General features: G+C 35.6%; 5 protein-coding genes across 24 annotated transcripts; 3 read left to right on the top strand and 2 right to left on the bottom strand.

Moving 5' to 3' along the window:
* Positions 1 to 7,490: 7,490 nt before the first annotated feature.
* LOC132311292 (uncharacterized) lies at positions 7,491 to 12,339 on the bottom strand. The gene is made up of 2 exons (XM_059809139.1): positions 11,400 to 12,339; positions 7,491 to 7,775 (listed from the first exon to the last, which is right to left on the bottom strand). The coding sequence occupies exon 1, from the start codon at positions 12,274 to 12,276 to the stop codon at positions 11,650 to 11,652; it is 627 nt and encodes a 208-aa protein (XP_059665122.1). The 5' UTR covers positions 12,277 to 12,339; the 3' UTR covers positions 7,491 to 7,775; positions 11,400 to 11,649.
* Positions 12,340 to 46,794: 34,455 nt separating this feature from the next.
* On the top strand, positions 46,795 to 54,687 carry LOC132311293 (uncharacterized). Of its 2 annotated transcripts, none has more exons than XM_059809141.1 (6): positions 46,795 to 47,571; positions 49,740 to 49,936; positions 50,494 to 50,574; positions 52,605 to 52,820; positions 54,078 to 54,155; positions 54,285 to 54,687. In XM_059809141.1, the coding sequence occupies exons 1-6, from the start codon at positions 47,454 to 47,456 to the stop codon at positions 54,534 to 54,536; spliced, it is 942 nt and encodes a 313-aa protein (XP_059665124.1). In that variant the 5' UTR covers positions 46,795 to 47,453; the 3' UTR covers positions 54,537 to 54,687. The 2 variants fall into 2 exon arrangements, with proteins under 2 accessions (XP_059665124.1, XP_059665123.1); XM_059809140.1 differs by having other exon boundaries at positions 46,798 to 47,571; positions 52,581 to 52,820.
* A 50,260-nt stretch (positions 54,688 to 104,947) lies between these two features.
* LOC132311294 (callose synthase 9) lies at positions 104,948 to 239,909 on the top strand. Its single transcript, XM_059809142.1, has 52 exons — positions 104,948 to 105,283; positions 105,988 to 106,192; positions 108,107 to 108,204; positions 108,684 to 108,847; positions 109,172 to 109,295; positions 115,326 to 115,436; positions 115,512 to 115,637; positions 118,494 to 118,583; positions 121,610 to 121,713; positions 121,796 to 121,913; positions 129,267 to 129,392; positions 130,837 to 130,913; positions 130,993 to 131,071; positions 141,495 to 141,617; positions 142,145 to 142,247; positions 142,435 to 142,558; positions 142,680 to 142,869; positions 142,984 to 143,036; positions 148,731 to 148,791; positions 148,899 to 148,980; positions 151,930 to 151,979; positions 163,572 to 163,658; positions 163,910 to 163,995; positions 164,116 to 164,140; positions 171,754 to 171,848; positions 171,976 to 172,057; positions 172,200 to 172,369; positions 172,518 to 172,638; positions 178,467 to 178,564; positions 178,693 to 178,783; positions 178,902 to 179,062; positions 179,162 to 179,271; positions 183,191 to 183,325; positions 184,455 to 184,523; positions 184,600 to 184,777; positions 185,297 to 185,411; positions 186,304 to 186,423; positions 196,639 to 196,754; positions 196,835 to 196,918; positions 197,012 to 197,124; positions 204,010 to 204,062; positions 204,132 to 204,308; positions 207,160 to 207,207; positions 207,413 to 207,571; positions 215,380 to 215,493; positions 215,576 to 215,664; positions 215,769 to 215,927; positions 216,005 to 216,107; positions 217,700 to 217,819; positions 221,515 to 221,565; positions 221,658 to 221,840; positions 239,469 to 239,909. Exons 2-52 carry the CDS (start codon positions 105,991 to 105,993, stop codon positions 239,703 to 239,705), a joined length of 5,754 nt encoding a protein of 1,917 aa, XP_059665125.1. The 5' UTR covers positions 104,948 to 105,283; positions 105,988 to 105,990; the 3' UTR covers positions 239,706 to 239,909.
* A 14,876-nt stretch (positions 239,910 to 254,785) lies between these two features.
* On the top strand, positions 254,786 to 259,317 carry LOC132311295 (uncharacterized). 4 transcript variants are annotated; one of them, XR_009482920.1, is made up of 3 exons: positions 254,786 to 256,602; positions 257,219 to 257,332; positions 258,945 to 259,317. XR_009482920.1 is itself a non-coding variant. In XM_059809143.1 (3 exons), exons 1-2 carry the CDS (start codon positions 255,197 to 255,199, stop codon positions 258,677 to 258,679), a joined length of 1,509 nt encoding a protein of 502 aa, XP_059665126.1. In that variant the 5' UTR covers positions 254,786 to 255,196; the 3' UTR covers position 258,680; positions 258,945 to 259,317. The 4 variants fall into 4 exon arrangements, 3 of the variants coding, with proteins under 3 accessions (XP_059665126.1, XP_059665127.1, XP_059665128.1); XM_059809143.1 differs by lacking the exon at positions 257,219 to 257,332 and adding an exon at positions 258,577 to 258,680; XM_059809144.1 differs by lacking the exon at positions 257,219 to 257,332 and adding an exon at positions 258,628 to 258,680.
* Positions 259,318 to 262,758: 3,441 nt separating this feature from the next.
* LOC132311296 (DEAD-box ATP-dependent RNA helicase 41) lies at positions 262,759 to 278,835 on the bottom strand. Of its 16 annotated transcripts, XM_059809148.1 has the most exons (8): positions 278,672 to 278,835; positions 277,169 to 277,311; positions 276,942 to 277,006; positions 271,441 to 271,638; positions 266,932 to 267,087; positions 263,597 to 266,390; positions 263,462 to 263,504; positions 262,759 to 263,218 (listed from the first exon to the last, which is right to left on the bottom strand). In XM_059809148.1, the coding sequence occupies exons 5-6, from the start codon at positions 266,960 to 266,962 to the stop codon at positions 264,835 to 264,837; spliced, it is 1,587 nt and encodes a 528-aa protein (XP_059665131.1). In that variant the 5' UTR covers positions 266,963 to 267,087; positions 271,441 to 271,638; positions 276,942 to 277,006; positions 277,169 to 277,311; positions 278,672 to 278,835; the 3' UTR covers positions 262,759 to 263,218; positions 263,462 to 263,504; positions 263,597 to 264,834. The 16 variants fall into 16 exon arrangements, with proteins under 16 accessions (XP_059665131.1, XP_059665143.1, XP_059665134.1 ...); XM_059809160.1 differs by lacking the exons at positions 271,441 to 271,638; positions 276,942 to 277,006; positions 277,169 to 277,311 and having other exon boundaries at positions 263,597 to 263,712; positions 264,282 to 264,357; positions 264,500 to 266,390; XM_059809151.1 differs by lacking the exon at positions 271,441 to 271,638.
* Positions 278,836 to 288,358: the final 9,523 nt, after the last annotated feature.

Raw genomic sequence — 288,358 nt, forward strand, 5'->3', positions numbered from 1 at the left:
CGGCCAATCTTTCCACGTTAATAACATGCATTCTTCTTTTTAGTCCTAGACATAATCTATATCAACCTCTGATTGTCAAATCACTGTCATATGCCGTGGACAATTGGGTAATGTTTGACTTATATTCTCTGCATGTGCTTCCTGCTGTTATACGTGTGTAACAATTGGAACTAAGCTTGAAAAAAAAGGTATGCTTACTTTGAAGGCTCATTGAATTTTAATGATTGATTATTATATGTGTGTGACCAGTGGAGATATACTCACTTCATTTTTTCATTTTCCAGGTCACACTATATATTACAGACAAGAAAAGCTGGACTAATATTTTTGAGATGTGTTAGGCAGTTAGAAGAAAATTGTAATATTCGTTACCATGTATTATTTACATTTTGCCTCTTGTAATAAATAATATGATTGAAGAGTTATGTATAGAGATTCAAAAAAGATTTATGTAAACTTTTAATAAAAGTTCCATTGTTTGTTCATAGGTTGGTATATTGTCATTTACTTCCAATGTTATACATTTGATTTTACCACTTGAGTAAATTTTATTTGAATAGGTTGTGGGGATTATGAAATTGAAAACTCTAGTATGTATTGAAATTATTGTCTTTATACCCAAAAAATTAGTTATTGCAGATTGGACATGTTAATGTAAACTTGACTTTTGGGCTTCAATTCAACTACAAATCAGGTGGATGATGTCTGACAGGTAGTAGGATCTTTAGCACTTCCAAAACCTCCTCTATTTTTGCAATTTCAATACATTGAATTAGAAAATGTGGCGAAGACTCACTTGAATCATTCTTAATTACGTTCTTCCTTAAACATTGTTGAGTAATTCATGTTGAATGTCGCTTATATGAATCCATTGAACTCCTATACTTTAAAAATTTTCATATAAATTGATGTAAACTATTAATCTCAACCAATTCCAATTCCAAACATGTTTTGTTTTCAAAATTCTTGAAACGCATGACTTACACCAAACATGTTTTGTATGTTTCTGTTTCTGACATTTCCACAGCAAAACATTGTTCCCAAATGTGCTTCCGATTTTTTTCCAAAACATTCCTACAACAAAAACACTGTTTCTATTTTAGCCAAAAACAAAATACCTAAAACAAAGCCCATGCCAAACAGGCCCTAAGACATGTGGATAAGTTTAAGGCAAAAGAAGTTTTTATAATTCAAATAATATTTGACTTTAAAAAGAAACTGCTGCTACATGATTTCTCTATAAATAGAGACAGAAGAAGTCTGCACAGAGATCCCACGATCATTCAACAACTTTTTTACTTATGCAATTTTTATTTCTCTGCAATTTCATACAGTTAATTGTACTTTACTTATGTTCATAGGAGTAGCCTTGTGTTAGATTTACACTTAAAATAAAAGTCGACGCTTGGCTTAAGTCCCCTCTACTTTTATTTTCTAAGTCTTTTAGAATAGATGAATGCTCGTATAATTTGTTTTATTCCCTTCATCCATTCAACTTATAGTGCTGAAAGTCCTCTTTATTGAGGCGTTGAAGAACCTAAAGAAATGAGTCATCCTTGCCGTCCAACAGTCACCTGATTCACTAAGGGTCGATTTCAGATTCGGTCAGCACCAAGGATAGTTTGGCTATCCAACCCCTTAAGTCGAAAGACTCTAGTACGCCCTTAAAAAAAAAAAAAAAAAAAGCCAAACAAATTCAATTTTCGTGTTTGATTTTTTTCAATAATTAATTAGTAACCTTCTCTCTATTATGAATTTTTTTAATCAACAAAATTTATTTTTTTTTTCTTTTAATTTTAAATTTCTCTTATTTTCAATTCATTTCTCTGTTGTGCTTCTAGAGTTGTTGTTGTTTGACTTCTAGGGTTTCAAGAGAGAGAAGAATAAGTAAAAGTTGGTTCCCATTACCTTTCTATTCCATACAAAGTGTGGATTTTTTATTTTTTCAATTCTTTTTCTCAATTTTGAATTTTTCAGTAATTGATTAGCAACTTTTCCTCTATTATGAGAATTTTTGTAATTAATTAGCAACTTGATAACAAATTAAATTTTTTTAGTAGTTCGAAATTTTCTTTTAAGTTTTAATTTCTCTTATTTCTTTTCAATTTCGTTTATGCTACCTTCCATTTGTTAGGAATTTTTTGAATAATCTATTAATAATTTGACAACAAATTAAAAAAATTCAGTAAATTAAATTTTTTGTTTAATTTTTAATTACTCTCATCTCTTTTTAATTTGATTTCTTTATTTTATTTAGTTTTGTATCACATTTAAGTTTTTATTAAAAATTATATACTAAATTTTAAGTTTTGACTACATATATTTTACTAGTTGTATTATATAATTTAAAAATAATAAAAAATTATATTACAATTACAGGATACATTTATTAACATGTTATAAACACATCACTAAGGATCTTGTGACTTAATGGTATCTGTTCTCTATCTTCTAAAATAAAATGGTGAGAGTTTGAATTCCTAAAAGAACAAAGTGATGTCCGTCAGTTTCAAAAAAAAAAAACACATTGTATTGTGTTTCATAAAGTTCAATGTTCGAATTAGGCCATACGGCCCATACAAGAACTGTTTACATTATTTGGGAGATTCTTAATTCAGCTAATTTACAATTTTTTCGAAAATCGGATGGGAAATTATAAGATGTGGTAAGGATTAAGTGATCTCCTCTCCATTCCCGCTATAAAGGCCCTGACTTTCCCGCCACCTCTCGAAACGCATAACCCCTTGATTTCCCAAGAAAATCTCTAATTTCCCATCAGATTGTTTCTCATACTTCATATACCCTAAACTTTTCCCGGAGATTTCCTTTTCCTCATTGAAATTAGGGTTTCCGATCTGATGTTGGAGTCAGAATTCCAACTCTTCTCCGTTTGTGGAACTTGTTTAGGGTTTTCAAAAATGTCGACTACATGCATTATGCTGGAGGCACCACACGCTGATTCAAGCTCTGCTATCTCGCGGTCCGCTCAAGGAGGATGAGTTCCATTATATCTTCTCTAACGTTACTGGGAAACTCCAGGTCTTGTTTTACTTTGTTTCAATTTTTTTCTTTTTTTCTTTTTGTTTATTTTCCAAGGCATTCGAAATTTAACATAAACTAGATGCTTATAAGTTATGTCTGTATTAATTGTCAGAAGAAAAAGAAGAAGGCTACAAGTGGATACACAAGTTTGGCTATAAATAGCTGACTTAAGAGTGAGTCAGGGATATATAGAAACTAGAGAGTGTTGAGTGTGTCTTTTATTACCTGTATGATTTTTCCTCTTGAGAATAGTCCTCGTGAATCTCAATGGCAAAAACCTCATAATGAAGGTTAAATGTTAAAATAAATAAATAAATAAATAAAATAAATAGGAAGAGGATTCTTCGTGTTTGTCAAATAATGATAATTCGGGGAATGTTTACCAGTATTTACTTTTCTAAAAAATAACGGGAGGATTCTTCGTATTTGCCAAATAATGGTAATTCGGATAATGTCTACCACTATTTATTTTTCTAATAAGAGGTAGTTATAGAGATTTTACAATAATATCTCTCCTAAATAACCACATGATTTAGAGCCCGTTTGGGATTGCTGTTAGAATGTTGAAACCAGTTTTAGTAATAGAACTGTAATAAAACTAATGTCAATAAAACGCGTTATGCGTCTTTGTATAAAACACATTTTATACTTGAAGCACATTTTATACTTGAAGCAATTTTAAATTTATTTGTTAATAATGTTTCATAAAGCACTTTTATTACTAATTTTATTATATTACCCCTACATTAATAAACATGTTTTAATTTTTTAATATTAAATATTATAAAATTCCACTGAGTTCAATAATTTATGAAGATCAACTTGTATTGGTTTTTTTTTATTTAAAATATCACATATTTGTTTATGATATACTATTTTTATTTAGTACTAAAATATAAATAAGTTAAACATAATTTAATGATTATTAATTTGTATTTGATTTAGGATTTTCAAGTAATACAGTAAAATAAGCAAACTCGTTCATATGTTATCTAAAAATGAAATTTAATAATATAATGTTTTGCAAAGTTCTAGAGAAACGAGGATATTCGTTTGCTAGACAAAATTGTATTTATAAAAAATAGAAAAGGATTACATTGTCTAAAAAAAATTAGTTATCTAAAATGATAAACCTCTGTAGGGACCGCAATTTTAAAAGTTACAGTTCTTAACTTCACTTAAATGCGCTTTTTTGTTGGAGTGCACACGGTCTTGTTTGTTCTGGTTTCAAGGATATTTGGAACCAAACCGCTCCTTACGGTTCCAGAAAATCTGAAACCGAACCAGAACATTTGAATCATGGAACCGAACCAGACCAAACAGTGAAAAAATGGTTTGGTTCCATTCGGTTCCACGGTTCTAGTTGAATTTTTTTTCCCTTAAAATTGTATATACAACAAAAATAAAACTAAAAGCATTTACATTCCTGAATCCAAGACTAAAAATAGAGAGGGGAAAGTGGGTGAAATATGCCCAAAAACTAAACCCTAGAAATTAAAATAAGGTTAAATCCTATTGAAACTGAAAATGATGACAAATCCATAGTTGAAAACTAAGAAACTTGATTCGTTATCATTGTTAGTTGTGCTTGAGGCGCAAACACACCGTGAGACTCAGAGATCTATGAACTGAAAGTGACAGAGAAGGGGAGAGAATGTAAGAAAGGATGTCACCGACGATAACGATAAAAGATCGATGGCGATGACCGAACTTTGAAGGTTGCGTGGGAGAGATTGACAACAACTAGATCCCGCGATGATGAGAACTAAGAAGTGAATAATGCAGTGTGAGCAAAGAAAAAAAATAAGAGAGTGGAGGAATGTTGGCGCGATCCAAAAATCAAAATATTGGGAGAAACAAAAGCAAATAAAAAAAATTAGATAGTGATGAATGTTGGCTCACGTTTGATCATTGTGCCTAAATCCCTTGCAAAGTTAAGAATAGTATATAGGTATAGCTATATATATATATAACGGTTCGGTATGAGCTCGTCCGGTCCTATAGGACCCTAATCCAGGACCGAACAAAAAATTCACGGTTCCATTATTTTATAATAGTGACCAAACCAAACTGCTACGGAACCAGGCCGGATCATCTAATTCGGTGCAGTCCGGTTTGGTTTTTCGGGTTGACAGCTTTTTTGCATACCTCTATTTTTTTTACCTAACCTCTACCACTTATAAGCGCTTTATTTTTTCACCAAACATATTCAACTGCAATTATTTCAAATGAAAGTGTTTTTTAGTGGTAGAGAAGCAACCACAAACATCCACTGAATACCATATTTTCCTTCATCTTTTCAAGTTCTAATTGGACTGGTGGAGTATTTTATTTATTTAAGAAAAGTAGACTATTTATTTATATGGATCCGTGGTGGTAGATTCTCTTCCCTTGAGAATTTTTCTCCATATATATAACTTATTAAATTTATTTAGTAGTAATTTTATCTGATTAATTAGTGACAAAAATAAAAAATAAATTTAAAATCTTCGTTTGAATCTCATAACGAAATCTCGATTGATTGTGTGATTTGACCTGTTTATCACTGTACAATTCTAGTTAAGTGTTTGCAGGTTTTGTTTCTTTGTACAAAGTGTAAAAGCAACGACAAATATTCAAAATACACCGTTCGTCAATTCGCATGAGCAGGAGCTGGAGCAGGGTGACCATATTGATTCCAGCATGTTTCCCTAGTGTGGCGTGTACGCTCACAGTGATCACACCTCAACTTGCTCATCATCTTGCTTCCCTCCTTTTGGAGGATTGTTAGTTCCATTATTGTGTAGCAAGAGCAGATCTCTCAAACAATGGTACTTTTGGCTCAGACATAGCCTTCATTCTACTCTCCTCAGCCTGGATATACGAAAACACATCTCTAACAGAGGTAAGGGTTGGATACATGCCTAACACTTTTACCCTGGCATGCTTATATCTCGAATGCAGACCACCCAAGAACTTATAGATTATATTCCTTTCTACCATTGCACGGAATGCTTTAACATCAGCTAAACACACATGTATATAGTCTTGGTAGTGATCTAACTCTTCCTATTTCCCACATAGAGTGTGGTAATATGTAGCAAGAGTTTAGTCTTCCTATTTGAATCTTGAAATCTATTGCTAGAATTCATATAGTTCTGCAAAATTTCCAACCGAGGAATACGTCTCTTCCACAGCCTTCCATAGTTCTTTAGCTGTTTTCACAAACATAAATGCTTTGTTGATTTGTTGTTACATTGACTACAACAACCACGTCATAACTAATGCCTTATTTGCACTCAACTCTTTGAATTCAGGATCACTTTTCGAGGGATACATGACAACCCCTTCAATATGGTCGATCATCATATGACTAGTGATATGCATACGAAAAGATTGAGCCAACTCCATACAGTTCGTCTCATCCAACCTAGTAATCGTAATACAAAGGCCTGGATGGTGATCACTACTACCTCCCAACACTGGAGTCAAACTAGGAGAAGACCCAACTTCTCTTGAAGTCACCTCTTAGTCATACATTTTATCAAACAGTTTTTGGGTATACAATCCTAATAAACAAAAACAAAAAAACAGCAACAAAATATGTAGAGAACCACTTCTCTAACACTAACAACTGCAACTAAAAATATTAGTGGCTTCAGAGATACCACACAGTCACCACACAAACCCTAGAAAGTAACAAAGTAGACTATACAAGAATTGCGAACGACAAAGAAAAATTCGTTGCGCCACACGAACGATGAAGAAAAATCTCAAACTCTCTCATTGGAGTGATAATGCCAAAGTTAGCTCTCTTATTAGGGCAATACCAGTAGAGAATTCCCAGAGTCTTTCATGTTATAACCCAAACTGTGGGAACAATCGGGTTACTTCCTCTTATTAGTAACAACTCCTACGATAAAATATAACGGATCCTCTCCCCCACTGGTTCATCTAAACTTAGGAGAACATACAATGCTCTCTATGCAACCGGGATGATGAAAATCATGATCATCTTTTCTTCAATTGCCTTAATTCCAATAGAGTGTGGCAATTTTTTCAGCACAAATGTGGAATTTATACTGGTGAACAGGGGATATTGGCCATTGCGAATTGGATAGCAAACCTATGGTGCTCGACGTCCTAGTCCCCTAAGGGGATGGTTTATAAAATATGTTTTGCAAAAGCTTGTACTGTGTATTTCCTGTGGAGAGAGAGGAACAACTTAGGAGTACATACAATGCTCTTCTTCCCCCTACACGTTCCGTTATGAATTGAGAAAGATAGACATAGACGTTACGTTATGAATTGAGAAAGATAAAGCAGTGGCATCCTAATCCATTGGGGCTTCACAATCTTCATATGAATATGTATAAATTATAAAATCTCTCTCTCTCTATATATATATATATATGCGTGTATGTATTATATTCTTCAAACTTTTCCAACATAGCCGAGCAAGAAAAAAATTATATGCAAGAAACCTAGTAAATTTATATTCGAAATTAGAAAGGACATTTACATCCAAGCGTAAATAGCTAAAAGACTTTTCCAGCAACTTATATATGTATGTATACATGAAATCAAGAAGTAAAAGACACGTCTATATAACCATTACTGGTCATTCCATCTGCTCAACCATACAAAAAGACCCATGCAGAGTGATAGTAGTGTTGTCTTCAGGTCCAAATTTGCACCTTGTTCGGGATAATTGAAGTGAATTAACCAGAGCCTTTCCAAAGAGGCTACATAAACTGCAAATTGAAGAGCCAAGAAAACACAGAGTCATGCGAGTGAATTATACATCCCATATCATGGTAAATATCATACTCTCAAAATAAAAATAAAATAAAATACAGTTAATAGATGTAATCATAAACTCACAGGAGCATAATAGAAATAACTTATTTTTTTCCATTAAGAGCACACTAAGATTATTTAGTCCTATGACATTAGGTAATTTGGTAAACCCTCAAACCTCCAAACCCCCACCCCTCAAAAAATAATATAAGAAGAAAAAAGGCAATACAATCACAAAGAAACATTTTTCTCGCCACGAACTTCTAAAATTCAACTTGACACTCCATTTCTCAGGATCCATGCATTGTTAAAAAGTTTAGATAGTCTTGGTCAAAATGCTACAATTATTTTCAAAGAAATGCTTAAAACTAGTGTGAATGGGTTGCTAGAAATATCATTTTAGGTGAATCACTTAAATGCACCCTGGCACTTATCAGACTGACTCCTACCATGTATTGTTGGAAAGTTCTCGTCTCTTGATTCACGTCACACAACCTCGGTCAATGTGATCAGCTCTAGGGTTCTATTCCAAGTCACGTTACTCACAAAATTACAGAAGGGATGGGTTTCTCTCAAGCTTTGAGTGCAAATTAACTGATTGAGAACAAATTCGCCTGCAATTCGCAGATCCACATGGAAGGAATTGTTCCATCAATTTCAAGCATGCATAGGGGTGTTCAGATCAAGGTACTTAATACTGAACTACTCTTTCGTAAGACCATTGCTCATAATTTTTTACTAACCGCGTTATTTTTTATTACATTAAATTAATAATAAATAATTACAATAATATATTTATATGTACTCCTTGGATAGGACTTACTGACGAAAATTGGATAAAAAAATAATATGTAATACGTTAATATTATTGTATATTAGGAAGAGTAAGTACAAATATATACGCAGTGTACTCTAGAGAGGCTCTCAAAACTTTTTAAACATTGGCGCTCTCATCTGCTCCTGCTTCTGAAGCAGTTTTGACTCTTGATTAGAGACGGGAGTGGGGAAGCAGACGCTGTTATACTTTATAGGATGCCAGATAGAATAGGGGGGCACCCTGACGCAAAGGGGCTACGTAGGAGGGGGGGGTTAACGGGTAAATGTCACAGATGGTGAATCAATTTCTTCGTGAGTAGGAAGATTTTCAATTCAAAAGGATGAAATTTGAATAGCACCTCCACTCAGATAGTTGGTAAGACCGGAACGCAAGGCTTTGACAGCGGAGTCACACAAGGTCACTAACTTAGACCTAAAGGGTAGTGAATAGGTTTTGTAAAACAAATTAACTGTTTTAACTAATTTCTAATTTTTTTTATAAGTATTTTAAATAATTTTTAAATTAAAACAGAATTAACTGAAATTCAATCTTAAAGATCTAGAATCCGGTAAAAACTTTAAGCATTCCAAAGCATTTAAAGCAATAAACAGTAGACACAAGATCTTTACGTGAAAATTCAAAAAAAGAAAAAAGTCGGGACCTAGTTCAAGCAAACCAAATCCAATATCAAGAAAGAAGATTTACAACCTAGGTTGACAGACTGTTCCCCAAGAATCATTATGTTACCTCCTTGGCATAAAATACTCTACAAATTTTCTCAAAAAGTCTCCACGCAGCTCGTCTGCTCAAACCAGAGCTTTGCTCCCCACGAACCTACTTCTCTAGGGAAATCTGTCTCAACCACTCAGGTGTCAATCTGGTTGTGGATTGTACAGTAGCGATGAAATGATATTTTGAGTATGCAACAATTGATGTCACACTCACCAACTCATGCAGATGAAGAATGTAAAACAAAATGAGACGCACTCAAAACTCACAAAATCTGCTCTCAATATGGTGTTCTACGTGTATGAGAGATCTCTTTAAGTCTGCCCTAGTATCATGTATTTATAGACAGCAAAGTAGTAGAGACGGGTTAGGTTTTTGCAAAGTTTAAAACCAAGTTGGAAACTATTGTTTCGAACAGCTCGATCAATCGAGATTGACATATTGATGTCAATCGATCAACATCTCTCTAGAAGGCTTCAATCGATACCTCAATCCATCGAATTCTCCGGCAGGTTTTAACTTAAAACATGTTCATTAAGGAAGTTTCCAAAATCTTTTCCATGCAAGTTTATAGCAATTTAGGGAATCTAATTAATTCAATTAACGTAAACACCAAAACCCTAGATATGCAATTCACGAACCCTAACTGGTGAGTGCATCAGTGTGTCACTTTACCTTTACACCCTTGTAGACAAAGATTACCAATATACCCTTGAATACAACACGAATCTCATATTTGACCTAGGGAGCTAACTAACACAAACTAACTTTTGAACAGTTTCAAAACTAAATTAAAACAAAATACAGACTCAGCTTTGTTCTACAAAATTTGTCATCCTAAGTCCTAAAGGTTATAAAGGCGCATGAAGAACAGCTTGAAGGACATGATTTATGGAGAATATACAGATTAAGAGAAACATTTTTTTCTCAAGAACTCACAAACTTGTAAAATCAAGCAAGCAACTCTGTTCTACACTCGGCTCAACAAAATGCTGAGGACTCAATGGATCTTTGGCATAATGACATACTTTGCTTTAAACCAAAAAACCATATAGCTAAAAGAAACATATGCAAAGAAATGATAATGGAGACCACATGCAGAACCTGTACATTAAAACAATTAAATCAATCCAAGATTCTTCTTCTAGTCATTATATGATATTCAATTCAGAAGATTTCAGTCGTTTCACAATTCTAAACCCCAACTATTGTATTAAACTTTTTTGCTAATTATGGTAAGTGCCTGTGATTTTAATCGAAGATTTGAAACTCGATCATAATATTCAACTTCTAAAAAGTGATATAAGAATACTATTAGGGCCCGATTGTTTATCTCTTGACTTTCAATGATATCATTCATAATCTAGTAAGCATTTTAGTGTAAAACTTCCATCATCTTGAATGGAACCATAAATAAATAAAATGAACTTCACAATATCTTTTTCGCATAAGTTCATTTTTGAGGTGGCTACTATCTTCTTATTAGATGAATCCATTCAAGACGCTAAGTTCCTACATTGGAGTACTATGTAAAATTGTGAACGAATCCATTCGATTCAAGCAGACATATAAAAACTCTTAGAAATTTAAGATAATTGAATATCAGCTTCACAACAACAACAACAACAACAACAAACAAACAAACAAACAAACAAACAAAAAAGAAAAAAGAAAAAAGTGTTTACAAAAAATATCTAAAACTATATAGCAATCTCCATTGGGGAGTCCTAGGAGCATGGGAAAGAGGATTTGTGAGTCTATAAAAAACTACAACAATATATGCTATCACAAATTGACTCTGATTCAGTAAAATTTGTGTCTTGTTCACGTCCCTAGGTTTAAACCAGGCAACAATTTTTTTTTTTTGCTGATAAGTTTAAACCATGCAGTTGATATAGATGTTATTTCATAAAATTCTTTCAATTTCTACCCAAGATTTACAACTTGGATCTCTTTGAAATTTCAACTCTCATATAAAAATAAAAAATTAATACAAGTATCAAGCACCAGAAGGTCACGAAAAAAAACATACCAAAAATACTGTATAGTCCCCAAAAGGAGTCATCAATCAAAGTGTCACCATCTTCATCAACCGTAGCATCACTCTCCCTTTGCACCAACGGGCTTGAAACCAAGTCCTCCCTATTTCCAGCCGCTGCCAAACCACTCCCAATCTGCCCGTTACGCGAGGAGGCTGACGAAGAAGACGATGACCGTATCCTTGCCTGAACAAACCCATTCCTTAACATTGCATCATGAAAACTGCTCTCCTGATACTCACCCTACCCCTCCACATGAACATCCCCCGATCTCAAGTCATACCAAGGATTTTGCTCCGCCGGTAACTTGTACCGACACAAGGGACACGAATTGCTCCTACTAAGCCACGGAACGATACAATCTGGATGAAAAACATGCTTACACGGCAACTGATTCACCTCTGAATAAAATTCAAAGTCATCCATACAGATTGAGCATGAGCAGGATCTAGGGCAAGAATTGGATGAAGAAAGAGCGAGAAATTTGAGGATTGGTAGCGAATCGATGAATGATTTGGAGGTAGGGGATGACCGGTTGCTTTGGTATTCGTCGTGTTGATTGGTGATGCGATCGACGATGGAGTTCAAGTCGTGTTCGTCGTCGGAGTCGATGTAGTCGGAGGTGTGGAGTTGGTGGGTTCGGGTAGGGTTTGGAGGGTGAGAACCGTGACTTGAGATAGAAATTCGCACATGTGGACTACGGTTTCGTCCGGTAGTGGTGGAGCGGCCGTTGATGGTGATGGTGGCGCCGCCGATGGTGGTGGTGGTGACGCCGCCGTTTATGGTGGTGGTGGTGGTGGTGGTGGTGGTGGTGGTGGTGCCGCCGGTGATAGTAGTGGTGGTGGTGATGGTGGTGCCGCCTGTCGACATGTTCTGTGCCGCGAGCTTTGAAAATGTGTGTATGTGTGTGTGTGAGAGAGAGAGAGAGTAAAAAAAGTCTAATATTAAATCTAAACGGACTCGTTTTCGGTGATAACCACTTATATGGTTGTAGAGTTGCGTCAAGCATACGTTCCAAAGAAACAACAAATTGGAACAATTTTAGTAAAGTTCTAATAATAAATATAAGGGTTAACTTCACTTACACCCTTTGAGGTATGTATTAATTTTCAGGAGACCCCCCACGTTTGTAAAAATTCAATCAGATTCCTTGTCAGACATTGTCGGCTGACAAAAACAAATAAATGAATGTAATAACTAATTTACCCTTTTGTCTTTTTCCTATATACACTTGACCAAACAAAATATTTTATAACTCCTACCAAGGTTAGCTTTATCTTATGAACCAAACAGTCCGTCAATGCTAATCTTCACTCGGTCGTCGTATCTCAATAGCAAATTTAGGGTTACAAAATTGGGGTCTCTTCTTTCTTTCTTATGGTATACACTAGTGAATGAGAACTCCCATTGTGTATCTATCTATCTATCTATCTACCTTGAGTCGATGGAATAATAAATAAGGGGAAAATAGAAAAAAATATTGGTTTCAAGCGAAGTAGAGTAGCAGCTGATTTCACCAGTAAGGCATTTCGCTGTTTTTTTTTTCCTTTTCTCTTCTCTCTTCTCCTTTTCTTTTTCTTCTTCTCTAGGATCGGCAGATCATTTTTTTTTTAGAAAGAAGGGAGAGAAACAAATTTATCGACAAAAAACAAATGAAATCTTGGTGCTTCAGGGCTCTGATATAGAGCAATTGAAATCTTTTTCTCATCGGGGGTGTAAGGCAAGCGCTCCACTCTAATAGATCTCATCTGGATTACAAAACAATTTTCCAAAATCCAAATGCTTAAGTGAATCACTTAGCTTCCTGTTAACCAAATCAGTCACAGATGATATAAAAGAACCCTTCCACAATGACGCCTTGTGAACACATGAGATATAAGAAGCTTTGTGGACCAAATGAACACATGAGATAGAAAATGTCGTGACCCTGGATTTTTCAACCCAGTGTGTCCTGTGATGACCAGAACTGGATCCAGAATGCGGAAGCAAAAGATGAAACAACAGTCTCTAGAGATACAACACGTCTCTAAGACACTAATGTGACCCTCAACGAGGTCACGGAATTCAAAAGAAACAAATGCGGAAGCGGCGTTTCAAAAACGGATAAGAATGAACCTAGGGGCAAATTGATCATTTCCAACATAAAAGTGGGTGCCACAGAGCACACCATTGGAAAGACAACAAAAAATTAATCAAATTCAAAAAAAAGTTCACTTGATTTGGAGTCCGGATGAAGAAGATATGACTAATGGAAGAAGAATGGGCAAAAAGGTCAAAAGGAGCCAACCCTCGAACATCTAACCGGTTAGAAGGCCAAAAATCATGACCACAACACTGCCCAAGCACATCTAACCATTTAGATGAACCCATCTAATTGGTTAGATAAATAAAAAAATAAAAAATAAAAATAAATAAATAAAAAAAAATCAGAAGGTTCAGCAAAGAAAACTTGGCAGCAAGGGTTTTTTGTCAAAAAATAGATTTTTGAGGGCCAAGATGACATTTTCTGGAAAAACACAAAGAAGAAACCCCCCTCAAAATTGAGTTTTCTATGTAACTCTTGAGAAATTCAAAAAAAAAAAATCAATGTAAAATGTCCAAAATTCCCCTCCATGAAATCAGGTCATGAAGGTTCAAAAAGCTGCTAAATTGAAAAACAGAAAGCTGAATTTCGTGAATGATTTCCGGTACCAAGAAGACATTTTCTGGAAAAACACTAAGAAGAAACCCCCCTAAAATCATATTTTCTATTCAACCATATTGAATGAAGAAAATAAAACCACTGTGACAAGTCAAGAATGCCCCTAGATCAAATTATGCAATAAAAACGCAAAATGAGTCCATAGGAGGCTCAAATCACCAAGAATGGGATTTTGCCCGGAAACGACCATACACGCAAACTTAACTTACCTATTTGAACGCGCTGCAATGGTCCATGGTTTAAAAATACCACCGATGCAAAATCCGACCCCCCAACGGCTAAAAAGGCAAAAATGAACTAGATATGGGAAATTTGAAACTGAAATTAACAAATTATTTCAAATTACCATTTGGCCCTTGGCCACACTTCATACATGATTAATGAGACGCTATGAAAGAATAAAAATGGAATTCTCACACCCGATGCAAGCATAGTGAAGCAATAACTCAATATTTTTCAATATTCTCATAGTATTCCATGAAGTTAAAAGTTACATAGGATACGATTTACATGTCATTGGCCTTTGGCCTCATCTCATACAAGTCAAATACATTGCATAGAGTGTACTTATGTACACATTACATTAATGGAATCAAATATACACATTTTGTCAAACAAGGCTATAAGTGGTGTTTCAAGCCAACCTTTACAAGAATTAAAACCTTCAGATCTACAATCATCCAAGCAATGTTGAACATCACAAACCAAGTCTTCGTACCTGAAACAACCCCCCAGTAACTTCGGGGTGAGTAAACAAGTTTACTCGTAGAGAATGAGCATGCATCGACTCGATTTCTTTAGAGATTTTTAGACTAACATGAAACAGTTCAAAAGAATCATGCCACCTAATGTCTATGTCAAGATGAGACTCAGGGATCATCCTAAGCTACTCATGCAATTGAAATGAACTACGGCATACAAGTATACATGCTCAAGTATACTAAACAATATCAAAACATGTTATACGACATTCAAGCATACATTTCAAATATACTAAACCATATTAAAACAAATTATGCAACATCTAAGCATATCTACTCAAGTATACATTTAATATGGAAAACTCGTAAATCAAGTACACAAACACAAGTATACTAAGCCAAACAAGATATGCATAAGACAAGTATACATGGCACAAGTATATTAAATGCAATCTAAACTCATGGAGCAAGTATACAAGTTCAAGTATACTAATTAGGATTCAAATATCCAAGCAAGCATTAATTCTCAAACTACAAGTAATCCATGATTAACAATTTGAAATTAAATGCGAAAACAAATAGTGAAAAGACTAGGACATTCGGTCGCTAGACCAAGCAAGTATTTTCGGATAATTACGACCCACAAGGTACCACCTAGTGCACACTTATGACTTAGAAAACACTTGTCTTCATACTAGAGCCAAACTCTAGCCATCATATAATTTTTGTCCTCACAAGCTTTCCAAAATTAATAAGTTCAAAACTTATACAAAATCAAATGCAAGTTACCACATTCCATGCGCAAGCAAGGTTGAATCCACACAAACCATGTCCTAGAATTCAAGTCTAAATAGCATATGACATGTCATGTCCTTAATATGCAATTTATACACAAAGCAAGAATATTTTACAACAATTGAGCTACATTACCATCCTAAGCCACAAATACTAAATAAGCTTCAATTTAGTAACTAGTTTCCAAGGTAAACAATTGTAATATTCTAACAAGCTATATACCTACCCAAGATATATTTAAACAAGCTATGCAAGACAATGATATTCTATATCATGTTAAGTCCAATTACCATTTTAAGAGGCCACAAGTACTAATTATACATCAAGTTAGTAGCATGCTCACAAGGTAATTAGAATACTACATTTTAAGAGATTTTCAACCTAATCAAGGAAAGTCTCTAGATTTCAAATCTATCCCAAATAACCTCAAATTAATATATGTTAAACAACATAGCATGCTCATTACATATATCAAATCAAAAGAGCAAAATAAGCAAGACATCATAATATAGAATTTAATTAATTTAGATTAATTAAATTTCTAATTTTTCAAAAGTTGTTCAAATGATCCCAAATAAATATATAACAAGGACTATATCATGGCCATGCCATATATCAAGTCAAAAATGGAAAACAAATAAGGTACAATTAAATAGAATTTAAATCAAATTAAATTAATTTAAATCTCTAGATTTGAAAACTCAATCAAATGACTCCAATTAATTATATAACAATGATCAAGTGAAGGCCATGCCACATACCAAGTCAAAAGTGAATTATATGCAAGTTACAACAATCATTAATTTCTCAAATTAACATTAAAACATGCATATCACTTGTATTCCATTACAAAAGCAATCAAAATGACTTGAAAAATAAACTATAACACCCCCTACCTCAATTCGAGATGAAAATCTCAAAAGCCACCAAAATGAAACCGCTCCGAATCCGACGAAACTCCTAAGTTTTGTCGAGTACAACACGATCTACGTGAACCCCCAAGAAGCCCCATCAAAATCACAACTTGGCTTCAAACCTGAACTCAAGAAATGGCCAAAACGAGATTCCAATTGGTGGAATCGAAGGCCTCGCCAAGGCGAACATAAAACACTAAGGCACGACAATATTTCGCTCGAGGGAAGTGGCCGGAAAAATAAGAAGAAGGGTGGCAGCCCCTTGGCAACCATGGCTGCCAACCAAGAGAGAGGAGAGAGAGAAGAAAATCTGAATTTTTCTCTTTAAGTCCCCTATTTATAGGGGAAAAAAAAAACCATAAAAGTGTCCCGAAAGAGTCCCGCCAAGTCCGGAAAAGTGGAATTTGAGCAGACGCGCTTAAACAGTAAAACTCTGTGAACAAAAAAGATTCAAAATGAGAAAATATAAATAACAGAAGAAACGGCGTCGAAAACTGAGTCCCGAGCAGAGAGATATGTCCCGAACAAGTTCGGCGGCAATAGAGGCCAAAAACCCTAAAACTAGAGAAAAATAACCAGAAGGGAATTCTAAGAGTACACGACTCGACGAAATGTGAAAATGAATCCCATACGAGAATCCAGGTTCAAAACAAGGCATTTTGCAATAACTTTCATTAATTGCACAATGGCCCCTCCAAAAAATGAAAACTGCACCAATGACCCAGAATGAATATATCTTCCAAAAATATTTTCTTAAAAACCCCTGAAATAAAATATCTTCAAAAGATATTTACGAAAAACACCCCAAGAAAAGAAAAAGATTCTGAAGAACTGTGCATCCATGCCCCTATAGGCACCGGGAGCAACCAGAGTACTTTCTTGCAAAAGTAAAGATACGTATTTCGTGGAAACCACTTAGAATGAAGATACGTGAAGTCAAAAACCAACTCCGAACACAAGAAGTGAGGTTATGCCAACAAAGTGACAAACTGGGAAAAGATAAAATAAGGAAAATGACAAAATAGGGAAAATGACGAAAAGTGAATAGTGTCAAAAAACGAAAAATGTAAAAATGACTCGGTCCTCAAAGAAAGTTGTCAATTCAAAAGGAAGAGTCTCAGAAACCATTTCTGAGCACTCGAGACGACACTAAGCGACGAGAAACTAAACTCAGAAAGAAATTTCAACGAAAAAAATTCATCCGTGAAATTCTAAGGAAAAAGAAAAGGAAGGAAATAACCGGGTCATTACAGAAGTAGCCTGATTCACAAAATGAACACATGAGATAGAAGAAAGAGAAATTGGATTTGTGATCCAATATAACCTAACCATTTTATTATTATCTAAAAAAAGAAAAAGAATTTTTTTTAATATTGAATAAAGTTAAAACAAAATTTTCATTAAAAAAAAAAATGTGGTGAGATTCACTCTGACAATTTCCAACTGAGTTATCCCCTAAGTTAACACTAATTGAAAATATAATAGATGATAAAAACTAAAACAAATGAAAGAATATAAAAAATAAATTAAATTAGAAGATGAAGAAAAGCTATTCGAAATCAGAAGACCCAATTAAAAGAGAGATTGATTTTTATTTTTTTTTTGGTAAATAGAGATTGATTACCTCTTTGATAGTTCAAGTGCTTATATATGAGAAACATATAGGGATTTTGTGATTGTATCTCAATATATATTTACATAAAAACAAGCATATATGTATATCATCCGTCATATCTGGGCACTGCTGAGGAGGGATTTTGATATAATTCAAAGATGGTATATAGTTTGTAGCCAAACATAACGGTTAAGGGGCAATTTAGGCATTAAAATTTAATTTTTTGCTGATGTCGGCAAAAAGTGTCTCTGACCAGCTTTGACCGTTGACCGAGGGGGAAGACTGATGTGTGTCAGAAAAAGTAAGGGGTGTGACTGAATTTTTGCAAACGTGGGGTGGTCTCCTTGAAGATTGGACATACCTCAAGGGGTGTAACTGAAGTTAACCCTAAATATAAATATTATGGTTAATTTAAGAAACACCCCTTAGGTTTGACCAAATCTTATAAAGAAATACCTTTTGAAAATAACTATCACTTACATTATAAACGTTTAATCCATTTTTCACTCATACCCCAAACGTCATTTTTAAATAATGTCAGACCAATTTTCACATGTAAAATGACATTTCTAACCATTTGACTTACCAAAAAATTGTTTCATATATAAAATAACTTAACTACTCCTAAGATTCATTTTAAATGACCAAAATATTAAAAAATTGAACCCACTTCTCTCTCTCTCTCTTCTCCCACCAAATATATATATATATATATATATATATATAGCCATCACGGAAAAAAATTTCAAAACCCATTAAACATAATACCCTAATTATAAAGAAAATAGAAGTAATTGATGATAAATTTGAGAATTTGGACTACAAACATACTAAATATGTATATAAATGCACAACACTATAATCAAGTACAAATTAATTATATTAATAAACTAGTAATGAAAGAGCAACAAAGTGTGATACCCCTCGATTCTAGAGCCACGGGTGATCAAGTTCGAGTACAGATCCGAGGGATACCAGACAATTAATATGTAAACAAGCAGGAATAAAAAAACTGAATTAAGAATAAATTAATAATACGCTGAAAGAAATCTAAAATAAAAATCCTCAAACTTTAAATAATAAATTAATATCATTTAAATCCTTCAAATCCGTACAACTCGGGAATCTATCTAGTGGACCCCTAATAATTCCAACTGGTAAAACATTTACAGAATTAAAATCCAAAACCAAAATAAGAAAGAAAATCCTATGTAGTTGGAAGATCGAGTGTCTGTACCTGCATCAACATGAACATGCTCTAAGCCTGGTACTGACGAACACCTGAAAAATAAGAGTGGGTCAGGCCCGCATGCAAGTTCCATTCTACCACAATCCATACATAAACCCGATACGCAGATACATTCTAGATAGCTCGGCAATATCTAAACATGCTATAGTCCATATATATATATACACACTATAGGATGCTCACTAGCCTATAGCATAGTTCAGCCTGGGTAGAAGGTGACATAGAAACATGCTTTTTCAGCGGCTAAGTACCTAAACCTACCAGGGAACATCAGCTATATCTAGCTACCAAACCTTTGCAATATATGCACCTTAACCGTGATCAGAAGACTCAAGCTCATATCACGGTACCATAAGTATATATATAAATTCCTTCCTAGTGCAGAAAGATAAAACAAATATCCGTTATGTCGTTCAACTATTCTAGTTGACAGGACATGCATCCATGTAAGATTTAACTGTTTTAGTTAATCCATTTCTTATGTATGAAGGGGTATGACTTAGCTTTTTGATCTAATCCATCCCTGATATGTCACCGTCCCATTCCAGTACATAAAATGCAAATGATCCTTAAATGATGCAACATTTTAAGCAGTTCATCAAATCATATCCACGTAATCCAAATAGTTGATATACAGAATTTAAACAGTTCATCAACTTGCAATACAAAATCCATCCATGTAATTAACGAGACAAAGTTTAATAGTTCATCAAGTTAAGATCCAGAATCCATCCATGTCATTGACAATTTAATTCATTTAATTAAATTTCAACTAACCCATAGTACAGTCCAGCAGTTGACAATATTAACAATAGTAAGAGTCAATTATAAAGCTGAGAATGACAAACTATAACTCAGAAAATCCACAGTACTAACCAATAGTTGCTGAAACATATAGAACAGTTTAACCATTAAAATAACAATCTCCATTTAATTAATGAAACCTAATTTATTAGTTCCTTAATTAAAATCCAACCTATGCACAAATAAGGTCTAATAGATACATGACCCTATTATGTATCTAACATAGATTTCAAAACCATCCTCCAGTCATCTAAGTTGCTAAATTAAATTTACACAACTAGATACTTTACAATCGCCAACAACGTACGTCATTACTTAAAACCCCCACACTATGAAAACCCTTAGCATATTAGGATAAATTATGCATCGTGGGTCCTAATGTAGCATAATATCATGTTTAGATTCCATGCAACAGTCCGTTAAATTTTTAAAACAAAACTTAGCGCACTAGTCCTTCCTATCCGTTAGCAGCGTACAAAGTCGCTTATTTTTACATTGTTTATTCCATTTGCCTATGGACCAAAATATATAATTAGAGGAATTAAAATCCCTTGAAATTACTTTTAGAATTCTCATTCTAGTCCCTAAAACCATTTAGAATTTCAAACATGGCCCAAACAGTGCCCAAACAGCTCTAGAATACATCCAAACGTGACTTTAACCAAGGGAGCCTGCTCTAAAATCAAATAACAGGCTCTATGCCACCTAGAGCTGGCTCCCTAACCCCTTAGAGATGGCTCTATGAAGGGGGAGACAGCTCCCACAAATCTGGAGCCTTCTCTCTCCCACTTTGAGCCTTCTCCACTTCTCTGTTTCACCTCTGCTCGTGCGGTTGATGTTTGTGCTTCCGGTGAAGCTTCCTATCCTATCCCCAAACCTTTGTAGCATCTTTAGGACTCTATTTAAGTTTCTTACAGTCCTAGAACCCCTCATACTCCAATGTAAATCAATCGACAGAAACTAAACTCACAACAGAACAGTTTATGCAACAATAATTTTAAACTTTTAAAAAACGCAGAACAGATTACAGAAAACATCTAGTATGCATAAAGTCCATTTTTAAAAGTTTAATTAAGTTCCTGGAGTCTATATAAGATGCACAGAACACAAGTTTACAGGAGAGGAATAGACTGAAACTTGCCTTTAGGTTTCGGTTCGAAACCTTTCAACGCCGTTGCTAAATTCTCCAAGACTGTTCCCTCATCCCATCACTGTTCTCTACCTCTGTTGCGTCTTGGTTCAATCCACGAGCAATTCCCTTACTTAATCTCTTTTAGCCTCACACATTATCACTCGAGATTCTCTATGTTTTCCTCTCACCTTTCTCTTTGTTTTACCTCTCCAAACTATTACGCGAATGAGGTGTCTCCCAAAACCCTTGCAGACATAATGTTCTATATATATAGACTCTTGCACAACCCTAATCGTAATCCCAGCCTATTAATACGTCGGCTACCCTAATTATAACATAAACCCTAAACTTAATTATACTAAACCAATGAGCACAACTGTAAATAGAATTTTTTTTAAAAATACCATTAAAACAAACACATAAAGTCACGCAAATAATAATTACATTTAAAACAAATACAAATAAATAATATCAAACAAATACATAATTATAAATCAAAAAATCATGCAAAACAAATAAATAATTAATTTATATAAAACTACAATTAAACAATTAGCAACTACCCACATAAGTCCAATTCCCATTAATAAAACAAAATGCACATCAATTAAATTCAAATTCCCATTTTATCCCTTTTGAAAACTAGGGGTATTACACAAAGTAATTGTAATACCCCTAATTTTAAAAGGATAGTCTCGGCATTTATTTATTATTTTTATTGTATTTTTGCATGATTATTTGGATTAATTATTTTTATTTATTGTTTTGATGTAATTGTTTACCTATATGTCATGTGTTTTAAATTGACTTAAGTTATCTTTTATTCTTTAATTGGCATTTTATTGTTTAAGTGTTTTTAATTATTTAATTGGGTTATTTAATTGGAATTAATTAGTTAAGTGGATTTAATTCAATTTATTATTTTTTTTCATTTAATTCTGTTTTAAGTTACAGTTAAATTTAGGGTTGCAATTACATAGGTGGCCGACGTAGGTATTTATCTTAGGTCGGTTTATGGGCCGAGATGGGCTCTGGCTTTAAGGTTACATGGATTAGGGTTTAATCACTAAGCCTATAAGTATGTGTGTCACGGTGGTTTAGGGTTTGAGAATAATTAACCGGAATTTCTGTAAAAACAACAGAGACCGTGAGATACAGAGAGAGAGAAACAGAGAGCAGTTGTGGGAAGACAGAGTGAGGCTTAAGAGGATTTGTACAGAGAGGACCAAGGAGGTTGAGTAAGGATTAGAGACAGAGTTATAGGAAGCTTGGCGGCGTTCAGAATTGCAGGAAAACTTAGAGACGACACAGGGATTTCATAATTGAAATAACAGGCAAGTTCTTCTCTTTCTCCTTCCCTTTGGCTCGTGTTCTGTGCACCTAGTTAGTCTCTAAGGATTAACTAATTAGTAAATGAAACTTATGTGTTCAATGTATGCTTGTTGATGTTTTGTTTGCATTGAATCCAAATCTGTTTATAGTTCGTGTATTGTTGCTTCCTGTTCTGTTCATTAAAGCATATTAAAAATCTGTTGAGTTTTGGTTATGATTCTTGCCTCTATCTTCTATAAACAAACCCTAGGGATGTGAATGGGATGTTATAAGCCTCCTAAGATCAGTTTGTGAAGAGAAACAGAGAGGTTGGAATAGAATTATAATTTCAGTTTTGTTCCTAACGTAGGTTAGTTCGGTAGCAAATTTAGTCTCTGTAATTGTTTTTAATTGTTGTTATCAAGCCATTGGGATGCTACTGGGTATTAATATGACACCTAAGTTTGGTTTTAAAAACTAACAGAGGGTTAGGAATAAGCCGGAGAAGGAGCACAAGAGCTGAAACACGCACCGGGGACGAAGGCTCTCACAGGAGGTGAGAGCCGGCTCCATAGAAGTGGGAGCCGGCTCCCACAACAAAGTAGAGCCGGCTCTAGGGAGTCCTAGAGCTGGCTCTAGGCTGGAAAAGAGCCTGCTCCAAATTCTGGAGCAGGCTCCCTTGTTATTTTTGATTTATTTTACGATTTTTTTTAATTTTCTACATACTATGTTCACTGTTGGAGCATGGAGACTGTTTGAATGAATTTGGAACTTTACAGAGGGATCAAGGAATGAATTTTGAGTGTTATTAAGACCCTAAATTGAGTAAAGTTTAATTCTAAGTTGTCGGGACAAACAGTGTAAAAATTAAGGCACTTAACAAATGGAAGTTGAATTAATTGTTGAATTAAAATTCAGCAATTTGATGGAACATAATGTGTTTATAAAACTTGTTTTAGAATGCATTCAAGTGCATGATAAGGTCATTTAATTATTAATTTTGATCTATGCATGCTTAGGAGGCTAGTTGCTGAATTATTAAATTGTTTACTGCAACTATATGGTTAATGCTTGGATTTAAACTGCTGAAATATTTAAACAATCTTCTGAATTGTTTTAGCAATTTATTGGTTAATAATAGGATTATTTAACCTATTCACATGCATGATGGAGTCCCTGACATATTAAATTTGGTCTATACATGCTCTGGATGTTAGTTGTTGATTTGTTAAATCGTCTCCTGCAACTATATGGTTAAATGCTTGGATTTAAATTGCTGAAACTTTAAATATTTTTCTGCAATTGTTTGGATGGTAGTTTTTGGTCTGTAAATTATTGAACTGTTATATATGTTGTAATTTACATGGATATGGAGGATGGTATGTACCGGTATGGGACGGTGACATACTAGGGACGGTTTAGCTCAAAACGCATAAACCTATCCTAATGGATAATGGAATGGATTGAAAGATATCGAATCCTAATTGTGACTAAGTCAGATCAGCTGTAAACAAGTTGGATGACTTCCTAAATTAACGGATGGTAGTTAAGTCATATCAACTAAATAAGTTGAATGACTAACTAGTTGGTTTATTGTATGACAGTTTAATAAATAGTTGAATTGCATACCCTGGATTTGGATGGACTTTATATATATGGTTATGGTACCACGAGTTGAGCTTGAGTCTCAGACTCGTTGGTTAGGGTGCGTATATGCGGTGGATGCGTAGCTGGTTATAATAGGTTGAGGTGTACCCTGTTAGGTCTAGGTACTCATGCCCACCTTTGGGTGCGTATTCGCATGTTGCCTTCTATTCAGGTTGAGACCCCTATTATAGATTGGTGAATGTCCCTTAGTGTGGATATATTTATACGTATGGACTAGATAGATATTGTGAGGTGTCTACAGTGTATCTGCGTATCGGGTCACTGTATGGATTGCAGTTAGATTAGAACTTGCTCGTGGGTCTGACCCACTCCTTTATTATTCTTTTCAGGTACAGGACGGTTCCAGCCTTAGAGCTTGATCGTGCTTGTCGAGGACAGTCTCACTTTCATCTGGATACGTAGGACTTCTCTCGATGTTTCTAGCATTATCTATTTCCAGTTTCATTCTCAGTTGAACTTTTAGTTAGGGGTCCATCAGTGGATTCCCAAGTTGTAACTTTGAAGTTTTGGAGGATTGGAGTTTTAATTTTCAGTTGTTCATGGAGGATTTTATAATTAATGTTTCTTTCAGTTTTATTCTATCTTTATTGTTCTTTTTGTCATCTGTGTTCGTTTTAAAATACTTTAATTGTTTGATATTCCCTCGGGTTTGGGCCTGGGCCTGATCAACCCGTGTCTCGGATCCGAGGGGTATCACAGTAATCAACCTTAAGTTAGCAATGAAGGATCAACAAAGTAATCAACCTTTGGGCCAACAAGATAGCAAAAGTATAGGTGATTGTAAAGAGAATATTGCACAAGCCCTGGTAGCAATTTTGGGTTTTGAGCACCTTTTGGTATGTCCTGATTCAAGAGGATGACTTGCGACAATCCATATGCAATATACACCGACGATGTGTGTGTATATATATATATATATATAATTCTTGAGAGATATCAATATTAGAGGTGTGTTATAGTTTCATAGATGTGGTTAGGAAGAGTGAGTCTATGGAAGAGAGATAAAGGTGAGTTAGTGATGACCTGTCTAGAGAGAGAAAGAGAGTTGTAGGTCAAAGTAATTAATGAGGGTAGTTCGGTCATTTCAGATTTATGATACTTTAAATTAAAATATAATAAATAAATGAGGGTAAAAATGTCCATTCATATTATTTTAATGGTGTTAGAGACTGAAAAGTGATTTGGAATCTAAGTGATACTTTTCGAAATATATTTTCATGTAAGATATGGCCTAAATATTAGCCCTAAATATTATAATATATATATACTAGCACATTCACTTCGCTCCTTTGGAAGAAAAAAAAATAAAGAAGAAAAAGTTAGAGTATACAAATAGGTAAAAGTGCAAAAAAACCCCTTAACTATCACCAAAAGTGAAAAATACCCCCTGAACTATCTAAGGTTACAAATTAAACCTTGATCTATACCAACGTTGCAAAAAGGACCCTCCCGGTCACCGGACCACATTTTTCGGCGCTTAGAGGGTCAAAATTACCAAAATACTCCCACTTATTAATTTGTATAAAATTTGTAAAATATCATAAATGTACAATACCAATAATACCCTTTAGGGACCCATATTACAATTAACCAATAGTTCAGGAGTTTTTTTGCAATTTTTTCTAATAATAATAAACAACATCAATAATAATATTATTATTAATATTAATAATAACTAAAAATATTAGTAATAATAATAATAATAATAATAATAATAATAATAATAATAAATAACAAAAATAATTGCTTAGTTGCAAGATATGTGAATCACTTTTATTTCCTGTGAATTAACAATATGAATAATAATAATAATAATAAGAATAAGAATAATAATAACTAATAATAATAGTACTAGCAGTGATAGTAGTAATAATAAGAAAATTTAAAGAAATAACAAAAATAAATTGTTTGATTAGTTGCTTGATGGATCCATATACCTATAAATATTTTTTGCAAGCTTATAAATTATCAAAAAAAAAAAAAAAAAAAAAAAAAACAAATAAATAAATTTAAAAAATGATGATAGTGAACATATATGTACATACACCCGTATATATAAAAATACTTTTTAAAGTGAAAAATTAGGCGCATTTTCATTTGTTTTAAAATATCTTCCTTGAAAAATATTTTTTATATAAAACTTTTTGAGATAAAATATATTTTTTTAATTTTATTTTTCAGTGTTTGGAAAAGCTCTTGAAAAAATTTCCAAAATAAAAGTATAAGTTATTTTTTGTTAAGTTTTGGTAAATTATTTTATTCATTAAATATTTCACTTAAATTTTGAACAACCAAATACCAAAAAATAAAAAAATAAAAAAATTTCATCCAAACAAATAGAGCCCAAAACAATGGTAAAGAAAGAGAATATTAATGAGCTAATGTAACGCATGGATTCCACGTAAATTCGTAATCTATCTATTAGTCGCTTTCTTTTTACATCGATTAGTTTGGTATTTACTCACGTATATATATATATAATTAATGAAATTAAATGTTTCTGTTGACCTTAAGGATTCTATCCAAGGACGACCTAGAGGTTTTGATGATAACAAATCATTAATGGTGTTTAAGGACTAATGTTTTCATTGAGTGTTATAAATTATCTACATTCAAAGGATGACCTTAATGAAGCACGAAAGATCATTGCTAGTATTCCATTAATCAAGATCACATCTATGGAAAGCAAAGGAGACAAAGAAGACATGAAGTTGCAAAGAAGTAAATGCAAAGTCCATCCAAAGATAGCTTAGACTACAACAAGCAAGAAAGCAACTCAAAGAAATGAAGAAAACAAGTTTACCTGAAAGCCTACACGATCATGGACAAAGCGTGAAGAAATTGGTAGATTAAATGGCGAGTATTTAGGATTCAATGTCAAAGTATTTATGAATCCATTTGAAGCTCATCTTTATAGGACCATTCAAATCATTCATATGCTCCTATATCCATTAGCAATAGACTATGCACTTCATTCATATATAATTGCACATGAAATCATTGTTAAAGAGTAAGTTAGTTTAAGCTTGCATAAGCTTTAAAAGAATTCATCACTTGTGCTAGAAATGCTAAGACCATTCACATCAATCATACAGTTCACATTGGTCAACAATTAAGGCATGAGAACCCTTCATTACCATGAGTTGGTAACGGATATTAAGACCCCAGAATGCGCATCATGAAAAACTGTTTTTTTTTTTTTTTTGCTAAGTGTGAAAAATGGATTTTTGAAATAATAATTATATCAAAATAATTTTTCCCGGTAATATCTTTTTATACTTCAACTAGCCTAAACTGATTTTATCAAAAAAAATTACCAAGTCTACATTGGTTTACATAAGGATTCATTTTTACCAAAACTGTCGAAAATCCAAATTTGTACTAAAACTGAATTTCTACATTTTGATTTAGTTGGATTTTAATTTTCTAGTATTTTTAATTGAATCAAAATGGGAGGTACTTCCTTATTTACATTATAAACTTAAAGTAAATGAGATATTTACTTAAATGTTTTCAATGGAAATAAGGTATGTGCAGATGTCTTGTAGAAAAACTGTCTCATCTAAAACAATTTCTGAAGCAGCAGTTCCATTTCGGCCGACCGAAATGGAGAGGCAATTTGAATCGGCCGACCGATTTAGGCAGTAGCCATGCTAAGTTGCAACTCAAAAACCGGCAGACCGAAATGTTATTTCGGTCGACCGAAATAGGTCCAGATCTGATTCAAACGGCTATTTTCCTCTCAGGCAGTGTGCACAACAGCTCTATTTTTGAATTAGCTGTAAAAACTCTACAAATAGAGTAAGGGGACTTCGGGATTTTAATGTTGCTACACTTGTGAGACATCTTTTAGCATCATAAGAACTTTTGTTCTTCATTCATATCATACTCTCTCATCCCATATCATTCATAGAGTATTGAGCTTCAATCTATTCATATATAGTCTAGTCGTGAGCTTTGATTTGCATATCAATCTTTGAGAGATATATTTGTATACAACAAATTTGATATTCATTTGTAAGGGCTTATGTGGCCCAATGAAGAAGAAGTAAGCTAACTTCAATTTGTAAGGGTTAGTGTGACCCAAAAGAAGACTAAGAGAGGTTGTCTCTTAGCAAAGTGAAGCAAGGAGTTACTTCATGTAAAGGTTTGCTCCCCACCCATAAGGAGGTGCACTAGTTGATTGGGAAGTCTCAAGAGGGGTCTTGAACCGAGGAGTAAGAGTTTTCGAACTTCGCTAAAATCGCCGTGTGAATGTTTGCAATCTCTCTCCCCTTATCTCTTTTACATTTATACTATTAATTGTTCATGTTTATATCTTGATAAATGCATAATTGTTAGAAGGGTTTAGTAGAATTTGCAAAACTGAAAATTGGCCATTGTTTGCCAAAGATTCTATTCACCCCCCTTTAGAGTCTATACTTGGGCAACAATTGGTATCAGAGCCTAACTTTAGTTAAAAAGACTTAACCATCTTAGAGTACGATCATGGCCAACAATGGGATATTCACATACCTAGAAGGGCAATGTATTGATAGACCTCCAATTTTTTATGGAACCAATTATAGCTATTGAAAAAGTATAATGAAAGACTTTCTTCAATCCATAGACTATAGAATTTGGCTTGCCATAGTTAATGGACCATTTATTCCCATGAAAGAAATAAAAAAGACAATGGTTCCTAAAGAAGAGAAAGAATGGAATGCAAATGACCATAGATTAATTCAATGCAATGCTAAAACCATAAATAATCTTTATTGTGCATTGAACAAAAATGAGTTCAATAGAATTGCAAATTTTAAAACGGAAAAGAAATTTGGGACTTACTTGAGATATTCCATGGTAGTACTTGTAATGTTAAGGAATCAAATTTATGCATGCTTATCAATGAAAATGAATCTTGTAGCATAAATGACAATGGTTCAAATAATGAGATGAATTTTAGCTCTACTAACATTATTAATCATGTGAATGATCGTGCTAGAACTTACTCATCTTCTTATAGTGAAGAAAATGAAGCAATTTAAAGGAAATGTGAAACTCTCTAAGCTTCTAGCAAAGAAGCAAATGACATCAAAGATATGGTTGATCATCATGAAGATATTGCACTTTGTCTTATGGCCGACAAAGATGAGGTAAACTCCAACCATGATTCTTTTGATTTAAATGCTTCTATAATGAGTTAGTTAATGAACATAATGACTTGCATGATACGTTTAAAGAGTTGCATGGTGTACTAGAAAAAATGCTTCTGAAATGTGATTCTCTTAAAAGGGAAAATCATAATCTCTCTCAAGGACATGAAAAAGTTCAAATGAAAAATGATTCTTTCAAAATGAAAATTCATTATCTTGAGCAAAAATTAAAAAAGATTCAAATTGAAAATGAGTCTTTGAAAAATGAAAATGATAATGTATTACCTAAAGAGTCACCATCAATTGATTGTGCTTTCAAATATATTTCTTCAAAGGAAGTAATTGATGATCAAAACGGCATCTTAGCAAAGTTAACCAAAGGAAAAGAGAACTTGAATACTATGCTTGGAAATCAAAGAAAGGTCTCTTTCAAAAATGAGATAGGATATGAACTTAATATCAAAGATGTATATTTAATGAAAAAAATAAAGTGTTCAAATGATTCCTTTGTCAAAATTTCTTTTCATTACTCTAAATGCAATTATTGTAGAAAGTTGGGACACAAAATTTACAATTGTCCATTTAGAAAGAAGAAAATGATCAAGAAGATTTGGGTTCCAAAAGTAACTTTTGTACCATTGCCTAACACTTATGGATCCAAGAAAATTTGGATACCAAACGAAGATTTCCTAAGTTTACCTTATAGGGTTGCTTGAAGGAATCTTCATTATCCAAGAAGAAATGGCTTCTTGATAATGATTGTTCAACATGTGATGTAAGAAATGTTCTAAATTCTTCACTCTCAAAGCAAATGAGCATTACAATTGGGATCAATTACAAAAGTATGGTAATTGGTGTACTTCATAGGAACTTTTTATTGCTTAACTCTTTTGGCATGTTAGAATCATTTATGATCATTAAATTGGTGCTAAATGAAAATAAATCACTATGTTTTTGGTCATTACATATGAGGAGTTCTTGAATGAATTATACTAGACCAATAAAGACTATGATGATTTGTTATATATTGTGGATGTCTTATCTTTATACTCCAAGTACTCATTGTTTATGCAAACTTTTTATTGCATGATTTATTGATTGAAAATATTTTATTCATGCATTACATTTAAATGAGTTTCTTGAAATTACATTTGATGAGCAACACTTAGAACTAGATAAAATTGCTTTAAAAGTGCTAGTCTTGAGAATGAACTTATTTTCCAATTGAGCTAACACTCTTTGAAAATAAAAGCCTTATTTTTGGAAAGAAAAGTTCTTCCTTAATTATTTAATCTTGTAAGAATTTCAAAAAGAGACAACTTAATTTATTTTTGCCTACTTAAGAAAAATCTTGTTCTTCTTGTCAATTCTTGAATGTGATCATGGAAAATGCACATAGAATTACATTATGATCTGTATATGAAATTATGCTTTCCACTCAATTATTATTTATCTCATATGGATTCATCGAGTTAAATGTAATCATAAGCATATCCACTTATTTGATTGACAAATGAATTTGTATGCTAAAGACACTTAAATTGATGATTTAATTTGAAGCATGTTAATCAAGGTGAGTACCACGTTTGTGCTTTGTATTGAATTGGTTTCCAAATAGAACCTTATCATTGGGTGCTAACTCACAAGGACCCTAAAAGAATGGGGTACCAAAGACCGCCACTTGAGTATGCTTTGTAGATTTAAAATCCATTTCACTAAAGAACAATTGGATACGTAATTATGAATGGTTAAAGCACATGAAGAGAAATCAAGTTATGAATTCCTCTCAACATCAAAAGGATGAAGGGTGCACTACATTGAGAAACCGTGCCAAAGTTAATGGAATTATTTGTTTCAATAAATACCCCTTCTTCATCACAAATGTGCTTTTATTCAAAGGACTTAAATGTGACTTAATTGTGCTACGAGATGCGGACTATATTATTATATAGTCATGGCATAATTAATATGGTTGGTGATTGTAATACCCCGATAATTTAAAGGATTTATTAATTGGGATTAATGAATTTTATTTTATTTTTAAATGATTTATTTTATTTAATTGAATGTTTAGATTAACTGTCTCATTTTAGTTAGATTTTATTTTGTGATTATACATTTATTGAATTGATATGATGATTGATGTGTGTGTATTTAATTATTGATTGAATTGTGGCGTATTGAGATGATGTGACTTAGTTGTAAATTCTTATTTGTTTATGTGTTTTATGTAATTAGTATTTTAGTTTAAGTATTTATTTAATTATTTTATTTATTTAGATTAATTGGTTTGGGCTTAAGGAATGTTGGACCAAAGGATATAGTCTTGGGCTTGGATGAAGCCTTGATGGGTTAATTAATAAAGGCCAATGGGTATTTGATTATTTAAATAATCATTTTTATTGATTTAATTATATATAAATATAATTAATTGATAAGGGTTACAGAAGGATATAGGTTTATGGATATATATATATAGGATTTAGGATTTAATTAACCGATGGTTAATTATGGGAGATATATATATGCATAAGTAATATAATATATGTTTATATATATATATTATATTATTTAAATAATATTAGTTTATTATTTTATTTTGTAATCCTACTAAGAATAGGATTTAGGGTTTAATGTGTATAAATATACACATAAGGTTTAGGGTTAAGAAGTTTTCACGTTAGAAAAATAAAAGAGACAAAGAGGGAAGAAGAAGAGAGAACGGACAAGGAATAGGCTGGATCTGAGAAAGCGGATACCGAAATTGGAAGAGACAATCAAAGGTTAAAGCTTCGATTTCGTTTCGAAATCTTCAGGCAAGTTGTTTCTAACTCTCCTCTTAGGACCCATAAATTTATCACCTTGGGTGCCAAAAATTTAGTTTAAAATCATTAATTAAATCATGTTAGATCGAAAATATATATATATATAAATTATTATATTTAATTTGTGTATTCATTGGATTTTAATTATGTATATAGGTGTGGTATATATGTTTTTAAAATCAATGTATAGGTAAATTTGTGATCCAAAAGGGTTAATTATTTTTCTGGAATTTTTCTAGAATTTTTGGAATTTTTCTATATTTTTCTGGATTTGTTTTATATTTTTATGATATTTTTAGAATTATTTATGTGTATAAAAAAATAATATATATGCATACTGGGTACACGAATTAGAGGTCTCTGTGCATAGAAACGATTCTGATTCGGTGCGGTCAGGTACATTACACTACGGTGCGCCTCAAATCAAGACCATGGGATGGTCCTGATGACCAGCGAAGGTTCTGGTGTGATACGGTGCATAGGAATTTGGTACACAAGCTGATCTTGGCCATTGGATTATTTAAAGTTAACTAGATTAATTCAGTGTAATGCGGGTGCATGGAGGTTCAATGTACCATAAATTTGAACCTTAGATGTGGCTGATTGAAAGGAGAGTTGATGTGATGTGGTGCTAGTGCATGGAGGTGTATAGAGATGCGGTGAACTGATCCTATGTGACACGCGCATAAGGACCAGTTTACATCCAGCAAATGAGAGAGCGCCACGTCAGCCAGAGGAAGAATCAGGTGCATGGGCGGCGCGTGAGAGCGCGTGGGGGCGCGTGAAGCCACGTGGCTTCTTGTGGAGGCGCGTTCCAGAGTTTTAGGCGCATTTGGCGGCGCGTGGGGGCGCGTGAGGAGGTGTTCGGAGTCCCGGAAAGGTCCTGTGGGGTCCGGTGAATTTTTAGAATTGATTTTAAGCCTGTGAGGGTTGAAAATAACCACTTGAGGAGGTGTTCTTGGTATTCTAAGAACCATAGAGTGTTACTACGAGGATTAGTAGTAATTGTTTGGAGTAAATATAATAATATATTATATTGTTATGGAGGGTGGTGTATATATGTGTATATATATTTATATATATGTATATATGTGTACACATGGAGTTTTGATTTAATTATGATTAGTATGGAAGAGAGTATTTATATATATATATATATATAAATGGAAGGTATTATACATATATATTATATAATATATGTGTATAGGTATATATTATTTAAGATAATTAATATTAGTTATTCTTATATATTTGGATAGACTGATTATTAAATGGTAATATGCTTATAATGTGCATGAGATGTTTATGTATGAATTAGACATGGTTTAATTGTCAAATGTATAAATAAATATACTTAGAGGGGCATGGTTGATTTGCCAAAGTTATACATGAATATACTTAAAGGATGCATGGTTGAGTTGCCAGTATATAAATAAATATATTTATAAGGGCATGGTTGATTTGCCAAAGTGTATTATTGTTATGTGTTAGATGATTAAAGTATATCATCTATAAGTATTGCATGTATAGGTTGGATTAGGATTAATTAGATATTCTTAAATTAGAATAGTCTAATACTTTCAGGATAGTGTATTACTTTATACATATTAACAAAATAATACTAGTGGTGACATGGATGATTTGTCAAAGCCTAACGGTGTGATGTAAATACTTATAATCATTATTGGTTTTGGAAAATAAATATAAATGATGGATTTGGTCTAGGTATGATTGATAATTAATCGTTGGTGATTGGTTTCAACAAATTTAGTGAACCTATTAATGGGTAGGATTATTGTATTTATATATAATTATTTATATAAATTTGTATCATCTTATATTAAAGGTTAAAATTTTAATTAGGATGATTTTGGTTAGAGATGCTTTATTTATTGGTTTTCAGAGGCTTGGTAGAGGGAACTTGCTCGTGGGTCTAACCCACGATTTATTTTTCAGGTTATTAGAAGTTCCAGTCTCGAGGTTGAGGATCCGCAGCTGGGAGACTATCATTCATCTACTCATCTTGTTTACCTTTAATTAGTATAGTTAATTATTGTTAAATGTTTTGTATAAACTGGTGGTTTATAAGATTTTGGTTTAGGGGTCCTTAACTTATGGGATTCCCGAGTTGTATAATATTTTCAGAATTTGAAACTCATGGAAATATTTTTGTAAAAGAGATTTAATTTTATTAATAGAATTCCATTCAGCGATTTAATCATTTTTTTATATTCTGTGTTCGTTTAAGTACTATATTGTTTTGATATTCCTATGTTTTCGGGTGTGGGCCTGGCCAGCCTACACGTGGAAATGTGGGGGTATTACAGTTGGTATCAGAGCACTCCAGGTTCAAGTGTCCCTAGGGTGTCTTTCGTTGTGTGACTTCCACGTTGTGTACTCTTTTACGTAGAGCTTAAGTTAGGATTCATTGTATTCTATATTCGGTCCGTTAGTGAATCATAAAGATAAATCGTTTAGTCTTGTCAATAAATGGTAGGACATCGATTTGGAAGGTATTTGAGGAGGCAAGAGCGTAGGTGCCCGGATTGTATGCTAAATTAGTACGTAGGGAGACAATCGTTTATTGTAAAAACTGAGCAATGACATAGACTACGAATGTCGATAGTTTACGTTCACATAGTAAACATAAATGTGAGATGGAGTAGATAAATGAATATTGTGGGAAGTTATTACTTTTACAATCAGGATTGTTCAGGGAGGATGCATGTCATTGCACAATTGGTTTTTAAGTTCTGTTTTGAGGATTGGAGTGTTCCAAGGTTATTTAAATCAAATTAGGTAATTTAAATGGTTGAAATAGACTGGTTAAAATCTCAGAATGCATAATATACATTAATATGCTAAGGACTTGAACAATATGGAATTTTAATTAACTTACATGTTGTGAATGAATGATTTAGTTGCTTAATATTATTCTAGCAATTTCATTGTATATTTATGTGATTTTAATCATGTATTAGCAGATAATATAATTATATATTTATCGGATTGTTATTATAATTACTTCTGGATTATTTGAAGTATACATATATATATTGCATGAATTATGGGTTTTATGTATTATGCACCATTAAAATAATATGAAGGTATTTTAGGGATGGATTAACGGAAAAGTTAAGTCCTACCTATTTATTTATGGATTGTATGGTTTAATGCACCGGTATGGGACGGTGGCATTCTAGGGACGGATTAACCAAAGAAGTTAAGTCCTACCTATATATTTATAAGGGAACGGATTAACCATAGAATTAAGTCCTACTTATTCGTGTCAGGTCAACGGAATAGTTGGATGGCACTAGGGACGGATTAACCAAAGAAGTTAAGTCCTACCTATATATTTATAAGGGAACGGATTAACCATAGAGTTAAGTCCTACTTATTCGTGTCAGGTCAACGGAATAGTTGGATGGCACTAGGGACGGATTAACCAAAGAAGTTAAGTCCTACCTATATATTTATAAGGGAACGGATTAACCATAGAGTTAAGTCCTACTTATTCGTGTCAGGTCAACAGAATAGTTGGATGGCATGCCATTGAAATAATATGGTTGGATAGTTTACTTTTATACTTGGATATAATAGATTTTTTATATGTATAGATATGTGCCACGATATGAGTTTGAGACTCAGGATCAGTGGATAGGATGGAGGCATATATTGCCGATTGAGACAGGTAGCTGGATTTATGGATGTGTGGGCCCTGGTAGGAGGAGGACTCGTGACCACCTTTGGGTGCGTTTGAATGAGATACCCACTATCCGGATGAGACTGTTTTGGTCCAGTGAGAGTCTCTAGTGTGTACTTATATTTATCAATTATATAAATATATATGGAATCAACTAATTAGAGATATACAAATATTAAGGTATGTAGAATACAAGGTAAGGCGTATCATAATATAGAATGTTTAGATCGAAGACAAGAATGATAGTGGCAATAGCCATCATTACTTCTAAAGTATCTGGTATGTTCGTTATTAGGTGTGATCAATAGAGATCATTAGTGTTGTGCAGTCACTTTCCATATTAATGTGGCGGAGGGGAGATATTTCTGCAAATAATATTGTGGGAATATCCATGTTGTGAGGGAAGTTTATTTCCATTGGGGTCGTCACTAGTTAGATGACAAGGTGGTCTATTCGTTGTAGCAAGTACATGCAAAAAAAAAAAAAAAAAAAAAAAAAAAAAAAAAAAAAAAAAAAAAGGAGTCCTAGATAATATGGACACTTGGGTCTTTACTCAAATTATATCTCATAGGGGAAGCAATGTTGATTAGAAAGGAAAGGAGATTATCACATCACTATGTAACGAGTTATGTTTTAAATTGTTAGGCAATAGCCTATAGTTAGCAAAGATATAACTATGTAATTTGCACCATCTGTGTAAAGGAGTTTTTATGTATTTTACTGCAAGAAAATACAGTAATAGGGATAATTCCAGTGCATGTCAGTTGGTGAGGTCACGTTGCACATACATGCAACAAGTATGGATTAGTTTAGCATAGTCTTGATAAATTACAGGATATGTCTGCTAAGTATGAGTGGGTATGGATGGATAAATTTCACACGAATAAAGGAAGAATGAAAATTTGGATTAAATAACTAGAGTTTCATGTCATGGGTTCGTGAATTCCGAGGACGGAATTCCTTTTATTAGGGGGGAAGAATGTAATACCCCGATAATTTAAAGGATTTATTAATTGGGATTAATGAATTTTATTTTATTTTTAAATGATTTATTTTATTTAATTGAATGTTTAGATTAACTGTCTCATTTTAGTTAGATTTTATTTTGTGATTATACATTTATTGAATTGATATGATGATTGATGTGTGTGTATTTAAATATTGATTGAATTGTGGCGTATTGAGATGATGTGACTTAGTTGTAAATTCTTATTTGTTTATGTGTTTTATATAATTAGTATTTTAGTTTAAGTATTTATTTAATTATTTTATTTATTTAGATTAATTGGTTTGGGCTTAAAGAATGTTGGACCAAAGGATATGGTCTTGCGCTTGAATGAAGCCTTGATGGGTTAATTAATAAAGGCCAATGGGTATTTGATTATTTAAATAATCATTTTTATTGATTTAATTATATATAAATATAATTAATTGATAAGGGTTACAGAAGGATATAGGTTTATGGATATATATATATAGGATTTAGGATTTAATTAACCGATGGTTAATTATGGGAGATATATATATGCATAAGTAATATAATATATGTTTATATATATATATTATATTATTTAAATAATATTAGTTTATTATTTTATTTTGTAATCCTACTAGGAATAGGATTTAGGGTTTAATGTGTATAAATATACACATAAGGTTTAGGGTTAAGAAGTTTTCACGTTAGAAAAATAAAAGAGACAAAGAGGGAAGAAGAAGAGAGAACGGACAAGGAATAGGCTGGATCTGAGAAAGCGGATACCGAAATTGGAAGAGACAATCAAAGGTTAAAGCTTCGATTTCGTTTCGAAATCTTCAGGCAAGTTGTCTCTAACTCTCCTCTTAGGACCCATAAATTTATCACCTTGGGTGCCAAAAATTTAGTTTAAAATCATTAATTAAATCATGTTAGATCGAAAAAATATATATATATAAATTATTATATTTAATTTGTGTATTCATTGGATTTTAATTATGTATATGGGTGTGGTATATATGTTTTTAAAATCAATGTATAGGTAAATTTGTGATCCAAAAGGGTTAATTATTTTTCTGGAATTTTTCTAGAATTTTCGGAATTTTTCTATATTTTTCTGGATTTGTTTTATATTTTTATGATATTTTTAGAATTATTTATGTGTATAAAAAAATAATATATATGCATACTGGGTACACGAATTAGAGGTCTCTGTGCATAGAAACGATTCTGATTCGGTGCGGTCAGGTACATTACACTACGGTGCGCCTCAAATCAAGACCATGGGATGGTCCTGATGACCAGCGAAGGTTCTGGTGTGATACGGTGCATAGGAATTTGGTACACAAGCTGATCTTGGCCATTGGATTATTTAAAGTTAACTAGATTGATTCAGTGTAATGCGGGTGCATGGAGGTTCAATGTACCATAAATTTGAACCTTAGATGTGGCTGATTGAAAGGAGAGTTGATGTGATGTGGTGCTAGTGCATGGAGGTGTATAGAGATGCGGTGAACTGATCCTATGTGACACGCGCATAAGGACCAGTTTACATCCAGCAAATGAGAGAGCGCCACGTCAGCCAGAGGAAGAATCAGGTGCATGGGCGGCGCGTGAGAGCGCGTGGGGGCGCGTGAAGCCACGTGGCTTCTTGTGGAGGCGCGTTCCAGAGTTTTAGGCGCGTTTGGCGGCGCGTGGGGGCGCGTGAGGAGGTGTTCGGAGTCCCGGAAAGGTCCTGTGGGGTCCGGTGAATTTTTAGAATTGATTTTAAGCCTGTGAGGGTTGAAAATAACCACTTGAGGAGGTGTTCTTGGTATTCTAAGAACCATAGAGTGTTACTACGAGGATTAGTAGTAATTGTTTGGAGTAAATATAATAATATATTATATTGTTATGGAGGGTGGTGTATATATGTGTATATATATTTATATATATGTATATATGTGTACACATGGAGTTTTGATTTAATTATGATTAGTATGGAAGAGAGTATTTATATATATATATATATATAAATGGAAGGTATTATACATATATATTATATAATATATGTGTATAGGTATATATTATTTAAGATAATTAATATTAGTTATTCTTATATATTTGGATAGACTGATTATTAAATGGTAATATGCTTATAATGTGCATGAGATGTTTATGTATGAATTAGACATGGTTTAATTGTCAAATGTATAAATAAATATACTTAGAGGGGCATGGTTGATTTGCCAAAGTTATACATGAATATACTTAAAGGATGCATGGTTGAGTTGCCAGTATATAAATAAATATATTTATAAGGGCATGGTTGATTTGCCAAAGTGTATTATTGTTATGTGTTAGATGATTAAAGTATATCATCTATAAGTATTGCATGTATAGGTTGGATTAGGATTAATTAGATATTCTTAAATTAGAATAGTCTAATACTTTCAGGATAGTGTATTACTTTATACATATTAACAAAATAATACTAGTGGTGACATGGATGATTTGTCAAAGCCTAACGGTGTGATGTAAATACTTATAATCATTATTGGTTTTGGAAAATAAATATAAATGATGGATTTGGTCTAGGTATGATTGATAATTAATCGTTGGTGATTGGTTTCAACAAATTTAGTGAACCTATTAATGGGTAGGATTATTGTATTTATATATAATTATTTATATAAATTTGTATCATCTTATATTAAAGGTTAAAATTTTAATTAGGATGATTTTGGTTAGAGATGCTTTATTTATTGGTTTTCAGAGGCTTGGTAGAGGGAACTTGCTCGTGGGTCTAACCCACGATTTATTTTTCAGGTTATTAGAAGTTCCAGTCTCGAGGTTGAGGATCCGCAGCTGGGAGACTATCATTCATCTACTCATCTTGTTTACCTTTAATTAGTATAGTTAATTATTGTTAAATGTTTTGTATAAACTGGTGGTTTATAAGATTTTGGTTTAGGGGTCCTTAACTTATGGGATTCCCGAGTTGTATAATATTTTCAGAATTTGAAACTCATGGAAATATTTTTGTAAAAGAGATTTAATTTTATTAATAGAATTCCATTCAGCGATTTAATCATTTTTTTATATTCTGTGTTCGTTTAAGTACTATATTGTTTTGATATTCCTATGTTTTCGGGTGTGGGCCTGGCCAGCCTACACGTGGAAATGTGGGGGTATTACAGTGATCTTGACATGAATGCTACTTGTTGCAAAAATATCTATGTTAAAGTAGGTTATCTTGGATTAGATGATTTAGATATGCTAGCATGAACTTGTTGTCAATTGTTTCATAGATTTTAGTTAAGGGACTCCTAAGACTAAATTTGTGAAAGGTATTTGGAAATTGCATGCCATCAAGGAAAATCCAAAAGCTACTTCATTTGGATTTGTTTTAAAATAGCTATATCTAGAAAGTCATTTGTGTGCCTTTGTGATTTTCTTCATTTACATTCTGTTGGCATCCCTAGCATATAAAATGAAATCATTTGATCTAGAAGATGTTTAGGTGAAATTTGGAAATTCAAGTTTTATTACCATGAGCAAATTTACTGGTTTTGCATTCTTGCACAAACCGATCGACCTAATCTATACATTATTGCTTTTTGCAATCTAGAACTTCATGAGATACCTTGACATCGCATCTTTAGAAATATAAACAAGAGAAATATTGAGCTCATCCACATGTACAATTATGTAACCAATTATTTCTAATCATATATGTCAAAAAAAAGATGCTTTTGTATTATTGGAAATTCATTGCATATAACTATAATAGTAACACTACTTGCATATGCCTTGTGTTTTACATGCCACATGTGATTTTTATCATTCAACTATATGCTTGTAAAAGAGGATCTTTTGGTATAAATGACTTAATTTATATATAATTGTTTTTAATGAGGTGTATCCATTAAATGATATATGATGCAAATGAAAGCACACTCATAGGGGGAGATTATTGATAATCTCTTATGAATGGTTATTGCATGGCTTGTTATGCTTAATTGACTTATTTTGGAAATTATCAAACATGCTACAAAATGACTTGTTGATCCTTATATTCGTACTCATGAGCTTTCATGATTTTGATTATTTTTTCCCTTCTTCTTGAAATATCAAATGGGAAAAATATATTAGGATTGAAGCATACTTACATTCCTAAATTTGTCTTACAAGGTTTTTGCCTTTTGGCTTATTCTAATACATACTTTATTTTTATTTTTGTTATGTTTTACTATGTATACTTGTGCCTATTTGAATTTATGCTTCATTCTTTGGTTTATATCTTATGTATACTTTTGTATATGTCATGAACCTTTATGATCTATTGAACTCATGCTATCAATGAAATTGGTATCTTATGATATAATTACTTATATGTTGCACTCCAAAACATATTATAGCCATTACCATTATATTGCCAATTCTTGATGCCATCACTTCACTATGCTTAATGATAAATGCTAAATGAAGTTGTCTAGGCCTCCCACCTTTTTGAGATAACAAAGGGGGAGAAATATGTGTGATGTGATTCAAATGCTTGATGTTATATATATCATTATCTCATTGTGTTTACATGTCAAATGAATGATATATATCTTTTAATGGAAACATGTTGACAAGGGAAGATTTATAGAAATCTTTTAGAGCTTAAAATGATATTGTACAAGCATGCTATTTTATAATATTATGTTCATTGAATGCACTTTGATAAGGAGAGCATTTTTCAAATGCTACTCCAATTACTTATGAACACATCAATGTTTTGTCATCATCAAAAAGGGGGAGATTGTTGACCTTAAGGAATCCATCCAAGGACAATCTGGAGGTTTTGATGATAACAAATCATTAATGGTGTTTAAGGACTAGTATTTTCATTAAGTGTTATAAATTATTCACATTCAAATGATGACCTCAATGAAGCACGAAAGATCATTCCAAGTATTCTATTACTCAAGATCACATCTATGGAAAGTAAATGAGACAAAGAAGACATGAAGTTGCAAAGAAGCAAATACAAAGTCCATCCAAAGATAGCTTGGACTACAACGAGTAAGAAAGTAACTCAACGAAAGGAAAAAAAAAACAAGCCTATTTGAAAGCATATACGATCATGGACAAAGCGTGAAGAAAGGGGTAGATAAGATGGTGAATCGTTAGGATTCAATATCAAAGTATTTATGAATCCATTTGAAACTCATCTTTATAGGACCATGCAAATCATATCATCATTCATATGATCCTATATCCATTAGCAATAGACTATTTACTTCATTCATATATAATTGCACATGAAGTCATTGCTAAAGAGTGAGTTAGTTCAAGCTTGCATAACCTTTGAAAGAACTCATCATTTGTGCTAGAAATGCTAAGACCATTCACATCAATCATACAATTCATATTGGTCAACAATTAAAGTATGAGAAGCCTACATTACCATAAGTTGGTAACGAACATTAGGACCCCTGAATGTGCGTCATGAAAAATTGTGTTTTTTTTGCTCAGTGTGAAAAATAAAATTTTGAAATAATGATTATTTCAAAATAATTTTTCTTGGTAATATTTCTTTATACTTCAACTAGCCTAAACTGATTTTATCAGAATTTTTAACCAAGTCTACACTGGTTTATATAAGATTTCATTTTTACCAAAACTGTCAGAAATCCAAATTTGTACAAAAACTGAATTTCTACATTTTGATTTAATGGGATTTCAATTTTCTAGTATTTTTAATTGAATCCAAATCGAGAGTACTTCCTTATTTATATTGTAAACTTAAAGACATTTACTTAAATATTTTCAATGGAAATAAGGTATGTGCAAATGTTTTGTAGAAAAACTGTCTCATCTAGAACAATTTCTGAAGCAGCAGTTCCATTTCGGCCGACCGAAATGGAGAGGCAATCTGAATCAGCCGATCGATTTAGGCAGTAGCCATGCTAAGTTGCAACTCACAAACCGGCAGACCGAAATGCTAATTCAGTCTATCGAAATAAGTCCAGATTTGATTCAAATGACTATTTTCCTCTCGAGCAGTGTGCACAACAACTCTATTTTTGAATTAGTTGCAAAAACTCTATAAATAAAGTAAGGGGACTTCGGGATTTTAATGTTGCTACACTTGAGAGACATCTTCTAGCATCATAAGAACTTTTGTTCTTCATTCATATCATACTCTCTTATCCCATATCATTCATAGAGTATTGAGTTTCAATCTATTCATATATACTCTAGTTGTGAGCTTTGATTTGCATATCAATCTTCGAGAAATATATTTGTATGCAACAAATTTGGTATCATTTAAAAGGGCTTGTGTGACCCAACGAAGAAGAAGCAAGCTAGCTTCAATTTGTAAGGGTTAGTGTGACCCAAAGGAAGACTAAGAAAGGTTGTTTCTTAGCAAAGTGAAACAAGGAGTTGCTTCATGTAAAGGTTTACTCTCCACCTGTAAGGAGGTGCACTAGTGGATTGGGAAGTCTCAAGAGGGGTCTTAAGCCGAGGAGTAGAAATTTTCGAACCTCGTTAAAATCGCCGTGTGAATATTTACAATATCTCTTCCCTTATCTCTTCTACATTTATGCTATTAATTGCTCATGTTTATATCTTGAAAAATGCATAATTGTTAGAAGGGTTTAGTAGAATTTGCCAAACTGAAAATTGGCTATTATTTGCCAAAGACTCTATTCACCCCCCTCTAGAGTCTATACTTGGGCAACAGTTTCTACTGTACTTTTTGTTTTTGGCGCATTGTTAGTCCGTTGCAGATATTACTATTATTTACCCCCACAAAACAAAATACAGATATTACTATTACACAGTCAACTCAACTGGCACATCATTTTTAAAAAAAATTAATCCATCAAGTACTAATCAAGCATTTTATTTTTGCTATTATTTTAAAATTTTATTATTATTACTACTACCACTACTAGTATTATTATTATTATTATTGTTGTTGTTATTATTATTGTTAATCCGCATGAGCCAAAAGTGATTATTTTTGTTATTTTATTATTATTATTATTATTATTATTAATGTTATTGTTGTTTATTATTATTAGGCAAAATTGCCGGTTAGTTGCAACATAGCCCCTGAAGGATCTTACGGGTATTGTGCATTTTTTATATTTTATAATTTTTATATAAATTAATAAGTGGGGGTATTTTGGTAATTTTGACTCTTTGGGAGCCGAAAAATGTGGTCCGATGACCGATAGGATCCATTTTGCAACGTTAGTATAAATGAGGGTTCGATTTCTAACCCCAGATAGTTCAGGGGGGTATTTTTCACTTTTGGTTATAGTTCAAGGGTTTTTTGCACTTTTGCCATACAAATATTACATAAAATAAAACTAACAAAAATTATCTTTTATATTTAGAATAATTAAAACTCATGAGATTCAGAGTCGAGATGCAAAGATTAGGCCTACCCAAATTCCAACTCTACAATAGAAATTATCGACCTACTCTACTACTTAGTATGATATTGGCAACTTTGAGCCCGAACATGCACGTGCCAATTGGAGTGACACACCTATATATATACCACTTTCCCTTTTCAAACCCAGGCGATGTGGGATTGTGCCCCTTTAGCTCGCCTAGTGTGGTAGCCAGTCAGTGCCTCTTGCACCCGTCCACGGCACATCCGCCCACAAAGTTACCACAATCACCTCCTTGGGCCTAACGTCTTTGTTGGCCATACTTTCCAATTGGATAAAATTTAGTACAAAATTTGAACTAATCTTCCTCCAATTTCAAATTCAAAGTTCTAATTCAATATTCCCAAACGTAACAAAATAGTATATTAATGTATCAAAAGTGGGTCGTATATAAATTAAAAGCATTCATATTTTTCTTACGATTTTGAGAGTGCCATTTCATCTCATTGGTCAATGTTAGTGTTTTCATGTTACTATAATTAGTTTGTAAATTTTAAATAAGTAAGAGATAAGACTTTCAAGGGTGAAAATTTTTAACATCATTCATCCTATTTGCGTCATAATCGTATTATTTTGAATAATTTATTTAATAAATTATGTCAAATTTAAATTTGATTCTTGACCCCTTTAACCTAATTTGATATTTGACTTATTTTATAGGGTGAATTTCATACCAAAAAAATTGACTAGTACCATTTTACATTGAACTATTTTTTAATTATTTAATTATTTTTATATATAAAAAAAACCTGATTTATTGTAAAATGCTACAAGTCAAGAGAATTTTAATGCAATTGGCCCTAATTTGTATAATAAATAATAATTTTATATTCATATTGTATTATAGTGAAACCCTAGGTTAATAATCAGATTTATGGAAGCGAAATGAAAATTTAGGCATTCTAATGCTCCGTTTGAGATAGAAGAGCGCATGAGGGATGAACGAAGCATACCTATGGAAGGATGGATGGCGTCTTCCTCATCTTTTATTTAATTTGATGGAAGAGATAATTGAAAGGAAAGACAGTACATATGACAAGTTATTTTATTTAGTTAGCAAAGTTTTTATAATTTTGTACATAATTGAAAGCTAAAAATTGTATTTTATATTTATAAGTTAGTAAGTCTATCTTTCCGTGATTTTTTTGCTTAGAATTGGGCTCATGAAAAAATGTGGTTTAGAAGATATGCCCTCCTCTGTTCCCTTCCTTCAACGAAAATTTCATTTCTTTCTCTCCTTCAACGTAGCATAAAATTCAATATTATATTTTATTTTTCTTATTATTGTATTATATAATTCAAAAATAATAAAAAAAATAATGTCATTTTACAATTACAATATGCATTTATTAACATGTTTAAACACATCGTATTGTGTTTAATAAACATCAATGTTCGAATTATGCCCATATATAAACCACTCTTCTTATAAGTGGAATTCAAGTCTGATTGCTCAGCATTTTAATAAGCAAGACAGTGATTTAATCCTCCAAATTCCTATCAGTGTTACGGGAGAGGTAGATCAAAAAGTTAGGGGTGCTTCTAATGATGGCACTCTCTCTGTTAAAAGTGTTTACCACATTGCACTTTCCATTTTACGTAAGAAGCCTCAGTGTGGTGCGGCGGTGGGTTGAAGTTTTGAATCCTTCAGAAAGCCTATGTGGTGCAAAGTGTGGACTATTAAAGCTCACAGGAAAATTTTATTTATTTCTTTGGCAATCTCTCCATGATAGAATTCCAGTGAACCATTTATTGTTTTTACGTGGTTGCTCGGAAGTCTCTGAAGGTGTCTTTCGGCAGTCGAGACCATGGATCATCTTCTCTGTACTTGCCCTTTTGCTTGCTTGGTGTGGCGATTAAGTCCTCTTCAGTTGGATTTCATGGCCAAGGTCCCTCCTTTTGGCTGAAACGCTGGGTTGATCTTTCTGAAATCTGGAGTTCCTCTACATCCCAGGTGGAAAGTTTCAGTTTGGCTGCATTCATTTGTTGGGACTTTATGGAAATGCAGAAATGACCTTATTTTCAAGAAGAAAAGATGGGATCGTTTCGACGTAGCTCAGAAGGCTTTCCGGGATTATCAAGAATTTTGGGAATTCTCTGGCCAAAGCTCGCTACTCTCCTTCTCTTCTCCTCATCTGGTCCCTCACTCTTCGAGGTGGAGCGCTCCAGGTGAGGGCTGTTTCAAGCTTACTTTTGACGCCTCTTTTGATTCTTCCAGAAAGACTGGTGGGGGCGGTTTTATTCTCAGAAACCATCTTGGTTTTCCTCTCAAGGTGGCGTCGACGTTTTTTGTCTAATGTTTCTAGTCCGGCGCTTGCCGAAGGTCTGATTCCTAGGGAAAGCCTTTCTCTTCTTAAACTCTGGGGTTACCGCAATGTGATTATTAAGGGAGATTGTTTGCCTATGATGCGACTTCAAGCCTCTGTGGAGGCTTTAGTTATTGTTTTTCAGGAGGTCATTTCTCTTCTTAAGGATTGTTTAGGTGCCTCTTTGGCTTGGGTTCCTCCTCAGGGAGGAAATGTTGTAGTTCATGTTTTGAGCAAGAAGGCTCTTGTAGCAGCTCATGGTGACTTGGAATGGAGCATCTGGCCCAAGTGGTTATTGGATGCCCTTCACTCCGATTGTAATTTTCTTTCTTCTATGTGATTGCTTCCTATTTGGTGTCAAAAAAAAAAAAAAAACAAAAAACTTACAATCCCATTAACATGTGTTTACATTATTTGGGAGATTCTTAGCGCAACTAATTTGCAATTTTCCCGAATGGGAAATTATAAGATGTTGTGAGGAGCACGTGAATCTCCTCTCCTTTCCGGCTATAAAGGCCCTGGCTTTCCCGCCACCTCTCGAGACGCATAACCCCTTGAATTTTCCCAGGAGATCTATAGTTTCTCATCAGAAATCTTACCTTTCACTCCCAATATTCTGCTAGGGTTTCTCAACCATAATATATTCTCATACTTCATGTGCCCTAATTTTTTCTCGAAGATTTCATTTTTCTCGCTGAAATTAGGGTTTCTGAACTGATATTGGAGTCGAATTCCAACTTGTCTCGGTTCGTGGAACTTGTTTAGGGTTTTCGAAAATGTCGACTACATTATGCTGGAGACACCACACGCTGATTCAAGTTCTACTATCTCGCGGTCCGCTCAAGGAGGATGAGTTCCACTCTATCTTCTCCAACGTTACTGGGAAAAGTCCAGGTCTTGTTTTGCTTTGTTTCAATTCGTTTCGTTTTTGTTTCTTTTCCAATGCGGTCGAAATTTAGCATAAAATCGATTCTTATATTTGTATTAATTGTTGTTTGATAATGAATTAACTGAAAATTTGAAATTTGGGGAAAAAATTTAACTGAAATTTTACATATGAAGCTTTGAGTTGCTGAGAACTGAAAAAAACTTGTCTAGCTTCATATTTCATTTTCCAGAAACGAAACCAGACAATGTCTATTTTATTTCTGTGAAATTATCGCTAATTCTTACATTTTTTTCTATAAGTTTTCAATAGGACCAAGTCCTACCTTTGAAATCTATTTCCATTTAATTTCTAAAGCACTAAATCTTCTTGAGGTTGCTCACATACAACTTGATTCTTCTCTTGACGGGCTTCATTAGAGATAATTGTCCTCTTTAACTGCTTTCAAGTAAAAATTGATTTTCTGAATCCATATGTTTGCTTTTTTGAAATATACTTCGCTTCTTTCACATCTATCCATTGTTTGACCAAAATAATTTGATGACTTGGATCTGTTGGAACTATTGTCTGAAAAATTCATAATGATAATAGCTACCTAAAATCGTCTATGATTTTATGATATAGTAAATTTATTACCTAAAATCTTCTATATCAGAGCATATTAAATAACCTTTCATTGATAGGATTATCAAGTGCTTGCATTTTGTCTTGAAATGAACCAGTTATTTATCCCAATTAGTGTTCCTGTGTCATTAAATATTTAGGTGCTAGAATTATTTAGATGGACTTGAGGCCTATGTGTTCGTGCAGGAATGTGTCCTCCCCAAGGACGGCAACTAGCCCCATTGCAGATGTGTTCTCTATGGTCCTATAACTCCTATTTGACTCCATTATTAACCTAGAACGCCTATCTCTTGCGATGTCTTCTGAAAAGAAGTCCATAAACTCAGCCCTCGTAAGATGTCACTCCCCTTTGTTAAGGAAGTTGTTGCAATTCTATCATTTACCATTAGACCAAGTCTGCCCGGACTCTGATACACACTAATATAGTGGAAGAGAAAGAAAACAAAGAAAGAACCTGAAATCTTAAAATCCATTAAGGGTCTTTCAATCCGCCAGGCATAGAAGGACAAATCTCTCAAAATTTATATGCAGAAACTTACTACTTTTCATTTTGTTCTTTCTCTGAACAGCGTATTTACTGGTTTCTATAAAATTTGGATATCTGCTGGCCCCTATAAATTTTGGAATGTAAGCAGCAACAATTCGAAATTTATAAGGACTCAAATCTGACTATTAGTATCCTAAAATAAAAACCATTTGGAATAATAAAATAAAGTTCCTAGAAGTTACAAAAATATAAATAAAATCCGTAATAATCATGCATGTAAACCTGGTTACTCATCTTGCAGTAAAAGTACAGTTGAGAGAGTATGGATTTTGTTCAAGCAAAAAATGCATTCATATCACAAACAAAACTCAATTTTGCATACAAAACATTTCAGATTTATGTTGATATAAAGCCTGCTTCAACAAGTTTTCTTGTTTGATTTAGTTAGTACAGTATTGCTTTTGTCGTACAAAACACATCAGTTGTCTTTAGACTTGGATGAACATGGTTATACACACACACACACACACACACACACACATGCTATGTTACGTGGACTCGGGTACGTGTCGGATATGGGTATGTATCCATGCATCGGACATGTCAAATAATCAAATCTTCATACAGGAGGGCACATGGACACTGCTAAGTATTCATTTTATTTTATTTTTTAGAGTAAAGTAATGTTTTTATGTAATATATTGTCCAATATAGGCATTTAACTCATTTTAAAGTGATAATATAATACAATTGAATGATTAGATATGCTTTTTAAGTACATGTCCTACCATAAGTGTCAGACACATATTCCATGCCGATGTCCAAGCAATATGTGTCCGACACGGGTGCTTCACTACTTTTGAAGGGTCCATGTAACATAGTATACATGTATATGTTTAATGAGAATTGCTTCATGAGGGTAGATGTTGGGTTAATGTTTGTGGTTTTTGTTTTGGAGATACAAGGTATTACTTGATCGTATGTTACACAATGGTGTGGACTTTTAGAGTACTAATAGATGGCTATTCGTCAAACATTTCATTTTGCTTATTACACTTGTTACAGGTACTCATCAACAGCTTTTCAACGATTTTCTTCTAAAGATAAACAAGGAGCTCATGTATGTTCAGTTTGAGTTGCGGGCCTGTAGAAACCAATATGATGGCAATGTTTATTATGGTGTAGTCAATAATATTGCAGATGAAGAGTCGAAGCTTGGAACAAAATACACAGTGCCTCAGATTGCTTTCTATAAGGGCATTGTAAGTTTTTATGCACCTTTGTATCATTTTGGAACTTCTGTAATCATTAAAGCTGTTACTGATGCAGTTTTTACTTGATATTTGAATCTTGATTACTGAAATTCTATTTTTTGGTTTGCTGTTTTGCTGCACTTTTAAGCGGAAAAAAAAAAAATTTAAAATTGTTCATGCTCATTGCACCCCCCCGTGAAGGAAATTCATGGCTCCGTCCCTGATTGGTACTACTGAATTCTCTCAATTTGCAGTGTACTTTCATGCTGGTGTATTATTGTCAGAAAATTAGCAATTCTAGAAATTATTTATGATGATATATAATTTGAGTGTACCTACAATTCAACTCTACTTCAAATGCAATTTATTTATTTTTGATAAGTAAGACTGTATTAGAAAGCATTCAAATGTATCTCTTCTCCCATTTTGGTGCTATATAACTTCTGCATATGCAGAAGATATTATTTCACTTGCAGATTGCTGTTTCCTTTTAATCATTTCTGAATTGCATTATCTCAATTTAATTTCTCTGATTGTTAGTGTTTATGTCATATTTGAATTATCAGATAGAAGCCATTGTGCAAGATGCGACTGCTCGGGGTAGCATATCAAATTTAGATGCTCTCAATATACGATTGGAGAATCAGGTTTGAATGAATATGCTTACTATAAGTAATCTCCCATCCGAAAAAAACATTGCCTGCTCATCCTGTTCGGTGTTGTAGTACTGATGTCTCGCATGACCTACATCAAGTATTCAGATTTCTGTGTGAATTATTATTTACTTAAGATTTTTATTAATTGCAAATAGCTTCTTCTTTTGCCAATAATACTGGATGGGATGCTATTAAGGTGCAAGTCAGTCAGATTAAATTTACATAACTTATCTCTTAGGTCAGAATGGACTCTACAGTCAGATTTAGGGTTAGGTTTGGATTTGGAAATCACGATCATATCAAGGTTGGCCTGACGTGGTTCATGGACTTGGCCAGACACCGTCTCCATGGAGTTGGCCAGACTTACACTTCCAAGATGTTTGTGCAGAGTGATAAATGAGAAGTTTCAGTCTAGCTTATGTTTGGTTTGGGTACAACATTACTGTATAACATGTTAAAATTTTTAAATATTTTTATACTAAAAAATCTGAAGTGTGCTCCATTATATTACCTTTGTTAAGGCACACCTTTGGTGAACTTCTAGAAATGTATTATGTTAGAAATAATTGGAAGCGAAGTTGTGGAGAACTGTGATGGTCTGACCAATCTGCCAATCAAACTTGCTTCAAAAGAATTATTTGATCTATATGATAGGATCTGAAGAGTGCAGAAGCTCTTATTCGCAAAAGGGACTCATGGCTAATCCATCTCATATTATCTATCTTATATAGAATCCTCCGTTTTGACTAAAGGCATTACCTTGTGTATGTCCTACCTACACGAGGTGCTGGGAGGGGAACACACGAGATAACACTAAACTTTTGGCATTAGTTTGAACAAAGAGGCTGCTGTGATGGCTTGAACCCACATTGGATGAGGCAATCGATCACTGAGGTTGCAAGATTGTTGAGTTATACCATTGGAAAATCTCCACAAACATAACCTGATGAAGCCGGAAAATACCAATCAAGCGTTAAAAGGAAGCTTAACCAGCATCTTGTAAAAGTGCAACATATTATAAACAAAAATCTGTGTACATGTGCTGCAAAACTGCATTAATGAGGGATTTTCCAGTACAATATCCAAAATCTGACTTACTTATAAAAATAATAGTAATAATAATATCCAAAATCTGCCCAGCCATACACCAAATGTGCTCTATTTTGATCTCCTGGGATTGAAGTATTGTAATGATACCTCGCAACTTTTTTAAAGGATATATGAGTTACTTATATCTGCTTTGTGGAAGAATTAGAACGGCCAGTTGACCTATTTCTTTCTGTAAAGGAAGAAGATTATTTATGTTAACAATCTTCATAAAAATTAAAGCTCTTATCGTAGCAATATTTGGGGTATATATTCTTAATGCATATATATATATATATATTTCTTTTTTCTAGTATATCATGTCTTACAAGGTTATAGTCAGCTGCTTACTTGCTGCTACATATTTCACTTTCTTTGTGAACTTACTACACCAGAAACCACAATTTCTGATGAAGCTATAAGTTTTTTGTTTATGTGATTGTCGAAAGTGACTGTTGTATCTACATGTACTTCAAAAGAAAGTATTTTCATGGATAAATGTATCCCGAGAACAAATATAAATTCTAGATGTAAAGTGACTTCCCTCTAAACTAAGTGAAGGGACATAATAAACTATTAACAAATTTGTTGTAATATAATTTTTACGATTTTCATAGAGATAAATGGAGCATTTAGACAAAGTTTTTCTGTTAAGTTCCGTGGAAATTATTTTTGACCCGAACACACACTTTTAAATCTAGAAATCAATTGTGTACTTAATTTATGCGTTTTTATGTGCTAAAAGTGTGTCTTTGGTAAATGTATATGGTGACCTTCTATAAATCAATGTCATGTAATGTATAGACATTTCATAAAGCAATGCGAAATATCCTTACTGTGTAGTTCTTGCACTGGTCATTTTATAAACACCAATTGAGTTTGCTTGAAAATCCTTTTGGTCAAATCTCCAGGCTCTGACTGGAACTGGGTCACAGTCACAAGCTGGTCCATCTCAAGTCCCCCCAGCATTTAGAAATTTCTCATTATCTCAAAAGGAGAAAACTCTTGAGGAACTTGTGCGGGATCAGTGGCTTTGTTCCACCCCAGATGGTAACATTGGACTTGGTGTTAGATCTTTCCTCGATCTGCGAAGTTGGTTCCGTAATAATGATGTTCCTTCGTGTGAAGTTTGCAATGAGGCTGGACTAAAGGTATTTTTATCTTTGCTATTGATTTTCCATACTAATGAGTGCTGTTTGATCTGTATGAAAGTTCCCTATCACATGTAAATGTCTTGTGCATCTGTAAGTGTCCATGAATGATGTGCAATGCAATTGATGAACCGTCCCTTAAACTGAAACTTTTTTCTCCGTCACCTCTAATGCTTCCTGAGGGAGGGAGGGAGGGCGTTGGCGAACAATAAGGTGCTCACTTGCTCCATTGTGACGTGGAGGTCACGAATTCGAAACAGGAACAAACTCATGCGGAGGTAAGGTTGCATACATCTAACCCTCCCCAATCCCTGCAATGGCAGGAGTCTTGTGCACTAGGCCAGTCCTAATGCTTCATGAGGATTCGTAAAGTAGCATCTCTTAGTGTCATAGAGATAATGTGATTGGGATACTGCTGGCCAGGGAGAGATTCTAGATGGGTCCATGTAAGGATTCTATGTATAAACATTTGCTGCATCAGTCATGTTGTATGTTTAGTAGAATATCATGCAACCATTCACCTTGAGATAATATCAAGTATTTCCTTGCATGTGATATTGTAGAATGTTAACTAATCATTTGTTCTAAAAGTTTAAGCTACTTCAACTGGTGTAGCTTAACTAAGGAAAAAAAAATGGTGCAACTTAAATATTTATATTTCTAACACATCCCTTCATGTGTGGCCCAGTTTTGGTTCACAACGTGTATCAATTATTAATTTTTATGGTTGCAGTGAGATTTGAACTCAAGACCCTGCCTCCTTCAATACTATGTTTACCATAATTTACCCTTAAAAAAGTTTAAGCTATTAGAGAGGGTATAACTTTGTATTTATAACATACAATTGCTTAAAAAAAAAAAAAAAATTTGAGGCAAAGAATCTTTCAAAGCCTGAACTGCCTTAAGTGATTGCTTGCCCGAGTGGCTAATTGGTTACTTTGGTAAAAAAAAATTGTACCAAGGCATTTGGGGGAAACAGAGCTCCTAGAAGCGACTGTTAAACATTTGCATCCACCTAATAGTTTGGTAGTAGTATAATATGACAACGACCTTTCAACCTAAGATAATATCAATTATAGAATCTGATATTCTGCATCTACCATATGGCTGTTAAATATCTTCTTGCTCAACTGATAGCTTTGCTATCTTTTTTATTTATTTTTACATTTTTCCCTCACCTTTTGGTTGTTTTCTGTTGAGAAGGTTGTTTGGTGGTGCCATTGAATATGATATGTTTTATTATGATTGTTCTGGCAGGCAGAGTTATGCCATAATGAAGCATGTACCGTTCGAATTCATAAATACTGTCTAGGAAAGAAATATTCTCAAAGAAAGGTATCAATTTAAACGTTCCAGTTATCACATTTGCAATGAACAAGTGATCTTAGTGATCCCAACTAATATATATATATATATATATTTGAAAGGTGATTCCAACTAATTTGCTAACTCTACGAGATTCAGGTTGAAAGAGTTTGTCCAGGTTGTGGCACTCAGTGGCTGATCCCAGTGTCCAAAACAGAAGCTGTAGAGGAAGAGGATGAACCAAATGTACCCTCTCAGAACGGGCGACCTCCACAACCCTTCACGCGAAAGAGGTTGAGAACAGGCAAGAGTGTTGATGGAGCCGATAACGCTGGATCTGGTTCCTCTCAGGCTTCTTTGCTTGATTCTGATACAAGGAGGATAACTCGGAGCTCTGCTCGACTGAGATAGATATGCCTCTGAGCTGCTTGTACATAAGATTACCTGTTTAAGTATCCTATTTATTTTGCCTGCCCTAACAGAGTCGTCGTCATTGGAATGCTGTGAATCTGCTTTTTGGAAACCCGATTATCAAACTTAATATTATTACCAATTTCTTGAATCCATATTCTTAATTCTACCATGAGGGTGCTTCATTGTTCATATGATGAGCAAATTTAATTAGCACACACTTAGAGCGTGAACAGAAATGCATGTGCAATATTATCATATCTTTTGACCCCTATGCCCATCCCTCTAGCATAAACTTGGACAAAAATCTTAGGTAAATGTATTAATCAAATCTAGGCAAATGTTTGACTTTGGCATGAAATTTTAGAATGAGATCCTCAGGAAGATATATATATATATATATATATATATATATATATAATAGTTAGGTGTGTGTTTTTTAATGCATGCAAGATTAGTGGAAGAGTCAAGATTAAAGGGGTGCTCCTATCTAATTGAATATTCTAGTTGAATTCCAAATTTTTTCTTCCTTTAGGCTATGTTTCGTTAGATAGAAATAGTAAGAAAAGAAAGGAAATAGAAAATGAAAAGAAGAGAAGTGAATGAAAAGAAAATTGATTTTTTAGTTTGCATTTGGTTAAGATGAAATTTTATCCAAGAAAATTGTCGAAAAATATCATGTTATAGTTTAGATACCTAAATTATCCTTATTTTATAAAAATGGTAAAATAATAAAAAAATAATTTGTAGTATGTACACAAAATACGATGGAGTTTTTAATTAATTTAGACCTTGTAAACTACTATTTATTTCATTCATATATAATGAAAAACAATTAAGAATGAAAGTCAAGTTAATTAAAACCCTATCAGTGATAAAGTTGTTGTTTGCTTTCTCGTGAAAATAAATTTTCCCCGTGTTTTATGTGGGAAACGTTTTGAAGAAAATAAAAGGTTAGGAGAATTTTAATTTTCCAGAACTTTTTCTTTTCCATCTAACCAAACTCTTAAAAAGTTTCAAAATTTTTTATTTCCTTTCTTTTTTAGTTAATTCTATGTAACCATACGAAACCTTAGTTTCCTAAGCAAGGCGCTATAATGGTAGTAATTATGTGAACCAAGTCATACGAGTGGGTGTGAATGCGATAGGGGGAGCGTGAATGCGGTAAAATTATATAGTGGAATCGATTTAAGACCCAAAAGCAAATAGTGGAGTGATATTATACAATGGGTATCTATTCCGGTTGGACTAGGCTACATTAAGAACACATTAACGTTGTAGGAATGAAAATTGTTCTAGTAGTTTGGCCACCACGTCCTCCAGCAGCTGAATTTGGCGGGCTAGCTCTGACAACCATCCAAGTGGCCGGGAAGATCAAACACCCTCCTCCTACCTTGGGAGTTCGCCATTCTTGAAATCTACTTTTCAATTTTCATTTTCTTCAAAGGGATGGACATCACAACTATAAACGGTGCTATTTATAGGCTCAAATAATTCATTTTTGTGTGTGTATATATATATATCTATCCGCGCCTTCACTTCACTTAGCAAATGTCATGTAATGAATGTATGGGTAGAGGTGGAAGAAAGAAGTTGTGAACGAACCCATCTGGGACCGTGCATGTGGGTTTCCATGTAAGAAATAAAAGGCATACACATATGATGGAGTGCTCCTATAATAAAGTCATACGTACAATTTAGGCACACCTAGACTCGTGAGTCGCGTGGCTCAGTTAGGAGTGTTTCAATATAAAGGCCTAATATTTTGTAACATGTCATGTAATGCCCTGCTAGCATCTTTTATTTCCCAATCCTTATATATATATATATATTTATATATATACTTTTTCGGCAGTTAAAGCATTTGCGTGTCAGATTACAATATATAATATGAATTTTTTTTAAAGTAATTCGTGTTGGAAGTATAATGTGTCCGGATATTTTTAGGTGAACATATATTTAAAAATATATATACAATCATTTAATGTTTATATTAAATAAAAATATATATATTATTATTTTATTTTAAAAAATAAAATAAAATAAATAGTGTCCATATGTTCTTCTGTGCATGGACACATATTCGCATCCAATATATCTACTCGAGTTCATGTAATATAGCTTATTGTTCAGTGGACTAACCGACTAAATTTGTATGCTTGACAAAATTTCATTAAAAAATAATAATAAATAAATAAATCAAAATTATTATTATTTTTATCATATGTGTCAACTAGCCTTTTATAATAATAAAAATATAATGACCATAAAGAAAAAGATTGTGAAATACATATTTTATGGCAGGAACTTGTCATTTCTCATGAAACAGACAACATATATATATAAAATTTAAATTATAAATTCACTTTATATATATATATATAAAGTGAATTTATAATTTAAATTAAATTATTTCTATAAATAATTAATTACTAACTTTCATTTTTTTATTTTTTAATTAGTTGTTTAGTTGAAAGGTTTATTAAATTAATATTAAAAAATTTAGTTATTTAGTTCAAATATAATTCAGTAGTACTATATTAGTAGTGGTTGATTAAGAAAGAAATATAATGGGAAATGGGAAGTGTGCCAACGAGCATGTGTTGGTGGTTGCAAGGCATAAGCAGGTGTAACAAGAAATATTTGTCTCACGTCGAATTTGGATGAGAGTTGAAGTGTGTATAAATAGATAGGTATATAACACTACATAACTGCTTGAGTTTTTTTTGATAAATGAGTAATTACCCACCCATTATTGTTAGTATCAGAACCAGACTCAATTCTTAGTCCGATGTCACACCAAGCGGCTGGCCTGGAGGGCGTCCGAATCTGCAGCTCGGGTAGGTAGGGTGGCCCGAGCAGCAACGAGGGCATTATGAGTTCGAGTGAAAGAGAATGTAACAAGGGAATATTTGTCCCACATTGGATTTGGATGGAATTAAAGTTTGTATAAATGGGTGGGTATGTAGTACTACCCAATCGTTACAGTAAGTTATCACGCTGACTTGCTATGGGTGCACGTTATTGTAATTTCCAAATAGTATGAGACAATTTAAGGTAAAATTCAAGAACAAATTGAACTCATCATACCATGTGGTTTTATAAATGGTATAAAAGCCCAATCGACCTAGAAGGGTTATAAGTGGTATAAAATTTGATTCAATTACTATTTGCAATTAAATATCTATAAAAAATATATATATATTTTTTTTTCTATATATTGGGTTTAAGATTCAACCATATTTACTTTATTTCATTTGAAATTGAATTTATGATATGTTTGGCAGCACGTCCTGTGGATTTGAGATTGAAAAAAATTTAAGATAAATTTTAAACTAAACTACCCTAAATTCTAAATTCATAGCACGATCGGATGCTCCAAAATATAACATTAGTGGGATTGTTAGTGTTATACATAGTAATATATATGGCTTGTGGCTAGAATATGGAGTGTATTCAAAGAAAGTTAGACAGTCAACAAGCACATGTATTGTTTCTTGACATTGTTTCACACCCTCACGTAAATCAAACATTGTAAATCAAACATTGTTAGAAAATTAGAAGGATGAAAAATTGAAAAAACTTAGTAAGTTGCCATATATTAATATGTTGACCTAAAAGAACACAATCGGATACTTTTATCAGTTGTTCTTCGCGAAAACACAAATCGGTTCTCTTAAAGTAAAATCGGTTGTGTTTTGATAGTAGCCAAACCCAATTTGGAATTTTGCACGCCCAATCGGTTCCCTGAAATCGGAATCAGTCACAATAGCCTAGCAGGGTCGGTCATGAGATTACCAAATTTTGAGAGGCCCCAAACGAAGTTTCAACTGTGAGGTCTTTACACATAAGGGTTCAAACGCAATGAAACGATAAGCACCATGAGGGTTCAAAATAATTTGGGGCCTTAGGCGAAAGACAAAAAAGTGGCATATAATATATTAATATTAAATAATATTTATTTAAAAATAATCCTTTTTACTTTTTTAAATGCAAAATTACTAATTAGATTATTGTATTTAAGTTTGGATAAAATATATATATACACACAAATTTATAATAAAAAAGTTAATAAAACTAAAAAATAATTAAAGAAAAAGAATAATAGAACCCGATTTAGAAAACCTTAATCTAATATTCTTACAAATTCTTCAATAGAATGAAAATGGGATCAAATTGAGAGTAATGGGTTGAGCGGAGAAGAAAGAGAACTACTATTATAATTTTTAACGAGAGAGAGGGATCTGACTTCTTGTGACTTGTTGAGAGAGGACAAAAAGTATGTGAGGAATAAGAAAATAATAAATAAATAAAAGATAAAAGTTAGAAAAATAATATGAAAAGTTTCATAACTTTCCCAAACCATGATTAAATACATATTTAATATTTACTTCGGGTATAACTTACCCAAAAAAAAAAAATTTAGTGTTTTTGTAACAAAATGTGAATGAGAGAGAGAAAAAAAAGTTATTTAAAAATATAAAGCTTTGGGCCCTTGGTTAGAGTTTAATTAAAAAAGAAAAGAGAAAAAATAAAAGTTATTTTAGGATATAAATTTATATCTTATATAAGAAAATTTAAAATTTTAGGACTTTCATATTGGTTGGGGCCTCAGGCAACCACCTAAATTTGAGGCCCTTCCAAATTGGAGGCTCTAGGCGACCTGGGTTGCTTATAACCAGGGCCGGCCTTGGCCAGTAGCCAAAGTAGACTCCAAAATTAACAAATTTGACCATTCCAAATTCTTCAAACGTGATGAACTACACAAACCACACAACGAAATATATATATATATATATATATATATATTCAATAGACAAATAAGATGAAATATTTTTAACTAGTACATAACTTACACTTTAAAAAAATATATATATATATATATTATGAAAAATATCCTTAAATCTTTTTTCTTTTCATCCACAGACTTTAAATCTGTTTTCCACCTTCTCTTACCTAAATTCCTTTCATTAGGGTTTTTCCACAACCAAAAATTGTAAGTTCTGGTCGTTATAAATAGAACAAGTTCTCACGATTCTCTCCACCAAAAAAAAAAAATGAAAGTATAGTGTAAAGTATTGAAGTGGTAATGGTCCTCAATGGCAGGCATAATCAAGTTACTTTGTGTAGTTTTCTTTCTCAGCCTCATGAGCAAAGGTATACATATATATATATATATATATAGATAGATATATATATTTTTACTTTTCTAGGTATATAAAAGTAATAAGTTCAGCAATAATTTTTTGCCCCATTCTCCTGTTTGTGATTGCATCAATAATGCTCTTTATAGACATGGCATCAAGTTAATTAAAGTCTGTTTTTCAATCAAACAGGTCATCATGTGTAGTTGTTTTGTACTCAAACAATGTTACACTTGGCTGTGTCGAATGTCTCACATAATTGTGGGATAAAGAAAATTTTGTGAGGGGCAGACTTTTAATTTATAATTGTGTGTTCATTTTTGTAATTTCAGTGGGACTTTTTCATAAATTCTCAAAAAATTGAGTGTAAAATTCAAAAATAAAAAAATTCAATGGGGTGAATTGTAATTTTAGTAGGGCATATTCATGAATTCTCAAAAATTTGAAGTTAAAAAACAAAAAGAAGAAGAAGAAGAAGAAAAGAATCAAGTGGGACGAATTGTAATTTTAATAAAGACATCTTCATAAATTCTCAAAAATTTAAAATTTATAATGCAAAAATAAAAAATCTAATGGGAGCTGGTCGGTCCTATTGTGGTTCCGTGCCTAATTATGGGTCCATCAACAATTTTTGTAGTGGATCCGACTATAGAGTGTAGTCAATTTTATAATTTCTCTTGTATATATGTTTTTTGATAGATTTATTTCTATTACAGGAATTCTCCAATGCAATCCGGAAATCTCACACTCAAACAAGATTCTACTGGATTACAGGTAAGTAACAAGGCAGTGTGGAGAGTGATAATTGCCAACGAATGTCAGTGTACTCAAACCGATGTGAAAATATTTTGTGCTGGATTTCATACCGTAAAGCAAGTTGACCCTCATATCTTGGCCAAATCTGAGGACACCTGTGTCATCAACAATAAAAATCCTATTTATGGACATGCTTCGGTCAACTTCACATATGCTTGGGATCATGCTTTTGCATTTGGCAAAATAACATCCCAAGAATATTGTTCTTGAATAATTTTGGCAATATACAAGATGGGACTTACATACAATATTAATGGGTTTTGCTTGTTGCATATTTTCAATTCCCCATCTTATGGAATTTTAGCTCTAAAAACACCACCAACATAACCCAAGGGTTGGCTCCGGTGGTGAAACTCTTGGATTTAGTACCTCACGAAGCATTAAGTTTTAAGTTCAAATTCCCCTCGACTGCAATTAATTTTTTAAGGGTCACGACCACAGACATAATTCGAGTGTTATCCATTTCATGTGAAGGGGTCGCTTTGCACAAGTCTCGTGGATTAGTCAATCGGGGCAAAGCCCCGAACACCCTGATTAAAAAAAAAAAAAAAAAACAATCAAACAAAAAAAGAAACACCACCACCAAAAGTAACGGGTTGTTAATTTACCCTCCAAAGTACGAGAGACTAAATTGGTTAGTTTAAAATGAAGAAACATGGAATATGAAATTTTTTAAAGATGTGTGGATGATTTGTTGATATAATAGCAAAGGTTTCTTTTAGTAGCATTAATTTTAGCTCATGTAGTTGGTAACACAAAAAGTCATTATTTTCATATTATGATTTAGGTTGAACTCTATTCCATTGTAGAATTAGAGGATCTTTCTTAATAATAGGGTAAACTATAATGACACTTCTGAGGTTTGTCATATTGACAGTCATATACAAGTTGACTATTTTTTTGACAATGACACTCCTAAAGTTTGAAAAAGTTGACAAAGACACCCCTTATAGTCACCTGCCATATATGACACGTGGGGAATTGACCAAATTGCCCTTTGGCCGTTTAGTGGGCCTTTTTAACTTTACAACTTAATAAATTGGACATGAAAATTTGAAAAGGAGGAACGATTCATCATTTCTATTCTCCTTTCTTTCCTTGTATCATCTCTACCAATAAAGGAAGTTCGTTTCTTCCTTCCTATTTTCTCTCCACACCTCTTCCTTTATTCATACCGAACAACATTAAATGCAATCGTGCGGTTGGATTTTTCTGAAATAAGCATTTTATCCTTATGCTGGTAAAAATAGATTTTGGACTTGGATTATACTCATGGATAGGTGTAGTCCAAGGTTTTTTTAGCAATCCTAGAAGAATGGTGCAGTCCAACTTCCAATCGGGTGATTAAATTCTCAATTATGCAAAGTTATGATTTTGCCACTATTCCGAGTTTGTGGTAAAAGACTAGTGCTTATAATGATTTCGAAGGTTTTCGAAGCTTCCGAGGGCAATGTTGAAGTCAGATTTCCAAGTTAACGGGCAGATTAAAAATGGTGTGAAGTGACCGTTCTACTCCTATCATGGGATTAGGCCATTTCGAGAGGAATGATATGTGATTTTGAAGTGTTAAAAGGTTTTTAGGTCCTTCGAGTGCATTAGTGAAGTCAGATTTCTAATCCAACTGTCGGATCATGAGATATTGAAAAATTATGATTTTGCCATTTCACTTGGGTTTGATGATCAAGTTCCTGGATATTTCAGACATCATGGTGAAGTTCCAATGATTAGATTGTGAGAAAATTAAAAATTATGATTTTGTCATTTCACTTGGGTATGATGACCGGGTGCATGGAGTTACTTTGTGATCACAACTCTAGGTGAATCCCGTGATTTTGGAATATGTAACGCTCCAAATCCCATGATTCGGTGCATTAACCAAAAAGGTCTAACCCGACCCGAAACCAAACTCAAATGAGGAAACTAAAACCCACATTAGCCCACGTGGCTAATGTAGCCATGAATGATGAGTAACATGCTATCCATTAATGTTAAAATAAGCATATGTGAACATTAAACAAGGTTCTAGGTCCTAGAGAAATAGTTGTCACAAAATGACATTCTCTAAGAGATACCACGAACATGTCTCAATAAAACAGTCATATTATACACTGTGGTTGGATTTTTCTAATGAGGTTGGTATTAATGAAAAGATTCAAGACGTTGAAAATGGACAAAAAATGACCTAATTTGGATTAGAAATGAATAGGGTATGGTTGTCAAAAGTCGGCAAGTCAAAGTTATCCTTAAAAATAGAAAATGGAGTGCTTCAAGGAGGATAAGTCGGCTGAAACTGCATTTTTTTTCGGTTGATGGCATATGTCAGCCGGCCAAAACATGCTTCTTAGCTGGTGCACTCTTTGTCCAAGCCAAAAATGGCTTGTCAGTCGGCTAACTTATATTACCAGCTGACCGAAACTTGTTGGGAGCTGAAAAAAAAAGTCCTCCCAAGGATGGCATGAAAGTGTGCATAAAGGATAAAAATTCATTCATTAACATTGAAATGACTTTACGGCCTCACTACAATATTTATCCAAGTTTTACGAAAAAAAGAAGAAGATGAAATCACTTGAGAACTCCAAAAGACAAGGATAAGTTCCGAAGCCATTTTCCTTTTCAAAATACACACATCCAAAATATTACATTCCCAAGAGTAATACAAAAATGAGCATGCTTAACACATAGCATATAAATATCATCCAAAAGAGTTCAAAAGAGTAAAGCAAGTAAATTCAAGCTAAGATGGAGGTGCTGTGACAACTTTCAAACCCAGTGTGTCCTGTGATGACCCGAAATGAATGCAAAATGCAGAAGCTAAATGTGAATAACCCTGTAGAGATGTACATCATCCCTAAGACACAAGAATGACCTTCCAAGGAGTCATGTGACTCTGTGGAAGTAAGACCAGAGTTAGGGTTTCAAAACCCTCCAAGGAATGGACTAAGGGAAAAGTGGTTATTTCAAACTAAAATGGGTGCCACCGTGCATACCATTGGAAAGACAACGAAAAATTAATAAAGATGGACTCAAGAATCACTTGATTTGGAGTCTAGACGGCAAAGATATCAAGTCCTGAAGTCGAAGGATGGGAAACCCCATCCCGGTTCGAACCAAATCTTGACACTACTTCACTAAAATTTGAATATCTTGAGGTAAAAATGGAATCTGAAGCTTTAATTCATACCATTGGAAATCTTATTTCAACGCGGTCAATTTAGACTCAAGAATGGACCAATTTGGAGTTAAAACGAAGAAGATACGATGACTTGAAGTTGGAAGTGCATTGCTGAACCAGACACACACACACACACACACATGAGCAATATGGATGACCGCTCATCCAAGGGCAACGAGTGCTCGTAAATGAGCATGCCCCAGGGCAGTAAAGAAAATTTTTTTTTTTATGTGAAAACTTTTTTTTTTTATGTGAAAACACCAAATTGCCCCCATGCATAGTTTTTGGCATACATAGTGCAAAATGAGCCCATAGGAGGCTCAAATCACCAATAAAAAGGTTTGCCCGGAAACGATTATGCACGCAGACGTAACTTACCTATTAAGATGTGCTACAATGATCCAAGGCTTAAAAATACCGCTGATGTAAAATATGACCTACCCAAACCCCAATGCGAGAAATTTGCCCTTTAAAGACAAACAATGCAAAAACCGGACTTTAATGCTATCAAAAGACCGTTTGGCCCTTGGCCACACCTCTTGCATATAAAATAAGTCCTAGCGGATGTGCCGAAACACACTATACGCCACCCAATTTGAAAATGAACCCTTAAAGACTCGGATTTTAAAATAGGAAAATCCGAGCCTTTAAGGGTTCATTTTCAAATTGGGTGGCGTATAGTGTGTTCCGACACATCCACTAGGACTTATTTTATATGCATGAGGTGTGGCCAAGGGCCAAACGGTCTTTTGATAGCATTAAAGTCTGGTTCTTGCATTGTTTGTCTTTAAAGGGTAAATTTTCCACATTGGGGTTTGGGTAGGTCATATTTTGCATCGGCGGTATTTTTAAGTTGTGGATCATTGTAGCACATCCTAATAGGTAAGTTACGTCTGCGTGCATGATCAATTCTGGGCAAAACCCTTTCCTTGGTGATTTGAGCCTCCTATGGGCTCATTTTGCACTATTCATGCCAAAAACTATGCATAGGGGCAATTTGGGGTTTTCACATGAAAAAAAAGTTTTCTTTTGGCATAGTTGGCTAAAAAACATGATTTTTTTTGGGGGGGGGGGGTTCTTCTTTGTGTTTTTTCAAAAAAGCCCAGAAAGTCTTCAAAATTGCGTTCAAAGTCCAAAAAGCTGTTAAGCTTATCTGCTGTACTAGCGCTTGTCCATGGGGGACGAGCGCTCATAGTTAGGACATTGGCTACTGCCCTGGGGAATGCTCATTTACGAGCGCTCTTCGCCCTTGGACGAGCGCTCGTCCGTACTGTTCATGTGTGTGTGTGTGTGTGTGTCTAGTTCAACAATGCACTTCCAACTTCAAGTCATCATATCTTCTTCGTTTTAACTCCAAATTGGTCCGTTCTTGAGTCTAAATTGACCGCATCGAAATAAGCTTTCCAATGATACCAATTAAAGCTTCAGATTCAATTTTTACCTCAAAATATTCAAGTTTTAGTAAAGGAGTGTCAGAATTTGGTTCGAACCGGGATGGGTATCCCTTCCTTCGACTTCAAGACTTGATATCTTTGCCATCCAGACTTCAAATCAAGTGATTCTTGAGTCTATCTTTATTAATTTTTCGTTATCTTTCCAATGGTGTGCACGATGGCACCCATTTTAGTTTGGAATGACCATTTTGCCCTTGGTTCATTCCTTGGAGGGTTTTGAAACCCTAACTCTAGTCTTGCTTCCACTGAGTCACGGGACTCCTCGGAAGGTCGTTCTTGTGTCTTAGGGATGACGTACATTTCTATAGACTTGTTCATGTTTAGCTTTCGTATTTTGGATCCATTTCGGGTTATCACAGGACACACTGGGTTTGAAAAATCCAAGGTCGTCACAGGTGCGTCCAAATAGAGCATGTTCTTACCTAAAAAATGTTAAATCAACGAGGGTAAATAATTTAAATTACTCCGTAGAAAAATGCATTATAAAGATAAACTAGGTTTCTTTGGCCTTACGAGTATAGTGCGCATCTGCTATACAAGTATAAAATAAGCCACTTAAATGTCTAATTCAATGAAAATTCTATGGAAACATCCTAAAACTAACATTTAAATCAATAATCATACGACCAAAACTAACAATTGAATCAATAATCATACGACCATTTCAAGTATATACATAATTCAAGATATATACATTAAATCCAAAATGAGCCAAATTACAACTACACATGGATGTCAACTAGGAAATCAAATACAAAATCACATAACAGGGATAACGTGGACACACCCACACCCCCGGACATACCTACTACATGAACCTGTAAAATTAGTTATTCTCGGTCTACTAAACCGTAGGAAACAAACCTAATGGCTATTATAAAGTTGGAGAAACCCTGGTTTCGCCCACTAGTGCCAAGCCTTAGCAATCTCATGTAGCAAGTCCCAAGTATCTCCCAAAAATCATCAACAATTCCACAATGTATCACATACATTTAATTCAAGTAATGCACTCTATAAACGCACCAAAGCTCACTAATCAAGAAAATCATGCCTTATAGTCCTCAATGCTAAAACATGGCATGAATTTCGATATAATGACATAACAATGCAAGTATAGGCTAAATCATGCTAGCATTCTATACATAATGATATACTAACAACCTAATTGGTTACAAAATCATATTTTCAACAACAATCCCAAGTGTTTTACACATAGTTAGAAAATGAGCATACTTCATTCATTGAACTTTATGTAAATTGAATGTGAGAAGACATGCACATGTATATAAATGTCATATGAAATCAATCAAATACTCAATTTATAACAATGAACATTTAATCACAAGGGTAACCAAAATCATACTTTAAAACCTCATTTTAAGCCTAGGTTATCAATAATATACGTATTAAAAACTTTCAATACTCCAACAATACATTTATAACACAAAGAAATGATAGGTTATAGTAATACTACACCCCTTACCTCGCTAGGAAATCAACTTTAGAACTCCAAGATGCAAAAATGGTGTAAAGCCAAAGCAAAATGAAAGGTTTGGAGTCCTCGACCTTTTTCCCTTCTATGGAAACACCAACGGAGCAAGGGAAGATGACCAAAAGTGAAGAACAATGGATGAAGGAGATGAAGAAAAAGGAAGGAGAGAAAGAGAGATGCAAAAAAAAAAAAAAAAAAAAAAAAAAAAAAAAAAAAAAAAACCTAATTCATGCATACACACATGTGTATCTATATGATAAATATCTTACAAAAGCCTCAAAAGTCAAAGTGGCCCACTAAAGTCTAAAAATCACACTAATGGCTCCAATTGCAAAATAAACGCACAAGTGAGTATGAAATGCCCCAAAAATGTCGGGACTGATGAAACATGCCCCCATGCAACAAATGAAGTGTCATGAATTATTCTTGAACACTTGACCCGCCCTGGGCCTAAGCGACCTGAAAACAAAAAAAATGAAATAAAATAAAGGGTTAAGTGCAAAAAAACCCATGCTATATATAGAATGTGCAAATACCCCATGTTGTTCAAAAAACACCCCTATATTTTTCAAATTGAGCAAATAAATCCAATCTATCAATTTATCTCTCTCTTCGTTTCCAATCTCTGTTCAATAAAGTCTCCTTCTCTAGGTTTGCAATAATTGTGATTCCCCATCTACAACCTTTGAAACAAGAGGTATACGCACTATAACTTTGTATCAACATCTCTCTCTAAAACCCATTTTCTTCTTCTTTGTCTGGCTCGTTCACCATACTAATCCTATCTTCAATTCTGATCTTCAAACCCTAAAGAATGCCAATTTGATGAAAAATAATGGACAATCCCAATTCTGCTGGGCTGTGTAACGCAAGTCATCATACGGCGTCGCCACTGAAAGCAACCAAACGGACGCCGTACCAAAATATATTTAGTTTATCCCCTTGAAATTTAAAAAAATTTCAACTTGCACTCTTTTAACTATACTTCTAAAAGCTCAAATATTATGATACAAAAATTTCAACTCATTTATTATTTTAGTCTCTTTGTTTTTTTGGTAAATAATTATTATAGTCGAAAAGAAGTTAAACTAAAGTATTGTGAGACTTTCAATAACAATAATAATATCATATATGTTAATAATTTTAGTTATCACTTTCTAAATAATAAATTTTATAACTATTTGTATCTTATTTAATAACTCAATAATAATCTTGTTGAATTTTTTTTAAAAATATTTGAGTTAAAATTCATTTTGTTTTTCTAATCTTTCATCTAGGTATATCTTTTCCAAGTGGAATTTAAGTACTTAATTTTCTTCTTTCAAATATTAAGTTTTTGAAAAACTGAAATAATTGAAAAAGGAAAATTGATTTTCTAACAATGCTTATTTCTCTAAGTTTCTTTTTCATAATTTTCTTTCTAACATCAAATTTTTTTATTTTTATTTTTGTCCAAGTTGTATTTTTCTCAAGATATATATACTATTACTAGTATTTTTAAAAAATTAAATTACAATTGATGGATTATTTTTTATTTTATTTTATTTGTTACATAGTTCAAATCCGACCCAACCTTAAATTTTTTGCTCCGCCCTGTGTATGATGATATAGCACTGTTTTCTGCACTTATTGATGGAGATGCACCTAAAAAGCTAAATCTGACCCTTCTTTTAAACTATTATCAATGTTTTCCAAAATGTCTGCATGTGGATTTGTGGTGAAGGGTTGATTTTGCCTATTTCAATATTTGATTAACGGTGGGTTATGGCACCATGTTTAAGGAAAATATTATAGAAGGCAAATAAATCTTATATAATGTACTTTATATATATATATATATATATATATATATATTGATGTTTATGATATTTGATAAATCAATGGAACGGTAGACTGAAGAATGATGTGTTTTCTACATACATTTATGCATTTGAAATGAATTTATGTTATGGATTTTAGGTTTTCTTTCATATTTGTCAATTAGAATTTTTACTCGTCCTTAAAACTTAGCATGGGGTCATTGAAAATTTGGACTATGTTATTGTTGACTGCTGCACAATTATGATGTAAGAAACCAACAAAATGAGTTGGAAAGGAAGAGTATGTGCATGCCCACAAACTGGGTACACCAGAGATTCACAGAGAATGATCACGAAAAAATTATTCGAAACACGCATTAACAGATTAACCCATCTCAGGTTCTTGAGATTTATGTTGCCATCTTTCCGAGAGAGCTCAAAAAAAAAAAAAAAAAAAAAAAAAACAGCTTTGTTGGAATGTTTATAACACATGATTGATCTTTTGATAAATCATTGTAGCTCTTAGCTTCCGTACAAAACATGAACCCAACAATATGGGTATGGGTGTGAACTTTCTAAGGGTGGCGGTGATTAACGCCGGTGTTGGTGGTGGTTCGAGAGAGAGAGAGAAATGGAAGAGAAGGGGAGAGAGTCTACATACACACACCGTGCATTTATATATATCTAGTATATGTTTGTCTCTCGATATGTCATCTATAATCTATAAACAGGGACCGACCCAAAAATTTTTTTGGCTTTGTTGAAGAATATAAAAATTTGAAGATAATTTTTTAAAAATAAAATAATAAATCTAAGAATTTAATTTTTTGTGACTTGTCTGACTCAGATTCTTTAATCTTTTAATCGTGTTCGTGCTTTCTAGATTACCATAGATATGGGATCACAAGAAATAAGAAAAGCTAATTTACTTTACTTTCTTTTGGATCTAAAACGCAATAATATATATAATGGGTATTTTTAAAAATTGAGTGGGAATATCAAAATGTATGAGAGAGAATCATGAATGCGGCAGGCATAGAGAGTAAAAAGAGATGATTATCTTTTTAATCCAAAAGAATAGTGATTAAAGTGTGTGAGAAAGAATCGTGAATGTGGCGGGCGTACAGAGTGAAAAGAGATCTTTTGGATCCAAAAAATAGTAGGGGTAAGTGAGGATACTGAAGATAGAATGGGTCGGATCTAACCCGAGAGGAGAGCATCGGGTTGGATAGCAGGTTCTAGCCCAAGTTTGGAGAGTAGTACCACAGGCCCAACAGCGGAGATCCGCCGAATTGGGTCAAGCCCAAAAGGAAGTAGGCCCGAAGACTGAGAGCCCAACATAAGGAATTAGTTATAATACTTGTAATTGCCTATGAATAGGCATATAAGAGAAAGAGAAAGGAGAGAGAGAGAAAAATGTGTAATGAAACACTAGAAAGATGAGGAGAGATATTTTCTTGCATTTACAATTGGCGCCGTCTGTGGGAACGTTGAAGATTGATTCTTGTTTGATCAACGTCATGTTGATTCAAACTGATTGGTGAAGATGAAGCTTGATTTCTAGAAGTTGAATCCAGATCTGAGAGATTGCGTTTGCTCTTCAGAAGTTCTTGATATTGATTTTGAGAAATTGGCGTCGGATTTACGCAGCGGTGATTCATTCTATCGTGGCTCAATCTGACAAGTTCAAAGCCAGGAAAGTTCAGATCGAGCAAATGGTGAACGTGATTCATAAAATTTGAGTCCAGATCTGACGAGATTCGAGTTAGTGAAACTCAGATCTGGTTTAGAATTTGTAATTGATGCCTTTGCTCCGTTCCGGAATGATGACTGGGGGTGAGAACTCCAATCCGGTAGAGAATGTCCAGCAGATGAAACTTGATGAGTTGATGAGCATGATCGAAGCTCTCAGGAGAGAGAATGCAAAGCTAAGGACTGAAATGCAGCTTCAAGAAGCTCCGGTGATTCCGCGTCCACTTCCGGCAGGAGAAGAAGTTCTACGTCCTGGTGCTGCACATCACGGTGAGGAGGTAGGGAACAATCAGACAGATCTTCACCGCGAAGAGGTCTGGCCAAATGATTTGCCACCAAATCCTCATCGTGTTGATGATCGTGAAGGATCAACTCATGTGGATCCACGGCGTAAACAGATCAGGCGAAACGAAGCCACGACTTTCGATCCGCACCAAGAAATGCTCAGCCGAGAAGAAACAATGGAGTTTGATCGCCACAAAGCTATACCGCCGTGGCACAAGGAGTTTATGGAGGAAAGATCATTCGATCCGTCCTATCGGCCTTCCATGGCAACATTCAATTATCAAAGCTCAGAAAGGAGATCTATAGATCAGAGAGCTACCGCAGGGTTCCAGAGGGAGAATGAAGCCCTCCGCTTAGCGGCTCGAATGGTTGACTCGCCGTTTACCAAAGAAATTCTAAATACTCTGAGTCCGAAGAAATTCTCCATGCCAGTTTTCATTCTGTTTGACGGGACAACCGATCCAATTGATCATGTATATCACATCCAGTTGAAAATGGCTCTGAACACTGAGAACGATTCCTTGATGTGCAAATGCTTTCCTACAAGTCTAGCTGGACCAGCGCTCAATTAGTTCAAGAACCTGCCGAGGGGCTCAGTGGATAGTTTCCGAAGCTTATGCGATCGGTTCATAAGCCAGTACTATAGGAATAAACGTCCAGCAAAGGACATATCGAGCCTATTCACATTGAAGCAGCATGAGGACAAGCGTCTCCAAGCTTTTCTTACCACATTTAACCTTACTAAGAGCATGGTGATTGAATGTCATCCTTCTACGGCGATAATGAATACGTATAAGACTATGGATGAACTCAATGAAAAAGCTGATGGTTTTGTGCGCTTGGAAGAAGAAGAGGCAGCTAACGCTCGGAAGACATCCATCATATCAACAGAAGAGAAAACCAAAGCAAAGATCAGGCAAAAGCAGGTTCAGCCACAGCGTCAGACCTCCTGGAAATCTGAGAAGAGGCCCAGGGAGGAAGAGCTGGTTACTCTATTGAAAGTCACTTTAGCAAGGCTGTACCAAGAAAATAAAGATATGTTCCAATCTCCTTTACCAATCAGACAGCCCCTTGAACAGAGGGACCAGTCTAAGCACTGTGTATTCCATTCTGACTTTGGCCATCAGACTAATAAATGCAGGAACTTAAGGAGACAGGTAGAGATGCTGATAGGCAGAGGGGAGTTCACAAGTTATATTCAAGGCCCGGCGGTAGAACAAAACCGACTAATGGAGCAAGTGAAGAGGAATCAGAAGTCGAGCTCCCACAACTCGCAACCAGTCCGAATAATCAATGTAATTCACGGTCGGCCTGAACCCACTGAGGAGTCAGATGAACTGCTTCGAACACGCCTTCGCCAGGCACAGATGAAGAGGAGGATAAGCAGTGTAAACACTCTGCACCAGCAGAGTGCATCAACACAGATATAGTTTGACAGAACCGACCTGTTATGTGTTCAAATTCCTCATGAGGATCCGTTAGTCGTTAGTTTGACGGTAGCAGAATGCCTGGTACGACAAGTCCTGATTGATCCTGGAAGTAGCGCGAATGTTATGCCGAGGGACACGTTCGATCGGCTCAAAATAAAACCCAAGAGGCTCAAGCCCACTGCAAATCCCTTGCTAGGGTTCAATGGAAAATGGGTGGAACCCATCGGTATGATGGAAGTCACAGTGTAGGCTGCAGAAGGGGTTCTGATAGAGAGCTTTGTGGTTGTTGAGATCCATCCATCTTACAACCTTCTGATGGGCAGAGGGTGGATCCACAGAGTTCAGGGTGTTCCCTCAACTCTGCACCAAGTGATGAGATGCCTGGGCCTGACAGAAATAAGGTGATTGACATTCGTGGGGACCAGGTTGCAACTAAGGAATGTTATTCTGTGACGATGAAATCCGCTGGAAAGGGAAAAGCACCTATTCGCTCGGCAAGCTCGAAATAGCAATTACAGGAACCTCCACCCATACAGAATGGGGAGGAGGAGCCTATGGACTTGACTGAAGAGCCCCTTGTTGATGTACAGATCCAACATGACAGGCCAGAACGAACAACCAGAGTGGGAATAAGACTTGCCGAGGAAGAAAAGCGGGAGTTAATTGATTTTTTGTCTCAGAATGCTGATGTATTCGCATGGAGTCACTTAGACATGCCTGGAATCAATCCTTCTGTATCCTGTCATTCCCTTAACGTCAATCCAAACATGAAGCCTGTAAGGCAGAAGCAGAGAAGGTTCGCCCCAGAGCGCAACCAGATTATAGCCGAGGAAGTTGATAGGTTACTTGGTGCAACGTTCATTAGGGAAGTGCATTACCCAGACTGGCTCTCAAATGTTGTTGTTATGCCAAAGAAAAATGGCAAATGGCGAGTATGTATTGACTTCACTAATTTAAACAAAGCCTGTCCGAAGGATAGCTTCCCGCTGCAAAAGATTGATCAAATGGTAGATGCTACCACAGGGTACGAGAGTTTAACCTTCCTAGATGCTTATTCAGGCTATAATCAAATCCCCATGAACCCCGCTGATGAAGAGAAAACTTCTTTAGTTACCGAACGAGGGACTTACTGCTACAGAGTCATGCCGTTCGGACTAAAGAATGTAGAGGCAACCTACCAGAGGCTTATCAGCAAAATTTTTAAAGATCAAATGGGAAAAACTGTGGAGGCTTACATTAATGACATGGTGGTGAAGAGTAAGAGGAAAGTTGACCATTTGAAACATCTTCAAGACGTGTTTGATGTGCTAAGAAGATATGAAATGAGGCTTAATCCATACAAGTGTTCATTCGGCGTGAGTTCTGGATAATTCTTGGGACATGTAGTTAACCACAGAGGAATAAAAGCTAGCCCAGCTCAAGCAGAAGCTCTGATAAAAAATGTGGAACCAAAGACAATTAAAGAAGTGCAAGTTCTCACGGGTCGGATAGCTGCATTAAGCCGGTTCATCTCAAAGCTGTCAGATCATTGTAAGCCATTCTTCGACACAATACGGAGCCACGGGAGACAGGTCTAGGGGGATGAACAGCGACAAGCACTGACTCATTTGAAAGAGTATATGCAGAATCCACTAGTCCTGTCTGCTCCTGATCCAGGAGAGAAGCTATTTTTATATCTTGGGGTATCCAGTATTACGACAAGTGCCGTTTTGATTCGTTGTAAGGAAGGAGTGCAATACCTGGTGTTCTATGTTAGTAAAACAATGACCGAGGCTGAACGAAGATATTCGAAGGCCGAACGAGTGATACTTTCACTCGTAAATGCCAAGAGAAAGCTGCGGCATTATTTCGAGTCCCAACCTATAGTCGTTCTGACAACTTTCCCAATCAGAGTACTCATGCACAAGCCGGACCTCTCGGGGAGAATGACGAAATGGGCCATAGAGTTAAGCTCATTTGACATAACATACGACCCCAGAAAAACTATCAAAGGGCAAGTGGTGGTTGATTTTTTGCTAGAATGTGATTCAAAAGATGCAGAGGAAGACCTTAGAAGTTGTACATGGAAACTCTATGTAGATGGCTCCTCCAACCAGATAGGGGTAGGCATTGGGATCAAATTGCAAACGCCAGAGGGAACGTCTCTGAATCAAGCGCTCAGACTTGAATTCCGAGCCACTAATAATGAAACAGAATACGAGGCGTTGCTAAGTGGACTAAAGTTGGCCAAAGAGCTGAGAGTCAGCAACTTAACTGCTTTTAGCAACTCACAGTTGATTGTCCGATAGGTGAATGGTGAGTACAAAACTAAGGATGAAACGATGGAAGCATATCATTTTGCCGTGCTGCGTGAAGCCAAAGGCTTTGAGAAAATTGAATTCATCCGGTTACCGAGAGAGCAAAATGAAGATGACGATCGGCTGGCATGCAGTGCTTCGAGTTCTGGGGAGACATTGGTGAGGGTGGTTCCAATAGGTATACTGAGCCAACCATCCATCTTCGAAGAACCTACAGGCTCTGATCCTTGGCAAGTGAATGTCATACTGTATGAGCCGAGTTGAATTGATCCAATCGTAACTTATATTCGAGATGGTATTCTGCCCGAGCAACGAGATGAGGCTAGGAAAATCAAATCAAATGCTGTAAAGTATGCCATAGTGCATAACCAGTTGTACAGAAAATCTTTTTCCGGGCTATACTTGAAATGTGTCACCCCCACAGAGGCTGGGCAGATATTGCGAGCTATTCATAAAGGTGTATGTAGAAATCATTCTGGGGGAAGATCTTTAGCGCACAAAGCAATGACACAGGCGTACTTCTGGCCGAACATGTCAAGAGATGTGGAAGAGTTCTCTCGAAGGAGTGATAAATGCCAAAGATACGGACTATTGATCCACCAACCACCTGAGGAATTGCACGTAATGGCCACACCATGGCCTTTCGCACAATGGGGGATGGACGTGGTTGGTCCTCTGCCAACTGCAAAGCTCAGAACAAATATGTGCTGCTGGCAACAGATTACTTTACTAAGTGGGTGGAAGTAGAACCATATCGAGCATGACTCAGACTCATATGAGACACTTTATCTAGAGTAATATTATTTGCCGTTTTAGCGTTCCGAGGTCAATCGTCATGGATAATGGGACCAACCTTGACAGCAAGCAAGTAAGAGAGTTGTTGGAGGAGTATGGAATTAATCAAAAGCTGGCAGCAGTAAGTCACCCCCAGGCCAATGGGCAAGCAGAAATCACAAATAGAACAATCTTTGCTTGCATCAAGAAGAAGCTTGAGGATCAAAAAGGAAAATGGTTAGATGAACTGCCGAACATCTTATGGGCTTATAGAACGACCCCAAGACGGCCGACCGGAGAGAGCCCATTCGCCATGGCATATGGTACCGAGGCAGTTATACCGGTCGAGTACTTGGTTCCAACTGTCCGAAGATTAGCATGGAGCCGAGAGCAAAATGACAGTATGTTGAGGTTTAACCTCGATATGTTGGAGGAAAAGAGAGATGCAGCGGCAGTAAGGCTCGCATCCTACCAGCAGACCCTTATGAACAGCCATAACAAAAAGGTAAAGCACAGAGACTTTGCACCAGGTGATCTGGTTCTGAAGAGGAAGGTAGGAATGGTTAAAAAAATGGTGTCGCCTTAGGAAGGTAGAATTGCAGAAGTCATAGGAAAGGGAGCTTACACCTTAGAGACCATGGCTGGAAGGCTGGTCAACAAGTCATGGAATGCTACATCTCTGAAAAGGTATTATCAATAGAAAGTCGAGTTCCAATTTTATCATTGTTCATTTTCAAATTGTGTACGTATGAATGTACGAAATTTTGAAATCTATAAAGAGCTATCTTCTTCTGAAAAATTAAGTGTTTCAAAAACAGCAAAGTAAGTGGCAGCTGGCACTATAAGCCCAACGCCAAAAACTTGCCAAAAAATGAAGAGTGATAGTGGCAAGTGGCATTCTAGCCGAGCGCCAACCACTCTGCAAAGTAAGTGGTGGCTGGCACTATGAGCCGAACGCCAAAAACTTGCCAAAAAATGAAGAGTGACAGTGGCAAGTGGTATTCTAACCGAGCGCCAACCACTCAGCAAAATAAGTGGCAGCTAGCACTATGAGCCGAATGCCAAAAACTTCCTAAAAAATGAAGAGTGACAGTGGCAAGTGGCATTCTAGCCAAGCGCCAACCACTCTACAAAGTAAGTGGCGGTTGGCACTATGAGCCGAACGCCAAAAACTTGCCAAAAAATAAAGAGTGACAGTGGCAAGTGGCATTCTAGCCGAGCACCAACCACTCAGCAAAATAAGTGGCAGCCGGCACTATGAGCCGAACGCCAAAAACTTGCCAAAAAATGAAGAGTGACAGTGGCAAGTGGCATTCTAGCCGAGCGCCAACCACTTCGCAAAGTAAGTGGCGACTGGCACTATGAGCCGAACACCAAAAACTTGCCAAAAAATGAAGAGTGACAGTGGCAAGTGGCATTTTAGCCGAGCGCCAACCACTCAGCAAAGTAAGTGGCAGCTGGCACTAGGAGCCGAACGCCAAAAACTTGCCAAAAAATGAAGAGTGTCAGTGGCAAGTGGCATTCTAGCCGAGCGCCAACCACTCAGCAAAGTAAGTGGCAGTTGCCACTATGAGCCGAACGCCAAAAACTTACCAAAAAATGAGGAGTGACAGTGGCAAGTGGCATTCTAACCGAGCGCCAACCACTCAGCAAAGTAAGTGACAGCTGGCACTATGAGCCGAATGCCAAAAACTTGCCAAAAAATAAAGAGTGACAGTGGCAAGTGGCATTCTAGCCGAGCGCCGACCACTCTGCAAAGTAAGTGGCAACTGGCACTATGAGCCGAACGCCAAAAACTTGCCAAAAAATGGAGAGTGACAATGGCAAATGGCATTCTAACCGAGCGTCAACCATTCTGCAAGGTAAAGGGCAGCTGGCATTATAAGTTGAACGCCAAAAACTTGCCGAAGCCGAAAATGAAGTTAATTGTTAATTGTTATTACTGATGAACAGGTGTAGTCAATGGGAAAATGTAAAAAAAAAAAAAAAAAAATTTGGAGCAAAGTTCAGCCAAAAAATATGTCATCTCATTTATAATAAGAATTTTGAGGTTACAACCCATGAAGTATACAGATGACATGAATACAAAAAGAAAGAAATTGTGGCAGCAGGAGAACCCTAACTGGCTGCCTCTATTCCATCACCCTCCTGGTTGAGCTGACTTATCTCCTCGCCACCATTGGTCACCCCATCTCCACGAGGAGGAGAATCAAGCTGAATAACAAAGTCGTTCTGCTGAGTCTCAACCTCGACAATAGTGGCAGAAGGGACCAGGGTGGACAGAGGAGGCACGTCCAAAGGCTGATCAGTGGTAGGAGTAGGAGTGACCCTAGAAGAAGCAATCTCCTAACACTCATCAAAAATATGCTCAGCAGGAGTGAAATCTGGATTAACATAGGTTCCTGGGGGATTAATTTCTAACTCCTTGTCAACCTCATCCGGAGTAGAACCGGTCTGGCCTTCAGCAGGAACGCGGTCGGTATAACCCTCTCGAAACCCCTGTGCATACCTGAGGGCACCTAAACGCGCATGAAGAGCCATCATACTGCCATTCACTTTGCCAATAATGTTAAGCAGGGCATCGCGTTCTTACAAGGCCCTTCTCTCGAAAGCCATTCGAACGGTCTGCTCATCACTAAGTAGGCACTGAAGTTCTCCCTTCTCAGCCCTAAATGATTCACGCTCAGTGTGCTAGACACTCTTCTCAATTTGCAGAGCGTCCTTTTCATCCTAGAAAGTATCAGCCTCCTTTTTCAGAGCATCTCTCTCTTTTTCAACTTTGTCAAGCTGAACCATCAGCTTAGCATTTTTGGCGTTGATGATCTCATTCTCTTTTTTGGCCACATTAAAGCCATCAAAGAACTTACGAGCCTTGGCATTCCCCAATTCCACTTGCTTCTGCATGGTCATCATACCGAATAAGGTCTGCAGAGATATGCATGAATACTAGTTAAATCAAGTGTATGGTCAGAGGAGGTCAAATGTAAAGACTATAAAAAGATTTAGTGATTAAAGGGGAAAAAGATACCTCCATGGCAGATAAGGGGAAGCGGTTGAACACTTCCTTTTGAGACAAGCCTCTAGCCACCTCAATGTTTTTGGGAGTCCATATATTCCTGTAATATGCCATGGCGGTAGGACCATCCCCGAACATGGTCTCGCTCGGCTTCACGGTTGTCCCATCCGCTTGGACGAACCGAGGACTCCATGGCGCCATTACAGAGGCAGAAACAGTGGCTGTGACAGACCCAGAGGGTGCAGGGGGCCTAATTGGTGGAGACACGGGCACATTCGGCCCAGAGGTGCAAAACCCTTCTGGTCGGAGGGATACCATCTAGGCCAGATGTACCCTCAGGTAGGGGCCTCTTCCCTCTCTCCTTTTCACAAGCAGCAACAGTGGTAGCGTTCGGAGGGTTGCTAACTAAAGAAGTTATGCTCGGATTGGTAGGCAGAGAACATTGATGACCGGGCTGGCAGTTACCACGGTCGGATTGATAGAAGAGGAGGTGCCAAAGATAGTGGCAGAAGAAGATGTTGAGGCAGGAGAAGAGGTTATAACAGAAACGTCAGTGGTCCTCGGAGGGTCCTTCTTCCTACCAAATGATGGGATCTTAAGCTGACTCATTGTGTTGCCAGGGCTGAAAGGGCAGAAAGGTTATCTAAAGTAAGGAGATCTGAGCAGGAAGGAATATTGTTTAGAACGTACTTCTTTAGGTAGTTAACCCTATCCCTGCAAACACCATAACTCAAGTCATTACAAGGAATGCCCAAGGAATGGCATAAGAAAGTGTAAAAGCGAGGAATACAAGTGTCACATAAGCAATCGTTCTTATGTGTTTGTATTTCTTATACGAAGAAAGAGCACACACCAAAGGTACTTGGGATTGGATAATCCTTTGCAGCCGTAGAAGACCAGGCCCCCCTAACCCCTATTATGTTCTTTCTCCAACCCTTCTCAGATTTGATTGTGTCCTTACATATAGATTTCTTGTCAAACGGGTAGAAGTGGTAGAACGGTTCATCAGTTCGGATTTTGCTAACCTTGTAACAGAAAAGAAGATCTATGAGATCAAGATCCAGACCTTTGTCACGGGTCAGGAGCAGCAGTACGGATATGATTCTAAAGAAATTTGGATTTACCTGCAGAGGGGAAATCCCTAATCTATTAAAAACATAGTTAAAGAAGGGGTGTAGATGGAACCTAATGACGTTGAGATGAAGATGGGAAAATAGAACTTCGCCGGGAAGAAGACCCGTACCAGTTCTGTCATCTACATCTCTAGGACATACCCTAATTTGAACGTCACTGGGGAGATTAAGTTTCATACGAAGGATATCCAGGTCGATTGTCATGATGGAAGCGAATAAGAACTCTGGGAAAGTAAAGCAAATCCCAGAAAGAAGAAATAGAAGCAAAACTAACCTTAAAGATTAGAGACTGCAAAGAGCACTGTGAGATCGCTGGAAAAGAAGCTTTCGCAAGAGTTCACCGGAAGAGATTTGATTAGATTCGAAAGGGACAAGCAAGGATTTGACTAACAGCAAGGCAGGATAGAGACAGTAAAGAGGGTTGTGGGGGCATCCTTGAGACTTATAAAGACAAAGTGGGCCCGAAGGCCGAAGTATCAGGAAAACGAGGAGTTTTTTGAATCTCGAAGCATCGTTTCTAGGTCCAACCGTCCTTTTCCCCATAAGATCTCCTTGAGCCGTCAAAATCATGATTCACAGCCATTAATAATTACCCCCTAATTTATTAGGGAGTAATTATGGGGGCAGTTGAGGATACTGAAGATAGAATGGGTCGGATCTGACCCGAGAGGAGAGCATCGGGTTGGACAGCAGGTTCTAGCCCAAGTTTGGAGAGTAGTACCACAAGCCCAACACCGGAGATCCTCCGGATTGGGTCAAACCCAAAAGGAAGTAGGCCCAAAGACTGAAAGCCCAACATAAGGAATTAGTTATAATACTTGTAATTGCCTATAAATAGGCATAGAAGAGAAAGAGAAAGGAGAGAGAGAGAAAAATGTGTAATGAAACACTAGAGAGATGAGGAGAGATATTTTCTTATATTTACATTAAGAATGTAAAGTGTGGTATTTTTATCAATTGAGAGGGGATATTTTTAAAATTTTTACAAATTGAGAGAAGGCATTTTATAAAATTTAACAAAAAGTATAGGTAATAATGCAAATAGGGAAAAATCCAGTGTAGGCCCCCACTGGTCCTTAACAAGGTCTGTGCCTGTCTATATTAGGGCTGGCAAATGAGCGGGTTGGGTCGAGTTTGAGCCTGGTTGAAAATGGGCGGGTCAAAACTATATAGGGTCAACCCGTATGACCCGTAAACCCATTAATTATTATTTTTTAACTATTTTTTTAATTATTAATTATTTTTTAAAATTATTTTTTATTTTTTAAAATTTTTAATTTTTTTAATTATCTTTTTAATTTTAAATTTTTTAAAAAAAAAAAATTCGAAAGATTTTAAAATTTTATTTAATAATAAATTAAAAAAACAATCTCAAACTCAACAATATTTATCGACTTGTTTTAGAGAGAGAGAAGTGAAGGAAAAAGAAGAAATTTCTAAAGAGAGAAATTTAGAAAGAGGGGATTGATGAGAGACAGATTTAAAGAGAGATGATCGTGAGTGAGAGAATTTTAGAAAGAGATAAATGAGTTGAGTGTAATATAGAATAGATGTGTATTGTGTGTTTATTATGTGATAGGTAAAATATGAGTTGAACATCTTGACCCTCAAATTAAGTAGTTAAAAATTACCCAACTCATTTTGGACCCATTTTAAATATGGTTCACCCAAAATCATTAAAAAGGACGAATATGAGCGGGTTAATGGGTTGTGACCCATTTTTGCCACCCCTATTCTATATATACATATAGACACAACAAACACGTATATTATATCAAGTAGTGAGGTAAGGAATACTTTTATAAGAGTTGGGCAACTTTGTACTTTCATAATCAGAGAAAAGGGCTGTGAAAAAAAAAGTTTAATTTTAAGGGCATTATGGGATTTTAATACAGAAATTGGTCAAAATTAATGACCTGGGGCAATTTGCTCAAAAGATTGATAATATAGGAATTTATATTCATTAACTTTTAATAGGGGGTGTTTCTTGCATATTTTTTGTATAGCAAGAGTTTTTTTGCACTTTACCCTAAAATAAATTAAAATAAATATAAGAAAAAGAAAAAAAGACACCGGTCCTCATAGAATATTTTGAACATTATGGTGAAGTCGGAAACTTTGATCCAACTGTTAGATTTCCTAGGTGGTACTTGGAGGTGTCAGTCTCCTACCAATTTAACCCGGGAAATGGGATGATTATAATAAGCTCCAATGTTAAGCTTATAACTCTTTGATTATCAAATAAAGTAAGGAGGAAGATTTCATCTTGCTCCTAATTATATTGCGTCTTTATAATTCTTAACTTTGGCGGACAACCGGATAAAAATCGTCTCCGGCGCCACAAGGGATATCTCCCAGCCGGTGACTAATATGTGGATACGATTTTGCTACGTCACTTAGTCAAAAAAAGACAAAAGAAAGTAAGACATTTTTTACTGAATACGTATTAGTGTATACATACAAAGTCTTTTATACAGGAGTATCACTTTGTTCGTTCTTCTTCTCTTCCACTTTGTTCGTTGTTTCTCTAGTTTTTCTCCTCTTCCACTTCTACAGACTGGACTAAATTTTTTTTTGAAGCGACTCAAGGTGGATGAATTGAAGAAGCCTTCGATCCTGAGGAATTTGTTCCCAATCTTGAAGCCGTATCAAACCCACAAGGTATGATTTATAACAAAAATTGGTCTTGTAAGTGGTGTTAGGGTTTTGTTTAGAGAGAGAAAGTAAGGTGTATCAAATGAAGAAGCTTCAATCTTGAGGATTTTGTTCCTAATCTTGAAGCCGTATCAAACCACAGACGAAAAAGATTGAATCAATTCTCGAATCAATTTTCCAATCCCCAATCAAAAACAGTATAATCCGAACAGATTTCTCTACCAAACTCAAAATCCAATCTAGATTCGGGAAAAATTAGGGAACGATAGGTTACCTTTTTTGGGCATACACATCAATAAATAGATACATATACATGTATACATATAGTTTTTTTAGAGAGAGAAAGAGAGAATAATTATTAGAATGAGGAAGATGTAAGGGTTAATTGTTGATGGTGCTCTCTTGTAATGCAGCGTAGCATTGATTTTTCTCTCTTTAAAATCTATTATACGTGAGTGAGTGTGTGTGTGTGTGTGTGTAATGTCTAAGCTTCCATGGGGTTAATCCTACTCTGTTATAAGATAATCCATCTTGTGTAGAACTATGTTATTATTATAGACGATTATATATATATATGAGTCATATGACTATGCTTTATTGTGAGACATGTAAAGAGAGTGACTCTGTTTTGATTGGTTTGCGTTTGCATTTCCAATTGATGTCATTGCTTGCTTGTCTAAGTTGGTTTGGCTCATATGAGAATTTTGATTGTTGTTATTATATTGTTTGTTGTTTAAAGTAGCCTCAATGACACTTGTCAGTATTTAATACTTCATTTTTATTGAGTTATAAAGTTATAATTTAATTATTTGTGATAGGAATTCTGCTTGAAGCTAAATGTTTGACAGTAAAGTGGTTATAAAAATATAAAAACAATTTTCAGAAATTAACAGCTTGACACTACATCTTTAGCCCTCCATAAATAATCAATTGTTTCAAACTTTCAATACTTTCTCGCATGCAATGATAAAGGCCGTGTACATCTGACACTTTTCAGACATGGTAATATTGACCTTAGGTATATAATTTTTTTTTCCTAAATGCCCTTAGGTATATTTAAGTTATTAAAATAAGGGCTGAGATTGGTATTAGATTAGGATAAAGATGTATGTACCACACGTAGGAGATTCGTCTACATACAAAATGAACATCTTCAATTTATGAAAATGTAGAAGTAATTATACCTAGTTCTTATTTTATATATATATATATATATATATATATATATATATATATATATAAATATATATATATATATTAACTTACCTGTTATTACAAATTGAAAAACCTTGTCTTTTAGGGTTGTAATGAGTAAGAAGACAATATGTAAAGAAATTGCAGGGACGGGGAAGAAAAAATCTGCCCGAAATAATACTACTCAGCCTGTTGGAACCCAAAAAAACATCCCCATTACTCGTTCACGTACAATAACAGCAACAGTGAGTAATCGTCTGGAGGTTGGTGAAAGTTCAAGAAGGGGGGATAAGGGACATCAATAGTACCAATTCTCCGAAATATGCAGCAAAGAAGACGGAGGTCCGTCCACCTGGGTAAGTCTTCCTTTTGTTCCAATAAGTATAAATTCATTATGAGATTCACATTTATTATATTTTTTTATTTCTTTTGTGGTTGTGTTGCCTTGAGGATGGTAAATGTAGATGTGGACCATATATCTAATGTCTGCACGTTTTAATTTTTTTGGTGATCCAAAAATTATAATACATTTACCTTGAATCATGCATAAAACATGTGTCGATTAATAATATGCATAAAATAATTGAACTGGTATGCTTTGAAATGATAAAATTTTATGTAACATGGCTGAATACATTAGGAACTTCAAAGTAGAGCATGGTTTAATAGGAAGAATTAACAAAGAATTAATTGTTGCAATGAAGACGAAAGCTACTAAAGTGTGAAATTCAATGATGACTATCCAAAAGGACCCATATTATGGCGAGATAAAGAGACGTGACAGAGTTAAAAATGTCTAGGATGAAACGACTAATATTTCGAAAAAGAAGGTAATGTTTTAAATGAGATGTGATTTTATTTGAAGACATATTATGTCTGATTCTTAATAAGAATTTCTTTTTTAATTTAGAATAAAGAGTTGAAAATAAAAGCTGGGTGGCATAAATGCTCTTTGTCGAAGTTCATTGAAGCAGTATCCAATCTCAACGAGGAAAAGAATGTTGAGGAGATTAGTTTTGGCGATATATTGAACCTCAGATGTTTATTTTTGTCAACTGAACTCTTCAATTACTTAGTAGAAAATTTTGAAGGCCAAATATGTCGGATTAGACTTCAGGAGGAGAATGTGTATCTGCCCATTAATGTAATTGATGTCCAGTCCATTCATGGCATACCTGCTGGTGCCTATTTGTAAATATTTTCATTCTGACTGGGTAGACGAAAATGGGTGTCGCAATGATAAAGAAATGCATGTGGACTACTGATGGATAGAGTGAATAATTTGGAGGCTGACAAAGATTTCAAGAGAGCCTTTGTACTATTTGCTTGTGCAGGTGTACTCTTTTCGAATAGACTATATCATGCACACGTAGGCTTGTGGAAAGTTGTTGACGATGTGAGCGCAATTACATCTTATAATTAGTACACCTATGTGCGTAATTTTTTGGTGAAATCATTAAAAACCCATGAAGATGGGGATGGGAAGTAAATGTACATTGGATGCGTGATTTTCTTACACGTATAGATTAATAGATTTTTTTACACTAGGTACTTCATTTTATGACTGACATTATTTGCTAATATTAATCCTGTCTCATGTGTTTTGTTAAATGAAAATCAGCTTCTTTATTTAATGAGATGTGAAATACAATAGTCATGTTATGACACAAGAGAGACCCAAAGCCTTGGATTTTGGGACATGAAGTTTGTATGTGAACGATTAAGATGGGAGCATAAGATTGGAGGTTTTGGACATGGTCTGGTATTAATAAAATTTATTTATTTACATTGTACCTATAATTTGCATTATGTATATTTAATTGTAGAATATGCAGTTCAATATATGAGAATGACATTTGGTCATGATTGAAGATTGACTAATTATGTTTGTATAACATAAAAAAGTTGATTACAATTCGGGCGAGACCATATTGTAGGAATGGTATTGTTGGTCCATCTCTACATGGGTTGTCCCCTTTTTAGTCTGAGTCATTTACTGCAAAAGCTAACAATGATAGTTGTTTGAACACTGAGTTGGAGATAAAAATATATTCAATTACGTTAACAAACTATTAATTCATTTTCTTGTCATTTAAAATGAATACAATGGTCTCTTTATACAGCATTACATTAAAGATGTTCGGATGGAAATGATGCAGAATGAGAAGAAATCAAAAAAGAAGCTTGACAAACTAGAGTCTTTGTTAAGGTAGTGTTGTGCCCGGAAAAGAGCAAGAGTGTTTGGTAACAACAATGAGGAGGCCATAAGTGATGGGAATGAGGAAGCTTCTGTTGGGGGGAAAAACGTGTCGGAATACGAAGAAGACACATAGATGAAAGAAAACATTGCCTCCCCTATTTACACATGTGAGGGGGAACAATCTATTGCTGAGGGGATGGATGCAATTGGTGAGCAACAACTTGCACCTCTAAATGACGAGGACACATGGGATATACCCCTTAGTGGACTATTTAAGTACTATTATGGCCACGATATTCTCACCAGGGAAAAGATATTAAATATGCAGCAAAAGGCCATTCAGAACGATGTTGTTTCCACCAGTATTCCTGTAAATCCTTACTTTTTCTTTGCTTTGATTTAGTTATTTATTAGCTATTATATGATTATTATTGTATATTTAAGTTTGCATTGATAAAAAAATAAAAAAGAAAAAAAAAAAGGTTAGAAATTTGATTTGTATAATTAGATTATCTCATTAAGCACTTTTAATAATACATAGAAATTAGGTACAAAGAAGAAGGCCTTAGGCAGAAAATAGTAAGAGACAAAGCTTGCTACAGCAATACCCAAGAAGTAAGAGACAAGCTTGTTTTTCATAGATATACCCAAGAAAGCACACAAAAAAAAAAAAAAAAATTTACATTAACAAAAATTTGAAAACAGATCGTCCCAAGCATACCTAACATAACACAACAAGAAAATACACACAATTTAATAATATATCTGCTTAACTTTGTTGTGATGACTGAAATGTAAAATAAGAATAATTTTCTTACAAATTCCTAAATCCCTTTAATCATATGTCAAGTAACAATCTCGACAATCCCTGCTGTGACATTTTCCATACATGGAAGGGTAACCGAACCCCCTCCTAACACAGAATTTGAGTGAAGTGGTACACCATCCGAAGATGTAATTGAAATATCAGACTCTGAAGTTGTTAAAAATTTTGAAAAGTTTCGAAGACGCACTAGGATAATAAAACCTGGACCATATTCCTTCTCTCCTTAGGCCATTGAAGATGATAAAAAGATTCGGCTCAATAAAAACAGAGAAAATTGTTAGGTTATGATGCAATTACTGCCATGAAGATTAGTAAGTGTTAAATATAATTATGGCAATTGTAGTTTCATTTTATTATTATTATTATTTTTTTTTTTTTGGACATCATAAAGTATTTTATATATTTAAAATAATTTTGCAACTTTTCATTTATTTTATCAGTGAAATATTGGTGGTGATGTATGGTCAAAACCTCTTTCAATGTGACATGGTAACTTTGTTCGAACTCGAGCTTGTTTCGAGCCCGGTGAGCAGATTTGTTTTAATAATTTTTCTTTACCCTCCATGACATGTTTATGGTTTCAAAAAATTCAGCAACTAATATTGATTATTTTATTATATCAGGTTATAAATTTTTGGGGTAATATTTTGAATAATACCCAAGGAGAATGTGGTAAAAAATTCGTAGCAGTGCTATACAATTGATGCATAATAACGGAGTAGTGTTATTGAATTCATCTGAAAAATGCAAGCCTGTACTAAGAAAGGTATGGGAAGATTACAACAGAAACTTTAAAATTGATCCAACTGTCTTTAGCAGTACATATTTGGTTAGTGGTTTTGTTTATATTATTTTATATTGAGTGAGAAAATCCCATTTTTATTAGAATTCCTTAACCGTATGTTCACCTTGATACAGTTATGTTTTCCTTCATGCATAAATAGTCACTGATTTTTGTTGGTGGTAAACCATCTGGAGGAGACGATTGATTACATTTGTTCAAAAGGAACACCGCACGTATACAAACAATATGTCATATGTGTGGTAAACGCATATTCATATTTGATTTGGATTTATCATTTATTTATAATTATATAATATACTTACTAAAAGCATATGTTTGTACGATAGAAAGAGCTCCTGGAGGTTACTTGTGACAAAGAGTGGGCAAAATATTTAGTCAGGATCCCTCTAAAAATCCCAAAACAAACTGATGCATATGTAGAGTGAATTACACAAGAACTAGAAATTTAAATATTTACAAAGAATTCACACCATCTTACTATTATTACCTAAGTAGATATTTTAAATTTTGTGAAAATATTAGAACTTCTTGTGGCATATTCATAATGAAGTTCATGAAATTATGGAATGGCATAAAATTATCCAAGAAGTCCAAAGTAATTTAAATTTAATATATTTTTTTGAGCACCTAAATGTGGGAACATTAAACAAATAATGATATGAATTTAATTAATGATTCAGCAAAAGCCAGAGTTAATACGTACGAAGCTTTTTGGATAATTCACTGAACGAAAGACGAACGGATTTGTACAGAATGACACTTACATATTTTGGCAGAGTTTGTTGCCTTGCAGTATAGAATTTTTTCTATTTTTTACCTACTGCGTATTGAATTATTTTCTTCCTGTTTGTGAGCATTTGCCAAATTTTGTTTCTAATATTTTCAGGTTTTCATGCTCGGGCAACTACTTTGTTCTCGTACTAGTTGGTGTTATTTATGGTGGTATATTTGGTAACTGTGAACTTTAATTTTTGCTGTGTTCGATGTATTTTGAAGGAAGCATGACATGTTGCTTTGTGTAGTGGAGATGTTACCAATGATGTACCTATTTAGTAGTTATAAACTTTAATTTATTTTTTTTTTTTGTGTGTTGGATGTCTTTTGAATGAAGCGTTACTTTTACTTGATAGAAGGAGATGCTACCATGCTATGGTTTTTACATTTGGCTTATGTTATACATGTAGCAATTTGTAATGAATATTGAATATGTTGTTTTGTGTAGTGGAGATGTTACCATTGATGTACCTATTTAGTAGCTATGAACTTTTTATTTTATTATTATTTTTTTTTTTTGTGCTGGATGTCTTTTGAATTAAACGTGACTTTTGCTTGACATATAAGATGATAGCATATTCTGATTTTTACTATATTACACATCATTCAACTAAATTTCATTAATATTGAGTCCAAAACTATTCTGAATACAAATATTTCTATATAATCGCATAACACGCAAATTAACCTTACATCACCTAAAGTTTATCTAAACCAATTAGAGATACGAGAAAAGGTAAAACACTCATAAATAGTGTTACCTTAGCTAGTAACTCACAAATTCATGTGTTGCTTCAATTACTCTTACAGTTGATGCAAGCTGTCCAGTTTCAGATTTAATTTTTTAACATCTTTCACCAAATTATTATACCCTGTTATTCCTTCATCCAATGATAGTAGCATGGTCGAGTTACCGTTTCAGTAATATTGGATGAAATGGGATAGCACCACTCCCAAAAACCGCATACTTTTTGTGGATAATGGCATACATAATAGAGTTTTCCTATGTTCTTTCCTTTCTCTATAAATATAATGTCTACTTTTTCGCCACACCCACAATATTTAATTGCATACCTTAGATCTCTAAACTCAACAGTCTCTGCAGCATAAAAAGTTACCTAAAAAGGTATTCAAATGCATAGTGAAAAAATATATAACCATCGTTTGTATAAATAAGAAAATAATGGATTAGCTATCTCTTTTATTGCAATAGAGACTTGCACTTACAATTCTTTGATAAGCACCACTGTTAGTTGATGAATCCATGGAAGACACATATACGTAGAAGAGTGGGGAATATAGAAGTTGGTATGTAAAAGGATATAAAAGTTGTACCTATATATATAATGGATTTAGATGTACAAGTGTTTGGCAGTATATATATATATATATATATATATATATTCTACCTATGCGTAACATCCCAAATTATACATAACATGTATCAAATGTTTTGCTTTACAACATCTCAACTTATCAGTAACATATTTCAAAGCAATTACTTTCAAATAGGCTTGGAATTTTTGCATCCAGAATTGAAGGAAATATTTGTCAAATGAATTTTCTACTATAAATCCGATATGTATACAAGTATTTATAAGACCATATAAATTCCTCATTTTTCTTGAATGAAAGTCTTATATAAATACTATAAGAATAATTTAGCTTGCAGTTCAGAATGAAGGAAATGGTAGAGATTGGAATCATAAATAATTTCAACCACTATTAATAAATGTAACTACCTTCAAGTAAAAAAATTAGTTGGCCTTACATATGCACTTAACATCAGTCAGTTCATTATATATTTTGTCAGGAAGTAGTTGACATAGTATGTATCCTGTTAAAGGCATGTAAATGGTATTCATCAATATTAGTATTCATCAGAAATGTTCACATATGGGATGTATTTATTACTAGGTACTTCCATATTGATTAATTTAAAGAATCAGATATAATAAGATTGTCAATAATGCATATCTGAGACTGAATTAAATGTTGAACACTACAGATATAAAAAATTAAAAAAAAATTAAAACTACACCATAGTTGACAATTATTTTTGGAACGAGACCTTGGCGGTGGAATTTCGAAGTCATCATCCCCGGAGTCCGAATAATTTGACAAATCGGAATCCGATTTTAGGTTCAGGTCATTCAAAATATTTTCAAACTCTTGATCGGAATCCTCATATGTCTTCATCACATTTGTTAATTTGTTTATCTTACGTCATTTAACATATAATTGATCGATCTCACGTTTTAGTTGAACAATGATGGATTCCATAATTAAAGTTTTTGACTGTTGCATTTCAAGATGACGTGCTCTAGGAATTGACATTCCTAGTCATCTGCACTCTGCCACAATCACACTCCTCGCATACGTTAAGTCTTTATACCTCTTACACTGCTCAGATTGAATTTAAGGTTCAACTTGCCCTCTATTTTGAGACTCGACTGTAGGAATCACATCTAATGCCTCACCTTGTGTTTCTGACACTTCACTATAGTTGTGGTTGTGGTTGTTCCATCATTGCAATGCCGCAATAGCATCTGCATGACTATAGTATGCATAATACTTGGCATCAGGTTACCCTTGCGTCTGTCCTTTTGTTTCTGCCAACATTTTGTAGATACTAGCATTCTAACCAACAAATACAATATAATATCGACGCCTAACTATTGCTTAAACAATGTGTGGATCTTATCTTCAAAATGAGATGGAAATGGATCATATTTGAAGACCTTCATACACACATATTTATTGCTTTTGAATTTATTTTTACTTTTCTTACCAACCCGTTTCAGATATGTTAACTGAAAGTACTGATGCAAAGAACTAGTTAGTGTGAAGTTTTGGTCAGATTTACTTTTACACAATCTACATTTAACTAGTGATGTATATAATTATCATAGTGGTTAAGAATATTTATAACTGCAAAGTTTTGTCATTTATTTAAGTATGAACCACTATTTGAATTAAATATAAATCAAATATCATAAATACCAAATTTGATTGTGAACATCAAAACTTATTGTTTCATGTCAGTATAATTGACTGAGCCGAAAGTTTACTCTTTCACTTATTCCATTTAATGCAACAATACATCTGTCCAAGTGGGTGAGGATAATTTGGAATACAAGTTAGGAAAATGTTGGGAAATAGCTTTGGAAAATGTTGGGATGCACAGTAGAAAAATGTTGTGATTCATCTAAGGAAATTATTGGGATGCATAACAAAATCTTATATCCCACAATGTAACTGGACACATATAATGTTATATGGAAACCTAAGATGTAATTAAACTAAGTTGGGATGCAAATGAGATAATATGAAACTGAAATTGGAATAAGATAATAGTGAGAAGGACTTAGGACATAGACTTTACCACCAAACCTATGTAATTGCACCAAATGCTTTCAATTAATAGAGAAAACAAGTTGTAATGACGATATGACTACAAGCACACATCAATAAGTAAATAAATACTATAATTGTAATAAATAAGCATGAATTATCTTCAAAATGACTGAAGGTTATGGATCATATTTTAAAACCTTCATACACACCTATTTATTACTTTTGAATTTATTTTTACATTTCTTATCAACTCGTTTCAGATGTGTTAACTGAAAGTACTGATACAAGGAACTAGTTAGTGTGAAGTATTGATCAATTTTACTTTTACACAATTTACGTTTAACTAGTGATGTATGTAATTATTATAGTGGTTGAGAATATTTATGAGTGTAAAGTTTTGGCATTTATTTAAGTATGAACCACTATTTGAATTAAATAAAAATCAGATCTCATAAATACCAAAATTGATTGTGAACATTAAAATTATTGTTTCATATCACTATATACTGACTCAGCCGAAAGTTTACTCTGCTACTTATTCCATTTAATGCAACAATACATCTGTCCCAACCAGGAGCGGCTTAATGTTATTTGAGGCCTTTGGCGAAAAAAATAAAGTGGCCTTTTAATTAAATCTACCCATATATTTATGTCAGTATTATGCTAATTATTTGTTTTGTGATTTTTAAACCTATCACTAAATTTTTCGAAACTCTAGTTCAATTGTTAATTAATTGGCCATGTGGTTTCTAATAGTCACATTTAACAATATAAATAAAAATTATAAACAAAATATATAATTTATGATAACAAAAATTAATAAAACTATAAACAAATTTAAGTTATAGAATAATAGAAACTGATTTCGAATAATTTGGTATAATACTCCAATAAATTCTTTAATAGGTTATAATTGTATTCAAAATCTTATTACAGAGTAAGATTGTGAGATTGTAAATTGTAACAGTGGAGAAGATGAAAAAAAAAAAAAAAAAAATATTATAATGAGAGAGGAGAAAAAATATATAAGGAGTAAGAAAAAAAGAGAAAATAAAAGTTAATAGGAGTCTTAAAAAATATAGAAAGTTTTACCAATTTTCACTTAAATATATATTTAATATTTAGTGTGTGTATATATACTGATGTAATGAGGGTGAGAGAGAGCAAAAAAAAAAAAAAAAATTATAATAATACAAGGATAGAAATATTTGAAGCACACTTTGTATTTGTTGAGGTTTAATAATATAAGAAAATAAAATATTTAGATAAGTTATAATATATAAATAAATAAAAAATTTGGGGGCCCTTAAAAAATATATATAAAGAATAGAAATCTTTTAGGTCAACTGTCAAATTTCTCTATACGTTAAAGTTTAATAATTAAATGAAATACTATAATTGTTTTAGGAAAGTTATAATATATAAAAAAATAAAAAATTATGAGGCCTTCTTATTAGATGGGCCTTAAGCAACTGCTTAACTCGCCTAAGGTTCTAGCCGCCCCTAGTCCCAACAGGTGAGGATAATTTGGGATACAAGTTAGGAAATGTTGGGATTCATCTTAGGAAATTATTGGGATGTGCATTAAGAAAATGTTGGGATATATGCTGGTAAATAGAAAGTTGGAATGCACGTTAGGAAATTTTCGTGATGTCTATCCCAAATTATTATGTAATTAATAATATCATATAACAGTTGTGATTCAAGTTATGTAGTCATAACAAAATCTTATATCCTATAGTATAACTAGACACATTTAATGATGTGTGAAAACCTAAGATGTATAATGTAATACACAAGGGAACAAAACCAAATAACCATAATTATAACATTACAAAATACACATATACTGAAAGTAAGTGCATAAGGTTTATGTAGAGAGCTATAAGTTCTCGAAACAGAACTACAAAAGGTAGTATAAATCTTCCACATAGGGACCTAAGTTGCGAAAGGAAACTACAAAAGGTAGTAAAAAGGTTCAACAGAGGGACCTAAGTTCCCAAAGAAAACTACAAAAGGTTTTACTAGACCACGACTCGTTATCCTTCAGAAATAATAGGAGTTGGATGAGGAACTTGAATCGGTAATAGGAAAAACCTCGATGACCATAGAGTCGTCGCCTACCCTCTGAAGGTGGCGCACACGTCTCTGTAACACTCTCAAGTGGTTCATCACCCGACCCATTTATGCAGTAAGGTTGCTCACTTCTGCAGTAAGGTTGTCCAGACACATAAGCAATTGCAATCTTGTTGGAGGAGGATGAGGGAAAACTGGTGGATGGGAGATCTGAGCAGGAGGGGGGTGGTTGTTCCATGCTCCTCTTCCCTCTCTTCCTCCATTGGTTGAGATGTTTGCTAAGGACATGTTTGATAATTTGGTTGTGTTTGAAAGTTAAGTATATTAACTTTTATAATGTTAAAACTTCTTATGTTGTTGGTTGTCGATACAACCCGCAATTAGTGATCTAAGTTATGTCCACATAGGACTTTGTGTCGTATTTAACTTGAAACACAATACGTATAAGTTTTGATGTGCATATTATAAGAAATAAAACTTCAACTACTACAACAGTTGTTTAGTACGGGAAGACGTTAGGTCAATAAATGAGAAACTTACATCCCCAAATTTATGAGAATCTTGCACCACCCTAATTGTGATCTGTTCATGGGACATTACAGAACCATTGTGATAATGGTTGAGATTTTCATGGGACATTATGTACACAAAAGTTTTGAAAAACTATACGTTTAGTTGTGATGTACTGTGATAAATGATGATGGAATTTACCGTATATTATAACAAGGTATTAGTGGATTGACTGATATTAAATGCATGTTTAGAGGCATACATTCAAGTGTATATTTAAGGCCAAGTAATTGTCTTGCCTCACGGTAGTTGAACATATTAAGAATGATATAAAGTCATGAAGTTTGTTTGAAAATTTTACACCATCTAAACTTTGTTTTAAGAATTTAACTATTTCAAGTATTATATGACATGATTACTTTATAAATTCCAATAAATTATTAACATATAAATGTGATCGACCAAAACTATTGGTCACTGCAAATATAAGAAATATGAAGATGAGACAAATAAGTGACTTATTCCCGAAACTTCAAATAACTCACATATTTCAATTAACTGCACAACGATATACTACATCTGTCCCATGTCCATTATCTCATTTTTAGATATTCCAAATTAGTTGTCCACTTTGAAAAGTGAAAGCAAATAATCCAATCGTTTACCATAATTGCCAAATGCATATATCCACAAATATATAAATCAATCCTTTACAACAATTGGCAAATAACTAAAATATAAATTCCTCCAGTGTGAGTTAACTATGCTAACCTACCAAACTAGGTAGTAAAGAGTTCATCCATACAACCCAAATCCTATCTTCTTTTGGATGTACTACCAACACCAAACTCCATTTATCAGCTAGAGGAATTCATTCAAAAATTCATAAAACCAAAAGCTCCCTCTCTTGTTATCGTGCTGCAGAGACAACAGTCATTCGTTAGGCCAAATAGAGATGTATGTAATTTAAAATTATCTTTTGGATACTATAACAGAGAAATTGACGAACTGGACATAGATAAAGTATACATCAATTCTGCCTACTTAGTATTTAAACAATTATTGTTGAATTGGACGACTAATCTCTGAGTTTAGCAGCTGGGACATTGGTGTGAAAGTCGATTGCCCGAGGTTGGGATCAGGTGTCTTTATTTATGATCGTGGAAAGAAATTTTAATTGTTAGATAAAATAAGAAATAACTCATAACAGATAATAATATTGATTTGGCTGATATAAAATTTTTATGTGGATACTATTTGACTTCCCAAATTAGCCGTGCACGATTTGTCATACGAATAAGGAGTACTAAATAGTTCAGATGAAAACAGGCGCGAATCACCGATATAACCCTGCAACATTTTATAGTATTCATTAGAAATTATAGGAATTAAATCCAGAAAGCATGTTCTACTAACACAATACAATTGATTCAACATAATCACCTGGTTACTTAATGGAGTAATAAGTTGAGGAAAATGAATATCAGGGCTGAATGGAGGTTAGAAAGCCTGCCTATTGTGCATTATAGGTGGTTCTGGCATATAACATTGATAATGTACACATTCAGCTGGATTTTCATTACCCTTCAAGAAATATTGCGTACTTTTGTTAGGTTACAGTTTACTTGTAAACTAAATTTAGTAATTACATAAATGTCATGAAAATAAAGTGTTGGATATGATATAGTTGTAACAATACTAACATGGACTAATAGATAGAAGGGGAATGTCTGACTACAATTGTCACCTGCCACTCCGGACACCATGTTATCACTGGCTTTCTAAAACACAATGAAATTGTGAATTTATTTGATTGAGTGCAGAACCAGAAATGATAATTAAATTCACAACATTAATGTAAAACAAGGGCCGCAATTATGTAAGTACAATTTGAAAAGTAAAGTAAAATTTTTTGGTAAATACCTCAACTATTCGTTTCATACACCCGGTCTTCTTCTTACCATTTTTCTCAGTCAGAGATTTATGCCTACACATTTGTCCTTTAGATGTATCTTTTGTCTTAATGCGCATAGGGATTATTTCAGTGTTTTTTATCTCCCCATTATTCTGTATTTTACTACCCTTTGTAGTACCAGCCGAAGTACGAGTACAACTTCTTTGGCAGATTTTTTCCATTCCATCACTTTTACTAATAAATCATTGTATCCCTTATTGTCTTCTGATGCAGTGGAAGATATTTCGGTCGGAATACGATAAAGGTTCCTGTGTTGTCACCTTATTTCAAGTTTAGGATCCATCCAAGTGCCCATCTTTAGCTTTCCTAGTCCACCTTGTTAATATATATCGAGAAGACAATTCAGTAATGTTCATGCAATCTTTAAGGATTTTTAAAATATGACTGCACAAAAATCCATTCATTTCAAAATTACCACATGAACAAGATAATTCATCCTCAACTGTTCTAGTCACACAATGTTGCATCCCATTACGACTAGAAACTCTATAAACATGTTGTCCATTGTTATCAATGTCACTGCAACTATTAACGTTGTCACTGACACAAACTGTTAAAAACTCCTCCTAAAAATGCTGAAATATAACTTTTGTGTACATCTCTCCCTCTTTAACTAACATGTCACACTTTATTTTAACTTGCAGAAGCCTCTATAGCAAACCGTACTCGGCTTCATACTCCTTGTAACGCTTATCCGACAACAGCCTATCAAAATAAGTGAAAAAAATCGAGAAGAATGAGTTGCCTCGTTAAGTACTCCTTCAAGCGATCATTGAAACTTTTACTCAATTGTGTAGTGCGCATTCCCGCATACCACGTATGTTTAACGAATGCTATAGCCCATTTATGTCTCAAGCTAAACAAATGGTCAACCCATGTGTTACCAACAAGATCATACACCCTTAACATTGAATCCCATTCTGACATAAATTGTTCCTCCTCCTCAATTTCGAAAATTAATTTATATATCACATTCTTGATACGTTCATCACGTTTAAACAACAACGCAACATGCTTTTGTGCATTTTGCATTAGATACCACATACATAGATGATGTTTTGTACCAGGCATGACCTAAAACATAAATCATGTTTAAGTTATGATATGCAAAATAAACCTTAAACCCCAAATTTGAATAATCCAAAAGAGTGTAATATTTTCAAACTTCAACTTTGTTCTAACATGTATGGCCATTAAATGCATTTAAATTTAATCAAATCTAATAACTAATTAATAGCTATAGTAGGAAGGCACATATAAAAGATATATTTTATTCTTGTTTTATTATATTATTGGTTGTTTCTAATTTCTCCAATTACTGGAAAATATATTTGCTTATAGATGCTTATTAAAATCATTAATCAACTATACCACATACTTCATGTACTTCCCCAGACAATCATATCTGTACATAAATGCTTCAACCATAATCACAGTAAAGGAAATGTTAGAATAATAAACATTTTTTGACTCATGAAATGCAAACAAATTTTCATCCCTAATTAAAATAATCCTAACTGCGAGACTTGCAAACTCCAACTTTGTTGTTGATGCTTAGCCCTAGGTTTGCACAAAATAATGCACAACACTTTGAGTTTGGAGAATAGTGTCAAGTGGGCATCATACTTAAATTTATAAACCGCTTAACACATATACTATGTAGTATGAGTGAGAAGGGATCGTCCCAAGGGATTATGAGGATCAAGTAATGTAGTGAAATCACAATTAGGGCTAGTAGGTCGAGTGAACAAACAATTGGTTGGTAGGTTGATTAAAGAGCAACTAAATTAAACTAAGTAATAGCAAAAGAATGCAATTAAGAGTAAGTAGGAGAGAGAGAGAGGGAGAGGAAGATCTTGGGGTTTAGAGATCACCACCAAACAATGCATTTTTATATCATTGACAAATGATTAATGAGGGCAAATGGTGTGTTGCAATATTGGTGTGTGTGTGTTTGGTTGATTTAACAAGTAAGGATGACTAGTGAAGCATGTATTGTCTAAACATCATGTGAAATGCACAATATATCTAAGCAATGAAGCATATATTGTCTAAATAACATGTGAGAGGCATAATAAATCAAAACAAGTCATTAATCCTTTCATTAAGCTCACAATCCAAATACAACACAAGGATAGAGATATATGCTACTTGCATTCAAAAGCTTGGATCATCAAACAAAAAGCATAGATTGTCCTCCCATTTAACACTATACTACAACTACACTACATCTACACTACTAGCATAAAAATAAACTAGGGGAGAGGCACAATCCATCAAGAGATAAGCATGAACCATCAAGAGAATCACAAGAGCATTCATTTGAGCACTATGTTTTGACAATCTCCAAATCTATAGCATCAATATACATAGACATGCATCAATAACACAAAATCTAGAGACAAGCACATGAACATCTATTCTAGCATACATAGACATATGGATAGAATGAAATGACCAATTGGAAGCATTAAACCACATAAATCATTGAATAAACAAGATCTATATATATATCAAAATGTCAAAACATCAATTACAACACTAATCCCTCAATAATACACAAGATTAAGATATAGAAAGCATGCTTGGGGCTAACTCTAGCCCCAAGAGGATGTCTAGCCACTCATGGTGATGATGCTCCAACCCTCAAGGGCTAATTCTATGGTTGAAATCTGCTCCTTGTTGATGAAGAACTCCTATGGTGTCTCTAGCCTCCTCCTCCTCTAAGCTTGCTCTCCAAGAGATGATATGAAATTAATGTTGGCTCCCTTTGTAAAAAGCAATCCTTATCTTTATATAGGTAGGTCAAAATGACACCCAAAATGAGCTGGGGTCGTGCACACAATATTCCCTAATGATTGGATAAAGGGCAACTTTCAATGAGATGGAATTTTTAACTTTTTCGCACTAGAGGAAGTTCGATCGATCGAACCTTGATCTTGGATCGATCGAAAGTAAGTGAGATCGATTGAACTTAGGCTGGATCGATCCAACTGGTTGAGCTTTTTGGAAAAAGACAAATCCGAAATATTTATGGGAAAAAGGATAAAAGTGGTTAGTGGGTGATACAGCTGTAGATTGGATCAATCATTTGAATAAGGACAAAAGTGTTCAATCGATCGAAGGATGGTGTTGGATCGATCGAACTTTTGGAACTTTATGCTTTTGGGTCAAGGCTTGGATCTATCTTGAAGTGCTGAGATCGATCATTGTTCGATCGATCGAACTTTGCCGCTTGCCACCTTTAGCTTCATTTGCTTCCTTCTTTCTCCACTTTGCTCATTTTTTTGTTTAATCCCAGAATTGCTTCAATTAAGCTCTTATTTGGCTGAGTTAGCTTATTTTCGGGATAAGTGCCTGAAAAAGGAAATAATACGAAATCAATCTAAAACGGTAAAGTAAGATAGATAAAGGTACTAGAATGCCTAAGCTTAAGGGGTTTAATTACGCACTTTTCAGCGCTCATCAGTTGTAACATGTATGGGTCAATTAATGCTGATGAGCAATATAATAAAATATTTTAACTTTAAACACCCCGATAATTCAATCTTTAAATATTTTGCATATATGGCAATTGAGGGTTGCCATTCCATTCTTCACTTCATTGTATCAATTAGGCATTACAGATATTTTCATCAAACGAAAAAAAGTGGAGATCTTAATTCAATTTGCCTACATCAAAGCCTTTGTCATTGCTGCATCTTAATCAATCGGAATTGTCTTTGGTGTTTTCCCGGATATCGCTCTAAAAAAAGTATCAAATAACCACATAAAAGAATCTGTCGTCTCATCATATATAAGGGCTACCCCAAATACAACTGTCTCCCGGTGTTGATTAACATAAAAAATAATGCAAAATGGACGGTTGCCATGTACAAGTTTGTATGTAGTGTCAAAAGTTACATTTCCAAAATGGCCATAATCAATTATTGTTTTAGGATCTGCCCAAAATATATTGGTTATCATCTCTGTTCAACATCCAGCTGTAAGGCATAGAAAAATGAAGGATCATCACAAGCATGACTGACAAAATAATTCATGAGCCATGCTACCTCACCATATTGAAACTCATTTCATCTTCGAGTCCTTATATAATTTTGTTGGTGTAGCTTAATGTATTCAACTGATTCTCTGCAACCAGTTTGCCTTGCCATTAGCTCATATGAATTACGAGCTGCAATTCTTGAATCTGAAGCCAACTCCACATCAATGCCCTGGATGCTAGAAATACATCTCTGGGATGGCATCATGTGGGTGCATTCATTAATTATCAAGGGATGGTTGTGACTTTCTACAAAATTATCAACTAAGTACTTTTCCTTTGGTTCATTATATTTAATATGCATTCATGCACTACAACCAGTTCTTGTTTCAGCTCGCGGAGTCTTTGTTTGTTTGTCCTTTCTGACCTTCTTCCTAGCATCCTCCTTGCAACAAGTAAACAATCTTGTTAAAAGTTTCCCAGTTTTACGACTCTTATTAACATACTCCCTACGGATGCTAAATCCAAGTCTACCTCCATATACATTATAAAAATCGTATGGCTCTTGTTCTGTATCAAACTCCATCGTAAATTTTGGTTTCCATTTATTCACTTGGGGCTATATAACTGAAGCATTTGTTATGTCTTCAATATTTATCATTTCATTTTCCATCGGAAGGAGTTAAATTTTGAACCTATAATTTAATTGAAGTAACATAATGTGTCACCCATGAAATTCAAACCAAATCCAATCCTTTTTCTAACTTGTTATAAGTAAACAATGGAAAATAGAAAAGATAATCGAAGAACTGAAATTTAAAATATTGGAACACCAATCACCACTTAAGAGTTGCACATCTCAACTTAGTTTAGTCATGTATCAACGATGAACTGCATGAAACATCTCTTCGAAAAATATAACATTTATAACTATATAATACAAAAAAGGAAAGAACTGATTTGAATTGAATAATCCCCAAAAGTATATGAAGTGCACATCCCAATGGGTTAATGTGAATAATTCCCATGTCTAAGACTACAACATCCCAACTCTGTTTTAACATGCCTGGGCAATGAAATATATACAAAATCACTTTTTTTTTTTTTTTTAAACTTCATTTCAACATTTGAATTGATACACATATCCCTTAAAAAAAAAACTAACATTTATAATTATACAACGCAAAAAAGGGAATAACTGATTTGAATTGAATAATCCCAAAAAGTGTATGAAGTGGACGTCCAAATATGTTAGAATAAATATCCCCATCTCTAAGACTACCACATCCCAACTCAGTTCTAATATGCCTGAGCAATGAAATATATACAAAATCCCCCCTTATTTTTTTTACTTTATTTCAACATATGAATTGATACACGTATCTTTTCAAAAAAAGTCTAACATGTATAATTATACAACACAAAAAAACAGAAAAATTAATTTGAATTGTATAATCCTAAAAAGTGTATGAAGTGGACGTCCCAACATGTTAATGTGAATAATCCCCATTTCTAAGATTACCACATCACAACTCTATTCTAACATGTCTGAGCAATGAAATATATATAAAATCACTTCTTTTTTTTTTTTGTTTAAAAAAAAAAAAAATCTAACATTTATAATTATACAAGGCAAAAAAAGGAATAATTGATTTGAATTGAATATTCCCAAAAAGTGTATGAAGTGGACGTCCCAGCATGTCAATTTTAATAATCCCCATCTCTAAGACTACCATATCCCAATTCTGTTCTAACATGCCTGAGCAATGTAATATATATTTCAACATACAAATTGATACACGTAATCTCTTAAAAAAAATCTAACATTTATAACTATACAATGCAAAAAAGGGAAGAATTGATTTGAATTGAATAATCCAAAAAAATATATTACGTGCACATCCCAATATGTTAATGTATATAATTCCCATGTCCAAGAGTACTACATCCCAACTCCGTTCTAACATGCCTACCCAATGATCTGTATACAAAATTCCATATTCTATTGTATTTCACTATATGAATTCATACAAGTATTTAGAATCAATAGTCGATCGTAAATATTATACCCAACTTTTATTATTGCAAAATAACACATAAAACATTTAATAGAGTCAAAAAAAAATTAAAACTAAAAAACATACCTAATATCAGTTGTAGGGAATGTGTTACTTGAAAATCTTTACAAAATTCCTCAACTTTGCCTTCAAAGATCCAAAGAAAAGAATCAATCAGTCTATAAGTTTAGCTTGTAGTTTATGAGGAGAAAGAAATGGGTCACAATAATAACTCTATGATCATTTTTCTCTTGGGATTGTGTAGAGAGAGAGAGTGTGTGTGTGTGTGTGTGTAGAAAGAAAAACTAAACATTTGAGGTGAAGAAGATGAAAAAATGAAAAAAAAATGTGGGGGTTTGAAAATTCAAATACAACTCAATTGTTGCCCTTTCAATTGTTGTCTCGTGGACCTGTATGTATAGGTAAAAGAGGCAATAAATAAATATAGTATTGTATTCTAATACATTACTTTGTTGCCTTTTGTATGATTTTTACCTTTTGTAACCGGCTAGGACATATCCCCTGTGGCGTCGGAGACGATTTTTATCCCGAACAACCTCCTACAATGAACAAAGTCCATGATCACATTGATGACTTTAGATGGAGAGAATAATGAATTACGAAAAATTCTACCATTCCTCTTCATCCATACATGGTAAACACAACTTATTTGGTAACACGGTATGTAGAATATTTTTATATATAATTGTTTGGCCTAAAAAAAGCTGGTGCCAGTTTCGATGGTACTGATGGGCGTACCAGGAACTGCAGTAGTTCCAAAGAAAGATCCAAACAATATTCCAGAAGGAAGACTGCGGGACCAGGCGATTGTGTTGAGGTCTGGAATGAACACCTCAGGGTTCTTTTTGCCTTTGATAAAGGACTTCGGGATTGTTAACTTGCTAGGAAGAACTGAGAAAGTAATTGGAAAGACTGTAAAATTATCTAATGAAAAGTAAAGTGCAGGACTGAAACTAATCATATTGAAAGTGCATTGCAATGAAAAGTAAAGTTGTATTGAAATTATGTGTTTGGCGTTGAGCAGACCTTCTAAGTAACAATATTATGCCCTATTTATAGAGTTTAGTAATGGTAGCTTGCATGTAACTGTTTGCTTCCTAAGCTTTCATGTGTCCCATGACTTTGCATATAACCGCTTGCTTCCTTAGCTGCCATGTGTCCCAAGACTTTCCACTGGAACATCGTAGTACCTTTCTATTGGACCAACTATCTTCTTAGGCTACCATGTGCCCTATGACTTTGCATGTAACCACTCACTTCCTAGGATGTGTCCCATGACTTTGTATGTAACCACTTGTAACCACTTACTTCCTAGGCTACCATGTATCCCATGACTTTGCATGTAACCGCTTATAACCGCTTGCTTCCTTAGCTACTATGTGTCCCAAGACTTTCCACTGGAATGTCATAGTAACTTTCCATTGGAATCGACCATCTTCCTAGGCTATCTTGTATCCCATGACTTTGTATGTAACCGCTCACTTTCTAGGTTGCCATGTATCCCATGACTTTGCATATAACCACTTGTAACCATTCACTTTCTAGGCTACCATGTGTCCCATGACTTTGCATGTAATCACTTGTAACTGCTTGCTTCCTTAGCTACCATGTGTCCCAAGACTTTCCACTGGAATGTGGTAGTACATTTCCATTGGAATCGACCAGGGTAATCTCTTACTGAAAAGTGGAAAATAAGTGTGTAAACAATAATATTTGTCAAAAATAAACTATTTTATATGTTTTTTTTCTTGTACTTGCAAAAAGCTCTAATTTTTAGCTTTGATTAAAGTCAAAATCTCTACATAAATAAAAAAAAACCTTTTTATTTTAACCAAACATATCTAGTAGAGATTTTCAGATGGAAAGCTCTTGTAATTTCCTTAAAGCAAGTATTAGATTGGTCATTTATTTTGGTAATAAGAATAGATAAATAACATTTAAAGATAGAAGGGTTAATTTCACTAACACCTTTTTAAATTTGGCCAAATATCATATTGAAATACTTTTCGAAAATTATTATCACTTAAGTCCAATTTTACTTTTTTGTCACTGACACTGTTAAAATTGTGTGAAAAAACAATTTGGCCCATAATTTTTTAATACTCCGTACAATTTATTCCAAAATATTAACTAAAATGACTAATTTACCTCTCATTTATTATCCCTAATTTAGTCCAACCATGTAATGTATGACTGACCACTTTATATAAACACATTTTGTATAAACCCATTTGTATATATAGTTCTAATCCATTATGGGTTCATATATATACACATATATATACATACCGTGCATACAAATGGATACATATACATGTATGGACTCAGAGCTCTTGAAAGTTATGATTCTCTCTTCCCAAAATATGTGATTTTTGTTTTTTTCTTCAGAATTCCTTGGGTTTTATTCAAGACCCGTTTGAATTATATCCAATACTACTATTTGGCTTCTCATCATTTTCTTTGAATTTTTTTTTTGTGTCTATATATTAACAGATATTTGTCGATCCATTCCATTCAACCTTATAGGCTTTATATACTTTATCTATGATGGAGTTAGAAACATATAATATATATATATATATATATATATATATATACACACACACACACACACACAAATAAAAAAAGAAAAAAACCAAATGAATGATTAATGCTATTCTATTGAATTATTTTATCAAAACAAAAAACTGACAGTATTGTAAAGTTATATATACATACACATATTTTAATGGATACTTTGGTCATTTAACATAGGTATTATAGGGTAATTAAGTCATTTTATACTTCAAATAATTTTTTAATAAGTCAACACAAAGCAAAGAGGGTAACAATATATTTTTACATGGAAAACGTGAATTGATTTTCGAAAGGTATTTCAATGTGATATTCGACTAGACCTGAAGGATGTAAGTAAAATTAACCTAAAAATAAAAGAAATATGGGTTCTATACTAACCTAACTCATGGAAAGATTTTCATATTTAGGCATCTTCAAACTGAGAAACCAAAATTAAAGTATATCAGAGCACTGATATGGAAGCTCACCTTGGCATGCTTTACCACATATGAGGGAAATGAATAACTGCATTCCCTGGAATAAGTCATTCCATCCATTGAGCCTTTGCCGAGACTTTCAGTTATGAATGTTGATGTTCTCACCTTGAATGTGGATTTAGAAAGTTGTTATAGGAATATGGATCACATGGAACATTTTTAGACCTTTCATATTTGCTGTATTCTATATGGGACCATCTTTCTTTATTTCACTGTATTTTAAACGAGCTGCCCAAATTGGCCTTGTGAAATGCCCCAAGTTTCTTTGTGTAAATTACCCTGATAAATTAGTTGAAAAAAAAATAAAAATAAAATAATACTCCATACATGCAATTACCAAAGACTCCCTTAAGAGAGGTCCCAACCACAGTGAAAAGTCTCCGGTTGTTCTCAAGGAAAAGTTTCCTCTCCGCGTCTTCTAAATCGAGCCTCGCCATTGCCGTGTCAACCGGGTACAGCCGGTATTACCGATCCACGACATTTCTCCCATTTCCTATTTTACTAGATTCGTGCCTCTTCCTCGTTTCAAATCTCTGCTCATACTCATACGGGTTCTTTCAGCTCCTTCTTCGACTTTCATAAATTTCTAGGGTTTACTTACTCAAGGGTTTATATACATATAACTATATCTATATATACACACACGTTTTCTCTAGAACTTATTTTACCAGTGACTCTCCGGCGTGATCTCAGATCCGGTGAGCCTCAATCTCTCTCTCTCTCTCTCTCTATATGTATACGTATGTATGTTTACACAAGCGTACGTGAGATATTGAAGTATACATCTCTTTCTCTCTGACTCTCTTTTATGTATATATGTGTATTTTTGTGTGAATTGAAATTGGCTTTGGGTGATCCATTTTGATAAAGAGCATGGAATCTAATGAAGTCTTGTGCCAGTAGAAAATAGAATGTGCCATTCCCTGGTTTTGTGGATAAATATGTTGTTTGCTTGCCTGGATAATTGAGAAATAGTAGTGAAAGCGAAAAGAAAATTTTTAATGTTTTGTTTTACAAGTTTTACGGTATTTTGCTTGTGAGAGATTTTGTTGCACGGTATAATTTCGCTTAGTTGAGTTGAAATTGTTTTTTTCTGAGTTCTTAGTGTGAAGAATCATGAATCAACTTAAGAAACTTATCACAGTTTAAGATTTTATTTTATTTCTCTTGTTAGATTTACTCTAATACCAAATAATATCGGGTTTTGTTTAATTATCAAATTTTTTTTTTTTTTTCCACCCGTTGTTCTTTTTTCTGGACTTGCTTGATTCTGAGTCTCTTTTGCAGTTCTTATTCCTTTTTGCTTCATTAATCTTATGGTTAATTTTGGTGAACTTTGTTTTTAATACTTGGATGAAGTAAGTATACTTGCATTTTAAAATTCATTTTCTTTTTCATACAGGAGATGTCTCGAGCAGAGGTTTTGTGGGAGCGTTTGGTACGTGCAGCTCTAAGGAGGGAAAGGACCGGGGTTGATGCATGGGGGCAGGTAGTAAGTGGCATTGCTGGAAATGTCCCGTCTTCCCTTGAAAACAGTAGGGATGTAGATGCAATCTTACGAACTGCAGATGAAATTCAAGATGAAGATCCAAATGTCGCAAGAATCTGTATGGAAATTTTCCCTTTTTTTTTTTTTTTTTGTCTTTATTATTAGGTTTGATGGATTTTGGTAATTTTAGTAATTCTGCTTAATGTCTTTGCTCGATCACGTGAGGTTATGTCTGTGCTGATTATCAGTACTTTAAAAATGTAAAGGTAATGGTGAAAGAGGAAGGGAAAAGATGTCTAATAGAAACTAGGGAAAAATAAAGATGTCTAATAGAAACTAGGAAAAGAAACGATGTCTAATAGAAGTACAAAATAAGTAAAGAGAATAACAGAAACTGCACCTCTAATTATCTAAAAAGAGACCTTGCAGGTGATCTTTATGGGTACAGATCTGTTTATCAGATTAAACTATAACTAAATCTATTGGAGAAAAGGAACTTTTGAGTGATGAAAGGGCATGACCTGTAGTAGGCTGAGGCGCCCCGATTGAGCCTTGCCGACCTTGGTGCCTTTTGGAGCCTCTGTGCACCATTAACATCTATGTTTCTTGACAAATTTGCCCTGATCTGCCTATCATACTTAATTACCTATGTTAATTTGTTCCTTTATATTAAATAAAAATAAGAACATCCCGCAGTATGTCAGAATGGAGGATGAGGCACCTAGCACCTCTATGATAGTAAATAAACACTTTTGACTTCAACTTGCTCTAGAAAATGCTTTCAACTTGATATATATGTTTTTAAAATACCAGTTAAGTTGATTTTGTAGGAATTTGTGCATGCTCTGTTAATATGTGAATGCCCACTCAATTATTCTTACAGGGCCTTGTGACTAATTTTGTTCAAATAATTTGACGTCAATACCTTGAAATTAATTATTTTTTTTGTTAAGTAAAATATCATTTAAAGCACTTGAAAAAGGGTGCGAACCCAAGAGAACACAAAATCCAAAAGATCCCCCATAGATCTACAATTTCGGCCATAAACCCAAAAAAATAGAGTAGACAATGGTAACCTGTTGCGCCCTGAGAAATTTTTTCAATCCTGAGCCTATTTGCTTTAAGATTGAATGGGTTTGGGATATTATTTCCTTTGTCAAGCCCCACACCCCCCCCCCCCCCCCCCCCAATTGCCTTTCCTATTCTAGTAGAGGGAAATTTAGAGGACTATTGTCCCTCCACAGTTACTTTCTTCATGTATACAATTTTGTTATAGAAGTTTTTAATCATTGATAATATGATTAAGTGGCTACAAATCTTACTTAACTGGTATTGCATTTGTAATAAGGATGAGAAGTCATTGAACTCTCTATTGATCAATTGCCCAGTAGTAACAGTGATGTGGTTATATAATTGCGCTCCATTTTTTTTGAGCGCTCTTCTATGAATATATTACTTATATATAAAAAAGGTGATGTTTTATATGTTCTTTTGGTCTTTAGCTTGCTGTGGATGGTGACACATTCGGAGTCTGAACCTTTGGCTAGTTGTCTATGGAGGCAGAAGAGTGGGAGAATGAAAATGGGTTGGTAGGCCGCTTCCTTGTGTTTCTGGTGGTGCCTTTGGAGGGAGAGATATTAATGATCATTTGAGGGAGTGGTGGGATAGGTGAAAGTTGATATATGTCATGATTAGCTTTTTGTTCTTTTGGGTCTTGGGATGTCTTTATCTGCCTTCTTTTTTATTTTTTATTTTTTTTTTATTTTACAAGGATATAGTTTTTGAATAGTTTTTTTATACTTTCCGTGTACATGGATTGCTCTCTTGTGGTTCTCTATTGTAAGTCTTATATATCTGAAGAAATGATGAATAACTTGAATCCTAGGAACAGTAAGAAGTGCTAGTGCACTATTGTCTAAAAAGGAAATATATAGTTTAAACATGTCATATGCACTCCAATGATTCCTTAATATACCAGATGGAATCCTTTATATTTGTCTGAAGCTGTTCTTTCTTTGTTGGTTCACTGCAGTATGTGAGCATGCTTACTCATTGGCTCAAAATCTGGATCCTAATAGTGAGGGAAGGGGTGTTTTACAGTTCAAGACTGGCTTGATGTCTGTTATCAAGGTAATTTTTTAGTTGATGAGATGATTAACTGTTGTCTTGAGCTCTCTAGGAACTCAGTATGTACATCGATACAACAACAAATGGAAAGAGTACTTGTGTGTGCATGCACCCATGTTTCATAACTATATATATGCAACATTTTGGTCTGTGATAGTCCATATGTTTGACATGTAATCAGTCAGAACACTTCTATAGATTGATGATTAGCCTCTGATCCATTTGGTGGTTTGGCACTTGCTTGATATTTTGAATATTAGTTTGGACTTCAGCCATATCAAAATTGTTTTATTTATATTATTATTTTAATTTTTAAATTTGTTGTACTTGATCTTAGGATGTTAATTCCTGCTTTGCTAATTGATATGAACTGTTCCTTGGACTTCAGTTGAATCAGTTGCAATTTTTTTATTTTTGGTATTTGAACTTTGAATATATCATGCATCTTTTTTGTATTCTGCTTTTCTTGAACAATCTTTCAGCAAAAGCTAGCAAAGAGGGAGGGTGGAAGCATTGATAGAAGCCAGGATATCACTCGCTTACAGGAGTTTTACAAGCTTTATAGAGAGAAGCATAATGCGGACAAGCTAAGGGAAGAGGAAATGAAGCTGAGGGAGTCGGGTGTTTTCAGTGGTAACCTTGGCGAGTAAGTTTTTAAACTAGGGAATATATGTTATTGTAATTGCTTTTCAAAGTAATGCTTTATTTTCCAATATATATATATATGCTTTATTTTCCTCATTTCATCCGCCTTTAGAGGATTTTATATTTGTTCCTTTTGTTCTTTTTTTTTTTTTTTTTTGGGCTGGGGGTTTGAGAAAAGTATTGCGCATAAAAAGCAGATTCTTTTAACTACCCAAAAAATAGATTTGGACACATTTTATAGACAATTAAATATCACTTTACTATCATTATATTTTTCTGTTTTCTCATATTTATTAGTTGACTTGTCATGTTTTGTTAAAATCAGGTTGGAGCGTAAAACTGTGAAAAGGAAAAAGGTTTATGCAACATTAAGAGTTCTAGGGATGGTACTAGAGCAGTTGACGAAGGAGGTCTCTCCTGAAGATGCAGAAAGACTAATTCCTGAAGAGGTTTGATCTTTGATACTTTTAAACTGCTTTTTTGTGTTTAAATTAGGAAGTTATCTATGCACTTGAAAACATGCTAAGAATTAGGGCTGCAATCTAGCCTCACCGAGCCGAGTATTGAGTTGTTTGGGCTCGGCTCGGCTAGTCTAGAAGGTGACCGAGCTCAGCTCGTCGAGCTCGATACTCGGGAGCCTAGCTTAGGCAAGTTTGAGCTCGGCTTGACCCTGTTAGAGCAAACTCGATCTCGGCCCGTGAGCTCGTTTACAAACTACCTGGTCTCTCAATCGGTGAAAGAAATCACCATTGTAATTCCGATCTCCACCATCAATCTTTTAATTCCGCTCATACAATCTGAAAGGACTTCCAAACGGCACTGTGGATATCATGGGAGAGAGGATGAGATCGGTTTAAGATGAAAGAGAGTGGCTGTGTTTCTGTTGTGATGTTTATGGTTTTCCGGTTGTCAGTTGGTGGATCCGCTATTGAATCTTGTTGTCGCTGCCTCTGGTTCGCTGTGGTGGCTAGGGTTTGCATGTTAAATGAAACAAAATGAAAAGACTCTTTTGGTGGTTTCAGGCTTCAACTTTTGAGAATTCAGAGGTAATGAGTTCTAGACTATGATGACTGATGAGAAAAAGGGTACCCTTTGTGGATCACGTGGTGTTACAGAGGGGTTGAAAAGATTAGCTACATTTTTTTATAAATATATTATATATATGTTTTATAATTAGGCTTGTTTGTGAACACATTATCGAGCTCAGTTTGTGAACGGTTCATGAACAAACGAGTGACTCGGCTCGTTTATAAATTGATCTTCATAATTCGGCTCGAGCTCGGTTCGTTTATTAAATAAACGAACTCGAGCCGAGTAATTAACAATCCGAGCCCAATAAACGAACTCAAGCTGAGTAATTAACGATCCGAGCCCGAGCCGTTTGTGAACGGCTCGGCTCTTTTGCAGCCCTATTTAGAATTATTGTTGGGATTAGTTTGAATCTCTTTTTCTATGGCAAGCATCAATAAATCGTTCTGAACGATGTAAAAAAGGTTATAAACCTTGCAAGTTATTAAAGAGAAGAAAACATCATGTTTTTTTTTTTGATAAGTAGAACAGAACATTATGCTTAAAGTGAAAGTGGGGAAGCATGCACTTATAGTCATGTTTTGGAGTAAGGATCTTGGTTGTGGCATTCATGGGCCTGGATAGAACTTTGTATTTATTCATTGTGGTAGACAAAACGTAGAAAACTCAATTAAACTTAACAAACTAAAACAACCATGAGCACATATTAGGGTAAGGATATTGGTGATGTACTTGGCATCAAATGTCTCTATTTTGAAGGGGAAGTTATGTTTGGTGCTTCATAATATCTTGGTTGAGGGGGATATTTTTTGGTGATTAGTTGTGTTAAATGGTTAGAGCAGCTAGTTTGCGTTCTTAGAGCACTAGCATTCTGCTGTAGGAAATTGACATGATTTGGCTTGGACAACCTTGTGGGTCCCCCCAAATAGTGAATCTTTCTTTTTATCTTACACCATTGTTGGGAAGTGGGTTGAGAAAAAGCTTCTTTATTTATTTATTTATTTATTTTTTCAATACCTTTTGTTTGTATTGGAGACAAATTTGAGCACATTAAATGCTATGAAGAATGGTGGAACAAAAGGTTGCTTGTGTAGGTTGGTGATTGTGTTCTTAGACCGGTTAGAGATTGGGAAATGTATGTATAAATATGTATGAAATGTAAGAGTAAAGTGACTTAGAACAAGATAAGAGAAAATTGTAGAAGTGGGAAATGTATGTATAAATATGTATGAAATGTAAGAGTAAAGTGACTTAGAACAAGATAAGAGAAAATTGTAGAAGACAGAGGGTGTAGTGAGCCTCTACTCTGTTAGTTGGTATTAGAGCCTTGTTCTACTCTGGACTGATAGCTGATGCACGTGTTCGTGGTGACCTCGTTGGTGACAAAGATCATAGGGAGTGGCTCATACTAGGGGCTGAATTTGAGGACTTTCAACGTGAGACCTGACAAACACTGCGAGATATTCAAGTATCCCTTGTCAAGATTGTGTTGGGTCTTGATCAAGATCTCCACGACAACAATTTGCACAACAATGACGAAGATCGTGTTCATCTGGTTTGTGATCGCTACCCCTTCTTGCCAAATGGTGAGCCAGCCTATCAGGAAGGCTTCAACGATGATGGGATAGTGAGTCTAGGGATTTTCATAAAAATATTAACCTTCTCGGTTTTAATGGTCATCTTCATATTGAAGATTTCCTTGATTTGGTTAGCAGAAGTTGAGAGGTTCTTTCATTAAGATGGGCGTGTCCCACAACAGGCACTCATGTTCCAAAAGTAGTATTTATGACCTATAAACTCAATATAAAGAGAGTACTATATCTAGAAAGCTGTAATGTTACCTAATATAGTTGCCTATAAAATTTTAAGACTAACTAATTAAAACTAATACATACTCGGTTTTTGTACCCAAAAGTGCTACTTTCATAACCTATCCCATAATTAGGGCTTTAAATGAACCAAGCGTTTAACAAACAGCTTGAGCTTGGCTCGACAAGGGCTTGGTTCATGTTCGTTTGTTTAATAAACGGACTGAGCTCAAACAAAAATGCTATGTTCATTTATAAAACGAAACAATCTTAAACACCTCTTGGTTTGACTCGTTTGTTTGTGAAACAGGCTCATTTAGGAGTTCGTTTTGGGGTCGTGAAATTGATAAATAAATGTTTGTAGATTTTTAGGTATAAGCTTAGGCTGCTTATCCCATGTGCACTTGGCCCATTAAATTATTTCATTAACATGTAAAACCTAACCCAACCCAGCTAAAGAAAATGTATGTTTATGACACATAAAATAAAAGCCCAAGGCCATTTACTATTTTCTAGTCCCAAGCCCATTTACTATTTCTAGTCCCAAGCCCTTTTGCTATTTTTAGTCAAAAGTGAACGACCACCACATACACCCAACACCACACGCACAAACCATGAATGCCAGCAACAAGAAGGGCAATCTCTCTTGCTATCTGTCTCTCGTCTGACCTCTCAGCTCTCTTATTTCTTTCATATTTGTGTCACTGGATTCATTGACGGAATTTGGAGTGCCGAAACTATGCATTTTGTGTTGATGATGAAGATCCAGTGGTGTTGGATGATGATTCCTTCCATGACTGGAAGGATTAGGTATGTATGTATATGCAGATTTATATTTATCTACAGAAGATACATATATATGATTTGTTGTTTGATCTTGGTTTCTATGTAAACGGTAATATATATATATATATATATATATATATGATGCCAAATGTATCGGCTCGAATTTATTACGAACATTTTCTAGCCGAGCTCAAACACCCTGTTTTTGAGCTGAGCCGAGCTGAGCTCAAACAGGCTACTAGGCTCGGCTCGTTTACATCCCTACTCACAATTAGTCAACCTAAATCCCTATCTAAATTCAATTTCCCAAGTCTAAATTGACTTTATTAATTGTAATTTTTGTAATTTTTGATATTTTCCCAAAATTTCTTAATTTTAAATTCTAATAATTATTTTTTTATTCTGATGGACGTGGGAGCAGGCCCAAAATAATGGGCTTGGAGTGTGGTTTTAAATGAGTCTATATCCCTTTCTTCCTCTCCAAAATTGTGAAGAGTTATAATAACCCTTATTTGCAATTTCGACCAATGTATATATAGTAGGGGTTTATTCTCCTTTGTTTGGTTATTGGCTTAAGATATATATTTAATTTTTTTATTATTGTGTAGAATAATAGGTTATCCCTATATATATATTATTTTTAATTCATTAATTATTCAATTGTCTTTTACAAGTTTACCCTTTTATATTAACTAATCTACATTACAAATTTATCCAAGTGTTACAGTTAGGCTTTGCTATGTCTACCGACAAAGATCTCTAACTCTTCACTGATTCTCTCATATATTTCTTATCGATTGTACCTTAATGCCATCAAAGGAGACCCTCCGCATCATTCGCTCCTATAAAGTTGTTGTACCCATAGGTTTTTTTTTTTGATAAGTAATAATTGAAATAAAAAGGCGTTCAAGAGGGAAACGCATCCCTTATACAAAAGTGGAACCGGGGTATAAGGCCCAAAGAAGCCAAAAAAATAATTAAATTTTCGGGAGAGGAACATGACTTTCTCTTCACATAACTGAAAAGAGAGTGTACGATGTGAAGTTTCAGAATTGTCCACGTCTTTCCCTTTGAACATTCTACTATTCCTCTCCTTCCAAATGCACCACCAGACACAATGTGGTATAACTCTCCAATAATCGTGAACAACACTACTCACACGGCATCCTCTCCAAATACGAATCAAATCCTTAGGATAACAAGGCATAACCCAACGCATACCAAACAGACAAAAGATAAGATTCCAACAATCCCTTGCCATAGGGCAATGCCTGAGAATATGAGCAACTGACTCACCATCTTGTTTGCAAAGGCAACACCAGTTAACAAGACAGTTGCCCCTTCTCCTAAGATTATCAATTGTCAGGATCTTACCCCATACAGCGGTCCAAACAAAGAATGCCACCCTAGTTGGAGCCATAGAACGTCAGATAGTCTTCCACAGAAAATCAACGATATCAAATTCAGAAAGACATAAGAATAAGGATTGAACTTCGAAGCGACCATGGGAAGAGGGAATCCATGTCATGTCATCACAACATCTGCCAACTGCCTCTTGTCGATACAACAAATCCAGAAAAACACATACCTCGTTCACCTCCCAATCCTGAAAAGAGCGTCGAAAGTGCATGTCCCACGTAATTCCAATACTATCAAGCCGATAACAGTTGGCTACCTAGGCATGTCTATCAACTGCAATACTGTATAATCTGGGAAATGAACAAGATAAAGGCCAGTCTCCACACCAAAGATCCTCTCAAAAGCGTACACATCTGCCATCACGAACTTTGAATCTGATATGAGTAGAAAAAGCATCCCATCCCTTCCAAATGAATTTCCATGCCCCAACTCCTCCCCCGAGAGAGACCGGACGAGTAGACCAACCACCACTCTCTTCCCCATATCGGCATGAAACAAGCCTTTGCCAAGGGCGATGTCTTTCCCTCCCGTACCTCCATAGCCATTTTCCCAAAACAGCTTGGTTAAAGGGGACCAGTCTTCTGATACCAAGACCACCAAACTTCATTGGCTTGCAGACTTGTTCCCAATTGACAAGGTGATACTTAAATTCTTCTCCTCTTCCACCCCAAGGGAAATCCCTTTGAATTTTTTCAATCCTAGCAGCAACAGAGCATGGAATTTGGAACATAGATAAAAAATATGTGAGAAGGCTTGATAAAGTGCTCTTTATAAGCGGAACTTTCCCCCCCTTAGACAAGTATTGCTTTTTCCATCCTGCCAATCTCTTCGCATACCTATCAATCACAGGGTCCCAACTCCCCACCGTTCTAGAGGAAACCCCTAAAGGCAAACCCAAATACGGAATTGGAAAAGAACTCACCCTACACCTAAGGACTGCCGCTAAAGATGAGATATCCTGAACAACTCCAACCAGAACAAGCGCACTTTTAGCCACATTAACCTTCAGATCATAAACAGCCTGAAAACAGGGCAAGATGCACCTGAAATATCTAAGCTGAGACACATCAGCATCACAGAAAACCAGGGTGTCAACCGTGTCATCCGCAAAAAGTACCCACAGTTTATTTTAATTCTGAATATTCACTCCATTTGGCTTCCCATGTCTGTTATGCAATCATTTTCAGTGCTGCTGTCTGTCCAACATCATGTATTGATTGCTGTTGAATTTATGGAGAAGTTGGGAAAGGCTACTGCTGTTGTTACTTTGTTTGATATTTTGTGTTATTATCATCGCACTAGTCTGAGATATATCTTGACTGAGTTTCACTTTCATACATATTATTACTAAAACTATCCTGGTTCTTGAAAAAGAAAACCATTGATACGATCTTGCCTCAATTTGTATGGTTGCTTATTTTCCTTTTCGTTTTTCAGCTGAAACGTGTAATTGAATCGGATGCAGCTATGACGGAAGACTTAATTGCCTATAACATTATTCCTTTGGATGCTCCTGCCATAACAAATGTGATTGGGACTTTGCCTGAGGTGAGATGAGTTCTTTTCTTCAATCATTTTCTTTTATTTCTAGTGCTAATATCCAGCAATGAAATTTATCTCCAGGTAAAAGCTGCAGTTTCTGCCTTGAAGTATTTCAGGGGTCTACCAAAATTGCCAGAAAATGTTCCCATACCAGCCACAAGGAATGCAGATATGCTGGATTTTCTACAGTATGTTTTTGGATTTCAGGTTAGCATTTTTGATTTTGGATGTTTTTGTGGATTTTGAAGTTGTCTTGCTTGGGCTTGTGAACAATTTCTCAATCAAGATGTTGAATACTGGTTATATTAAATAAAATGTTTTTTTTTTATTTGAAGCACAATTATTCATTTTGAAATGCTATTGATGATTCCATACCACTAGAATTTCTTTTAGTGTGAGGTTTTAATTGGGTGTTGTGGGCAGGGTGTGGTGACATGGTTTGGGGTTTTAATGGATGTTACATGATGGGATATGGATACTAGAGTCATGAATTTTCATTTTGATTACACAACTCCCTGTATAGTAAGGTGCACATTTTTTAGCCCTAAAATCCATTATACTAATATTGATATTTGCTAAATTTTTCTTTAACCAATAAATATTATTTTGTATAAGTAGGTTTTTTTCTGGTCGCTGTTAATGTGAAATACTAATTTATTTATGATTTCAGTACTTTTATGACCATAAATGCATCAAAAAATTAAATAAAATTTACCCTAATAAATTATTATTTTTATCTCAACTATTATTGTTCCAAGAAATTTAAACCTACATGGCAATTTATTTCTGACTTTCAAGTGAGTAGAATTTACTCATTTAGTTTTGAATGAAAATACAACTTCAAGAAAAGAGGAGATTCTTACCTTTGCCGATATCCTTGGGTGTGGGGTTGGCTCCATCCCGATATATTATTTGGGGGCTTCTTCGAGGGGGGTGTCCATTTGGGACCCAGTTGTCAAGTGCTTCGAGAGAAGGCCTGCCGGTTGGAAGAAACATATATTTCAGAAGGGGGGTGCATAACTCTCATGAAGAGTACCCTTTCGAATCTTCCGACGTACTTTATATCCGTTTTTCAGATGGCTGTTGTCACGAGGCTGGAGAAGCCGCTAAGGAATTTCTTGTGGGATGATATGATGTATAAAATATCATTTGGTGAGTTGAAGGAAGTTTTGTACTCCTATTCAAACAGGGGTTGGGCATTAAGAGGCTAGGTTTGTTCAACAAGGCTTTGTTGGGCAAATGGCGATGGAGATTTGGGAGAGAGATTGTGGTGGAGAGATATTTTATGCCAGGATGGGGAAGGCGTAGGTGGGTGGTTCTCTAGGGAGGTGAGGTCTCCCACTGGAGTTGGGGTTTGGAAGAGTATCCGGAAGGGTTGGGATGAGTTGCTTTAAAGCATTTGGTTCAGGATTAGGAGTTTGGAGGCTTGTCAGATTTTGGTAGGATCATTGGTGTGGGAACATTTCTATGGCTTGTAGATTCTCACTGCTCTTCCGGATTGCTACGGACATGCATCCCTTAGTCGTAGATTGTTATCTGCTCGATAGCGGGAGGACGACTTGGGATTTTGTGCAGTTTCAGAGAGATTTCAATGATTTAGAGCTTGCAGAGGTAGAAGAGTTTCTTGCTTTGTTGTGTAGTTAGGTGGTGGAGGGGAGGGGATTGATGAGATGGTTTGGAAGGCCTCCCCAAAAGGGGATTTGGGAGTGCAATCATTTTATCAGAGTCCCTTGGAGAGTATGGGCCCTTCCTTTCCTTGGAAGGTAGTTAGGAGATTGAAAAGCCCCCCTGAAGGTGGCTTTCTTTGCATAGTCAGCAGCTCTCCCTGGAGGGCCTTTAGACAATCTCGTGAACTGGTATTGCATGTTCAAGGAGAAGGAGTCGGTGAATCACTTCCTTCTACACTGTTTCGTGGAGAGGGTTGTATGGGCTTTGTTTTTGGCAGTATGTATAGGGTTGTATGGTCCTTCTTGGATGTCCTCTTGGGAACAAGTTCCTATTCCTTTTTTTTTTTGGCCTCTCCCCCCCCAACACACACACACACACACACACACACACACACTCTCTCTCTCTCTCTCTCTCTCTCTCTCTCTCTCTCTCTCTCTCGCTATATATATATATATATATATATATATATATATATATATATTGCATATTTTGACAAACTAAAGGCCCCTTTTTTTTTTTTAAAGATTCTGTTGAGAATATGAAAAAGTTGAAATTTGCTTAAGAATGGACTTCTTAAATTCCATACACCAAAATCAGGCTTTATGGGGGTTGTAGAGGCTGATATGTAATAGTAGGGGGCCTGATGGCTGTTCTAGATTTGAAACAGCCACACACTGCAATACGCGACCCATAATGTGATCAGGATAGTGTCATGTTTGCATCCAATGACAGTATATTGGTGGTGACAGTATCCATTAAAAAGTGGGAATTCCTTCTACTGAATGATTTATTGAAAATTTTACTTTATTTAAAGTGGTTACCGGTGGGAAATTTCGGTTGTGTATTAATTGCTGTGTGATGTGGGTACTTAATGTTTGATTCCTTTCTCTATTCGTTATAGTGGTAATACAGAGGATTTGATGACTCCACAGTCCACTTAGGCCTCCAAATTGTGAATTCTGTTTATTTTTTCCTGAGATTTAGATTTTTGAATGTTTAGATCGTTATTGTTCTCTTTAGTTTTCTTTGAGATGTTTTCGTGTTGAAAATGATGGGGGGATATAGGCTTAAGTGGTGTTTTTTTTTTTTTTTTTTCAGTCTTGTTACTTCGTTCCTATGCATCTTTGTGGGGTAGGGTACCTTACCATCTCTCCTCTTGTTTTTGTATTCAAGCTCCTCTAATGAAGAGAAAAATTGTCTGGAGCAATTATGAAACTTAAGTTCCATTTGTAATTTATGAGATATATGTTTCATGTTTGTGGGTCTATTTAATTCATTCATTATTGTTTTATTTAATATATGGACAAGTCCAGTAGTAAACAACTTAGACAAATCTTGTGTTTCAATTCATAGTGCTCATGGGTCTAATAGTTAAGTTTCATGGTTGTTGTGCAGAAAGACAATGTCTCTAACCAGCGGGAGCATATAGTTCACCTCCTTGCAAATGAGCAAACTCGGCTTGGTATTCCTGAAGAGCCTGAACCCGTAGGTTTCATATCTTTCTGGTGATAGTTGTTAATTGATACTTAATTTCTGATATGCTTATTTACTTGTCAAAAAAAAAAAAAAAAAAATTTTCTGATATGCTTATTTGATGATCATCACATTGCACTTGACTAGTTATTTGCCATAGTTCCCCTTATGACACTGGAGGAAGGGTACTAAATGTTTTTGTCTGTGCCTGTCGAGATCTTTTTATTTGGATAACCCTACGGAAGGTGAAATAATTTTGGAGCTTCCGTGCGGGTAAATACAAGGCTCAAAAAATAGAGATAAGGCTCAGAAAAGTCTAGTGAGGGTGATGCACAATGATACAATAGAATTTTGGTTAAAAAAATCTAGAAAATCATACAACTTTTATAAAAAATACGGGTAACAAAATTTTCATCAAATAAACTAAATACCCCATGTAGTGCATATAATATTGTCTATATGAGAAGAACAAGCGCCATCCAATTTTCTATCATGAATAATAAATTAGATTGTTATTGAATAAATTGTAAAAATACCATGACCCTGTTTCTTTTAGGTGAATAATTTAGGCCATGATCTGGACAAACTAGTTATGAATCATGTACTCGAGTACTACCTGAGAATTTCTATTTTATTATTTTTTTTCCTGAATGGGATTATTTTATAAAATATAAAAAAAAGGACATGGAAAAAAGGATGCATACCCCCTTAATACAAAACTGAAATGGAGAAAATCCAACACACAACTAGGGACTAACATCAAACATGAAAATGCCTAACAAATCTGCAAGAGACAGACTCAACGCATGTAGAACATCCCATGCAATAGCATTGGCAGTTGACATAGGCTGAGTATAACCATTATGTAGAGCATCACTTCTCTGCAATCAAATTCTCCAAATAGCATAAGAGATCAGAGAGCTTCCTTTGTTTTGAAACTCTTTCCAAAAGTAAATATGTCATAACTGACATGCATGATAAGGATAAGGTTGAGGCGCACTTTTTTTGGGCATGGAGCCTACTTAAAAGCGTGTGCCTGAGTGAAGGGGCCTGTCCTATAGTAGGTTGAGGCGCCCAGGCTGACCCTTGATGAGCCTGGGCCTTTTTTTTGAGTCTAGGTGAACCTTTGACAAATATGAGCCTCGTTCATATAGGTTGCAGAAAACTAGCATTGATTTATATGGTTCTGTATACACTACTATATATTATAGTCTCTCTAATCCCCTTCTTATGTCACTATATATTTTTTAAACATAAAGGGAAATGTGGCCTTATTTAGGATCCACAGCTTTTGCTTCAGCGCCTAAAGTTTTATACACATTTAAAGATGAGATAAAGGATGGTATTCTTCATAAGTGCCCCTTTGGTCTTGTCTATATAGATTATCTTGTCTAGTGGAGATTTTTTTCATTCAGCCTTATATAAGTTTATTACTTACAATCTGAGAGTCTAATTTATTTATTATTTTTTGATAAGTAAGATTTCATTGAAAGGCGCTCAAAAGGGGAGCGAACCCTAAGAAATACAAAGGCGCCCAAGGCGAAATTATTAAAAAACCCTAAGAAATACAAAGACGCCCAAGGCGACACTATAATTTCAAGCTATCCAAAAACTCCAAAAGATGATCTAAAGATTTACAATTTGTCCCTTTGACCCAAAAGAATAAAGAAGAAAGTATGTTGTATTTGAGAGACCAAATAGGAGACAGCTCTCCATCAAAGGATCTCCTATTCCTCTCACACCACAAACCCCACCATAAATAGGGGGTGGCCCTCCACGCATCCCTGGCTCAGCTCTCCACTATGCACCCTCTCCAAGCTTCAAGCAAATCAATCGTGGAAGCGGGAAACACCCAGCAAATACCAAACATAACCAAGAACATCGACCATACGTTCCTCGCCACTGGGCAATGAAGGAGGAGGTGATTAACTGACTCCCGTGACTTCTTACACATGCAACACCAGTTGACAGCAATGTGCCTTCTCTTTCTAAGATTTTGACCTGAGTGTCTATAACTTAACAAAGTCTCTTCCCAACTATTTGAGATTGACTTCATGAACCTAATTTGGCCAACAATGCTGTTATATATTTTTAATATCTCAATCCTTGTCGATTTTGGTGTTCTGCTTCTCCAAGCATCATCTTCGATGCGGACCATGGCATTATTCCTTACTAGTGTAATTGTTGGTTCTAATTATACAAAATCAAACTACCTTTGTCAATTTTCTCTTATTTTATCTTTAATTGACTCTACTTCTACCATCTCACGAGTTCACTTATCCAATTCAATAACTGTGGTTTGGCCATGCTCTTTTTATAAACATATTAGTTCTTAGTTGCCCACATTTCACCCTGTATGCACAACTCATTCAGCAAAATATTTTAACAAGCAGGAGAGCAAACATGAAATTTAATATGGAGTTTGATTTGGATCTTGTCTACTGAATTATAGGTTTAATTCAAGTCTGACTCTATTTTAGTTTCATGTTACTTTGTTGTTATGAATATATTTGCTATCTTAAATTTTAATGTTGAAGGATATCTTTGTAATTTAAGGGTTTTGTTCTATTGTCCATATGAGTGGGCAACTGGTCACTTTTGGCTCATTTTATATTATTTTGGTCTTATATGTGGTATTTTATATGTTGAGAATTTTCTCAGCACTGAAGCTTATTTTCTATTTTAGAGTGCCTAGTAGGAGAAAGAAATCTATAAAAACTTATGTCGAATTTTATATAACGGAAATTTTGAGTACTTATGGGAAGCCATTGAAGATATGTATTTAACTATTTTTCTTTCTTATAATGAATTGACACTAATGATTTTTTGTATTGTAAATTTTCTCACTAAAATTTACTATATATATTTATATATTGCAATCTACTTTACAAACAATGTCTAAAAGCAACTGTACTTGGTTGTTCAGTGAACAAAACAATTTTGTGAGAAAGGCGCTCTAAACCTTAGACTAATGCTGTGTAGAAACTTTTCTATTTTTCCCGCTCATATTGATATGATGTGTTTTGATTTTGCTCCAGCAATTGGATGAGGCTGTTGTGCGCAAGGTTTTCTCGAAGTCACTTGAGAACTACATTAAGTGGTGTAACTATCTGGGTATTCAACCAGTATGGAGCAACAGCAGGTAATGAAAATTTTAATTTGTGCACCTACTGTTTGATGATTATGAGCTTCAAATGTTGACAATATGTAATGTTTCTTTGCAGGTTGGATGATGTCAGCAAGGAGAAGAAGTTCTTGTACATCTCCTTGTATTTTCTGATATGGGGTGAAGCCGCAAACATTAGATTTCTTCCAGAATGCTTGTGCTACATATTTCATCATGTAGGTCAACTTGTACTGAATTGTTTATTTCTTTGTCCACACGCTTGATTATATGTTATGTTTCATTACCATTCTAGCACATGCCAATTGTCGTCTCTCAAATGTTGTGAAATTTTATGGCTGTGCAGGAAGTTCTATGCAATAAGTTTTTTGTCCCTGAGAATTGAGGTCTACCTTTTTTCATTGATTTGTGCTATTACATAATCCCTCCGTCCCAATTTAATAGTACCTTTTCGGTATTACAACCTTTTTGAAATTCCCAAGTTACTCTCTGAAGTTTAAATATTTTAAATCAGGTTTGGAATTTTTGAAAACTTAAAAGTTACTTTTGGAAAGATGCATTTATCTTACTTTGAATTTTTTAAGTGGGACAAGTATTTTGGGACAACCGAAAAAGGAAAGATGGACTTTTAAATTGAGATGGAGGGAGTAATCTGAATCTGTTAGCCTTCTGGCTTTGAAACATTAGTTTATTTATTAACACATTTTCTTTTTCCGAGTAAATCTATGGTTTTTTTTTTTTTTTTTTTTTGGGGGGGGGAGTTCTTTTTTTTTTTTTTTTGATAAGTAATAATAAATTAAAAAAGGCGTTCAATAGGGGAATGCGTAAGGCCCCAAAGAATCCAAAAAAAGAAATTAAATCAACAGAAAGGAACACGAACTTCTGTTCACATAACAAAAAAGAGAGCGAATAATAAAAAGTTTCAGTGTCGTTGTAGACGACTCCTTCCTTTCAAACATTCTACTATTTCGCTCCTTCCAGATACACCACCAAATACAATGTGGTACAGATCTCCAAGAAGCACGAACGCTCCTACTCACACGACAACCTCTCCAAGTATGAATTAGCTCCCTAGTAGAACGTGGTATTACCCAACACATGCCAAATAGGCCAAGAATGAGATTCTAGCAATCGTGCGCTACAGAGCAATGCAGTAGGAGATGATCAACTGACTTCCCATCCTGCTTACATAAACAGCACCAATTAACAATAAAATTTCCCCTTTCCCTTAAATTATCGATCGTCAGAATCTTTCCCCAAATAGCAGTCCATACAAAGAATGCCACCCTAGTAGGAACCATGGAGCACCAAATTGTCTTCCAAGGAAAATCATAGGATGCAAAATTAGATCGACATAAAAACAAGGACCTTACTGCAAAACGCCCGTGAGAGGAGGGAATCCAAGTCAAATTGTCAAAACCCCTGCCAATTCCTTCTTGCTGATACAATTGAGCCAAGAAAATGCTCACCTCTTCCAACTCCCAATCCTGAAATGAACGCCGAAAATGAACATTCCACGTAATCCCACTATTATCAAGATGATAACAGTTAGCAACTATGGCATGTTTATCAACTGCAATACTATATAACCTGGGAAGTGTACGACATAAAGGCTGGTTCCCACACCAAAGATCATCCCAAAAGCGAACACAACTACCATCTCGAACTCTGAATCTGATATGAGAGGAAAAGGCATCCCATCCTTGTCGAATGGATTTCCAAGCCCCAACTCCTCCCGTAATAGAAACCGGATGTGTGGTCCAACCGCCAACATCTTCCCCATACCTGCAAGACACTAATTTGCGCCAAGGACAATGTCTTTCCTTCCCGTATCTCCACAACCACTTACCTAGAAGAGCTTTATTAAAAGGGATCAATCGTCTAATACCAAGACCCCCCAACATTATAGGCTTGCAAACTTGCTTCCATCTAACAAGATGATACTTAAACTCATCTCCCCTTCCTCCCCAAAGGAAATTCCTTTGAATTTGTTCAATTCTATTAGCAACGGAGCATGTAATTTGGAACAAGGAAAGAAAATAAGTGGGAAGGCTTGATAAAGTGCTCTTGATAAGAGTTACTTTACACCCCTTAGATAAATATTGCTTCTTCCAACCAGCCAACCTCTTTGCATACCTATCAAGTACAGAATCCCAACTCCCCACAAACCTGGAAGAAACCCCTAGGGGCAATTCCAAATAAGGGATGGGAAAGGAGTTCACCCTGCACCCAAGAACTGCAGCTTAAGAAGAGATGTCCTCAACATTCCTGACCGAGACAAGCACACTCTTGGCCACATTCACCTTTTACCCGGAAACTGCCTGAAAGCAAGCCATAATGCATCTCAAGTATCTAAGTTGAGACACGTCAGCATTACAGAAAACCAGAGTGTCATTTGCAAAAAGTAGATGTGAAATCTCCACCTGATTGTCAATATCTCTTCCCACCCGGAATCCCTTGATAAGACGAAGATTCTTTGCCCGGTGCATGAGTCTGCTTAAACCCTCCAAACAATTAGAAAAAGAAAAGATGACAATGGGTCACCTTGTCTTAAACCTCGAGAACACCCGAAAAAGCCAGCTGGAGAACCATTCACAAGAATTGAGAACTTGACAGATGAAAGACAGGTCTCAATCCATGTCCTCCATCTACTTCCAAATCCCATTCTTTTAAGCAAGTAGAGAAGGAAATTCCAATTGACGTGATCATAAGCTTTCTCAATATCAAGTTTGCAAAGAACTCCAGGAACACCACTACGCAACCTTGAATCCACACATTCACCAGCAATAAGAACTGAATCAAGAATTTGCCGTCCTCCAACAAAGGCATTCTGGGAATCTAAAATAATCCCATCCATAACTTCTCTCATTCTATGAGCCAGCACCTTAGCTATGAGTTTGTAAATACAACCCACTAAGCTAATAGGATGAAAGTCCTTAATATCTGAAGCGTTTCCCTTCTTAGGGATAAGGGTAATAAATGATGCATTGAGCGATTTTTCAAAAACACCAGTAGAATGAAACTCCTGAAAGGTACTCATCACTTCATTTCTCACAACCGCCCAGCTTTCCTTCAAAAAGCGCATAGTGAACCCGTCTGGCCCCGGGGCTTTATCCCCATTACAACTGGATAAAGCCTTGAGAACTTCTTCTGCAGTAAAAGGAAGCTCTAACCCATCTCTCTCCAGCACAGAAATGGCCTCAAAAGGGAGACCATCAAGTTTAGGTCCCCAACCTAAAGGTTCTGTGTAGAGCTTCTGATAAAAAGAAATGATCCCACTACGCACCTCTTCCTCCCTCCACAACTCCACGCCTTCTGTAGTTTGTTTTTTCCTTCTTTTGAAGGAAAGTAATCTGAAATAGCAGTCTGCGTAAGTGTATAGATGATACTGTAGTTATAGTGATTCCTTATTTACCTAGAGGGGAGTGAATAGCTCTACTTGCTTATTTTTGTGAACTATTAAATTTAAGGTTCAATTAGTACTTATTAAACGAATCAATCACATAAAAATTCAGTTAAACAATAAAGTAAAGCAAGTGAAGGAAATAAAACACCAGGTTACTTACGTGAAAAACCTCAACGAGAATTCTCTAGAGTAAAGCAATCCACTATAATGAAGAAAAGTTACACCAACTTTGACTCGACTTATGCTTAGATCTACTTTGCCAAGACTTGGTTGCTGCAATATGTCAGACTAACTTCTGGTTTTCTACGTGAACAAACTCATGCCCAGTTGCTGTGGATCCAGTGTTATTAAAAGCCCAAGGCGCTAGAGGTCCTTTGGAGCCTAGGCACGAGGTGCGTGCCTGAGTGAAGTGAGACGTAGAATTGAAAATTTAAAATAAACCTTCATATCTCATAAGTCATATCAATATTCTAAAAATTAATATCAAATATAAAAAAGTAAATAAATCAACTAAACAAGCATCCAACAATCATAAAATAGAGCACAAATTTGTTTTCTTGAAAGGCAAAGCAGAATTTGTTTTTTTTGAATGGCAAAACAGAGTGCAAAAAGAAATAAATCTGTTAACAAACAAAAAAAAACTGCTAACAAGAAAAGAAACGAAAAAACAGAGCCAAAAAAAAAAAGATGCAGAGACGGAAGAAGTAGATGAAGAGAGAGAAATAGACGAGAAAAGAGAGAAAGCGTTAAGAAAAAAAGGAGAAAAAACTGAGCCCCACCAAAAAAAAGACTAAGAGAAAAGAGAACTAGGCGAAGATAGAGATGTAAACAAAGATAAGAAGAGAGGATTAGAGGAGAAGAGAGGAGAGAGAAGTAGAGGAGGAGAGAGAAGAAGAAGAAAGAACTGACGTGGCGTCGTCGTTCATCTCTGCAACTAGGGCTTCGTCATTCGTCTCACGTCTCACTCTTTCTCTGTTCGGTTGACGCTTTGACTCTTGGGCTTTCTTATTTCTTTATTCTTTTGAACAAAAGTTTTTTCTCTCGAACGCTTGGGCTTTCTTATTTGTTTATTAAGTTTCCAAAAGTACCATTTTTGGCTTAAGAAATAGAATAATCATAGTTTCTAAAAAAGCAGTGAGGCATGCCTAGGCGCACCTGACTGACAAACAGGACGAGGCGCAACCGAGGCGCGCGCCTAGTAAACATCAGTGAGCTTGGGATGACAACAGGCTCTAGACCTGAGCCTCGAGCCCAGGCGCGCTTTGAATAGCACTGTGTGGATCTCAGGCTCACTAGCACAGACTTTCAAACAAGCCACTGAAATTGAACATGATTGCTCTGCGAATAACCTGTGCTCTTTTTAGAGGCGCAAGTTTGTCCTTCTTGTTGATCTCAGCATTATTAAAGGTTGGCCCAGGTGCAACAACATTCAATAGGTGCATGCTCGGGTGTTGCCTCCTACTTAGTTCTAGTTGCCAAAAGGCACGCCTAAATGCTTTTTTTTTTTTTTTTTGTCCTCTTTCCTTTGCCTTACTTTATCTTGGATCGTTAGATGAATGTTTATACAATTTTTTTTTTTGATAATTAAGATTGTATTAAAAAGCCTTCAAAAGGGGAACACATCCCACGAGAAGTACACAAGTCCAAATAAGGCCTTTAAACTCTCAAAGAGCCCAAAAAATCTACTATCTCCTCTAAAGATCTATAATTTCTCCCTACAACCCAACAAAAAAGAGTGGTAATAATGGAGAACTTAAGCACAGAAATAGGTGTCTCCTTTCCTTCAAATGGCCTCCTGTTTCTTTCAAGCTATAAAAGGAGTCCCCTTTTCTTCAAGGGACCACTTGTTTCTTTCAAGCCATAAACTCCACTAGACACAAAGGCATAGTCTTCCAAACATCCCGGGCTTGGGCACCCACTATACAATCTCTCCAAGCCTCAATAAAACCTCTGGAGTACCTGGGCATAACTCGCTGAACCCAAACAAACCTAACATCAAAAGGAGGTGATAATACATGTTAACCCACTGAATGTTGTACATGATTGGAAAAGTGGTACATTATACATATTATAAAAGCAAAACCAAATAAAAAGAAAAAGAAAGACTTAGAATTTCCAAAAGCATGAATTTGTCTTGTTCTGCTAACAATTTTTTTTTTTTTCAAAAATCCCCAAGAGGAGATTGTGGAGTGCCAGAGACGATATCACACAAGTTAGTTATTCTCCTTCTTCTTCTCGCCAATCGCCACTTAATGCCATAGTTGTTAAAGGCTCAAGGCGCACTAAGTTGCCAAAGGCCTTCTGGAGCTTAAGTGCAAGGCGTAGTATAAGGCGTGAGCCTGATTGAAGTAAGGCGCGTGTATATAATAATGCATAATTAATAATATATTATTATATATATTCATAATCAAGCAATAATTGCAGTTAATGTTAGTAGTGAACCATAAATTTATGAATTTTGTCAAATATTTCACAAGGTTAAACAATATGGTATATGCTATAGAACCTTTTAATTTAGTAGTCATTAAGTAAAAAAAGAAAATGATACGAATAAATGATTAGAATTACAAGGCGCGCCTTTTTTGAGCCTGGAGCCTACTAAAAAGTGTGAGCCTGAGGGCTTTATGTGAGCCTGATTGAAGGGGCCTGGCTTGTAGTAGGTTGAGGCACTCTAGCTGAGCGTTGACGAGCCTGGGGCTTTTTTTGGAGCCTGGGGCTTTTTTGAATTTTTTCATGTATGGTATTACTTTTTTTTAGAACATTGACTTTGTAGGAATTCATTTGTAGTAATTTAATTTTTCAATTGTATGCCTCGCTCAGGAGCGTGCTTCGCCTTGCCCCTCTTGTTTTAGTTTCATGGTGGATTTTGTAAATCAGTGGAGGATCTCTTGGCTTTTGTGGATAGTTTGAGGATATACTTCTTCTGACTTTGCTTTTAATAGTTTGAGCATATAGTTCTTTTGATAGTTTGGGATGCACTCCCTGCTTGAGCACATTTCTATGAAATCTTTACTTATCAGAAAAAAAAAACTGTGATTGATCTTGAAAATAATCATAACTAAGCTCATTGCTCTCGAATTCAATCCCAATTAATCATTAGGATTTAAAGAATCTCCTACTTGTGACTTATCAAAAAAAAAAAGAATCTCCTACTTGTGAAAGAAGAAATTATGAAAAATCTAGGGTTTTGAATTCGTTGTTGTATTCACAAATTTCTGGAATTTTTTCACACACAAAGAACTTAGAAAATGTTACCAGTGAGCACTAGCCTAGATTGTATAAGCTCTCTTGCCCAAATGGCGAGGTCGAGTGTTCGAGTCTGGGTGGAGGCATAAGATATATAGTGGGTGTGAGTATTTGCTTGAACTTTTGGGGAAAAAAAATGTTTTTTATATAGTTGTCAAGAGATGCCTTCAAAACCCAATTGAATTTGAACTTAAATTCGTGAAAGATCAGGTTTTCTGTCAGGCTGTACAGGTGCAAGCAAATATTTGTACCCTTGCAAGAACATAATGGACAAGGTTCTACCGGTATAAAAAAGGTGACACTGGTCTAATAGTATTCTGTCTCAGAAATAAAGTAGAATAGAATCATGTTGTACTGGTGCAAGGAAACATAGAAGCGGTGCAACCACGATCTGGAAACCAACTTGATAAAACAGAATGCTCTCCTGCCGGTGCTGTACTGGGTTAAACATACACTGTTTCTGGACTTGTTCTAATTTTGAATAACACCCTTTTGAATACATTCAATGAAGTGCGAACCTAAAGTCAAGAAAGGTCCAAACTACCTAAAGTCAACCCAAATCCTAATGTCTTGAAGGTCTTAATTATTGTTGCCTAATATGTTTGTGCATCACGGAGCATCTTGTAAAATGTTCTGAATTAACTTTCATCGCCATAACTCAGTCTTCGAAGTCGAACCTTGGCAAAGTGTTTGGCTTGAACATTCAAGTTATTTTGTTCACACCCTAGCAAAACACATTTTTGAACTAAATTTGCCAACAATACAAGAATTACTCTAAATATGTTACTAAGTAGTTTAGATCATACTTCAATCATCTTGTGTATTTTAAATATGTATTAGATTAGATTTTGATTGCTTAGGTTTTGTTGCATATTTACTTCTTCGTATATTCTTGTTAAACTATAAATTTGATACACAGATGGGTAGGGAACTTGATGAAATATTACGGCAACAGAATGCACTGCCTGCCAACAGTTGCAATTCTGAGAACGGCGTGTCATTCGTTGATCAAGTTATACGCCCTCTGTATGAGGTTGTTGCTGCGGTATGTTTCAATGACATCTTATTTTTACTGTTCACCGCTTAATTATAAAAACTGAACTCTTTAGCTGAATGTATGGCCTCTTTTAGTTTATAGTCATATTTCATGATCCTCATGTTTACATTCTTTTGTTTAGGTGTCATTTCTTCTTTCTACATCTTCTTTTGGGAAATCTTTTTTGCTGCATATTGGCATGAGGATTTTGAGTTGTCACTGAAGTTTGCATCCATTTATTTTTATTATTTAATTTTTCTTTCTTTCTTCTTTTGCTTCTTAAAATTTAAAAAAGTTCTCTTCTTTTTCTAATGCTAGTGGTAATCTTGGCAATGAAGTAACGAGAGATATCTGCACTACTTTCTTTTAAAACCTGAATTTTGGACAAAGCAGATAGTTTCCTGACATGGCTCTAAGGACACTCTCAGGCTGAAACATGGTTTCTTGGCTAACATTCAAGTTCTCATTTGGCATACACTTTGAATTTTCTTTATTAAGTTGTTGAATTTTCTTTTTTGGTTTTGTATTCTATATCTCTTTATTCGTCTTTCACTTTTTTTTTTGCCACTGAAATCAAACCTGGACGACTCTGTAAGTTCTGCATTTTAAAGAAATGACGGGGCTTGAATTTACAACACTATATCAAGGCTATGGTTTTGTATTCGGTTATGAAGGGGTTTCAAAGATTAAGGATTTTTCTAGGAAATTTGCTTCTGTGGGTGGTGCAATTTTTTGTAAAAGAATAATTATGGCTTGTGCTATGTCGTTATTTTAACCATGTTAATGAAGAAAGCCTTCATAATTCTTTTTTTTTTTTTTTTTGTGTGAGAAAATATGAAGATCCAGTATGTGGAGATTCAATCATATTACTTGGTTTGTTAAGAAGATGACCTAATGACATGAAGGGGCTTGAGCATAGTTGCTGTATTTGGGTTATTAGTTTCAAATTCTTAAATTTTCCCTTTTTACACTTTTTTGTGTTGAGGGAAGTCTAACATGGAATTTACCGATAACATTCTTAAAAATTGGAGTTACCTGTAAGAATCCCAGGTGCACCAAGGAAGGTTTCCCTTATTGGGGGGAGCGCATTTCGGTATGATTATTTGAATTATGTGGCTTTTTTATGGTTTCACTTTTGGTACCAATCTTATGTTATAGAGAAATTATTTTGGAGTAATGGTCTTCATTTTCTTTTTTTGAATTTTCTTGTGCATGTTTGCATGTGGTTGTTGTCCTATAATCTGTGAATTGCTTTAATTCTTGTTTTTTTTTTTTTTTTCCCCACTTACATATTGTGTGCCATATTTATTTCATAATTATGTTTCTGCTTGCACTCTGTAGAATTAGTCTCCTCATAGTTTATTTTATTTTATTTTTTATGATTTTTTAAATCCTAATGTTTTTAAGTCATTATAATTTTAAGAGGATTTTACCTATTTGCTTGAGTGTGCAGGAAGCTGCTAATAATGATAATGGTCGAGCACCCCATTCTGCGTGGAGAAATTATGATGATTTTAATGAATATTTTTGGTGTGTATTATTTGCATTTTGCACGCTTTGTTAAGTTCTCTCTTTCTGGTTGTTGTATAAGATACATCTTTTTCTTCAGGTCACTCCATTGCTTTGAACTTAGTTGGCCGTGGCGCAAAAGTTCATCATTTTTTTTGAAGCCAACACCTAGGTCAAAGGTGGGCAGACTTCCCTAACTGTTATACTAAATAGAGTGAGCTGTTGGTTTTAATTATTCTAGAACAGATTTTGTTATATTTCTTTTAGATGTATGTACTACATCATATTTATTGTCAGCACGTTCAATGCCCTTGACGAATTCCTTGAAAAGGATCTTCCGGCTCCCTCTCATTTCTAGGTGAAACTTTTTTTTTTGGTTCTAAATTTCCCCTTGATATCTTTCATCCTACCCTTGCTATCTTTATTCAGTTAGACTCCTACTGTTAAATGAGACCCAGATCCTGTTATATCTTTTGCAATTGTACTTTGTTTACCTAGATGTTTTGGGCTTTTGACATTGTTTTGAAGCAAGATTGAGAAATGACAATCTCATTGTGTTCAGAAGCCATTTTTTTTGTAAGAATAAATGCTTGCCATGAAGAGTCCCTTAGTCAAAAATAATTTGCATTCTCCAGTTGCTTTCACAAGTCCAGTACTGTTAGTTGACAATTTGTAGGCAAAGTAAAACCTTTATATTGTCAGAAAGTATGTGGGCCAACCTCATTATTCTCTTTCTCTTAATTCCATTGTACCGGCTTCTGAAAATTGCCTCAGTTTCTCTTCACTAGAAGTAATTACTTGGAGACATTGATCTTATCTCTGGAACTATTAGTAAGAGGATGGCCGGTAAGTGATGATCTTTTTGCTATTTGAGATCTATTATTACGGTAGTATTATGAAAATATTTCAAAAATTCACACAGATGAATTCTCTTGGGGCACATCAATATTAAACTCATTGAGGCAGTGATGCAACTGAATGTGAAGGCTACAGACATTCCACTCATAGACAACATGAATAGGAGATGTTTCTTAAGGGCCGAAGGGTGTCTAAATAGTTATTATCAGTGATTAATTATGCCATAGACATATTTAATTGCTATTGAAATCTGGCAGGTCCCAATCTATTAAAACAAAATGGGTCCACTCAGTTTCATTTCTTTTTCCTTTTTTTGTGTTTAAGTGTTTTTTTTAAAAGGAAGTTTCCTATTAATGCTAGTCATTTCGTACATCTTAGGGGCTTCCTATTTTACCACAAACACTCTGTAGATAACGAACAAGTGGTTATTGGCTAACGACTGTATTAGCCTATCTAGGATAAGTGAATAGTCGAGGTAAGTGGTGTACATTGCAAATTTTGGGTTTTGGATATTTGGCTTTTATTTTTAGTTCTTCATTTCAAAATTTAACTCTTTTTGGCCTTTTTCTTTATGGCGTTTTCCACAGTTATCTAACTGCATAAACTCTTGTGGCAAGTTTTCTTTTTGAATAGACCAATATTGCAATCTTTTTGGGAACAGTCATTTATTAGTTGATTGTCTGTCTAATTGTTTATTAGTTGATCTAGGTCCAAATTTTTTTATAATTGAAGATTCACCCTTAATACCCTAAGCATCATTTGGTTTAATATCTTTAAATAATTTCAGTAATGTAACAAGTTCTTAGTAGAGAGGGTGATTAAGAAGCATAGACTCTTGTAAGTAGTCTTGTCTATCTCACGCGCTATCCATAATTTGAAATTCATAGTTTAGACATTTTGTCTTCCTGCTTCTCACATTTCGTCAGTTAGGGTTGCAACTCGCGTAGGTTGGGTGAGTTGAGGATTCAACTTGAGCTTAGACCAAGGCATAAAACCATCAATCCTCGTCCATGTTCAACTGGACATGCCCAACTGATTTTATTCCTCTGAGCTTGGGTAGCTGGGTTTGGTTGGGTTGGTCAAGATAGTCTTGGATTGCTAATATTTTAAACTTACTATAATATTAGTGTTGCTTATGTTTGGGTTGCATGACACCTCCACCTAGTCCTGTTGGTTTAAATTTTTTTCAATCTAAAGCCTAACCCAAACAACAAAAAAAGTTGTCCAAGCAAATTCAAAAACTTTTGTGGGCTTAGGTTGGATTCTGGTTGGACGTTTGATATGGAGGCTTTCTCAGAGTTTATTGATGAGTTTGGGCTGGTTGATTTGCCTTTGGTTGAAGGTCCGTTTACTTGGTCCAGTGGTCGCTCTCCCCCTACCCTTTCTCGGATTGACAGATTCCTTGTGTCGGGGGAGTGGGAGGAGAGGTTCTCTGATGTTGTTCAGGCTACTTTGGTTCGTCCCATCTCTGACCATGTTCCGTTGATGTTGGATTGTGGCGGGTTGTGTAGTAGACGTTTTCCTTTCAGATTCGAGAATATGTGGCTGCAGGCTGAGGGTTTTCTGGAGAGGGTCCGTCTTTGGTGGGAGGGGTATGGTGTGGTTGGCACCCTTAGTCATGTGCTTGCAGGTAGATTGCGTCTCTTAAAGGAGAATCTTAAGACTTGAAATAAAGAGGTCTTTGGGAATCTGGAATGGAGAAAAAAATCGGGTTCTTGCTGAGATTGCGGTGATTGGCCGGATGGAGGGTCAAGGGGAATTGGTGGAAACTTTGAAGGTTAGGAGGGCGGAGTGCAAGGCGGAGTTTTCGGAGATTGCAATCATGGAGGAGATCTCGTGGAGGCAAAAATCTCGAGCTTTGTGGCTTAAGGAGGGGGATAGAAACACAAAATTTTTCCACAGATTGGCCAATGCTCATAGAAGAGGCAATCATATAGGGAGGATTCGGGTTGAGGGGGTTATTCATTGTAAGGAGGAGGAGATCTGCAAAGGATTTTCAGAGTTTTTTGAGGAGTTGTTCACAGAGGCTGTTGAGTGGAGACCTTTGCTTGAAGGGGTGCAGTTTGACTCTATTTTTGAGCAGGGAGTGCTTGGGCTTGGAGTTGCCTTTTTCTGAGGAGGAAGTTTTGATTGCTTTGAAGAGTTGCAATGGGGATAAAGCCCCAGGTCCAGATGGTTTTACCATGAGATTTCTTCTTGAGTGCTGGGAGGTGGTGAAAGGGGAGGTGATGGGCACTTTTCTTGCTTTCCATTCTCGGGGATCTTTTGAGAAAAGCTTGAATGCCATGTTCATTACTCTCATTCCGAAAACAGGGGGGGGGGGGGGGGGGGGGTGGGGGGTGGTTGTTAGGGATTTTCGCCCTATTAGTTTGGTGGGTTGTATCTACAAATTGATTGCCAAGGTGCTTGCTTCAAGATTGCGGAAAGTTTTGGATGGCATCATTTCGGACTCTCAAAACGCTTTTGTCGGAGGCCGTCAGATTCTGGATTCAGTCCTTATTGCAAGTGAGTGTGTGGACTCCAGATTGCGTAGTGGGGTCCCGGGTGTTCTTTGTAAGTTGGACATTGAGAAGGCGTATAACCATGTGAGCTGGAGCTTCCTTCTTTACCTGATGAAGAGGATGGGGTTCGGTGATAGGTGGAGGAGATGGATGCATTTTTGTATTTCCAGTGCTCGTTTTTCGATCCTTGTTAATGGTGCTCCTACTGGTTTTTTCTCTAGCCCAAGGGGCTTGAGACAGGGGATCCTCTCTCCCCCTTCTTGTTCTTGTTTGTGATGGAGGCACTTAGTAGATTGATGAGAAGGGCTACCGAGTTGGGTCTTTTGAGGGGCTTTTGGGTGGGCAGGGATGCTGTTTCTCAGTTAGAGATTTCTCATTTGATGTTTGCTGATGACACTTTAGTTCTTTGTGATGCGAATGTGTCCCAGATCAGATGTCTGAGATGTGTTTTGATTTGGTTCCAAGTTGTCTCCGGCCTTAAGGTGAATGTGGGCAAGAGTGTTTTGGTGCCGGTTGGGGAGGTTCCTGAGATTGAGGCTTTTGCTGACATTCTTGTTTGTCGTACCGGTTCATTTCCCATTTCTTACTTAGGTTTGTCACTGGGAGCTCCTTCGAGGTGTGTGGGGATTTGGGATCCAGTGGTGGATAGATTTGAGAGAAGGTTGGCGGGTTGGAAGAAGTAGTATCTTTCCAAGGGAGGTAGGGTCACTCTGATTAAGAGCATCCTCTCTTGCCTTCCCACTTATTTTATCTCTCTTTTTCAGATTCACTCTTTAGTAGCGGAGAGGATTAAGAGGTTGCAGCGTAATTTTCTGTGGGGGGGGGGGGGGGGGGGGGGGTGGAGGTGAAGAGTTTGAGTTTCATTTGGTGCGATGGGACCAGGTTTGCAGGCCAATTCGGAGTGGTAGGTTGGGTCTCTGTAGATTGGTGCCTTTTAATAAGGCCCTCCTTGGGAAATGGTTGTGGAGGTTTGGTGTGGAGAGACATTGGCTTTGGAGGAGGGTTGTGGCTTGTCGTTTTGGGGAGATGAGAGGAGGGTGGAGTTCTCTGGAAGTAAGGGAACCTCGAGGGGTGGGGCTCTGGAAATTTATTCGGAAGGGTTGGGATGATTTTTCTAAACACATTCGGTTTCGTCTTAGAGATGGGAGGAGGATTTGTTTTTGGGAGGATGTGTGGTGTGGTGATGTTCCTCTCGCCCTCGCTTTTCCTCAGCTTTACAGGATTGCTTCGGATAGGCAGGCCATGGTGGTTAACTGTTATCATCTTGATAATGGGAGACTGGTTTGGGATGTTCGATTCAGGCGTCTTCAGGACTGGGAGATCGAGGAGGCCATTCGTTTCTTGGAGCTGTTGTATCGCCAGAGGATTGTGGAGGAGGATTCAGATTGTTGGTCATGGGTTGCAAACTCCAGGGGCGGTTTAAGGTGAGGTCTTTCTTCAGGCATCTCTCGTTTAATCCTGGAGTTCGTTTTCCTTGGAAGTCTGTTTGGCGTTCTAAGGCTCCTCTCAAGGTGGCTTTCTTTGTGTGGACTTCGGTTCTGGGAAGGATCTTAACCCAGGATAATTTGAGAAGAAGAAGCCAGGTGGTGGTCAATCATTGTTATATGTGTCTTTGTGATGAGGAATCAATGGATCACCTTCTCATTCATTGCTCTTTGGCTAGAGAGTGTTGGGATTTGATGTTTGGCTTATTTGGTTTTTCTTGGGTTATGCTAGGATCCGCTAGAGGGTTGATTGAGGCGTGAAGAGGTTGCCCTGTGGGGGCTCATTGTCAGGATGTGTGGAGGGCTACACCGCTTTGTATGTGGTGGTGTATTTGGCTTGAAAGGAATAAGAGATATTTTGAAGGAAAGGCGGCGTCGATTTCGGTGCTTTAATTCTTGATTCTTTCCACTCTTTTTTGTTGGGTTTCAGGGAAAGATCATAGTTTGATGGAGGAGATTGTTGACTTTTTGGCCACCTTGAAGGCTTGAGGCCTTTGTGGTCTTTTGTATTTTTCTTGGGATCTGCTCCCCTTTTGAGCGTTTTTTAATAAAATTTTTATTATCAAAAAAAAAAAAAAAAAAAAATTGTACAGATGGAAACAAACTAAGAGCACAATTTTATTTTAAGTTTTTCCATGACTAAAAATTGGCGTATTAAAGTTCTATCAATAGTATGGTGTCAGAGAGAGTCATCGTAGTAATTGCCTATGTATACATACAATACAAAAACCAACTATGTACTTGTAATAGTTGTTAAAGGCTCAAGGCGCACTAAGGCGCCAAAGGCCTTCTGGAGCCTAAGCGCAAGGCGCAAGCCTGATTGAAGTAAGGCGCTTGTATATAGTAATGCATATTAGAACATATATTATTATATATATTCATAATCAAGCAATAATTGCATTTAATGTAAGTAGTGAACCATAAATTTATGAATTTTGTCAAGTATTTCTAAAGGTTAAACAATACGATATATGATATAGAACCTTTTAATTTAGTAATCATTAAGTAAAAAAGAAATTGATATGAATAAATGATTAAAAAATACAAGGCACTCCTTTTTTGAGCCTGGAGCCTACTTAAAAGCATGAGCCTAATTGAAGGGGTTTGACCTGTAGTAGGTTGAGGCGCTCAAGCTAAGCCTTGATGAGCCTGCGGCCTTTTTGGAGCCTAGGCGCGCCTTTAACAACTATGACTTAAAGGTGCGCCTACGGTTCAAATCTTGCCGTAAGCTCCTCCAAGCTCAATTGAAGTATGTCAACCTACTATAGGCAATGCTCCCTTCACCATAATTGTTAAACGCTTAAGGCGCCCTAAGTCGCCAAAATCTTCTGGAGCCTAAGCATCTAGGCTTAATATAAGCTGTGAGCCTGATTGAATTAAGGCACGTGTGTGATAATTATACACATTAAATATAAGTTTTTGAAGAATAATTAAACAATGCAACACAAACTTGTCAATATCAAAATAAAGGATTTTTTTTTCAACATATCGTCAATTCAATGGATTTGGTGCAGAATGATTCAAGATATGCAACACAACCAAACAAATGTTTTCTAAAAATGAGATTTTTGATAATTAACTATGAGGATCAGGTAAACTAATGCTCATAAACCTTTTCATTTTGCACATTAACCAAATTAAATATGATTTCAAATTGGAACAATAAACAACAATAATTATGCTAACTTTAAACATATATTATGATAAATATTCAGAATGAAGCATTAAATGCAATTAATATAAGTAATGAACCATAAGTTTATGAATTCTGTCAAATATTTTATATGGTTGAACAATATGATCATGATAGACATTTTAATTTAATGATCATGAATTAAAAAAATGATATGAATAAATGATTGAAAGATACAAGGCGCGTTTTGTGAGTTTGTAGCGTATGAAAAAGTGTGTGCCTGATTGGAGTGGCTTGGTGTAACGGGCAGGGCGTAAAAGTGTGAGCCTAAAGGTTTTATGTGAGAATGAATGGGCCGGGCGTTTGGCCTGTTACACCTGGCCAGTACTATGTTGAGGGCCTTGAGGTGCTCTATCTTAGCCTTGACGAGCTTAGAGTTTTTTTGGAGCCTAGTGACTAATCCCTTCATGCAGGCACCCGTAAAGGCTTGGATGCATTTTTTAGTAGGTTCCAACTAAAGAAAACATACTTCTATATGTTTATTCAGTCATATCTTTTCCTTTTCTTCAAAATTTTTTTTTTTTTCTTTAAATTTTTTGCTTACATGCTTTGTCTCATATCATAACCATTTTGATAGATTATATATTTTAATCCCATTGTATATTTGTTTATTCAATTCATGATACTATGGTTGAGTATTTGCATTAAATGTGTCTAGTGTTTCATTCTCAAAGTTTATAATAATATATGTTTAAAATACATATAATTCCTACCATTTTTTTTTTAAACATTTGCATGGTATTTGATTTGGTTAACATGCACTACCAAAGGCACTGGGGTGCTATCCTCCAGAAGTCACGGGCTTGGACTCCCATTGTACAACCTCTCAAAGCCTTGAAGTTGTCTCTCGAGGACTGAGGCATAACCCCCTGGACCCCAAAAAGGCCCAAGAGGAACTCCCAACTGTCCCGTGCCACTGGGCAATGCATGAGACACTGATCTACCAGTTCTTCATCTCGCTTGCACTTACAACACCATTAACAATAACCTGTCTGCTCCTCCTCAAGTTATCCAGCGTCAGGATCCTCTCCAGAGCCGCTGTCCAAGCAAAAAGGGCCACCTTAAGAGTGAACTTTGTGCGCAAAACAATATTCCACATGAAAGCGGGCTTCAGAGCATCCGAAAGGCTCCTATAGAAACAGTGAACATTGAACCTCTCCTGAGATGAGGGTACCCAGATCCAAGAGTGGGGCCCTTTGCCGTCCGCACCTCCAACAACCCAATGGCTTCCTCCAGTTTCGAATCCTCGGAATGTGTTGAAAAGTGCACATCGGAGGTTGTCCTCCCGCTATGAAGCCGATAATAGTTGACAACCAATGCATGTCTATCCAGAGCAATCTGAAAAAGTCTAGGGAAGGTGCATGCCATTGATCTGTCACCACACCAAATATCCTCCTAAAAGCGAATATCTCCGTCATCCCGAATCATAAATCTGATGCGTTTTGGAAAATTTATCCTACCCCTTCCTGATGAATTTCCAAATACCTACACCTCATGGAATCCTCACCTCTAGGGAACACCGTACTCTCCTCTCCTCCCCAAATCTGCAGGAAACAACCCTCGTCCATAGTCACTGCCTCTCCACACCAAATCTTCACAACCACTTCCCAAAAAGATCCTTATTGAAAGGCACCAATCCCTTAATCCTCAGGCCACATGTCTGAATTAGCCTGCATACATGCTGCTCCTAACGAACTAGATGGTACTTGAACTCCTCCTCCATACCACCCCAAAGGAAGCTCCGCTCGAGCCTCTCTATCCTCTGAAAGAGAGATAGGAAGTAGGAAAACTGGACAGGGTAACCCTTCGAAAGATAATGCTTCTTCCACCCAGTGAGCCAAGTTCCCGACCTCCTACTCTTCTTGAATGTGAACCCAAAGGCAAACCCAGTTACGTAATAGTTAAAGATCTAAATCGACAGCCAAGGATGCCGGCCATGTCACACATCTCAGCAATCTCCCCTACCGGAACCAACACACTCTTCCCCACATTGACTGTCAGTTAGTTTGAAATCAAATCAAACACACCTCGAATATCTCAATTGAGACTCGTCTACATCACAAAATACTATAGTGATGTCTGCAAACAACAAGTAGAAGATCTCCAGATGATTGGATGGGTCCCTACCCACCATGAACCCTTTGATAATTTCCCACATTGACTTTCAGGTAGTTTGAAAGCAAATCATAACACACCGCAAATATCTCAACCGAGACTCGTCTGCAAAACAAAATATTATAGTGTTGTCTGCAAACAAGTGGAAGATCTCCAGCTGATTGGATGGGTCCCTTCCCACCTTGAACCCTCTAATAAAACCGGACTCCACAGCCCTCCTCGTCAACCTACTAAGACCATCATAATAATGAATGAAGACGGGGAGAGCGGGTTCCCCCTACCTCAATCTAAGCAAGCTGCTAAAGAAGCCGGTCAGAGACCCGTTCACAAGAACCGAGAGCCTCATTGAGGAAATGCAGAACTCAATCCACCTGCTACACCTCTCTCTGAACCAACTCATCCTCTCCAACATATAAGGCAAAAAGCTCTAGCTCACATGATTATAGGCCTTATCGATGTCAAGATTGCAAAGAATTCGTGGATTCCCCCGCTCAGCCTGGAGTCGATGCACTCGCTGGCTATGAGAACCAAGTCTAAAATCTGACGACCACCAACGAAGGCGTTTTGGGATTCAGATATAACTCCATCCATGACATCCTTCAACCTCAAAGCTAGAACTTTAGCTATTAGTTTGTAGATACAACCCACCAAACTAATTGGTCTAAAGTCCCTAACATTAGGTGCTCCCCCCTTCTTGGCTCTTGGCGATAAGGGCTATAAAGGAAGCATTCTTGCATTTCTCAAGTCGGTTCTCAGAATGCAATGCATGAAAAGTGCCCTTCACCTCTCCCCTAACCACCTCCCAGCAATCCAGAAGGAAACTAGTTTTGTGTTTTATATCTTGAATTGTTTCAATTGTATGTTGATTTAATTGAATGCTTCTGCATATAGAAAAGATATATGTACACTGAATTGATGGCCATCACCAGTGTTGTTTGGCCTACATGGGGTGTGGATATGAAGACTGGAGACAAACCGAACTTTTGGCATTATTATTTGCACAAAGTGGCTTTTTTCGCAATAGTACTCGCATACTCATGCTTTTTAATACGTATTTTTTTTATTTTGTTCAATGTTAAGTTTACTTGCCGTGCATTTCTCTTACAAACATGGACCGTAATTTGCTTATTCTCTTGCCTTATGTTATGTCTTACACTTAGGTTCCACTAGACCTAGGCAGCTGAGTACGTTTTAAGCCTTTTAAGCATGCTACACATATATGTGCAATGCCTTTGCATTGTCCTTTGCCCATTTTGGGTAGAAATTCCAGGTCAAGGTGCCTATCTCATTTTTTCTTCATATCCATGAAATGTGACGGTAGTTTCGGGTGCATTGGCCTGTTATAATGTCAGTATTATGTGAAAATGCATTTACTACAAGCATGAGAGGTGGCTAGTAATGAAATGATTTGAGAGAGTTCAAACTGAAGTGCTGTTTGTTAGTTGCGGAATCATGGGAAAGCATGGGATTTTCGTGAACATTTAAGTGTTAGTAACTTGGTGAGTTCCCTCCCAAAAGAAGTTTAAAAAGTGTGAAAAGAATCAACAAGGATTCATAATCAGGAGCTCCTCTTAAGTTCAATCACAACATAATGTGGAATTTTTCAAAATCACATCATTATATTACTCATGTAATTAGTCGCAAATGTGAAAAAAAATAAAGAAATATAATTTGGTCGTGTTTCTGGTAGGAGATTAGGGTTTTCAATTTGGCGATATGGCCGAGACCAGATTCATGGCTTTGTTCCATGGACAAGGCAGTTTAGTCTTAATGGGCTAACAAACTTTGTGATATTGAACTTTAAGTATGTCACTGGTTGGGTTAAATCCACTTCGCAGGGCATTGATATGCTCTAATTGAAACTCCTTTTGTTGCCATTTTTGTTCTCAGTTCTACTTATAAACTTACTGGAAGTATTGAACTCTATAACCTTTTTTTTTTTTTTTTTCAGAATATGCTTAAATCTGGTGGAGGTAAACGGCGAGGGAAAACTTCATTTGTTGAGCACCGAACATTTCTTCATTTGTACCATAGTTTCCACCGTCTATGGATATTTCTTTTCATGATGTTTCAGGTTTGCAACTTATCTAGAGGCACTATCAATCGACTTGCTGAGATTTGCAAGGCTTTTTTTTAAGGATTCTGTTTATTTTTAATTTTAAATTTTCTTTTGCACTGGAGCATTTCTCGTGGATGATTAGATCTCTGTTCTTCCCCTTAATGATTGTGAACCATCTATTAACGGTTTTTTCCACCATCTTTTCATGTTCTATACTTTTTAAATTCTTTTTCTTCCTTCCTACTTTGACACTTATTTCCTTCTCCAAATTCCTGTTGCCTTTTTTGGTTCCTTGCTCTCAGTTTGTCTATTAATCAAACTGTCGGCTTCTTTTTGATTTGGGTATTTATCTTTCTTGTGTTGCATGTTTTCCTTCTTGAGCATAAGAGAAGATTTTGTTTTACAATGTGTTCTCTCCTTTACTCATGGTTTCTCCTTCTTGATCTGTCCATCATTCTTCTGTTTTTTTCCCTCTTCATAATTAATTTGACTAAAATTGACCTTACTTGTAGGACTCAAAAATATTGTTTCTGCTTTTCCAGGGACTTGGTATCATTGCATTCAATGATGGACTTATTAACTCAAAAACCATTCGAGAAGTACTCAGTCTCGGCCCAACATTTGTTGTGATGAAGTTTTTTGAGAGTAAGGTTCTCTATCTATAAAGTTTTATCTGAAGCCTGTTCATATTTTTCCGTTAAATGTTCCCAGTACTCGATTTCCTTTTCATTTGTGCTGATTGAAGATTTTAGAAACCAATTGAGTTTCAAGTTTATTATATTGCATGGTAAAATGTTTTTCTTTAATTGCTGATCTCTTGTTTCAAATGCAGGTGTTCTGGACATTATCATGATGTTTGGTGCATATTCCACAACACGACGCTTGGCTGTTTCACGAATTTTTCTTCGTTTCCTTTGGTTCAGTATAGCTTCAGTTTTTATTTGTTTCCTTTATGTGTACGTTACTCTTTACCCTTGATTTAATTTGATTTTTTTTTTAATATTGTTCCTTACAATGTATTTTTGCTAGCCTATCCATGCCACACCTTTAATTGGTTGTTTGTGCTTTTAATTACAGGAAAGCTCTCAAAGAGGAGAGTAAACAAAATTCTGGTTCAGTTGTTTTCAAGATATATGTAATTGTTTTAGGCATCTATGCTGGTGTCCAAGTTTTTATTAGTCTCCTTATGCAAATGCCAGCCTTTCACCGTATGACCAGTCATTGGGATCATTGGCCTTTAATTCGTTTTATCAAGTGGATGCATCAGGTTGACAATAGATGTGTTCTCATTTGGTTTTGTGTACTTGGATTTCTTTATTTGCTTTATTAATAGCAAAAAAATTGTTGGTTTATTAATTTCTTTCTTTTTTGCACTCTTAAGGAGCATTACTATGTTGGCCGTGGCATGTATGAGAGGACCTCCGACTATATTAAGTACACTTTCTCTCTATTATTTTCTCTCTATTGGTTTATATCTTGTTTAAGTTACTTTCTTTGGTATATATATTTTTAAGATTATAATATAATTTGGAAAATAAAGCACTATAATTTCGAGATTCATTGTAAAATTGTGAGGGAGGGATGGCCTTCTTTTCCCCTTCTCTTTCATTTATTTATTTATTTTATATTTTTAGGATAAGTAGAGTAAAAAATTAATAAAGCTGCTAGTGGTTGCAATCTGGTACATGCAATGTATACCAGAGAGGAGCCCGGAAAGGGGAATGAGTTTATCTGAGGGTGTCTTAAAAATAAAAACCCAACAAGCGGGAAGACCTATTTAAAAATAATAATAATAATAATTCCAATATGTGGCAAGGGAGGGAGTCACCCCTCATGGTCCAACTGGATAATAAATTCCAAAACACTTGCTACAAGTTGTGGGTTTGGAACTCTACATTTTTGGAAGAGTGACGGTGTCTCTTCTGCAGATCAGACAACGGAGCTGCCTCCATACTGCATTTCCACTCTTGACTTAATTCCATCTCGGCTAAAATTTATAACAAAGTGCTCATTTCCCTTCCTACCCAACAATGCTGGAGAATGTCATAATATGTTAAAGATCCACAGCCAAAGGGATTGAAAAACAATGACTTGCTTTGGTTCTTTAATTTAGATATGTTCATTCTGGATTCTTGGACATCTGTGAATTTGTGGCCTGTCAAGGAATGATGATATATTAGAATTATGTTCTCCGTTTTGAATTCTTTTTGGGGGTGGGAAAGCAAATAGGGCAAGATGGAATCTCTTTTTGTGGGATGATGGAAACTAAAAGGATGCAATTCACAATTTAAGACTTAAGTTAATTGCTAAATTTCATCTACTGGATGGTAGGCAGTGATTTCCATTGGGTCATTACACTCTTTTGAAGAGGCATTTTAACTTCTGCATGCCCATATGTTGCACTTCTTTATGTGTGCTATGGTTAGTGAATAAAAGGAGCTTATCTGCTAATGGGCTAGTTTGGGGAGTGTTGACTTTAAGAGAGAATCAAATCAATGGTAATGTATAAGAAGAAGAAGAAAAAGAGAAGAAAGAAGATGAGAGAAAAAGAGAGAGAGATGGGGAAAGAGAGAAAGAATCCTTTCATCCTTCCACCACATTCTATTTATTCTAGCAAGTTTCAGAAATTACACATAAGCACCCAACATTATATAAGTAATAACAGATAAGCCCCTGACAGCAGGGAGTTTATATTCCTTGATTGTTAATTGAACTTTAATTTTCTTGCTTCACTCTCTCTTGTAAGATATAGCTAAACAATCTCTTTTTGGTTCTGAATCAAATTAATTGCAGGGCCTTCAAATTTCTGCATTTCTTGTGGGAACGATTTGATATTGAATAATTTGGGTTACTTTGGTTATTAGAGTAATTTTAAGTTTATGGCCTAAGAGCAGAAATGGAAAAAAAAGTTCATGTAGCTGACCCCAAGTAGTTAAGAGAAAGACCTTATTGAGTTAAGTTGGGAATGGTTTCATATCTATTTTATTCAACTCTTTGTAGTTGGGTTTAATATATTGTCATGGATGAAAAACCCAATGGTTTCATGTCATGTTAAATGGTGGGTGGGTTTATGGGTTTGATTATTATAAAAGTAGCTTATCAAATTATTTTTTCACTAAGGAAAAAATTAATGGTGGTGGTAGTATTCGTAGAATTGAATTCTGTTTCTTGTAGCTATTGCTTATAGGAACTGCTATAAAAGTGATATTATAGCCTGTTTCATCATTGCGTGATTTAAGGGGCTTATGCTTTTGTTGTTGGTTGGATGAGAGTGGGGTGCCTCTAAATTTGCAGTACAGTTGAGAAGTCATGGATTTCTCCTCATTTAGGTAGGGTTTTTAATCATGATATTCTTTTCTGGTTCTGGGTTACTTTTGTATTGTGTGCTGTTGTCTAGTTTGTTCTCTTGTCATTCTTTTCGTATCTTGTTTGCTTTTCAACACTAGCTTGATTGATCACTGATGTGTGTATTATCAATGATAAAACCACTCGCAATAGAACGAATCCTTTGTAGGATAGGGCTATGTTGAGGGTGTCGAACCTCAAGGACTATGGTGGATTATTGAGTCTAAAATTAATTTCTATTTTAATTTAGAGAGAAGATTTGTTTGTTGTGATGGTGTATCAATAGCATGAAAATAAAAACAAACAAATATGATAAGGACTGAGATCAAGAGAAGAAATACTCAGGGCTTGACTTCACCACGAACCTCATAATTTGGTCAATTGAATCAACCTTAGGGATTTCAATATTTATGCATGATCAGGAATTAAATGAATTAACATTTTCTTTAATTCAATTTTAAGAAGACAAATAATGAATTCATGTTAAGCCATAACCTATCTTCGGTTGGCACAAATTGTCTGCCTAACTCTTCTAATATACGGTGTAGTACAACTTGTCTTCCCTAGGCATAGATTATCAAAACATTCATTCATAAAACAGTTTAAACACCATTGCATGATCACTATTCAGATCGTTCTGAGAAGCCCTTAACCGCCAATCTCAAACAATAGTTTGGATTTGATTAAAGAAAAATCAATTCTAAGACGATATCAATTTCAGCAAAAACCAAGTTTATTCATTAAAACTCTAATTGGCTTAGAAATCCTAAGTCAATTGCTCTTAATCATGCAATCAAAATGCATAAATAATGAAATCTCTAAAGTTAAAGAACAATCAAACCATATTATTCGGATTCGGATTCGGGTTACATCAAGGCCCTAAGATGGAATTTAGCTACTCATGGAGAGGAAGGATGTCTTTGTTGATGTTGTAGAAGCCATCTTCATGGATCACCAAAAACTCCTTTGGATCTTCTTCTTCAAAACCCTAAAAGCCGCCGCGAGATCTAAAAATTGCCAAAGAGAGAAAAGAGAGAGAGTTTTCCTTGTGGCCTTTCATCTTCTTTTATAGGAGAAATCTGATCTTGGATGGGCTTTAGGACTTCTGGGGACATCTGGGGTCAAAAAGACTGATTATTAGAACATTCCCGATCTGTTTTTTAAGTCCCAGCGTGATAGTGTTTAGTGTGCTCGAGCACTGTCTCAACGTGCAGTTTTGTAATGCTATTTTGACATATTTGGAGTCCGAATCTCGAAAGTTGGCCCAATTTGGAGTTTTGAGTATAAAAAGTCATGCCCAAAATACTTAATCAGGTCCAGAATTCTTCATCAGTGCTCGAGCACTGTTTAGTGTGCTCGAGCACTAATTGGGACATTTAGTCAATTTTTCCAAAATAATTTTCGAAGCGTCTTTTTGCCCAATACTTAGCCAAATTTTCACCTTTTCCTCCATGTGCTCGAGCACTATGAAAGTGTGCTCGAGCACACTCTTCATAATTCGCCTGATTTTACCTGTTTGACTTCTGAATCATCTTGTAAGTTCCCAAAACACCTTCAAAGGCTTTGGGAAAATAAAAAAAATCAGTATAAAAATCGGATAGAAGTATCACTAAGGCATTAACATGCGCTCATTTAAGGGCTCGAATATACAATATTCAGCGCTCTCAATAAATTGTCTGTTCCTTTTTCCAAAGGATAAGAAACCTATGCATAACGTCTCATGTTCAAACTCTCAGTTAAATGTTCAAATTTTTTTTTTTCGTTCAGGATGCTATAGCTTTAAGCTATATCTCAGTTAAATGTTTTATTTTGTGATGCTGTGTCCCGAATTTTGTTTCGGCCCGGGTTTGGCTCTAAATTTTTGACATTTTTCTCTTGCGGGTCATGGACCCTTTTAGGACTCTTGTTTCCCAATAAGAAGGGTGTTTAGGGGTTGGAGTGAAAAATGAGAGAGCACTGAAAACTACATAAAAATAGTGAGATAGAGAGAGCTAGGGTTTGAGGGCTGAAACTTGTAATCTCTTGTTTTTCGCACAGTGAAATCTTTTGCCGATGTAGGCTTTGCCGAACCACGTAAATCTTTGTGTTCTTTGTGTGTGGTGTGGTTACTTTTCTTTCGTAATTCCTGATTGTGTTCTTGGTTTGCGGTGTTTGTCTGAACAATTTCCTCTAAGAGAAATGATCAAAGAAAAGAGAAATGATCACCACTCCTGTATTAGGCTTTGAAATCCTACCCACACTAACTCTTAGCCCCAATCTAAATAATTTGGTCATCAATTAAAACCTGAGTTTAACTTCAAATGAATTGAAAAACCTTATCAGTTTCTACGAGTGTTTGAATAAATCTATTTTTTATTATATTTTAAATTTTGATTTTTTTTAGTGGGAGGGGTAGGAAACAGAGATTCTTTATTTATTTATTTATTTTATTTTATTTTTTTTTAATGGAAGAAAAACAAGTAGAGAAGCAGAGTCCTCCTCTCTCATATAGGAGACCAAACAAAAGTAAAATCAGCAAATGACCAATAATGCACTTTGGAGGAGGCAAGTTGATCTCTGTTAAAAGCTCAGAGTGTAGTGTGAACTGTGAAGTAGTTGTTAAAAAAATTTGCTTTTCCTAGTTTAGGTTTAGCATAGTGCGATTTTCTATAGGCATTTTAGAAAAGAACCATTCCTAGCCATTGCTTGAATAAATGCCTTGGGGAATAGAATACATGAAAGAATATGAATAAAGAAGCTTATGGGTCTCATGATATCTACATGTTAAAGAAGCACTTCCTTTTTCAAATATCAGTTTTGAAGGTTAGATATTTATTGATTATAGATGTTTAAAACCTTTGTTTAGGTTTATTGTCTTTGATAACTAGTATTACCAAAAGTTAAATAATTTGCTTTGTGATATTGCGTAGGAACATCAAAGTTTGATCTTGGTTACGTCTTTTTAATCAAGTTAATGCAAGGCCTTTTTTCTTTTTTGGATATGCTGGAAAAATGCACCAAGGGAAATGACAGGGTGCAACCCAATTACTTGTGAGTCGTTAGGCATATATAGCATCAAAAGTTATCACACATCACAGCTTATTAGGCATAACGAAAGAATGTAAATTATCCACTAAACAAAGACTCAAACAAATGCTCTTTAACTCGTGCTTTGTTTCCTTCGCTCCTTTTAAGGTTCGATGAAATTATCCCTTCAAATGTCCCGGATGAGGTAAAATGGTGTCGCTTGCTAAGATTACAGCAAGAGCCTAGCCCTGTTGGTATCTCTTCTACTTTCCATGTGGAAGGTCAAGAGTTGAAGTTTCCGTATGGGGCAATTGTTGTGTATCAATGCGTCTTACTTAACCAACCAAAAAAAAAAAAAAAAAAAAAAAAATGAAATAAGAGGAACTCATTTTCTTGCCTTGGACTGTGTGTATATGGTTGATTGTGTCACTTGCGGCCACGTACTGTGTCTTTTGGTTCTTCAAAAGAAGTCTTTGTGATTTATTTCTCTGAAATGTTTAAATCTTTAGAGTGTAGGGTCCCACGTGATGCCCCATTTTTTATTTGTCATTTCTTTCAGCTGCATCTACCCTTCCTTTCTAATCTGTCAGGCCCTTCCATATTGTTAATATACCTATGCCTTACATTTCCAGTTATGCGCAATATTGCCTAGTCTTAAAATGAACTTTGATCACTCACATTTTTGATCATGTACATTGGTAGTTTGAATTTTTAAAATTTTGACCTTATTTGTAATCAGATATTACTATTGCGGTTGCTAATATCTTTATAACACAGGTATTTACTCTTCTGGCTTCTTGTTCTGGGTGGCAAATTTTCATTTGCTTACTTCCTTCAGGTAAGTGATGCTTGGTTATCTACATTTCAGTATATTCTTGCCCAAGTGTTTGTTGTTTCTAACTTGATGTTTTTGTTGCTCAACACTTTTGTGATTATTTGATGCAGATCAAGCCTTTGGTTGAACCAACAAGGGCTATAGTAGAGATGGAAGGTTTAAAATATTCTTGGCATGATTTAGTATCTAAAAGTAAGTGAACAACTTGTTCATGTTCATTGATTTATGATATATTTTTTATGTTTCTTTTTCTGGTTCTCTTTGATCAGTTGACGTTTAATGTTCATTGATTATAAGTTGCAAATCAATTGGTCATTTAGTTGTCATATCCAAAGTGATACTGAATATGTGAAAAAATAGTTTCTTTACTGCAAATTATCACTCTACAAGTTTGTGATTTCTCTTTAATAACGACCATGCCTCATTTTTCCACTGTTTTCTCCAAAACTGTAAATGATTAGGAGCAATAACGTTGTTGGTGAACTCACATTTCCATCTTTTTGAAAACTTGAAGTATTAAAGAATATGAGAAAGTAGGAATGCACCCTCGTTTAATTCAGTCAGTATTTGGAATATGGTGGAATGATTAAGTTTGATTTTTCTTTATTTTTCCTGGATATCTTGTGCTATAATTTTGATCTTTTAAACACCTAGGTGTAAAATTGTTATGCATGGTGGTATTCCAAGCTTGTTTAGCTACTTACTTGGTGAGTCGAATTCTACATGATTCTATATGACACTCATAGCTGTCGCCTTGTTGATTTATAACAAGGAATTTGGTTGTTCATCGAACCCATCACTGCAGAAATTTTAGGCACAGTATATATATTCAATGCAACGGGACAAGTTATCTTTACATTTTAAAGGTTACAACTTTTTAGACTTATGAATATTCCATTCAGTCTTATGACATATAGAAGGCATGGTTTCTCACGCCTCAATTTTCTGAACCGGCGTTCGTCACTCTTCTCAATTTATTTCATGTTGAGCTTGTTGTTTAGGAATAATAATTATTCTTCTTGGGGTTGGGTTGCCAATTTGGAGTTTTTGGATACCAGTCTTAGTTTCCTTTTTGGTCAATCCTTTTTAATTTCTATTTTATTTTCACTAAAAACTAAGTTTACTAGAATAGAAGGGATTATAAATATAGGATTCACACAAATAAATTTAAAACAATAAAAAGGTAATAAATAACACAATTTCATAAAAATAAAGGAGGAATTGTGCTTCTGTAATATGGGTTATAGTTCTCCTTTTAAATATAAGTTTTCTTCTGAACTAGTCGATCTAGGTTCCCACTGAAACTAAAAATAATGAACTCTTTTTAAAATTGTCTAGTAGTTGGTAAGTTTACTAGGAACTGAACTACTATCTCTATTATTTGATCCACTTGGTAACATTAGAACTGTTACTTTCCTGGGCTTATCATTTTATTACGAGCAGGGGATGCCTTTTTTATGTCCCTATGGATGGGAATTAAAGTCCACTGTGTTAGTCTGATCAGTTTAAAACATCTTATGAATGCTGTGATAATGTTATTGAATATTCATTGATGTCCTTCCATTGTTTTTAATCTTGGTTCTGCTGGGTGTCTGTTGCCATAAGGAAAGATCCAGACGAAGCAGAGGTTTAAGATTATAGCTTTTAGAAGCAACTAGATTAGTGTTTCAAATTGCTGCAGTATAAGGTCACACTCTGAGGCTCTCAAATCATTCTCTTGATTATTTTTGTTAAAAACTGTTTTTATGAGTCAACAAAAGAGAAGAATTGTTTTTATTTATTATTTTTCTTATATGTGATTATCTTCGAAATCTCATTTACAATCTTCTTTCAAGGAAAACAATTCTACTTGTGAGTGTTGTAGAGGAGGAATCTTGATATGTGAAATCTCATTTACAATCTTCTTTCAAGGAAAACAATTCTACCTTGTGCTTTGTTTTATTGCAGAAAGTGAAAACTTATAGAATTGGCTTACTCTAGATTTCTTTTTAATGGCCCGCCTTCCCAAGTTCTGGTGTAATGTGAATGCCAATTGTCACTATGTCTAGCATCTTGAGCTTAAACATGATATATTAGATCTCCCTTTTTTGCGGGATTGTATGTCAGTGGATTGTCTTTTGGATTTTGTTGATAGCTTAAAGCTATAGTGTTGTCATGGACGGCAGTTCTTTGTTTTGGGAGCGCTCCCCTTTTGAGCATTTTTATAAAATCTTCCTTATCTATCAAAAAAAAAAAAAAAAAAAAAAAAAACGAAAAAAGATCTGCCTTTTTTTTTTTTTTTTCCCCACACATTTTCTGCTTCTTGCGGAAGGCTATCTCTTTCAATGTCCTTGTTCTTTTATCTCATGTCTTCTTATCAATACCATTGTTCCCTTTTCCTACTTTTGACCTTATTAGACATTCTCCCTTGCATTATGCATTCTGTATCGAAAAACTGGTCTGGATTCTTGTTAGTTAGTGTTGGAAATTGTTGCCATATTCTTAAGGGCAGGCTTCCTTTTGGGGACTTGGAAAAATCTTCATCTGCACAATTTTTTTTGGCAAGTTTCTCTTTCTGTCACATCACAGAAGACTTTACCTAAGAACTGTTACAAACAGAGAGAGAATCTAGAATTGTCATGTTGCCTATACTTCGCATCCATGTATGTGGCTGCACTTGAATACTCAGCTCTGTTACATCACTTTGCAAGTTATATCTCACAACTACCTATGCCAATGATTATACTGCATATAAGGGTGTTAATACTTTTATAGTACACCAAGTAGTGACCACCTGAATTTATCTAAACAGACCTTTATTTTCCTCACAGTGGAATTAAGAACTCTTTTTAATTCTTAAGCTTTTTATTTTTATTTTTTATGTTTTTTTCGTTTTTGTTTTCATTTCATTTCATTTTCATTAAGGAAAATTCTCTTTTATTCTTCATTTAATAACTAGGCATTTTTAACTAGGGGCCATAAAATTGTCTGTATCATTGAAGTAGTTCTGTTTGCTAATGTATGAGTAAAAATTCAAATGATCTGCTGGAATTTTTAATCTCTCTTTAGTGACTACATTCTTGTTAATGTTCTTCTGGAATTTTCAATCTCTTTCCATTTCTAAGTTAAACTTTAGTGACTAAATTCTTGTTTTTTCTGCAGATAACTATAATGCTTTGTCGGTTGCTAGCTTATGGGCACCGGTGATTGCAGTAAGTAGGCATGGCAGATTCTATTCATATATATATATATATGTATGTATTATAAAATTAAACATCTTTCCTATTTTAAGTGTGAAATTTGGAAACCAGTGAAGATGATGTTCTTAAGAGGGTGGTGGCTTCTTTTAATACAAGACTACCTTCTGAACTACAAAGGATAACAACTTCCACTTCCTCCAGAATGTTATTCATGGAAATGGGAAAGCTCTATACAGAATTGAAATTGCTAGCCTTGCTCAACGTAACCCCTTCCTTATTTCGCAATTTTATCCATAATTTAATGCACTGGTAAAATGCTTGGCCTCTAAAGCGTGAAATTTGGAAACCAGTGAAGATGATGTTCTCAAGAGGGTGGTGGCTTCTTTTAATACAAGACTACCTTCTGAACTACAAAGGATAACAACTTCCACTTCCTCCAGAATGTTATTCGTGGAAATGAGAAAGCTCTATACAGAATTGAAACTGCTAGCCTTGCTCAACGTAACCCCTTCCTTATTTCGCAATTTTATCCATAATTTAATGCACTGGTAAAATGCTTGGCCTCTAAAGTGTGAGACTGTGGATTCCAATCCTAAGAGCATAAATTCTATACTATGACAATTTGGCCCAACTTGGACTTGGCTAGAGTTGAGCCTGAGTCAGTTGGTAATTTTGGCCAAAACAAAGATCATTGTTGTCTCGACTTAGACTTGGCCAAGCCAAATCTTGAACTAGCTCGATCAAGTCTTGGGCGAGACTCGGGTTGATTTGGCCGATGCGGTTGAATCTCGGCCTGACTCGACCGAGTCTTGGTTGAGATGGTCGTATTTTTCGGATTGGGACATTCAACATGAGGACAAATAAATCATGTTGTCTTGAGAGTTTAGAGGCCCTATTTGGCCTTGTGTTGCTTTTGAGTCCCCCTTTTGAATGCTTCTCTAATGCTCCGTTCTGTAGGAAGGAAAAAAAATTGAATGGAAGGGAGAGAAGAAGGATTGACTGAGACATCCCTAGGGAAGAGATTAAGGGCTAGTTTGGTGTGCAAGAATGAAATAGAATGGAATGGGAATGAAGTTAGGAATGGAATGAGAATAGAATGGAATGGGAATGATGATTCCCATTCTCTTGTTTGGTTGCAAACATGGAATGTTAAAAATAAAATGATTATTTCCATTTACTTGTTTGGTTGTACTTAAATATTGAAATGGATTAAATTTATATTGTTTTACCTTTATCATCTATTTATATTGTTTTCTCCAAATTACCTTTATCATTAATAAAAAAAATTAACTAAAAAATTAACATCAATTTTTTTCCAATCCAATGGTTAGAAAGAGCCTACTGTAAGAAGGAAATTGGGGCAAGAGATAGAGAGAGAAAGTAGAGAGAAGAAATAAATTGGGCAAGTGAGGTGTTGGAGATTGGGCGAGAAAAGGCAATGGGGAGAAGGAAGCGATTGAATAAGGGTGAGGACGGATCCGATTTGATCGGCGCCGCCGAACGGCGGTGATCCAAGCTCCATTACAAACTTCATCGGTGAAGCTTACAATCCAGTCAAATGAAGTTGCAGTGTTTGTTGGCGGTGAAGCTCCACAACGGCGACCTTTTGACCCTCTTCCCAAGTTGGTTTCAGCAATTCTTTCACAAAATCAATGAGAGAATCATGAAAAAGCTTTAGTGCTTTTGGGTCCCTGTTCTTTATTTAAACTAAAGCTTCAGTGCTTTTGGGTTAATGAGAGAAACGTAGATATAGAGAGAGAAAGAGGCATATATATACAAGTTGGTTTGCTTCACTCAGATCTACTTTTGATTTTTTGTTGCGTCTTGGTCCATCACTTTGAAGTTCAAGATCAATATTATGTTTGTTAGACAATGGGTTGGATTGGGTTGTGTGTTCTTGTATGTTTCACCGTTGATGGTGGAGATGATGATGCCGGCGGTGGGTTTGATAGAGGAGATGAAGATGCCGGCGTGGGTTTGTAATTTGTTAGGTTTTATTTTTTAATATTTTTTTGGTTTGTAATTTTGTAAAGTAGGAATGGAATGGTCATTCCTTTTGTGAGAAGGTGGAATGGTTTTGATGGAATGACCATTCTCCAAGAATGGTGGAGAATGACAATTCCAACTTTAAAATTGGGCACCAAACACAAGAATGGAATAAAAACCATTCCATTCCACTCTCTTTGTATTCCATTCCACCACACCAAACTAGCCCCAAGTGTTTCCCTCTTTTTGTTCGGTTGTTTGGAAGAGAATGGAAAAAACTGGCAATTTAATTTGATCGGTAGGATAAAAGGAAAGATAAAATTTTAAGTTGTTTTTACCTTTTAACCCATCCCTTACTTTATTTATGGGATTTATTAAATATTTATGAAGGGTGATGTTGTAATTTATAACTTCTATAATAGACTCACTTGTCTTATCTCCTATCTTCCGCCCATATTTGGGCGGATGAAAATTTGTGAAGGAGGAATGATGACTCATCCTTCCTATTATCCTTTCTTTTCTTGTATCATCTCTACTGAATAATGGAAATTTGTTCCGTCCTTCCTATTCTCCTTCCACCCCTCTTCTTTCCTTCCTTTCGAACATAGCATAATACAATTTTACTTCTCAAAAAGAAAAAATGGAAAACTGACGCCAAACTTTCTACTCGAGTTTGTTAGCCGTCCTTTGGATACTTCGCTCAAGGATCTGTTTCTTCAATGAACGTCCTTCCTTTAGCTCAAAATTCTGAGTGGTTGAATTGGAAAGCCTCAATATTCAATCATATATGATATTGAATAAGGAAACCCTCGATTGGGTATTTGGAAATTTTAACACAGAAAGGATTTTCTCTCTTGATGATTAGATTTAAAACAATACCCTGGATTGAATATAACTCCTTGTTTATAGTCTTTATAGGTGCCCCATACGTTTTAGTAAGTTGAATCCTTGTAGAAATCTGTTTTAAGATAGTTTCCAAAAAAAAAAAGCCTCTTTAGGGTTTGATTAATTGAGGCATACCTATTGCCAAGTTGTTTTATCGATTGATCAATTGGTCAATAGAAATGTACTGGATTTCAATAAGAAATATTTCTGAAATTTTCTATCAATGCGAGTATCTGTCGAGCTGTAGTGAAGATCCCTTTGGTTGATGAACCTATCAATCTACACATACTGATTACGAATAAAATTTTGATTTTGAAAGTTACTTGGAAATCAGTATTTTTGAAGATAATTTTATTGATAAAAGAAAAGCTTAATTTTTTTTTTTTTTTTGATCTTCTCCAAGATCAAGACTAAGATATATAATGTCATATACTAGTGCCCTTGTTATGTGATTAAGCATGTGGATTTCTCGTTGCATTTGTTTGCATTGCTATGAAGCACAGACATGAGACACGGGTACGATACGACACAGGTACGGCGATACGGCAAATTTCAAAAAAATAGACACAAAATAATAATATAATTTATTTTTATATAAATAATATTAAATTTTGTTCAATTTGTTTTATCTATATTATTAAACATGATATTTAAGTCCCACCATACATCTCGTATTTTTATTAAAAATAAAATAAAGATGTACAAGCCCAAATGAACAAGGATGTCTTTCTATTCCGAAGTAATCCAAAGCAATTCTTGTAACCAATCAACCACTAAAAGTGATAAGATTTGTATCTGACACTTTTATCTCTTCCCATAATTCTCTCTCTTTCATTGATACATCTATTCACATTCTGAAAGGTCCTTCTCCGGCTCTTTCTCATCCTTTTCCTCACCAAGACCTCACTGACGCACCATCACACCTGCACCGGCCTTGAATCGACTCATCGGATGAAATCAAGGCAAACAACTCCAAACGATCTTTAGCCAAGATTGCATTCTGTTATGTATATATAGTTGTATTGTATCATTTTACAGTTTATACAATTACTTGTATGTTAACTCTGATCTCTCTCCATATTCTTTTTCTTGTGTGTATTATATATATATATACACTGGATATATACTCTATAGGTATCGTCTCGTTCTCTCTATTATAAAGAAAAAAACAAAAAAAAAAAGGCTCTGATCAACAAAGCCGTGTCTTCAGCCGTGTTCACAACCATGTCGATTGCAATTTTTAATAATAAAAAATTGCGACACGGATTCAAGGTGTCGGACACGTGTCGGAGCCTCGGATACGTGTGTCCGTGTCAGAGCCTCGGATACGTGTGTCCGTGTCGGACACGAGTCCAACACTGGTGCGTTAGGTCAAACACACGTGTCGGTGCTTCATAGCTGCATTGTCTTGAAGGTTTGCGCCACTTTGACACATTACAATTAGTGTTTTGAGTAGGAAATTGACTCATATACCTAACACCTTTGTTTGGCAGGAGGGAGGAGGAGAGAGTGATTGGAATGAAATAGAGAGGAAAGAAAGAGAGTGTTATGACAAACGCAACAAATGAAGCAACAATTACGAAACATGATAGAAAAATAAACATTCAACACAAAGAACACAGATTTATACGTGGTTCGGCAAAGCCTACGTCCACGGTGGAGATCTGGCGTAAGTCTTCACTATGTGAAATGAAAGATTGCAAGTTTCTTCCCTCTCTTTGTACGATTTCAGTCTCTTGCTGATTACACTTCAAACCCTAAGCGCCCTTATATATCGGGCTACAAGAGAGTACTAATTAGGGTCCACGACCCATGGGCAAAAACGGGTCAAAATTTTTCTCTGGGCCAAGTCCCCAAACCCCCAGGGCTTTGATGGGCTTGGGTCCACACAAAGCTCATCCAACGGGTCGTAAGCGGGTCGTCGCGACCCGGCACCAAATTTGGGCCACAACATCACAAATCTCTAACTTGGCTCGAATAACGCCAAGCTCCACAATCTCCTGCTAAGGGCCTTAACAATTGCATCAGTGTCTGAACTTGAGTGTAGGAATGACCTTTGTCATCATATCTGCCCAATTCTTTGCTGTCCCAATCTTCCTCACTGCAATAACACCCTGGGCAACCACATCTTTGATGAAGTAAAACCTGACGTCAATGTGCTTGATTCTCTCATGGAACATCTGCTTTTTAATCACATGGCACTCTAGCTGTCGCAAAACACAGTCAAATCATCACAAGCCTCTCAACCATATAGCTTTTTTCACTGCCTGTGTAGCTGCCATGTACTCAACTTCAGTAGCAGACAATGCAACTACGAGTTGCAAAGTCGCCTTCCAACTGATTACACTCCCACAAGTATCTCCTTCTTTCAAGATCTCTAGCATAATCCGAATCAACATATCTAACAACTACCACATGTGCTGCTACCTCTGTCATAGATGCAGTGCCTCGCAAGTACCGTAATATCCACTTCACAGCATGTCAATGGGCCTTCCCATAGTTGTTAAAGGCTCAAGGCGCACAAAAGCGCAAAGGCCTCTTGGAGCCTGAGGCGCAAGGTGCAAGGCGAGGCGCACGCCCGACTGAAGCAAGGCGCACGTTGAAAAAAAAAAAAAAAAAACCTATATATAAAGATGCAAAAGTCAACTAAATCAATTACTTAAGTTGAATATTCAACATAAAGATGCCAAAGCCAACTAAATCAAGTACTTGAGTTCAATAGTAAATAATTAAACATAATAATATAAAGATGCAAAAGTCAACTAATGAGAATTATGAGATAAAACTAAAACAAACATAGACAATAAAATACTAGGCATCTTTTAAAGTACAAACTACATTCAAATTCAAGATAACAAAATAAATTCATGTCAATTATTGGTGTTGTAACAAAATAAACCAGATTTCAATTAGCAAAACCAGATTTCGTGTCAATTAGCAAAACCAGATTTCAATTTCAAAGCAATATTAACATTTCAATTAAAAAAAAAAAATACAGAGCTGCAGTCCAGTTCCAAACTTCCAGTTCAGTTCATAAAAAAAGAAAAGAAGACACAGAGTTGCAGTCCAGTTCCAAACTTCCAGTTCAATTCATTAAAAAAAAAAAAAAGAGGGAAAAGAAGAGACAGAGCTGCAGTCCAGTTCCAAACTTACAGTTCAGTTCAAAAGAGAAAAGAAAAGAAGACACATATTTCATAAAAAATAAAAAAAATAAAAAAAAAACTGTGCACAGAGAAAGTTTGCTATAAAGAAGAAGAAGAAGAAGAATCTGCTGAAGAAGAGAGAAGAATCTGCCGAAGAGAAGAGAAAAAAAGAGAGAAGAAAAAAAGAGAGAAGAAAAAAAGAGAGAAGAAGAAGAAGAAGAAGAAGAGAGAAAAAACAGAGAGAAGAAGAAGAAGAAGAGAGAAAAAAAGAGAGAAGAATTTGCAGAAGAAGAGAGAAGAATCTGCCGAAGAGAGAGAAAAGAAGAGAGAAGAAGGAGAGAACAGTAACTTACCTGGATTTGGATTGTGATTCGTGAGAGAAAGTCGGCAGATTCAGATCGTGTCTTTGCTTCAAGCCTTCAAATCGCAAGCCTCTGTCTTTCTCTTTGCTTCAAAGTTTCTCAGCCTTAGCCGACTCACTTCACTTTTGCACTTTCCTTTTGCTTTTATTTATTCTTTTCTTTTAGTAAAGTTGTCTAAAAAGTATAATAAACAAATAATAAATAATAAACAAACAGCAAATAATAAACTAATAACAAAATACTAACAAATTAAAGGAGGCGTGCCTTTTTTACGCCTGGGGCCTCTCGCCTCTTATGTAAAGGCGCACACCTGTTCAAAGGGCATCGCCTTATGCATACAAAGGCGCAGGACTTGCGCCTGTAGGCGCCTTGCGCCTCGGGTGCGCGCCTTCGGCGCTTTTGACAACTATGGGCCTTCCCAGGTCTATCCATGTATCTGCCCACTACATTAACTACATATGAAATGTCTAGCCTAGTGCACACCATGGCATACATGAAGCTACCAACTGCACTAGCATAAGGAACACGAGACATGTGCTCCACCTTCTCTTTGCTTTGTGGTGACAATTGTGTTGAAAGTCTAAATTGAGCAACCAATGGAGTACTCACAGGCTTTGACGCTTGCAAACTGAAGCGTTCCGGTGTTGTCTCAATGTATTTCCTCTGTGACAAATACAATTTGCCCGCTCCTCTCTCCCAGTGAATTTACATACCCAATATCCTCTTTGGAGCATCAAGATCCTTCATCCCAAATTCACTACTAAGCTGAGCCTTCAACATGTTGATTTCAGACATGTTCTTGCAAGCTATCAAAATGTAGCAACAAGTACAAATATGAACTATCTGAGAGCCTCGTGTGATACACACAATTGTCAAACTCACTCCTACAGTAGCCATTCCCAACCAAAAAGGTGTCAAATTGCTTGTACCCCTGTGTATGACACTGTTTCAACCCATGCAAGGACTTCTTCAGTAGGCAAACATGATCTTCCTTTCCCAAAATCTCAAACCCCTTGCATATAAATTTGTTCTTCAAACTCACCATGCAAGAAAGCAGTCTCGACATCAAGCTACTCAAACTCCAAGTCATACAGAGCAACCATAGAAAGTAACACTTGGATTGAGCTATGTTTCACCACAGGAGAAAACACTTCAGCATTTGTATAGTCCTTCGCCACCAAGCGTGCCTTATACCTCGCATCTTCCACACCTGGAGTTCCTTCCTTCTTCTTGAAGACCCATTTACAACCCATAATCTTTTGGTACTTAGGCTTTTTAACTAGCTCCCAAGTCTGGTTCTTATAAAGACACTCAAATCTCCTCACTCATGGCAAAAGACCATTGTGCTGACTCTCCACCAGTGATGGCCTCATGATAAGTTCATGGTACATGCTAATCAATATCCTCTGCCACACTAAGTGCATAAGCAACCGAATCAGAATGTTAAAACCTATACTTCTCAGGTGGCCTAATATCCCACATAAGCTTGTCTCTAGCCATACTATACTGTGCATCTCCCTCAACCTGGAACTGCACCTGCATATTAGTTGTCTGATCAGTCTTATCCTCTAACTGAACCTCTACATGCTCCACCTGCTTACTGATACCATGAGCTCTCCCTGAATCAACTACCTCGTTCTGCGGTGTAAGCATCGCAGACTAATGAAAGGTCACATCCCTGCTAACAAGTATCTTCTTTCCCGAAGCCTATGGGTACCATAATCTGTGTATCCCATGACCCCAGGCTGATAACCAAGAAATATGCATTTCTTAGCCCTCGATTCAAGCTTCCCCTCATTCACATGAGTATACGCTGGACACCCAAATATTCTCATATTACTGTAACTAGCGAAAGAACAAGACCATACCTACTCCGGAATCTTATAGTTGATAGCAATCGATGGAGATCGGTTCACCAAGTAATTAGCTGTAGAAACAGCTTCAGCCTAGAACCCTTTGTCTAACCATGCATTGGACAACATACACCGTGCCCTCTCTAATAGTGTTCTGTTCATCTGCTCTGCAATTTTATTATGTTGTGTAGTCTTCCTCATTGTGTGGTGCCTCATAATCACATGAGTCTTGCAGAATTCATTAAATTCTCCACTACAAAATTTGAAGCTATTTATGTCCTCAAGTTCTTGACCTGTTTTCTAGTCTGCTTCTCAATGTAGGTCTTCCGCTGCTTGAACGTGACAAAAGCCTCATTCTTATGCTTTAGAATGTAAACCCAAACTTTTTGAGAAAAGTCATCAGTCAACGTCATCATATATCTACCATCACCATGTGAAGTAACTTGAGAGGGACCCCAAAGATCAGAATGAATATAATCCACCGTACCCTTGGTCCTGTGAATTCTCGTACTGAATTTCACTTTGCACTACTTCCCAAAGACACAATACTCACAGAAATCCAGTTTCCTAATTTTCTGATCACCACACTCGCTCAACCCACATATGCCACAACTTGGTAGTAGAATTTGGTTTCGAGGACGATACAACAATTGAACCCGTGATTTTGCTACTTTGTAAAGCATATAAACCATGCTTCTCCTTCATCTCCGCAAGAAGACCCTTTGAAACTCGAATGACTCCACCTCCAGCCTTGTAAGTGCACCTAATAGAGTCCAGCGTACATAGGAAAATCAAATTCTTTCTCAGTTATGGTACATACCTGGCATCAATCAATGCCCTCACAATGCCATCATGCATCTTGATTTGGACTGTACTGATACCTACAACTTTGCACGCCGTATCATTCCCCATTAGAACTCTCCCTTACATTAATAGATTGATAAGAGGTAAACTAGTCCCTGTTTAGACAAGCATGAAACGAACAACCCGAATCAAGAATCCACTCATCGCAAGAGCTACTGACTGAAATCGTGAGAACGTTACCACCATCTGAATCATTACCCTTTGCAACAGCCAAACTATCAACTTCAGAGGATTTTCCCTTTCCATTCTTACGCTGCGGACAGTCTTTCATGAAGTGCCCTTCTTTGCGACAGGTTTAGCATCTCAACATCTTTGTCCTGTGCTTAAACTTAGAACGATTTCTGCTGCCAGTCCCTTCCTTCTGATTCGTTCTCCCTCTAACAACTAGCGTTTTTGCCAAACTTTTTGTATTCCTTGAACGCCCTTTTTTGTAACTCTTTGGAATTTAGAGCTTCCTTCTATGGAATAGCCTGATGTTCATCCTCTATCTTGACATCAATATTATTAAAGTCCATGATGATACTGTTTACCTCACCAAGATGGTCTTTCAGAGACGAACCTTCGTGCATCTGAAGAGTGAACAACCGCTTCTTTAGATACAAGAGGTTCGCAAGAGATTTCGTCATATACCGGGAATCCAACTTCTTCCACAGCCCATCCGCCGTAGTCTCTCCTGCAACTTCTTGCAGAACCATGTTACTCAAGCACAACAAAATCGTACTGTGTGCTTTCTCTATATCCTCATCTTTGTCTTTAATCTTTTCTGGCATTGTATGCTTTCCCTTCAGCGCTTGGATAACCCTTGTTGCAATAACAGAGCCTGCATCCTAAGATTGAAATCGTTTTTGCTGTTAAACTTATCGATTTCTAGAAACTTGGACGCCATCCCTGCTTTGAACCGGAAGTTCTGATACTAGTTTGTTACGACAAATGCAGCGAACTAAGCAACAATTACGAAACACGACAGAAAAATATACACACCACGCAAAGAACACAAAGTTCTATACGTAGTTCAGCCCCTCACTCTCTCTGTGTACGATTTTCAATGTTACTTGATGATCACTTAGGAAGCACGGACACGACAAAATGGGTGAAGAATCCGTGTCCGACACGTGTTGGACACTGACACGCATTGGACACGCTCCGACACGTGTCGGACACGCCACAAAACGTGTCTGGAATTTTTTCTTTTTTTTAATCTTAGGACACGGCATAGACACTCCGCGAACACGCGTTCGACATGCTAGGGGTGTGTGTCCGACGCGCGTCTTATTTTCGGGGGTCTAAAAGATAAATTTTGAAAGCAAATTGGATTAAAGTATAAATATGTGAAGTTATTTAACAACTTTTACTCACTTACGTGGTCAGTACATAATAATTTTAAACTTGTAAGGTTAATATGCAATTTTAGACAAAACAAATAGATATTTAATGGTCAGTCATTATATTATTACAGTAGATGAGTTGTGATTTGTGTATTTTTTTCATTATGAGGTTGATGAAAAGTAGTAACACTCAGTAATTTTTAAAGTACTACATCATATATATATAAAAATAATATATATACTATTTGCCGTGTCTGTGTCCAAATTTTTTTGGATTTGCTGTGTAACCGTGTCCGTGTCGTATCGTATCCGTGTCCCGTATCCGTGTCCGTGCTTCTTAGATGATCACACTTATTTTTTTGGATTTGCTGTGTAACCGTGTCCGTGTCGTATCGTATCCGTGTCCCGTATCCGTGTCCGTGCTTCTTAGATGATCACACTTCAAATCGTAAGCGCTCTTATATATTGAGCTTTGAAAGAGTACTAGTTAGGGTCCACGGCCCATGAGCAAAAAGGGGTCGCCCGACACCTAATTTGGGCCGCAACATCATAGAGAGGAAGAATGTGGCATCACTTCGGGCCAACTAAGTTGCTTCCTTCCAAATGTGGAAGACGAGAGAGGAAGAAGAATCTTTGTTGGATAAAATTAGAAAGACATTATTACCCTAATTCAAGTTTTTTAATTTGTAGATACAAGAGTATGATGATAAATTAATCATATAATTTCTTTTCTTCTCTTACAACCCTTCTTTCCCAAATGGCGCCTCTTCCATCCCTCCTCTCCCCTCCATCTATTTTCCCCCTCCTACCGAATGGAACATCAGGGATGAGAACATTGTGCATAATCTAATCTTTTTTCAGGATCTTTCATTAGTGAATCAGTGAATGAGCAAAATAAATTAGAAAATAAAATTGGCAATAAATATAGGTATTATGTTTTATTATACTAATCTTTGAGAAGAGGCTGGGGAAGGCATAGTAGACCTATTATCTTTACCGGAGTTGTTTTTGGATTGGTTTGGAAAATTGGCACTGTGGTTTGGTTCAGCATGGTTGGGTCGAAACTTGAAATAGGCTTTTTGGTTCATTGGTTTCTGATATAATTTGATTTCTTGGATTAAATGTTAGTCATATTTTCTTTGTGGGTTGCCCTTGATTCCCTTTTTCTTCTATCTTTCTCGTGCAGATATATCTCTTGGATATTTATGTGTTTTACACCCTCATATCAGCCGTCTATGGTTTTTTGCTCGGTGCAAGAGATCGTCTTGGAGAGGTGAATTATTTTCATTAGATTCTATAAATGTATGGGTAATATTAGTCTCTAGAGCTCCAATTTTTCTTTATAGTAATATACTTTGCTTGAAGCTGATTATCTTTCATGTGTAGTTCTACATGTGGTTTCCTTTTTGTCCACAATTTTGCTGTGTTTGTGAATTTTTCTTTGTATTTTATAGGCGTAAAGGGCTTCAAAGTTTTCCTCTTCTCATTGCATCTAATTATTCACTTTTCTTTTATGATCTTCAGATCAGATCTTTGGGAGCCGTTCACAAACTCTTCGAGAAGTTTCCTGAGGCTTTTATGGATAAGCTTCATGTTCCTCTCCCGAGCAGGTTTTATTTAATTTATTTAATTATTATTATTTTTCCAGCCAATTTAACATCTACGTATGGTCAATCTGTTGATTAATTTTTTCCCTTCCTGCTGCGTCTGAATATATGCTCGTTTGGCAGGAGTTCCCTTCGCTCGTCTGGTCTGGTGAGTTATAATTTCTTGAAATCCATTATTAACCATTTAGGACCTGTTCTGTCTTAAATCTAAATGGCTTCATTCACTTTCTACACCGTAGTTGAAAGTAGAGATCCATCATCTTCAATGAATCCATTAAGGAATACATGGAAATTTCACCTTATTTAAAGCATGATTGTCTTTTTTAAGATTTAAGATAGTACGCAATTTTGTTTTCTGAATCTTAATTTTTATTTGTTTTTTAACATACACCATGGACAAATATTTGAAGCAAATAAATTTTCAACATTAAATTAATTATTTTGAAGCTTGTTCTTTCAAACACAGTCAAAAAAGGGGAAAAAATTATTAGCGTCAAATGCATTTAACTAATGAACAAAATGCAGTATTGCATTAACATTTTATACTTAAAACATAAGATTAAACAGATTCATAAATTGCCATATACTTCATCATTTATCAGTTTCTCTACCCATGTGAATATATTTATTATCAAAATTTAAAGATTTTTAGTTACAAACTCAATTCTCTTGGCCATAAAAGGGCGTGTAATATACATTAAGGCTATGTTTGTTAGGAGGGAAGGAAGGGGGAGGGAGGGAAGAGAGGAGGGATGGTGCAAGTCTCTATCGTTTGGTACAAGGGAAAGTTGGACGAATGGATGAGTCATCCATGCACAATGTTAGATGCAATGTGAAGAGGAACAGAGAAATAGGGAGAAAAGAACAATATAGTTCCCCAAATTACCTATGATACTCTCCTTTGATCATTGCTGTTGCTGAACAATCTTGTTGTCCGACGACACTTGGTTGTTTGTTCCGTCTGCCAATCTTTAGGAAAACTGGTGGTATGATGGTTGAAAATATTCAGTTTCACTCCTTGCTTTGATTAACAAAATCAGACTAGAAGAATTATGATCTATATAAATTGTAGATTATTTTATTTTATTATCTCAATTTCATAGCTTAAGTTGATTATATGTATACATATATACTTTTTGCAAAGTAAGATTCATTGATTATATGCATATATTTATAGTTAATATAGGAGTCCTAAACAAAATAAGAAACTTTTTTTAAAATTATTTTCATTAAGCTTGTAAGAATAAAAATTACTCTTCCATTGATCGGTCGATCAGCCTACAGGTTTGGTCCATCAAAGTGCTTTGTAATCTTCTGATCAATTGAGGTTTATAGATCTTGTAGTTTTTAATGAAGAATAGATATTTGTTTTAGAACTTTCACTTGAGGTTGATGCCTCTCCATCTGGGTTAAAATGCACTGACTTGCACATTCTTTCTTTTTTCTTTTTGACATAAAATGAGAAGTTTACTGATATAAACGGAGAAGTGTAGAATAGAGATAAGATTGAGTAATCCTTTAACAAAAATTCAGCAGGAGCAAAGATCAACCAAATAAATAAGATAATAATGAATTCCCGTAAGATCTCAATCAACCTGTTTGCTTGTTTGTTGCTCAGCCTAGGAATGCATGGTTGCCCACTTGAATTGGAAAAAATTAGTCCCAGAGGACTCTTATATACTGGTGTGGGGTCGGATTCAGCTTTTGTATTTTAATCCGTCTCAGCACACAACTTGAGGCACCCTCAATGACAATGATATAACTCCAACAAAGTGGCCTCACAGCTTTCAAAAGAGCCACGATATTAGCTTTTAAAAACCTAACCTGTTCCCACTGGCCTGGTGAACAAAAAACCTTATTTCCACATAGTTCTCTAAAGGTTCTTGAAATTTTCACTAGATTGGTTACCAAGGGATCAACAATCCAAGATAAATTTGTTAATTTATTTTGGTGAAGCTTCCAAACGTTTGAAGGGAACAGTAACTAGACTGAGAAGAAGACATTCTCAAATGTGTGTTTCATGATTGTGTTTATGAAGAACCCTGTAGATTTTTTTGTGACAAGAGCTTTACGCAAAGTAAAAATATTGACTTTATAGTGTATGCCATAGCTTATCTTATAAAAGGCTGTTACTCTGAATAATTCTGTGAGTTCCTATGAATTCAAAATGCCCAAATTACAAATAGGAAGCCTCTCACTCTTTGCCCGTATAATTGTTGTAGAAATGGAGATTTGAATATAATGAGAATAGAGATACACAGAGAGAGAGAGAGATGGCGAGAGAGAAAGCTCTTAGTCTTAGCCCATATTTTTCATATATTTTAACCCTAAAACATAAAGGGGGTTATATACAATACAAGAAAGGCCTATTTACATAATGGCCACAAATCCTATATCTAATTACAGTAGGACCCCAGCATAAATACATATATACATATAAGTGTTTCAACACTCCCCCTCAAGCTGGAGAATATATATCATATAATCCCAGCTTGGAACAAATCGTTTTTAACCGATTATGACCAAGAGCCTTAGTAAACATATCAGCTAATTGATCTTCAGATTTCACGAATGGAGTAGAAATGTTTCCACTTAATATTTTCTCTCGAGTGAAGTGACAATCAACTTCAATGTGCTTGGTTCTTTCATGAAACACCGGATTGGATGCAATGTGAACAGCTGCTTGGTTATCACAACAGAGTGGAATAGGAGTCTTGACTATTAACCCAAGTTCTTCAAGAAAATGTTGTATCCACATTAACTCACTAGAGGTATGGGCCATCGCCCTGTACTCTGCTTCAGCGCTAGACCGTGCTACAACTGTTTGCTTCTTACTTTTCCATGTAACAAGATTTCCACCAACAAATGTACAATAGCCTGTAGTAGATTTCCTATCTGAGGGAGAACCAGCCCAGTCAGCATCTGTGAAACCTGTCACATTAAGATGACCATTAGGTTTATATAGTAATCCAAAACCTGGAGCTTGTTTGAGATATCAAATAATTCGAAGAACAACATTCCAATGTGGTACTCTAGGAACACTCATGAACTGACTTACAACACTAACTGTATATGAAATGTCAGGTCGAAGATAGTGAGATAAATTAATTTCCTAACTAGACGTCGATATCTGCCATGATCGTCAAATAAATCACCCTCATCAGGTAATAATTTTATATTTGGGTCCATAGGAGCATCAGCAGGGCGAGTACCTAACATACCTGTTTCTTTTAACAAGTCCAACACATATTTCCTTTGAGATAGACTTATACCTTCCTTGGATCTAGCAACCTCAATTCCCAAGAAATATTTGAGTTTGCCTAGATCCTTTGTGTGAAACCGATTCTGTAAGAACAATTTTAACTTTGTAATGCCGTCAGAATTATCACCTGTTATAACAATATCATCTACATATACCATAAGAAATATAAAGCCAGTTTTAGTATGTTGGTGAAATACCGAATGATCTGTCTCGCATCCGTTAAGGCCAAAGGAAAGTACCGTCTTGGAGAATTTTCCAAACCAAGCCCTTGGAGATTGTTTCAATCCGTACAGGGCCTTTTTAAGACGACATACAGCATAACGAGACTCCCCCTGAGCAACAAATCCAGGTCGTTGCTCCATGTAAACCTCTTCATGTAAGTCACCATGTAAGAAAGCATTTTTCACATCTAATTGAAACAATGGCCAATTACAATTGGCGGCAATGGAAATAAGGATTCGGATAGAAGAAATCTTCGCAACAGGAGAAAAAGTCTCATCATAATCAATACCATAAGTTTGTGTGTATCCCTTTGCAACAAGGCGAGCCTTCAAGCGCTCAACAGATCTATCATGGAGATATTTGACAGTGTAGACGCACTTACAACGATCGGGAGGTAAGGAAACAAGGTCCTATGTCCCATTATGATGAAGAGCATCCATTTTCTCTATCATGGCTTTGCGCCAAGCTGTATCAGATAGAGCATCATGCACAGTTTTTGGAACAGCAGTAGCAGATAACGTGGATAAAAAACAAGAAAATGAGGGTGATACCTTTTTATAGGAAACAAAGTTAGATATGGGGTGTGCAGTGACACACGAGCGAACACCCTTATGTAATGCAATAGGAAGATCATCAGTAGCAGGAGGAGCCTCAATGGAAGTAGACAATTGGGGGGGGGGGGGGGGGGGGGGGGGGGGGGGGGGGCTCTACTCGTGATCGACGACTATACACTTTAAGTGGCGGTGGCACATGTGGTGATTGTGGTGGGTTACACGGTAATGAATGTGACACAAGAGGCAACGGAAGCAGTAGCTCGGTATCTAAAGACGAACTATGTGAAGAAAAATAAGGAGTATCCTCAAAAAAGGTAACGTCCATACACACAAAAGCCTTACGAGTGCTAGGATCCCCACATTTATAACCTTTTTGAGTCCGAGAGTATCCAATAAAGACACACTTAATGGCACGAGGAGACAATTTATCAGCGCCAGGGCGTAATACGTGAGCAAAACACACACACCCAAAAACACAAGGAGGCAATGCAAATAATGCTCGAGTAGGAAAAACAAAGGAATAAGGACATTTCCAATTAAGAACAGAAGATGGCATATGATTAATTAAATAACAAGCAGTTAAAACAGCATCGCCCCTAAATGCTTTTCGCAGATGCATATGTGTCATCAATGTTCGAGCTATTTCAATTAAATGCCTACTTTTCCGTTCAGCTATGCCATTTTGTTGAGGAGTGTAAGAACAAAAAGTTTGGTGCAAAAAACCACGAGAGTCGCAAAAGCTAGAAATAGCACCTTTGACATATTCCATAGCATTATCAGATTGTAAAGGTATAACACACCCATTGGACCTCAATTTCTTTTAAAAATATTTGAAATATGGAAAACAGTTCAGAACGGTCTTTTATTAAAATCAACCAACTCATCCTTGAATAATCATCAACAAAGGTAACAAAATAAGAAAAACCTGAGTGACTAGTGTGACGAGCAGGACCCCAAATGTTCGTATGCACTAATTCAAATAAAGAAGACCGACGATTAACTATACGAGGAGGGAAAGGCACTCTATGGTGCTTACGCAACTGACAAGACTCACAATTTAAAGTAGACACCGACTCAAGGAAAGGCAAAGCAGACTTCAAATACCGCAACGAGGGATGACCTAATCGATAATGCCACTGGTACACAAACATTTGGGAATGTAAAGCAATAGTGGAAGGTTTGCAATCCAAATAGCATAGGCCATTTCTGTTACTTCCCCCACCAATCGTCTGTTTCGTGTTGAGGTCCTGAAAGACACAAGACGAAGGATAAAATGTGACAAAACAGTTCAGTGCTTGAGTCAATTTACTTACAGATAATAAATTAAAGGGAAAATTTGGAACTAATTGCACAGAGGATAAAGAAATGGATGTGGTTAATTTAATTGTTCCCTGGCCAATAATGGAACATGTTCTACCATCAGCCAGAGTAGCAAAAGAGGAGGAACTAGACTTTTGAAAATTAGAAAATAGAGAGGCATCACCTGTGAGATGGGTAGAAGCCCCAGAGTCAATAACCCAAGGGGATGCTGAAGTCTGTAGATCGGATAATCATGCAATATTACCTAATTGCGCAAAATTAACTACATCAGTAGAGTTGGGATGTGTCCGGTTGACCAATGCACTGAACTCAGCTCGTGATAGTGATAGTGTCACAGTGTCACTAGTAGATTCAAGTGATGGTAATACAGAGGTCTGACCAATAGAGGTATGAGACCCCGCAAGCTCAGAGGAAGACACTGCTTGATTTGCCTATGCTGGTTTCCCATGAAAAGTCCAATAGTTCTCAACAGAATGATTAGTACCCCTGCAGTGGCTGCACATGCGAGTGTCACTAAGTCCACGACCACGGCGACTACGACTTCTATCACGGCCACTACCGCCACGAGAACTACCTGAATTTCCACCATACCCTCTGTTGCCACTAGGAGTATCACCTGAATTTCCACCATACCCTTTGTTGCCACTAGGAGTATCACGACCTCTAGAGGACTGTGGAAAAATAGAAGGAATCTTCATAGCTGAATTTTCTTTCACTCAGTGGGCATTACATGAGATTGTTCTGAAACCCGAAGTAGGCGGGAATAAATGTTACCCAAAGATGGGAGTCCTCCATCACTAGCGAGGATTTGATCCCGAGTATTATGAAGGTTCGGGTGCAAACCAGCAAGAAAAACGGAAACAGAAAATTCCTCACGTTGTTGCTTGAGAACATCAGGATCAGTAGTCAAGGGTTGGTACTGATTTAACTCATCTAAAAGGCTTTTGAAATTACTGTAATACTCACCAAGGCATTGACCAGAGAAGTCAGATTGACGAGAATGAAATATCTTTTCATACAATGAATATATGCGAGAAACGTTCGTGTCCATAGAATAAGTTTCTTTAACTGCATCCCAGATTGCCTTTGCAGTGTTGACAAACATAAAAGTGGATGTAATGGAAGGTTCCATATTGTTCCACAACCAGGACATAACCATATAGTTATCAGTTTCCCACTCCTCATATGTTGCTGATGTTTTTGATGGAGGATCAGTTGTAATAAACTTCAGCTTTCGTCGGGCACCTAAAGAAATCTTTACCGCTTGAGCCCATAGTAAGTAATTGGAATTACTTAATTTTATAGATGTAATTTGCAGCCCTACAGGATCAACATATGTTGCAGAAGATTTAACTCCGGTAGACCCAGAAGCAACATTTGAATCGTCCGGCATGGATATATGAATATGAAAAGTGAAGAAAAAAAACACTTATATGTGCCAAGTTAAGATGCCAAATCTGTACCGAGGAACCAAAGAAGCTGTTGCACCCAAGAAGGCCAGAACAGAGTTGAACTGGGAACGGAAGAAGATTGGAGCAGAACAGACCCGGTTAGTAAATCGGGTCGAACGGGCCGGGACTTGAATCGGGTCAAACGGGCCGGACCTTGAATCGGGTCAAACGGACCGGACCTTGAATCAGGCTAGAACAAATCCGGTTTATATTAACCTGGATTAGGATAGCGAGAACCCTGTAGCCAAACACCGTTCTTCTTTACCAAGTCTCAACTCTCCGGCAAGTACGCAGCGGCAGCGACGGAATCAACAAGCAGCGGCGGCGGCGACGGAATCAACAAGTAGCGTTGTACCTCGCGACAGCCGTCAGTGACCAAGCAACGAGCAGTGACGATGACGACAGTCGCCGGTGACTAAGCAGTGAGCAGCGATGACAAGAAAAGGCGGTGAATTTGTTGACAACCGAAGCGGCAACCACGCGAGCAACCAAACTGGGTTTCAGATCTGAGACCAAGCAACGAGCAGCTACGACTCCACCACCGTCACGAGCTCTAAACAGATCTATAGATCTATACAAAAACAATACAACTGCGATTTCCCACGCTCACAATTTCGATCCGCTCTGATACCATGTAGAAATGGAGATTTGAAAATAATGAGAATAGAGATACAGAGAGAGAGAGAGAGATGGCGAGAGAGAAAGCTCTTAGTCTCAGCCCATATTTTTCATATATTTTAACCCTAAAACATAAAGTGGGTTATATACAATACAAGAAAGGCCTATTTACATAATGGCCACAAATCCTATATCTAATTACAATAGGACCCCAGCATAAATACATATATGCATATAAGTGTTTCAACAACTGTTGTATCTTTCCATTTTCCTGTAGGACCTTTTTAATTAGATTTGTTGAACAATGTGAAACTAACATTGCTGTCTAATCAAGGTCCTGGAGAATAATAAGGCTGATGCTGCTCAATTTGCTCCCTTTTGGAACGAGATTGTAAAGAATCTGCGGGAAGAAGATTATATTACTAATTCGTGAGTTTTGCATGTTTTGTCCCCTTGTTGTGTTTTTTTTTTTCCTTATATTTGTTCTTATTTAATTTACAAGCATCAATCTTCTTTTTCTTCCCTACTTTCTTGTTGAGATATTCCATGCTTCCAGAGAAATGGAGTTGCTTCAAATGCCTAAAAATACTGGGGATCTTCCCCTGGTCCAGTGGCCCCTTTTCCTTCTAGCCAGCAAGGTAACTCAGTTTCCCTAATTGCTATATTCTACATTTTCTTGATCTATTTTTAGTTCTTTCATTGTTTTTTTTGTGTTCTCAATCTTAATTCTCTTATTATGTCTTTTTCACTTAAGCTTCCTTTTTTATGTAATTTACTTAGATCTTTCTGGCAAAAGATATAGCGGTGGATTGTTGGGAGTCTAGGGAGTCACAAGAAGAGCTATTCGATAGGATCACCAGGGATGATTACATGAAATATGCAGTTGAAGAGTGTTTTTACACCATCAAACTTATCCTAACAGCCATATTGGATGATGAAGGAAGGATGTGGTAAGTTAATGTAATATATTCAGAATGCTTTTTTGTAGGGTTTCTAGGTACCTGTGATTTTGTAATATGATCATCAGTAATAAAAAATAAAAATAAAAAACAAAGCATTTGAAGGACTACATGTTAAAATCCTATCTTATTATGTCAGGGTTGAAAGGATATATGAAGACATCCATTCAAGTATAACGAAGCGGACCATTCATGTGGATTTTCAACTGACTAAGCTGTCACTTGTGATTACAAGAATTACTGCAATTGTGGGAATACTGGTTTGTAGTAATTGATTGTTACGTTGATATTCATAATGGTCTCCCCTAGTCAAGTTATAGTTTCCTTCAAAATTTTCTGTTGTGTTGTCGTCATTTTGGTAAATAGACCGCATGTCATCATTTGTGCCGCACTTTTGGTTGTTATCTCATAGTAAAATTATGTCAAATAGTCAGCTTGGCTCAATTTTTTTTTGGGCTATGTTCAGAGTTCGGACTTGGATCTGGCATGGTACGAGCCTAGAGATTGGTTTTAAGACTTGGCTCACAATTTTTATAAGCTCCTTGCAAAATGAGTCAAATGACCTCCTCATTATTTTGACCCTGATGACATAGTTCCTTTGTTTTTGTTTAGTGGACTCGCCATTTTTGCCCTAGGTTGCCCATGCACGGATTGGGCATTGCCACTGTTCGGAAGATCTTTAGACAAAAAATTATGTCCATTCGATAGATACGGGAAGAACATGACAAATTCCATTTTATGTAATGCAGTTACAACTTTGCTTTTGTTAAGTATGCATGTAGTATAGGAGATATTCGATAATTTCTTCCTCTATGCAACTTTTTACTCTTAGTGCTTGCTTATACATTGTTTTCATGAGTTTTGTTGAGCTAGCTCATTGTAGTTCAAGCTATTCTGTTTATTTGCATCCCTAGTTAGATAATGTAGCGTTAAAGGAAGAAAATACAGTTCCATAGTAGTGGAAGATGCATAATGAATATAAATGTTAATAACCATCTACTCCAGAAGCTTAAGCTGTTAGATTGTGTAACTTTAATGTTTAAATCCTTCAACACGCCCCCTCACGTGTGGCCTCTTTTTGGTCCAACACGTGTGGCCTTTTTTTGGTCCAACATGTGTTTTCAATTTTTAATTATTAGGGTGGCGGTGAGGTTTGAACTCTAGACCTTTGGCTCTGATACCATGTTAATAACCATCTACTCTAGACCTTAAGCTGTTCGAGAGTGTGTAACATTAATATTTAAAAGTTATGTACAATTCCTCTTTGATAAGTTAATCCTTGTTGCATATTTTCCCAATATAATTAGGCTTGCAATTGAACTGAGTTGTTCACAAACTGCTTGGGCTCCAATTGGGATTATGTAATCATAAAGTAAAGAAGTCGACCTTGAGCTATTTTTCATGTTCGTTTGATAAAGCAGCCGAGCTTGAATAATGTTAAAATCGTCTTGTTTTGCCTTTAAACAAGCTCTTCTACTTAAACACAAATAATGTTTCAAATACTTATTTTCATAAGTTTGGCTCGTATGAAACAATTTTTGCCCAAATTAACATATGTTTTATAGGCCCAATAAGTTTTTTAAATCTTTATAAATGTTTATAACCAGTTAGCCCATCAGCCATACATGGCTTCATCCCAGCCGTTTTGATTGCTCATAGCAACTAAAGGGATAAGATGGAAAACCATAATAAGACACTACATCCACGACAATTGCTCTTCACAACATGGCTGTACCCCATGCTGCCAATCCATCAGTAATAGTTCTCTCTCTCTAGGTTGCTTCTATAGTCTCCATACTATGGTATCACTGAATCTTATTAGTGTTGATGGAATCAATACCTTCTGTTGGGTTATTTTAGGATGAAAATCAAAGGTCGATGGTGTGATCAGAAGTCAGAGAAAGCAAATCATGAAGATGTTGATAACGCTAAGGTGGGGTTAGTTTAGCCGCTGGAAGCCATGGGATATGGAGGGGCTGGAGAAAACATGATGGAGCAATGTGTGAAGGACAGAATCGAGGATTTGGTGATGGTGAATATAGGGGAAGTAAGTGAGAAGTTGGGGCTAACATATGGTGGGAATGAAGATCAGACTCGAGATTTGTTCCATTCTATAGAAAATGAATGGATAAAAGGAACAATTGCACAACATGGAGGGGCAAGTGGGAGCTTCAAAATGATTTTATATGTGAATTATGATGGTAGTAGTGGGACGAAGAGGAAGAAGGGCAGAGGAGGAAGGAAGGGGAAGGGATGTGCCACTGTGCATATCGAGCTTTGAATTGTGTTGTGTAATGTCCGGGGCCTTAATGACCCAGACAAGAGGGGTTGAATTTTTCCTTGAGAAAGTGGGGTGCCCAGGTAATTTGCCTGCAAAATTCTATGCTGGCTTCTTCCTCATATAGTATTGTGAGGAGCCTATAGGCTCGACGTTTTGTTGACTGGGTGGCCCTTGATGCAGTGGGCTACACAGGGGGTATCTTGGTTTTGTGGGATGGGTATCAAAAGATTGATGCTTGTAAGGGGCGATTTATTGTATATTGTCTTCTTTCAGTTGAGTAGGATGGATCTTATTTGGTGTTTTCTGGGGCATGTGGTCCTGTTGAGGGTGTGGAGAGGGAATCCTTGTGGGAGGAGCTGGTGTATGCTCGTAGGATGTGAAAATTCCTTGGTGTGTGGGAGGGTATACAAATGTTGTTGGATTTTCTAATGAGAGATCCTCAAGAGGGTGGTGAACTCATTATGGAGAAGGTTTTTGAGTTCATTGATGCTCAACAGTCAGTTGATTTGAGGTAGGTCGACTGGTTGTAGAGGAGTTTTTCGAGTTAATTGAAGCTCAACAGTTCGTTGATTTGCCATTGGAGGGTACTACTTCTATATGATTTAGTGGGAGACAGGACCCTACTTTATCCCGCCTGGATAGATTCTTGGTATTAGGGGATTGAGAAGAGAAATTCTTGGATGTTGCACGGGTGGCCTTGGCTAAACTTGTTTTATACCATACTCTAGTGTTGTTGGATGGTGGAGGGTTAAGTTAAGGAAGGGGAGAACTCTTTTCAGATTTAAGAACTTGTGGCTTCGTGGAGATGGCTTCAAGGAGAGGGTCAAGTGTTGGGATGGTTACAATGTGAGGGTTAATCCTTGCTTTATTATAGCAACAAAATCTATATGTTGAAGGTGTGAGCTGGAGGTATTTGGAAATCTGGAAGAGGGATTTTGTCATTACAACTGTATATGGATAATTGGATACCTTTGCTGAATGGAATGGAGTTCGAGAGCATTTTAGAAACACCTTTTGGCGAAGATGTGGTGGAAATGACTTTGAAGAGTTGCAATGGGATAAGGCCTATTGGGATGGCTTCACTATGGCCTTCCTTCATCAGAATTAGAAGATGGTCAAGAAGGAGGTGTGGGCACTATTAATCTTTTCCATGTGCATGGTCAATTTGAGAAAAGTATGAACATGTCATTCATTGCTCTCATCCCAACAGAGTTTGGGGTTTGTAGAAGCCAAGGACTTGAGACTGATTAGTTTGTTGGGTAGCATTTACAGGTTAATAGCTAAAGTCTGGGCTCAGATTGAAAAGGGTTGTTGATGGTGTGTTCTCATAGTCTCCAAATGTCATTGTTTGTGGGATGGAGTCTTTTAACAGATGATGTGGAGGGTTGAGGTAATGGGGTACATTAGTGTATTCAAGGTGGGTAGTACTTCGCCTCAGTTCGAGGTAACTCACCTTCTTTTTTGCCAATGACAGTATCCAAGGTGGGGTGTACATCTCACCACTTGGAGCCAACTCACCTTCTTGCCAACACCACCATTGTTTTCTTGCAAAGTGGTGGAGAAACAATTGGGATACCTGATGTGTGTGCTGTTGTGTTATCATTTAGTCTCTGGGATGAGGATCAATATCAGGTAGAGTGAGAGTGCTACTGGGGGTAGTAGGCAAGATTGTTTCTTTGACTAATATTTTGGGGTGTATTGTCTGGGCCTTTCTACTGACTTACTTGGGTTTGCCTTTGGGTGCTACATGAAGGGTGCTGTCTACATGGGATCCAGTTATGGAGTCATTTGAGAAGAGGCTTGCAGGTTTAATGAAGCAATATCTTTTGAAAGAGGCACAATAACTCATGATATCTTGTAATGAAGATGATTGTGAAGCTAAACGGAATTTTCTTTGGGTGGAATTAGTGATTAATTTAAATTTCATTTGGTGAATTGGGAGAAGTTGTGTAGCCCCATCTAGTTTGGTGGTTTGGGAATTAGGAGTTTTGGTTTGTTCAATAATGCTTTGATGGTAATTGGCTTCGGCGGTTTTGGTGGAGTGAAATAAATTTTGGAGGATGTTCTTATAGTGAAGTTGAGGAGGATACGGATAAATGAAGCTCTTAGATGGTGAATTCTCCCTAAGGGGTGGCAGTTTTGAACTTCATTTGAAAGGACTGGAATGAGTTTTCAAAGCATGTTCGGTTCAAGGTAGGTAGTGGGAGGGACAAACTACTTGCATACAATTTCCGAAGACTATTCAGGATTGCGGTGGATAATTAATTTTGGTTGCTAACTTTTTTTGTCTCGATAACAAGAGGGTGACATGGGAGTAGTTCAAGCATTATATTCAAGATTGTGCGATGGAAGTTATAAATTCCTTTGCTTTACTATATCAACGGAATGTGGATGGAGAGGGGATTGATGAGTGGAATTGGTTGGGATTCCAGCATGCGGTTTAAGGTGCGATCCTTTTATTAGAGACTTCAGTATGCTGGGGGATCTACTCTCTTGGAAGGTAATTTGGAGAGCATGAGTCCTTCCAAAGTGATTTTTTTGAATGAACTACAGTCTTGGGTTGGATTTTACTGATTGATGATTTTGGGAAGAGTTGTCAGATAGTAGTGAATTGGCGTTTTATGTGCAAAAGGGATGATTTGTTGATGAACCATCTTCTTTTGGTTTGCAAGTGGCTAGGGATATCTTTGGTTTACATTGGCTTGTGCTGGGTTTTACGATGAGCATGCTGAGACTTGGAGGGAATGTACAAAGGGTAATCAAATCCGAGATGCTTGTAGGGCAGCTCTCCTTTTCTTGTGGTGGGGTTGTAGAGTGAAAGGAATAAGAAATCCTTTGATTGAAAGGAAGCTTCTATTTGGGTATTAAACAATTCCATATTGAGTTCTCTATCTGTTTGGGTTAAATGTTGCATTAGAAGTCTATGGAGAACTTTGAAGATTTTGTGGTAGTTTGAGATTTTAGTGGATTTAGTGTTGGGTTTTGTGCAGTTCTTTTATTTAAGAAAAAAGGTATTAAGTATCCACAATGTAATGAAGTTGGTTTGTGGTAACTCCTTATATTGTGGAGATGATTTTCAGATGGTCAGCATCACATGCTTTGAATAAAATATACTAATATAATTTTTGGACAGTAGATGTTATAAAGAATGTTCAATGGGCAGATTGAATCGTTTGGTGTTTTCTGAATATGCCTGCTATCAACCTTTTCAAAACTCTGTGAAAATAATGTGTAAAGTAAGTAAATTATGATGGAAAAACTTGATCGAGTGACAAAAACTAGGTAGAGAAGTTCATAGGAGATAAGAGCTTTATAGGTTTTAGGATATCAGTTATTCTTGAATTCAATGGCTACTATTAATGCTAAGGTGATTCGATCCCTAGACCTCTCCCCCCAATCTGCATTAAAAATGGTCTTTAATGCATAAGGTTGCTGATTTTGCATTCGTAGTATCTTTGTAGTGGACCATGATTTATTTATTTATTTGTTTTTGGTTGTGGGGGTGAGGGGGGTGGTTGTAATACACTGGCATATTATGTGAATTTTGTATTTCTTTCCTTCGGATTCGTTTAATTTTCCCCTTCGTTTTCTTTCTGCCCTTCAATTCCGTAACATGGTACTCTCTCCTGATTTTTTGTCCTTCTAATTTTGGTAATTTTTTAATAACTTTTGAATATTGTATTAATGCGTTAGCTTATTTTTGCAGAAGTTAGTTAGTGTATGTTTATGTTTAGAGAAACACTAGAGATGCTTCCTGTTTTACCATTTACGCAACTTTTGTTCACACTTTTGGCGGTATTTGAACAGAAAGAGAATGAAACTCCAGAACTGGAAAGTGGTGCTATTAAAGCCATTCAGGATCTCTATGATGTTGTGCGCCATGATGTCCTTTCTATCAATATGAGGTTTGTAAAAACTTGAACATATTTTCCTAAACTTGAACATATTTTCCTGGACTTGTAATTTGCAAGATTTTTTTTTTTTTTTGCATTATTCCTCTTCGTAAAACTGGCTGTATATGCATTATTTCTAGAGAGCACTATGAGACCTGGAATATTTTATCTAAAGCAAGGACTGAGGGTCGTCTGTTTTCAAAGTTAAGGTGGCCGCAAGATGCTGAGTTGGTATGTTTGATCACACACAGACCAACACATTGTGTTAGTTTTGATTAATCTAAATTCCTTGTGTAAACTTTTTTTTTTTTTTTTCATATTAAATATGGTAATTTTGCAAAATATACAGAGATCCCAAGTCAAAAGATTACATTCAATTTTAACCATTAAAGATTCTGCTGCAAATATTCCCAAGAATCTTGAGGCCAGACGTAGGCTGGAGTTCTTCACAAATTCACTTTTCATGGATATGCCTGTTGCCAAGCCAGTTCGTGAAATGTTGCCCTTCAGGTAACATCTTTTCTTTGATGAACATAAATTTTTGCTTCTTGTGTTTTTGTTATGTTATCTTGATAAGTCTGTTGCCCTTGTTTCACTGTTTACATGCAGTGTGTTTACTCCATATTATTCTGAGACTGTGCTTTATAGCATGAATGAACTTCTGAAGAAAAATGAAGATGGGATATCAGTTTTGTTTTACCTCCAAAAGATATATCCAGGTTTGCTCTTTAATATTTGCTAAGTAGTTAGGTCATAGGTGATGTGTATATGCTTGTTTTGTTTGGGGCTTAACTCGCTGAGTTGTTCTGAAATGCTTAGTTAATCAGCTGTTGATCATTTTAAATATCTATTGGTAGTGCTTGCTAGAAACATAAGTATAGTCCTGGATTCAGGCTTATTATTTATGGCCGTATTTGTGGAGAACATGAGCTATCTTTTTGCAGAATATGGTTCTGTGAGTTTTATAACATAAACAGAAGCAAGGAGGGAAAGCCTTGAAGACACGGATGTCGAAATAGAAACAGCGTCAGAAACAGAGGAAATCCACCAAAGAAGATCATTATCCTTCCTTTTTTATTTTCTTATTTTGGAAAAAAAATGGAGGATCCGGAAAAATCGATCCTTTTTTTATTTTGAAAAAAATGGAGGATCCGGAAAAATCGATGAAATGATAAACATTCGTGCCTAGAAGAATCAGAGATCCTCTTTGAGTGTCAATGTGGGAAAAAAAGGGCAAGAATATCACCTAGGAAGCACGAACACGCTTAAAAGGGCAAAGAATCCGTTTCGGACTCGTGTCGGACACCGACACGCGCTGGACACGCCCCGACACGTGTTGGACACGCCAAAATACGTGTCCAAATATTTTATATTTTTTTGAATATCCGGACACGCTGTGGGCACGCTTCCGACATGCCATGGATACGTGTCCGACACGCGTGACCTACTCTTTGGGGATTTTTAAGAAAGTTTTAGAAACAATGTTGAGTTGAAGTGTAAATATTAGGAGTTGTTTAATTACTAATTACTTAGAAACTTCTTGTTTCATAAAACAATTTTATATTCAAACAATTAGATATTTATTTTTATATTTTAGTTTAAAGGTTCGAACCCTTGCACGATCCTTTTGACTCTATTGTTGCCCCACCAACCAGGCTTGGCTACCAGTGAATGGTCTTTGTATCTCTTCCCCCTCTTTCACCTCTTTTTCTTATTCTTCATCATCCTTTTTTCTTTCTTCTTCTTGTTCTTCACAAACCCTAAATACTTTTTTTTTTTTTTCCTTTCACATTAAATTTCTTTTTGTCTCTTTTTCCTTTTTCCTCTATTCCCCATGAACTTTTTTCTCTTCTATGGATTCTTACCTTTCTTTTTCTAACAAAACCCTAATTCTCTTTGTCTCTCTCTCTCTCTCTCTCTCTCTCTTAACCCTCTTTCTATCATTCTTTCTTTTTTCCAGCAAAACACTTTTTTTTTTTTTTTTTCATTATGAGATTGTAAAAAATAATATTACTCTTAATTTCTTAAAGTACAACATCATCTATATAGAAAATATATTTCTTATTTGCCGTGTCCGAGTCGTAATTTTTTAGGATTTGCCGTGTCGCAGTATCCGTGTTTGTGCTTCTTAGATTATCACTTTTAAGTTGGATTTAGGGAGAAAAAAAGGCGGTGTCATTCCGTCCTTATTTCTTAACCTTTTGCAACTTTATTGCAATTCAAAATTAAAATTTGTAGTAAAGTTAGTTCTAGCTAATTCTCCTTAATAACAGGGATACAATTGCTTCTTATATCTCTCATCAAAATCCTAAACTCCATATTAGAAGCTCTGTTACATAGACTCTTCAAAAGTAGTGAAGTACTCGTGTCGGACACATATCCCTCGGACATGGGTATGGGATATGTGTCCGACACTTTTGGATAGATATATACTTAAAAAAACATATCCAATTATATTATATTATTAGTTTAAAAAGAGTTAAATGCCTATATTGAACATTATATTGGATAAAAACATTACTTTACTCTAAAAAATAAAATAAAATATTTAATAAAATGAATATTTAGCCGTGTCCGTGTGTCCTTCTGTTTGGAGATTTGACACGTCCGACACATGGATACATACCCGTGTCCGACACCCATACCCGCGTTCATGTAACATAGATCAGAAGTGATCTCCATTCACCTCAAGAAAATAAAGAATTCAATAACAAACCATATTTGAGACTTTATTGAAGCAATCAAAATCCTAATTGAACCAGAACAATATTTGGTAACCATCAAAATCTGATATTTTCGATTTCTAGCTGTGATGTTTTCAATATTCCTAGGAGGGTTGGTCATACACGACTCCTAATTGATTTCAGTTTAATTTGTATTAGAACGTTTACAGCTGCTAGAGTCTTGTTTTGGAAATTGTTATTATTATTGTTATTATTTTACCTCTTTCGGGTGTTTGCATGTGTTGAGCTTCAATCGCATCTAAGAATTTACATACTTCTGTAAATTTATTTTGGAAACAACTGCTTTGGGTTTTCTTTGTTCACCTAGTCCTACCATTTTTGGCACTGCAATCGGGCACTCCCAGCTGTTTGTAGCAACTTTATTGTGCTACATAAAATATTATGATTTTTTCGTCTTAGTTTAATTTAATTTAATATTTGTAGACTTATTTTATGATTTTAGCTGCTGTCTTCTGTCAAAGGTTGCAATTTATATGATTTTTCTTTTTTTTTTTTTTTTTTAGTTGTTATGTTGAATTTCTAAATTCAGGGATTTCCAGAAATGCCTTATATGTGTTTGGAAAGAACTTCAAAACTTTCACGATTTGGAAATCTCTCCAATTCAAAGTAAGAACAATTGTTGGTTCAATCAGAGATGGGCTGTGGGCGCTATATATTTACCTTTTTCATGTGTGTGAATCATTTTATGAACCTGTCAGAACCTAGAGATTACCAAAGTTGTACAATTTGTATTTCGCTCAATGCTTTCAGAGAAATGAACATAGTAGGGAAAAAAACCTCTGACTTCTAAAACTACGGGGAAAAGATAGATGAAATGCTTTGAAATGGAGACTCCTACATGAACCTCTTCCTCTCATCTACTTTCCCTTGATCTATGGCGAAAAATGTGTTCTTCTTAAAAGGATGGATGTGGTGGCATATTTAGTTTCTTTTAAATTTAAAACATAAATGAGGAGAAAAACAACATCGGAATCATTTGAATAAAGAGATGTAATGGATGATGGTGGTAGGGGATCGATTGAAGTCGCATATCCAAGCCCTATCATTTGTTTCCTAGTGTTAAAATGGAGAGGCTAACTTTATACTATTGGGCTTTTGAATTTTCCAGCTTAAATAGTAGTGGACAGGGGTTTGACACAAGTCTTCTTTTCCCCAATTCATTTTGAGAGCCTTCGTTCGTTCCTTTTTTTTTTTGTCCCAAAGTTCTAGGCTTGTTTTCCTGCTTTGCTCTCATCTCTCTTTTTCTTATCCGCTTGTTGAAGGTGCTCAAAAATACCCCTGCCTTTAACAAATACGTTACAAAGCGCAAAAGTAAGTTTTTTTAATATACTTTAGACCCATGAGTTGTGATATATTTTGTTTGGAAATATTTTGGATGATTAGGAGGCATCAACCACCCTAAAAAGGCCCAAAAATAGGGGTTTTGAATGGTTGTCTATACTTTTGCACTTTTGAGTCCTTAGGTTTTTTTCTTGAAAAATAATTTGGATGACTAATAGTCACCATATATTGGAGGAAGATTTATAATTTTAGATCTGAATTGATACTTTTTTTAACCATTATGTTTTTCATTTCCGTCAATTTCTTTGTGATGAAATTTTTTCTCCCTGCCCTTTTGCCTCTTTTATAAAATATATCCTGACTACCAAAAAAATAATTAAAACTTTGTTTTCAATTTGTTTTGTTTCAGAAATGATGGATTGAATGTTTGTGTATTTTCTATATACTCTTCTGTTGTGCACTAGGATGCCTTTTGTTCCCTCAATTGTTGTATCTACTTATTTATTGCATAGTCCCCAAGGCTTAATTTGTAGGGTCCTGAAACAGACTTATTTGGAACACAGACTAGATTCCTCATCTGCTTGCTTTTTTGTTAAATATTTTCTTTTTGCAGATGAGTGGAGAAATTTTCTAGCTCGGATTGGTCGTGATGAAAGCTCAGCTGACTCTGAACTTTTTGATAATCCTAGTGATGTTCTGGAACTCCGTTTTTGGGCTTCTTACCGAGGACAGACGTTGGCCAGAACTGGTAATTGCTCTCTCTCTCTCTCTCTCTCTCTCTCTCTGTGTGTTGTGTGTGTTTGCTGGTTTATTGTTGGAAGGGTCTGTTCTTTTATTTTCTTGATTTACTTTGATTTTGTTTTTCTTTTGGGTGCATTGCTTGTTGTGTCGGTTTATTGTTTTCATAATTTCTGATTGGAAGTCTTAATGTTGTAAAGTTAGAGATACTAGTCTGTTGAAACTAAACTGTTTTGATATCCTTCTATTGGATCGAATTGGACTGAAATGTCTTCACTAACTTAATTTTGTTTTATTCAATCATAAGATTGACAATTTGATTTTGATGACTGGCGAAAATGAAGCTAGATGTGGCTTCCATTGTCATGGCTCTAGTTATATCTTGAAATCCTAAATATTGTTTTACGAATTTTACATATGTCCCTGTTCCTTAATTTTGTTAGCCCATTTCTTTTCTTTTTTTCCTTTAATTTTTTTTCCTCGTCATTTTTTGCCGTCTCAGCTTTTCGTCAAAATAATTGAATTGGTTATATGAGCATGTCCATCTTGTCATAATATTTGGATCTGGCATATGAACAAGATCTTCTCTGGTTTGCTGAGAAATATTCCCTCTTATTTTATATTGTTGTGTGTCGTCTTAGATTAATAGAAGATAGCCTGCACAAGTCATTGTGGTGCTTGTAGTTGCTGTGATTTGAATAGCTTGCATATGACATATTTTTTATTGTTTTTTCTGGTTGTGGTGTTGATGTCCATCTGAGATGAATTGCGTTATGATAATTGTAATACAACTCTAAAGAATATCAGTTTTTCCTATAAAGTATCCCATAACACATTGTAATCCTTTATAATGTATTTTACTTAGGTTTTTTTTTTCTTGGATTTGGGGGTTGGGGGGTGGTGGGGGAGGTGTTCTTTGGTGGATACGGCAGCCTGTGGTCCCTTTTATGGTGCTTCTTTTGTTTATTTTAAAGATGAACTATATACTTTTGGTGGGTTCAGCATTTTTCTCATATAGTTTGGCATATGTGTTCCCTTCATGTCTTTCAATAATCTCCATCTTCAATCATCAATTTGTCTGTTGCCCCTCTTTTGGTAATCATTATGTGGTCCCCTACTAACTTTTTGAACTTATGCAGTTCGGGGAATGATGTACTATAGAAAAGCTCTAATGCTTCAAACCTATCTGGAAACGATAACTGCTGGAGGTTTGTCCATTCAGATATTTCTTTACTTGTTTTATGTTGTATAATCAGTTACCTAATCATACATAGCCAAAGTCAGATGTAGAAGCTGCAATTTCCAGTAAAGAAGCACCTGATACTCGAGGTTTTGAGTTATCTCCTGAAGCGCGGGCTCATTCAGATCTGAAGTTTACATATGTTGTCACGTGTCAAATATATGGAAAACAGAAAGAAGAGCAAAAACCTGAGGCTGCAGACATTGCATTGCTAATGCAAAGGTGAGTTATTGGTTACTTACATACTTGTATATCTTTGATTCCTTGTTCCAGTTTGTAGAGGTGTAGACCAAATAATACAATGCAAGCCAAAGTTCCTAGGTTCATGGAGATATTCAACAGTGTGTGAGTTGACTTGCTTGCACATCCACGATCTGATAATTGCACATCTGAACAGTGTGTGAGTTGACTTGCTTGCACATCCACGATCTGATAATTGCACATCTGATTTGACCTATTGATTTGCTTGCAATCATAAGTTTTATTCATGTTTGAATGATATCAATGAGATCCCCCTATATTATAGCTACGAGTTACAAAAGAAGGTGCCATTTGGTTCACAAGGGGAAGTTGATGCAGCTACTTTGAAAGTAACGGATTTTTAAGGCTTTTGTGACATTAGAATTTTTTTCTTTTTTCTTTTTATTTTTTATTTTTTATTTTATTTTTTGATTGCATTTCTATGGATGTATTTTAGTTAATTTCACTTTCTGATTTTTCTCTATACAATTATCTTCTTAGAAATGAAGCTCTTCGAGTTGCTTTTATCGATGAGGTTGAGACTTTAAAGGATGGTAAAGTGCACACAGAGTTCTACTCAAAACTTGTGAAGGGTGATATCAACGGGAAAGATAAGGTTCAAATACAATTCTGTTTATTTCCTTTATTCTGTTCCATTTTTATTATTCTATTTTGGTTACTATGGAGTAGGAACCATAAATTTTCAGATATACGGGTTAAAAGTAATTTTGGCAGCCTGGTCTCTCTGTTTAACTTTAATATTCCACTCTCTTTTGTTGCTGGTTCTAGTTCTGTTCTAGTTAGTTGCAAAGTATATTAGGGAAATGAAAACGAAAATGTTGTTCTTGCATGTGAAAACCAGGGGAATATAGAACTGGAGGAAGTTGTATCTCTTGCTTAAATGTGGTTTTATTTACGTTCTGTTACCCCTTGAGTAGGCAAATGAAAGAGAGGAGAATCTGGAATTCTGCTGCCATTTTAGATTGGAGTAGTTGTAAAATTTCAAGCAGTTGTTTGATTGCAAGTGTTCTTACGTTCTCTTCATTTGTCTCAACAACAAATTGGATCACTTAGTTGTTTGTAGATCGTAAATTTGAATTGTTTAAAATGTGGTTTTATACTGCATCTGTGAAGTTGAGGCATTCACTGGATAATGATTTCTTGCTTCTATGTGAAATCTGTTTTCACTGGACCACTAACATTGTTTTCTTAGTCAATACTCTGCTTTTGTAGTGTGAAAATGGATTTAGGTTTGCTTTTCTTTGTCGCAACTACCTTTCCGCATTAACATGATTATAGAATCAGTATTGCTGCTAAAAAATTCAATCCCATCTTTAGATTAGTTGCTTTGACCTGGCTTGTGGAAATTATTGGTTGGTTCCAAAAATCTTATAAGTGATTTTTTTTCACCCTTTTCCGAGCACATTTTTTTTTTTTTTCCTAGCTTTGACAAACTAATTTTTTTTATTTTTATTATTATTTATTTACTTTCCTTCTCAATTTTGCAGGAAATTTACTCCATAAAATTGCCCGGAAATCCCAAACTTGGTGAAGGGAAACCTGAAAATCAAAATCATGCTGTTGTATTTACACGTGGAAATGCAGTGCAGACAATTGATATGAATCAGGTTACTTAGTTGTCTTTTGCTAAATATATTCACGGATTCATTTCAATTGCAATGTAACTTACAGTCCTGCATGTTGTTAGGGAGGGAAAGTCAATTTGATGTTCCTATATCTTCTTGTCATTTCTCCTCACACTTCTTCCTTTGTCCTACCATCTCTTTTAAATTGATGTTTCAATATCCTCTTGTTATTTCTGTGCGCAACAAGTTTTTTCTGTGATGTGTGTGTCCTAAATCATGTAGTTGTTTCATTGGTACCTTTTCAAATAACAGCAATCACAATCTGTACCCTTTTCCAATGGAGTCTTCTCATCTACTGGATATTGTGGAGGAAATCACAAGCTTCTGTTAAAAATAAAAAAAAGAAAGAGGGGTTTTGTGTGTGTGTGTGTGTGTGTGTGTGGGGGGGGGGGGGGGGGGGGGGGGGGGGGGGGGGTGTTGCGGATGTTGGGCGGGCTAGCTACTATTGATACCTTTACATTTTGCTGAGATATAAGAAACCGTTCTGTAATTACATTTTATAGTATGATGTTCTAAACAAACTCTTAACTCCAGCATCTCTTCCAAATTATTTTTCCTGTTTTTTGCAATTTCTCCTTTCTTGAGAGAGAGAGACCACCAGATTATTGAAATTAATTGTTTAAATATATTTAAATGACCCAAAGTACCTTCTAATGTATCACAACTCATTCAAGGTAAAGCATGGATGTGTATTGTAGCTACATAATTAAATTTCGTTATATGATAGAAGCAACTCTGCCATTCCTACTTATTGAATAAATTACCTTATTGATCCCGTGTCTTGATATTTATGAAGTATGGATATGTTTACAAAGTGGCTTTACCATATCATACCCCTAGAACACCGGAATTCCTTGGTTATCACAATACATATAAATCACCCTTGAATATTGGGATGCATCATTTTAGTATGGCTTCGCCTTTTGTTTTGTTGTTATTATTTTTATAAGCATTTCAGAGACAATTTTTTAAATGACTAGAAATAACAGAATAAGGGTCTTGAATATTAAGACTATGTCTTACTAAAGATGATTTTAGCTATATTGAACTTGGGTCGACTTGCATCCCCTTTTTTAGTGAACTTTTATCTACAATTTTTTTTTTTTATCGAGCTTGGGTTGACTTGCACCCCCTTTTTTAGTGAACTTTATCTACAAAAAAGATTTTATGGAGTGTGGTTCCAAATTTTCATGTTGAATTCAATTTCACAAGTTATAAACTAGAAGATATGGGTCTTGAATTTGAAGACTACGTCTTACTAAAGATCATTTTTTAAATGACTAGAAATAACAGAATAAGGGTCTTGAATATTAAGACTACGTCTTACTAAAGATGATTTTAGCTATATTGAACTTGGGTTGACTTACATCCCTTTTTAGTGAACTTTTATCTACAAAAAATTTGTATCGAGCTTTGGTTGACTTGTGCCCCCTTTTTTAGTGAACTTTTATCTACAAAAAAGATTGTATGGAGTGTGAATAAGCCTCAAGCTTTCATGTTGAATTCAATTTCACAAGTTATAAACCAGAAGATATGAACAACAACAATAACAAAAAAAACGTTTTCCTAGTGTGAGGCTTATTATTTTCTTATTTTCTACTTGCTTCCAAATCTATTGGAAGTGGTCTTTTTCTATTTGCTATAATGGCTTTTTTTTGTATAGGGAGGGTATGCCCTCTCTTTATCCATTGTACTGATTGTCTAATCTTTTCAATGGAATCACGTCGTTTATTGAAAGAAAAAAAAAAAAAGACGACCTTTTCCTAACTACTTGGGGTCGGCTACATAAATCCGATTCTTCCATTCTTCACTTTCTATGACCATAGCCTCAATCAAACCACATGTTATCATGCATTTCGTTACTAACTCGACCCACATTAACTTTGGTGTTTTTCTTTCCCTAGCTTTACCCTCAATGTGGACACTCTTTCTTACTAATGCACTTAAAGGTCATTTGCACACATGTACAAACTATCTTAATCAATTTTGTCTCATGTTATCTCCAATTGGTCTTATTCTATATTACGTGGACTCTTCAGAAGTGGGTGAAGTATCCATGTTGGACACACAGTACTCGGACTTGGGTATGGGATATGTGTACGACACTTTTGGTTGGGCATGCACCTAAAAAAACGTACCCTTGTAATTGAGTGAAGTATGTTAAAAAAATACATTATTTTACTCTAGAAAACAAAATAATAATATTAAATAAAATGAGTATTTAGCACTATCCATGTGTCCTTTTGTTTGGAGATTTGATATGTTTGACGTGTATATGCATACTTGTAGCCATGAATGTTTTTATTTCTCATTCTATCGATTCTTGTCTTGACGCGGATCCATCCCAACATTTGCATTTCTGTCACACTTTATGCATATGTTTTTTCCTAGCTGCCTAACATTCTATCACATAGAGTTCGGCTGGTGTAATAGTTGTTCTATAGAACTTCTCTTCCAATCTTAACAATATATTAGATGCACTATTCTATTTGACCTATTGTACTTGAATTCTATAATTAACATCACCTCCAATTTCTCTTTCATTATGGATAATCGAGCCTAAATAACAAAAATCTTCCCTTTTTTGTACCTTTTGATTATCAATCTCCACTACATTGTCATTTGTATTTCAACAACTAAAGTTACACTCTAGTACTCTTTGTATTCTATTTTATTTTACTTATCCTACTACCTTCTAATTCTATAACTTCCCTCAAAGCCTCAAATTTAGCACTGACTTCTTCTCTAGTCTCATCAATTAAACCAATATCATCAGCAAATAACATACACCATGAAATCTCATATTGAATGTGTCTTATTAGCTTGTGTTAGCTCATCCATAACTAAGGCAATTCACTTGTTGTCCCTACAGTTGTATTAACTATAGTCTCACATCCATCATACCTGTCTTTTATTGTGTCAATATATTATCCCTTTGTGACTCCTTTCTTTCCTAAACCCAACGTATTACATCTCTAAGGAATCCTATCACAGACTTTATCTTAATCAATAAAACCAATATGGACTATGGAGACTTTCTTCTTCTCTCAATATGTATCCATTAGTGTCTTAAATAAATAAATAGCTTCTATCGTTGACCTCCCCCACATTTAATCCAAACTCATTTTCTGATGCTCATGATAGGGTTCTACAATTTTTTTTATTTTTATTTTTATTTTTATTTTTTTATTGTAATGTATTTATTTTCACAAGGAATTACTTTTAATTTTATTTGTTCATACACGCGAATTATTTTAATTTTTTTATATATACTTGTATATATGGTCATATCCTTGCTTCACTTTGTTTATCACATTATTGTGACTCGTATCTTTGAAGATCTTATTGTTTATCATATTGTCTTTATAATTTTAGTCTCTATACCATCATCTTTTATTAGTTATGCAAACTTAATTATCTCACAACTCGATTGTTCCTAAAATTACCACCACAGTTATGGATCTTTATACGCGGGAAATATACCATGAACAATTTGTTTATCTGAATATCCTACTAAGCAATTCATAAATTATCTCCATATGACATCAAATCAATCACAATCCAATAAAGAACTTCATTAGAGAATAAATACAAGATAGAAGGAATACAAGAGAAATATGTAAAAGCTTGAATGAGTATAAGTACTCATTCACAACTCTGGTATTTAGTAGACCTATCAACGGATCATATTCGGACCTGATCATGGTCAATCCGATCCGAATCCAAAAAGCATAATGAGTGATCCGATCTTGTCCGACAATCCGACGGATTCGGACTGGATCATGGTCAATCCGATCCGAATCCAAAAAGTATAATGAGTGATCCGATCTTGTCCGACAATCCGACGGATTTTTACTTAGTCAATTCGTATCTGATTTGTTTGATTATCAGATGTCCGATCCGATAGTCCGATCTGAATCTATGCATGTGTATGCATAGTGTGTGAACTCCCGACTGCAAGTATTTTCAAAAAGAAAATAATAATCATTCATTGAACAAGCAACTTAGCAGTTAACCATAGTATAAAACATACTAGGAACATTAATCCCCGACACTCTCCTCTATACACGAGCGTATATATTTATGCAGTGTGTTGCAAAGCACATATTTAGAAGGAAAAAAAAAAAAAAAAAAAGGAACACAAATTAGGGCAAAGAGGGCATGTAAATTATATATATCAATAAAAAATTTAAAAGAAAAATTTGCATATGTGAATCTATGCATGTGCACACACTGATCTTCACTTCCATATCAATTTCAGTGTTAAATCTCACACCGTGAAAAAAAATAAAAAAACCTTCCAATTTCAATCATTGCAATATGAAGAGGAGAGAAGTGAGAACAGGTAATGTTGTTCTGAGTTAGGGTTTAGATAGATTAATGGAGGAATGGGCTTGGGAATAAGAAGTGGGCTTGGAGATGGGTTTGGGGCTAGACTCATATATATATATATATATATATATATATGGGTTTGGGGCTAGACTCATATATATATATATATATATATATATATATATATGGGTTTGGGGCTAGACTCTTATAATATATATATATTATTATATATATAATTTTAATTCGGATCGGATCGGTAAAATCCATATCCGATTTGTTAAGCTAACGGGGATTTTTTGTTTAATCCATATCCGACTAATCGGATCGGATTCGGATTAGAATCCGATCCATTGACAAGTCTAGTATTTAGGCTATCATATCTCAGCTAATATTGTAAGTCACTGATGCAGGCAGAATTGCATGCAGAATTTCACACAATTCTGCAAGTGGAATTTATGTTTTCCAGAAAGCTTCCATATTTTCAAAGTTTACTTATTTTGAGTAGTTCTCTTATTTTCATTACCTTTCCTTTTTGAGTAGTTTTTTGAATTTCAGCAGCTTTCCCGTTTTGTGTTTATTTTATATTTGGTAGTTAGCTAATATAAGGTTAGGATTGGGGAGGAAGAAATTCTATATAAAGCCTTGTAATTTCTAGGGTTCAACCAGTTTTTAGTGGAAGAAATTATTATTATTTTTACATCAAATAAAGTTTGCTTTGCAATTCTTTGCAATTTATCCTTTTCTCTTGCTTTTGTTCTTTATTTCGTTTCAATATTGTTGAGAGGACAATTTGATTATCTCCTCTTGGTAAGGTGGCATCAGTTTGGTATCAGAGCTTTGGTTTCGGCTTCCCAGCTGCTCAATCATACCTCCACGAAAACTGCCGAGAGGAGGAAATCGTAGAGTGCAGGTTTTGGCGGAACCCTTACCCAAGCAACATGAAAACGAGATAGTTTTGGGTAAATTACACCTAGACCCCCTGTGGTTAGGTCATATTACACCTATATGAACATTTTGGTTTTAGATTTCACTTGTATATGAATTAGTGATTTAGCATTTCACTTGCACCCCAAATATGAATTTTAGGACTTTTGAAGTGTTAAAAGACTATACTACCCTTTGGCCTCATATTTGTGACCAAACTACCCATGACCCCTCCCCCGGTGAACCTTCCTCTCTCTCTCTCTACCTCTCTTTTTCCCCTTTCTCTCTCCCTTCTCACAAACCCTCACAACAGATACGCAAATACACACTGACCCAGTTCCGGCGAAACAAAACTCAATTCCGGCGACCTCAGTTCATATCAGCGTGTTCCCAAGCGACGACAAAGCAACGACGGGCGTCTAGTCAGAGCAATCAGCGATGACGACGTCGGATGTGGCTGTGGGTTGTGGAGCTGTGATGCGGCGGGCCGGCGGGGGTGGTATATGGTGTGGGTGATATATATATGTGTGTGTGATTTGGTGGAAAGTGGGAAAGAAACCCTAAATCAAAGAAAAAAGATAAGGATTCAACGCCGTTGGAGGCTTCGACATCATTGCCGTCTTCTCCACTGTCGTCGCCGTTTGACTTGACAAATCGTCGTCATCGGCGAATTGATCCCATCGCCTCTCCCGTCGCCATAGCGACCACCTCCACCACGACCTCTTTCACCACCGCCGCCGCGACTGTAGCTACCTCTCTCCACACAGATACGCGACTGTAGCTACCTCATTAATTTTCTCCCTTCTCACAAACCCTCCCGCCGGAGCACGAGATGAGGATTTTTGCCGCCGATTATGACGCCGTCGAGGCTGTAAGCCTGTAATCCGATGTCTCACTGCCGAGATATATTAATTGGGCCACCGTAGAGGTTGTAATCCGACACCCACCACCGATATCAACTTGCTCTTCAGCGTCGTCTTCAACAATCGACTTCGCCTTCGATTCTGTCATCGACGTCCATTTCGGCAGTGGATGGGATGGGATTTTGTGTATTTTTGGGTTTGGTTTTAGGTGGGTGGTGGTGATGAGATGTTGGGTGGGGGTGCAGTTTGGTTTTGGGTGGGTTGGTGGTGCAGGTGTTAGGGTGGGACGTTGGTGGTGATGGATATGGTGGGAGCTGCCGGTGTTGAATATATATATATATACACACCCACACATATATATATATAGTATGGGCTTTTTTGTCATTTAAGATTATATATACATATTGTATTAAAAAATTGAGGGTAAAATGGTCAATTCAAATGTATCAGAAGTCAAAAAGTAAATTGGGGTGTAAGTGAAAGTTAAAACCAAAATCTTCATCTGGCTGAAATATGACCTAACCTCAGGGGGTCTAGGTGTAATTTAACCTAAAGTTTTTGTGGAGACAAGTTGAGTTGTTGACTCAACTATTAGGTCAACATGTTGTCAACGTCCTGGTTGATGACAATGTTTAGGTGGATGATGACGCGTCAGACACTGAGACTATTACGAAATTCGTATTTTTCATGTCGCCATAGATCACTCGACAACGGGATTGATCGTTGTTGGCCGACAAATATCAATTTCCAAATTTTTTGTTTTTATGAAGTGGGTTTTTTCAATCCTTTTTGCAGCAATACAACACCTAAACCAAGTATTATACTTGATGAAAGTCGTTGGGATTGTGAGTTTGTGGAGGAAATTCCTGAGTTGGTAGGAAATTTTGGTGGAGAAGAAAAACAACTTTTGATCAAGGAAGATGATGCAACCCTAATGGTTAAGCCAAAATATGGTGATTACTTGGAGGAAGAGGATGATATCATATACGGAGATATAGGTAAATTCTTAGTTATGCAAAAGCCACTATTGATTCTGAAACATGAGGATGATAAGGAAGCTACGAAAGAAGGATCTCAAGATGAAGTATGCATGGTTGATTATGAAGATTTTGGATCCATGGAGATGAAAAATAATGGATTTTACTTTTATGATATGGTTTGGGATGAATTCTTGGAGCGCAATACAACTGCTAGGCGGTTGTTGTAAGAAAAATTAAAGTTGATTAAATTTCTAGTTTAGGATACTGAGTTTTGTGATCCTACCCAATTTCAAAGGACATCGAGCAAAATTCATGTTTGTTTAGCAACTATATTATTTGTTAGTATAAGAAGATTAATGTATTTGGTTCGAGTTCGGAAAAGGAGAAAGAAGTGATGGAAATCAATGCTCGGATTTTTTATTGATCGTGGAAAATTGCTCCAATCTCTAGAGCGAGTTTTTCCCAACACGGGGAGACTGATGCAGGGCAGAATTTTCAATTTTCAATTAGTTGCACTCTGATGGAAACCAAATTGAGCATGGCAGTGCCAAAGCGATCAGACCAAGCTCGAGAAGATTGCTTGAATCCATACAAGGAGCTACGAAATCGACAGACCCTCTCAGAAAGGGCACGAGAGCGAAGGCCCGGAGGGGGAGAAATCGAGGCAACAAAAACAAGAAAACTGTGATAGGAAGGTGAGAGAACACAATCTTTAACAAAATTTTGATACAGGGCATGGACAAGAACGTTTACACTTCCTAAGTGCAATAGGACGATCATTCAACGGAACAACAAGTAGGCGGAGCTGGTGCTGAAGGGACAGGGTAGTTCGTCGTGGGAGTAAAAGCTTGAGCATGTTTTCTGTTACTGTAGACTTGTGAAAAGGGAACAATTCCCCATTCTGAAACGGTATCATGAGGAGGAATTGTAGAAGAGAAGTGAAAAGGCAGTGGAGTTGAAGACAGAAAAAGGTGATCATCTTTTGTATTCAGTGGGTGCCACTCACCTAGAGAACCAATTGAACCACTATGATATGGTGTATGCACAAAGAAAAAGACATCAATGGATATAGTTAAAATTGAAGAAGTGAGGGTGAGTAGAAGAAGAGGAGAGAAAGAGAGAGATGAATGTTTTGTGAAAGGTGAGCCAAAAGATTAGGGTTTCAACACCCCTCTCGCCTATTATATACTAAGTAAACATAAAGACAATAGTGCCCTTGATAAATAAAAGAAATAACAACCACCTTCTCTAATACTTACACCGCCCACCACCCCAACCCCCCCCCCCCCCCCCCCAGCGGACTGGCTAGTGGTTTCGTAAGAACGTCACCCAGCTGGTCTTCAGAGCAAATATAGGGAGTAACAATCTGTTTTTGCATCAGCAAATTTCAAATAAAATGACAATCTATCTCAATATGCTTGGTACGTTCATGAAAAACTGGATTACTAGCAATAAAGATAGCCGCCTGATTATCACAATGCATTGACATAGGAGTAGGAAAGTCAATACCCATATCCCGAAGAACAGAGCGAACACATAACATCTCAGAGGCGGTGTGAGCCATAACATGATATTCGGCCTCAGCACTAGAGCGAGCAACTATTGTTTGCTTCTTACTGCACCATGTAACTAGATTACCACCAACAAAGGTGCAATAACCAGATGTAGACTGCCTATCAGACAGACTGTCGGTCCAATCAGCATCCCTAAAACCAGATACAGACAAGGAAGAAGATGGTGTATACAACAGGCAATTCCCAGACGCACCCTTCAGATAACGCAGAATACAACAAACAGCATCAAAGTGAGGTTGATGAGGAGCGTGCATATACGTACTAACCACACCAACAATATAAGGAATATTAGGATGAGTGACAGTAAGATAGATCAGTTTCCCAACTATTTGTCGGTATCGGCCAACATTGGCAAACAATTCCCCATTTTCGGCATCTTGTTTGACGGTTGAATCCATAGGAGTATCAACAGGTCGAGCACCTAAGAGACCGGTCTCTGAAAGAAAATCAATAACATATTTCTGTTGAGACAGTGAGATGCCCCGACGAGAATGAGCAACTTCAATCCCAAGGACATTATGAAGAGCACCCAAGTCCTTGGTTTTGGAAATGATGACCCAAGTGTCGCTTCAACTCTGCAATGCCTACTGAATTTCACCCAGATATAATGATATCCATCAACGTAAACAATCAAGACAATAGTACCAGAAGAGTGACAAACAAACACAGAATAATCAGAAGTAGAGCGCTGAAAACCAAACTCAATCCCCACAGCACTGAATCTATCAAATCAAGCACGGGGAGACTGCTTCAGACTGTATAGAGCATTGCGCAGGCAACAAACGAGGTGCTCAGTACCAGCAACAGCATAACCAGGCGGTTGACATCGGAAGAGTAGGTAAAGATAAGGAAGATTCCCCCTCACGAGAAAATATCATTTCAGAAGACAAATGCAGACCGGACAATTTAAAGAAAGCAGTGTACTCAAAAAAGGTAACATCAGCACTCACAAAGTAACTCTGGGACTCAGGACTGTGACAACGAAACCCCTTCTGAGTGTGAGTACCCTGGAAAAACACACTTGTGAGCACGAGGAGACAGTTTATTACGACTAGGATATTGAATGTGACCAAATGGTACACAACCATAGAATTGATTGAGTTATTATTCCAGAGGCATGGCTCAAGTGTCCCCATGTTCTTGGACTCTTGCATCACTTGATTGAGTTAAATAGAGCTAGCATAGGGTAGTATATGCAGTATTGGACTGTTTTAATTTTTATATCACCATGAAAGAAATGAACTCTGACCCACACACATACTGTTACTTTATTCCAATGTATTTCTGTTATGTGAAGACTCTACTTGTATTATATTTTTTCTGATGTATATAGCTTAGTTTGGCTATGTTACTTTATTTTTTAACTTATGGTTTGAGAGCTTCCCTCTATTCCTTGCTAATCTACTGCAATCATATTTTGCAGTATTGTCATTATATATTCTTCTGTTAGCATAGATCTTCTTTGCTGGTGTTTGTCAGTTGTTGTGATTCTTATTATTTTTACTTCTACTGTTTTTACTTTAGGATAATTATTTTGAGGAAGCTTTGAAGATGAGAAATCTTCTTGAAGAATTCCATCGTGACCATGGAATTCGGCCTCCTACCATTCTAGGTGTGAGGGAACATGTGTTTACAGGAAGGTATGTTTCCCCAACTAGTTGTTTCTATTTCTTGCTTTTCGTCTGACTAATGATTGTCATTCTTAACCTTACTTTTGCAGTGTCTCTTCTTTAGCGTCTTTCATGTCCAATCAAGAAGCTAGCTTTGTAACTCTTGGTCAGCGTGTTCTAGCAAATCCTTTGAAGTAAGTTCATATTTATCATGCATGTGAATATGCTCCTTCATATAATCAATAAAATTATACATAACTATAGCTGAGATCTTTAATAATGTTCAGGATTCGTATGCATTATGGCCATCCCGATGTTTTTGATAGAGTTTTCCATATAACAAGGGGGGGTATCAGCAAGGCCTCTCGTGTAATTAACATTAGTGAGGATATCTTTTCAGGTATGACTTTTGAGCAAGATGCCATTTGGGTGAAATTAATATGCTTATCTTCTGAATGTGTTTCCCAAGCTAGTCATAATGCTGGTGACTTGTTAAGCATCATTTTTTCTTCAAAATGTTGCTTTAAAATATTTATTTTAAAAACAAGGCTTTGGGCAGGTAATGAAGGATTTGCCAACTTGCTTAAAGAGGTTTCATTTAACAGTAATACCAAATTATGTAATTAAAAAAAAAAAAAAGAAGAAGAAGAAAAAAAAAAAAAAAGAAAGATGTATATTGTAAAATTTTGCAACAATTTGAGTAAAAAACCTAGCTGTATATTTTGGAGCTTAAAAGTTCAATTATTGTGAGTGAAAGAATGAGCTGTTCACTAGGTTGTAAACATCAATTGGAGTTCCTGAAATCGGCCTGTGTTCTATAGCAGTGTTGTAATTCTGATATTTTGGTGATATGTGAACACCTTGATTCCTCGAAGCCTAGATATTCGGGCATGCTTGTATGTATATCTTTATGGATTACCATGCTGAACATATACAGATCACTGTGCTCGTGTTTTTCAATGTATGTGGAATCAGTAGGGAATAGTTTGGTAAGTGAAGGAATATCTTTAATGAGATTTCTAACACAAAGGCATGCTGTACTGCAGATTATCCATGCTCCCTCTCATCACTTAAGGCCTGAACCTCATCATGATCTCATTGCTCAGTATTTTCGTAACCCGACATTGACGTGAGCAACCATTAAATCATTTGACCTAATAGCCATGAAATGTTTGCAGCCTTCTCTCTGTGGTCCACAACAGCATCAACATCAGTTGCTTTTACTTCAGTTTCAGTCATAGGAAAAGAGCTCTCCTGTACCACACCCTTTTCACTGCAAGAAATATTATCATTTCTCTAAGGAACCAAACCATAGCTTTACTCTCCACCTGTTAAGCCTCATTCTCTGTATGCACATCCTTCTCAACAAGAGCTAAAAATTGATTCTGCAACATAATCCCATCCCCATCTTCCATATTCCATCTGCTCTAAAGTTGCTGTATTATTAAGAGCCTTAACCTGAACAGATTCAACCATTTCCTATTCTTTGCTCACCACCCAATTGTTAGTCTTCTTTCCATTATTTCCTGATCTGCAATAACCTAAATGAGCATTTGGAAACCAAATGATCATTTCTTTTTCAATGTGAACATTTCTGAGACCTCCATTCGCAGTAAAAATTTATCTTACACTCCTCACCTTGAACACACATCGTTACAGACTCTGCAAGGTCTTTGTAAGTATCAATTTCAACCATTACTCTTAACATGTTGATCCTTCTCAGAGGAAGAAGAATCTACATCCAGAAATAAAGGCTTTGAAAAGCTAGAATATTCTTTCAAGATTACCACTCTATTTGTACAGTATAATGGCAGGCCATTAATTTTCATCCATATCAGGACTGATCCCAATAACTCCTCGTCTCCAGATCCACGTTGGTTGCTTAAGAATTATTGGATGCCCCTCAAAAGTATTAACACGCTGTAAGATTGTCTTTGTATCGTCCCTTTATTCAAATTGAACGACAAAAATTCCATCCTTAAGATAGATTAAACTGAAATCTTTACACCATCTACATTGTAAGTAGGCTTTGGAAAAAAGGACATTATGGCTTCTTGCCCATCATGCATCTTACATCTGAGTTTCATCAGTATTTTGAATCATCTTTGACATCAACATCTTCAAAATAAACATTTTATGTTGTTTGCAGTAAGCTTGGTAGTTGAGATTAATGAAGGAGGGTTTTTAGATTTTCCGAACAAACTTCTCCTAACATACGTGAAGGAACCATATCCGTGGCGAAGCTGCCCCCGGTGGCTGTGGGGAGGAGGTTACCCTCCTCCATGCTGTGAATCCTCCTTCACTAATAAAACCCTAGTTTGCAAAGTCACCAGCAAGTCTCCAAAATCCTTATTATTTAATTTTGTTTTTTGGTGGTGTTTTTCAATTTGACTAAAATTGATTATAAATAACTAGCTTTGTTACATGGCGTCAATGCGTGGGCGAGGTATGAGTTTTAGTCTAAATGTTTAATTTATTAAATCTACAATAATGTAACAAAAGAAATCTAATTACAAAGTTTTATGTGCAATTATATAATAAACTTTGATTATTGGATGTGCTTACTTGGTGCATAACTGGCTAAACATGTTGAATCTATACCCCATATTTATGCCGTTGTAGTGTTATGTGTCAAAGATGAATATTTCAGTCATTTAGAGTAGTCCATGTAACTTAGACTACAACTCTTCAATATATAGAGTTCTCCGTCTTTATGTTGACGTGCCTGCACATAAAAAGAATGTTCTTTCTAGCCATCCTATTTTCTCGTTTGCATGTACATTCTCGGTTTGGAGGAGGCAAAGACAAGAGTGTCTTGACTCTGGATTTTAGACCAATAAGTCTAATTGGGTGTATCTATAAGCTTATCGCTAAAGTCCTTGCGTTAAGATTGAGGGAGGTTCTGGACGGAGTCATCTCTGAACCTCAAAATGCATTCATTGGGGGCAGCAGATCCTAGATTCCGCTTTCATTGCTAGTGAATGTGTGGATTATAGGCTCAGTAGTGGTGTTCCTGGAGTTACGTGTAAGTTTGATTATGGTTCGGTGGGATTATGTGTGTTGTCCAATTCGGTGTGGAGGCTTGGGGATTAGGAGATTGTTGCTTTTCAACAAGGCTCTCCTTGGGAAATGGCTCTGGAGGTTTGGGATTGAGAGGCATTGGCTTTGGAGGAGAGTTATCGCAAGCAGGTTTGGAGAGAGCAGAGGTGGGTGGTGTTCTCTTGAGGTGCGTGGTCCTAGGGGGGTGGGGGTTTGGTCTTTCATTCGGCGGGGGTGGGATGTTTTCTGCAAGCATGTTCGTTTTCGGATCAAGGATGGCAGGAGGATCAGTTTTTGGGAGGATATTTGGTGTGGGGAGTCTCCCCTTGCCCTCGCTTTCCCTCGGCTCTATAGGATTGCTTCTCACAGACAGGCCATGGTGGTTGACTGTTATCACCTTGATAGCGGGAGACTGACTTGGGATGTTCAGTTTGGGAGGCACTTTCAGGACTGGGAGATTGAGGAGGTTACTCGTTTTTTAGAGGTCCTGTATCGCCAGGTGATCTCAGTTGGGGATTTGGATTGTTGGCTTTGGGTCCCTAATTCTCAATATTGAGGTTAGATCCTTTTTTAGGTGCCTTTCGGTTGGCACCAGAGGCCCTTTCCCCTGGAAGTCTATTTGGCGCTCTAAGGCTCCCCTTAAGGTAGCCTTCTTTGCATGGACTTCCGTCCTGGGTAAGATTGTAACTTAGGATAATTTGAGAAGGAGGAATCAGGTGGTGATTAATCGTTGTTATTTGTGCTTGTGTGGTGAGGAGACCGTTGATCACCTTCTTTTACATCGCAGTATGGCCAGAGACTGTTGGGATTTGATGCTTGGATTATTTGGGGTCCATTGGGTTATGCCTTGTTCCTCTAGAGGGTTGATTGAGGCTTGGAGAGGTGTCTCTGTTGGGGCTCTCATTCAGGATGCCTGGAGGGCTACGCCCCTTTGTATTTGGTGGTGCATTTGGCTCAAGAGAAATCGAAGATATTTTGAGGGGAAGGAGAAACCTATTTCTATGCTTAAGTTTTCTATTATTTCCACTCGTTTTTGTTGGGTCTCAGGGAGAGATTGTAGATCTATTGAGGAGATTATTGGTTTTTTGGCCTCTTTGAAGGTTTGAGGCGCCTTTTGGCCCTTGTGTTTCTTTAGGTCCGCTCCCCTTTTGAGCGTTTTCAATAAAATCTTAGTTATCAAAAAAAAAAAAAAGAGAGAAAGCCTATGATCTTGTTTGTTGGAATTTTTTGTTTTATTTGTTAGAGAGGATGGGTTTCGGAGAGAGATGGAGGAGATGGATCGACGCATGCGTTTCCTCTGTAAGATTTTCTGTGTTGGTGAATGGGTCCCCATTCGGGTTTTTTGGCAGTTCTTATGGTTTGAGGCAAGGGGACCCACTCTCCCCATTCCTGTTCTTTATTGTTACGGAGGCTCTTAGTAGGTTGATCAGAAGGGTTGTGGATTTGGGATTTATCAGGGGCTTTAGAATTGGTCCAGATTCAGTTCAACAGATGGAGATCTCTCACCTGCTTTTCACGGATGACACACTGGTTTTTTATGAGGCAGATGTGTCCCAACTGAGATATTTTAGATGTGTCCTGGTTTGCTTTTAGGCAGTCTCAGGTTTGAAAGTCAATGTGGGCAAGAGCGTGTTTATTCTTGTGGGGGAGGTTCAGGAGGTGGCTTCTCTTGCGGCGGTTTTAGGGTGTGGGACGAGCTCCTTCCCTATTTCTTACTTGGGCTTGCCGTTGGGTGCTTCGTCAAGGAGGGTGGGAAGTTGGGACCCGGTGATAAGCGTTTCGAGAGAAGGTTGGCTGGGTGGAAAAAGCACTATCTTTCGAAGGGAGTGAAAGTTACTTTGGTGAAGAGTACATTGTCCAGTCTTCCAACTTATTTTCTTTCGCTTTTTCAGATCCCCTCCTCTATTGTTAGAAGACTTAAGATGCTTTAACGGAACTTCCTTTGGGGCGGACGGGGGGAGGAGTTTAAATTTCATTTTGTCCGGTTGGAGCAGGTATGCAGGCCCTTTAAGTTGGGCGGTCTTGGGATTAGGAGATTGACCCCTTTCAACATAGCGCTCCTAGGCAAGTGGTTTTGGAGATTCGGTAGCGAAAGACATAGGTTATGGAGGAAGGTTGTTTCATGTCGTTTTGGGGAGGAGAGAGGGGGATGGTTATCTAGGCCTGTCAGATGTGTTGTCTGTGTGGGGGTGTGGAAACCCAATTGGGAAGAGATGGGATGAGTTCTCCAAGCATATTAGATTCAGAGTTAGGGAAGGAAGGGATGTCCGATTTTGGGAGGATACTTGGTGCGAGGATCACCCATTGTTTTGTTTGTTCCCAAGGTTGTTCAGGATTGCTGTTGATAGACATGCTTTAGTAGCTGACTATTATCGACTCGATAGTGGTAAGTTGTCTTGAGATGTGCGGTTCTGGCAATCCTTTCAGGATTGGGAGTTGGACGACGTCACTGGCTTGCTTGACCTTTTGTATGGACAAGAGGTGGATGGTACTGGTTCGGAATCCTTGACGTGGGTGCCTTCTTTGCAGGGGACTTTTTAGGTCCGTTCCTTTATTCTCTGCCTCTCCGAGTTTCACGGTTCCAATTTCCCGTGGAAAATGGTTTGGCATTCGAAGGCTCCTCTTAGGGTGGCCTTTTTAGTCAACCGGTGTTGTCTGTGTAAGAAAGATGGGGAATCTGCGGATCACCTTCTTTTGCATTTTCCCGTTGCTAGTCTTATTTTGGGTCTGTTTGGCGTCCAAAGGGTTATGCCTCGGACTTCAATGGATTTGATTGACATATGGAGAGGCCAAAGGGTGGGGGCTAATGTTCGTGACTATTGGAGGGCAACCACCCTTTGTGTTTGGTGGAGTCTTTTGAAAGAGCAAAATAGAAGATCTTTTGATGGGGATGAATTCTCCATTGGGGCAGTGAAGTTTTCTATTATTTATTCTCTTTTTAGTTGGGTTATGGGGAGAAATTGTATATCTTTAGATGAAATAGTGGACTTTTTGGGTTCCTTGGGTCCATAGGACTCCCTTTTTTGGTTTCGGTATTTGTATAGCTCTTGGGACGCGTTCCCCTTTTGAACGCTTTCTAATACAATTTTACTTAAAAAAAGAAGTGTCTCGACTCTTGAGAAGCAAAAAAAGGGGTTCTACTTGGGGGAAAGTGGGGTGCAAGAGGAGTTCAATATTTTTTTTGGCTGATTCTTTTGGTGGTTGGAACTTTTTGTGGTGATTTAGTTTCTGTTTATTCCTTTATAACTTGTGTGTGGTTTGCCAATTTCATTCCTTCTTAGAGCGTTTCTTTTTTGCTACTTATTATAAGATGCCTTTCAGTAATTAATATTTTTTCAGTTTTTGGGACATGTTCCCCTTTTTGAACTCTTTCTAATTCATATTTACTTATAAAAAAAAATTAATTAATATTTTTTCCCAAACGGAATTTCCTGGAGGATCTCCTTGGGGAATAACCCAATGTTTAATGAGCACCTGCTCTACACTAATTCAACTTGATGAGCGTTTACTCCTCTTGATACTGAAGTACATTGAAGTAAAATTCCAGAGTAGATGCCTTGAACTAGAGTGCTTTGTCACCTTTCAGTTACATAAATGCATGAAAGCAACATATCGTATTCTTTCTCCTTCCCTTCAACACTTCTTCAAAACCTTGGATATTCTTCCTAACCCATGCCTCCTGCACCTGATGGATCATATTAAACAGCCCTTCATGAAAGGTGGATTCAGAATATTTGCTGATGTAAGATAGCATAATTCCTTTCCTCCTTGGTTGGCTAAAAATATGCCTGGTTATAGACAGGTTTCACTTGTGGCAATATATATTCTAGACCCTGGCCTGCCCACTTATAAACAGGTCTGTCCAGTCAAGTAATTTTAGTCATGTAGTTAGGTTGCAAGAGATGTATTGTCCCATGTTATTCTATTTGTTGACACCTAGTTATCTTTAAATCGTTGACTTTTGAACTTGATGCTTGATCTCACTTGTATATATTATGAGTGATGTATAAAATTTGACCCCAAAAATGATCATATTTGTGAAGAGAACTTCCATCCCACTTTTGCTTCCATTGGTGTTTCTATTTCGGTACATGCATACACAAACAAGAACACCTGTCTGATTCTTCTGTCTAGTGAATTTCATAGTCTTCATGTACTGTTATTATTCTGTACTAAATATCTGTTCTCCTAAATGCAAACTACTCTTTGTTTGGTGAGAGATTCAATTTTGGAGTTAACAATGCAGGGTTCAATTCAACTTTACGACAAGGAAATGTTACTCACCATGAATACATTCAGGTACAATTGCATCTTTGTTTTGTTTAAAAGAATATGTGCGTTAAAGTACTCTAATTCAAATGCACACAGGTTGGCAAGGGACGAGATGTCGGGCTCAATCAGATTGCTTTATTTGAAGGGAAAGTCGCTGGTGGCAACGGTGAACAAGTTCTTAGTAGGGATGTTTACAGACTTGGGCAGCTGCTTGATTTCATCAGAATGCTCTCCTTCTACTTCACAACTGTTGGATACTATTTCTGCACAATGGTACGCTATTTCTGCTATCTAATTGTACTGCAGTTTCGTAATCTGGGACTGAATGAATTGAAAATTAGTATCTGTCCAACCGATTTGTCTTTTGTGGTCATGTGGTACTGAATTTGAGAGTTGACAAGTCAAAATGTTAAGGAGATTGAGAATAGCTTTCGAGTATATTGTTTTCTAAGTTTTCAGCTGTTTTTTTTTCCTGAATGTTGGAAAGTTTTATTGATACAAATGAACAATATAGTACAAAAGATAAGTGATCTCTCGGAAAGATCACAAGGAGACAGGAAAACAAGACTGATATAGGGCATACCCTAAAAGACCAGACACAAAAGAAAGAAAAAGAAAAGACATCAGAAAGGAGCTAGCAAGTCCACTAAAGTTACATTCTGAGAACTTAATCCTTCAAGGCATACTTCCCTAGCTACTCAGCAGCTGTTGAAGGCTGACCATCATGTAACACCTTGTTCCTGTGATTCCATATGCTCCATAGGATAGCAGTGAAAATGCACTTCAGTATCTTATTCCTCATTGAGTGAGATGACTGTAAAATGAACCAATGAATGACATCCTCAAAAGAAGACATGATAAGAATCTCCTCCCATTTACAAATTTCATAAAACCACTGCCACACCTGTTTAGCAAAGGGGCATGACCAGAAAAGATGATTATTCGAATCCTCATTCTTATAATAGTTGTGCATGTGGCTGTTAATGTGAGTCCCTGTTTCTGAAGGTGCACCAAGAATGTATTTGCTTGTTGCTGCACCAACACAGCAAATATGGATACTCGGGGTCTGCTACCATTCCAAACCAGTGAAAACCACAGAACCTCAGTACCCTGATGTCTACAATAATTCCTTGCAGCTTTGAAACTGAATTGGCCATCAGCCCATCCAATCTCATCATCCACTGCATGATTAGTGAATTTATTCAGATATTGAGCAATCTCTGGAGGCCAGGAAGGTGGAACATTCCACCCAGATTGCTGCTGTAGTACACTTATAGTGTCATTAAGATTGAAACCAGCAACAAGAGTTCTTAGACCAAACCTCTGATGTAGAGATAGCCTCTCATACCAAGGGTCAAAAAATAGACTGAATATATAACCATTATTAATGTTGTAAACTAACTTCTGTAGCAGTTTCTCCCTTACAGACAAGATGTCCTTCCAAATAGCAGAATCAGAGGCTTTATTCAACAAATTCCAGTCCACCTTCCCTCTTTGACAGTGTAACCTTCTCCCAGCTAAGTAAAGGCTTCTCGGATTCAGATTCATTATTTTTACTCTCAAATCCATGATATGCAGCTTGAATGGTGACAGCTTCTTTAACGTCAGACAAGTTGCTGATTGTTTCCTTAGTCTTCTCGTCTTCACCTTTCTTTCTTCTTTATCTATTTCAATCTTAGATTCATTGGATTCATTGTCTCCCGATTGAACCTTGTTGCATTTTTTGATTTAATTTCTTCAATTGAATTTCTTCTACCCTCATGTAAATTAACACCATTATTCACTAAAGAAATTTCTTCTTCATGTTCCTTCTCCTTTTCGTCAATTTCTTGAAGCGAATAGGTTGATTGTACTCCCAAGATCTCATCTTCTTCGTCTACACTTTCAAATGAATCATCAAAAGTTGACTGAAAGGTGATTGATTACAACTCTTGGGCACTTGGCATGTGTAGGATCAAAATTCAGGTTCTATAGAACGTTTCACCTTTCCTGTCCATATGCTTTCTGACAATTTAACAGATGTGGCAGCACTCTAATTTGCACTTGTAGACTGCATATGTCACTGAAATCTTTCTTCAGTAGGTTGTTTTATCCAATTTTCACCTTGATATCGCTTTGCTCGCCGCCTTCTCTGTCTCCCAATATCCAAATTACGAGGAGAAATTATTCCATATTGTTCTAATTGTGCTCAGTCGAGAAATTTGGTGTTGCAAATTCTCAAAGTCTTTTTTTTTTTTTTTTTTCCTAAGTGGCTGTGGATTAAAAGGAATAAAGGATAAAACGATAAAGTACAGGATTAAAGTGGAATCATACCACCACTCTACATAGCAATGGAAATGAAATAGGTCCATTTCCAACAAGAAGAGAACAGAAAAACTAAAAGGCTGAATACAAGTGGCCAACTGCAAGACATTCTAATCAGCTAAAGAAACTGCAGCAAAATCCGAGACCTCACAAACAGCCATTCTGGCAACAACAGAAGCAGGAATGCAACCACCATTCATGTAACCTCTGATTTCTAGCTCCCCACAATCCCCACACTGTAGTAGTAAAGAACATTCTGAAGATACTATGTCTTTTAGAGCTCTGTCTGAAAGAATTGACATTCCAGTTGATATACTGATCAAAGGAAGAGATTTCAGAGATATTCCAGCCTGCAAACTCAGAAATCCAAGCCCAAAGCAAACCTCATTGGCAAAGGTGCAAGACCAGAATGGTGATTCACTGCACAGTTATGACAAATTGCGGTCAAACGGATCCTCCTGTTTTGAAAATTAATCAAGCTTGGCAATCTGTCAAGAATGGCCAAAACTATGGTAACAGAAGTTCTTGGCCTCCCTTTATTCCAAACAAGAGAAAACCAAGGAACCCTAGCCATAGATCCGAAGTAATCACAGATCTGAAGGAAACGCTCTGATACCACTTGAAGCAAATAGATATGATTCCACTAGACACTATTAATTTGGTGCATCACCTATGGGAAAATAAGTTGTCTGTGTACAACACATAGTTTTTCTGCCCAAGCCATTACATACAGGTCATATGTAGAATACTCCATGTTACAATTTGTAGTACTCTAGCTTCTTGTTCTCATCTGACAAGCCTTATTATAATGTGTTTGCAGTTAACGGTGCTGACAGTATACTTTTTCCTCTATGGAAAGGCCTATTTGGTAAGTTTTATATCTTTTATTTTTTGTGGCAACTTTGTAGTCGACAGTTTGTCATGTTTAATCTTCTTGACTAGGATGAAATAAATTTTGAGTGTTTGCCTTGGGAATCATTAACAGGCAGCATACCACTTGGACATCATATTTCATAGATCTTTCATTCCTTTTAGAGCTCTTTTACATCATATGGATTTTTAACATGTTGCAGGCACTGTCTGGACTTGATGGAGAAATTGAAGATAGAGCTAAAATATCCAAGAATACTGCCCTGAGCGCTGCTTTAAACACACAGTTTCTCTTCCAAATTGGTATCTTTACTGCTGTGCCAATGATTTTGGGTTTCATATTGGAAATGGGATTTCTAAGGGTATGTTCTTCAACCATGAAATGATGTGAAACTGCATATTGCATAATCAGGATAAATTTTTATTATATGTTTTATGATTTCCCTCTTATATTAATACTGCAGATGATTTATTTATGTTTGCAGCAATTGGAGAAGAGTCTCTTGTGTATTAATTCTTGAAATCTACATATATATGCTTCTTGTTGGTGCAGCAAAAGCTCACGAACACAAAGATTCAATGAAAGCCAACAAAGCAATCGCACACAAACACAAGATATAACGTGTTTCAGCTAAAACCACGGATGAGAAGAGATTCCACTATGATTTGAATAGTTATTACAAGAGTAGAGTTCCAACAACTCGTAGATGCCTTTTCACCATGTGCCACTCCACTAACCTATCTCGTTGCTACCAGTGCTACCGGTGTTTTTCCTACTCTACCAACTCATAAACTATATCTACCCATCAACTCTGTCATGAGACCACATCTCTCTCGCTCTAATAATTCTCAGCCCATAACCTAGGTGTCTATTTATAGAGTTCTAGTAGAAATATAAAAAGAAGAAAAAGGAGAGAATTGTGTAAAGGCTTGAATGAGATGAATCTAACACATTCACAGCTCTAGTATTTATAGATAAAAAGAGTACATGCTCATATTACAAGTGAGGAAACTAAATCAAATCACAACATATTCTATTGCATAATGAGATCTCTGCTATTATGGTAAGTCATTCCATAAATCGTGGATATCATATATGGTAACACTCCCCCTTAAGTTGGTGTGTGGATATTTGAAACGCCCAACTTGGACAATGCATTCTAAAACACAATCTTGCTGATGCACTTTATGAGAATGTTTGCAAACTGCTAAGAGCTTGTGACAAATGGAGTGCAAATTTGACCAGAGATGATCTTCTCTCGAATGAAGTGATGGTCCATCTCTATATGCTTAATCCTGTCATGCTGAGCGGGATTTGCTGCTATGCTAATGGCAGACTTGTTGTCGTAGTAGAGTGAGAATGGAATCAACAATGGAAGGCACAAGTCTGTCATCAAGGTTTTCAGCCATAGCAACTCATATACACCAAGAGCCATAGCCCTATACTCTGCCTCTGCACTAGATCGAGAGACAACATCCTGCTTCTTACTGCGCCAAGTTACCACCAATAGTGGTACAATAACCTGAAGTTGAACTCCTATCTGAAATTGATGCTACATAATCAGCATCTGTCCAAGCCTCAACACGTAAGTGACCATGATTGGCAAACAAAATACCACGGCCCGGACACTCTTTTAAGTAGCGAAGGATCCGAATAGTTGCATCAAGGTGAGGGGTGCAAGGAGAGTGCATGAATTAACTTACGACACTCACGGCATAAGCAATGTCAGGTCAAGTCATGGATAAATAAATGAGCTTCCCCACAAGTCGTTGATACTAACCAACATCTAACAACAACTCCCCCTCAGAATCAGCCAACCGATGATTCTGCTCAATTGGAGTATCAGCAGGACGAGCGCCAAGCTAACCAAAAGCAAAAAGCAAGTCAAGAACATACTTGCATTGAGAGATGAAAATGCCACCCTTGGAGTGAGCCGCCTCAATGCCCAAGAAGTACCGTAGGGGACCAAGATCTTTAATCTTAAATTGACGGCCAAGATAGCTCTGAACCTCAGCAATTCCGGTAGTATCCATCGTCGGTAAGAACAATAACATTGACATACACAATGAGAGCAACTGTCTCACCACCTGAATGACGTAAAAACAAGGTATGATTAGCTGCACTTTGATGGAAACCAAATTTGAGTATGGTAGTGCTAAAGTGATCAGACCAAGCTCGAGGAGACTGCTTGAGGCCATACAGAGAACGACGAAGACGACATACAATGCCGGAATGAGCAGGAGAACGAAAGCCCGGAGGAGGAACCATGTACACCTCCTCCTGCAAATCACCAGTGAGAAAAGGCATTCTTGACATCTAACTGAAATAGAGACCAAGATTGAATCGCAGCAACATAAAATAATACACGGATGGTATTCATCTTGGCAACTGGGGCAAAAGTCTCTTGATAATTTATGCCATAAATCTGAGCATAACCCTTGGCAACCAACCAGGCCTTGTAATGAGCAACTGACCTATCTGGATTATGCTTAACTGTAAACACTCAACGACAACCCACAGCCTTTCGTCCAATAGGAAGCGGAACCATGGCCAAGTCTGATTTTTCTTAAGTGCTTGTAGTTCTTCTGTCATAGCATCACGCCATTGAGGTTGTGCTAGTGCATATGCAACACTAGAAGGAAGAGGAACCGAGGCAACAGAAACAAGAAAGCTCCGATAAGAGGGTGAGAGAGCATAATCCGAAACAAAATTAGAAATAGGGTATGTACAAGAGCGTTTACCCTTTTGAAGAGCAATGGAGCGATCATCAAGCGAAACAATAGCTTGAGAAAGTGGAGCTGGTGCTGAAGGAACAGGGCAGCCTATCGTGGGAGTAGAAGCTTGTACCTGTTCTTTGCGACTATAAACCTGTGAAAAAGGAACAATTCCCCTTGCTGGAGGGGTATCACGAGGAGGAATCATAGAAGACGAAACAGGTAACGGTAGAGGAGTTGAAGACAGAAGAAGGTGATCATCCATTATATTCAATGGGAACCATTCACTTTGAGAACCAACTGAACCACTATAGTATGGTGTATGCTCAAAGAAAGAAATATCCATGGATATAAACCGCCGACGATCGGGAGGATGGTAACACCTATAACCTTTTTGAGAGTGAGAATAGCCCAAAAACACGCACTTCAAAGCCTTGGGGTCAATTGTACGAGTCTGCCCCAACTGCTGAACAAGGCACACACACCCAAAGACTCGTGGAGGAATAAAAAAAAGAGATGAATTGGGATGTAAGATTGAGAGTGGGGCTACAAAGTTAAGAACCCTAGAAGGAGTCCTATTAATAATGTATACAGTTGAAAGAACTGCATCTCCCCAAAATGACTGGGGAACATTCATGCCAATGCAGATTGCTCTGGTTAAGTCAAGGATGTGGCGATTCTTTCTCTTAGAACAACCATTCTGATGCTCAATCCCAAATTCTGTACATTACCGTTGTACCTCCCCATAAACGTACTCTGTACCCTGGTCAGATCTGAATTTTTTAATGGTACGATCTTATTGAGTCTGAACCATTGTCATAAAATTTTTTATAATGGTGTATACCTCATTTTTGGTTTTCATAAGATAAACCCATATAACACGACTATGATCATCAATGAACAACACGAAATATCAAAATCCAAGACTAGAAGTAATTGGGCAAGGACCCCACACATCTGAATGAACAAGATCAAAATGTGTTAAAGTAGATTTATTACTACTAGCAGGATAATTGGAACGAACATGTTTAGCCATATAACATGTCTCACAGGATAAATCTGACACTACCACGTTACAAAATAAGGAAGAAAATAAATGTTTTAAATAACCGAAAGAAATATGTCCTACATGCATGTGCCAACGCATAAGCTGGGCTTTATTATATGAAACAAAATTAAAAAGTGAAGATGAATGTGCTTGAGGTGACAAAGGAGCATCCAACAGGTATAGACCATCCACTTCACGCCCACTGCCAATCGTCCGTTTCGACACCAGATCCTGAAAAATACATTGAGAAGGAAAGAACGTTACACTACAATTTAATTTTTTGGTAACGCTACTAACAAAAATAAGATTTTTAGTCAACTATGAAGTGTATCTAACAAAGTTAATGAAGGAGTAACTGATATATGACCCTTTCCAGCAATGGAAGATGAAGAGCCATCCGCAAGGCGTACCTTGTGATGGCCAGAGTAGATATTATAAGATTGGAAGAATCAGGACATACTAGTCATATTGTCTGACGCACCAGAATCAATGATCCATGGTGTCGAAGATGTAGATACGCTATGTGCAGACGCAATAATACCTGAGTGGGCATAAGTGGAGGCTGGTTGAGATGATGCCTTCATTTGGCTGAAGAATTGTTTGAACTTGTCCAAATCAGCTTGAGTCAAGGTAATTGTGGCAAAAGATGTAGAGGCAGAGTTGTCAGGAGTGGACAACAAGATTGGCTATGAAACAGAATGTGCAGAGGATCGAGACTGTTGTTTCTGTTGCGGTGGGTGTCCATGTAGAGCATAACAACGAGATTTGATATGACCAATTTTTCCGCAATGGTCACATCGTCCGCATTGTCGTCCCAGAGGAGGATCGGTGATAGAGCTTTGAACTAACTGGGATGGTGCAGTTCTTGATAGGTTGGGAACCCGAACTGCCATAGCAGAACGATGAACAGAAGCAACACCTAATGGATGAGTCTGACGGCTCTCATCTGACAACAAATAGGAGTATGCATCCTCAAGAGTAGGGAATGAAGATAAGCCTAATAAATAAACACGAGCATACTCAAACTCGTCGTTCAAACCAGTAAGAAACTGAAACACTCAATTCTTCTCCACAATCCCTGCATATAAAACTGCATCATCTGGATCCTTCCAAGAGTGGAAGGAATCATAATATGACATCTCTTCCCAAATAACACGAAGCTTGGCGATGAAACCTGAAACTGTCAAGTCACCTTGAGAAATCCTGGTGATATCTTGCCCCAGCTGGAAAATCCGTGCATTATTCTGCCACTGAGAATAAGTGCGTTGAACTGAATTCCAAATCTGCTTAGAAGTCTTCATAAACATTATAGCCAACAGCTATGTTTGGTTTCATCAAATTGACTAGCCAAGACATAACCATAGCGCTATGTGCAAACCACTATGGATATGCCTTCTTTGACTCGGCTGGCTCTTTCTCAGAATCAGTAATATAACCAAACTTGCCTTTGACACCAATGAACATCTTGGCAGACTGTGCCCAATCAAATAGTTGGAACCATCTAACTTCACCATGGTGATTTGAAGTCCTGGATTTTCTGATGAGTTGGTGGAAAAAATGGCACAACCACCCACAGAACTTGACCCAAGAGAATTAACAGTCAAGGACCCTGAATCTGCCATAATCTGTCACACGACAATAAAAAAACTCCAAAAACACCACAAATTCTGTTAATAAATCAAAGGGTCTCCTCAGACCATAAACAATAATAATGTCTCCTCAAACTATTCTCGAAAAATCCAAATACATACTTTGTTTTTTAAGGAGCGTTGTTAGCTTACATATAGCCAAACTGCCTCTTTCTTAATATCCGAAATCTCTTTATCGACTAATTGTTTTTTACCCAAGCTCTTCTAGGTGTTGGTGACCAACTATCCCAATTTACGCAACCCTAGAAGAGTAAAAAAGAAATTTTAAAACTTAAAAATACCTGTTTTCGATCACAAAATGGCAACACAGAAAAACATGTGTAGGCAAAGTCACACGATGTCACAAACAGCCCAAGGTGGCTGCCGCAGTAGTAGCAAGGCTGCTAAAAGGTGTGAAAGGTGTTGGCTCTGATACCAAGTAGAAATATAAAAAGAAGAAAAATGAGAGAATTGTGTAAAGGCTTGAATGAGATGAATCACTCATTCACCGCTCTAGTATTTATAGATAAAAAGAGCATATGCTCATATTATAAGAAAGGAAACTAAATCAAATCACAACATATTCTAAAGCACATTTTATAGCATAATCAGATCTCTACTATTATGTAAGTCATTCCATAAATCGTGGATATCATATATGCTAACAATTCCAAACTCAATTCCTTGTTGGACAAGGATTACAATTCCTTGAAGCCCAAGACTTGCCAAACAAGAATTACCTAATAAAATACAACTCTATAATAGAAACCTAATTAGAATAGGAATTTGAAACGCAGTTTCCAACAGTTCTTTATGCGGCGCAAATGGAAGAGGACTTTCTTTAAACAGTTTAACATCCTAAGAAGGCTAGACTAAAATTGTGTTAACAGGGGCAACATTTTTTATGGGTTTTGAGTCATTTAGTTAAGTCGTAAATTTGTCTTATTTTTTTTTAGTGTTTGAGCTTTAGTTTCATTTTACTTCTGTTTAATGAGGCATGTGCTATTAAGTGAGTCGTGTGACCATTTAAGGGCTGTTTTGTCAATTTTAGCATCTTTTATTCTGCTGGACAGAATAGTAGCCGTTAGCTTATATTTATATGAAGGGTTAGGATTAAATCTTTGTTAGGGCATCCCTTGTGCCTTATAAAAGGGTTGTTCTAAGCTGTATTCAGCAGTTTTTGATTTATTAATAATATATTCAGCTTGCTACTGCAGCTTTCTACGTCTCCCTTTCTTTTGGGATTGTGTTGTTGGTGTTTAAGCTATCTCTAGCTTGATCTATTTCTCTATTTTTACCTTCTTGCAAATTTATTCTCTCTTTTCTAATTAAATGCATTAGTTCTCATCACACGTGTGTGTATGAAATTTGAACGGTGATTGTCACTATAACATCAGCGCTGACTTTGATTCAAGTCATTGGTACTTAAATTATTCTCTCTTTTATTGAAACTGTTATTTGCTATTTGTGGTTTTATGTCAATTACTACCACTGTTCTGCTGTTATATGATGTAAAGCATATTACTAAGAAAAAGGGGCAAACTGGAAAGTTCATATGGAATGGATTCTGGGACTTCTGTACTCAAGTTTTGATATTTTAATGCTGCTGGTATTTTCTTTTAAAGTTATATTAGACTCAGGTGTCGAATCTATTTTAGTAATTTTTGATTTGTTGGACATGGACTTTTGTAGTTGTTTGTGGGGTTCAGGATATCCTCATAGGTATAGGATGTTCTTAATTATCACAATTTGTAAACTTCCTATGCTTTTTTCATTTTTTTTTCACAAATATATTTTAAATTCCTATTTTTTGTAATTTTTTTAACATATATTTAAAATCCCTATTTTCTGTAATGTGTGACATTACTTTTCCTGAAAAATATATTTAATTGAAATTTAATAAAAATTAAATTAAATGGAATGTAATGACAAAAGGAAGTTTTCCTCTATCTCATAAATTGGAACCTTTCTCTTCCGTCAAATTTGAGCCATTTCTTGTCCGTCCATCATCACATGGGGAGGATTGGGGTGTCTGATTTGGGTTCATATATGTACAACATGTCCCATATTCAGGGACAGAGCCAAGACCAGCAAACATGCTGACTAACAGTGTTGCAAGGCAGCAAGTGTAACTTGAGATGGGAAGATTTTTTTGCCAAAAAAAAAAATACAAAAAAATGAGGAATAAAAAAGAAAGAAAGAGAGATGATATAGATTTGGGATAAGGAAAGCAGAAGAGCTTATAGGGAAAAAAAGAACACAGGCATGGTACATTTTTAAATCTCAGGAACTCCAAAAGAGAAAAAAGATATTTCCATAGTGGTTTACGTGCAAGAAAGTAACCTTTTTTTTTCTTTTTTTTTTAAATGCTCTCTATTAGTTTGCCAGAAAGGCCTCTCTCTCTCGCTGAACATTTGTTTTATTTTGCGTGGGTGTGGGGGTTGTTGGGTAAGGAAAAACATATTCTGTGCTTTTTCAATTATCCTATTTATTGCTGATCAGGAAAAAATATATATATTTAAAATAAGAGTCAGAAATTAGCTTATTTAGTACTCTGATTTTGTGTTGTTTATGCTTTTGATGTACTAAGCTCCTTTTCCATCAATGTTTTGCATGTTCTATGCATTAAATATCTCAGATTAAGGACTTGACTGCTTCTTGGTTTGCTTGTCTTTTTCTTCGTATATGTGCCCTATAATATTATTTGACCATTTTTTATTATCAGTAAAATAGCTGTTTAAATATTACACTTATGGTTTTCTTTTTATTGCTGCTGCAGGCTGTAGTTAGTTTTGTCACTATGCAGCTTCAGCTTTGCACCATCTTCTTCACATTCTCTCTGGGCACCAGAACACATTATTTTGGTCGGACTATTCTCCATGGTGGTGCACGGGTTTGTTCTTTAGCTTTCTATTCATATTCAACTATTGTTCTGTCAAGGAGAATATTCTAAAGTATTGTTAATTTATCCACAGTATCAAGCAACTGGTAGGGGATTTGTGGTCCGGCATATAAAATTTTCTGAGAATTACAGGATTTACTCCCGCAGCCATTTTGTTAAAGGGTCTCTCTCTCTCTCTTTCTCACACACACACACACGATACACATGCACTTTGTCCTTCCACTTGAACTAATGCAGATTTTTTTTTATACTCTTAATATCTTCAGATTGGAAGTTGTGCTTTTGTTGGTAGTATACCTTGCGTATGGTTCTAACAATGGCAGTGCACTATCCTACATACTTCTTACTGTTAGTAGTTGGTTCATGGCTATTTCTTGGCTTTTTGCTCCCTATTTGTTTAATCCATCCGGTTTTGAGTGGCAGAAGTAAGTGATTCTTTCTCTAGTTTGACAGTATCTCAGTCTGCATATTCTATATCCACATTCTGTGTTTTCTTTTATAGGACTGTAGAGGACTTCAGAGATTGGACAAATTGGCTTCTTTATCGAGGTGGAATTGGAGTTAAAGGAGAAGAAAGCTGGGAAGCTTGGTGGGATGAAGAACTGGTATTTTTCTGCTTCAAGATAAATTTGTTGGTCAACATTCTTGATTGGCATTTCATGTTCTGGCCCATAATATGCTTTCTTGTTACATAAATCTTACAGATTTGTTCCTGTTGTATAAACATTGTTTCATGACATGGAATACCGTTTTGGCAATTAGCAAATGATGTTCTCTGAAATAATTGATGTGTGAAATGTCTTATAACAGAATATAATAAAGCAATACTTAGTACTGGGTCCTTAGGGTGAAATGAATGAATGAGATGCACCTGAATCTACCAGTACTTTAGCCCTTGAATTGAACAATAAGAACATACCTCTCAGAACCACAGTTGATTGTGGAACTGTCATTTATGGCTTCTGTTATAAGATATATGGTTTTGGTCCAGTGAGATAGTATGTTGTAATATTCATGCCTACATATGTTCTGGAGTGCACCTAATTGTGAAAGATATTCTTCATAGCCAGGTGATAGGCTGCCCTCTAAGTAATTTTCAGCATGATGTTGGGAAAATTACTAAGAAGTCCTACTTTTAAAAATGTAAGACCATCGAGTCTGTTAGAATCTAATTCATTAACAGGACTTGATGGTCTTACATGTTTAAAAGTAGGAATTCTTGTCCCTTTAATGTTTTCTGTATTTACAGTCCTGCATTGACTCTTGAATTAACAGTCATCTATAGTTCGTAACAGAATTTCAATAATAAAATATTGCTGAAATGGTAGCAATACATGCATCAAACCTTACTAGTGCAACCCTTAGTTTGTGGACTCCAGAGACCAGAATAAGAACACGAAGCATACTTGGGAAGCCACTGAAAAGTAGTTTAATTATTCATTTTGGGCGGATATTCTGAGTATTTGAATCTGTGTATATATGTATATATTAAGAATCGAGCCCTATCGAACTTTACTTACAAGCATGTTGATGAACACATTTTGTACATGTTCACAAACAAACAAGCCGAGCTATAGTTGTTTGGGATTGGCTTGTTTATGGAATAAGCTTGAAAAAACTGTTTGGAGCTCAGCTCTTATACTTGGTAAATGAACACGAGTCAAGCTCTTATAGATTGGAGCCCATGTAGTGTTTGCGAACAGGATGGCTCATTTCCATCCCTAATTATTTGTATTTAGAGGTCATTTCAAAGGGGTGAGAAATTTTTTTAGGATTTTTCTTGCTTCTGACTGCGTTACCATTTTGTGGTATTCATTTTAATTGTTTTCTATAGTCACGTGGCAAGAACATACAACTTTGTATTTCTCTGTATTATTAGTTTCAGGGGGGTGACGGGAGACCTCATGGAACATAAAATTATATGCGCGTGATGTTTGAGAAGAATTTTTTTTATTTACATAGCGTTTGAAATAAACTAATTTGTAGCATGTTTTTATCACATTTAAGATCTGCTGAAGAAATATGTTTTTCGAGTTCCTTTTTGCAGTTCTATTGATATCACTAGTTTTTTAAACGTGAATTTAATTATCAGAATCCCCAAACACCAGCTTGACGGTTAGACATTCTTTTTGTGATAATGCTTTGTGCTGCTAAAGTTCTCCTATCTCTTTTGATGATACTAACAGATTGTCTACAGGCACATATTCGAAGCTTTTCAGGGAGGGTATTGGAAACTATTCTGAGCCTTAGATTTTTTATATTCCAGTATGGGGTTGTCTACAAGTTAGACGTACATGGATCAGATACATCATTAACGGTAACAACTTTCATCATTAGTCGGATAAAAATTCATTATCCTTGTTTACGACTGTCAAATTTCTGTTCTTGTTGATTTTTTGGAGGCTAAATTTAATCTTTCCATACTTGATTTCCTTAGACTAGAAGCTAGAAATAAGTTATAGCATGCTGGCCTTTTTCTGAGACAATATGTATATGTTGGAAATTGTATGTCATGCCCCCAAGTTGGGGTTAGGGTACTCTTGACCTCTCCTCAACAAGTGAGGGTTCGCAGCAATAATTCACATAACATCACCATAAAACTAATGATGGTAAAATGCAAAAAAATAAAATAAAATAAATAAAATAAAATAAAAAATAAAATAAAATAAAAATCTGAACTATTGCCCAATCATCCACAAACCCCCTCAAAAGTTGCCAAATAAAACCCCCTGAACTATACATTTTTGTTGCAGATAGCCCCATCAGGGGATGTGCCTGTTGGATCTCACCATTAACATATCACATGCAGGTCACTCGACACACTATAAAATTTAATGACCATAATACCCTTATGAACTGAAAATACTATTGCCCCTTGTTGTTACCATTACACCCCAAGACCTCTTTATATGACTCTTGTACCTTAACACACACTATACTCTATACACACATATATAGAGTTAGAAATCACTGTTCATCGTCTTCACATGCGTGCTTTCTGAAAAAATATATATATATATATAATCTTGCAGGAAAATGAACTAATCAGTAAGAGAGTGACGCTATACTTCTAATTTTCTGAATAGAAGAAGGAGGTCGGACCAGCAAATGTCTGGTCTTCTCTTTTAGCTGATAAAAAGTCAATGAACCCGACACTTGATGCTGACCCACAAAGTAGCAATGACAGATTCCTCACGCAAGTCCATTAGGGAGCCATCCGAAGAACACCAGAATGTTGGATATCTTCTTTCTTGAAAGAGAGCAGATTGTCGGGACAATCGAAGAATTTTCATAGTTCGCCTTCGCTGGAGAAGAACCAATTGCAGATGACAGCATCGGAGTTCGCGTTCTCCGGAGAAGAAACAATTTCAGATGACGGCACCGGCGTCGGATTCAGCAACAGCTATGGTATTTTATTGTGGATTGAGATTGAGCTTTAAGATTGGGCAACTGAAACACTATCTTAGGCATTGAGGAGCAATGTCCACCGTGAACAAAGAGAACAATTACCCTTCTCTCTCAATCTTATTCCTTTCTTTCTCTCTCTAAAAATCAACCAAAGATTCATCTCTCTCAAAAGATCTGAATCAGAGATTCAATCTCCCAATACCGTAACTCGCCGGAAGCCCTTTAGAGTCGCCGCCACAGTAGGTCGTCGGCCCAGGTTGCAGTCATTGAAGAGATATAGTAGTATCCTAGAAGATATATATATATATATACACCACGCGTTTTAGCAACAGTTGCTAGCTTTTATTTTATTTTATTTTATTTTTTTACATTTGTAAGCTTTTTCTAGCTTTGCTGTCTACATTTCATTGGCCAGTGAGATTGTACTTTACATGTCATCAACTTAAGTGTATGTAGGAGATGGATCCCACAAATCCACGTGACATGACCACACGACGCTGGTCAAGCTCAAGAACGCTCCAGTAGAGCTCCTCGAGTAAAGCCACACTAGAAACCCGCATCGCAATTCTCGAGAGCGACGCCCACACAAGGGCGCTTGAGGACAGCTTCTACAGGTATGCCCACATTGAGACCAAGGTAGGATGGTCTCGAGGGTCTATATCTCTCGCTCTGCGATCTTGAAGGACCTTTGGTTTGGAGGATGAGAAGCTAGAGCTCACCTAGCCTATAGGCCTAGTCAATGAGATGATGACATCACGTGCCTCAACTGTAACACTCTCTAGCAAACTTGCAATAAGTAACTAATCAGCATATAAAAGATGGAAAATTTTCAAACTGCAACAGTAGGACATAAAGAACCAATACCAACTTCATACTCTATAAGAGAGGAAAAATACTCAGCAATGTAATGATAGGAATATGTACAATTATATAATTAGCTTCACTTATTAGACATTCTTATTGGGTTCATGTCTGACAAAACATGTTGAACGCATTTCCCATATAATATTCAAATGTAATGTGTCCTATAAAGTTGCTTTAGTCATTTAGAAAAGTCCAAGTAAAATATGCTAGGAGTACATCTTTACAGTAGCCAGCACATATATCCTCCATTTCTGCATTTGTTTTCATACCGGAATGCTAGTTTTCTTCCTTCTTTCTGATTTCTTTTTTAATGGTTTTTATCATTATCATTTTTATTCGTCCTTTTGTAAAAAAAAAACCCTTCCTCCAACCATTCACAACTTTCCTTCTCAAATAATTTTTTTGTTATTTTTAAATCTCCTCCTGTGCATTGGCCTGTCCCTAAACAAAAGATAACATTTTTCTGAAATAGAAATCTCTTCACCTTTATTCATTTGTTTAATCTTTAAACATATGTTTTATTCTGTATACAACCCTTTTTTAGCGTTTATTAATTAGAAAGGCCCCTCTAAACTTCGTAATACAGAATGGCCCTTCCCCTCAGCACAGAAAAGATAAAGAAAAATAAAGAATTAAAGAATCTTTAACATTTCCTTGTTACGTTATATATTCTTTTTCAATTAAATCCTTTAGATCATTTGATTGGACATGGTACAGTTACTAATATTTTTGTTAAATTATGTAAAATTTTATTCGGAACAAATGTTCTTACTAATGTAATATTACTTCATTTTTTTATTCTACCATAGTGTCACCTAGTATGGATGGATTTATAAACCTCAATCATGTTAATTAATCAATCATTGGCTTTATCTTGATGCATGTCCAAACATTTTCACGTGTCCTGAAATATTTCTCCATTTCATTGTATTTCAATAATGTTTTAGCAATTGAGCTGACCAAATTGACAAATCCAAAATGAATATTTGATCCTTCAGATAAACTCATTAATCTAATACTTTATCAAGATTTGGACATTTCTTCAATTTAATATCCGATACTAAAATCTTGAATAAATTTAACAAACTAACAAGAATTGTAAGGGAATAAAGGAAGATAATAAAATGACCTAATTATATAATGTCTCTCAACTTGAAAAGAGCCGATGCATCCCGTTCTTTTTAAAAGCTTTTGCTAAATGACACAAGGAACTTTATAGGCGATGAGACTTTTAATTCAAGTTTCAACCTCAAGTTTTGTTTTCGGAATGAAAATTTTGTTTGGGTTAGAAATTGAGTTCTGAATGTTATTCAACATCCATTGCTCCAGTACCTTCACTTTAGGATTACTACTGCATTTCTCCCCCTACTATTTTGGGTTGGCTACATGAATCACATTGCTATTGCTCATAAATATGTAAGGTTTCTGTTATATTATCTTTGAAAAATTATATATAGTCCCCTATATCCTTGTCCTTGTTTCATACTCGCTTACAAATGCATAAACCTTACAAAAAGTGTTGTTCACTACTACCTTTGAAAAAGTATGTATAGTCCCCTATATCCTTGTCCTTGTTTCATACTCGCTTACAAATGCATAAACCTTACGAAAAGTGTTGTTCACTACTACTGAAAATTTCTTCTTTTTCTATTTAGTGTGAATTCATTAAGAAAAGATTTTTACCAGCAAAGGGAAGAGAACTGATGTTTGTTTTGTTACACGTTCATGTATTTTTTTTAGGTGTATGGCTTATCATGGGTTGTGCTGGCGGTTCTTATAATTCTTTTCAAGGTCTGGAGCATAATTTTGAAACCTTTGAGCTTTAGAATTGCAAGTCATTATATCTGTAATGTGAACACTCAGTTGCATTTTTACTTCTATAGGTATTCACCTTCAGCCAGAAGATCTCAGTTAATTTTCAGCTGCTGTTGCGCTTTATCCAAGGTGTCTCCTTCTTGCTTGCACTGGCTGGTATAGCTGTTGCAGTGGGATTGACAGACCTGTCAATCGTGGATATATTTGCTTCTATCCTGGCATTTGTACCCACTGGTTGGGGCATCCTTTCTGTAAGTTCCAGTGCTCATCTGTATTTTTGTTTTTGACTTAATTTGCTTCTTTTGCTTTAAATTTATTGAGGGCACTACTATGATACAGTACAAGTACCATAGATCTTTTTTCTTAGCTGAATTAAACTGTGAAGCGGTGTTATTGCTGTAAATCTCTGTAGTGAGAAAGTCAATGAGACATCGAAATACTTAAGCATGTTGTCCCATGCTCTATACTTGAAGCTGCAGATGCAGATGCAGATGTTTTGGGGTCACTTAAGGGTCTAGTCAGTACATCTACTCTATATTGATGAGGGACATTTCCACACTAGTAGAATGTCATCCATGTCAGAATTGTAACGATGGTTCGGACACTTATAAAGTGACCTTAAGTTTAAAAACTGTGAACTATAAGTCAGCGTTCTTTTGGCTACGAAATGTATTCTAAAGTTCAGTTCTTAAAAAAAAATTCACACAAACATTAATCTAAGTGACCTTAGGAACATACTTGTAGAACAATGTGTTGCAGTCTATTCTGTGGTGTTGACGTGTTATGTATCCCCTTATGTCTCTGTTAGAGTATAGGAAATCAATAAATGTTTATGGGTGTTGGGAAACTTGTGTATGTACGTGTCTCAAAGTGTCAAACTTATCTGATTCCAAATTTAGGGTTTTGAAAATGTGGCTAGATATTAAACTTGTTTAATACTCCCTCCGTCCCAAAAAGAATGACCCTTTTTGGGAACCTAACTTTTTAAGAGGGTGTGTTTTAGTAGTATTTTATTGTATTGGTAGTGAATGAAATACCAAATTATTCATAGCGGGTCCACAGGGATGTGGTGGTTTACTTTTTATAAATTCAATGCGAGAAGGTTAAATTGGTAATCTTACAAAAAATTGTACTTTGACTTTTTTCAAATGGGACATTTATTTTAGGACAGCCAAAAATGAAAAGATGGACATTTTTTTTGGGACAGAGGTAGTATTACTTTTAGGGTTAAAATCCCAAAACCTTGACTATATATTGTTGTCGTATAACCCACCGGAAAGTTATTTAAGTCCCTAAACTATAAAAGATAATCTATTTCTCTTTTAATTGGGTTTGCTGTTTTTTTTTTTTTTTCCCACTGAAATGAATAAGCAATATCATCCAACTCCCAATCCTGAAAGGATCGTCAGAACTGAACATGCCAAGACAACCTACCACTATCAAGGCGATAGCAGTCAACAACCATAGCATGTCTATCAACAGCAATCCTGAACAACCTCGGGTACAGACGAGACAAAGGAAGGTCCTCACACCAAGTATCCTCCCAAAACCCGATATCCCTTCTTTCCCAGACTCTGAATCTAATGTGCTTTGAGAAATCATCCCAACCTCTCCTAATGGATTTCCAAACCCCCACACCTACAGCAGACCTGACCGGTCTAGCTGACCTTCCCCCCCTCTCCTCCCCAAGGGTCCCCATATATCACTGTGAATTAAATAGAAAGGGGAGGAACTTATTTTATTGCAAATGGGAAAAGCTACACGAGTGTGTTTTGCATACTCACAAATATCACAATGAAATGTTCCAATATTTAATTCCTTAAACAGAGAAGGAAACATGATTTTTAGAATTGCAAAAGAAGGATGTTCGAGACAAAAATGATGCAACCGTATGACATCATTATTGGAAAAAGAGAAACGAAGAGTATAAATTTGTCCTGATCATACTCGTAAGGCTCGGTGTCTCGAGTTAGTAGAGTCCTTCCTTTTCCATAGCACGTTCAATCCTCCTTCCCGAATCCTGGTCCTGAAATTCACAGTAAGAGGGATAAAACGTAACATGACAAAGTAAGTCTCTAATAAGCTTTTGACTGGACACAAGGTTAGCGGACAATTTAGGAACATGTACAACATTTTTAAGAACAAGACTAGGGGTGATATGGATATCTCCTACACCAACAACCATGGTTGTGGTTTCATCAGCAACAGTGATTTTCCTATTGCTAGGACATGGGGTATAAGTGCTGAATTGGTTTGAGGCATGTGTCATGTGGTCTGTGGCTCCCGATCTATCATCCATGAATCCACAAACAATTTCTCAGAAACATTTAATCCAATGGAGAATAAAGACTCATCTGAGAGGGCTAAAGAACAAGCACCAGAACATGGTTTCTCAAGGGTTCCTAGCAGGTTTCTTAACTTCTCTATTTCTTCACCGTCGAATCCAACATATTCTTTTGTCTGATCCTGACCCACCTGTGAGGTCATATGGACTTATCCTTGTTGTTGCTACTGCTGTCCTCCTTTGTTTCCCCATTCTCGGCTGGATGTGGGTGGTTTCCCGTGTAATTTCCAGCAACAATCCCTGGTATGTCGCAACTTTTACAGTATGTACACCAGAGATTGTCTCGGTTTGCCCCCTTTGATAATTCCGCCTTTCCATGTTGAGCATTTTGCGGTTGTTCTAGAGTGAGACCCCGCTTGTTGTCACCAAAGGCTACGAGTGCTGAGCTATCAATCGACTGAGGTTCAAGCATGATTCCTCTCCGACTCTCTTCAGCCCGAATCAATGAAATCACCTCATTAAGAGATGGTTCCTCCTCCTTGCCCAAAATTTGAATTCTAACTTGATCAAATTCAGAAATTAGGCCAGTAAGAAAATCATAAACTCGATCTTTTTCAATGAAATTTTTGATAATTACAACGCATTCACTGCACTTCAAATCAATCACCCGGTAGTAATCCAGTTCTTGCCACTAGTTTTGCTGAAAATTGGCATACTCAGTCATGGACTTGTTCCCCTGTTTTGTAGATGTTGTCTTTGTCTTGATCTCGTATACTTGCACCACATCATGAACCTTGGAGTAAGTCTGGTTGAGAGCGTCCCAGATGGCCTTCGCAGTTGGTAGGAACATGCATGTATCACTGATTTCGGGTGTCATGGAATTCCACAACCAAGACATGACCATCGAGTCCTCCTCGTCCCACGCTTCGAAACCTGCGTCACCTTTCTTTGGTCCCGTTCCCGGCAAGTGACTTAATTTCCCTTATCCTTTCAGAAAAGTTCGAACCAATTGAGACCATTTCAAGTAGTTTCTTCCATTAAGTCGGTACTCTGGTTGAATATTCTGCAGTTCACTTGTGGAACATTGAACCTGCTCTTCCTCGAGTGATTGGGATGATTGAACAGTAGTTTCTGACATTCTTCAACAATCCGCTATGAAGGCCGGACAGAAGGGTTATGCGAAAATTGGCAAAAGAAATTGCCAGAGAATGACTGCGATGAAGACAAGTAACAGAGAAAATTGGCTATAAAGGCCTGAACAGAAAGAAAAAAAAACCACTGAATTTTTTTTTTTTTTTTTCAGGAAATCCAAGCCTTATGGCTCTGATACCATGTGGTGAAATGAATTCAATTATATTGAATCTGTTAATTTTTACAAGAGCCTCTGTTGGGCTATATATAAGAAATTACACAAAGAAAAACCAGCAACTAACTAAATTTGGAAGCCCTATAATCAGGAATCCTTGATTCTCTATTAATCAAATCCCTAAACTCTAGGAAACAAATATTTACACGATTCTAGTGCTAACCTACCACTAATCAAGGAGACTAACTCGTATTTTTCCACAGGAGCATCTCTCTGAACCCCATAATGAAGCCTGAAATTCCTTTCTTGCCATATACTCCAAATAACAGCAGAAAATAAAATCTTGGACACCTTAGTAGCATGATCCCTAAGCCATATAAAGAACTGATGAAACTGATCCTCAGCATTAATAGTATGAAAAATCCAATGAAGCAAGTCACCAAACCAGCCCGAAATAGACCTATTAAAAGGACATAAATAAAACAGATGATCCCTATCATCCACAGCTCCGATGCATTTAACTCAAACAGGAACCAAAGTAATACGTTTCTTCTGCAAATTGACCATAGAAGGTAGCTTATCCCACATAGCAAAAACTGTGGTAACAGAGCACCTAGGTCTACCACTGTTCCAGCAAAGACCATATCATTCAACCTTGTCATAGTTGATTCTACAGTTATTCCAAGCTGTCTTGAAAGAAAATTTACCACATGCACATAACAATCTGTCCACCCCCTCATGAATGATGGTTGAGGCAAGAAAACTCTTAAGTGAACAAGATCAGCATGCTGAAGCATGTCAAATTCCATCCACCATTAAGCAATAAACAACTGAACTTACTGTGTCTATCCAATTGAATAAGTCTAACAACCCTATTCCCAAACTTCTGGCTGCAGTTTGCCCGTCACACCAAGGATCTGAGACTAATTTATTAAACTTACAGTTAACAACCTGAAAAGAAACATAATTCACCATAAGCTCCCTAACAGCCAGCATAGATCTCCATATAACAGAATGTGTAGAAGAAGGGATAGCACTACAATAACAAGCAGCAGCAGTGTGTCGGTTTTAAAATCAAGGCACCCATAACCTGTCCTTGTTCAAGTAAGAAGTTCCATACAAGAGATTATTTAGCTGCAGATTGAATATTAAAAATCTTTCTAATACTCAACTCACCCTCTATGTTAGTTCTGGAGACAAAGTCCCAGTTCATCTAAGGCATTCTTCTCAAACTGTCCTTGGTACCCCATAAAAAATCCTTGCACATCTTCTGAAGCTGATTGATCACCATAACAGGGAGATTAAAAACTGCACACCAGTAAAAAATTGTAGGTGTGATCACTGTCCTTAGAAGCTCCACCAACCCTGCAGTAGAAAGAAGATTATTCTCCCAAGAAGAAATTCTTCTAGAGACTTTATCCAACAAATCTGTACAATTACCTCTCTTCAGAGTAGAGGAATTGAAAAAGAAAGTAGCTTCATCCATAGACAACTTGTTCCTAGGTTGGATCAGATCCTGAAAACCACTGTTCCTCGTTGATAAAAATCCACCACCCAGTCCTTGATAAGATCAGAATCAACAGTAGAATGGCCATCATCATTATCCAACATAGTAATTGCATTCTTGTTTCTATGGTGCTGCAATTTATGATAAAAATCAGAACATCTATCATTCTCCTTCAACAAAATAACCTTAACTTTGGGCAACAAGGATTTCCTGATTTGAGGGAGGTGCTTCCAATCCTTCTCAAGGATTTTTTTAAGTAATTTTTAATTATGTAATATTTCCAATCACTATCAACTGGGAGGGATAACTCAATTGCGAGATTGTCAGACTGAAAGGTTGTGTGTTTGATCCTTGTTCACAGCATTTTCTTTTGTTCTAAAAATATTTGTTCAACCAAATTCACTACTTAATCTGTATCTTCTTTGTTATTCTTGTTTAACTTTATTCATTGGTCAAAATGCTCATCACAATGAGGACTCCTTTTGCTGAGTAGTTCCTCAACGCATTGCCAACTTGATTGAGTTTGAAAGTTGTGACACCATGCTCATCATGGCAACATTCAGGTCGTGGTGAGCTGGTGTTGCATGTGTTAGAAGTTGGGGGGACTCTGTAAACCATCTTTTGCTGCACTACCCTGTGGCGAGGGATATTTAGGATATGTTCTTGGTTGCTTTTGGTTGGGCTTGGGTGTTTCCTGAGTCAACGGTTGATTTGCTTGAGGCTTGGAATGGGTGTATGGTAGAGAGCCGAGTGCAAGATGCTTGGAAGGCCACTCCTCTATGTTTATGATGGGGGCTGTGGCGTGAGAGGAATAGGAGATCCTTTGAAGGGGAGGAGTCTCCTATTTGGTCTCTCAAAGATTCGGTTTTGGGAGGATTTGTGGTGTGGAGATCGCACATTAGCATGTTCTTTCTCCATACTGTGTAGGATTGCGGCTAATAGGCATGCCTCGGTGGCTGACTGCTATTGCCTTGATAGCAGGAGACCGGTTTGGGACGTGCATTTTCAACGATCTTTATACAACTGGGAGATGGATGATGTCTTTGGTTTTTTAGAGCTTTTGTACAGCCAAGTGATCCGTGGAAGACGTAGGGATTCTCTTGTTTGGATTCCTTCTTCTAGGGGAATGTTTAGTGCGAGATCTTTCCTCGGATGCCTTTTGGACCCAGCTGGATGGTATTCCCTTGGAAGGCAATGTGGCTAACAGTGAACTAAGGCGTCGTTGAAAGTAGCATTCTTTGCTTGGACGGTCGTGTGGGGTAAAATATTGACGCTGGATAATTTAAGGAGGAGGGAGCATATCACGGTGAATTGGTGTTGCATGTGTAAGTGTAATGGAGAGTCAGTTGACCATCTTCTTTTGCATTGTCCAGTACCCGGTTGAATGTTGGAATCTCTTGTTAGGTCTATTTGGAGTTTACTGGGTCATGCCTAGATCTACGAGAGGTCTGATGGATACCTGGAGAGGGGGTTGGGTGGGATCACAGGCTCTAGGGTTTTGGAGGATGGCACCCTTGTGTCTTTGGTGGTGCTTGTGGAGGGAGTGGAATAGAAGATCCTTTGAAGGAGAGAAATGTTTGGTCATTGTTCTCAAATCTTCTATTATTAGCTCTCTTTTTTGGGGGGGTTTGGGTAGACTATGTTCCTCTGCTAAGGAGATTATTGAGTTTTTAGCTCCCTTGGGCCTTACGGTAGGTTTTTGTGTTTTTATAGGGACGCGTTCCTCTTTTGAGCGTTTTTAATGAATTGCTTATTTGTCCCAAAAAAAAAAAAAAAAAAAAAAGAAATTGCAATATACTGACTTCTTTATTCTTTTGGGTGAATGGGCGGAATTTTATATCTACGGATAGTCTTTTGGATTTTTTGGATAGTTTAAAGTTATAGTGTCGCGGCTCGCGGCTTGTGTATTCTTTTGGGATCGCACCCCTTTTGAGCACCTTTAATGAATTATTACTTATAAAAAAAACATTCAGGCATAAGCGGAACGGACAAAAATGGTCAACATAATTTCAAATGCCAAACATGGTGAAAAGAAGAAAAAGAACGTTGGCGATTTCAGGGAGAAAAAAATCATAGTGGTGGTTTTATTGATTTCATTCTCTTCTGTTTCTAATTCAATTGAAATGCTTACCTTTGGCTGCAATCCAGATAAAGATGATACCTTGGCAGCAAAAATATAGTGTCCAAATGATGAGATTTCGCCGTTACTAAGAATATCAGATTTTGATCATTTTAATGTGTATGCAGTTGTCTAGGATAGTTTTGTCCTCAAAAGGGCATTTTGGTCTCCAAATACAAAAATTGTGGCAGTAAACCTCTCACCCAATGCAGTTTCCGTTATTTTCTAACTGAAGACTAACTTCATAAGCTACGTGTTTGAAATGTCTAATAGATGACCTTAAAAATAACAGAACACTACCCCAAGTGATTAAAGAAAACCTACCAAGAGTACAATTGAAACAGCAACCGAACTCCTTGCTCGTTGGGTTACGTAGTAAGTCACACAGAAAGGGGTCCTTTGATGAGTCTTTAACAAGTTAAGGGACTTGTTTGATAAAATTATAGTAAAAAGGGTAATATGACTCAAATGTATGGTGTACAGGTTTTTTCTAGTTATAGTACTTGTTTATAGTTTCCTCAAGTATAACGGTTTATTTGTGTAATAGTATCGGCAATTTATTCATTTTGAAGTAACCTTGTAACAAATTATTGTTCTTTTATGTATAATTCAAATTACTGAGACATTTGTAGGTTGCATGTCTATTAGACATGTCAAACACGTAGCTTATGAAGGAATACAATCACCCTAGGCTCTAATATGTCATAGTACGCTAAAGTACCTACTAGGCCTAGCTCCTAGATGAACCCTAACTGTGAATAGTTTGAAATTTAATTTATTATAATCTTAATTACATGTAAGAAGCACAAATAACAATAAAACCCCACCTATTTAGTCTTGCCTAGCTTAAGTATTAGATTCTGAATCCATAGAACCCCCCAAATACTCAGTTTGAAACTTACACCAGATGTTTTACCCTAAACTCTGCAGTTATTGATCTAGAAATCCGTTCACTAAAGTGATCCGCTATTCTTATTGTGGTTAATCCCTTTGCTAGTGGTTCAACCAATTTGTTCCGTTTGTGTTTACGTGTTGAATTCATTGTTATTCTTCAAGTATATAGGTTCAATACTCTAAATGTAGGGGTGGCAAAAATTACCCAAACTCATTAACCCACCCGCTAATTAGTGAATTTTGGGTGAGTGATTTAAGTAAGCGAGTCATAAAAGGGTCATTTAAGAAGGACTAGTGTAATTAGTGGGTTGAGAGTAGGTGCCCACTTACAACCTACCCAAACATACGTCTTTTCTCAAAGTTGTCAAACTTAACTTTGGCCACGTTAGTCTCTCTCTCTCCCTTTCCTCTGTTTTCTCTCCTTTTGCTCTCTCAAACTTTTAAAGAGAGAGAGTTGATAGATAAAGTAGAGAGAGATAGACAGAGGACTCTCTCTGTCTTAAAATGCTAGCTTAACCTATTGGGGTATCTATCCCATGTATATTTCATAATGATAAATCAAAGCATGTTATTGTTCTCTGTGATGTGTCGTGTACAATAAATATTCCTAATTCTTTATGTTTTTTGAATTTAGATTTTGATTAATGAGATTCACTCCATCCCAAATACTTCAATGTTATTTTTAACAGTGGTTTTCAGTTGCACATAATCGTTTGAAAAAAACTCTTAAATTCATAAACTGATATCAGGTTACGTGCACTGGAATTATTTAAAATTAAAATTCTTAAAAGTTTATAATTTTGTTATATAGGTGTAAATAGTGCATATACTCAATGTGTGTGTGTGTGTGTGTGTATATATTCTACGCATTACGAGTTATGTATTATGATTAGATATTACAACGGTTGGTGTTGAAGAACCATCAAAGACTGAGATCCTCATATATACCTTCATATTAAGTTTTACTTGTAATTACTATAGTAGAAATATAAGAAGAAGAAAAATGAGAGAATTGTGTAAAGGCTTTAATGATATAATCACTCATTCACAGTTCTAGTATTTATGGTGTTAACGTGATTGATTAGGGTTTACCTTTCAATCTATTAGCATAATTAGCGTAGTTAATTAGAGTTGACTCTGTAAAATTAATACTTACCTTATATTATATAATATGTGTATAGTATATATATCTCCTTGTGAGAAGAATAAAAGTATTGTAAGATTTTTCTCCCTATTTTCCTCTAGTTTTGACATGGTATCAGAGCAGAAGGAATCACCAATGCAATCTTAGGAGAAGATCCCACTTTCATAGCTGAGCCATCATTGAATTTTCCTGCCATCATAGTTAGTTGATGAAGTTCCTTATGGCGCACAAAAGCATAAATATTCTGAATACTTGGAAGGGGATCGCTCCTAATTTGGCCTAGACTGGGATCTAAACCAACCAAAAATTCATATAAACAATCCTCCTCAATCTGTTTTTTCATTGTAGCCGCATCTTTTACGCATTCCATCGAACAAGACTAAGATAATCCAATTCTTGCCAAATAATTTGATGTGCAGCTAAATATCGGTCAAAGTCTTACCATTCTGACGGGTCTCATGTGCTCGGCAACGGAGTTCATACATCTGTGAAGCATCTTTGCCAATAGAAAATGTTTGAGCAACTGCATCCCAAACATCATGGGCACTGGGCATGCGGAGAAATACAGCCCTAATTCCAAGAGCCATCGAATTGAGCAACCATGACTTAACCATGGCATTCTCCTCCACCCAAGTAGCATAAGCAACAATATCTTTTTCATTAGGCTTAACCTTGGTACCAGTCAAGTATTCCACTTTCCCTCTACTTGTGACATATAACTCCACACTTTGGGACCAAATGGAAAAATTGGAACCATCTAATTTATCTGGAGTAATTTGTAAGGACAAGTGGTGATGCAGCAGCGGGTAGGGGCAATTTGAAATCAGAATTCAAGTAGAATCAGAAAGAGATTGAGAAAGGGAAGAAGAATAGAGGGAAGAGGAATCAGAAGAGAAGAAGAATACGGAGGGAGAAGAAATCACGACAATCTCAAAATTCAATATCAATAATAATCGTCAAAAGCTCAATTTCAAAATGTCTAAACCAACATATAAATAGGCATAAAAAAAACCCTAATCAACCTATTACCATAAATAAAACCCTAAATTGCTGAAATATCCCATAATAATAATAAATAAACAAAAATCCCTAATTTTATCTTTCTTTCCCACGTCTCCAATAGTAGTTGTGGGCCATGTGGTTTTCAAGCTCTCGGGCCAGGCCCGGTTCTCCATCATTCTCTCCTGGTTGAGAGGAACTCTCCTCCAGAGAGTAAATGCAAATGTGTATCTTCAGAAAGTAAGAGTCAATATAATAAAGTTGTTTTGCTACAATCCATGTAAAATCTGAAGCTTGAAGGTAATTGTGGACATCCCAAATACGATCAATCCAATTCATATATTGCAGCTGAGAAGACGGAAGTGCCGGTGCTGATGCTGAGAAAGATGGAACGCTGCCTGTAGGAACACATGCCAACAAAATAGGAGGCTCAAAGGTGCCTCGGTTACAGATACTCCACATCAAAAATTGAACTAGTACTCATATCCAAAGACTAGTCAAAGAAATACGCATTAGGTCCTGATTTTTGAATGATGTGGCAAAGCCTATCAATTTTGGCATGTTTCATTTGGAAGGAGTTTTTATGACTAGGTTGAGGTAGTGCACAAATTATAGCATAATCTTCTTCATTAAATTCATGATTCCTATGATGAGCATATGCAATGAGTTCATAATTCTTTTTACTTAAGACAATTTCTTGTCGCATATCAGCATGAACATTATGAACAAGCTGAATAAAGGAATCGAGAAACTCAAGTGAATACATACATGGAGGCGAAGGATTATAATCAATGGACTGGCATGGTAAAGAATGGTAGATAATCTCAAAAGAACAACTTCCAGTACTTTGATTAGTCAAACTTGTATAAACATACTCCATGATAGATAAAAACAAGTTCCAAGTGTCTAGACGCATGCTAGTAATAAAACTAACCAACTTTCCTAGACCTTGATTCACAACCTCAATTTTTCTATCATTCAAAGGACAAGATGCAAAAAGAAACTTCAAATTTGTTCCTAAGAATGTCCAAAGTGTCTTCCAAAAATTACTGTTGTACTTGACATCCTTGTTTGACACAATGGCAGTGAATGACTCGTGAAGTTTACCAATCTCTTCAATGCAATCTTGAGTGATCTCATTTTGTGCAAATTTATCATCTGTTTCATTCAGTTCAACATCTTCCCTAGGATGTGTATAGTTACTTAGGAAATTAGGACATCAAATGAATATGATCTTGGGGCTAAGGCAATGGTGTGTTGCTCAACATTCATGGGTGGCAATTTAGTTGGAGGTTCCTCAATTGTCCCATTTTTAATTTCATTAACACATTTAGGTGGTGGAGAATCCAGCACCTCCTCATATGTGACATGGGGAACATCTTTAGTCACTTTTTCTTCTTTTGCCAACACTGGAGAGATGTGACTGTATTCAAAATTCTCTTTTTCAGATTCATCTTGGCAAACATAAGCGACTATCTCAGCAAAATCAATTGACAAGAGGACCATGGATTGTAGAGCTTTTGAAAGACAAGACTTAAGAATTGTAACACAATTGTTCAAAACTTTTTCTCCTAACTTGTAAGATTCAGGTGAAATAGTCTAATTTTCATTTCTAACACTAGCTAGAAGAGGACGAAGTAGCTCTACTGAGATATGGTCGCTTTCCTCCAATACAAGAGTCATAATTTGTTTCATATATCTAAAGATTTTGTCCAAATGATGATCCTTTATTTCCTTTAAAAAGTACCAACCTCCAATACAAGAGTCATAATTTGTTTCATATATCTAAAGATTTTGTCCAAATGATGATCCCTTATTTCCTTTAAAAAGTACCAAAACATCTGAAAAATTAACTCTTTCACATTCCAAATCTAGCATTATCAAACATGACTTGACTTTTTCAAATGTGTTGAGAATTTTGACCCTTTTACCATATGATGGTCTAGATGTATCAGATAGATTTTCAAAAGATGATACAATCACCTGGAATATTTCTACCATTTGATCATTATTATAGGGAAAATCTGGGGCTGTAATCCTTGTTAACTCACTAAGGCATGAGGCTACTGCAACTCTAATATCAGCATTTGAATGCTTTGAAAATTCTTTAGCAATTAAAGCTTTCATTACTGGAGAGAGTGTAGATTCCATTGAAGCACATGGGTCTTGCTGTACTTTGCAAAGCAAGTGATCAGTTTTGTTAAGCAACCAAAGGAGCTCACTGATTGAGGATGGAGGTTGAAAAGCCTATTTCCAATTTTCAGAAGTTGTTCCAAATTTATTTTCAGTGTTATTTTTGTTTCCCTTTCATTTTCACTCCAGTTAATTCTATTTCCGTGTGATGGGAAGCTTGGTTTGGACTCAACAATCTTAACCTTGCTTGGCTTAGAAATAAGCCATTGTTTAGAGGATTAGGTCAATGGACAAAGTTTAAAGAAGGTTGCTGATGGTCATGGTGGAAAGGTATGACATACGAATGGTTGAGGATAATGCCACCTTAGAACTCAAATTGAATTAAGTATACTAAATTATAAACTAGAACAATGCACAACTAAGAAATCTGAATGCAAATGAAATTAATTATGCTAGAAGTCATGCACTGGTTTAGGCGTAAAAATAAAGTGGAAACAATAAAAAGATTTTTTTTATTATTATTATTAAATGTGCAACTGAGGCAATTAAAAGGGGTTCAAAATTTAAATGGTTCAATTAGGACCTTTTTCAATTTCTAAACTAATCGAATGGATAAAAGTACTAATAACAATTTTTTTTTTAGTTGAAGTACATGTACCTTTTCCGAAGTAGAATGTAGATCCCAATTGAATGCTCCGAGTGTTGAAGATTACCCCAAAATAGCTGCTCGAACTGAAGTAGGAATTCTGTATTTTTTTTTTTTTTTTTTTTTGTGTGAGTCTACTACTGAACAGGCTGAACTATTCTGTTGTGGCTCTGAAATTTGGTCTGATCTTCTGAACTGGGCTAAGCTTGGGCCTGAAAACTCAATCTGCAACTTCCTTAAATGGGCTGGATCTGACCATTTTAAATTTGAGTTTGGTCAAATTGGGTTTATAAGGAAACAAAATATATCCTTTCCAAACCCAAATATGAACTTTCCAAACCAGACGGGATAATCCAAAGTTTACTTTCCAAAATCAGTAGCGCTAAAATTTTGGTGACAATAAGGAATGCAAAGATTTGGCGCAGCGACATGGCCCATGCAGCACCAAGGCGTTGCTTCTATTCACGCAAGCGCCCTGGTCAGCCACCACGACCTGCCCTCCCAAGGATACATGCTGACTGGTTTTGGCCTGCCATGGCCTCTTCAGGGGAACGGCTCCAGCTTCCGACCAGTTTGTGCGGGGATGACCAACTCCTTCTTCATAGTCAAGTCAACGACCAGCGACAAGCTCCTCAAACTGAACCGAGTGGACTTGCCACTCTGAAGAGGTACCATCTTGTGGTCTTGCACGCCCCTTCCCTAGAACCATTCCTAATCAATCTCTGCTATTTGCCAACCAGCATGTGTGTCTTCCATACTCCTGGCGTCATTAGGAATCACAACGTGACACTCCCCCACCTGAATTCTGTGACGCCCTTGTCGCAGTACGGCACTACTCCACTGCGTCCACTCCTTTCCAAAGTCTATCTCCAAGCGGTATGCTCGCCTTCCCACCATTCCCGAATGTGTGGTGCTGAACTCACAATGCCCTCATTGCAGTCGAACCACCCTGGCTCTGATACCAAGTAGAATTATAAAAAGAAGAAAAATGAGAGAATTGTGCAAAGGCTTGAATGAGATACTCATTCATTCACAGTTCTAGTATTTATAGATAAAAAAAGCACATGCTAATATTACAAGAAAGGAAATTAAATCAAATTACATCATATTTGATGGCATATTCTATAGCATAATCAAATATCTGCTAATACGGTAAGTCATTCCATAAATCGTGGCTATCATATCTGCTAATAGCTATAATCAATACTCCCTGGTACGTACAAGAAGCAGATGAACATTCAAAGTAGTTCACGTAGGGATTTTTTAAAGCCTTCGCTATGAAGTTTAAAAATAACTCTCAATAGGTAAATCACGACTGTTATTTAATTTCAAGTTAATTAAACTTGAACAATTAGCTAACCAACAATCAATTGGATAGCATTTTTAATATTTTTTTCATTCTATCAGTTTGGAGAACTGTTATTTTTTTTTTTTTTTTCTTTTCTGATGGTTCAAGATAGTTTTGAGGTTTATAAAGCTGGGTCATAATTGTCTAATCAGATTCGAGTTGGCCCGAATTTTTTTTATTGGTTTGGATATAAACTGAACCGAATGTTCACAAGCAATAAAAATGTGTCGTCGGGTTGAATGTGGGTTGACTCGTCCATTTAATACCCAACCCGTTTATGACCCATTACAAGCGCGCCAAAATCAGGCTAGTTACCCGTTACTGACCCGCTCAAACCCACCCATTTGCCATCCCTATCTGAATGATTACTCACCATCTAATGTAGTGTGCATAGATGAAAATAAAAATATATGCTCTCTAATTGCTTGTGTGTTCTCTATTTGTATGTATATAAGCATTTATAGGGGTGAAGTGCAAAAAACCTCCCCTGTAGTATATAAAGTGTGCATATAAGGGCTTCTGACATGAAAAAGGCCATTGGAGAGGCCATGTGCGGGCCATGTGACCTCAAAACACTCTTTAATACCAATACTATCCCATGTCATCCCAATTTGCCCCTCCCTCAATTCTTGTATATTAAGCCCATTTCTCTCTCTCTAACATCTCTGTGTCTCTAACATCTCTCTTAGAGCCCATCCATCTTATACTTCTTCCAATATACTATCCAAATATTTGACGCATTCATATTCAAATTTCTATGACAATGTTGGGAATCCAAGATGTGGTTTCAGTTAAATTTAATATAATAATTATCCTGGTTGACAGGAAAACCATCAGTGGATTGGTTTGGAAAAAGATTTTTCTTTACATTATTTTCCATGCATAATTGAACCAATCTAGAAATGTCAAATTTACCTAGCACAGGCCAACCTTAAATTAGTCAGCTTATCCTCAACATGCCTCCCTAGGACCCAAACAACTATGGTTCACTTAAATTCTCATTTAAATTAACTTCAGTTGCTATGTAGAAAGGATGAACTCTTAAATCAAGAAGTTTAGCAAAAATAATAAATAATAACTGCAGAAGAAAACTCTATTCCATTGTCATGGAAATTTTACGAATATCTACCTTTCTCTGACTCTTATAATCCTCTCATGCCTCTTAAACCTATTTAATCTTTTTGAAGGACTATTTCTGTCCCAAGGCAATCAAATTCTCACTGGTTACACAATAAACTTCATTTACACGAATTTAAAGTGACTTGCGCAAGTGCCACCAATTCTGAATTAAGAAGCAATTCTATGGCAAACGTAGTTTTAGATATATACTTTAGCTTAATTAATATCCCATATTTTGAGCACCAAGCAAAAGAAAGTAGTACCTAAGCATTCAATTTTCTGTATGTGTCCGAATCTTGGTGGGTTTCTCCAATCCAATAAAACCTAAATTGGAAGAAACTTCCCAGACTGAACAATAACGGCTTACCTCCACCCTCCCATGTGCGCATGGTCAACCTTTCCCTCCTCTCGATTCAGAGCAGAAAACAGAGTACAAACACGACAAATCAAATCAAATATTATATCACCAATTTAGTGATAGCGACCACCACTCTGATCGGCACGAGGGAGCGCGACTCCGAGCAAAGATTTCTCTGGCCACGGCAAATCGCCGCATCCCATCTGGCCTGTACACGTTGCGGCGGACAAAGGCGGCGAACTTCTCCTGAAGCTCTTCCAAGTTCTTGGAAGAGAGTTGGGAGGTCGAGGTCGAGTTGTTGTTGGGGTTAAGGAGAGGACTGGTCATCTTTGGTGGAGCCATTGCCGACATCTTTGAGTTCTGACTCCTTTTTTTTAGTGGTTTGAGGTCGCCGGAGAATCTTAACAACGGCCACTATTTATGGGTTAAGAATTTGAGGTACACTTATCAATCTTAATAGCAGTGAGCTTTCCCAAACAGCCAATAGAAACAGTATAGTTTATGGGCTTTGGGTTTCTGAAATGAAACAATTAAAGCAGTGTTGTTTTTAGTTTGTTCTTTTAGGAATTTTTTATTGTATTTTTTATCAGTAAAGTGATGGGCATTTTAGTCTTTTCGCCTATCCGATATTATTTTTTTGACAAAAAGCCCTTATATGCACACTTTATATACTACATGGGAGTGATTTGAACATCAGGGATTCGGGGGGGTGGTTTTGCAACATTTTCAAACTACAGTGGGGTTTTTTGCACTTCACCCGTATGTATAGAGAACCCTGCATGGGTTTGTGTTGCATTTCTGTTCAAAATAATTAGGTTTTTGGAATTGGAAACAAAATAGTATGCTAAATGTTGCAGGGTTCGGTGGACCGATCAAACTCAAACCGTGGGAGTCTATAAAACCTTCAATCAATGCAGCTTATTATTGTTTTCAAAAACTTGGTTTTTCTTCAAAAATGTTTATTTCACTCTGAAATATATCTATTGCATCTTAATTATGATGAATGGTGCAGTTGCTCGAAATAAAAACCCTAATTGGTGAGTTAGGTACTCAATAGTTGAATTTACCTTTTTCCCCGTGCATAATTTTTTATTTTCATCTTACAAGTCCATAGATCATGAGGACCTGTAATCCTAACTCACTCAACTGACAATCTGAAACAATCAAACTAAAACCAAAAAATTTATAGACACTGGATTTTTGTGTTGGAATTTGTTGATACAAAGTCCTATTGACCTACAGCTCATGCCCTCAATTGTGTAAGCACTAGCATTTCCCAAATTTAATGCCAGTACTGGATCTGGACTGTACGACTGCATATTCTTTTCACTAGATGTGCAGAAGTGGATGGAACTTTCAATCCCTCAAATGATTGATGTGGGTTTTTGCTTTTGATGTTTTTTGGATCGCAAGGTTGCTTCTTCGTGGCCCAAAGGTCTCTAAGATAGTTGCTCCCGTGATACTCTCGTGCTTTAAAGCCTAGGAGTAAGTTTGAAGCTATAAAATTTGATGCCTTGGTGCTATGGTACAAGACATTAAAATGACTACCTTTGCCACTTCTCTGGATCATTAGATTTAGGCTGTGGTGGCTGCTAGACTGCCTGGTTTTTTGGTTTGACTGGTTGCTCCCTATCTGGGATATTTGAATCTTCTACTCTGAATAGTTTCTAGTGTTGTGCAAACGCATGCATTTTTGCACCACGACCTCTCGTCATTTGTATATGGAAGGGAGCTCAAAAAATAATAAACTGAAAGGAAATGAGAAATAGTAAATAGCAAAGAAGACAATATCCTTTTCGAAACCTAATGGTTTTCTATTTGAGGAAGCTGGGAATGCATCTCAAGAGAATAGTATTGTTCTTGGAAATAAATGAATGCCATTAGAATAGGAACTGCATGAACCTATTTACCCGGGCAAAAACAAAAAGACAAGTGGTTGTACTTGTTTGTGTTTTATTTGGCACAAAAATACCTGCCTTTTGTTTGTCTTATTTGACCATGAAGCTGTCTAATATGTTCCAGATTGCTGCGGCTTGGAAACCTTTGATGAAGAGGCTGGGATTGTGGAAATCTGTTCGTTCAATTGCCCGTTTATATGATGCCGGGATGGGGATGCTCATCTTCGTTCCCATTGCATTATGTTCATGGTTTCCATTCATATCCACATTCCAAACCCGACTTATGTTCAACCAAGCGTTCAGTAGAGGTTTGGAAATCTCTCTTATCCTTGCTGGAAACAATCCCAACACCGGGATATGATGACAGTCTCGTTCCTTGTAGCCTATCTTTGTAAATGAGATATTTTTTTATTTTTTATTTTTCTGTAGACATTTCAGGAAAACTCTCGGGTTTTTTTTTTTTCTTCATTTTTTGATGTAGCAAAGCTGTTACATATGTATTTTGGATTGACATTTGTAAGCAGCAAAAGTGAAAACCAATACAATCTTTGATTACTTTTTATCAGACCAGTAGTATCCTGAGTTTTTTTGTTCCCTTAGAAAGTTAAGAGCAATAAACATTCAAAGTGTGGATTTTTTTTTTTTTTTTTTTATTTTTTAATTTTTTTTTTTTTTTTTTTTGTTTCGTTTTAATAGATGCTGTAGAAGATAACTGATTAATAACAGGGGGGAGAGTTAGTGTCGCAAATGAAACCAAAAATTAATTTCTTGTGTTGATAATTAAATGACTCTTTATTGCAGTAAGGAAAAAGAACATTAGAGCGGCATATGTTCCACGTCTTTGTCGATTATACATTATTTTCTTAATTATAATGCATACAAAGAAGTCACAGAAGACACTAGCCTCGCTTAAAAAAGCCTATCCCTCCCTACGTTTCAAAGAATTGTGCGAATTTTTTTTCTTATTATCTAGGGTTGAGTGCAAAATACCCATCTCTACTATTGATATAGTGCAAAACAGTTCTTGTGTAGTATAAAATCCCTCTGTATTATCAATTTGGTGCAATTATTTCCATGTTCGCATAAAAAGATATTAATACCTTATATAATATAAATTTATGGGTTAAGTGCAAAAAAAAAATTTCGATATATAGGGTTTGTGCAAAAATAGTCTCTACTTTTTTAAAACCTGCATTTCAGTCTATAAAATTCAAAAATGTTGCAAATAAGTTCCTCTAGTCAAAAAAAAGACATGACATTTTATCCTCATTTGAAAAAACATATACTATATATACACACACACACAATATCATAATTTCCTCTTAAAAGAATCCATATTAAACCAGGCTGATAAGTGTCTTTAATTTCTCAAGTTGAAGAAAGTAAGACCCACAACACCCTTTTAGGTCCCCTGAAGAGTGATCATCCTTGAAATTTATTATAATTACTGTATAAAGCAAGTGCATTATTTGTTGGAAAATTATTAGTTAGTTTTACTTTACAGTGGGTAAAAAAAATAAATCCACTTTATTGTAATAATCAAGAGCAATAAAGTTTTATTTTTTAATATATCTTTAATTTAGTTCAGAATTCATTAGTAATTAATTTTTTACAGTTTTGTCATTACTTATTGAATATCTTAAATTTATTTATTTTTAAGGTTAATGATCTTAATTGGATAATATTGAATTTGTAACTATTAGTATAAAATTGATGTGAAAAAAAAATTCATAAATAAAAGTCAATGGTCTTAAATTAATCGAAATTTTTAAAATTTTTAGGCTCGGGCATTTTTGTCTAAAAAATATTTTCCATCTTTAGATGAAAATTGGTAGTGATTATATTCTATATTTGTTTAACATGAATTTTTTACACTGCCTAATTTTTTTAATATTATTTCATTTATATTAGAGAGGGTATTAATGTCTTTTTATGCAAACAGGGGGTAATTGCACCAAATTGATAGTATAGGGGGGCTTTATACCACATAGAAACTGTTTTGCACTATATCGATAGAGGGTTTTTTTTGCACTTAACCCAAGGGCAAAATAGAGTTTTTGAATTTATTTTATATCAATTTTGATTAAAAAGTGGTCAGATGGACTTATTTGCACTTTTTTTGCATTTTATGGACTAAAATACACATTTTCAAATAGTAAGAACTATTTTTATACAAACTCTATATATCAGGGGTGTTTTTTGCACTTAACCCTATTATTCATTTCTCATTCATGCAATTTGACAAGTTTTTGGAAGGTGATCATTTTTGAAATTTATCATAATTACTGTATAAAGCAAGTGCATTATTTGTTGGAAAATTATCAGTTAGTTTTACTTTACAGTGAGTAAAAGAAAATTCCACTTTACTGTAATAATCAAGAAGAATAAAGTTTTATTTTTTAATATAACTTTAATTTAGTCCAGAATTCATTAGTAATTAATTTTTTACAGTTTTGTCATTACTTATTGAATATCTTAAATATATTTATTTTAAGGTTAATGATCTTAATTGGATAATATTGAATTTGTAACTATTAGTATAAAATTTATGTGAAAAAAAAATTCAAAAATAAAAGTTAGTGGTCTTAAATTAATCGAAATTTTTTAAATTATTAGGCTCGGTCTAATTAGATGAACATTAGTAGTGGTTATATTCTATTTTTGTTTAACATGAATTTTTTACATTGCATAATTTTTTTAATATTATTTCATTTATATTAGAGAGGGTATTAATGTCTTTTTATGCAAACAGGGAGGTAATTGAACCAAATTGATAATATCAGGGGTTTTATACCACACAGGGACTGTTTTGCACTATATCGATAGTAGAGGGGGGTTTTATACCACTTAACCCAAGGGCAAAATAGGGTTTTTGAATTTATTTTATGTCAATTTTGATCAAAAAGTGGTCAGAGAGACTTATTTGCACTTTTTTTGAAATTTATGGACTGAAATGCACATTTTCAAAAAGTAGGGACTATTTTTGTACACATCCTATATATCGAGGTTTTTTTTTTTTTTTTGGCACTCAACCCTATCATCCATTTCTCATTCATGCAATTTGACAAGCTTTTGGAAGGTGGTTTTCTTAAAAAGAAAATGATATTTAGTCCTCTTAAGTAAATCCTATGCAATTTCTTTGATTTTAAAATTTAGAATTGGAGTGTCAGATGCTTCTCTTCTTTTGGAACTTCAAGTATTACATTTTTATTTTTCAGCATTGTTTGAAGAAAATTTGCTTTTTATATTTACTAGTGATACTACTACCCTAGAAGCAGTGACATGTTGTTAATGGACAAATATTTGTCATGTAAAGATTGAGAGGCATCTATACTTTTAGGGTTGAACTTCTTGTTGACACTTTCTTTTAATTTGTCACTTCTTTTTTTTTTTTTTCTTTTTTCTTTTTCATCGTTGTAAATAAATAAATAAAAATTGAAACCATTATTTGCCATTGGTATTTATGGTGGAAATTTTTTAAACAATTAAGCATATGTGGTTAGAGTAGGTTATTTCTTATTTTTATTTTTTCCAATATCACTATGGTAGGATTGAAGGAGCTAAATGAGATTCGAGACAAAGGAGAAGGACCATTTTAGGGTTTTCATAGCAAGAGTATGAGAAGAAAAGCTGTAAATATTATTGTAATGAAAATATAAATAATAATAATAATAATAATAAAGTAAAGCAGAAAAGAAAGGTTAGGGAATTTAATTCTCCATGAGGTAAAGTTAAATGGAAGCATCTATTAGCTTTGTACGTGAAAAAGGTTGGGGAGAAAATTGACTGTTCAATTTTAAAAAGGAATCTGCCGACCAAAAATAAAAAGAAAAATTAAAAATATATATAGAGATAAATGTGTCGAATAACCACCTTTTTTTTTATTTTTTTCTCCCTAAAAGTTCACTCAAAAAGCATATACGCTTGTAATATTTACCGTTAGCTAAAGTCAGCACTCAACCTCTTGTTTTGGAAATGAGAGATCAATAGATCATACTATACTTATTGTATCAAAATAATAATAATAAACAAATAAATAAGGAGAAATAATTGTACCTAGTTTTGATCATCACCGAAAAGTTTCACACTTAACCACCAATTAATCAAGCCGTTAATTGCGGTTACCTGTTTTGTTATTTGTAATGGACTTGTCCCTTGTTTACCTTTTTTTGAGCTTCTTTTGTCCCAAATAATGGATGGGGATGGCAATTTGCTCCGCGAGGACGGCTACCCACCTCACGTCCTGTTTATATTAATTTTGGAGGACTATTTAACTTATTTAGGTGGGAATGATTTTTATTAATGAAAACTCACGCGAGTTTGGGACGGGGGGCAAGGGCAGGGGCGAGGAAGGTTGCCCCATCCCGCGCCCATTTAGGTTGGTAAATTACTAAATTATTTTTATTTTATTAGTACAAATAGTTAGTCCTAAAAATTTTAGTTCACATTCACTCACTTTTTCAACCGTACGACTATATATTCATTCCGTTCAAAATTGAGCTGAGGAAATTTTTTTCAATTTTTTCAATAGTTATAAAATTATCTTTGAGGAAAAAAATTAAAAAATGAGGGAAAAGTCTAAAACTAAACAGGGTGGGCCCGCATGGTGAAAAAGTTAGAGTAGAGATAGGGTAGAAATGCTTCCCGTTTAGACGGTTTTGAATGAAGATTGGGCGAGAGTTTGAAAATGAGTGCGGGCGCGGAAAAAGTACACCCATTCAAAACTATTTTCGTTGCTTGGGTTGTCTAAGCCTAAGGCCCACACTATTCATTTATGTCAGTTACTTAACCTCTCGTAAAAAAACACCCAATGATACGCAATTCCGATAGATATGTGAGTCTAACATATCTATGATCATCAAGTGAGGCTAGCCAACACTGCTTGGCACGATAGTAAATAAAATATCAATACCAATGGGACAAGAACAATGGAAGCGAATTCTTTGAACCATTAATTGGGATGCAAGAATTGAGAGAATATTTTTTTTATATATATTTTTATTATTCTAATTATTTATTAAAAAAATTATTTCAGGCATTTTCGGGTCTCCAAAAAAAAAAAATAAAAAAAAAATAACTCGCTTAATTGTTTTTCTTGACATCCCAATTTAGATTTTATCCAAATTAGTTGTTTTATTTATATTTTTTTTAAAAAATTATTACTCCTTAAGTAGGATGATGTCTACTCGTTTAAGAGTTGTGAATTTAGTAATTTATTTCGACGTAAAATACTTTTTTTAAAAATATTTTTTGTTCTCAGGTAATATATATATATATATATATTGGTATTCGGGGAAGGTCAAGGTCGAGTCTTTCAGGTGGGACGTATAAAATAGCTTGTCCAAAATTGATGAATAAGTTATTTTTCTTAGATTTTAATATTTTTTCTTCGTAATTATTTTACGACAGCCAAACATTCAAAAAAAAAAAAATTAAAATATTTTACTCTCAAACAAACGAAGCTAGTAGCCTGTTTTTCATGAAAAGCCTTGAAGTAATTGTTCAGAACTCAAGATTATAGCAAAAATTAAAATAAATAAATCTTGAAATTTTGTCTCAATTGGTTTGGTCAGTGGAAATTATCTACGTATTTTATGTGGTTATCAATCTTGAAGTCCGAAATAATTACAACATAAATTTTGTACTGAAAATTACAACATAAATTTTGAAGTTGAAAGTTTTGCAAACAACATACTTACAATACTATGATCCTTGATCTTCAACTTTGAATTACAAAATTGAAAATAGTGAAGATATCAATATGACAAATATTAAAAAACTCTTACATAATTGAAAAATGCCCGGAGTACCTGTAAATCAAATATATAAAACATGAACCTTCAATTTTATGTCCGATTATTCAATTAAAACCACTTATCAAGAGGTATGATTAGATAATGCATTTCAAACAATTAAATTGTTTTAATGGAAGATCCCTGAATAGACATAGACAAAAATACAATTTTTTACACATATGATTAGTTCAAATAATAGCATAATCATTAACAATGTAAGGATTAAGGCTCTATTTGTTTGAGCGTAAAATATTTTTCACGAAAAAAAAAAAAGAAAATATTTTACCTAAAAAAGAAAATAAGAAAATATTTTACCTAAAAAAGAAAATATTTTCAATAGCCATTAATCGATGACTTTGGTTTACTAGAGACTTTTGTTAAACAAATACCTTTTCCTCAAGATTCTTTCAAATAGAAATAGAAAACCAAGTAACTAGAAAGATTGTTATAATCCCTTCTTCTAGAGGGATTATCAAGAAAGTAAATCGTTTTGAATGCATTCAAACAAAAAGCTGACATAGATGTTATGGGTTCAATTTTTTTTTGTAATTGCATTCACATCTTAGACCTGGGCATTCTCCATAAAGGAGCCGAATGAAACCAAAGTTTCATGTTTGGTTTTGAATTAGAATTAAAAATACCGAATTGGCATCGATTAGAACCCCTAGCCTTCCAAACTAACGATGCGGGTTCGATTCCCGCTACCCGCTCTCTATCCTTTAATATATATCCTTTAATTTCATATATATACTCTATATATTAATTAAATTAATGCATCATTTAGAATTAATGCATCATTGGATTGACTATACAATTTCCGAAATTCTCTCACATATAATCCAATTCTTTGTTTCGAAACAAACGGAACCTAAATGTTTCAATCTTATTGTGTCTCATAGGTCTAATATACTTTGAATGTTTCCCTAATTTTACAGTATCTTTAAGAGAATTTGAGAGCATACTTAGTCTAATTTTTCGAGTTGACTGGGTTTGGTTTGGGTATTTTTATCTTTTCGGGGAAGTATTTTACGAGTAGGAAAATCAGGAACTAAATTTGATTCTCCTTTAATATACTCAATATCAAAATAAAAAAATAAAAAAAGTAGATGGTAGAGCTTGTCATCTTGCAAATATTTGTTTTGAGGCTAAATTTTTGACTTCTTTATGTAAAACATATCTTGTTACTTTGCTGCCAACCTGGACTAAGAACTTTTGATTTAGCAAATCTCTTTTTTTGTAAAAACTTTACAGTTTTCGTATGATCAAATGAATCACATCAAAGGACTTGTAAGTCGTTGGTACAACCCCACTATCCTCAAAGAGGAGGGAAGGGGTTCAAACTCAACATGTGAAAATAAAAATAATAATAATAATAATAATAAATAAATAAAAACCCACATGTATGAAGATGAGTAATTTAAAATTTATTAAATATAAATGTTAAATTACTTTGTAGGACACACCAATACCGGATAAGCTAGGTAACCCAATTGGTAAAGATACTCACTGAGTTGTGTGGAACCCAATTCGACTCACCCCATCATTCCCCCTCTTTGCCGTGTAAAACAAGACCCACATCAATCCAAACGGTAATCTACAATTGGAATTTTATATTTTGTGGAAGTGTATCCTATGTTTGTTAATTAATTAACAGTTAAAGAGGGGTTCGAATGATGGACAAAATGAGGAAAGGTAGGTGTATCCTCCTATGTGACAAAAGGACATCAAATAAATTTTAAAAAATAATAATAATAATTCTTTAGGGCAGTTAAATTTTATTGTCTCGTGGAGTTTGTTGGACATTCATGTAGCTGCAGGCAATGAAAATAGTGCGATGGATGATGTAATAAAGGAGTGAAAAAATTACCAGCAATATATATTAATGATAAAATTAGAAAAAGCAAAATATAGATTCAAAATTGCACTAATTAAAAGAAAAAATTAAATAATTTAAACATTAGAAGAGTTACTTAGCATGGAACCTTGAAAATTTAAGGGTGTGTATCAAACATAGATTGTTTACAAAAATAAAAAATAAAAAATGAAAAGTTTGGTCAACATTATTAAAATAACAATGACTTTTTTTATTTATTTAACAATTCTTTCACATGAATACATTGTAGGACACTCGAGAAATTATTACACGATTCTAGGCTAATTACTAGCCAACACGCAGGCAAACTTGGATTCATCTTCCTCTCTCCTCCTCTTGTTTTTTCTTTTTCAACTCCAATTTTTTTCTTTTCCTACTTTGGATTCACTTTAGAGGAATTTTATTTAGATTTAGTCATTAAAATCTAATGTGCTCTTAATTAATTTTGAAAGTTTGACATAAGATTTTCGTTATTGACTAGCGTTGACCATTAAAAAGGAAAGTCATTGTGAGAGACGAAATTAGAAAATTGTGTGAGAGGGGGCAATAGGATAATTTTTTAATAATTTTAGTGGGGTATTTGTGTAATTTTATAGGTATATATCAAAAATATAAATTAATAGAGTATATTACTTTTAAAAAAATTTAAAATTTAAGTGGGGCATGATTACTTTTTAGAATAGGTCATAGTAATTTTTTAGAATCATAGAGGAGATCCATGGAATTATAATCGGGATCCAAAAAATTGTATGAGTATTATAAAAAATACAATAGTGTTATTTTTAAGATTTTAACAAAAATTATAGTCAATTTTGTAAATCATTTTTTCTTTTCTTTTAGTACGGGCGATTGTCTTATTGAGCCCTTAATAGGTCCATCTCTAATTATTAGGAATGACAAACGGGACGGAGTTGAGGTGGGTATTGTTAAACCCTACTTCACCTTGTTAGAAAATTCATCATACCAACTCCACCCCTAATCCTTGAAATTTATCATAATTACTATATAAAGCAAGTGCACTATTTGTTGAAAAATTATCAGTTAGTTTTACTTTACATTGGATAAAAATAAAAATAAAATCCACTTTATTGCAATAATCAAGTGGAATAAAATTCTATTTTTTAATATATCTTTAATTTAGTTCAGAATTCATTAGTAATTAATTTTTTACAGTTTTGTCATTACTTATTGAATATCTTAAATATATTTATTTTAAGGTTAATGATCTTAATTGGATAATATTGAATTTGTAACTATTAGTTTAAAATTGATGTGAAAAAAAAAAAATTCATAAATAAAAGTCAATGGTCTTAAATTAATCGAAATTTTTAAAATTTTTAGGCTCGGTCTGGTTAGATGAAAATTAGTAGTGATTATATTCTATATTTGTTTAACATGAATTTTTTACATTGCCTAATTTTTTTAATATTATTTCATTTATATTAGAGATGGAATTAATGTCTTTTTATGCAAACATTGAGTAATTGCACCAAATTGATAGTATAGGGGGGCTTTATATCACACAGAAACTATTTTGTACTATATCAATAGTAGAGGAGGTTTTTTGCACTTAACCCAAGGGCAAAATAGGGTTTTTGAATTTATTTTATATCAATTTTGATTTAAAAGTGGTCAGAAGGGCTTATTTACATCTTTTTTGCATTTTATAGACTGAAATACACATTTTCAAAAAATATGAACTATTTTTGCACAAACTCTATGTATCAGGGGTGTTTTTTGCACTTAACCCTATTATTCATTTCTCATTCATGCAATTTGACAAGCTTTTGGAAGGTGATCATCTTTGAAATTTATCGTAATTACTGTATAAAGCAAGTGCATTATTTGTTGAAAAATAATTAGTTAGTTTTACTTTACAGTGAGTAAAAGAAAATTCTACTTTACTGTAATAATCAAGAAGAATAAAGTTCTATTTTTTAATATATCTTTAATTTAGTCCAGAATTCATTAGTAATTAATTTTTTACAGTTTTGTCTTATTGAATATCTTAAATATATTTATTTTAAGGTTAATGATCTTAATTGGATAATATTGAATTTGTAACTATTAGTATAAAATTTATGTGAAAAAAAAAATTCTAAAATAAAAGTTAATGGTCTTAATTTAATCAAAATTTTTGAAATTTTTAGGGTTGGTCTAATTAGATGAAAATTAGTAGTGGTTATATTCTATTTTTGTTTAACATGAATTTTTTACATTGCATAATTTTTTTAATATTATTTTATTTATATTAGAGAGGGTATTAATGTCTTTTTATGGAAACAGGGGGGTAATTGCACCAAATTGATAGTATATGGGGGTTTTATACCACATATGGACTATTTTGCACTATATCGATAGTAGATGGGGATTTTATACCACTTAACCCAAGGGCAAAATAAGATTTTTGAATTTATTTATGTCAATTTTGATCAAAAAGTGGTCAAAGAGACTTATTTGCACCTTTTTTGAAATTTACGAACTGAAATGCACATTTTCAAAAAGTAGGGACTATTTTTGTACAAATTCTATATATCAAGGTTTTTTTTTTGGCACTTAACCCTATTATCCATTTCTCATTCATGCAATTTGACAAGCTTTTGGAAGGTGGTTTTCTTAAAAAGAAAATGATATTTAGTCCTCTTCAGTAAATCCTATGCAATTTCTTTGATTTTAAAATTTAGAATTGGAGTGTCAATGCTTCTCTTCTTTTGGAACTTCAAATATTACATTTTTATTTTTCAGCATTGTTTGAAGAAAATTTGCTTTTTGTATTTACTAGTGATACTACTACCCTAGAAGCAGTGACATGTTGTTAATGGACAAATATATGTCATGTAAAGGTTGAAAGGCATCTATGCTTTTAGGGTTGAACTTCTTGTTGACACTTTCTTTTAATTTGCCACTTCTTTTTTTTTTTTTTCTTTTTTCTTTTTCATTGTTGTAAATAAATAAATAAAAATTGAAACCATTATTTGCCATTGGTATTTATGGTGGAAATTTTTTAAACAATTAAGCATATGTGGTTAGAGTAGGTTATTTTTTATTTTTTATTTTTCCAATATCACTATGGTAGGATTGAAGGAGCTAAATGAGATTCGAGACAAAGGAGAGGGACCATTTTAGGGTTTTCATAGCAAGAGTATGAGAAGAAAAGCTGTAAATATTATTGTAATGAAAATATAAATAATAATAATAATAATAAAGTAAAGCAGAAAAGAAAGGTTAGGGAATTTAATTCTCCATGAGATAAAGTTAAATGGAAGCATCGATTATTAGCTTTGTACGTGAAAAAGGTTGGGGAGAAAATTGACTGTTCAATTTTAAAAAGGAATCTGCCGACCAAAAATAAAAAGAAAAATTAAAAATATATAGAGAGATAAATGTGTCGAATAACCACCTTTTTTTTTTTTTTTTTCTCCCTAAAAGTTCACACAAAAAGCATATCCGCTTGTAATATTTACCCTTAGCTAAAGTCAACACTCAACCTCTTATTTTGGAGATGAGAGATGAATAGATCATACTATACTTATTGTATCAAAATAATAATAATAAATAAATAAGGAAAAATAAGGAGAAATAATTGTACCTAGTTTTGATCATCAACGAGAAGTTTCACGCAAACCACTAATTAATCAAGCAGTTAATTTTGGTTATTTGTTTTGTTATTTGTAATGGGCTTGTCCCTTGTTTACCTTTTTGAGCTTCTTTGGTCCGAGTAATGGGTGGGGATAGCAATTTGCTTCGCGGGGACGGCTACCCACCTCACCCCGTCTTGTTTAAATTGATTTTGGAGGACCATTTAGCTTATTTAGGCGGGAATAATTTTTATTAATAAAAATTCGCACGATTTTGGGACGGGGCAAGGGCAGGGGTGGGGGAGGTCGCCCCGTCCCGCGCCCATTTAAATTGATAAATTATTAAATTATTCTTATTTTATTAATACAAATAGTTAATCCTAAAAATCTTAGTTCACATTCACTTACTTTTTAAACCGTTTTAGAGAGCTACAGAGCCACACGAATTAAGAATGCTCGTACCCTTGAATTTTATGTTTAATTATTGAATTGTATTTGAGGAAAAAATTTAAAAAATGAGGGGCAAGTCTGAAACTAAACAAGGCGAGTGCCTGCAAGGTGAAAAGGTTAAATAGAGCGGAGATAGGGTAGAAATGCTTCCCCTTTAGGCGATTTTAAGTGGAGACTGGGCGAGAGTTTCAAAATGATTGCAGGCCGGAGAAGGTACCCAACCTCAACCTCTTGTTTCCCTTAGCTAAAGTCAACACTCAGCCTCTTGTTTCCCTAATTTTACAGTATCTTTAAGAGAATTTGAGAGCATACTTAGTCTAATTTTTCGAGTTGATTGGGTTTGGTTTGGGTATTTTTATCTTTTTGGGGAAGCATTTTACGAGTAAAAAAATCAGGAACTAAATTTGATTCTCCTTTAATATACTCAATATCAAAATAAAAAATAAAAAAAGTAGATGTTAGAGCTTGTCATCTTGCAAATATTTGTTTTGAAGCTAAATTTTGACTTCTTTATGTAAAACATATTTTGTTACTTTGCCGGCAACCTGGACTAAAAACTTTTCAATTAGCAAATCTTTTTTTCTGGAAAAACTTTGCAGTTTTCGTATGATTAAATGAATCACATCAAAGGACTTGTAAGCCGTTGGTATAACCCCACTATCCTCAAAGAGGAGGGGAGGGGTTCGAACTCAACGTGTGAAAATAAAAATAATAAAAATAATAAATAAATAAATAAAAATCCACATGTATGAAGATGAGTAATTTAAAATTTATTAAATATAAATGTTAAATTACTTTGTAGGACACACCAATACGGGATAAGCTAGGTAACCCAATTGGTACAGAGACTCACGGAGTTGTGTGGAACCCAATTCGACTCACCCCATCATTCCCCCTCTTTGCCATGTAAAACAAGACCCACATCAATCCAAACGGTAATCTACAATTGGAATTTTATATTTTGTGGAAGTGTATCCTCTGTTTGTTAATTAATTAACAGTTAAAGAGGGGTTCGAAAGGATGGACAAAATGAGGAAAGGTAGGTGTATCCTCCTATGTGACAAAAGGACATCAAATAAATTTTAAAAAATAATAATAATAATTCTTTAGGGCAATTAAATTTTATTGTCTCCTGGAGTTTGTTGGACATTCATGTAGCTGCAGGCAATGAAAATAGTACGATGGATAAATCAATGATAAAATTAGAAAAAGCAAAATATAGATTCAAAATTGCACTAATTAAAAGAAAAAATTAAATAATTTAAACATTAGAAGAGTTACTTAGCATGGAACCTTGAAAATTTAAGGGCGTGTATCAAACATAGATTGTTTACAAAAATAAAAAATAAAAAATGAACAGTTTGGTCAACATTATTAAAATAACAATTCTTTCACATGAATACATTGTAGGACAAATTATTACACGATTCTAGGCTAATTACTAGCCAACACGCTGGCAAACTTGGATTCATCTCCCTCTCTCCTCCTCTTGTTTTTTCTTTTTCAACTCCTTTTTTTTTTTTTCTTTACTTTGGATTCACTTTAGAGGAATTTTATTTAGATTTAGTCATTAAAATCTAATGTGCTCTTAATTAATTTTGAGAGCTTGACATAAGATTTTCGTCATTGATTAGCGTTAACCATTAAAAAGGAAAGTCATTGTGAGAGAGGAAGTTAGAAAATTGTGTGAGAGGGGGCAATAGGATAATTTTTTAATAATTTTATTCGGGCGGTAGTGTAATTTTATAGGTATATATCAAAAATATAAATTAATAGAGTATATTACTTTTAAAAAAAAATTAAGTGGGGGCAATTGCCTCCCGACCATTGAATGGCATGATTACTTTTTAGAAGAGGTCATAAATTTTTTTTAGAATCATAGAGGAGATCCATGGAATTATAACCGGGATCCAAAAAATTGTATGAGTATTATAAAAAATACAGTAGTGTTATTTTTAAGATTTTAACAAAAATTATAGTCAATTTTGTAAATCATTTTTTCTTTTCTTTTAGTACCGGCGATTGTCTTATTGAGCCCTTAATAGGTCCATCTATGATTATTAGGAATGACAATGAGACGGAGTTGAGGCGGGTATTGCTAAACCCTACTTCACCCGTTAGAAAATCTATCATACCAACTCCGCCCCTAATCCGGAATGATTTGTAATTGGTTTACTATCTCCATCCTTACTTTGGCAAACAAAGTACCAATTTCACCACGCGTAATCCGTTTAATTGTAGGGCATGGGTGGGGGCAGGGTGGGACGGGTTATGCCACTTTTATTATTTAGTTAAAAAAAAAAAAGAAAAGAAAAAAGAAAAGAGGCTCAAATTTGACTAATAAATAAGTTGACCCAATTTTTAAATTACTAAGTAATGAATATAATATATTAAGTGGACACTTCCGGCAAAAAAACAAGGTTCTTAAGTATATATTTTATATATACATAATTTTTTTAAAGGTATATATATAATTAAGGCAGGGTGGTTTCACCACTAAATTTGCCCATGCCCCAAATCTGCTTTGAATTTCCAATTATTTTACCATATCCACCTTAAACTCATATTGGGAGCTACCAAATTCGTCCCATTAGGGGCAGGGCAGAAACTCCCTTAAACACATGTCATGTACTTAGTGGGAGCATTACCAAGTTACCTAATTGGTAGTAAGAAAACTCCGAAAAACAATTTTTTACCAATATTACCCAATAGTTTAAGTTTTTGAATAAATGGGTAAGCGCTCACCCGTTACAGTTGATATCAGAGGCAAACCCAGTTCTTGATCAAGTGCCACGTCAAACACTTGGTCCAGAGGGCACCCAGGTCTTTACCCCGAGTAGGCAGGGTGGTAAGAGTCGTAATGAGGGTGTTGCGAGTTCATGTGTGAGAGAATGTTACATGGGGGAGCTTGTCTCCCATCGGATTATGGTGAAAAAATAAATAAGTATAAATGAGTAGATATACAGTATTATCCAATAACTTAACGTTTTAAATAAATGGACAAACGCCCACTTGTCACATAGATAGTAGAGCAACTGAACCTTTTCAAAATATTGAACAAACAGCCACTTGTCACATAGATAGTAAAGCAACTGAACCTCTTCAAAATACAATTTATTTAGTTAATAAGAAATCCTTCCGGGACTAAGATTTTGAAAAAAGCCAAATAGAGATAACTTTCTCCACACTCTTAATATGAATGTAATTTATTACTATTTTCTTTGTTACATAATAAAATAATATATTTATTCATTAACATTCTTTTCCTTCCAAATTAAGTGTCATGTTTTTTTTATTTTTATACTATTTTTATTTTATCAGTTCCAAAATAATAATCTACTTTCCTTTTTTAAATTATATATTTTATATTTTTTTATATATGTCATTTGAATTTAAAATTTAAAATTTTAATATTCAAAACTTAAAAGACAAGTTAATATTTTTTCACACAATATATACTCCTTTAAAAATTACTGCTCCCCGAAAAGTGACACTTAAATTGAGACCTCGGAACCGACACAACATTGAGACGGAGGGATTATTATTACATGCACTATGCTTTATTCTTCATTCGTAATTTAGCTTCGAATACAAGGGCAATTATTTTTAACACACTTCGAATCCTATTTCGATTTAGACGACGCGGTAAGCCACGTGGTCTGAATCTCAGCCGTCCATAGCTGAACCCGTTAATCCAATCGTCCATTCCGTTTCCTACCGCCTATAAATTTAGGGCCTAATCCCCAACTGCAAAGCTATTGAGAAGGGAAAGTTAATAGAGAGACTCGTTTATTCGCAACATCGAGCGAGAGAGAGAGAGAGAGAGAGAGAGATCAGCTTCTGCTTTTAGAGAGAGAAACTAAAAATCGATGCGTTTGTGGCGTTAGATTTGACACACACTCATTAATCGAACATCAAAACATCTCTGTTCTAATTCATATATCTCAATTCTTTCAGATTTTTAGGGTTTCTGATCTGATCGTATCTAGCCGTTAAATTTACGTTTTCGTTTTGAAATTAGCCATAGATTTTGATTTTTTTGGATCAGAGTAACAGTTCGAATTGGCAACTGAGTAGAGTATTGATTCATTGATCGATCGATTTCTAGGGTTTCCTTCTGGTTCACTTAATTGATTGATTAGGGTTGTCCATAAGAATGAACGATCAGGCACAGATGATGAACAAATCGAAAATGATGAGTCAGCCTCAGTTAATGAATCAGCCTCCGGTAATTAGTCAATCACAATTTCTGAGTCAGCCTCAAATGATGAACCAGAACTCTCAAATGCTGAATCAGCCTCAGTTGATGAATCAGAAGTCTCAGATGTTGAATCAGTCTCAGTTGATGATGAATCAGTCGCAGTCCCAGGGGATGAGTAAGCCGCAGATGCTGAATCGACGCTATGGGATGTGGTCTCCTCAGACTTCGATGGACCCCATGAAGTTTCCGAACCCTATGAAACAGGGTTTTGTTGCTGCGAATCCGCCAGGGCGGAGCAATCGCAAAGGAAAGAAAGGGAATGAGAAGTGGAAGGATGGAAAAAGGAAAGAAAAGCAAGTTATAGTCGGTGGCGGCATTGGTCCTGCCGGGGTTGTCAGTGGTGGTGGAGCTGGTGGTGGAGGCTACAGACCTCCAAAACTCAATGAGTTGCAGCAGCAGAATCGTCTGAAGGCCCGGAAGTTCTATCCGAAGAAGAAATATAATAGGTTTGCTCCTTTTGCTCCTCGCAACACGACTTCGTTTATAATTAGGGCAAAGAAATCTGGTGGGATTGCATCACTGGTTTCTCCTTGTCCGGTAACCCCCGCAGTACTTCCAACACCCATTTTCTCGCCCTCGAGGGAGGTTTTGGGGGATATGGCGAAGGAAGAGTGGGGGGTTGATGGGTATGGGTCGATGAATGGATTAATTAGGCTTCGCTCGCCTGGTAATGATGCAGATGTGCACGACTATGAGGAAGAAGAGGAAGGAGGATCGAGTGAGAGTGATGTGGAGGAACATGTCGAGGTGGAGAGGCGATTGGATCATGATTTGAGCCGTTTTGAGATGATTTACCCGAACAGTGGTGCCGGTTGTGTCGGGTACAATAATGTGTTGGAGAATAGGGTGGATGATCAAGATACCCATATAGCCCAATTGGAAGAAGAGAATCTGATCTTAAAGGAGAGGCTATTCTTGATGGAGAGGGAGTTGGGGGATTTGAGGAGGAGGTTGCAGAGTCTTGAGAAGCGAAACCAAGCAGTGGTGGAAATCACTGAGGAGGTGGTAGAAAATGTATCTGAAAATGAAAGTGACGGTCGAGGGGATGTCCATTCAACAGAGGAGAATAATGAGGAGGTGGTGGAAGAAAACAATGAGCCTGGGAAGGATGCTGAAGCAAAGGAGAATAATGATGAGGCATCTGAGACTGAGGGTGTAGCCGATGTTTGTATGGTAGAGTTTGCAAATGAATCAGAGAAAAAGTTTGCAGAGAACCAATCTGAGGAAGGAGGAGCTGGAGATAAATGTTTAGAAGAGAAGAACATTGACGATGGTGACTTATCTAATTGTCCCGCGTTAATGTAAGTCTCTTCTCTGAATGCATCATTCTTCATGGTTCCTTTTATGTCATTGATTTATGGAAGCACTGGAGATATGCATTTTAAATAGGTTTACTTGTTTCTTTATCATGTTTTCTTAGTCTGACGGACAGAGTGGAAGAATTGGAATAATTCTCCATCCTCTGCGTCCATTTTCTTTAACAATTTCTTGATAGATGAGTCTAGTGTGTCGTTTTTTTTTCCTTTTCTGTTAGGGGGAAGGGGATTGTTATGATGGATATGTAGTCCTTGTAGTCATCGCATTAGTCCTTTTAGTCTACGCTGGACCTCTAAACTATATGACTATCGACTGCCATGTACTATTGATTACTTTATTTTAATATAATATCTTCAGTTTATGTGTTTTATGTCATATGTTCAAAAATCAGCATATTGTAAAGTTTGCATATTGCTTATCAGCTTGTGATCTATATTACAGAGGTGAAAGGTGTTTTTGGTCATTGCAATTGAGCTATCCCCAGTACTACAAATTATCTATCTTTATGTACTGATTTTCCCGTGACTCTGTCTATTCATTATTGGGATATTGTGTTGCTTGTGTTAGTTTAATCGAGTGCTTTAACTGTCTTTGTGCAAGGCTGTTTGGCAGCATGTGAAACTACTGCTCCAGTCTATGATTGACTTGGTCAGCTATTGCTCTCTTGCTCCATCAGAAGACATCTCAATTAGATGGATTATTGCTGCTAAAATGGTAGCATCTAAAATTTTGTTTTGATTTCATTGTTTTAACCTGCCTTTCATTGAGAGTGGAATTCTTTCAATAAGAATATTGTCTGGTGTTGGAATGAGAAAATAAAGGTCGATAATGTCCTGCTTCTCTATATCCCCTTTCTAGACGAGGTTCTCTTCAGTGATAGGAGTTTAAGGAGAGACATGGGTCAGTTCCTCTTCTATTTAGACTTTGTATATAGCTTGACTAGATTTTGGTAGATAGTTTACAGTTGTTACTCTTTACAAAGGATATTGAAGCAATATTTGTAGTTATTCTTTACCAAGGAAAAGTCAATGTGATGCCAACCATCTACCTTTTTACCCTGCTAATCTCGCTGGTAAAGGTAGTGTTAATAAGAAAACATAACTTGAAGATTTCTTAAGGATTCTTATATAACCTTTTTACATCTCTTTTCGACTGCATTATTCTAATATAAATGAAGTTTGATTTGTTCTCGTTATGCAGTGGAGGTGGTTGTTGAGTATAAAAATGGCATGTATGTTGCAGTTGTGAATGGTTTTTGATGGTTTTCAAGAATCAGAGGAATGACCATAGGTGTAGGGGTGTGGGTGTGTGTGTGTGTGAGAGAGAGAGAGAGAGGGTGGTGGTTGATTACAAAAGTGGAGTGCTAATTGTGGTTGTGTATGTTTTTTAAGAATCAGAGGAATGACGATAGCAGAGAGAGAGAGAGAGACAGAGAGAGAGAGAGAGAGAGAAATTGCATTGTTGGCGGAGACAACAATTAACCAGAAAGAAGGTTAGGGTTGGATTTACGATGGTCTCTCATATTTTTTCTGCTGTTCTGCCTAACTAATTCACTCCTAACCCAACCTAGGGAATCTTCTAATATATAATTGAAGCATTTTATCATCTATGGTAACAGTGTCTATGCAGGAGAGTACATAATTCTTGGAATAAGAATGACGGTTCATGAAAATATGTCAAACCTCAAGGAAGGTCACTGGAATTTATTCTAAAAACAACTACTAGTTTTACTAAATGATGGAAAGGACATATGCAAAAGAAAGAAGAAATCCATCTAGACAGGTTCGAGGTCTATATGGTTTTCAAGAACCCTGTAATTTTCATATAGTTAGTTCATACAACAAACTTGGGGTGCATGCATGTTCATAATTTGTTGGAGTATTTGTTCGAATATCTTGCTGCAGTTCTATTTTTTGATACTTTTCCTTGTGATGCGAAGTCAATGCTTTTGCTTTTAGGAAATGTGCTGAGTCTCGGCTAAAGCTCTCTCTCTCTCCCCCCCTCTCCAGATTACTCGGTTTTTCTCCGCTGTTTCTCATATGCAGGAATATTCCTTATTAAGGTGAAATGACATGTGGGTCATTACAAATACGAATCATATTCCGTTATATCTATGTTAGCTGTTATATTGCTACTTTCTTGTTTATTTATTTGTGTTGGGCGTTTGGCCCTTGAAACAAATGCTTTTTGACATTCTTTTCAAGTGTTGTACTTGCGGTCACTTGGATTAATACTTCAGTTTTGGTTAGTTTTGAATGGCACTCTCGTTGTTGTTTAGTGGTGTTTGTATCATCAAAAAGCTAACCACATTCTCGTACCACTGCAGAGGAAAGGTTCAAGCTTTGCATCTGCAGAACACTACCGATACAGAGTGAGATGATAATCTGGTAGTGCTAATTAGGGGGAAAAATGGAGGTATCCTGGAGCCGGCTCAGGCTTGCTCGTCAAAGCAAGGATAAGCAGATGTTGGCTGTTTGAGAGTGAATATTGTTGAAAAAATTGTGTATTAGCGAATGAAAGGTATTATGTGAATCTTGTATTAGCCGATAGTCGAATGTATTTTTGGTGGGTTATGCCGAGAAATGGCAAATAAAGAACCCCATGTTCTTTGTGTTGGATGGAAACTATGGGAATGAAAATTTTCAGATGGCTGGAACTGGTGGTCTTTAGACCTTCATAAGAATTCAAATTTTCTTCCAGTTTGTGTGTGTGGTAGGTGTCCCCTTAACAAGTGGAATTTTATTTCTGATTGTCATCCCATTTTCTCTCTCTGTCATTGATGTATGGTTGATGCAATGCGGAAAATTTATGTTTTTTTCCCCCTCAAATCTGTGAATTAGGGGTTGCAATGATTAAAACTATTTGAACAGGTAGTTGAGTTTGAGACCTGTTTTAACTAAAATATGTGAGGTAAACATACTTTGTTCGTGTTTGAAATGACTCGAATAGCATGAGTCCTAATCCTAATTGAATGTGTCGTGTTTAATAGTTGAAATCTTAATTAAATGTGTCATTTACTTTATTATATAGCTGATGGGCGACATTCCAATTTCCAATTATATGATGTTATATACTTGCTTTGGATTCGTTTCAACATATTCATATCTAAATTAGACCTGAATTTGTGTTTGTGATTGATTTTTCAAGGCATATATATAATTCGATTCGTTTTTACTTTTTCTTTTTCTTAAGCCCTGAATTTGTGATCGATTGTTTAAGGAATATTTATATCCTATTCGTTTTTACTTCTACTATTTTTTTTTTTTTTTTTTTTTTTTTTTGTCTTTTCTTTAAAAAAAAAAAAAAAAAAAAAAAAAAAATTGGTTTCAAAATTAAATTCAAACCAATTAAAAATGGACACTAGATTGGATCAAATCTCTAGGGAAATTCAAACCCTAATTAGCATGAGCTCCCAATTACAATGACAATGCACCATCCACATTATGTTGTGGTTAGGAATTCACCTTAAAGTTGGCGCCTTGCACGCTTCACAGTTTCGGTCATCTCTTAAGGGAGAATTTTCTTTCTGAGATTGAGGTTGCATCGTGCAATGGGCACAACCAACCCTTTATTACCGTACAACACGCGCCATGCATATAATACATGCACGAATATATATGACAGTCCAAATGCATTCGTTACGCGGTGTAACAGGCAAAAGGAAGTTTTTCTCCTCTTAAGGGTCAAATAAGTTTAACTTGGTTCTTTTGACTACCTTTAGATCGGGATAGACAACAAATTAATTTTCTTCAATTAAATGAGTTGATCAATTGCTAATGGGAGCGCATAGAGATTGCTCATGAACAAAGGAGAACATTGAGCATATATATATATATATATATGAGAAATTTTACATTATGCCTCTCTAAAACTATAAATTCCTAGAATTATCTTTTAATTTTTTCCTTCATTTTTCCATTACTCTTCAAATTCCTTCTTAAAAATATAATAAAATTAAAATTAAAATTAAAATCCCCTTCTTTATTTTTACTTCTACAGTTTTCTCTCTCTCTCTCTCTCTCTCTCTTCTACTTCTTAAAATTCTTTTTTTAATCTTATGTATAATGTACGCAAGGCAACTTTTATTATTCTTTTTTCTTTAAATTTTTTATTTTTAATGTGTATTTTACATTTTGAAATTTCGTACCATTTGCTTTTGGATTTGAACATTTTATATTTGCCATGTTAATTGAATTTTCTTCTACCCCCGTCCTGCGCAGAAATGAAATCTTGGCTCCACCTCAACCACCAAACATTTGCTGATTCATGTAGAAGAAAATAATTAATAGGGTAAAGTGTACTTAACATCCCAGTTTTATACTCCGAGACCATTTCACCCTTATTGTTAAAAATGTGCTATAAAATGTTTGGAGCATCAAATTAGTGCATTAGATTTAGAATCGGAGGAAGTTTAGTTCACAATTTGTACTAATTTTCTCCAATTCCAAATCCTCCGAATATAGCGTTATGGTTTAAAATTTGTGTGAAAACTAAGGGTGCACACACTTGAATTGAATCGGTTTAAGAATATTTTGGAACCAAACCGTTTCTATTGGTTCCATAAAAATTGGAGCCGAACCGTGAAACCAATGAAACCGAACTAAATCTAACCGTGACAAAACTGTTTGCTTTGGTTTGGTACTAGGTTTTTTATAATTCAAGTTAATATACATAAATAATTTAAAATATATATTATATATAATATAATTTCTATTATAATATAATTTTTTACTATATATTATGCTATATATATATATATATAGTTGAGTGGTTAAAAGACTAATCTTATTATTTTCTTATTTATATAATACAAAATATATAAATATATATACAATTTATAAAACGGTTCGGTTTGATCTTGTAAAATCTCAAATCGTAACCGAACTATTTATAAACGGTTCTATGTTTTTGGAACTGTAACCGAAAACCGTGAAAAAACCAAACCAAACCTACCGGTCCGGTTCGGTTTATCGATTCAAACGATTTTTTTTGTGCACTCTTAATAAAACCCCCCCCTCAAATCACTTTTATGCAAAATCTGACATAAAATAATTGTAATATACATGTTTTGCCCATTTATCCTTTCAAAAATGTTCAAGGAGTGTTTATTATTTATATTTGCTTTAACCAATGGCCTTATGACCTAATGGTATCTCCTCTACCATCCCAAAGTAAATGATGAGGATTCGAGTCTTCAAAGAAACAAAATGGGTGAGAGTTTATTGCCAATAAATATATATATGTATATATATATAATCTATTTTTGCTTTACGTGGTAAGGGTGTTAAGTACATCAACCCTATTTAACCCACTTTGAGCCTCTCCCTACAGTTTGTTATCTCTTTATATATAAATTTCCCCTACAACAATATGTTCTCTCTTTGAGCTTCGCGTCATCTTTAACTCCAAGAAATCGTCGTGTCATGTTGAATTTATTTGAATCATTCTTACTTTAACATGTCATATTAAACTTAGCTGCTCTTTACCATTTTTTTTTTTAAATAATGTGAAAAATGTGCATACAAGGGTGATTTGATCAATGTATTACTCCAATGTATCAGGTGAAACTTATTTGCACTTTTTTTTTTCTTTTTCAAATTGAGGTGTTTTGTGCACATAATGGGGTTCATGTGCACGGTAACAAGGGCGTGAAGTGCACTTCACCCTAATTAATAACAGATAACAATGAAAGAAACGTCTTTTGTTCAAAAAACGAAAGCAATTCATAAAATCCACAACCAGCAAGAGCCAGACCGAACCCAATCTGTACCAACCTAAGCTTGTATTACTTCTTAGGTAAAACTATGACAATGTAATACCCTTTGTGTCAATGGCTCTTACAGACATTAGATGCATAATGCCAATGCCTGTATAATATATAGATATATATGTGTGTGTGTGTGTGTTGATGCAAAATTCTGCACGGCACCACGCCAATCATCACTTGTCTTTTCCTGCAGGAAAGGCCCAGGTGCAGAATTTTGCATCAACAGTATAGATGAGCATTATTGGCAAGTGAAGATGAGCACCTCATTCTAGCAAAAGCTTGCATCCCAACTAACTTAACAGCCTGACAATGTTTCAGATAATGTCACAATATAAAGCTCTATCTGTTATCAGAATCACAAAGCAGCAAAACAGAGGTGGAAAGAACTTTGAAATAACTTAACAGCCTGACAATGTTTCAGATAATGTCACAATATAAAGCTCTATCTGTTATCAGAATCACAAAGCAGCAAAACAGAGGTGGAAAGAACTTTGAAATAACTAATACTTGAAATTGTCATGCTTGTCCATTAATAGCCACCCCTCTTTTGACTGGAAGCTTCCCCTCCCAGATCCCCTTTGCGTTTTCAAAATCAATGAAGAAATCGGAAAATAAGAACTTGAGTAGTATATTTTAAGGGCATAAAGAACTAATTTCGAAATTTCATGTTCATATGAGCAAACTCATGACAGGCTTTCCAAGAAGATATATATAAAAGAAACAGACATGGAAGAAAACACTAGAATGCAGGGTTTCGAGTGAGTTGGCCATCCATACTTGGAACCCATATATGCTCCCACACTTTGATAGCAGTATCGTAAACCACATGCCATCTGCACCCACGGCGTAAAATCTCAGACATATGACTAAAAAGAGGTAATGACAACAAAGAAAAGGAAAATACTGAAGAAATACTGAGGAAGTAAACAATGTACGTGTTGATTTTAAAGAACAATCGACTCATAAAATCAGTAAGTATAATCCACAAGATCAGATCACCAATCAAAGAGAACTGAAGATTGATTCAACATCTTCAGTATAAAAAAGCTATCTTACCTACTTACAAAAAAAAATACCTGTCTTAACTCTTCTCACCACTCTTCTAAGTGTTCGACTAACCTGAAAAATTACCTTGTCTCGTCAAAAAAAAATTAGGAAGTCCCTTTAAGGAAACCTTTACAAATCAAAACTTCGTCAATTTGTCAACTAACCTAAAAAATGTAAGCAGGATTAAAGAGGATTGTGTTTTCAAATAGCCAATCCTCTGGAACTAAGCCAAACATGTTACATTCTGCCTTCTGAAGTCCAGTTCCTTTAACTGGTTGACCTGAAAATGATACCATTAGCGATAAATGAGAAGAAATCTCACAAAACAAGAAATAAAGAAATCTGTCAGAGGGAAAAGAAAATTTTAATTTACTTTCAATTCAGCATCTCACATGAAGTAACGGAATTAAAACCCCAACAACCCACAAAAATAATAATAATAATAATTATTATTATTATTATTATTATTATGAAATAAAACCATTATTGCATATATTATAGTTGGGCCGCAAGCACTGTAGATTAAATTCATTTTTCAAAAAAAGATATAAGGTAACATATACAGGAAAAAATTTAGGTTGAAATAAAAACGTCTAAGGGAATTTGAAGAATAAATCACAAGTATTAGAGGATTACAGATTTGCTCACCTCGCTATTTTTTTTTTTTCCATTTTCAAAGGACCTTCTGAAGCTCAATGCTTCATTCCATGGCACGAGCTTCATAAAAAATCTCCACATTGCCTTTTTTTTTTGGCCCAGTTAGAGCTCATAAAGCTTGGAACATAGTAATTTTTGCAATAACAAGGAAAACCTAGTTACGAAAACAAATAAAATAACTCATTGTAGTACCATAGTACAATCCTTCCAAGAATAGTCATAAGATGATCAGAAAGTAAATCAATGCTTCTGAAAGCCGCCATGGTGTCTGGAAAAATCAGTCAGGGGAAAGGTGCATACTAGTAAGAAGATGCTCAGTGGTTCAAAGTTCAGTAATCCATTTAAAATAGTGTTGGCAGTATAGTAGTAAATAGTAAGCAATAGAGAGCGGTTCAAAAAGATTAAGATACCTTCAAGGAATAATACAGGGGGTCTCAAACACCAAATATGAGTAGGTTCAGTGGAAACCCAAGAACTTCATCAAGGAGATTACTGTCTAGTGTAGAATCTCACAATCAACAGAGAGCTAAAGCTATAAAATGGTAGAGTGAATCTCGCTAAAGCGTGAGGGAGGGAGATATAGGCCAGCCACCTCTCCTTCCTACATCTTATCCTATCAATTAATATGATGATTCGGTTTCCAAAGTTATATATATGTATTTATATATACATATATATAGCGAGAGAGAGAGAGAGAGAGAAAACAGGCCCTTTAAGTCCGTGAACAGATAAAGAATCTGAAACTTCAGTATGCATGCTTTCTTTTCTTCTGACCCTTGCCACCAGAGAGAGAACCAACTGTGTAACGCGAATTAACAAGCTCACGAGGTATAGCAGCTCCAGATGATTTCAGGAATTCAACTAACTCCGGAAACATTTTCTTGTTCTCCTCATTCACAAAGACAATTGCTGTACCTTCCTCCCCGAGCCTGGATGCCCTTCCAATTTGGTGCACGTACTCCTTAATGGAATTTGGCATGTCAAAAATTATAACCTGTCTCACACCCAATAGAACAACACCTCGGCCCAAAACCCCTGTGGCCACAATAACAGGAACCTCTCCTACCAAAAATGACCTTAAAATTTCTCTCCTCTCCTTCATGGACTTCTCCCCGTGGATTGATAGAGCTTTCACCTTAGTGGTAATTGTTATTGCTTTGGAAAGGAGATCCGCCCCAAGTCTTGAACCCACAAATACCACCACCGGTGGCATAAAATGCTGCTTGCTCATCAATATATCAAAAAGCTTTTGCTTCTTTTGCTTTGACTCGACCCAGATGGCCAGCTGCTTCACAGCCCGGTTTGGCTTGTTCGGATTCCCAACAGAGATAACAGTTACATCTTTCGACAATACACTTGCCATCTTCTCAACTTCTTTTGGAATTGTTGCGGAATACATCAAGACTTGAGGTTGCGATAGAGCCCTGAAAATCTGCATTACCTGCTCACGGAAGCCCCTTTGGAGCATGCAGTCCACTTCATCCAGAACAATAATCGAAATGCCATCTAATTCTATGTCATGCTTGGTTAAAAGATCAATAAGCCTGCCAGGAGTTCCTACAATCAATTCCACCCCTTGCTGGATGCGATGGAGTTGCCTGGCCATCGCATCACCACCTACCACAAGAGCAGTTTTAAAGGGCAAACCCTTTCCAAGCAACTTTGCTTGTTCCTCAACCTGTATGCAGAGTTCTCTGGTAGGTGTGAGAACCATAGCTAATGGGTTTTTAAGGTTTGAGAACTGTTGACGCGTAAAATTTGAACAGAATGAAACTATAGGAACCAAAAAGGAAGCGGTTTTCCCTGAACCGGTGTCAGCTGAAACGAGCAGGCTTTTGCCCATCAAAGCAGCTGGGATTGCTTGCATTTGGACAGGTGTTGGCATTTCATAGCCTGCAGCTTCTATGTTATGGAGGAGCTTCTGAGGAAGATCACAAGAAGAAAATGACAATATTGGTGCAGGAACTATGTCTCCCTTCACAAATATGTCAAGTTTCCTTCTTAGCAATTCAGTCTGACCGTTGGTTAAGGATTGAGATTCTGATTTATCATCAGCATCTCTTACATAAAAGCACTCATCAGTTGCCGGTAATCTTATAGGAGGTGGGAGATCAACTGACAACTGTGAGTTGTCAATTCTGCTTAGAAGAGTCTGTTTACATTCGAGGCTGCAAATATCGTCATCAGTTCTGTCGCATATATACTCTCCATAGCGGCCACATATAACACATAGGGGCTCCCCTGGCAGCACCTCTCTCTGATCCCAACACCTTTCCTTTACATTATCTTCTGCAACAAAGACTACAGTAATTATATAATCTAGTATAATGGATTAACCCTTTCTATTTCAATTGCTTGGTAATCCAAAATGCAGACAGTAACCACCAAAAAGTCATGCAGAAACGTCCAAAATTTGCAAGTGATCAGCACGGTGAAATAAGATGAAAAAAAAAAACAACTTTCTTCAGGCTACCACTCCCTGCTGGCAACAGAAAAATGCTACTTGAATGCAATTATTAAGGGGACGAAAATAATGGATACTCCAAAGAAATAAGTTCCACAGCAATTATAAGTAAGGGAGTGAAAGGGCAAGATAGTGAATGACATTACAAACATGAATCCTCAGCTGAATAATGCACTCTTCAATTAAAAGAAATTTAATAAAATAGCACTCTTGAAGATATACTAAAATAGCCAGAAGTAAAGGACAAACAAGTAACAAATTTAATATCTCCAAACAGTTGTTGGCTTAAACATAATGCACTCTTGAAGTAAAAGAATCGACCTCATAATAGGCCGTAAGAATCGAAACAAAATGAGACTCTGAATTCTGTCATATTACCTGGGGCTTCATCACCATTTACTGCTGCCATTGCACTTTCAGATTGGTCACCCGTGTTTCCAACTTCAATAATTTATACTTGATGTCAATTCCAATCGGTACAGAAATAGAATCACTAGCACAGCAAGCCTTAAAAATTGCAATTGCCACCCCCACCTTACAAATAAAAAGATCAAGAGAGAGAAAAGATAAAGAGGGATCAGGATTAGAGGAACTCTATAATGGATTAGATATTTCAATTTTGCTTCAAGAAATTGCATTTCTTCATATAAGATGTAGAGATACTCAAGTATGAAGAAGGATGAGGAAGATGAGATTGACTCTTGAGTTAGTGAAGGATATGTTCAATAGATCATTGTCACTAACAATAGAAAACACAAATGAACCACCATTCAATACTAAATTATTTTAATTTCAGACGTGTGAGTAAAATGTGATTATGATGTTGAAACAGAAGTAATTTAATTCCCATCTAATGTTTGCACGGTAGATAGCTATATGATACTAAAATCTTGCAAGCAAAAGCTACTAAGAGGCATTAAACAAGCATATTGGCATAACACAAGAAAATCGGAACAAAATGTTGTCAACTACAAACCTTTTAACACATTATGAAGGAAAAAGCACAATCCTTAAATTTTAATTCATCTCAAGCTACGGTTTTTTCTGGTCAATCTAATTTATCTGGACTTTAATTTGTGTATAATCAACGAATCCGGTGAGAGTTTACAGTTGCTCAAAGTATTGGGCAGAAGAAACTCTTGATTTTAAGCTATATAAATTAGAAGCACATATAGAAAAGTAAACTCTGAAACTGTTATGTTCATATTTCTAAAATCCATACTTCAAAACTGTCAAAATTGAAGAGAGAAATAGAAAGTGAAGCACACGACAAGGATACACGCACAAAGCCCAAAGGGCTACATCATCTTTACTATATTCTCTCTTAAGATTGTTACCAATGAGCACCTCTATTTATAGGTGAAAGAACAAAGCGATAAATATGGAAAATACATTAATGGAGGATTCATAAAATCAATTCAATCATATCTTATCATAGACTAAAATCAATCCCACAATATTCTGAAAGCAATATTCTGCGGAGTAATTTAAGGTTCCAATAATAATATTATCCAGCACCCTCCCTCAAGTTGGTACACGGAGATTTTAACTCAAGTGTCCAACTTGAGACTAAGTATGAAGTTGTTGAGAGTCTGAAACGAGTTGCAAAGATCCAAAACGAGTTGATTTGAAGATCCGAGACGAGTTGATCCGTAGATCCGAGACGAGTTGATCTGTAGATCCGAGACGAGTAGAGTATAGAGTATGGTATGATAAGCCAGCTCTGATACCATGTCAAAATTGAAGAGAGAAATAGAACATGAAGCACACGAGGATATACGGACAAAGCCCAAAGGGCTACATCATCTTTATTATATTCTCTCTTAAGATTGTTTACAATGAGCACCTCTATTTATAGGTGAAAGAACAAAGCAATAAATATGGAAAATACATTAATGGAGGATTAATAAAATCAATCCCATAAATCACTCCAATCATATTTTATCATAGACTAAAATCACTCCCACAATATTCTCAGAGCAATATTCTGTGGAGTAATTTAAGGTTCCTATAATAATATTCTCTAACAAAAACAAACAAATGCCCTCCTGTATTGTAAACTATAATTACCAAAATAGAGTAATGAATCACATCTCCATTGCATCAAGTATGTATAAAATGCCAGTTCTCGAGAAAGTTTAATACTAGTAATCTAGAAAAAATATATATATTTAAGATGGACAGAGGCATATGAAAACTACTTGATAATGGTTCTCACCAATTCATGGTCTCACATGATCTTGGCATAAAGCAAGAGAAGGAGTAAAATGGATAGAGGGTGTGAAGAATGTATGTCTTAAAACGCTGCATGCCCCCAAATGTAGATTTTTGAGGAATCAAACAAGCAAGAGGGAAAAGAAAAAGAAAATCCAACACCTGCTATCATTGCGCACTCTGACACCTCTATGCAACAAACTATTTTGTGCTAAAAATATAGAGACCTACCGAAAACCCAATTGATATTTGCCTCATATGATTCATCTGAGTAATTATTCAACCCCAAAACATTCGTCTTTGAGCAGCTAGACATATGCAGGGTGCACAAATGCTTCACAACCTACATATTATTATGACATGCAATAAGATTAATGGGTCTAGGATTGTCCCTCTCTTCCTTTCAGTATATTAGGTATATGCCGTTAGTCTCAATGCCATGTTGGCAATCTACATGACAACATAGTTTTGGTGGTTTAACCAGAACCCAACATTTATTTGTAAGCAGAAAAATAACCCATACACAACATTTTAATTTTTAGCCCAAACTAAAACAAAGAACACATATACGTAGATTCGTGGAATTGAAAAACAGAGTAGCTGGAAAAAAAAGGGGACCTATTTTTTCCAATTGGGTCAAGTAGATTCAAATTAGCACAAACTATGCATTATAAACTAGAAAAAACTAATTTATACAACTTTAATACAAAAGAGACATAAAAACAAAGTTGTTATGTATTAATGTGTCTAGGATCGTCGCTCTCCACCCTTCAGTATATTAGGCATGCGCCATTAGTCTCATACTACGTTGGCAATCCACATAATCTAAATTAGTAATGATATAATTGACAGGTTTATGGAATCTAATAAGTCTCTGAAAGCGATTATATATGCTCCTTAGACCTTTAATGATTACTAATTCATAAGAAAACAACTTGCTACTCAAAATTACTGCTCTATATTTCATGTACATATATGATTGATTGTACATAATCAAATAGTGAAACTGCAAATACTATTGCTAGTCATACTAGAAAAGGTAAGAAAATGTTTTTCACCAAAATAATCTTATATTATATATAATTGATTGTAAATTCAAGAGAATATAGACATAAGTACATAACATGTAGAACTTTTCCTTTCACTATTTAATGCCACATCAAGTGATCGCTGAAGATAGTCAATCATGTTTGTAGTGTGGGTGCTGTGTGAAAGGCACCATAAGTTCTCATACATGGGACTAATCAATGAACTGGCAGGAAAAAAGAATCAAAACTTGATGTTTTTGTTGCATCGTCTCTTTTGGCCACATGAATGGTGATATAATTGCATACAAGATATAACATAAATCTACCACATGATATCAATCATTTATGCAACTTGAAGTGATCCAAGCTCAACAAATAAAAATAATAATAACAATAAATACAAAAAATGATCCAAAATGCATACATATAGTATATATAAATGTGTGTGTGTTTTGCGAATGTACACTTAATATGTAAAGACATTATATCAATCCAACATTTGCGTAGCTGGACAAAAACACATATGGAGTATAAAACATTTTAATTGTGTAAGTTTAACAGAATAACTGAAAGTGAAACAAAGAACATATATGAGCAGATTTGTGGAATTGAAAAACAGAGTAACTGGAACGAAAGCGACCTTCTTTCCTATTGGGTACAAACTATGCATTATAACTAGCAACAACCAATCTATATAACTTTGAGAAAACAAATTATTAACCTGGACCAATTTTGTAAAACACACACACATACAGGGTTAAAATCATAAAACCCCCCTCTACTTTGCCAAAACTATCATATAACCCTTCACTACATAAACTATCACATAACCCCTTTAACTTTTAAAAAATCTATCATATCACCCCCTCCCATTAGTTTTACCGTCTAAAACTAACGGAGAAAATCACGTGCATCCCTTTCCACTATAATCTGACAAAAACACCCTTATAATCACCTAATGACAAAAATACCCTTGCAAGCATTTTCATTCATCATCTTCAACAAATACTAGTCTCTGTCATTCATCCCCAAGCAAAGGCCATGGACAGACTGGTTACGCCTGACGTGAAAGAAGTTAACCTCTCCTTCACCGGAGCCCCACAAGTGCACTGCAACGTTCAAGCTAGCCAACCTCATGCACAAGAACTCTACTGTTTCAATGTGACCATTTGTAGCAGAGCAATGGAGAGGAGTATATCCATTACAATCTGAAATTTCAATGTCTCCGTGAAGCCCAACTTAAAAACTGATTGAATCCAAACATGACTAGATATTTTTTTTAATCAAAAAAAGGAACTTCAGATGGACTGATACATGAACAAAACACTAACACAAAAGCGCAGTACATATAAAGCTTTTTAAACATGAAAATCTGTAAATAACTAAAAAAACAAAAACATTTTTCCTGAAACAAATTTATGGTAACCAAACAAAATTGAGAATCCAACACAAACCCATAACAATTCTTCCTGTAAACAAGTATTTGAAGAAATACCCATCAATTATTATTGCTTATTAACGATCTTTTATTGCTTCAAGTAATTAATATGAGAAAATAGAAGAGAACCTTCAGACCAAAAAGACAACCTTGAAAAATGCAATATATATTAATTTAAAGAGAGATTGGTGCAAATATAAAAGTTACCTTGCTTATTTCAGCAATTGTGAACTGAAAATTTATATTCGCGATGGCCAATTTCAGCAACCAAGTTAGTCATGTTTGGATTCAATCAGTTTTGAATTGTGCAACCAAACTCCATCTGAGCCCGAACCAAATCGATGTTGCCGGATTTAATGGCGAGGGACATCACCGACCGTGAGTTGAAGCCCCTACTATTCGGATCTACTCCAACGTCGATCAAAGCCGAGGTGAACTAAGAATTTGTGTTTACGTATGTTAGAATGTTATATATATATATATGTTGGGCCATTATGTAATTACATTATATTAGTAGGCCCTTGTGTTATTAAGGAGACTTGTATCCCTTATATAAGCCTATATAGGCTTATTTGGTGCGTGTAGGTGAAATATATACAGATCTGTTCTCTCTATCTCTCTGTTCTCTCTATCTCTCATGGTAAACAACATGGTATCAGAGCGGGTTGTAGTTGTGATTGCATCTGGGTTGGGTTGTTCTTCTACAAATCAAAATCAAGATCGAAGCCAACTCTGTTCTTCGCTGAAGATTTGTTCGTGGTTCTCAGATCTGACTCGCTGAAGATTTGTTCGTCGTTCTCAAATCTGACGCCTTTAGTTTTGCTGGTCGAGGCTTCCTTGGCTGTCGCAAGTTGCAGAAGCTCCATCATCGCGATCCCTCTCCGCTCCGTTGTTAGATCACTGTTTTTTTTTTGTTGTTGTTGGGTTGTCGTCACCGCTGCAAGGGCTAGGGTGTGTACTAGCCTTGTTTTTCCATTGCGAATCTCGGGTGCTGAAATTTCTTGTCGGTGGCAGCGTTCTGGTTCTCGCCGGCGCTGATTGTGAAGGAGAAGGGTGGTGTTTGGCTGCAGGAGTGAGGCTATTCCAACCCTGGTTTCGTAAACCCGGGATAGCCCAGATTCGGCCCGTTTGACCAGATCCGATCCGAGGTTCGATCCGTTTGTCCAGATCCGACCCGTTATCCGGATCCGACCCACTCGTACAGATCCGACCCGTTTGCCTAGATCCAACTTGTTCTCGGATCCGACCCGTTTGCCCAGGTTCGGCCCGAATACCAATTCTGCTTCATATTTTCTTCTCTGTTTTGCTGGCTAAGACATGGCCTCCACTTCAGATTTGTTTTCTCCCACTTCTGGTCTTCATTCTTCCATGACTTCTGTTAAACTCAATGGGAAGAATTATATACTGTGGGCTAAATCAGTTAAAAATTTTCTCAAAGGTAGAGGCCTTGGTAATCATCTGACTAAAGAGAAACTCAAGGAAACTGATGTTTCTTTTGATGCATGGGAAAAGGAAGATGCTCAGATCATTTCTGTGATGATAAACAGTATTGAACCCCAAATTAGTACAACTTTACTTTATTTAGATACTGCAAAGGAGATATGGGACAGATTGCAGCAACTGTATTCTGGGACAGGTAATATCACTCGTGTTTATGAGCTTTGTAAGCAGTATTTTCATCTTGAACAAGGTAGTCACAGTATAGAAGAGTATTATTCCAAAGTTATGGGCATTTGTGAGGAGCTGAATATGTATCAGCCCATTACTGCTGATGTTCGCAGTATGCAACAACAACGTGAGGACTTTAATGTTGTTCGTTTTCTTACTGGTTTGTCCTCAGTTTATGAGTCTTTTCGTTCACAGATTATGGGCAATCCCACACTTCCATCTCTTGCTGATGTGTTTTCTAGACTTCAACGCGCTACACTTGTCAGTGATACCTCCACTTTGAATACTGGGCAGAGTGGTGAACGTTCAGCATTGATTGTTTCAAAGGGTGAAAATACTGTTTTCCGTGGAGGTCGTGGGGGACGCTCCACACGTGGCGGTCGTGATTCACGGGGAGGACGTGGGCGTGGCAGGGAATCACGAAAATGTACTCATTGTGATCTTTCTAATCATACTGTGAATTTTTGTTGGGACCTTCATGGGAAACCATCTAGTTATGCAAATCAAGTTTCCTCCTCTCCGAATGATGTTGCTTCTGGATCTCATAATGTAGTTGAATCAGATACGGTCCCTGTCTCACGTGATGAGTATACTCAGTTTTTGTCTTATAAGCAAGCATCTAATTCATCTTCCACGGCTACCTTTGCCCAGTCAGGTACTGCACCCACATGTCTATTGTCTTCCACTCGCAGTCCTTGGATCATAGACACTGGAGCATCCGATCATATGACTGGATGTTCTTCTCTTCTATCTGATTTTAATTCTGTACCTCCTTCTCAAAGAGTTACCCTTGCTAACGGTTCCTCCGCTAAGGTTTCAGGTTTGGGGACAACTCAACTTAGTGATTCCTTGTCTCTCTCATCTGTTTTATATGTTCCTCAGTTTCCCTTTAATTTAATGTCTGTCAGTAAGCTTACTAAATCTCTTCAGTGCTCTGTTACATTTTATCCTACTTTTTGTGTGTTTCAGGATCTCAAGACGAAGAAGACGATTGGTACGGGGAATGAAGCTGGTGGCTTATATTACTTTGATGTGGCACCTTATCCTGTGGCTCTTCAGTCTTATCTGTCTCCATTCCAGTGGCACTGTCGTCTTGGACACCCGTCACTTCAAGTTTTGCAGCATCAAGTTCCTAGTCTTAGTAATTTGAAATTCTTGTCATGTGAGGTTTGTCAACTTAGTAAGCACCATCGTGTGTCTTTCAAGTCTAGGGTTAATAATCGTGTCTCTAGTCCTTTTCATTTGGTTCATTCAGATGTATGGGGTCCAATAAAGCATTCTTCAATCAATAAATTTCATTATTTTGTGACATTTGTGGATGATTATTCTCGCCTGACTTGGTTGTTTTTAATGAAAGATCGTTCTGAATTATTTTTAATTTTTCAAAAATTTCGAAAAGAAATCAAAACTCAGTTTGGCTGTCCCATTCGTATTTTACGTTCCGATAATGCTAAGGAATATTCTGCAACCCCTTTTGATACCTATCTTAGTGATAAAGGAATTATTCATCAAAATTCATGTGTTTATACTCCTCAACAAAATGGAGTTGCAGAACGTAAGAATCGACACCTCTTAGAAGTAACCCGTGCTCTTTTGTTTCATATGCGCATGCCTAAACGGTTTTGGGGTGATGCTGTTCTTACTGCCTGTCATCTTATTAACCGTATGCCGTCATCTGTATTACATGGCAAATCTCCACATTCTATTTTATTTCCTGATTCTCCTTTGTTTTCTCTTACTCCTCGAGTTTTTGGCTGTGTCTGTTATGTCCACAATCTTGGTCCTGGTTTTGATAAACTTGACCCACATGCCACAAAGTGTGTATTTCTTGGATACTCTCGTTCTCATAAAGGTTATCGTTGTTATAGTCCTGTTTCTCAACGGTACTTTATTAGCATGGATGTGACCTTTTGTGAGTCCGTCCCATATTTTTCAGATAGTGATTCAATTCTTGATATTACTTCTGAGTCGCTTCTTCCTGCGGTTCCACTTCCCTCACTTTCTCTTCAGCCTAGATCTCCTTTGCCTGCCCCGTTACAGGTGTACACTCGAAGACCAAAGCCATCTGCTGTCGTGCCTCCTCCGTCGTCTTCAGAGTCTTTGGATCCAACACCTTCCACTGTGTCTGAATCCTTGCCTATTGCACTACGTAAGGCTCCTCGCTCCTGTGTTACTAAACATCCCATTGCTCAGTATGTCTCTTATAATTCCTTATCGCCATCTTTCTCATGTTTTTCCTCTCAATTGTCTACTACATTTGTTCCTAAGACTGTGCAGGATGCTTTGTCTGATTCGGGCTGGAGGAAAGCCATGCAAGATGAAATTGATGCTTTGCATCAAAATGACACGTGGAATCTTGTTCCTTTATCTCCAGGTGTCAAACCAGTTGGTTGTCGCTAGGTCTACACCGTGAAGTATCTTCCCGATGGTTCCGTTGAGCGGTTAAAAGCTCGTCTTGTTGCCAAAGGTTATACCCAGACTTATGGTATTGACTATGATGAGACGTTTGCCCCTGTTGCTAAGATTTCTTCTATTCGTGTTTTGATTTCTCTTGCTGCTAATAGACATTGGCCTCTGTTTCAGTTAGACGTTAAAAATGCTTTTTTGCATGGTGACTTAGTCGAAGAGGTTTATATGGAGCAACCACCTGGGTTTGTTGCTCAGGGGGAGTCTCACTGTTTGTCGCCTTAAAAAGGCCCTATATGGATTGAAACAATCTCCACGGGCTTGGTTTGGAAAATTCTCTGAGGCAGCATTCAAATTTGGTCTTAACAGATGTCAGACTGACCATTCAGTATTTCACCAGCGCACTAAAGCTGGCTTCATCTTTCTTGTTGTATATGTAGATGATATTGTGATCACAGGTGATGATTCTGAAGGCATTGCTAAGTTGAAGTTGTTTCTGCAATATCGATTCCACACTAAAGACTTGGGTAAACTTAGGTATTTCTTGGGTATTGAAGTTGCTAGATCCAAGAAGGGTATAAGTTTATCACAACGAAAATATGTGTTGGATTTATTAGAAGAAACAGGTATGTTGGGTGGTCGCCCGGTTAATGCTCCTATGGATTCGAATACAAAACTTGTGTCTGATGAGGGTGATCTATTTAATGATCCGGGCAGATTTCGTCGTCTAGTTGGGAAATTAATTTATCTCACTATCACTCGACCTGATATTTCATATGCAGTTAGTGTTGTAAGTCAGTTTATGGGAGCTCCTAGAATGCCACATTGGATTGCTGTTCTTCGGATTATCCGATATCTCAAGCAAGCTCCAGGTGTTGGGCTACTATATAAATCAAATGGTCATCTCAGGGTGGAAGGTTTTACAGATGCCGATTGGGCTGGTTCTCCTTCAGATAGGAGATCTACTACAGGCTACTGCACATTTGTAGGAGGCAATCTTGTTACATGGCGAAGTAAAAAGCAAACGGTGGTAGCTCGATCTAGTGCTGAAGCTGAGTATAGGGCAATGGCTCATACTACTAGTGAGTTGACCTGGATACAACATTTTCTAAAAGAACTTGGGTTAACAGTTGAAGTTCCTACTTCATTGTTCTGTGATAATCAAGCAGCAGTTCACATTGCCTCAAATCCTGTGTTTCATGAGAGGACCAAACATATTGAAGTTGATTGTCACTTCATTCGAGAAAAGATATTGCTTGGGAGCATCTCTACTCCATTCGTGAAGTCTGAAGATCAATTAGCTGATATGTTTACCAAAGCATTGGGTCATAACCGGTTAAGAACTATCTGTTCCAAGCTAGGATTATTTGATATATATTCTCCAGCTTGAGGGGGAGTGTTAGAATGTTATATATATATATATATGTTGGGCCATTATGTAATTACATTATATTAGTAGGCCCTTGTGTTATTAAGGAGACTTGTATCCCTTATATAAGCCTATATAGGCTTATTTGGTGCGTGTAGGTGAAATATATACAGATCTGTTCTCTCTGTTCTCTCTATCTCTCATGGTAAACAACAACGTACAAATTCAATTTCAAGTGGAAGAACAACAATAAAGAAAGGCATACCAATTCAATTTCAAGTGGAAGAACAGCTCATGTTGTGATGAATCAACGATATTTGCCTTGTTTTTCTGAGAAAAGTGAAACCCTATTTCTGAAGTAAAACACTCTTACTCGAAATCAAATCGAAAAGTAGAGGAAGTATAAATAATAGAAACACCAAGCAACCAACACAACAACAATGAACGCAACAATTCATGAAGCTCCCAAACTAATTGGGCAATGGCTGATACCTCTCTCGTCTCGATGCTTCTTCTTCTATCACCTTCGTATTTTCAAATTTGACGGACTGAAACCTCCCTTTTGTGGCCCCAGGGCCGGCCCTGAGATTTCAAATATTTTGAGAGGCCCTAGGCGAACTTTCAAATGTGAGGCCCTTGAGTTTCACACGCGCAAAAAAGAATTATAAGAGTGTGAAATTTTAACACGATATTTTCAAATTCTATAGCTAATATAATTGTGCCCCTGTGCATTGTGCATAAGACAATTAACTAATAACTATAAATTTATCACCACCAACAAATAATTGTGCGCCTGTACAGCGTACATAAGACAACTAACTAATAAGTATAAATCTATCACCACCAATAAATAATTGTTTGTCTGTGCAGTGTGCTTAAGATAACTAACTAATAACTATAAATTTTTATCACCACCAATAAATAATTGTGCATATGTGCAATGTGCATAAGACAGCTAACTAATAACAATAAATTTATCAATTAAAGAGTGTGAAATTTTCACACGCACAAAATAAAAAATGAAGAGAACAGAAAATTACAGCTTCTTTTACATTCATTGTTTATATAGCTACTAAAATTTGATGATTACAGATGACAAAAATATGTGGAGATGAGGTGACTATATATATGTATATAGGAGGCTGAACTTGTAGGACTGAAGAAGTAGTGGGACTTTTAGGTTATATGTGGCATCCACTATCATATACAGTTTTGTCTTTCACTCTTTATATTAACTACACTACACTTTGTGTGTGTTTTTTTTGGGAGCCAATTACCTGCAGTGATTGATTGATCATTGCTACAGAAAACCTGTGCGAATTAATAGAAAAAACCATTAACTTTTGTTTTGTTAAAGCCTGCTCTTGATTTCCATGTGTTTGTACATTCTGATGGCAAGTGCTTTGACAGTATTATTAACTGAAATTCTAGCTGAGCCAACTTCAATTAACATCAATAATGGTGGTATGTATCTTCATATAAAAATAAAATAAAAATAAAAAACCTTTAATTTGGCACTTTTAAGTATGAGCATAATTTAGAGAACGAAAAAGTTAATTAATACCTCAACCCACTAGAAGGGATCCTTAATTTTCGCGGGATTGAATGTGAAAATGCAAAAAATTATGAGGAAAAGGGGTATGGTTGCTGCTGTTGTGAGATTGGAGTGGACTTAGGGAGAGGAAAAAAAAGAGTACCTGCCATAGATTATGGACTCGATCGCCATGAAAGACACATGTAGAAAGGCACACATTTATTAAAATACTAAGAGAACCATAATATATTCATTCAGCTTTTGATAGCCATCACACACACAGTGACACGCACAAAACCCTAGCTACTTTTCACTATTGGAACAAAGGTAAAGGCCCGTATCAAACGAACCAAAGTTAGAACAAATCAAATGATGAGATGAGCGAAAGAAAGAAAGAAACATATATAAAAGATCGATTCATGCAAAAGGAGAGAGAAGAGAGAGAGAGAGGATGAACATACCTTGTCACCTGAGGCGATAGCGGAGGCTGCGCCCTGCGGAGTGTCGAAGCAGATTGTGTCGTCTGAAACTTGCCCTAACTTTTTTTTATTTTTTATTTTTTCCATCCCATATGGGCCTCAAAATTTGAGGCCTTCTAAAATCTGAGGCCCAAGGCGACCGCTGGTAGCCTTGGGCCAGGGCCGGCCCTGTGTGCCCTCCGTCTCCGTTTAATTCAATATTGGGGCTTTATGTTCTATTTTTATTTTATTTTTTCATCAATCACCTTCCCAAAACAAAAGAAGACATGATTAATAGATTTCTGCATCATAGTATCTTTTAAGGGTAAAAGTGAAACAAATAATTCTCTTGAAATAAAAATTATTCTCTAAATTATTGATACAAATTCATCGCAAAAGACTATTTTACCTTTTCTCATTAAATTTATTATTTCTTAGTAAATTATTTTTATTATCTTTTCTCTTATCTAAATATTAATTATACTATTTACCTTTGACTACTAGTATCAATTTATCATAAAAATGAAAAAAAATATTAATTTGTAACTAACATTTTTCAAAATGATTAACTTATTATTAAAATTTTATTATTTATAATAAAACTTTTTTAATCAGTTTAAACTTTTTTACCGTAAAAAAAAATACCTTATTTTTTATACAATATATTGATGAAAAATTAATAAATTACTTAAATAAAAGATACCTTTTTCATTAAAAATTATGAAATTAATTAATTTTTTAAAATTTTCTATTTAAGATTTTTATTTAATTAATAAATTTTAAAAACTAGAAGTAAATTTATGCAAATTTAATGGAGAATATGTCATCAAGTTAATATGAAATTCTTTCATAACTTATTTCAATAAGAAAAAAAGTTAGATTAAGTGTAATTCATAAGAAAGTGCATTATGGTCCTCTAATGAAATATGATTTAGGCATTAAAGCGTTGTGCACCATAATGTGATAATTAAAAGATTATTACGCACAAAATATACTTAAGGGGTTATTTGAACATAGTTCAAGGGTTTTTCTTTTCTTTTTTTTTTTTGCACTTTACCCAATCTTTTAATTAAGCAAATTAATTCATGATGAGCACGTTATATCTAGGGTTAAAACTGTCATTTTATTAAGTCAATAAGTACATGAAATTATTACTTTCATAACAGGTCATATGTTTGATCTTGAAGGAGTCATAGATACCAAGCAGTCAAGCACCACACTTAGGCTTCATGTAGATAAACATTATAGAAAAGAAAAGAAATGATATCATTAGTTATAAGAGAAAAGAAATGAATAGAAATGATAGTAATAATCTTTATTCATGTTTGGATAAATTATGAGGGAAAAGAAAAAAAATGATATTATTCTTATTTAGAAAAGATAGAGGAGAAAAAAAAAATGATAAGAATTAAATTACTATCATAACCTTTTTTTTATAAAATGTTATAAGATATAATTCAAATGTTATAAGAGGGTAATTTTGTTATTATGAAAATACTATTTACTCACTATCATTTCCCTCCAAATTTTCTCATTTTTGGGAGGATAGCAAGTTATCCCTCCAAATCTCTCCCAATCCTTTCTTTTTTCTTCACTAAAACCTACCTAAACACGATTTCCACAATCTTTTCTTTTCTTTTATTTACTCAATCCAAACGAAGCCTTAGCATCTCCATGTAAGGAGTAATAAAAGCTAACATTAGTGTAATTTAGTCTTTTATTATATAATTATTTTTTAACATGACAATGCAAATGAGGTCACTAGTTTAATAAAAATCTAACTTACCAAAAAAATATATATATTACATTGAAAAACTACATCTATCCACATCACCACTTTAACTATAAGAGAACCATGAAATGAGGTAATTTTATGTAAGGATAAAATAGTCATTTCGTTTGTTGTTAATAATAGCTTAAACTGGTGACCTCATTTGTATATTTAATACAATTATTTATTTATTTCGTTTGTACTGTATATAACTATATATATTTAATACAATTATTTATTTATTTATTTATAATAATTATTTTTTTTTTAACATGACAATACAAATGAGGTCACCAGTTTAATAAAATTCGAGCTTACAAAAAAAAAAAAAAAAAAAAAAGATGGAAAAACTACATCTATCCTCATCACCACTTTAAGTGAGATAACAATGAAATGAGGTAATTTTTGAAAACAATAAAAAACTTCCCACGATCAACTCAATGTGTAGAGATTGTTTCTGATACCAATCGTGAATTGTGCAGCAGAATAAATTGTGAAAAGTTTAAGATTTTACCTAGAGATGATTTAATCATGTGTCTCTTTATTCAATTAGCTTTACTTAAATTACCAAATAATTAAACAATTATGTGCAATATAAAAGCAAGTAAAACAAATAAAGTTTGACAGATGATACCAGGATTTTTAACGAAAAAACCCCAATTGACAGAATATACCAATTGTTGTTGGGAAAACCTCATGAACTGTGCAGTCTAGAGCAAAACTATCTACTATATTTGAAATAAAGTACAATGGATTTTGATTCAGGCTCACACCTTATCCAAGAGTGGAGGGAGGGGTGGGCGAAGGTGAGCTTCAGCCCACCCCAAAAAAAAAAAAAAAAAAAAATTAGCCCACCCAAAATTAGCCCAATCCTAAATTAGCCCACCCCAATCAATGGATCCGCCCTTGACCCTATCGTTCTTACCAAAAACCAATTGCTGACAATCTTTGGCTTTGCAATGTCCCGTCCAACAACTATTGACTCAAGGCTTATACTTGATCTCTATAGAAGGATTGCTGGTAGATTAATTAATACTCCTCGAATGCTTTGACCATTTTAAAGTGTGATTGTTTCACCAATTTTCTTCAAGATTTGAATTTTAATGTAGAAGAAATAGATATGTTTTCTCTGATCATTGTAAATGCAATATTCAATAGACTTGAACACGATCAGGAATTGAACAACACTCCAAAATCACTCTTGTGTTTATGTGTGTATTCAAAATAAAAACAGAAAAATCATATTTGATTTTCTCTAAAATATCTCTCAAAGGCTTTTAAAAATCAGAAGTTTTAATGCAAAAAGCCACACAAACCTAGATGGGAAAATTTGTTTATATAGACTTTAAAAAACGTAGATATGCTTAGAAAAGAAGTTAATTTCGTTCATATGTCTTTTGGAAATAAACCTATATCAAATAGGAAGTTTAAACAGAACAGGAAACTAAGTTACCAAAATCTGCAGAAGAGCTTGAACTGGTTTAGAGTCCTTGAATCGGTTCAAGTTGGCCAGTGTTGAATTGGATTCAAAGTATGAATCTTGAGCCGGTTCAGCTGCAAGGAACTGGTTCAAGTTGGCTAGACTTGAACATAAGGATTAAATTATTAGAAAAATTCTGGATTTGAAAATTTTGAAAAATATACCATGTATGTAAGTGTCCTAACCTTCTAACTCAACTTCCTAAAGTTGTTTATACCTTTTTTGTAGACCTCAATTTATCAAACATAAACATCTCTTCAGTTCCACAACCAATCTTGATCTTGAATTTTAAACTTGAAAATACAACTCGATCGAACTTATTTTGACACAAAAATTAGCCAATTACAAAATATAATATATAGAGAGAGAGCAAAAAAAAACAAAAAAAAAAACAAAATAAATAAATAAATAAATCTTAAAACTGTTTGGGGCCACCACCACCAACCACCATGGGTGCCACCACGGCCACGGCAATGGCCACCGCCACCAACATCTCTATTTTCCTCCATCTTTGTGTGTGTGTAGATATATATATTTGTAATGCGATATATTAACGACCTCTCTCCTTTTACACCTGTTGGATTAAGAAACTTTAGAGATAAAAGGAGAAAATAAAGTTTCCTTACTCTATAAAAGAAAAAGAAAAAAAGAAACATAAAACCAATAACGCTATTTTTTCACCCTCACCCGTCTCTTCATCTCACTGTGTGATTTTTCTGGTAAGGTTTATAGTTTCAGAGCTACCAAAAACCGAGAAGGAAAAAAATAGTATCAGAGATTAAATATTTGAATAAAAATAAAAATGTAAAAGATTATTGAAAAAGGATCAGCAAGGAAAAAAGAACTATGATTCGCCTGTGGTTGGAGGTTGGCGGCGGTAACGACGGTTCATGAATTGGGTTTTCTTTAAGGTAAGCCAATTCATAAAGGGATCGATCTAGAGAACGAATTCTTGCTTAGAACAAGCTTGTTCAACGAAACAAGGCGTCCAAAGCTCGCTGGAATAGGACTCGTGAATTGATTACTTGAAGCATCCAAAACTTGGAGCCCGGATAGTGATGACAATGAATTAGGCAGGGGACCCTCTAGTGTGTTGTTGTTGAAACTTTAAGCTTTTCCGACGATTCTTGCTTCTCCAGCTTAGGAATTGTACAGTCATCCATCCTCATCTTTTCATTCAATTCGGTAAAAAATATATATCAGATCAAATTTTAAATTAATTTAAGAAAATTAATATAAAACAAAACAAAACAATAACACACTGGAATTGGGGTTTTCATGACCAGGTTCCGTCACACAGATCAAACCCAATCGCAATTTTGATTTCCAAAATAAAAACCAAATCACATAAATCAAACCCAATCGCAAATGTCATACGCACAAACCCAATTGTTCGCAGCCACCATTCCTTTTGCCGAAATTGAGTTTTTCATGACTAGATTCATGAATTGGGTTTCGTGATGATGTGCGAGGAGAGGAGCTTTTCAAAGAAAATCTCCATCGCTTATGTAACCATGGTGCTTGATACAAGAACAAAAGAATCAAAAGAGGCGATCTTCTTTCTTGATGGTCCTTCCTTATTGGTAAGCCAGGAAGCACCGCCGGCTCTTGGTTGCCTTAGAATATAATATCAAGCATTATATATATATATATATATATCTTCTACCTTAATTAAATTTTCGTCGTTGACTCTAACAGAAAGGAGGTATGTGTATGATATTTTAAAAAATAGGAGAGATCCGAGTAATTTTTCAAATAAAAAGAGAGGTTTCTGTAATTATAACAAATTATAGGGGAGATTTGTATAAATTACCTTTGAAATTACATCTATTTGGGTAATAATTTCTACACACCCTGCACACTTGCCTTGCTGGGTTAATATCTTAAAAGAAAGTGAAGGTTCATGACCTGATGGGTAATGAAGTTATTGGAAAGGGCCGCATAGACAAACCAGTTCAAGGAAAATGAAAATAGAAATACTTTTATATTATGTTTTGGAATATCAAATCGGTGACTTTAAGATTGAAAGAAATTTAAATATAAAGTTTGAATTAAATTTTCTCAATTTCATGGATCCAATGTTACCAAACGCGGTATACACTGCAAGTCTCCAGGCACATATTTTTGTAAGGTCCACTCCCCTGTATTATTATAGTACTAGCTGGTCTACTCTCTCTTGTAGCTATAAATGTGAGAACATACTTAAAAGTAGACCAGACGAGAAATTATTACGAAGTCCCTAGTCTACCGCATCACTTTTGGTCCCAACCAATAGATTTAAGATAACACATAAAAAGACAACTTTTACTCTCCAAGTCAACATCAAGTCAGTATTGAGTATTGTAAAGATCGATTGAGATGATACTTTCATCCGAGAAATTGAAGAACAAAGTTTTGCCAGGGGTTGTTGAAGAATTGAAGAAAGCTCAATCAAATACATAAGAAGTACCAAAGCCATCCGAGAAATTGAAGAACAAAGTTTTGCCAGGGGTTGTTGAAGAAGCTTAATCAAGTACATAAGAAGTACCAAAGCCTTAAAAATATTGTAGTCTCTCCCTCTCTCTCTCTCTCTCTCTCAATTGAAATAAATTCTGTCAGAACTAAATTCATGAATTTTTTTTCTGGTAAATAAATTATTCACGTTTAATTTTCTTTTTTAATTTTTTTTTTTTTTAGAATACATCACTAAGATCAACTATTATATTTTATTTTTATTCAAAATTATTTCATTTTATTATATTTTATTTTATTTTCCATTTTCAAAGTGAAAAATGGTGTGTGGAAAATAATGAAATTCATTACTGAATATAATACTTGTTACGAACAGGGAGAAAGATCACCGAGACTAGTGTAGGTGTTATTAATTCCATGGTCAAAGCTGACATAAGAACAACTAAGACATACTCGTATTTGCTTAAAGAAGCCGGTGGTGTTAAAAATGTTTGGTTTACCGAACGGGATTGTCACAATTTCTTACAATCCCAAAGGTCAAAGGCAATTGAAATAAGCAATGCCCAAAGTCTTATCAATTAATCTAAGTGCAAGCAAGCTGAAAATCCAATGTTCATTTCCGGAGTATAGATGGATGGTCAAAATCGAATGACCAGCTTTTTCTAGAGAGAGAGTTTCTCTAAGTTGGATTACAAATGTTTTGGAGATGTTGTCTCATATTATACCACTTATCGCACAAATATGACAACATGATTTGTGCTCCCTTTGTTGGAGTAAAAAATCGTTGGAAGAATGTACTATTTGGTTGTGCATTTTTACTAAATGAGACTAAGACATCATTTATTTATCAGAAAAAGTTAATCAATTTATATATATATTACATTACGTTCTAATGGTACAGTGGAGTTGGATCAATTTTGAATAAAGATAAAATAATTAGTTGATTTTTAATATATATATATATATATAGAGAGAGAGAGAGAGAGAGAGAGAGAGAGTGGAGTTGGATAAATTTTGAAAAAAAAAAAAAAAATGATTTTAGTGATGTATTCTAAAGTATTTTTAAGAAAGAAAAATAAACGTGGATTATTTATTTATCAGAAAAAGTTAATCAATTTAGTTTTGATAGTTTAAAATCTATTATATAAATGTCTCGATAGTTCAGTGGGTTAATATTTTTAATGGACTTTGAAATATCTTGATAGTTCAGTGGGTTAATATTTTTAGTGGACTTTGAAATGTCAGGTTCCTACTCTCTACATTTACTAATTCAATTTTTAATATGTCTTCTTTAGTAAAAAAAATAATAAAAAATAATTTAAAATCAATCGCGCGCGCCTGAGTGAGAGAGAGAGAGAGAGAGAGAGAGAGTGTGAGAGTGAGTGTGGTAAATGGTTTTAAGGCTTTGGTACTTTTATGTACTTGATTAAGCTTTTTCTACAACGCAAAGCTTTGTTCTTCAGTTTATCTCAATTGGCCTTTTTAATGCTCAATACTGACTTGTAAAGTAAAAGGGACCTTTTTTGTGTTGTCTTAATTCTATTAGTTGGGACCAAAAGTGACATGGTAAACTTGGAACTACCTAATAATTCAAGTTTAAGACCCAATGGCAGCACCCAGTAATAATAGTGGCCTATAAAATGGCCCTTTATTCAAATTTTCTCACAACCATTTTCTAGTTGGGGAGCCTCATGTCATTATAATATAAGATAAATTAGTTTCTTGAAATGTGAACAAATCACATTAAGATAGAATGTTTGACCTTTATTATTTTGATCTTCCATGAGATTTAACGCATGCTCAAACGTCACCCCTTGCCATTAATAAAAATTTAAATAATAACTAAGTTGTTATTTCCTTATATTAAAAGACATCAATAACTTTATATTTTGACATAAAACTATAAAAATATTATGAAATGTCATTAAAATACAAAGTATTAATTTTCATACCAATTTTATATTATTAAATTTTACAAAAACTATATATTATTTTTTATATATTTTTATTTTTTGTTAATGATATTTTATTCGGTTTCCTATTAGGGTTTAATTCGGTGTTTTTTTCTTTTCTTTCAAATATATATATATATATATATATATGGATAAAATAATATAATGTTTATGAGATGTGAAAAAAATAAAAGGGTAATAATCTTTTGGTTTGACATATATATTTGTTTTATTAAACTATTATTAAATTAGATAAAGACATGAAAGATTTTCACAATTTTAGGGGATGTTAGAGTAATCTGTAAATGTGTGATCCTCAAAGGAGATCAGTATTAATTATCCTATAAAATATTATCAATAAAATACTCTTTTATCTACTCACGTTCTCAGTTTTGTTCACAATTTTATCCACCAATGTCAGCCTTTTAACCAAGTCACCCATTCTCTCCCGAACGGGCTTCCACAGCTAAAAGTAGAGAAGTAGAAGAACAGAGAGTGTGCTGTGCTCTGTTTTGAACAAAGATGTGATGTGAACACCCATGTTGTTTTGTAGCAAGTTAGCAACCCATGTTATTAATGGTGGCCTTGTGGGTTGTTTACATTATTATTATTAATATTTTCAAATGATCCAGCAATGATATATATATATATATATATATATATATATATACACACCCCTGCCCAAAGGTAAAACAATCCATCCCAACAGCATTACAGATGTGGTGATTTCAGAAAACAAAGCACAAACATGACACCTTAGGGCTGTGTGATTTCATAAAACAAAAGCACAAAAAAACTAATTAATAACAACGAAAATTGTAAATATATACTTATAAAATTTCACTATTGCCCTCACTGAAATTATTTATAAAAAAAATCAATATGGCTCCCATTCCCATAATTTTCTGGCTGTAAAAGTTTTTAAACATGAGCTGCCCAAAAATTTCCCAGATTTTCTGAAGATAAATTAGTGGTTGCTTTGTGTTCCTTAACCCACATGATGTGTTTGTTCGGTGGTTGGTTTCATACTGCCAACACCACATCATGTGGGTTAAAAATTCCTATAGCAAAGAATTTGTAGCAGAATTCATAGCACCATTCTTACCCACTCACTATATATTAGAAAATCTAGGTCATTGGACTTGGGCAGTACACAGAATTCATATCACCATTCTCCAAAACTTTGAACCACTTTATATATATATATATATCCGATTGCTTGCCTTTTGCACTTAGCTGACCGACTGGTTAGAAAAGAATCTCTTCCTTCTCGCCCTTGTTCTTTTGCTTCTTTCTTTTAAGGGTTGGTTGGCCTTTTAAGGGTTGATATCTTGTGATGTCGATCTTTAGTCTCAACATATCAGCATCATCATTCAGGCCGCCTTGTTCTTGTCCATTGCCATCGCCACCATCTGCTGCTACCACCTCTGCCATCGCCACGATGATCTTCCCCATCGTGAAAACACCGAATTAGGAGCAGTAATATCCCAACCAATGCCATCTACCATTTTAAGAGTGATCAGTAGCAACTTCTAGGCAGTGGCTTGTGGAGAACCGCTCTGGCCACCACCATTGGAGGAAGCAGAGAAGGTTGTCGGGTGACAATTGGTCCGCCTCGTGCGGTATGTGGGGCAAGAAGAATGGGAAGACAACTGAAGAAATGTTTGAGAACAAATTCAGGTGTTGGAAAGGTAATTAATATGATCTAACAATAATCGCCATACACTTAATTGTAATGTAGTCGGTATTAAATTAAATTACTTATATCTCCGTACTCTATAATGCATGCATGCATGTTTAACCTACCTTCTCTGATCATCAGTATGTATATATGCTCTAACACGTGCAACCATCACTTCGGCGTGGAATGCATCCAGAAGTGGTTGTCTTCTCATTCTTCTTGTTACACATGCCGCGTGCACACCATCACCCAACAACCTCCTCCTCTTCCTCCCATGGTGGTGGTCAGAGCGGTTCTCCATAAGCCATTGCCTAGAAGTTGGTACTAATCACTCTCTGAGTTAAAATGAACACCG

The sequence above is a fragment of the Cornus florida genome, unplaced genomic scaffold (genome assembly GCF_030987335.1).
Source record: "Cornus florida cultivar Cherokee Brave unplaced genomic scaffold, ASM3098733v1 CherokeeBrave_3.0.0_Hap2_Chr06, whole genome shotgun sequence".
NCBI lineage: Eukaryota > Viridiplantae > Streptophyta > Magnoliopsida > Cornales > Cornaceae > Cornus > Cornus florida.

Bases quoted from the DNA above. Each gene is read 5' to 3' on its own strand.
- LOC132311292 (XM_059809139.1), bottom strand. From the start codon at position 12,276: ATGTCGACAGGCGGCACCACCATCACCACCACCACTACTATCACCGGC.
- LOC132311293 (XM_059809140.1), top strand. From the start codon at position 47,454: ATGTCGACTACATTATGCTGGAGACACCACACGCTGATTCAAGTTCTA. The intron at 50,575-52,580 runs GTTTGAATGAAT...TCAAATCTCCAG, and splicing joins ATATACGATTGGAGAATCAG to GCTCTGACTGGAACTGGGTC. The intron at 54,156-54,284 runs GTATCAATTTAA...TACGAGATTCAG, and splicing joins AGAAATATTCTCAAAGAAAG to GTTGAAAGAGTTTGTCCAGG.
- LOC132311294 (XM_059809142.1), top strand. From the start codon at position 105,991: ATGTCTCGAGCAGAGGTTTTGTGGGAGCGTTTGGTACGTGCAGCTCTA. The intron at 172,370-172,517 runs GTAAGTTAATGT...TTATTATGTCAG, and splicing joins GATGATGAAGGAAGGATGTG to GGTTGAAAGGATATATGAAG. The intron at 179,272-183,190 runs GTTTGCTCTTTA...TTCTTTTTGCAG, and splicing joins CCTCCAAAAGATATATCCAG to ATGAGTGGAGAAATTTTCTA.
- LOC132311295 (XM_059809143.1), top strand. From the start codon at position 255,197: ATGAACGATCAGGCACAGATGATGAACAAATCGAAAATGATGAGTCAG. The intron at 256,603-258,576 runs GTAAGTCTCTTC...TTTTGCTTTTAG, and splicing joins TCTAATTGTCCCGCGTTAAT to GAAATGTGCTGAGTCTCGGC.
- LOC132311296 (XM_059809161.1), bottom strand. From the start codon at position 266,962: ATGGCAGCAGTAAATGGTGATGAAGCCCCAG. The intron at 266,391-266,931 runs GTAATATGACAG...TAATTACTGTAG, and splicing joins AAATGGTGATGAAGCCCCAG to TCTTTGTTGCAGAAGATAAT.